General features: G+C 49.0%; 8 protein-coding genes and 2 long non-coding RNA genes across 11 annotated transcripts; 4 read left to right on the top strand and 6 right to left on the bottom strand.

Annotated features, from left to right (window-relative positions):
• Positions 1 to 4,010: 4,010 nt before the first annotated feature.
• ZFTRAF1 (zinc finger TRAF-type containing 1) lies at positions 4,011 to 13,432 on the bottom strand. Its single transcript, XM_059476696.1, has 2 exons — positions 13,073 to 13,432; positions 4,011 to 4,268 (listed from the first exon to the last, which is right to left on the bottom strand). Exons 1-2 carry the CDS (start codon positions 13,400 to 13,402, stop codon positions 4,011 to 4,013), a joined length of 588 nt encoding a protein of 195 aa, XP_059332679.1. The 5' UTR covers positions 13,403 to 13,432.
• Positions 13,433 to 20,988: 7,556 nt separating this feature from the next.
• Positions 20,989 to 26,284, bottom strand: LOC132075836 (uncharacterized). The gene is made up of 3 exons (XM_059476566.1): positions 26,252 to 26,284; positions 23,701 to 23,822; positions 20,989 to 21,828 (listed from the first exon to the last, which is right to left on the bottom strand). The coding sequence occupies exons 2-3, from the start codon at positions 23,797 to 23,799 to the stop codon at positions 20,989 to 20,991; spliced, it is 939 nt and encodes a 312-aa protein (XP_059332549.1). The 5' UTR covers positions 23,800 to 23,822; positions 26,252 to 26,284.
• A 7,327-nt stretch (positions 26,285 to 33,611) lies between these two features.
• Positions 33,612 to 52,314, top strand: FOXH1 (forkhead box H1). Its single transcript, XM_059476472.1, has 4 exons — positions 33,612 to 33,673; positions 33,744 to 33,867; positions 43,960 to 44,064; positions 51,262 to 52,314. Exons 1-4 carry the CDS (start codon positions 33,612 to 33,614, stop codon positions 52,312 to 52,314), a joined length of 1,344 nt encoding a protein of 447 aa, XP_059332455.1.
• Positions 52,315 to 60,215: 7,901 nt separating this feature from the next.
• On the top strand, positions 60,216 to 104,867 carry PPP1R16A (protein phosphatase 1 regulatory subunit 16A). The gene is made up of 11 exons (XM_059473436.1): positions 60,216 to 60,302; positions 69,894 to 70,423; positions 81,711 to 81,781; positions 85,797 to 85,942; positions 86,017 to 86,120; positions 86,199 to 86,326; positions 89,589 to 89,714; positions 89,817 to 89,892; positions 89,966 to 90,095; positions 99,180 to 99,393; positions 104,344 to 104,867. The coding sequence occupies exons 2-11, from the start codon at positions 70,153 to 70,155 to the stop codon at positions 104,716 to 104,718; spliced, it is 1,641 nt and encodes a 546-aa protein (XP_059329419.1). The 5' UTR covers positions 60,216 to 60,302; positions 69,894 to 70,152; the 3' UTR covers positions 104,719 to 104,867.
• LOC132076734 (uncharacterized) lies at positions 67,007 to 68,961 on the top strand. 2 transcript variants are annotated; one of them, XR_009418964.1, is made up of 2 exons: positions 67,007 to 68,399; positions 68,553 to 68,961. It is a non-coding gene; the product is annotated as an uncharacterized LOC132076734 (long non-coding RNA). The 2 variants fall into 2 exon arrangements; XR_009418963.1 differs by having other exon boundaries at positions 68,478 to 68,961.
• LOC132076738 (uncharacterized) lies at positions 68,614 to 68,940 on the bottom strand. The gene is made up of 2 exons (XR_009418965.1): positions 68,742 to 68,940; positions 68,614 to 68,663 (listed from the first exon to the last, which is right to left on the bottom strand). It is a non-coding gene; the product is annotated as an uncharacterized LOC132076738 (long non-coding RNA).
• A 21,161-nt stretch (positions 104,868 to 126,028) lies between the features above and the next one.
• GPT (glutamic--pyruvic transaminase) lies at positions 126,029 to 174,054 on the top strand. The gene is made up of 11 exons (XM_059478046.1): positions 126,029 to 126,184; positions 135,037 to 135,126; positions 135,665 to 135,773; positions 144,106 to 144,239; positions 149,090 to 149,333; positions 152,709 to 152,788; positions 152,880 to 153,016; positions 155,765 to 155,939; positions 161,102 to 161,257; positions 164,977 to 165,089; positions 173,761 to 174,054. Exons 1-11 carry the CDS (start codon positions 126,098 to 126,100, stop codon positions 173,849 to 173,851), a joined length of 1,416 nt encoding a protein of 471 aa, XP_059334029.1. The 5' UTR covers positions 126,029 to 126,097; the 3' UTR covers positions 173,852 to 174,054.
• A 21,406-nt stretch (positions 174,055 to 195,460) lies between these two features.
• LOC132083782 (uncharacterized) lies at positions 195,461 to 234,300 on the bottom strand. The gene is made up of 5 exons (XM_059488668.1): positions 234,059 to 234,300; positions 219,750 to 219,907; positions 209,135 to 209,249; positions 201,529 to 201,631; positions 195,461 to 195,633 (listed from the first exon to the last, which is right to left on the bottom strand). Exons 1-5 carry the CDS (start codon positions 234,265 to 234,267, stop codon positions 195,571 to 195,573), a joined length of 648 nt encoding a protein of 215 aa, XP_059344651.1. The 5' UTR covers positions 234,268 to 234,300; the 3' UTR covers positions 195,461 to 195,570.
• Positions 234,301 to 237,214: 2,914 nt separating this feature from the next.
• Positions 237,215 to 247,943, bottom strand: LOC132075676 (uncharacterized; the record flags this gene model as incomplete). Its single annotated transcript, XM_059476348.1, is given in 9 exon segments — positions 237,215 to 237,286; positions 237,288 to 237,414; positions 237,416 to 237,522; positions 237,524 to 237,928; positions 237,931 to 238,047; positions 238,050 to 238,390; positions 241,840 to 241,906; positions 243,529 to 243,666; positions 247,686 to 247,943. Coding segments are annotated over 9 exon segments (1,632 nt in total), but the record flags the coding sequence as incomplete, so codon positions are not given.
• A 381-nt stretch (positions 247,944 to 248,324) lies between these two features.
• Positions 248,325 to 264,996, bottom strand: LOC132075605 (ATP-dependent DNA helicase Q4-like). Its single transcript, XM_059476227.1, has 15 exons — positions 264,844 to 264,996; positions 263,663 to 263,753; positions 263,487 to 263,580; positions 261,390 to 261,497; positions 261,169 to 261,303; positions 260,812 to 260,904; positions 258,521 to 258,657; positions 258,357 to 258,440; positions 257,885 to 258,061; positions 257,629 to 257,808; positions 253,106 to 253,271; positions 250,650 to 250,915; positions 249,905 to 250,114; positions 249,162 to 249,449; positions 248,325 to 248,576 (listed from the first exon to the last, which is right to left on the bottom strand). Exons 2-15 carry the CDS (start codon positions 263,687 to 263,689, stop codon positions 248,325 to 248,327), a joined length of 2,217 nt encoding a protein of 738 aa, XP_059332210.1. The 5' UTR covers positions 263,690 to 263,753; positions 264,844 to 264,996.
• Between the last annotated feature and the right edge of the window lie 3,778 nt (positions 264,997 to 268,774).

Genomic DNA, 268,774 nt, shown 5'->3' with positions numbered 1-268,774 from the left:
TCCATCCATCCATCATCCATCCATCATCCATCATCCATCCATCCATCATCCATCGATCCATCCATCATCCATCCATCATCCATCATCCATCATCCATCCATCATCCATCATCCATCCATCATCCATCATCCATCATCCATCCATCCATCATCCATCCATCATCCATCATCCATCCATCATCCATCCATCATCCATCCATCATCCATCCATCATCCATCATCCATCATCCATCCATCATCCATCATCATCCATCATCCATCATCATCATCCATCCATCCATCATCCATCCATCATCCATCATCCATCCATCCATCCATCCATCACCCATCCATCATCCATCCATCCATCATCCATCCATCATCCATCCATCCATCCATCCATCATCCATCATCCATCATCCATCATCCATCATCCATCATCCATCATCCATCATCCATCCATCATCCATCCATCATCCATCCATCCATCCATCATCCATCCATCCATCATCCATCCATCATCCATCATCCATCCATCCATCATCATCCATCATCCATCCATCCATCATCCATCATCCATCATCCATCATCCATCCATCCATCCATCCATCCATCCATCATCCAACCATCATCCATCCATCCATCCATCCATCATCCCATCATCCATCCATCCATCCATCATCCATCATCCATCCATCATCCATCCATCCATCCATCATCCATCCATCCATCATCATCCATCCATCCATCCATCCATCCATCCATCCATCCATCCATCATCCATCATCCATCCATCCATCCATCCATCCATCCATCCATCCATCATCCATCATCCATCCATCCATCCATCATCCATCCATCATCCATCATCCATCCATCCATCATCCATCATCCATCCATCCATCATCCATCCATCCATCCATCCATCCATCCATCCATCCATCCATCATCCATCATCCATCCATCCATCCATCCATCCATCCATCCATCCATCATCCATCATCCATCCATCCATCCATCATCCATCCATCATCCATCATCCATCCATCCATCATCCATCATCCATCCATCATCCATGATCCATCATCCATCCATCCATCATCCATCCATCCATCCATCATCCATCCATCATCCATCATCCATCATCCATCATCCATCCATCCATCCATCATCCATCCATCATCCATCATCCATCCATCCATCCATCCATCCATCCATCCATCCATCCATCATCCATCCATCATCCATCCATCCATCCATCTTCCATCCATCATCCATCATCCATCATCCATCATCCATCCATCCATCCATCATCCATCCATCATCCATCATCCATCCATCATCCATCATCCATCCACCCATCCATCCATCATCCATCATCCATCCATCCATCATCCATCCATCCATCATCCATCCATCATCCATTCATCATCCATCCATCCATCCATCATCCATCCATCCATCCATCCATCATCCATCATCCATCCATCCATCATCCATCATCCATCATCCATCATCCATCCATCCATCCATCCATCCATCCATCATCCATCATCCATCCATCCATCCATCATCCATCCATCATCCATCCATCATCCATCCATCATCCATCCATCCATCATCCATCATCCATCCATCCATCCATCCATCATCCATCCATCCATCATCCATCATCCATCCATCCATCCATCCATCCATCCATCATCCATCCATCATCCATCATCCATCCATCCATCCATCATCCATCATCCATCCATCCATCATCCATCATCCATCATCCATCCATCCATCCATCCATCATCCATCCATCCATCCATCATCCATCCATCATCCATCCATCATCCATCCATCCATCCATCATCCATCATCCATCCATCCATCCATCCATCATCCATCCATCATCCATCCATCATCCATCATCCATCCATCCATCCATCCATCATCCATCATCCATCCATCCATCCATCCATCATCCATCCATCCATCATCCATCCATCATCCATCCATCATCCATCCATCCATCCATCATCCATCCATCATCCATCCATCCATCATCCATCCATCCATCCATCATCCATCATCCACCATCCATCCATCATCCACCATCCATCCATCCATCATCCATCATCCATCCATCCATCCATCCATCATCCATCATCCATCCATCCATCCATCCATCATCCATCCATCCATCATCCATCCATCATCCATCCATCATCCATCCATGCATCCATCATCCATCCATCATCCATCCATCATCCATCCATGATCCATCCATCATCCATCCATCCATCATCCATCCATCATCCATCCATCATCCATCATCCATCCATCCATCATCCATCATCCATCCATCCATCCATCATCCATCCATCCATCATCCATCCATCCATCCATCCATCCATCATCCATCATCCATCATCCATCATCCATCCATCCATCCATCATCCATCCATCCATCATCCATCATCCATCCATCCATCATCCATCATCCATCATCCATCATCCATCCATCCATCCATCCATCCATCATCCATCATCCATCATCCATCATCCATCCATCCATCCATCATCCATCATCCATCATCCATCATCCATCCATCCATCCATCATCCATCCATCCATCATCCATCATCCATCATCCATCCATCCATCATCCATCCATCCATCATCCATCCATCCATCATCCATCATCCATCCGTCATCCATCATCCATCCATCCATCATCCATCCATCCATCCATCCATCCATCCATCCATCCATCATCCATCCATCATCCATCCCTGCCCTGGTGGCCCTGGGGACACTCTGGTGGCCCTGAGACGCTTTGGTGGCCCTGGGACACTTTGGTGGCCCCTGAGGGGACAGGGACACCCCGGGGACACTCTGGTGCTCCCTGGGATGGTTTTGGTGGCCCTGAGGGGACTTTGGTGGTTCCTTCAAGGCCTTTGGTGGCCCCTGAGGGGACAAGGCAGGTCTGGAGGAGAGGTTTGGTGGCCCCAGAGGGACTTTGGAGGCCCTGCAATGGTTTGGTGGCCCTGAGGTGACTTTGGTGGCCACCAGGAAGGTTTGGTGGTCCAGGAGGGGACAGGGACACTTTGGGGGACTTTGGTGGCCACCAGGAGGGTTTGGTGGTCCAGGAGGGGACAGGGACACTTTGGGGGACTTTGGTGGCCCCTGAGGGGACTTTGGTGGCCCCTGAGGGCACTTTGGTGGTCCAGGAGGGGACAGGGACACTTTGGCGGACTTTGGTGGCCACCAGGAGGCTTTGGTGGCCCAGGAGGGGACAGGGACACTTTGGGGGACTTTGGTGGCCCCTGAGGGGACTTTGGTGGCCCAGGAGGGGACTTTGGTGGTCCAGGAGGGGACAGGGACACTTTGGGGGACTTTGGTGGCCCCTGAGGGCACTTTGGTGGCCCAGGAGGGGACAGGGACACTTTGGGGGACTTTGGTGGCCACCAGGAGGCTTTGGTGGTCCAGGAGGGGACAGGGACACTTTGGGGGACTTTGGTGGCCCCTGAGGGGACTTTGGTGGCCCAGGAGGGGACAGGGACACTTTGGGGACTTTGGTGGCCCCTGAGGGCACTTTGGTGGCCCTGGAGGGGACAGGGCCACCCTGGGGAGGCGTTTGGTGGCCCTGGGAAGGCTTGGGTTGCCCAGGAGGGGACAGAGAGGTCCCACAGAGGACTTTGGTGGCCCCTGGAGTAATTTGGTGGCCCATGAGGGGACAGGGACACCCTGAGGGGACTTTGGTGGCCCTGGGACACTTTGGTGGCCCTGTCAAGGATTCGGTGGCCCAGGAGGGGACAAAGTGAGGCCTTGGTGGCCCTGGGGGGGGGTTTGGTGGCCCCTGGGACACTCTGGTGGCCCTGGAGGATTCAGTGGCCCATGAAGGGTCAGGACCACCCTGAGGGGACTTTGGTGGCCCCTGAGAGGACGTTGGTGGCCCATGCGGGGACAGGGCCACTCTGGGACACTTCTGGTGGCCATGAAGGGACTTTGGTGGCCCCTGAGAAAGATTTGGTGGCCCCATCAGGGGACAGCGACACCCTGGAATGGTTTGGTGGCCCATGAGAGGACATCGGTGGCCTCTGGGGTGACTTCGGTGGCCCAGGAGGGCACAGGGACATCTTGGGTGGCTTTGGTGGCCCTGGGGAGGTTTGGTGGCCCTGAGGTGACATTGGTGGCCACCAGGTGGGTTGGTGGCCCACGAGGAGACTTTGGTGGCCCTGGAGGGGACTTTGGTGGCCCTGGGACAGTTTGGTGGCCCTGGCGAGGATTCGGTGGCCCCTGAGGGGACAAAGTGAGGCCATGGTGGCCCTGAGGGGACTTTGGTGGCCCCTGGGACACTTTGGTGGCCCAGGAGGGGACAGGGCCACTCTGGGATGGTTTTGGTGGCCCTGGGACACTTTGGTGGCCCCTGGGGAAGGTTTGGTGGCCCCTGAGGGGACAGGGACACCCTTCAAGGGGCTTTGGTGGCCCCTGGGTGGACTTTGGTGGCCCCTGGGACGCTTTGGTGGCCCTGGAGGAGATTTGGTGGCCCATGAGGGGACAGGAACACCCTGAGATGACACCGGTGGCCCCTGGGACGCTTTGGTGGCCCTGGAGGAGATTTGGTGGCCCATGAGGGGACAGGGACACCCTGAGATGACACCGGTGGCCCCTGGGACGCTTTGGTGGCCCCTGGAGGAGATTTGGTGGCCCAGGAGGGGACAGGGACACCTTGGTGGTGGTGGGGGGGGAGGGGGGGGTTGGTGGCCCATGAGGGGACTTTGGTGGCCCTGGGACAATCTGGTGGCCCTGGCAAGGATTCAGTGGCCCCTGAGGGGACAAAGTGAGGCCATGGTGGCCCTGAGGGGACTTTGGTGGCCCCTGGGACACTTTGGTGGCCCATGAGGAAGTTTGGTGGCCCTGGGACACTTTGGTGGCCCCTGGGATGGTTTTGGTGGCCCATAAAGGGACAAGGCCACCATGAGAGGACTTTGGTGGCCGTGAGGGGACAGGGACACCTTGGGGACAGGTTTGGTGGCCCCTGGGGACACTTTGGTGGCCCAAGAGGGGACAGGGACACCCTGGGGAGACTTTGGTGGCACTTGGGGGAACTTTGGAGGTCCCTTCGAGGTGTTTGGTGGCCCCTGGAGGAGATTCGGTGGCCCAGGAGGAGGCAGGGACACCTTGGGAGGGTTTGGTGGCCCTTGGGGACACTTTGGTGGCCCTGGAGGGGACAGGGACACCCTGGGGACACTTTGGTGGCCCTGGGACACTCTGGTGGCCCATGAGGGGACAGGGACACCCTGGGATGGTTTTGGTGGCCCTGGGACACTTTGGTGGCCCCTGGGGAAGGTTTGGTGGCCCCTGAGGGGACAGGGACACCCTGGGGACACTTTGGTGGCCCCTGGGGACACTTTGGTGGCCCTGGGACACTTTGGTGGCCCCTTCCAGGGTTTTGGTGGCCCAGGAGGTGCCAAAGGAGCCCTTGGTGGCCCTGGAGGAGGTTTGGTGGCCCAGGAGGGGACAGGGACACCCTGAGGTGGCATTGGTGGTCCATGAGGAGACTTTGGTGGCCCCTGGGGATGTTTGGTGGCCCCGAGGTGACATTGGTGGCCACCAGGAGGGTTTGGTGGCCCCGAGGTGACATTGGTGGCCACCAGGAGAGTTTGGTGGCCCATGAGGTGACATTGGTGGCCACCAGGAGAGTTTGGTGGTCCATGAAGAGACTTTGGTGGCCCCTGGGGGTGTTTGGTGGCCCATGAGGTGACATTGGTGGCCACCAGGAGGGTTTGGTGGCCCAGGAAGTGACAGGGACACTCTGGGACAGTATTGGTGGCCCATGAGGGGACTTTGGTGGCCCTGGGACAATCTGGTGGCCCTGGCGAGGATTCAGTGGCCCCTGAGGGGACAAAGTGAGGCCTTGGTGGCCCTGAGGGGACTTTGGTGGCCCTTGAAGGGACAGGGCCACCCTGAGGAGGTTTGGTGGCCCCTGAGGAGGTTTGGTGGCCCTGGGACACTTTGGTGGCCCCTGAGGAGGTTTGGTGGCCTCTGGGGGGACTTTGGTGGCCCCTGGGACACTTTGGTGGCCCCTTCAAGAGCTTTGGTGGCCCAGGGGGAGCCTTTGGTGGCCCCAGGCCTTGGTGGCCCCTGGGCAGCTTTGGTGGCCCCTGGGACACTTTGGTGGCCCATGAGGGGACAGGGCCACTCTGGCAGGGGTTTGGTGGCCCTGGGACACTTTGGTGGCCCCTGGGGAAGGTTTGGTGGCCCCTGAGGGGACAGGGACACCCTTCAAGGGGCTTTGGTGGCCCCTGAGGGGACTTTGGTGGCCCCAGGGACACTTTGGTGGCCCCTTCCAGCGCTGTGGTGGCCCAGGAGGTGCCAAAGGAGCCCTTGGTGGCCCAGGGGGAGCCTTTGGTGGCCCCAGGCCTTGGTGGCCCTGAGGGGACTTTGGTGGCCCCTGGAGGAGATTTGGTGGCCCAGGAGGGGACAGGGACACCCTGAGGGGACTTTGGTGGCCCCTGGGACACTTTGGTGGCCCTGGCAAGAGTTCGGTGGCCCAGGAGGGGACAAAGTGAGGCCCATGAGGTGACATTGGTGGCCACCAGGAGGGTCTGGTGGCCCATGAGGTGACATTGGTGGCCACCAGGAGGGTCTGGTGGCCCATGAGGTGACATTGGTGGCCACCAGGAGGGGACAGGGACACCCTGAGATGGTTTTGGTGGCCCCTGGGACACTTTGGTGGCCCTGGGGAGGATTCAGTGGCCCAGGAGGGGACAAAGTGAGGCCTTGGTGGCCCTGAGGGGACTTTGGTGGCCCCTGGAGGAGATTCAGTGGCCCAGGAGGGGACAGGGCCACTCTGGGATGGCTTTGGTGGCCCTGGGACACTTTGGTGGCGTTGGGGACACTTTGGTGTCCCCTGGGGGTGTTTGGTGGCCCTGGGACACTTTGGTGGCCCAGGAGGGACCAAGTGAGCCCTTGGTGGCCTCTGGGACACTTTGGTGTCCCCTGGGGGGGTTTGGTGGCCCCTGAGGGGGTTTGGTGGCCCCTGGGACACTTTGGTGGCCCTGGGGAGGATTCAGTGGCCCAGGAGGGGACAGGGCCACTCTGGGATGGCCTTGGTGGCCCTGGCAGGGCTTTGGTGGCCCAGGAAGGGACTTTGGTGGCCCCAGGACACTTTGGTGGCCCAGGAGGGACCAAGTGAGCCCTTGGTGGCCTCGGGGACACTTTGGTGGCCCCTGGGGAGGATTCAGAGGCCCAGGAGGGGACAGGGCCACTCTGGGATGGCCTTGGTGGCCCTGAGGGGACTTTGGTGGCCCCGGGACACTTTGGTGGCGTTGGGGACACTTTGGTGTCCCCTGGGGGGGTTTGGTGGCCCCTGAGGGGGTTTGGTGGCCCCTGGGACACTTTGGTGGCCCTGGGGAGGATTCAGTGGCCCAGGAGGGGACAGGGCCACTCTGGGATGGCCTTGGTGGCCCTGGCAGGGCTTTGGTGGCCCAGGAAGGGACTTTGGTGGCCCCAGGACACTTTGGTGGCCCCTGAGGGGACTTTGGTGGCTCTGGCAGGGCTTTGGTGGCCCCTGAGGGGACTTTGGTGGCCCTGGGACACTTTGGTGGCCCAGGAGGGACCAAGTGAGCCCTTGGTGGCCTCTGGGACACTTTGGTGTCCCCTGGGGGGGTTTGGTGGCCCCTGAGGGGACTTTGGTGGCCCTGGGGTGGGGTTTGGTGGCCCAGGAGGGGACAGGGCCACTCTGGGATGGCTTTGGTGGCCCTGGCAGGGCTTTGGTGACCCCTGAGGGGACTTTGGTGGCCCCGGGACACTTTGGTGGCCCTGGCCAGGACTCAGTGGCCCTGGAGGGACCAAGTGAGGCCTTGGTGGCCTCTGGGACACTTTGGTGTCCCCTGGGGGTGTTTGGTGGCCCCGGGACACTTTGGTGGCCTCTGGGACACTTTGGTGGCCCAGGAGGGACCAAGTGAGCCCTTGGTGGCCTCGGGGACACTTTGGTGTCCCCTGGGGGGGTTTGGTGGCCCCTGAGGGGGCTTTGGTGGCCCTGGGCTGGGGTTTGGTGGCCCCTGAGGGGACAGGGCCACTCTGGGATGGCCTTGGTGGCCCTGGGGTGACGTTGGTGGCCCCCAATGAGCCCTGGAGGGACAGGGGGTGACAAAACCTCCGCGGTGACACCGGCTGTCACCAAGGGGGGTGGCAGGGACACCGGGGGGGTGACAGGGACACCAGGGGGTGACAGGGACACCAGAGGGGTGACAGGGCCATGGGGGGGTGACAGGGCCATGGGGGGCTAGCAGTGCCACCAGGAGGGGGTGACAGGGACACCAGAGGGGTGACAGTGCCACAAAGGGGGTGACAGGGACACCAGGGAGGGGACAGGGCCACCAGGGAGGTGACAGTGCCACAAGGGAGGTGACAGTGCCATTGGGGGGGGTGACAGGGACACCAGGGGGGTGACAGGGCCACAGGAGGGAGGACAGGGACACCAATGGGGTGACAGGGACACAAGGGGGGTAGCAGTGCCACCAGAGGGGTGACAGGGACACCAGGGGGGGTGACAGTGCCACAAGGGAGGTGACAGTGCCACCAGGGGGGTGACAGGGCCATAAGGGGGGGGGGTGACAGAGCCACCAAGGGAGGTGACAGTGCCATTGGGGGGGTGACAGGGACACCAGGGGGTGACAGGGCCACCAAGGGAGGTGACAATGCCACAAGGGAGGTGACAGTGCCATTGGGGGGGGGTGACAGGGACACCAGGGGGTGACAGGGCCACCAAGGGGGTGACAGGGCCACCAGGGAGGTGACAGGGCCACCAAGGGGTGACAGGGACACCAAGGGGTGACAGGGACATGGTGGGGGGGTGACAGGGCCACAAGGGGGGTGACAGGGCCACAGGAGGGAGGACAGGGACACCAGGGGTGACAGGGACACTGGGGGGGTGACAGGGCCATAGGGGGGGGGGTGACAGGGCCACAAGGGAGGTGACAGAGCCACCAGAGGGGTGACAGGGCCACCAGGGGGGTGACAGTGCCACAAGGGGGGTGACAGGGACACCAAGGGGTGACAGGGACACCAAGGGGTGACAGGGCCACAAGGGGGGGTGACAGTACCATCAGGGAGGTGACAGGGACACCAATGGGGTGACAGTGACACCAGGGAGGTGACAGGGCCACCAGAGGGGGGACAGGGACACCAGGGAGGTGACAATGCCACCAAGGGAGGTGACAGTGCCATTGGGGGGGGTGACAGTGACACCAGGAGGTGACAGGGCCACAGGAGGGAGGACAGGGACACCAGGGAGGTGACAGTGCCATAGGGGGGTAGCAGTGCCACCAGGGGGGTGACAGGGCCACAAGGGGGGTGACAGTACCATCAGGGAGGTGACAGGGACACCAATGGGGTGACAGTGCCACCAATGGGGTGACAGTGCCACCAGCGAGGTGACAGGGCCACCAGAGGGAGGACAGGGACACTAATGGGGTGACAGGGCCACCAGAGAGGTGACAGGGCCACCAGAGGGGGGACAGGGACACCAGGGGGTGACAGTGCCACAAGGAGAGTGACAGGGCCACCAGGGGGGTGACAGGGCCACAGGAGGGAGGACAGGGCCATAGGGGGGTGACAGGGACACCAGAGGGGTGACAGTGCCATAGGGGGGTGACAGGGCCACAGTGGAGGTGACAATGCCACCAAGGGAGGTGACAGGGCCATTAGGGGGGTGACAGGGCCATTAGGGGGGTGACAGGGCCACAAAGGGGGGTGACAGGGACACCAGGGGGTGACAGGGCCACCAATGGGGTGACAGGGCCACCAGGGGGGTGACAGGGCCACAGGAGGGAGGACAGGGACACCAATGGGGTGACAGGGCCACCAAGGGAGGTGACAGTGCCATTAGGGGGGTGACAGGGCCACAGGAGGGACACCAAAGGGGTGACAGGGACACCAGGGAGGTGACAATGCCACCAAGGGAGGTGACAGGGCCATTAGGGGGGTGACAGTGCCACAAAGGGGGTGACAGAGCCACCAGAGGGATGACAGGGACACCAAAGGGGGGACAGGGCCACCAAGGGGGTGACAGTGCCACTGGGGAGGTGACAGGGCCACAAAGGGGGTGACAGTGCCACCAAGGGAGGTGACAGGGCCACAGTGGAGGTGACAGTGCCACCAAGGGAGGTGACAGAGCCACCAGAGGGGGCACAGGGACACCAGGGAGGTGACAGTGCCACAAGGAGAGTGACAGGGCCACAGTGGAGGTGACAGGGCCACCAAGGGAGGTGACAGGGCCACCAGAGGGGTGACAGGGCCATTAGGGGGGTGACAATGCCACCAGGGGGGTGACAATGCCACAAGGGGGGTGACAGGGCCATTAGGGGGGTGACAATGCCACCAGAGGGGTGACAGTGCCATAAGGGGGGTGACAGGGACACCAGGGGGGATGACAGTGCCACCAGGGGGGTGACAATGCCATAAGGGGGGTGACAATGCCACAAGGGGGGTGACAGGGCCATTAGGGGGGTGACAGGGACACCAGGGGGGGTGACAGTGCCACCAGGGGGGGTGACAGTGCCACCAGGGGGGTGACAATGCCATAAGGGGGGTGACAGGGACACCAGGGGGGTGACAATGCCACCAGGGGGGGTGACAGGGCCATTAGGGGGGTGACAATGCCACAACGGGAGTGATAATGCCACTAGGAGGGTGACAATGCCACAAGGGAGGTGACAGGGCCACCAGGGGGTGTCCCCATGTCCCCAATGGGTGGCTCTGTCCCCTGAGGGTGTCCCCAAGGGATGTCCCTGTCCCCTGAGGGTGTCCCTGTCCCCTGTCCCCAAGGGGTGTCCCTGTCCCCTGTCCCCAAGGGGGTGTCCCTGTCCCCTGAGGGTGTCCCCATGTCCCCAAGGGGGTGGCACTGTCCCCAATCCCCTCACGATCCGTCCTGGTGCCACCTCAGCCTTGTCCTGGTGCCACCTGGGGATGTCCCAGTGCCACCACCGCCTGTCCCCTGTCCCCAAGGGGTGTCCCTGTCCCCAAGGGGTGTCCCCTGTCCCCTGTCCCCAAGGGGTGTCCCCTGTCCCCTGAGGGTGTCCCCAAGGGGTGTCCCTGTCCCCAAGGGGTGTCCCCTGTCCCCTGAGAGTGTCCCTGTCCCCTGTCCCCTGAGGGTGTCCCCAAGGGGTGTCCCCTGTCCCCTGAGGGTGTCCCTGTCCCCTGAGGGTGTCCCTGTCCCCTGTCTCCTGAGGGTGTCCCTGTCCCCTGTCTCCTGAGGGTGTCCCCAAGGGATGTCCCCTGTCCCCAAGGGGTGTCCCCTGTCCCCCAAGGGCTGTCCCTGTCCCCTGAGGGTGTCCCTGTCCCCAAGGGATGTCCCCTGAGGGTGTCCCTGTCCCCCAAGGCTGTCCCTGTCCCCAAGGGTGTCCCCTGTCCCCAAGGGCTGTCCCTGTCCCCTGAGGGTGTCCCCTGTCCCCTGAGGGTGTCCCTGTCCCCAAGGGCTGTCCCTGTCCCCAATCCCCTCAGGACCGTCCTCACCCCCTCAGGGCCTCTCCCGGTGCCACCTCAGCCTTGTCCCAGTGCCACCACCGCTGTCCCCATGTCCCCCAAGGGGTGTCCAGGTGTCCCCAAGGGGGTGACAGGGCCACCAGGGGCTGTCCCGGTGTCCCCGAGGTGGTGGCTCTGTCCCCAATCCCCTCAGGGTCCCTCCCGGGGCCACCTCGGCCTTGTCCCGCTGTCCCCTCAACCTGTCCCCGCTGCCACCACCGCGGGCTGTCCCCATGTCCCCAAAGCCCTGTGCCCGTGTCCCCAAGGGGTGTCCTGTCCCCTGAGAGTGTCCCCAAGGGGGTGGCACTGTCCCCAAGGGGTGTCCCTGTCCCCTGAGAGTGTCCCCAAGGGGTGTCCTGTCCCCTGAGAGTGTCCCCAAGGGGTGTCCTGTCCCCTGAGAGTGTCCCCAAGGGGGTGGCACTGTCCCCAAGGGGTGTCCTGTCCCCTGAGAGTGTCCCCAAGGGGTGGCACTGTCCCCAAGGGGTGTCCCTGTCCCCTGAGAGTGTCCCCAAGGGGGTGGCACTGTCCCCAATCCCCTCAGGATCCCTCCTGGTGCCACCTCGGCCAGGCCCTGGCGCCACCTGGGGATGTCCCAGTGCCACCACCACTGTCCCCATGTCCCCAAGGGGGTGGCACTGTCCCCAAGGGGGTGGCACTGTCCCCAATCCCCTCCTGACACCCCCTCAGCCTTGTCCTGATGCCACCACCACCTGTCCCCCTGTCCCCAAGGGGGTGTCCCCCTGTCCCCAAGGGGGTGGCACTGTCCCCAATCCCCTCACAACACCCCCCCAGCCTGTCCCGGTGCCACCACCACCTGTCCCCATGTCCCCAAAGGGGGTGGCACTGTCCCCAAGGGGGTGGCACTGTCCCCAATCCCCTCCTGACACCCCCTCAGCCTGTCCCGGTGCCACCACCACCTGTCCCCATGTCCCCAAGGGAGTGTCCCCCTGTCCCCAAGGGGGTGGCACTGTCCCCAATCCCCTCCTGACACCCCCTCAGCCTGTCCCGGTGCCACCACCACCTGTCCCCATGTCCCCAAGGGGGTGTCCCCCTGTCCCCAAGGGGGTGTCCCCCTGTCCCCAAGGGGGTGGCACTGTCCCCAAGGGGGTGGCACTGTCCCCAATCCCCTCACGACACCCCCCCAGCCTGTCCCGGTGCCACCACCACCTGTCCCCATGTCCCCAAGGGGGTGGCACTGTCCCCAATCCCCTCATGACTCCCCCTCAGCCTGTCCCGGTGCCACCACCACCTGTCCCCCTGTCCCCAAGGGGGTGTCCCCCTGTCCCCAAGGGGGTGGCACTGTCCCCAATCCCCTCCTGACACCCCCTCAGCCTGTCCCGGTGCCACCACCACCTGTCCCCCTGTCCCCAAGGGAGTGTCCCCCTGTCCCCAAGGGGGTGTCCCCATGTCCCCAAGGGGGTGGCACTGTCCCCAATCCCCTCCTGACACCCCCTCAGCCTGTCCCGGTGCCACCACCACCTGTCCCCCTGTCCCCAAGGGAGTGTCCCCCTGTCCCCAAGGGGGTGGCACTGTCCCCAGCGTGTCCCCCTGTCCCCAGCGTGTCCCCGTACCTGATAGACGGAAGCCTTGGGCAGGTCGAGGCACACGGTGCAGCAGAGCACGGAGTAGAGGCGCTCCTCCAGCTTCACGCTGCCCGCCGCCCCCTCCGCGCCGCCGCCGCCGCTCCCGGCCGCCCTCAGCCGCTTCTTGGGCGGCGCGTCGGGATCGGCGCCCGCCTCCAACAGCAGCGCCGCCGCCGCCGCTTCTTCCGCGCCGCCGCTTTCGCCTCCTCCCCCCAGCGCGGCCGCGGCCGCGGGGCCCGGAGCGGCCGCGGAAGGAGCGGAGGGAGCGGCGGGGCCGCCGCCGGCATCGCGCTCCTCCGGCCCGGACATCGCCGCCATCGCCGCCGCCTCACCCCGCCGCCATCTTGGCCGCCCTCACGGCTTCCCCTCAGGGGTGGAGCCAATGGGAGGGAGGGAGAGGCGGGGCGGGAAAGGAGGGAGCCAATGGGAGGGCGAGGAGGGAGGAGCGATGGGTGAGGCGGCCAATGGGAGGGTGAGGTTTGGGGTCGGGGGCGGGGATTGCAACGGTAGGGTTGGTGGCTGCCGGTAGAGGGGCGTGGTTTGGTGACGTCACTGAGGGCGGACCAATGGGAGAGGGGAGGAGGGAGAGGGCGGGGTTTGGGGGCGGGGCTTGGGGCGGGGGGGGACGCGCTCGGGGCAACCAGTACAAACCAGTATGGATCATTATAAACCAGTATGGACCAGTATGGATCATTATAAACCAGTATGGACCAGTATGGGAACAGTATGGATCATTACAAACCAGTATAAACCAGTATGGGAACAGTATGGATCATTATAAACCAGTATAAACCAGTATGGACCAGTATGGGAACACTATGGATCATTACAAACCAGTATAAACCAGTATAAACCAGTATGGGAACAGTATGGGAACAGTATGGATCATTTTAAACCAGTATAAACCAGTATGGGAACAGTATGGATCATTATAAACCAGTATAAACCAGTATGGGAACAGTATGGGAACAGTATGGACCATTATAAACCAGTATGGACCAGTATGGACCAGTATGGGAACAGTATGGGAACAGTATGGATCATTATAAACCAGTATAAACCAGTATGGACCAGTATGGACCAGTATGGGAACAGTATGGATCATTATAAACCAGTATGGACCAGTATGGACCAGTATGGGAACAGTATGGATCATTATAAACCAGTATGGACCAGTATGGACCAGTATGGGAACAGTATGGATCATTATAAACCAGTATAAACCAGTGTGGGAACAGTATGGATCCTTACAAACCAGTATAAACCAGTATGGACCAGTATGGGAACACTATGGATCATTATAAACCAGTATAAACCAGTATAAACCAGTATGGGAACAGTATGGATCATTACAAACCAGTATAAACCAGTATGGACCAGTAAGGGAACAGTATGGATCATTATAAACCAGTATAAACCAGTGTGGACCAGTATGGGAACAGTATGGACCATTATAGACCAGTATGGACCAGTATAAACCAGTATGGACCAGTATGGGAACAGTATGGAAACAGTATGGATCATTATAAACCAGTACAAACCAGTATAGACCAGTATGGGAACAGTATGGACCATTACAAACCAGTATTGACCAGTATGGACCAGTATGGGAACAGTATGGATCATTATAAACCAGTATAAACCAGTAAGGACCAGTATAAACCAGTAAGGACCAGTATGGACTGGTAAAGACCAGTATAGACCAATATGGACCAGTATGGACTGGTGTGGACCAGTTTGAACCAGTCTGGACCAGTATCGATGAGTACAGACCAGTATAAACCAGCATAAACCAGTATAGACCACTCTAAGACAAATCCGGACCAGTATGGACCAGTATAAACCAGTATGGACTGGTATAGACCAGTAAGGACCAGTATAAGCCAGTAAGGACCAGTGTGGACCAGAATAAACCAGTATGGACCAGTATAAACCAGTATGGACCAGTAAGGACCATTATAGACTAGTATGGACCAGTTTGAACCAGTATAAACCAGCAAGAACCAGTATGGACCAGTATGGACCAGTAGTGACCAGTTTGAAGCACTATGGGACCAGTATAAACCAGGAATGACCAGTATGGACCAGTATGGACCAGTATGGACCAGTATGGACCAGTACGGGCCAGTATGGATCATTATAAACCACTACAGACCAGCTCAAACCAGTAAGGACCAGTAAGGACCAGTATGGGACCAGCATGGACCAGTAAGAAGCAGTATAAACCAGTATGGACCAGTATAAACCAGGGATGGCCAGTATGGACCAGTATAAACCAGTATAGACCAGCTTAAACCAGTAAGGACCAGTAAGGACCAGCATGGACCAGTAAGAAGCAGTATAAACCAGTATGGACCAGTTTGGACCAGTAGAGACCACTTTGAACCAGTATGGGACCAGTATGGACAAGCCTGGACCAGTATAAACCAGTATGGGTTGGTATGAACCAGTATGGACCAGTATGGCCCAGTATGGACTGGCATGGACCAGTATAAACCAGTATAAACCAGTCTGGGACCAGTCTGGACTGGTAAAGACCAGTATGGACCAGTACAGACCAGTATAAACCAGTATGGGACCAGTTTGAACCAGTATAAACCAGTATGGATCATTATAAACCAGTATGGACCAGTATGGGAACAGTATGGATCATTATAAACCAGTATAAACCAGTATGGACCAGTATGGATCATTATAAACCAGTATGGACCAGTATAAACCAGTATGGATCATTATAAACCAGTCTGGACCAGTATAGACCAGTATGGACCAGTGTGGATCATTATAAACCAGTCTGGACCAGTATGGACCAGTATGGACCTGTATGGATCATTATAAACCAGTATGGACCAGTGTGGATCATTATAAACCAGTATAGACCAGTATAGACCAGTATGGATCATTATAAACCAGTATGGACCAGTGTGGACCAGTATAGACCAGTGTGGATCATTATAAACCAGTATGGACCAGTATAAACCAGTCTGGATCATTATAAACCAGTATGGACCAGTATAGACCAGTATGGATCATTATAAACCAGTATAGACCAGTATAAACCAGTATGGATCATTATAAACCAGTATGGACCAGTATAGACCAGTATGGACCAGTATGGATCATTATAAACCAGTATGGACCAGTATGGATCATTATAAACCAGTATGGACCAGTATGGACCAGTATGGATCATTATAAACCAGTATGGACCAGTATGGACCAGTATGGATCATTATAAACCAGTATGGACCAGTATGGATCATTATAAACCAGTATAGACCAGTATAGACCAGTATGGACCTGTATACATCAGTATAGACTGGTATAGATCGGTACAGACCAGTCTGGACCAGTACAGACCAGTACGGACCAGTACGGACCAGTAAGGACCAACATAAACCAGTGTAATCCAGTACAAACCAGTGCGGGACCAGTGCAGTTCAGTAAGAACCAGTATAAACCAGTTTGGACCAGTAGGGACCAGTACGGACCAGTATGGACCAGTATAAACCAGTATGGGACCAGTCTGGGACCAGTAAGGACCAGTTTGAACCAGTATGGACCAGTACAGGCCAGTATGGACCAGTATAAACCAGTATGGGACCAGTCTGGACTGGTAAAGACCAGTATGGACCAGTGTGGATCATTATAAACCAGTCTGGGCCAGTATAAACCAGTATGGACCAGTATGGATCATTATAAACCAGTATGGACCAGTATGGACCAGTGTGGATCATTATAAACCAGTATGGACCAGTATGGATCATTATAAACCAGTATGGACCAGTATGGACCAGTGTGGATCATTATAAACCAGTATGGACCAGTATGGACCAGTATAGACCAGTATGGATCATTATAAACCAGTATGGACCAGTATGGACCAGTATAGACCAGTGTGGATCATTATAAACCAGTATGGACCAGTATGGACCAGTATAGACCAGTGTGGATCATTATAAACCAGTCTGGACCAGTATAAACCAGTATGGACCATTATAAACCAGTATAGACCAGTATAGACCAGTATGGACCAGTGTGGATCATTATAAACCAGTATGGACCAGTATAAACCAGAATTGACCAATGTGGAGCAGTGTGAGACCCCTCCAGTGCCACCTCGGTGCCACCCTGATGTCCTTCACTGGTGTCCCCACAGTGCCACCACCCCAGGGCCGCCTCAGTGCCACCATCACTGCCACCACCCCAGTGCCACCCCCAGTGTCACCCCCCAGTGCCACCACCCCAGTGCCACCATCAGTGCCACCATCCCAGTGTCACCCAGTGCCACCCAAGTGCCACCATCCCAGTGCCACCACCCCAGTGTCACCCAGTGCCACCATCACTGCCACCACCCCAGTGTCACCCAAAGCCACCCCAGTGCCACCAGCTGGGTGCTACCCTGCCTTTAATGGTGTCCCTGCAGTGCCACCACCCCAGTGTCACCCAATGTCACCCCAGTGCCACCACCCCAGTGTCAACCAGTGCCACCCCAGTGCCACCCCATTGCCACTAGTTGGGTGCCACCCTGCCTTTAATGGCGTCCCCGCAGTGCCACCACCCCAGTGCCACCCCAGTGCCACCACCCCAGTGTCACCCAAAGCCACCCCAGTGCCACCATCAGTATCACACCAGTGCCACCACAGTGCCACCACCCCAAAGCCACCCCAGTGCCACCCTGGTGTCCTTCACTGGTGTCCTCGCAGTGCCACCACCCCAGGGCCACCCAAAGCCACCTCAGTGCCACCAGTTGGGTGCCACCCTGCCTTTAATGGCGTCCCCACAGTGTCACCACCCCAGTGCCACCACCCCAGTGTCACCCAAAGCCACCTCAGTGCCACAACTCGAGTGCCACCCTGCCTTTAATGGCGTCCCCACAGTGTCACCACCCCAGTGCCACCCAAAGCCACCTCAGTGCCACCAGCTGGGTGTCACCCTGCCTTTAATGGCGTCCCCACAGTGTCACCACCATCCCAGTGTCACCACTCGTGTCATCACCCCCAGTGCCACCACTGTCACGCCAGTGCCACCCCAGTGTCACTACTCCAATGCCACCCCAGTGCCACCACCTCCAACACCATTGTGACCCCAGTGCCACCACCCCAGTGTCACCCAAAGCCGCCCCAGTGCCACCGGCTGGGTGCCACCCTGCCTTTATTGGTGTCCCCGCAGTGCCACCACCCCAGGGCCATCCAAAGCCACCCCAGTGCCATGCCAATGTCACCACCACCGGTGCCACCACCCCACTGCCACCTAAGGCCACCCCAGTGCCACCAGTTGGGTGCCACCCTGCCTTTATTGGTGTCCCCGCAGTGCCACCACCCCAGGGCCACCCCAGGGCCACCAGTGCCACCACCTCTGTGCCACCCAAAGCCACCCCAGTGTCACCAGCCTCAGTGGCACCACCTCAGTGCCACCCCAGTGTCACACCGGTGCCACCACCCCAGTGCCACCCAAAGTCACCCCAGTGCCACCAGCTGGGTGCCACCCTGCCTTTATTGGTGTCCCTGCAGTGCCACCACCCCAGTGTCACCACTGCCACCCCAGTGCCATGCCAATGTCACCACCACCGGTGCCACAACCCCAGTGCCACCCAAAGCCACCCCAGGGCCACCACCCCAGTGTCACCCTGCCTTTAATGGTGTGCCCCACAGTGCCACCACCCCAGTGCCATCCAAAGCCACCCCAGTGCCATGCCAATGTCACCACCACCGGCGCCACCACCCCAGTGCCACCTAAGGCCACCCCAGTGCCACCGCCTGGGTGCCACCCTGCCTTTTTTGGTGTCCCTGCAGTGCCACCACCCCAGTGTCACCACCCCAGTGTCACCACCCCAGTGTCACCCAAAGCCACCCCAGTGCCACCAGCTGGGTGCCACCCTGCCTTTATTGGTGTCCCCGCAGTGCCACCACCCCAGCGCCACCACCCCAGTGTCACCACCCCAGTGTCACCCAATGTCACCCCAGTGCCACCACCCCAGTGCCACCAGTTGGGTGCCACCCTGCCTTTATTGGTGTCCCCGCAGTGCCACCACCCCAGTGCCACCACCCCAGTGCCACCCAAAGCCACCCCAGTGCCACCACCCCAGTGCCACCAGTTGGGTGCCACCCTGCCTTTATTGGTGTCCTTGCAGTGTCACCACCCCAGTGCCACCAGTTGGGTGCCACCCTGCTTTTAATGGTGTCCCCGCAGTGCCACCACCCCAGTGTCACCCAAAGCCACCCGTGTGCCACCAGTTGGGTGCCACCCTGCCTTTATTGGTGTCCCCGCAGTGCCACCACCCCAGTGCCACCACCCCAGTGTCACCACCCCAGTGTCACCCAAAGCCACCCCAGTGCCACCAGCTGGGTGCCACCCTGCCTTTATTGGTGTCCCTGCAGTGCCACCACCCCAGCGCCACCACCCCAGTGTCACCCAAAGCCACCCGTGTGCCACCAGCTGGGTGCCACCCTGCCTTTAATGATGTCCCCACAGTGCCACCACGCCAGCGCCACCACCCCAGTGCCACCACCCCAGTGTCACCCAAAGCCACCCCAGTGCCACCAGCTGGGTGCCACCCTGCCTTTATTGTTGTCCCTGCAGTGCCACCACCCCAGCGCCACCACCCCAGTGTCACCACCCCAGTGTCACCCAATGTCACCCCAGTGCCACCACCCCAGTGCCACCACCCCAGTGCCACCAGTTGGGTGCCACCCTGCCTTTATTGGTGTCCCTGCAGTGCCACCACCCCAGTGCCACCACCCCAGTGTCACCCAAAGCCACCCCAGTGCCACCAGTTGGGTGCCTCCCTGCCTTTATTGTTGTCCCCGCAGTGCCACCACCCCAGCGCCACCACCCTAGTGCCACCGCCTGGGTGCCACCCTGCCTTTATTGGTGTCCTTGCAGTGCCACCACCCCAGTGCCACCAGTTGGGTGCCACCCTGCCTTTATTGGTGTCCTTGCAGTGCCACCACCCCAGTGCCACCAGTTGGGTGCCACCCTGCCTTTATTGGTGTCCCCGCAGTGCCACCACCCCAGTGCCACCACCCCAGTGTCACCACCCCAGTGTCACCCAAAGCCACCCCAGTGCCACCAGTTGGGTGCCTCCCTGCCTTTATTGGTGTCCTTGCAGTGCCACCACCCCAGCACCACCACCCCAGTGCCACCAGTTGGGTGCCACCCTGCCTTTATTGGTGTCCCCGCAGTGCCACCACCCCAGTGTCACCACCCCAGTGTCACCCAAAGCCACCCCAGTGCCACCAGCTGGGTGCCACCCTGCCTTTATTGGTGTCCCCGCAGTGCCACCACCCCAGTGCCACCACCCCAGTGCCACCGCCTGGGTGCCACCCTGCCTTTATTGGTGTCCTTGCAGTGTCACCACCCCAGTGCCACCAGTTGGGTGCCACCCTGCCTTTATTGGTGTCCTTGCAGTGCCACCACCCCAGCACCACCACCCCAGTGCCACCAGTTGGGTGCCACCCTGCCTTTAATGATGTCCCCGCAGTGCCACCACCCCAGTGCCACCACCCCAGTGTCACCCAAAGCCACCCCAGTGCCACCAGCTGGGTGCCACCCTGCCTTTATTGTTGTCCTTGCAGTGCCACCACCCCAGTGCCACCACCCCAGTGTCACCACCCCAGTGTCACCCAAAGCCACCCCAGTGCCACCAGTTGGGTGCCACCCTGCCTTTAATGATGTCCCCGCAGTGCCACCACCCCAGTGTCACCACCCCAGTGTCACCCAAAGCCACCCCAGTGCCACCAGCTGGGTGCCACCCTGCCTTTATTGGTGTCCCCGCAGTGCCACCACCCCAGCGCCACCACCCCAGTGTCACCCAAAGCCACCCCAGTGCCACCAGCTGGGTGCCACCCTGCCTTTATTGGTGTCCCCGCAGTGCCACCACGCCAGCGCCACCCCGCTGTCCTTCACCGCTGTCCCCGCTGTCCCCTGCGCTGCTCCCGCAGCGTCCCCAGCAGCGCCACGCTGGCCGCCGCCCTGACCCAGGGCACGGCGCCCGGTGCCACCGCGTCCCCGAGTGCCACCAGCGCCGCCGCCGCCGCCCCGGTGGCGCTGCCCGTGAGCGCCGCCAGCGCCAGCAGCGACGCCGCCGTCAGCGCGGTGACAAAGTGACCCGCGGGGACAAAGCGGCCCTCGGCGACGAAGCGCGGCCACGCCGCCGCCAGCGCGGCCACCGCCGTCCCCGAGGCCAGCAGGACCCCGGCGGTGGCGCCGTCGCCGCTCAGGCGGTGGCACCCGAAGGCCACCAAGGGCTGCGACAGCACCGAGCAGATCCAGGAGCCCGGCGGCACCGCGGGGACGTCGTGGGGACATTGAGGGGACGGCGGTGGTGGCATTGTGGGGACATCGTGGGGACATTGAGGGGACGGTGGCGGTGGCGCGTTGGGGACGTTATGGGGACATCGAGGGGATGGCGGCGGTGGCGCGTTGGGGACGTTATGGGGACATCGAGGGGATGGCGGCGGTGGCGCGTTGGGGACATCGTGGGGACATTGAGGGGACGGCGGTGGTGGCATTGTGGGGACATCGTGGGGACATTGAGGGGACGGCGGCGGTGGCGCGTTGGGGACGTCGTGGGGACATTGAGGGGACGGCGGCGGTGGCGCCTTGGGGACGTTATGGGGACATTGAGGGGACGGCGGTGGTGGTGGCATCGTGGGAACATGGAGGTGACACAGAGGGGACATCGCGGTGCTGGCGGCCACCAGGGCCTGCAGGAGGAAACCGGCGGCCGGGCCTGGGGTCACCTGCGGGGACATTGAGGGGACATTGTGGGGACAAGGTGGGGACACCACGGGGACACCATGGGGACACTGAGGGGGCATCAGGGGGACACCATGGGGACAAGGTGGGGATGTCATGGGGACATTGAGGGGACATTGTGGCGACAAGGTGGGGACATCAGGGGGACATGGTGGGGACAAGGTGGGGATGTCATGGGGACATTGAGGGGACATTGAGGGGACATTGAGGGGACATCAGGGGGACATCAGGGGGACAAGGTGGGGATGTCATGGGGACATTGAGGGGACATTGAGGGGACATTGAGGGGACATTGAGGGGACATCAGGGGGACATGGTGGGGATGTCATGCAGACATTGAGGGGACATTGTGGTGACAAGGTGGGGACATCAGGGGGACACCATGGGGACATTGAGGGGACATCATGGGGACACGGTGGGGATGTCATGGGGACATTGTGGGGACATTGTGGTGACAAGGTGGGGACATCAGGGGGACATGGTGGGGACAAGGTGGGGATGTCATGGGGACATTGAGGGGACATTGAGGGGACATGGTGGGGACATCAGGGGGACAGTACAGGGACATGGTGGGGGTGTCATGGGGACATTGAGGGGACATTGAGGGGACATTGTGGGGACAGTACAGGGACATGGTGGGGGTGTCATGGGGACATTGAGGGGACATTGAGGGGACATTGTGGGGACAGTACGGGGACATGGTGGGGGTGTCATGGGGACATTGAGGGGACATGGTGGGGACATTGTGGGGACAGTATGGGGACATGGTGGGGGTGTCATGGGGACATTGAGGGGACATGGTGGGGACATTGTGGGGACAGTACGGGGACATGGTGGGGATGTCATGGGGACATTGTGGGGACATCAGGGGGACATTGAGGGGACATTATGGGGACACCGTGGGGATGTCATGGGAACACCAGGGCACATCAGGGGGACATTGTGGGGACATCAGGGGGACGGGGTGGTGGCCAGACCTGTCACCCGTGGGGACATGGTGGGGATGTCATGGGGACACCAGGAGGACATTACGGTGACATGGTGGGGACATCATGGAGACGTCAAGGGGACATGGTGGGGACATGGTGGGGACATTGTGGGGATGTCATGGGGACAATGTGGGGACACTGAGGGGACATCATGGGGACATTGGGGGGACATGGTGGGGACATTGTGGGGACATCAGGGGGACAGGGGTGGCCAGGCCGGCTGTCACCTGTGGGGACATCGTGGGGACGCTGGGTGGACATTGTGGAGATGTCATGGGGACACTGTGGGGACATCACGGGGATGTCGTGGGGACATTGGGGACACCTTGGGGACATTGGGGACACCTTGGGGACACCCTGAGGACACCCTTGGGACACCTTGGGGGCATTGGGGACACCCTGAGGACACCCTGGGGACACCTTGGGGACACCCTGGGGACATTGGGGACACCAGGGACAGGGAGGATGTCCCCAATGTCCCCAGTGTGTCCTAGGATGTCCCCAGGGTGTCCTCAGGGTGTCCCCAATGTCCCCAGGGTGTCCCCAATGTCCCCAGGGTGCCCCCAGGGTGTCCCCAATGTCCCCAGTGTGTCCTAGGCTGTCCCCAGGCTGTCCCCAGTGTCCCCAAGGTGTCCCCAGGGTGTCCCAGGGTGTCCCCAATGTCCCCAGTGTGTCCTAGGATGTCCCCAGGCTGTCCCCAGTGTCCCCAAGGTGTCCCCAATGTCCCCAGTGTGTCCTAGGATGTCCCCAAGGTGTCCTCAGGGTGTCCCCAATGCCCCCAAGGTGTCCCCAGGGTGTCCTCAGGGTGTCCCCAAGGTGTCCCCAATGTCCCCAGGGTGCCCCCAGGGTGTCCCCAATGTCCCCAACCTGTCTGGCGGCGACGGCGCAGCCCAGGCTGGTGACACAGAGCACGGCGTGTGACAAGGCCACCCCGGCGTGTGACGCGGCCACCCCGGTGTCCCCCATGGCGCCAGGGACACCTCGGGGACCTGCGGGGACAACGGGGGCGCACTGAGGGCACAGGGTCCCCTCCCCCCACTGTCACCTCCCCGGGCCCCAAGGTGTCCCCAAGGTGTCCCCAAGATGTCCCCAAGGTGTCTCCAAGGTGTCTCCAGTGTACCCAAGATGTCCCCAAGGTGTCTCCAAGGTGTCCCAAGGTGTCTCCAAGGTGTCTCCAGTGTACCCAAGATGTCCCCAAGGTGTCCCCAAGGTGTCCCAAGATGTCCCCAAGGTGTCCCGAAGCTCCCCCAGTGTCCCCCTGTCCCCTCCCTTGGCCCGGTGTCCCTCAAGGTCCCCAAAGTGTCCCCAATGTGTCCCCAAGCCCCTCCCGTGTCCCCCAGGTGTCCCCGTGTCCCCTCCCCTGGCCTGATGTCCCCAAGGTGTCCCCAAGGTGTCCCCAATGTCCCCAAGCCCCCCCGATGTCCCCAAGGTGTCCCCAAATCTCTCCAGGTGTCCCCAAGGTGTCCCCAATGTCCCCAAGCCCCTCCTGGTGTCCCCAATGTCCCCAACCCTGGCCTGATGTCCCCAAGGTGTCCCCAACCCCCCCACAATGTCCCCAACCTCCCGCCCCGTCATCCCCTCCTGTCCCCCAGGTGTCCCCAAGCCCCCCCCTGTCCCCCTCAATGTCCCCCTGTCCCCCTCAATGTCCCCAAGCCCCCCCCTGTCCCCCTCAATGTCCCCCTGTCCCCCTCAATGTCCCCAAGCCCCCCCAATGTCCCCCTCAATGTCCCCCAATGTCCCCCTCAATGTCCCCCAAGCCCCCCCCGTCCCCCTCAATGTCCCCCTGTCCCCCTCAGTGTCCCCAAGCCCCCCCAATGTCCCCCTCAATGTCCCCCCGTCCCCCTCAATGTCCCCAAGCCCCCCCAATGTCCCCAAGCCCCCCCCCCGGTGTCCCCGTGTCCCTCCCTTGTCCCGCCCCTGTCCCGCTGTCCCCAAGCCCCGCCGGTGTCCCCAAACCCCCCCCCTCGGTGTCCCCAAGCCCCCCCCAGATGTCCCCAAGCCCCCCCGGTGTCCCCCTGTCCCCGTGTCCCCTCCCCTGTCCCAGTGTCCCTGGTGTCCCCAAGTCCCCCCAATGTCCCCAACGCCCCCAGGTGTCCCCGAACCCCCCCAATGTCCCCAAACCCCCCTCTGATGTCCCCAAGCCCCCCCAGGTGTCCCCAAACCCCGCCGTGTCCCCCTGTCCCCCCCCCCCCGTCCCAATGTCCTCTCCCTGTCTTGGTGTCCCCCAATGTCCCCAAGCCCCCCCGCTGTCCCCAACCCTCCCAGGTGTCCCCCTGTCCCCTCCTCTGTCCCCCTGTCCCCTCCCCTGTCCCGCTGTCCCCAAACCCCCCCAGTGTCCCCAAGCCCCCCCCAGGTGTCCCCAAGCTCCCGCTGTCCCTCTGTCCCCTCTCCTGTCACCCCTGTCCCGGTGTCCCCATGTCCCCTGCCCTGTCCCCAACCCCCCCGAGTGTCCCCAATGCCCCCCCGATGTCCCCAAGCCCCCCCAATGTCCCCAATGTCCCCCCCCCGCATGCCGGTGTCCCCTCCTGTCCCCCTGTCCCCTCCCCTGTCCCGCTGTCCCCACGTCCCTCCCCTATCCCGGTGGCTCCCGGTGTCCCCAAGCCCCCCCACTGTCCCCAAGCCCCCCTGTCCTGGTGTCCCCCCATCCCGACGTCCCCAATTCCCCCCAATGTCCCCAATGTCCCCCCATCCCGATGTCCCCAATGTCCCTCCCCTGTCCCGCTGCCCCCGAGACCCCCGAGTGTCCCCAAGCCCCCCCATTGTCCCCAAGCCCCCCCACTGTCCCCAAGCCCCCCCACTGTCCCCAATGTCCCCCCTGTCCCGCTGCCCCCGAGACCCCCGAGTGTCCCCAAGCCCCCCCATTGTCCCCAATTCCCCCCAATGTCCCCAAGCCCCCCCAATGTCCCTCCCCTGTCCCGCTGTCCCCAAGCCCTCCCATTGTCCCCAAGCCCCCCCAATGTCCCCAATGTCCCCCCTGTCCCGCTGTCCCCGAGACCCCCGAGTGTCCCCAAGCCCTCCCATTGTCCCCAAGCCCCCCCAATGTCCCCAATGTCCCCCCTGTCCCGCTGCCCCCGAGACCCCCGAGTGTCCCCAAGCCCCCCCATTGTCCCCAAGCCCCCCCATTGTCCCCAAGCCCCCCCACTGTCCCCAAGCCCCCCCATTGTCCCCAATGTCCCCCCTGTCCCGCTGTCCCCGAGACCCCTCAGTGTCCCCAAGCCCCCCCATTGTCCCCAAGCCCCCCCACTGTCCCCAAGCCCCCCCACTGTCCCCAATGTCCCCCCTGTCCCGCTGCCCCCGAGACCCCTGAGTGTCCCCAAGCCCCCCCATTGTCCCCAAGCCCCCCCATTGTCCCCAAGCCCCCCCACTGTCCCCAATGTCCCCCCTGTCCCCTGCCCCCCCCCCCGCCCCCCCCCGGTACCGCCACTTCCGGCAGCAGCCGCGAGCCCGGAGCGCGCGCAGGGCCGGGGGCGTGGCCGAGCGCGCCGATTGGCTGAGAGCTCTACAGGGCGGGCCCAGCGCGCTGATTGGCTGGGGACTCTGCTGGGCGGGGCTAACTGGCCATATATGGGCATCGCGCCGCGGTGGGCGGGGCTAAGGGCGGTGAGAGCGCCGGGGTGGGCGTGGCTTAGCGTGGGCGGGGTTAATTGGGTCAGGGAGGGCTGGGATTGGCTGGGTTATGGAGTGGGCGGAGCTAGTTAGGGTAATTAGGGCTGGGGATGGGATGCTGAGTGTAGATTGATGTGGGCGGGGCTAATTAAGGTAATTAGCGCTGGTATAATGGGTGTGGTGAGGGGGTGGGCGGGGCTAATTAGCGGTAATTAAAGCTAGGGGTGGATGCTGGGTGTGGTTACAGGGTGGGCGGGGCTAATCATGGTAATTAGGGCTGGGGATGGGATATTGGGGAGTGATTGATGTGGGCGGGGCTAATTAGGGTAATTAAGGATGGGATACTGGGTGTGGTTATGGATGGGCGGGGCTAATTAGGGTAATTAGGGCTGGGTTGTGGGCTGGGCAGGGCTAATTAGGGTAGAGAGGGATGGGGATTGGCTGGGTTATGGAGTGGGAGGAGCTAATTACGGTAATTAGGGCTGGGGATGAGATACTGAGTGTAGATTGATGTGGGCGGAGCTAATTAGGGTAATTAGAGCTGGGGGCCAATGTTGGGCGTGGTTATGGGGTGGGCGGGGCAAATTAGGGTAATTAGGGAAGTGTTATGAGGTGGGCGGGGCTAATTCGAGTAATTAAAACTGGGGTTGAATGTTGGGTGTGGTTACAGGGTGGGCGTGGCTAATTAGGGTAATTAGGCCTGGTATAACGGGTACGGTTAGGAGTGCGTGGGGTTAATTAGGCTAATTAGGGCTGGGGGTTGGATAATGGGTGTGGGAACATGTGGGTGGGGCTAATTAGGGTAATTAGGGCTGGGATGGGTACTGGGCATGGTTATGGGTGGGCGGGGCTAATTAGGGTAATTAGGGCTGGGATGGGGTACTGGGCGTGGTTATGGGTGGGCGGGGCTAATTAGGGTAATTAGGGCTGGGATGGGGTACTGGGCGTGGTTATGGGTGGGCAGGGCTAATTAGGGTAATTAGGGCTGGGATGGGGTACTGGGCGTGGTTATGGGTGGGCGGGGCTAATTAGGGTAATTAGGGCTGGGATGGGTACTGGGCGTGGTTATGGGTGGGCGGGGCTAATTAGGGTAATTAGGGCTGGGATGGGGTACTGGGCGTGGTTATGGGTGGGCGGGGCTAATTAGGGTAATTAGGGCTGGGATGGGTACTGGGCATGGTTACAAGTGGGTGGGGCTAATTAGGGTAATTAGGGCTGGGATGGGGTACTGGGCGTGGTTATGGGTGGGTGGGGCTAATTAGGGTAATTAGGGCTGGGATGGGGTACTGGGCGTGGTTATGGGTGGGCGGGGCTAATTAGGGTAATTAGGGCTGGGATGGGGTACTGGGGCGTGGTTATGGGTGGGCGGGGCTAATTAGGGTAATTAGGGCTGGATGGGGTACTGGGCGTGGTTATGGGTGGGCGGGGCTAATTAGGGTAATTAGGGCTGGGGTGGGGTACTGGGCGTGGTTATGGGTGGGCGGGGCTAATTAGGGGTAATTAGGGCTGGGATGGGTACTGGGCATGGTTACAAGTGGGTGGGGCTAATTAGGGTAATTAGGGCTGGGATGGGGTACTGGGCGTGGTTATGGGGTGGGCGGGGCTAATTAGGGTAATTAGGGCCGGGATGGGTACTGGGCATGGTTACAAGTGGGTGGGGCTAATTAGGGTAATTAGGGCTGGGATGGGTACTGGGCGTGGTTATGGGTGGGCGGGGCTAATTAGGGTAATTAGGGCTGGGGTGGGGTACTGGGCGTGGTCATGGGTGGGCGGGGTTAATTGGGGACTTCTCCAGGTGTGCCCAGGTGTGGAGCCCGAACCCCAAACCCCAAACCCCAAATCCCAAACCCTGAACCCCAATCTCCAATCTCAACCCTAAATCCAAATTCCAAACCCCAAATCCCAACCCACAAATTCCCAAATTCCCAATTCCCAATCCAAAATCCCAGAACCCAGATCCCAAATCCCCAATGCACAAATTCCCAAAATCCCCAATCAATCCCAAACCCGGAATCCCAATGCCTAATCTCAATCCTAAATCCAAATCCTTAAACCCCCAAATACCAAAATCCCAAAATCCAAATCCCAAATCCCCCAATCCCCAATCTCACTCCTAAATCCAAACCCCAAAATCCCAAATCCAAATCCCCAATCTCAATCCCAAACCCAAACCCCAAAATCCCAATCCCAAATCCCCAATCCCCAAACTCACTCCCAAATCCAAATCCCAAAATCCCCAATCCCCAATCCCCAATCTCACTCCTAAATCCAAACCCCAAAATCCCAAAATCCCAAATCCCCCAATCCCCAATCTCACTCCTAAATCCAAATCCCAAAATCCCAAAATCCCCAATCCCCAATCCCCAATCTCACTCCTAAACCCAAACCCCAAAATCCCAAATCCCAAATCCCCAATCTCACTCCTAAACCCAAATCCCAAATCCCCAATCCCCAATCCCCAATCTCACTCCTAAATCCAAATCCCAAAATCCCAAATCCTAAATCCCAAAATCCCGGACCCCAAACTCCTGCCCATTCTCTCCCCGTCCCCAGGTCCCTTCCCCTGCCCCGGGTTAATTCCCAAACCCCAAACCCCAAAATTCTCCAATCCCAAATCCCAAATCCCAATCCTAAACCCCACTTCCAATCCTAAACCCAAATACCCAAATACCCAAAACCTCCAATCCCAAATCCCTCCCCCGGGATAAATCCCAAATCTCAAAGCTCCAAATCCCAAATCCCCAAATCCCCATCCCAAATCCAAAAGCCCAAAATCCCTAAATCTGAAAATCCCCAATCCCAAACCCTAAACCCCAAATCCCCGGTCCCAAATCCCATTCCCTAACCAAAATCCCAAATCCCGAACCCCAAATCCCAATCCCAAATCCCAAAATCCCAAACCCCAAATCCCCAATCCCAAACTTCCCATCCCAAATCCCCAATCCCATGTCTCCAACCCAAACGCTAAATGCCAAATTCCCAAGCCCCAAATCCCCAATCCCAAATCCCCAAAATCCCAAAGTCCCAACCCCCAAATCTCAAAATCCCAAATCTCAATTTCCAATCCCAAACCCCCAAATCCCAAACCCAAATCTCAATCCCAAAGCCCCAAACCCCAAATCCCCAATCCCAAACCTTGAATCCCAACCCCCAATCTCAATCCTAAATCCCCAAATCCCCAAATCCCAATCCCTAAATCCCAAACTCCAAATCCAAATCCCAATCCCAAATTCCCAATCCCCATTCTCAATACTAAATCCAATTCCCGAATCCAAACCCTAAATCCCAAAATCCCAAATCCTGAGCCCAGATCCCCAATCCCAAACCCCAAAACCCCAAATCCCCAAATGCCCAAACCCCAAAACCCCAAAACCCCAAAACCCCAAATCCCCAAATCCCCAAATCCCAATTCCCCAAACCCCGGCCTCAACACTCCAATCCCAACTCTCCAATCCCAAAATCCCAATCCAAACTCTCCGATCCCAAATCCCAAAACCCCAAATCCCCAATCCCAAACCTCAAACCGGCAATCCCAGATCCCAATCAAAAAATCCCAACTCCAAACCCCAAATCCCCAGTGCCCAATTTCAATCCCAAATCCAACTCCCAAATCCCAATCCCAAAATCCCAAATCCCAAAATCCCAAATCCCAAATCCCAATCCCAGTTCCCCAATCCCCAATCTCAAACCTAAATCCAAATCCCAAACCCCAAATCCCCAATCCCAAACCGAAATCCCAATCCCAACTCTCCAGTCCCAAAATCCCAAAATCCCAAAATCCCAAATCCCCAGACCCCAAACCCCTCCCCACCCCCCACCCCCGGGCGGGTCCCGTCCCCTCCCCCGGGATAAATCCCAAACCCCAAAACCCCAAACCCCAATCTCAATCCCTAAATCCCTAAATCCCCAAATCCCCAAATCCCAAAATCCCAAACCCCAAATCCTCCATCCAAATCCCCAATCCCAATCCCAACTCTTCAATCCCAAAATCCCAAAATCCCAAATCCCCAAATCCCCAAATCCCCAAATCCCCACATCCCAACCCCCAGACCCCTCCCCATCACCTTCCCCGCCCAGGTCCTTTCCCCTCCCCCGGGATAAACCCCAAATCCCAAATCCCAAATCCCAAATCCCAAATCCCCAATTTCAATTCCCAAATCCCAAACCCCCAATCACAAACCCCAAAACCCGAACCCCAAATCCCCAATCCGAAATCCCAAAATCCCAAAATCCCAAATTCCCAAATCTCAGTCCCAAACCCCAGATTCCCAATCTCAATTCCCAACCCCAATCCCCAATCTCAATCCTAAACCCGGATCCCAAATCCCAGAACCCCAAAATCCCAAACCCCAAATTCCCAAATCCCAGAACCCCAAATTCCCAAATCCCAATCCCAAACCCCAAATTCCCAATCCCAACTCTCCAATCCCAAATCCCAATCACAAACCCCAATCCTTAACCCCCAGACCCAAATCCCAATTTCCAAATCCCAAATTCCCAAACCCCAGACCCCAGACCCAATTCCCAAATCCCAATCCCAACTCTGCCCTCCCAAACCTCAATCCCAAATCCCGAACCCCAAATCTTAATCCCATATCCCAAATACCAAACTCCAAATGCCAAATCTCAAAATCCCAATCCCCAAATCCCAAATCCCAGAACCCCAAATCCCAAAATCCCCAATCCCAGAACCCCAATCCCAAATCCCAAATCCCGAACCCCAATTTCAATTCCCAAATCCCAAACCCCCAATCACAAACCCCAAAACCCGAACCCCAAATCCCCAATCCGAAATCCCAAAATCCCAAACCCCAAATTCCCAAATCTCAGTCCCAAACCCCAAATTCCCAATCTCAATCCTAAACCCCAAATTCCCAAATCCCAGAACCCCAAAATCCCCAATCACCAATCCCAAACCCCAAATTCCCAAATCCCAAACCCCAAATTCCCAATCCCAACTCTCCAACCCCAAATCCCAATCACAAACCCCAATCCTTAACCCCCAGACCCAAATCCCAATTTCCAAATCCCAAATTCCCAAACCCCAGACCCCAGACCCAATTCCCCAAATCCCAATCCCAACTCTGCCACCCAAAACCCCAAAACCCCAAACCCCAGACCCCAGACCCAATTCTCCAAATCCCAATCCCAACTCTGCCCTCCCAAACCCCAAAATCCCAAATCCCGAACCCCAAATCTTAATCCCATATCCCAAATCCCAAACTCCAAATGCCAAATCTCAAAATCCCAATCCCCAAATCCCCAATCCCAGAACCCCAATCCCAAATCCCAGAACCCCAATCTCAAATCTCAATCCCAAACCCCAAAATCCCAAAACCCCAAAACCCCAAACCCCAAATCCATTCCACAATCCCCAATTCTGAATCCCCAATCCCAAATCCTGAAATCCCAAAATCCCCAAATCCCAGATTCCCAAAACTCAAATCCCAAACCCCAAATCCCAATCCAAACTCTCCAATCCCAATCCAAACTCTCCAATCCCAAATCCCAAACCGCAGCCCCCAGACCCCTCCCCACGCCCACCCCCAGCCAGGTCCCGTCCCCTCCCCCGGGATAAATCCCAAACTCCAATCCCAAATCCCAAATTCCAAAATCCCCTAAACCCCAACCCCCAAATTCCCAAATCCCTAATCCAGACTCTCCCAATCCCAAAATCCCAAAATCCCGAATCCCGAATCCCAATCCCCAGACCTCTCCCCACGCCCGCCCCCATTCAGGTCCCGTCCCCTCCCCCGGGATAAACCCCAAACCCCAAACCCCAAATCCCAAACCTCAATCCCAATCCTGAACCCTAAAACCCAAATTCCCAAATTCCCAAAATCCCAAGCCCCAAACCCCAAATCTTGAAATCCCAAATCTCAATTTCCAATCCCAAACCCCAAATCCCAATCCCAAACCCTGAACCCCAATCCCCATCTCAATCCTAAATGCCCAAATCCCAAAACCCCAAACCCCAAATAACAAACCCCAAAACCCAACCCCCAAATCCCCAATCCGAAAATCCCAAAATCCCAAATCTCAGTCCCAAACCCCAATCCCCAATCTCAGTCCTAAACCCAGACCCCAAATCCAAATCCTAAATCCCTGAAATCACAAAATCCCAAACCCCAAACCTCAAATCCCCAGTCCCAATAATCCCAAATCCCGAAATCCCAAATCCCAAATCCCAAAATCCCAATCCCAAATTCCCAATCCCCAATCTCAAATTCCCAATCGCCAATCTCAATCCCAAATCCCAAAATCCCAAATTCCCAACCCCCAGACCCCTCCCCACGCCCGCCCCCATTCGGGTCCCGTCCCCTCCCCCGGGATAAATCCCAAACCCCAAACCCCAAATCCATTCCACAATCCCCAATTCTAAATCCCCAACCCCCAAATCCAAAATCCCAAAACCCCCAAATCCCAAACCCCCAATCCCAAATCTTGAAATCCCCAAATCCCAAAATCCCAAAATCCCAAGCCCCCAGACCCCTCCCCACGCCCGTCCCCGTTCGGGTCCCGTCCCCTCCCCCGGGATAAATCCCAAACCCCAGAACTCCACATCCCAAAACCCCAAATCCCAAAACCTCAAATCCCAAAATCCCCAATCCCAATTTCCCAATCCGCAATCTCAATCCTAAATCCAAAATCCCAAAATCCCAATAATCCCAAAATCCCAAATTCCCAAACCGCAGCCCCCAGACCCCTCCCCACGCCCGCCCCCGTTCGGGTCCCGTCCCCTCCCCCGGGATAAACCCCAAACCCCAAACCCCAAACCCCAAATCCCAAATCCAAAATCCCAAAACCCCAAAATCCCAATAATCCCAATCCCAAAACCCCAAAACCCCAAAATCCCAATAATCCCGAATCCCGAAATCCCGAATTCCCGAAATCCCAAACCGCAGCCCCCAGACCCCTCCCCACGCCCGCCCCCGTTCGGGTCCCGTCCCCTCCCCCGGGATAAACCCCAAACCCCAAATCCAAAAACCCATAATCCCAAATCCCCAACGCCCAAAATCCCAAATCCCAAAATCCCAATAATCCCAAAATCCCAAATTCCCAAATTCCCAAAATCCCTGGTCCCAGACCCCTCCCCACGCCCGCCCCCGTTCGGGTCCCGTCCCCTCCCCCGGGACAAGTCCCGACCCTTCCCCTCCCGCGCCGCCCCCGCGATGCCGCCGCCGCCGCCGCCGCCGCCCGGAGCGCCCGAGCCGGCCCGGGACGGCTCCCGCGAGCCCTTCCGGAGCTCCGGGGGCTCCTCCCGGGGGGGACTCTCGGGCCGGCTCCCGGCGGGGCTCCCGCAGCTCCCCGGGATCCCCGCGGCGCCCCCAGCGCTACCGGCGCCACCCCAAGCCCCCGTACTCGTACCTGGCGCTCATCGCCCTCGTCATCCGCGCCGCCCCCGGCCGCCGCCTCAAGCTCGCCCAGGTACCGGACGGGAGCACCGGGAGAGCCCCCGGAGCCTCTCGGGGATCCTCATCCATCCCCGGGAGCCCCGAATTGGGATCCTCATCCATCCCCGGGAGCCCCGAATTGGGGTCCTCATCCGTCCCTGGGATCCTTTCGGGGTTCCCCATCCAGCCCCGGGAGCCCCGAATTGGGGTCCTCATCCGTCCCTGGGATCCTTTCGGGGTTCCCCATCCATCCCCGGGAGCCCCGAATTTGGATCCTCATCCCGGGGACCCTTTCGGGATTCCCTCCCGATCCAGCACCGGGAGCGCCGGGAGAGCCCCGGGAGCCTCTCGGGGACCCCAATCCAGCCCCGGGAGCCCCAAATTGGGATCCTCATCCATCCCCGGGAGCCCCGAATTGGGATCCTCATCCCGGGGACCCCCGAATTGGGATCTTCATCCAGCCCCGGGACCCTCTTGGGATTCCCGATCCAGCCCCGGGAGAGCCCCGGGACCCTTTGAGGATCCCCATCCATGCCCGGGAGCCCCAAATTGGGATCCTCATCCGTCCCTGGGATCCTTTCGGGGTTCCCCATCCATCCCCGGGAGCCCCGAATTTGGATCCTCATCCATCCTCGGGGCTTTCTCGGGGTTCCCCATCCATGCCCGGGAGCCCCGAATTGGGATCCTCTGGGATCCAGGTCAGGATTCCCTCCCGATCCAGCCCCGGGACCCTCCGGGATCCCCCAAATTCTCCCCGGGAGCCCCGAATTGGGATCCTCATCCAGCCCCGGGAGCCCCGAATTGGGATCCAGGTCAGGGTTTCCTCTCGATCCAGCCCCGGGAGCACCGGGAGAGCCCCAGGACCCTCCGGGATCCCCCAAATTTTTCCCGGGAGCCCCGAATTGGGATCCTCTGGGATCCAGTTCAGGGTTTCCTCTCGATCCTGCCCCGGGAGAGCCCCGGGACCCTCCGGGATCCCCCAAATTCCCCCCGGGAGCCCCGAATTGGGATCCTCATCCCCGGGAGCCCCGAATTGGGATCCTCGTCCCTGGGAGCCTCTCGGGATTCCCGATGCAGCCCCGGGACCCTCTCGGGGCTTCTGGTCCACACCGGGAGCACCGGGAGAGCCCGGGACCCTCCAGGATCCCCCAAATTTTCCCCGGGAGCCCCGAATTGGGATCCTCATCCCTGGGAGCCCCAAATTTGGATCCTCGTCCCTGGGAGCCTTTGGGGATCCCCGATCCATGCCCGGGAGCCCCGAATTGGGATCCTCTGGGATCCAGGTCAGGATTCCCTCCCGATCCAGCCCCGGGAGCACCGGGAGAGCCCCGGGACCCTCCGGGATCCCCCAAATTCCCCCCGGGAGCCCCGAATTGGGATCCTCTGGGATCCAGGTCAGGGTTTCCTCTCGATCCTGCCCCGGGAGAGCCCCGGGACCCCTCCGGGATCCCCCAAATTCTCCCCGGGAGCCCCGAACTGGGATCCTCGTCCCCGGGAGCCTCTCGGGATTCCCAATCCAGCCCCGGGAGCCCCGAATTGGGATCCTCGTCCTCTCCCGGGACCCTTTGGGGATCCCCGATCCATCCCCGGGACCCCCGAATTCCAGGACTTCAATTTTCATCTTAGAACTTCCAAATTCCCGAGATCCCAAAATTCCCCTCCCTCTCCCCCCCAAAAAAAAAAAAAACCCAAATTCCAAAAGCCCCAGACCCCAAATCCCTCCAAAAAAACCCCAAAATTCCCCAAAACCCCGCCAGAAAACCCCAAAAATCCCCAAAACCGCCCCAGAAAACCCCAAAAATCCCAAACTCCAAAACCTCCAGACCCAAATCCCTCCAAAAATTCCCCCCCAAAAAAACCCCAAATTCCAAAAGCCCCAGACCCCAAACCCCCCCCAGAAAACCCCAAAAATCCCCAAAACCGCCCCAGAAAACCCCAAAAATCCCAAACTCCAAAACCTCCAGACCCAAATCCCTCCAAAAATTCCCCCCCAAAAAAAACCCCAAATTCCAAAAGCCCCAGACCCCAAATCCCTCCAAAAAAACCCAAAATTCCCCAAAACCCCGCCAGAAAACCCCAAAAATCCCCAAAACCCCCCCAGAAAACCCCAAAAATCCCGAACTCCAAAACCTCCAGACCCAAATCCCTCCAAAAATTCCCCCCCAAAAAAACCCCAAATTCCAAAAGCCCCAGACCCCAAATCCCTCCAAAAAAACCCAAAATTCCCCAAAACCCCGCCAGAAAACCCCAAAAATCCCAAACTCCAAAACCTCCAGACCCAAATCCCTCCAAAAATTCCCCCCCAAAAAAACCCCCAAATTCCAAAAGCCCCAGACCCCAAATCCCTCCAAAAAACCCCAAAATTCCCCAAAACCCCGCCAGAAAACCCCAAAAATCCCCAACCCCCCCCAGAAAACCCCAAAAATCCCAAACTCCAAAACCTCCAGACCCAAATCCCTCCAAAAATTCCCCCCCCCCCCCAAAAAAAACCCAAAACCAAAACCCCAAAAAATCCCAAACCTCGACGCCCTCCTTGAGCTCAAATCCCCAAAAATCCCAGATTGGAAAAAGTTGGAAGCCAAAAGAAGCCCAAGTGACAGAAAAAAAATCTGAAAAAATTAAAAGAAACCAAATATCCTTTAAAAAATCCCCCAAAAATCTCAAAAAAAAAAAAAAAAATCACCAAAAATCCACCAAAAACCCCTGCAAAAAAAAAAAATTCCCCAAAAAATTTCCAAAAAAATCCCCCCCAAAATGCCAAAAACTGCCTCAAAAAACCTCCAAAAATCCCCCCAAAATCCCTTAGAAATCCCCCCAAAAATCCCACAAAAGTTCCCCCAAAATCCCCACAAACATCCTCCAAAAAATCCGCTAAAAATTTTTACAAAATTCCCTAAAAATTAAAAAAAAAAAAAAAAATCTTGGAAAACCCCCAAAAACCTCAAAAAATCCCCCCCCAAAAACCCGTTAGAAATTCACAAAAAAATGGGAAAAATCTCCAGTTTTTAAAAATCCCCGGCCCCCCTCAAAAAATCCCCCCCAAAAAAACCTGAAAAAATCCCAAAATTTCCCAAAAATCTCCAAAATAATCCCAAAAAATTGCCAAATGTGCCCCAACACCCCCACAAAATGCCCCAAAAATTCCCCAAAAATCCAACAAATCCCCCAAAAATGCAAAAAATCCCCCAAAAATCCACAAAACCCCTTGAAAGTCACCCCAAAATCCCCAGTAAATCCCAAATTCTCCCAAAAAATCCTCAAATAACGCCCCAGAAAAGCCCAAAAATCCCCCCCAAAATTTCCAAAAAATCCCAATAAACCCCCCAAAAATCCCTTTAAAAATCCCAAAAAATCCCTTTAAAAAGCACCCAAAAAAACCTTTAAAAATCCCCCAAAAAAACCCTTTAAAAATCCCCCAAAAATCCCAATAAACCTCCCAAAAATCCCTTTAAAAATCCCCAAAAATCCCTTTAAAAATCCCAAAAAATCCCTTTAAAAATCCCCAAAAAATCCCTTTAAAAATCCAAAAAATCCCTTTAAAAATCAAAAAAAACCCTTTAAAATCCCCAAAAAATCCCAATAAACCTCCCAAAAATCCCTTTAAAAATCACCCAAAAAATCCCAAAAAATCTCAAAAAATCCCTTTAAAAATCCCAATAAACCCCCCAAAAATTCCTTTAAAAAAAACCCCAAAAATCCTGAAAAACCCCTTAAAAATACCAATAAAGCCCCCAAAATCTCCAAAAATCCCTTTAAAAATTCCCCAAAAAAACCCTTAAAAAATCCCAACAAACCCCCCAAAAATCCCTTTAAAAATCCCCAAAAATCCCTTTAAAAATCCCAAAAAAATCCCTTTAAAAATCCCCAAAAAAAACCTTTAAAAATCCCCAAAAAATCCCAATAAACCTCCCAAAAATCCCTTTAAAAAATCCCCCCAAAATTCCCTTTAAAAATCCGAAAAAAATCCCCAAAAAATCTCAAAAAATCCCTTTAAAAATCCCAATAAACCCCCAAAAAATCCCTTTAAAAATCCCAAAAAAATCCCTTTAAAAATCCAAAAAAAAACCCTTTAAAAATCCCAATAAACCCCCCAAAAATCCCTTTAAAAAAACCCCAAAATCCCGAAAAAACCCTTAAAAATACCAATAAAGCCCCCAAAAAATCCCAAAATATCCCTTCAAAAATCCCAATAAACCCCGCCAAAATCTCCAAAAATCCCTTTAAAAATCCCCAAAAATCCCTTTAAAAATCCCAAAAAACCCTTTAAAAATCCCCAAAAATCCCTTTGAAAATCCCCAAAAAAACTCCCAAAAAGTCCCTTTAAAAATCCCAAAAAAAACCTTTAAAAATCCCCAAAAAATCCCAACAAACCCCCAAAAAATCCCTTTAAAAATCCCCAAAAAATCCCCAAAAAAATCTCAAAAAATCCCAAAATATCCCTTTAAAAAATCCCAATAAACCCCCCCAAAATCTCCAAAAATCCCTTTAAAAATTCCCCAAAAAAACCCTTAAAAAATCCCAACAAACCCCCCAAAAAATCCCTTTAAAATTCCCCTCAAAAATAAAAAAAAATCCCCCCAGAATTACAAAAAAATCCCCCCGGAAATCCCCAATCAACGCCCCAAAATCCCCAAAATCCCCAAAATCCCAAAAATCCCCAAAGGCCGAAACGGCAGCGCTGCCCCTCCCCCACCCCCGGGGCTGGCGCTGTCGCCGCTGTCGCGACAGGAGGGACACGGGAGGGACAAGGGGGGGACACAGTGGGGACACAGGAGGGACACGGGAGGGACACGGGAGGGACAAAATCGGGACAAAGTTGGGACACAGGAGGGACAAAGTCGGGACAAAGCCGGGGCACAGGAGGGACAAAGTCAGGACACAGGAGGGACACGGGAGGGACACAGGAGGGACACAGTCGGGACAAAATCGGGACACAGAGGGACACAGGAGGGACAAGGGAGGGACAAAGTCGGGACAAAGTCGGGACACAGGAGGGACACGGGAGGGACACAGGAGGGACAAGGGAGGGACACAGGGGTGACACAGGAGGGACACGGGAGGGACAAAGTCGGGACAGAGGAGGGACACAGGAGGGACAAGGGAGGGACACGGGAGGGACACAGGGGTGACACAGGGGTGACAAAGTGGGGACACAGGAGGGACACAGGAGGGACACAGGGGTGACACAGGAGGGACAAGGGAGGGACAAAGTGGGGACACAGGAGGGACACAGGAGGGACAAGGGAGTGACACAGGGGTGACAAAGTGGGGACACAGGAGGGACAAAGTTGGGACAAAGTCGGGACAAAGTTGGGACACAGGAGTGACACAGGAGGGACACAGGAGGGACAATGTCGGGACACAGGAGGGACACAGGAGGGACACAGGAGGGACAAGGGAGGGACACAGGAGGGACACAGGAGGGACAAGGGAGGGACAAGGGAGGGACACAGGAGGGACAAAGTGGGGACACAGAGGGACAAAGTCGGGACACAGGAGTGACACAGGGGTGACAAAGTGGGGACACAAGAGGGACACAGGAGTGACACAGGAGGGACAAAGTCGGGACAAAGTCGGGACACAGGAGGGACACGGGAGGGACAAGGGAGGGACACGGGAGGGACACGGGAGTGACAAGGGAGTGACACAGGGGTGACAAAGTCGGGACACAGGAGGGACACGGGAGGGACACAGGAGGGACACAGGGGTGACAAAGTGGGGACACAGGAGGGACACGGGAGGGACACGGGAGGGACACGGGAGGGACACGGGAGGGACAAAGTCGGGACAAAATCGGGACAAAGTCGGGACACAGGAGGGACAAGGGCGGGACACAGGAGGGACAAAGTCGGGACAAAGCCGGGGCACAGGAGGGACAAAGTCAGGACACAGAGGGACACAGGAGGGACACAGGGGTGACACAGGAGGGACAAAGTCGGGACAAAGTCGGGACACAGGAGGGACACAGGAGGGACACGGGAGGGACACGGGAGGGACAAGGGAGGGACACAGGAGGGACACAGGAGTGACACAGGGGTGACAAAGTGGGGACACAGGAGGGACACAGGGGTGACACAGGAGGGACACAGGAGGGACAAAGTCGGGACACAGGAGGGACACAGGAGGGACACAGGAGGGACACGGGAGGGCCAAAGTCGGGACAAAGTCGGGACACAGGAGGGACACAGGAGTGACACAGGAGGGACAAGAGTGGGACACAGGAGGGACAAAGTCAGGACAAAGTCGGGACACAGGAGGGACAAAGCCGGGGCACAGCCGGGACACAGTCGGGACACAGGGGTGACACAGGGGTGACACAGGGGTGGCACAGTCGGGACACAGCCGGGACACAGGGGTGACAGAGGGGTGACACAGGGGTGACACAGGGGTGGCACAGCCGGGACACAGGGGTGACAGAGGGGTGACACAGGGGTGACACAGGGGTGACACAGGGGTGACACAGTCGGGACACAGTCGGGACAAAGTCGGGACACAGGGGTGACGCAGCCGGGACACAGGGGTGACACAGGGGTGACACAGGAGGGACACAGCCGGGACACAGGGGTGACACAGGGGTGACACAGGAGGGACACAGGGGTGACAAAGCCGGGGCACAGCCGGGGCACAGTCGGGACACAGGGGTGACACAGGGGTGACACAGTCGAGACACAGCCGGGACACAGTCGGGACACAGGGGTGACAGAGGGGTGACACAGGGGTGACACAGGGGTGACACAGGGGTGACAAAGCCGGGGCACAGCCGGGGCACAGTCGGGACAAGGGCGGGGCAGCGGCGGCGCCGCGGGGTCTGGGGGCCTTTGGCACCTTTGGCACCTTTGGCACCTTTGGCACCTTTGGCACCTTTGGCTCCTTTGGCTCCTTTGGCACCTCCGGCCGCGCCTTTGTCGCCGCTGTCGCCGCTGTCGCCGCTGTCGCCGCTGTCGCCGCTGTCGCCGCCGCTGTCGCGTCCCCTCCCCCCGGCAGGGCCCCAGGGGGCGCGGGTGGGGGAGGGGCGGCAATGGGGGAGTTTGGGGACCTTAAAGGGAATTTTTAAGGGATTTTTGGGGAATTTTGAAGGGATTTTGCAGGGAGATTGTTTGGATTTTAAAGGGATTTTTTTGGGATTTTTTGGGATTTTGAAGGGATTTTTAAGGGATTTTTGGGGAATTTTGAAGGGATTTTGCAGGGAGATTGTTTGGATTTTAAAGGGATTTTTTTGGGATTTTTTGGGATTTTGAAGGGATTTTTAAGGGATTTTTGGGGAATTTTGAAGGGATTTTTTTTTGGATTTTTAAGGGGTTTTTAAGGGATTTTTGGGGATTTTTAAGGCATTTTACAGGGAGTTTTTGGGGATTTTTAAGGGATTTTACAGGGAGTTTTTGGGGATTTTACAGGGAGTTTTTGGGGATTTCTTCGGGATTTTAAAGGGATTTTTTCGGGATTTTTAAGGGATTTTTTGAGGACTTTTAGGGATTTTTTTAGGGATTTTTAGGGATTTTTTTAGGGATTTTTGGGCATTTTTAAGGGATTTTGTAGGGAGATTTTTTGGATTTTAAAGGGATTTTTTAGGGGTGTTTTGGGATTTTTAAGGGATTTTTAAAGGGATTTTTAAGGGGTTTTTAAGGGATTTTTGGGGAATTTTTAAGGGAGTTTTGGGGATTTTTTGGGGAATTTTAGGGAGTTTTTGGGGATTTTTTGGGGAATTTTTAGGGATTTTTTAGGGACTTTTTGAGGGATTTTTTGTGGATTTTTAAGGGATTTTTTAAGGATTTTTGGGGATTTTTAAGGGATTTTTTTTTGGATTTTTAAGGAGTATTTGGGGATTTTTAGGGATTTTTTGCGGATTTTTAAGGGATTTTGTAGGGATTTTTGGGGGATTTTTGGAGATTTTTTGGGGATTTTTTCGGGATTTTTTCGGGATTTTTAAGGGAGTGTTTGGGAATTTTTTGGGGATTTTTAAGGGATTTTAGAGGCAGTTTTGGGGATTTTTTTTTTATTTTTAAGGAATTTGTAGGAATTTTTAAGGGATTTTTAAGGGATTTTTTGGGGAGTTTTTGGGGATTTTTAAGGGATTTATTTGGGGATTTTTTTGGGATTTTTTTGTGGTTTTTAGGAATTTGGAAACCCCAAAATTCCCAGATCCCCCCAATATTTTGCTCCCCAGATCCTGCAGCGGCTGCGGGCGCTGTTCCCGTTTTTCGGGGGCGGTTACCAGGACTGGGATTTGGGAATTTTGGGGGATTTTTTTGGGATTTTCGGGGGGATTTTTTTGGGATTTTTTTAGGGAATTTTTGGGATTTTTAAGGGAGTTTTGGGGATTTTTTGGGGTTGGGATTTGGGGATTTTTTAGGGATTTTTTAGGGATTTTTGGAGATTTTTAAGGGATTTTTTGGGGATTTATAGGGATTTTTAAGGGATTTTGGGGGGATTTTTTTGGGATTTTGGGGGGATTTTTGGGGGGATTTTTTAGGGAGTTTTTGGGATTTTTAAGGGAGTTTTGGGGATTTTTTAGGGATTTTTAAGGGATTTTGTAGGGAGTTTTTGAGGGTTTTTGGGGGATTTTTAAGGGATTTTTTGGGGATTTTTTTGGGGATTTTTAAGGGATTTATTTGGGGATTTTTTTGGGATTTTTTTGTGGTTTTTAGGAATTTGGAAACCCCAAATTCCCAGGATCCCCCCAATATTTTGCTCCCCAGATCCTGCAGCGGCTGCGGGCGCTGTTCCCGTTTTTGGGGCCGGTACCAGGGCTGGGATTTGGGAATTTTGGGGGATTTTTTTGGGATTTTCAGGGGGATTTTTTTGGGGTTTTTTTAGGGAATTCTTGGGATTTTTAAGGGAGTTTTGGGGATTTTTTGGGGTTGGGATTTGGGGATTTTTTAGGGATTTTTTAGGGATTTTTGGAGATTTTTAAGGGATTTTTTGGGGATTTATAGGGATTTTTAAGGGATTTTGGGGGGATTTTTTTGGGATTTTGGGGGGATTTTTTTGGGGATTTTTTTAGGGAGTTCTTGGGATTTTTAAGGGAGTTTTGGGGATTTTTTAGGGATTTTTAAGGGATTTTGTAGGGAGTTTTTGAGGGTTTTTGGGGGATTTTTAAGGGATTTTTTGGGGATTTTTTTGGGGGATTTTTGGGAGGATTTTTTTCAGGATTTTTTTGGGATTTTTTTGTGGTTTTTAGGAATTTGGAAACCCCAAAATTCCCAGATCCCCCCAATATTTTGCTCCCCAGATCCTGCAGCGGCTGCGGGCGCTGTTCCCGTTTTTGGGGCCGGTACCAGGGCTGGGATTTGGGAATTTTGGGGGATTTTTTTGGGATTTTCGGGGGGATTTTTTTGGGGTTTTTTTAGGGAATTTTTGGGATTTTTAAGGGAGTTTTGGGGATTTTTTGGGGTTGGGATTTGGGGATTTTTTAGGGATTTTTTAGGGATTTTTGGAGATTTTTAAGGGATTTTTTGGGGATTTATAGGGAGTTTTTGGGGATTTTTTGGGGATTTTGGGGGGATATTTTTGGGATTTTGGGGGGATTTTTTTGGGGATTTTTTTAGGGAGTTCTTGGGATTTTTAAGGGAGTTTTGGGGATTTTTTAGGGATTTTTAAGGGATTTTGTAGGGAGTTTTTGAGGGTTTTTGGGGGATTTTTAAGGGATTTTTTGGGGATTTTTTGGGGGATTTTTCGGGATTTTTTTGGGATTTTTTTGGGGTTTTTAGGAATTTGGAAACCCCAAAATTCCCAGATCCCCCCAATATTTTGCTCCCCAGATCCTGCAGCGGCTGCGGGCGCTGTTCCCGTTTTTCGGGGGCGGTTACCAGGGCTGGGATTTGGGATTTTTTTGGGATTTTTTGGGGGATTTTTCAGGATTTTTTTGGGATTTTTTTGGGGTTTTTAGGAATTTGGAAACCCCAAAATTCCCAGGATCCCCCCAATTTTCCACCCCGAAGATCCTGCAGCGGCTGCTCACCCTGTGCCCGTTTTTCGCGGGCGGTACCAGGGCTGGGATTTGGGAATTTTGGGGGATTTTTTGGGATTTTGGGGGGGATTTTTTTGGGATTTTCAGGGGGATTTTTTGGGATTTTAGGAATTTGGAAACCCCAAAATTCCCAGATCCCCCCAATATTTTGCTCCCCAGATCCTGCAGCGGCTGCGGGCGCTGTTCCCGTTTTTCGGGGGCGGTTACCAGGGCTGGAAGGATTCCGTGCGCCACAACCTCTCCTCCAACCCCTGCTTCGCCAAGGTCTGCGCGTTTTTGGGGTTTTTATGGGGTTTTGGGGTTTTTAGGGGTTTTTTGGGGGGTTTTTAGGGGGTTTGGGGGTTTTTTATGGGGTTTTTTGGGGGGTTTTATGGGGTTTTATGGGGTTTTTATGGGGTTTTTTGGGGGGTTTTTATGGGGTTTGGGGGTTTTTTTGGGGGGTTTTTTGGGGGTTTTGGGGGTTTTTAGGGGTTTTTTGGGGGGTTTTTATGGGGTTTGGGGGTTTTTTTTGGGGGTTTTTATGGGGTTTTGGGGGTTTTTTATGGGGTTTTTATGGGGTTTTTGGGGTTTTCATGGGGTTTTTTGGGGTTTTTGGGGGGTTTTTAGGGGTTTTTTATGGGGTTTTTGGGGGGTTTTGGGGGTTTTGGGGGTTTTTATGATTTTTTTGGGGGGGGGTTTATGGGGTTTTGGGGGTTTATGGGGTTTTGGGGGTTTTTATGGGTTTTTTTGGGGGTTTTGGGGGGTTTTATGGGATTTTGGGGGGGTTGGAGTTTTTTGGGATTTTTATGGGGTTTTGGGGGTTTTATGGGGTTTTGGGGGTTTTTTATGGGTTTTTTTGGGGGTTTGGGGGGGTTTTATGGGGTTTTTTTGGGGTTTTGGGGGGGTTGGGGTTTTTATGGTTTTTTTTTGGGTTTTTGGGGTTTTCATGGGGTTTTTTGGGGTTTTTGGGGGGGTTGGGGTGTTTTGGGGCTTTTTGGGGTTTTTGGGGTTTTCATGGGATTTTTTGGGGGTTTTGGGGGGTTTTTAGGGGTTTTTTGGGGGGTTTTTATGGGGTTTGGGGGTTTTTTATGGGGGTTTTTGGGGGGTTTTGGGGTTTTTGGGGGTTTTTATGGGTTTTTTTGGGGGTTTTGGGGGGTTTTATGGGGTTTTGGGGGGGGTTGGGGTTTTTGGGGGTTTTTATGGGTTTTTTTGGGGGTTTTGGGGGGTTTTTATGGGGTTTTTTGGGGGCTTTTGGGGGTTTTTATGGGGTTTTTGGCGGTTTTATGGGGTTTTTATGGGGCTTTTTGGGGGTTTTTAATGGGGTTTTTTGGGGGGTTTTGGGGGGTTTTATGGGGTTTTTTTGGGGGGTTTTGGGGGTTTTTATGGGGTTTTGTGGGGTTTTTGGGGGGTTTTTATGGGGCTTTTTGGGGGTTTTTAGGGGTTTTTGGGGGTTTTTATGGGGTTTGGGGATTTTTCATGGGGTTTTTTGGGGGTTTTGGGGGTTTTATGGGGTTTTTTTTGGGGGTTTTGGGGGTTTTTATGGAGTTTTGTGGGGTTTTTGGGGTTTTTATGGGGTTTTGGGGGTTTTTAGGGGTTTTTTGGGGGGTTTTTATGGGGTTTGGGGGTTTTTTATGGGGTTTTTTGGGGGGTTTTGGGGGTTTTATGGGGTTTTTTTGGGGGGTTTTGGGGGTTTTTATGGGGTTTTTGGCGGTTTTATGGGGTTTTTATGGGGCTTTTTGGGGGTTTTTTATGGGGTTTTTTGGGGGTTTTGGGGGATTTTATGGGTTTTTTTTGGGGTTTTGGGGGGGTTGGGGTTTTTATGGTTTTTTTTGGGTTTTTGGGGTTTTCCTGGGGTTTTATGGGGTTTTTGGGGGGTTTGGGGGTTTTTGGGGTGTTTATGGGGTTTTGGGGTGTTTATGGGGTTTTTTGGGGTTTTTATGGGGTTTTTTGGGGTTTTTTTATGGGTTTTTTGGGGGTTTTGGGGGGGTTTTATGGGGTTTTTTGGGGTTTTGGGGGGGTTGGGGTTTTTATGGGTTTTTTTGGGGTTTTTGGGGTTTTCATGGGGTTTTATGGTGTTTTTGGGGGGTTTTGGGGTTTTTGGGGGTTTTTATGGGTTTTTTGGGGGTTTTGGGGGGTTTTATGGGGTTTTGGGGTTTTTATGGGGTTTTTTGGGGGTTTTGGGGGGGTTGGGGTTTTTATGGATTTTTTTGGCGTTTTGGGGTTTTCATGGGGTTTTATGGGGTTTTGGGGGGGTTTTTATGGGGTTTTGGGGTTTTTATGGGGTTTGGGGGTTTTTTATGGGGGTTTTTGGGGGGTTTTGGGGTTTTTGGGGGTTTTTATGGGTTTTTTTGGGGGTTTTGGGGGGTTTTATGGGGTTTTGGGGGGGGTTGGGGTTTTTGGGGGTTTTTATGGGTTTTTTTGGGGGTTTTGGGGGGTTTTTATGGGGTTTTTTGGGGGCTTTTGGGGGTTTTTATGGGGTTTTTGGCGGTTTTATGGGGTTTTTATGGGGCTTTTTGGGGGTTTTTAATGGGGTTTTTTGGGGGGTTTTGGGGGGTTTTATGGGGTTTTTTTGGGGGGTTTTGGGGGTTTTTATGGGGTTTTGTGGGGTTTTTGGGGGGTTTTTATGGGGCTTTTTGGGGGTTTTTAGGGGTTTTTGGGGGTTTTTATGGGGTTTGGGGATTTTTCATGGGGTTTTTTGGGGGTTTTGGGGGTTTTATGGGGTTTTTTTTGGGGGTTTTGGGGGTTTTTATGGAGTTTTGTGGGGTTTTTGGGGTTTTTATGGGGTTTTGGGGGTTTTTAGGGGTTTTTTGGGGGGTTTTTATGGGGTTTGGGGGTTTTTTATGGGGTTTTTTGGGGGGTTTTGGGGGTTTTATGGGGTTTTTTTGGGGGGTTTTGGGGGTTTTTATGGGGTTTTTGGCGGTTTTATGGGGTTTTTATGGGGCTTTTTGGGGGTTTTTTATGGGGTTTTTTGGGGGTTTTGGGGGATTTTATGGGTTTTTTTTGGGGTTTTGGGGGGGTTGGGGTTTTTATGGTTTTTTTTGGGTTTTTGGGGTTTTCCTGGGGTTTTATGGGGTTTTTGGGGGGTTTGGGGGTTTTTGGGGTGTTTATGGGGTTTTGGGGTGTTTATGGGGTTTTTTGGGGTTTTTATGGGGTTTTTTGGGGTTTTTTTATGGGTTTTTTGGGGGTTTTGGGGGGGTTTTATGGGGTTTTTTGGGGTTTTGGGGGGGTTGGGGTTTTTATGGGTTTTTTTGGGGTTTTTGGGGTTTTCATGGGGTTTTATGGTGTTTTTGGGGGGTTTTGGGGTTTTTGGGGGTTTTTATGGGTTTTTTGGGGGTTTTGGGGGGTTTTATGGGGTTTTGGGGTTTTTATGGGGTTTTTTGGGGGTTTTGGGGGGGTTGGGGTTTTTATGGATTTTTTTGGCGTTTTGGGGTTTTCATGGGGTTTTATGGGGTTTTGGGGGGGTTTTTATGGGGTTTTGGGGTTTTTATGGGGTTTTGGGGGTTTTTATGGGTTTTTTGTGGGTTTTGGGGGGTTTTATGGGGTTTTTTTGAGGTTTGGGGGGGTTGGGGTTTTTACGGTTTTTTTTGGGTTTTTGGGGTTTTCCTGGGGTTTTATGGGGTTTTATGGGGTTTTTGGGGGTTTTGGGGGGTTTTATGGGGTTTTGGGGGGGGTTGGGGTTTTTTGGGATTTTTATGGGGTTTTGGGGGTTTTTATGGGTTTTTTTGGGGGTTTTGGGGGGTTTTATGGGATTTTGGGGGGGTTGGGGTTTTTTGGGATTTTTATGGGGTTTTGGGGTTTTTTTATGGGGTTTTTTGGGGGTTTTGGGGGGGTTGGGGTTTTTATGGGTTTTTTTGGGGTTTTTGGGGTTCTCATGGGGTTTTATGGGGTTTTGGGGGGGGTTGGGGTGTTTTGGGTTTTTATGGGGTTTTGTGGGGTTTTCATGGGTTTTTTTGGGGTTTTTGGGGGTTTTTGGGGGTTTTTTGGGGGTTTTTATGGGGTTTTGGGGGTTTTTAGGGGGTTTGGGGGTTTTTTATGGGGTTTTTTGGGGGGTTTTGGGGGGTTTTATGGGGTTTTTTTGGGGGGTTTTTGGGGTTTTTATGGGGTTTTTGGCGGTTTTTTGGGGTTTTATGGGGCTTTTTGGGGATTTTTTATGGGGTTTTTTGGGGGTTTTGGGGGGTTTTTATGGGGTTTTTTTGGGGGGTTTTGGGGGTTTTTATGGGGTTTTTGGCGGTTTTATGGGGTTTTTATGGGGTTTTTTTGGGGGGTTTTGGGGGTTTTTATGGGGTTTTTGGCGGTTTTTGGGGGGTTTTTATGGGGTTTTGGGGGTTTTTAGGGGGGTTTTTATGGGGCTTTTTGGGGGTTTTTTATGGGGTTTTTGGGGGTTTTGGGGGGGTTGGGGTTTTTATGGGGTTTTTGGGGTTTTCATGGGGTTTTTTGGGGTTTTTGGGGGGTTTTTAGGGGTTTTTTGGGGGGTTTTTATGGGGTTTTGTTGGTTTTGGGGGGGTTTTATGGGGTTTTTTGGGGGTTTTGTGGGGGTTGGGGTTTTTATGTTTTTTTTTGGGTTTTTGGGGTTTTCATGGGGTTTTATGGGGTTTTGGGGGGGGGGTTGGGGTGTTTTGGGGCTTTTTGGGGTTTTTGGGGTTTTCATGGGATTTTTTGGGGTTTTTGGGGGGTTTTTAGGGGTTTTTTGGGGGGTTTTATGGGGTTTTTTGGGTTTTTATGGGGCTTTTTGGGGGTTTTTATGGGGTTTTTTGGGGGTTTTGGGGGGGTTTTATGGGGTTTTTTTGGGGTTTTGGGGGGGGTTGGGGTTTTCATGGGATTTTTTATGGGGTTTTGGGGTTTTTTTTTGTGGTTTTTATGGGGTTTTTTGGGGGGTTTTTAATGGGGTTTTTGGGGAGTTTTGTGGGGTTTTTAATGGGGTTTTTGGGTGGATTTGAGGTTTTTATGGGGTTTTGGGGTTTTTTGGGGTTTTGTGGGGTTTTGGGGGGATTTTGGGGAGTCCTTGGGGTTTTTATGGGGTTTTTGGTGATTTGGGGGTTTTTATGGGTTTTTGGGGGTTTTGGGGTTTTTATGGGGTTTTTTGGGGCTTTTGGGGATTTTGAGTTTTTAGGGGATTTTTGGGTTTTTTGGGGTTTTTAGGGGGTTTTTGGGGCATTTTGTGGGGTTTTGGGGGATTTGGGGTTTTTTGGGGTTTTTATGGGGTTTTTGGGTGTTTTATGGGGTTTTGGGAGGGGTGTTGGGGATTTTTATGGGGTTTGGGGATTTGGGGATTTTGGGGTCCCAATTTGGGGGTTTTGGGGTTTGATTCAGGGGATTTTGGCGTCCCATTTTTCTTGGGTTTGGTGTCCTGATTTGGGGATTTTGGGGTCACATTTAGGGGATTTTGGGGGTCGGGATTTGGGGGCTTTGGAGTCTTGATTTTGGGGTCAAAACTTGGAGGATTTTGGGGTCACATTTAGGGGATTTTTGGGGTTCTGATTTGGGGGTTTTGGGGTTCCTATTTGGGGATTTTGGGGCTCCAATTTGGGGGTTTTGGGTTTCCAATTTGGGGGTTTTTGGGTCCTGATTTTGTGGTTTTGGGGCCGCATTTAGGGGATTTTTGGGGATGGAATTTGGGGGTTTTGGGGTTGCAGTTTGGGGGTTTGGGGGTCACATTCAGGGGATTTCCAATTTGGGGGGTTTGGGGTCCTGATTTGGGGGTTTTAGGGTCTGAATTTGGGGGTTTGGGGTCCAAATGAGGTTTTTATGGGGTTTTTTTGGGGGTTTCTCATGGGGTTTTTTGGGGGTTTCTCCCAGGATTTTTTGGGGTTTCTCCCGGGGTTTTTTGTTTTTTAGGATTTTTGGTTTTCCCACCCTATAATTTGAATTTTGTCAGGTGCTGCAGGACCCCTCCAAGCCGCACTCCAAGGGTCCCTTTTGGGGTTTTTTATGGGATTTTTGGGTTTTTTTATGGGATTTTTGGGGTTTTTTAATGGGATTTTTTGAGGTTTTTGGGGGATTTTTTGGGGGTTTTTGGGGTTTCTCCTGGTTTTTTTTAGGATTTTCGGTTTTCCCACTGCACAATTTGAATTTCCCCCCTCCCAGGTGCTGCAGGACCCCTCAAAGCCGCACTCCAAGGGTCCCTTTTTGGGGTTTTTTATGGGATTTTTGGGGGTTCCCATGGGATTTTTTGAGGTTTTTGGGGGATTTTTTGGGGGTTTTTGTGGTTTCTCACAGGTTTTTTTTTAGGATTTTTGGTTTTCCCACCGCATAATTTGAATTTCCCCCGTGCCCAGGTGCTGCCGGACCCCTCCAAACCCCAAACCCGGGGGAGCCTCACTTGGGGTCCCTTTGTGGGGTTTTTAATGGGATTTTTTTGGGGGTTTTTGGGGTTTTTATGAAATTTTTTGGGGGTTTTTGGGGTTTCTCACAGGGTTTTTTTTAGGATTTTCGATTTTCCCACTGAACAATTTGAATTTTCCCCGTGCCCAGGTGCTGCAGGACCCCTCCAAGCCGCACTCCAAGGGTCCCTTTGTGGGGTTTTTTATGGGATTTTTGGGGGTTCCCATGGGATTTTTTGAGGTTTTTTGGGGGATTTTTTGGGGGTTTTTGTGGTTTCTCACGGGGATTTTTTTCGGATTTTTGGTTTTCCCACCCCATAATTTGAATTTCCCCCCTCCGTGCCCAGGTGCTGCAGGACCCCTCCAAGCCGCACTCCAAGGCTCCTTTTTGGGGTTTCCCATGGGATTTTTTTGGGGTTTCTCATGGGATTTTTTGGGGGTTTTTGTGGTTTCTCACAGGATTTTTTTAAGATTTTCGATTTTCCCACTGCACAATTTGAATTTTCCCCGTGCCCAGGTGCTGCAGGACCCCTCAAAGCCGCACTCCGAGGGTCCCTTTTGGGGTTTTTTATGGGATTTTTGGGGGTTTTTAATGGGATTTTTGGGGGTTTTTTATGGGATTTTTTGGGGTTTCTCATGGGATTTTTGGGGTTTTTTTGGGGGTTTTTTATGGGATTTTTTGAGGTTTTTTGGGGGATTTTTTGGGGGTTTTTGTGGTTTCTCATGGGATTTTTTTAAGATTTTCAATTTTCCCACCGCACAATTTGAATTTTCCCCCCTCCCAGGTGCTGCAGGACCCCTCCAAGCCGCACTCCAAGGCTCCTTTTTGGGGTTTCCCATGGGATTTTTTGGGGTTTCCCATGGGATTTTTTGGGGTTTTTGTGGTTTCTCCCGGGATTTTTTAAGATTTTGGTTTTTCCCGCCGCACAATTCGCGTTTCCCCCTCCCCAGGTGCTGCAGGACCCCTCCAAGCCGCACTCCAAGGCTCCCTTTGTGGGGTTTTTTATGGGATTTTTGGGGGTTTTTTATGGGATTTTTTGGGGTTTCTCATGGGATTTTTGGGGGTTTCTCATGGGATTTTTGGGGGTTTTTGTGGTTTCTCACGGGATTTTTTCGGATTTTGGTTTTTCCCGCCGCACAATTCGCGTTTCCCCCTCCCCAGGTGCTGAAGGACCCCTCCAAGCCGCACTCCAAGGGCAATTTCTGGACGGTGGACGTGTCGCGGATCCCGCCGGCGGCGCTGCGGCTGCAGAACACGGCGGTGGCGCGGGGCGCCCTGGGCACCGCGCCCGCCTTCGTGCCCGACCTGGCGCCGTTCGTGCTCTCGGGGTGCCCCTACCCCCCGAACCCATCCCCGAACCCCCCGAACCCCCCGACCTCCTCCTTCTCCATCGATTCCCTGCTCCGCGACAGCGCCCCCAAATTTTCGGCCGTTTCGCCCCGAAACTGGGGGTGCCCCCCGGCCTGGGCGCTGCTGCCCGCGTCCCACGGCGCGGGGGTGGCGCCCAACGCTGTGGCGCCCGGCGCGGCGCCACCCAACGCGATGGTGCCCAATGGGGTGGCGCCCAACGTGGGGCCACCCAACGCGGTGGTGCCCAACGGGGTGGCGCCCAATGTGGTGCCACCCAACAGCGTGGCGCCCAACGGGGTGGCGCCCAACGCGGTGCCACCCAACGCGATGGTGCCTAACGCCGTGGCGCCCAACGTGGGGCCACCCAACATGATGGTGCCCAACGGGGTGGCGCCCAATGTGGTGCCACCCAACGCGATGGTGCCCAATGGGGTGGCGCCCAACGTGGGGCCACCCAACGCGATGGTGCCTAACGCCGTGGCGCCCAACGCGGTGCCACCCAACGCGATGGTGCCCAACGGGGTGGCGCCCAACGCGGTGCCACCCAACAGCGTGGCGCCCAATGGGGTGGCGCCCAACACGGTGCCACCCAACGCGATGGTGCCCAATGGGGTGGCGCCCAACGCGGTGCCACCCAACAGCGTGGCGCCCAACGCGGTGCCACCCAACACGGTGGCGCCCAACGCGGGGACCCCGAATTCGGGGCGCCACTGGGGGGTCCCGGCCCGGAGCTTTGGGGAGAAATCCCCGAACCCCGAGCGGGATTTTGGGGGGGCGGCGCCCCCCGCCCATGCCCCACCCCCCAACAAGAGCGTCTTCGACGTTTGGCTGAGCCACCCCGGCGACATCGCCATCCGCGGCTGATGACGTCATAGGGGCGCCCCAAAATTTTGGGGGTCAGCCCCAAACCTGGGACAAAAATTTTGGGGTGTCAGGGCCCCCAAAAAATGGCGGAATTTGGGGGTGAAACGCCCCAAAATTGAGTTTAAACACCCCAAATTTCATCCAAATTCTCCCTGATTTGGAGGTGATGACGTCATAGGGGAACCCCCAAAAATTTGGTGATGTCATCCCCTCCTATGACGTCATACACCCCCAAAATTTGGGGGATTTTGATGCAATTTTGAGGTGTTTGGACTCAATTTTTTGGCGTTTCACCCCAAATTTTTGACATTCTGAGGGGGTGACACCCCAAAATTTTGGGGTGCCCCTATGACGTCATCACTCCTAAATTTGGGGGGTCTGGACGCGATTTTGGTGGTGACACCCCCAAATTTTAGGGTGTTTAGACTCAATTTTGGGGCATTTCACCCCCAAATTTTGCCCAAATCCCACCCAAAAATTTGGGGGTGCATGAGGTCATGGGGGCGATGACGTCATAGGGGCACCCCAAAATTTTTAGGGTGTCACACCCTCAAAATGTCAAAATTTGGGGGGGAAATGCCCCAAAATTGAGTCTGAACACCCCAAAATTTGGGGGTGTCACAACCAAAATCACGTCCAGACCCCCCAGATTTAGGACTGATGACGTCATAGGGGCACCCCAAAATTTTGGGGGTCACCCCCAAATCTGTGACAAAAAATTTTGGGGTGTCAGCACCTAAAAACGGCAAAATTTGGGGGTGAAACGCCCCCAAAATCGAGTCTGAACGCCCCAAAATTGCCTCAAACCACCCCCAAAAGTTGTGGTGATGACGTCACAGGGGCACCCCCAAATTTGGGGGGATCCCCGCCCAAAAAATTGAATCGAAATCCCCCAAAATTTTGGGGTCAAACCCCCCCGGAATGGCCCCAAAATGCGGGGCTGAATGGCAATGACGTCATCGGGGTTTCCACGCTCCATATATGGGCGTGGTGACGTCACCGGGGTTTCCCCTGTCCGTATATGGAGGTGGTGACGTCACCGGGGTTTCCCCGGTCCGTATATGGGCGTGGTGACGTCATCGCTGCTGTCCCGTGTTTCCCCTCCCTCTTTTCAATAAAGGATCGGCCGGATTGAACCAGTTTGAGCCAGTTTGAGCCAGTCTGCACCAGTTTGAGCCAGTTTGAGCCAGTTTGCACCAGTTTGAGCCAGTTTGAACCAGTTTGAGCCAGTTTGAGCCAGTTTGCACCAGTTTGAACCAGTTTGAGCCAGTTTGAACCAGTTTGCACCAGTCTGCACCAGTCTGCACCAGTCTGCACCAGTCCCTCCCAGTTTGCACCAGTTTGAACCAGTTTGAACCAGTTTGCACCAGTTTGCACCAGTCTGCACCAGTCTGCACCAGTCCCTCCCAGTTTGCACCAGTTTGAACCAGTTTGAGCCAGTTTGAGTCAGTCTGCACCAGTTTGAACCAGTTTGCACCAGTCTGCACCAGTTTGAGCCAGTTTGCACCAGTCTGCACCAATCTGCACCAGTCCCTCCCAGTTTGCACCAGTTTGAGCCAGTTTGAACCAGTTTGAACCAGTTTGAACCAGTTTGAACCAGTTTGAACCAGTTTGCACCAATCTGCACCAGTCCCTCCGAGTTTGCACCAGTTTGAACCAGTTTGAGCCAGTTTGAGCCAGTTTGCACCAGTTTGAACCAGTTTGCACCAGTTTGAGTCAGTTTGCACCAGTTTGCACAAGTCTGCACCAGTTTGAACCAGTTTGAGCCAGTTTGCACCAGTTTGAACCAGTTTGAACCAGTTTGAGCCAGTTTGAGCCAGTTTGAGCCAGTTTGAACCAGTTTGAACCAGTTTGAGCCAGTTTGAGCCAGTCTGCACCAGTTTGCACCAGTTTGAACCAGTTTGCACCAGTTTGCACCAGTTTGAACCAGTTTGAGCCAGTTTGAGCCAGTTTGAGCCAGTTTGAGCCAGTTTGCGCCAGTCTGCACCAGTTTGAACCAGTTTGCACCAGTTTGAGCCAGTTTGAGCCAGTTTGAGCCAGTCTGCACCAGTTTGAACCAGTTTGCACCAGTTTGAACCAGTTTGCACCAGTCTGCACCAGTCCCTCCCAGTTTGCACCAGTTTGAGCCAGTTTGAACCAGTTTGCACCAGTTTGAACCAGTTTGCACCAGTTTGCACCAGTTTGAACCAGTTTGAGCCAGTTTGCACCAGTTTGAACCAGTTTGCACCAGTTTGCGCCAGTCTGCACCAGTCCCTCCCAGTTTGCACCAGTTTGAGCCAGTTTGAGCCAGTTTGCGCCAGTTTGCACCAGTCCCTCCCAGTTTGCACCAGTTTGCACCAGTTTGAGCCAGTTTGAACCAGTCTGCACCAGTTCGTAACAGTTTGCACCAGTCTGCGCCAGTTTGCACCAGTTTGAGCCAGTTTGAGCCAGTTTGAACCAGTTTGCACCAGTTTGAACCAGTTTGAACCAGTTTGATCCCAGTCCCTCCCAGTTTAGTTCCCATGTGGCCCCAGTTTGCCCCAGTTTGCCCCAGTTTGTCCCAGTTTGGTCCCAGTTCATCCCAGTCCCTCCCAGTTGGATCCCAGTCCATCCCAGTCCATCCCAGTTCATCCCAGTTTGGTCTCTGTCCCTCCCAGTCCATCCCAGTTTAATCTCAGTTCCTCCCAGTTTAATCCCAGCACCTCCCAGTCTGTCCCAGTTTGCTCCCAGTTTGATTGCAGTCCCTCCCAGTTCATCCCAGTCTGTCCCAGTTTATCCCAGTCCCTCCCAGCTTAATCCCAGTTTATCCCAGTCCCTCCCAGTTTGGATCAGTCTGTCCCAGTTCATCCCAGTCCCTCCCAGTTTATCCCAGTCCTTCCCAGTCCCTCCCAGTTTGTTCCCAGTTTGTTCACTCCCAGTCCCTCCCAGTTTAATCCCAGTTTGGCCCCCGTCTATCCCAGTCCCTCCCAGTTTGTGTTACTTGTCCCAGTCCATCCCAGTCCCTCCCAGTTTAGTCCCAGTTTGTCGCAGTCACTCCCACTCTGTCCCAGTTTCATCCCAGTCCCTCCCAGTTTTTCCCAGTTTGTCCCAGTTTGGCCCCAGTCCCTCCCAGTTTGGCCCCAGTCCCTCCCAGTCCATCCCAGTTTGGTCCCTCCTAGTTTGTCCCAATCACTCCCAGTCTGCTCCCAGTTCGATCCCAGTTCATCCCAGTCTGCTCCCAGTTCATCCCAGTTCATCCCAGTCCCTCCCAGTCCCTCCCAGTCCCTCCCAGTTTGTCCCAATTGCTCCCAGTTCGCTCCCAGTTCTTCCCAGTCCCTCCCACTTTGGAACCAGTTTGATCCCAGTCCATCCCAGTCCCTCCCAGTTTGATCCCAGTCCCTCCCAGTCTGTCCCAGTTTCTCCCAGTTCCCTCCCAGTCACTCCCAGTTTGGCCCAGTCCCTCCCAGTTTAATCCCAGTTTAGTCCCAGTCCATCCCAGTTTGCTCCCAGTCCCTCCCAGTCCATCCCAGTTTATCCCAGTTTGTTCCCAGTCCATCCCAGTCCCTCCCAGTTTAATTCCAGTTCATCCCAGTCCCTCCCAGTTTGGAACCGGTTTGGTCCCGGCTGCTCCCAGTCCATCCCAGTCCATCCCAGTTTGTTCCAGTCCTTCCCAGTTTGATCCCATTTTGCCCCCAGTTTGGTCCCAGTCCCTCCCAGTTTGGTCCCAGGGGCTCCCAGTCTGTCCCAGTTCATCCCAGTTCATCCCAGTCCCTCCCAGTCTGTCCCAGTTGGTCCCAGTTCCCTCCCAGTCTCCTTCAGTCCCTCCCAGTCCTTCCCAGTTTAATCCCAGTTTGGCCCCAGTCACTCCCAGTTTAATCCCAGTTTGGCCCCAGTCCCTCCCAGTCACACCCAGTCCCTCCCAGTTTGCGTCAGTCTGTCCCAGTTTGATCCCAGTTTGGCCCCAGTCCCTCCCAGTTTGATCCCAGTTTGGCCCCAGTCCCTCCCAGTTTGATCCCAGTTTGGCCCCAGTTCATCCCAGTTTGATCCCAGTTTGGCCCCAGTCCCTCCCAGTTTGATCCCAGTTTGGCCCCAGTCCCTCCCAGTTTGATCCCAGTTTGCTCCCAGTTGGGTCCCAGTCACTCCCAGTCCCTCCCAGTTTGCGTCAGTCCCTCCCAGTTTGTCCCAGTCCATCCCAGTTTGTCCCAGTCCCTCCCAGTTTGCGTCAGTCTGTCCCAGTTTGTCCCAGTTTGGCCCCAGTTTGATCCCAGTCCATCCCAGTCCCTCCCTGGCCCTAACACTCTATCCCAGTTTGTTCCCAGTCTGTCCCAGTTTGGTTCCTGTTCCTCCCAGTTTGGACCAGTTTGGTCTCAGCCCCTTCCAGTTTGGTCCCAGTTTGTCCCAGTCCCTCCCAGTCACCCCCAGTTTAATCCCAGTTCATCCCAGTTTGGTCCCAGTCTGATCCCAGTCCCTCCCAGTTTGATCCCAGTTTGGCCCCAGTTCATCCCAGTTTGATCCCAGTTTGGCCCCAGTCCCTCCCAGTTTAATCCCAGTTTGGCCCCAGTCCCTCCCAGTTTAATCCCAGTTTGGCCCCAGTCCCTCCCAGTTTGATCCCAGTTTGCCCCAGTCCCTCCCAGTTTGATCCCAGTTTGGTCCCAGTCTGATCCAAATCCCTCCCAGTTTGATCCCAGTTTGGTCCCAGTCTGATCCCAGTCCCTCCCAGTCTGTCCCAGTTGGTCACAGTTTGCTCCCAGTACATCCCAATCCCTCCCAGTTTGATCCCAGTTTGGCCCCAGTCCCTCCCAGTTTGATCCCAGTTTGCCCCAGTCCCTCCCAGTTTGATCCCAGTTTGCTCCCAGTTGGGTCCCAGTCACTCCCAGTCCCTCCCAGTTTGCGTCAGTCCATCCCAGTTTGTCCCAGTCCCTCCCAGTTTGTCCCAGTCCCTCCCAGTTTGTCCCAGTCCCCCCCAGTTTGCGTCAGTCTGTCCCAGTTTGTCCCAGTTTGGCCCCAGTTTGATCCCAGTCCATCCCAGTCCCTCCCTGGCCCTAACACTCTATCCCAGTTTGTTCCCAGTCTGTCCCAGTTTGGTTCCTGTCCCTCCCAGTTTGGACCAGTTTGGTCTCAGCCCCTTCCAGTTTGGTCCCAGTTTGTCCCAGTCCCTCCCAGTCACCCCCAGTTTAATCCCAGTTCATCCCAGTTTGATCCCAGTTTGGCCCCAGTCCCTCCCAGTTTGGTCCCAGTTTGGTCCCAGTCCCTCCCAGTTTGCTCCCAGTTTGCTCCCAGTCCCTCCCAGTTTGATCCCAGTTTGGCCCCAGTTCATCCCAGTTTAATCCCAGTTTGGCCCCAGTCCCTCCCAGTTTGATCCCAGTTTGGCCCCAGTCCCTCCCAGTTTGATCCCAGTTTGGCCCCAGTTCATCCCAGTTTGATCCCAGTTTGGCCCCAGTCCCTCCCAGTTTGATCCCAGTTTGGCCCCAGTTCATCCCAGTTTGATCCCAGTTTGGCCCCAGTCCCTCCCAGTTTGATCCCAGTTTGGCCCCAGTCCCTCCCAGTTTGATCCCAGTTTGGCCCCAGTTCATCCCAGTTTGATCCCAGTTTGGCCCCAGTCCCTCCCAGTTTGATCCCAGTTTGGCCCCAGTCCCTCCCAGTCTGTCCCAGTTGCTCCCAGTTCCCTCCCAGTTTGATCCCAGTTTGGCCCCAGTCCCTCCCAGTTTGATCCCAGTTTGGCCCCAGTCCCTCCCAGTTTGATCCCAGTTTGCTCCCAGTTGGGTCCCAGTCACTCCCAGTCCCTCCCAGTTTGCGTCAGTCCCTCCCAGTTTAGTCCCAGTCCATCCCAGTTCATCCCAGTCCATCCCAGTTTGATCCCAGTTTGCTCCCAGTCACTCCCAGTTTGCTCCCAGTCCCTCCCAGTTTGATCCCAGTTGGGTCCCAGTTTAGTCCCAGTCCATCCCAGTCCATCCCAGTTTGCTCCCAGTTTGCTCCCAGTCCCTCCCAGTTTGGTCCCAGTTCATTGATTGGGATTTGGGATTTGTGGGAATTCAGGGGTTTGGGGGTTGGAATTTGGGGTTTGGGATTTTGGGGATTTGGGGTTCAGGGATTTGGGATTTTGGGGATCTGGGATTTGTGGGAATTCAGGGATTTTGGGGGATTTGGGGTTTGGGGTTTGGGATTTGGGGGAAATTCAGGGGTTTGGGATTTTGGGGGTTTGGGGATTTGGGATTTGGGGTTCAGGGATTTGTGGGAATTCAGGGGTTTGGGATTTTGGGGATTTGGGATTTGGGGGATTTGGGATTTGGGGTTTGGAGTTTGGGATTTGGGGGAATTCAGGGGTTTGGGATTTTGGGGGTTTGGGGATTTGGGATTTGGGGTTCAGGGATTTGGGATTTTGGGGATCTGGGATTTGTGGGAATTCAGGGATTTTGGGGGATTTGGGGTTTGGGGTTTGGGATTTGGGGGAAATTCAGGGGTTTGGGATTTTGGGGGTTTGGGGATTTGGGATTTGGGGTTCAGGGATTTGTGGGAATTCAGGGGTTTGGGGGGATTTGGGGTTTGGGGTTTGGGATTTGGGGGAAATTCAGGGGTTTGGGATTTTGGGATTTGGGATTTGGGGGATTTGGGATTTGGGATTTGGGATTTGGGGGATTTGGGGTTTGGAGTTTGGGATTTGGGGGAATTCAAGGGTTTGGGATTTGGGGGATTTGGGATTTCAGGTTTGGAATTTGGGGGATTCAGGGGTTGGGATTTGTGGGAATTCAGGGATTTTGGGGTTGGGATTTGGGGTTTACGGTTTGGGATTTGGGGGAACTTCAGGGGTTTGGGATTTTGGGGGTTTGGGGATTTGGGATTTGGGGTTCAGGGATTTGGGATTTTGGGGATCTGGGATTTGTGGGAATTCAGGGATTTGGGGGTTTTGGGATTTTGGGGGATTTGGGGTTTGGATTTGGGGGAATTCAGGGGTTTGGGATTTTGGGATTTGGGATTTGGGGGATTTGGGGGATTTGGGATTTGGGATTTGGGGGATTTGGGGTTTGGAGTTTGGGATTTGGGGGAATTCAAGGGTTTGGGATTTGGGGGATTTGGGATTTCAGGTTTGGAATTTGGGGGATTCAGGGGTTGGGATTTGTGGGAATTCAGGAATTTTGGGGTTGGGATTTTGGGATCTGGGATTTGGGATTTGTGGGAATTCAGGGATTTGGGATTTGGGGGTTTGGGGATTTGGGATTTGTGGGAATTCAGGGATTTGGGATTTGGGATTTTGGGGATCTGGTATTTGTGGGAATTCAGGGATTTGGGGTTTGGGATTTGGGGTTTGGAGTTTGGGATTTGGGGGAAATTCAGGGGTTTGGGATTTTGGGGATTTGGGGTTTGGCGTTTGGAGTTTGGGGTTTGGAGTTTGGGATTCGGTGTTGGGGATTCGGGGTTTGGGATTTTGGGGATTTGGGGTTTGGGGGAATTCAGGGATTTTGGGAGGTTGAGGGATTTGGAACTGGGGAGTTCAGGGATTGGGATTTTGGGGCTTCAAGGATTGGGATTTTGGGGCAATTCAAGGATTGGGATTTTGGGGTTCTCATTCCTGGGGGGCTGCAGAGATTTGGGATTGGGAATTGAGGCTGAGGCGTCTCCCACTCACACCCTGAAGGAATTTCCTCCCTATTTGAAACCTCGAAATATCTTGGGAGGAACACAAACACACCACAGTGGACACCCTAAATCCCTCTGTGGAGGAACCCAAACTTGTGGAAACCCCAAAAAATAAAAAAAAAAAAACAAACAAAACCCCCAAAATTTTGCGTTGTATTCCCCCGCCGTCCGCCAGGGGGCGCCGCTCCTTGCCCCGCCCGCCATCTTGAGTGCGGCGCGGCACTTCCGGGTTGTGCGTCACTCACTTCCGGGTTTGCAGCCACTCACTTCCGGCGTCACCGGAAGTGGCGCGGTCGCCATGGCGACGGCCCCGCCTGTGGCAGCGGCGGGCGCGGCCCGAGGGCGCGGCGGGGACAGCGAGGGGACAACGAGGGGACAGCGAGGACACAGCGCCGGTAACGGGAGCGGCGACACCGCGGGGACAGCGCGGGGGGGGGCCGGGAGTGAGGGGGAGCCGGTGGAACGGAGAGGGGAGGGGGGGGGGGGAGAGGGAAGGGGCCGGACAAAATGGTGGCGGCGTGAGGGGCGGCCGGAGCGGGGCGCGGGGACATGGCGGGAACCGGGAGGGGACCGAGGGGACCGAGGGGACTTTGAGGACATGGCGGGAACTGAGAGGGGACCGAGGGGACCGAGGGGACTTTGAGGACATGGCGGGAACCGAGAGGGGACCGTGAGGGGACTTTGGGGGCATGGAGGGGACTTTGGGGACTGTGAAGGGACTGAGGGGACCGTGAGGGGACTTTGGGGGGACTTTGGGGACACAGAGGGGACCATGAGGGGACTTTGGGGACATGGAGGGGACTTTGGGGACTGTGAAGGGACTGAGGGGACCGTGAGGGGACTTTGGGGACCGTGAGGGGACTTTGGGGGGACTTTGGGGACACAGAGGGGACCGTGAGGGGACTTTGGGGGCCGTGAGGGGACTTTGGGGACATGGCAGGAACCGTGAGGGGACTGAGGGGACACGAAGGGGACTTTGGGGACATTGAGGGGGCCGTGAGGGGATTTTGGGGGCATGGCGGGGACCGTGAGGTGACATGGAGGGGACTTTGGGGGCCGTGAGGGGACTTTGGGACGTGGAGGGGACTGAGGGGACTTTTTGGGGACCGTGAGGGGACTTTGGGGACCGTGAGGGGACTCTGGGGACATGGAGGGGGCCGTGAGGGGACTGAGGGGACACTGGGGACATGGCGGGAACCGTGAGGGGACTTTGGGAACCGGGAGGGGACTGAGGGGACACGGAGGGGACTTCGGGGATCGTGAGGGGACTTTGGGGACACGGAGGGGACCGTGAGGGGATTTTGGGGACCGTGAAGGGACTTTGGGGACATTGAGGGGACTTTGGGGCTGTGAGGGGACTTTGAGGGGACTGAGGGGACATTGGGGGGGGTTTGGGGACATTGGGGACCATGAGGGGACATTGAGGGGACATTGGGGGCTTTGGGGGCTTTGGGGATTGTGAGGGGACCTTGGGGACCCTGAGGGGACTTTGGGGACACAGAGAGGACTTTGGGGACTTTGGGGACCGTGAGGCGACTTTGAGGGGACTGAGGGGACATTGGGGGGAATTTGGGGACTTTGGGGGACCGTGAGGGGACTCTGGGGACATTGAGGGAAGTGTGAGGGGACTTTGGGGGGCTTTGAGGGGACTTTGGGGACATTGAGGGGACTTTGGGGACATTGAGGGGGCTCTGGGGACATGGCAGGGACTTTGGGGACATTGAGGGGACCGTGAGGGGATTTTTGGCACCGTGAGGAGACTTTGGGGACATTGAGGGGACTTTGGGGACATTGAGGGGACTTTGGTGACATGGAGGGGACCGTGAGGGGACTTTGGGGACACAGAGAGGACTTTGGGGACTTTGGGGACCGTGAGGTGACTTTGAGGGGACTGAGGGGACATAGGGGGGGGTTTGGGGACATTGGGGACCGTGAGGGGACATTGAGGGGACTTTGGGGACACTGAGGGGGCATGGAGGGGACCGTGAGGGGACTTTGGGACTTTGAGGGAACTTTGGGGACATGGAGGGACTTTGGGGACCGTGAGGGGACTCTGGGGACATTGAGGGACTTTGGGGACCGTGAGGGGACTTTGGGGACATGGAGGGACTTTGGGGACATTGAGGGGACTTTGGTGACCGTGCAGGGACTTTGGGGACTGTGAAGGGACTTTGGGGACATTGGGGACCGTGAGGGGACTTTGAGGGGACCGAGGGGACACGGAGGGGACTGAGGGGACATTGAAGGGACTTTGGGGACTGTGAGGGGATTTTGAGGACCGTGAGGGGATTTGGGGACATTGAGGGGACTTTGGGGACCGTGCAGGGACTTTGGGGACATTGAAGGGACTTTGGGGACTGTGAGGGGACTTTGGGGACATTGAAGGGACTTCGGGGACATTGGGGACCGTGAGGGGACTTTGGGGACCGTGAGGGGACTTTGGGGACTGTGAGGGGACCGTGAGGGGACATTGAAGGGACTTTGGGGACATTGAAGGGACTTTGGGGACTGTGAAGGGACTTTGGGGACATTGGGGACCGTGAGGGGACTGAGGGGACCGTGAGGGGACACGGAGGGGACTGAGGGGACACTGAAGGGACTTTGGGGACTGTGAGGGGATTTTGAGGACCGTGAGGGGATTTGGGGACATTGAGGGGACTTTGGTGACCGTGAAGGGACTTTGGGGACATTGAAGGGACTTTGGTGACATTGGGGACTGTGAGGGGACCGTGAGGGGACACGGAGGGGACTGAGAGGACATTGAAGGGACTTTGGTGACTGTGAGGGGATTTTGGGGACCGTGAGGAGATTTTGGGGACATTGAGGGGACTTTGGTGACCGTGCAGGGACTTTGGGGACTGTGAAGGGACTTTGGTGACATTGGGGACTGTGAGGGGACTTTGGGGACTGTGAGGGGACCGTGAGGGGACACGGAGGGGACTGAGAGGACATTGAAGGGACTTTGGGGACTGTGAGGGGACCGTGAGGGGATTTGGGGACATTGAGGGGACTTTGGAGACCGTGCAGGGACTTTGGGGACATTGGGGACCTTGAGGGGGCTTGGAGGGGACCGTGAGGGGACTGAGGGGACATTGAAGGGACTTTGGGGACCGTGAGGGGACTTTGGGGACTGTGAGGGGACTTTGGGGACATTGAAGGGACTTCGGGGACATTGGGGACCGTGAGGGGACTTTGGGGACTGTGAGGGGACCGTGAGGGGACATTGAAGGGACTTCGGGGACATTGAAGGGACTTTGGGGGGCTTTGAGGGGACTTTGGGGACATTTGGGGTGGCCTTGGGGACATTGAGGGTCCCCTCAGGGAATTTTGGGGCTCTTTTGGGGATATCTGGGGACATTTCCAGGAATTTTGGGGTCATTTTTCTGGAATATTGGGGAATTTTGGGGCTTTTTTTGGAAATTTTGGGGTTTTTTGGGGAAATTTCAGGGAATTTTGGAGCGTTTGTGGAATTTTGGGGTTTATTTTAGGATTTTTTGGGACTTTTTTTGGGAAATTTGGGGCTGTTTTGGGGAAATTTTCAGGAATTTTGGGGTTTTTTGGAGGAATTTTGGGGTTTTTCAGGGAATTTTGGGGCTTTTTTGGGGAATTTTTGTGCTTTTTAATGGAATTTTGAGGAGTTTTGGGGCTTTTTTTGTGGAATTGAGGTTTTTTCTCTGGAATTTTGGGAATTTTGGGGCTTTTTTGGGGAACTTTGGGGTTTTTCTGGGAATTTTGGGGTTTTTTTGTGGAATTTTGGGGTTTTTGGGGAAATTTCAGGGAATTTTGGAGCGTTTGTGGAATTTTGGGGTTTATTTTAAGATTTTTTGGGACTTTTTTTGGGAAATTTGGGGCTGTTTTGGGGAAATTTTCAGGAATTTTGGGGTTTTTTGGAGGAATTTTGGGGTTTTTCAGGGAATTTTGGGGCTTTTTTGAGGAATTTTGAGGTTTTTTTTCAGTGAATTTTTAGGGTGTTTGGGGAATTTTTGTGTTTTTTAATGGAATTTTGAGGAGTTTTGGGGTTTTTTTTGTGGAATTGAGTTTTTTCTGGAATTTTTGGGAACTTTGGGGCTTTTTTGGGGAATTTTGGGGTTTTTCTGGGAATTTTGGGGTTTTTTTGTGGAATTTTGGGGTTTTTGGGGGAAATTTCAGGGAATTTTGGAGCGTTTGTGGAATTTTGGGGTTTTTTTAGGATTTTTTGGGACTTTTTTTGGGAAATTTGGGGCTGTTTTGGGGAAATTTCTGGGAATTTTGGGGCTTTTTTGGGGAATTTTGGGATTTTTAGGGAATTTTGGGGCTTTTTTTGTGGAATTTTAGGATTTTTCAGGGAATTTTGGGGTGTTTGGGGAATTTTTGTGCTTTTTAATGGAATTTTGAGGAGTTTTGGGGCTTTTTTTGTGGAATTGAGGTTTTTTCTCTGGAATTTTGGGAATTTTGGGGCTTTTTGGGGAATTTTGGGGCTTTTAATGGAAATTTCTGGGAATTTTGGGATTTTTTTTTGGATTTTTGGGACTTTTTGATGGAATTTTGGGGCTTTTTTGGGGAATTTTGGGGTTTTTCTGGGAATTTTGGGATTTTTTGTGGAATTTTGGGTTTTTTGGGGAAATTTCAGGGAATTTTGGAGCGTTTGTGGAATTTTTGGGGTTTTTTTAGGATTTTTTGGGACTTTTTGGGAAATTTGGGGCTGTTTTGGGGCTATTTCAGGGAATTTTGGGGCTTTTTTGGGGAATTTTGGGGTTTTTCAGGGAATTTTGGGGCTTTTTTGGGGAATTTTGGTGCTTTTTAATGGAATTTTGAGGAGTTTTGGGGCTTTTTTTGTGGAATTGAGGTTTTTTCTCTGGAATTTTGGGGCTTTTTTGGGGAACTTTGGGGTTTTTCTGGGAATTTTGGGGTTTTTTTGTGGAATTTTGGGGTTTTTGGGGAAATTTCAGGGAATTTTGGAGCGTTTGTGGAATTTTGGGGTTTATTTTAAGATTTTTTGGGACTTTTTTTGTGAAATTTGGGGCTGTTTTGGGGCTATTTCAGGGAATTTTGGGGCTTTTTTGTGGAATTTTGGGATTTTTAGGGAATTTTGGGGCTTTTTTTGTGGAATTTTAGGATTTTTCAGGGAATTTTGGGGTGTTTGGGGAATTTTTGTGCTTTTTAATGGAATTTTGAGGAGTTTTGGGGCTTTTTTTGTGGAATTGAGGTTTTTTCTCTGGAATTTTGGGAATTTTGGGGCTTTTTGGGGAATTTTGGGGCTTTTAATGGAAATTTCTGGGAATTTTGGGATTTTTTTTTGGATTTTTGGGACTTTTTGATGGAATTTTGGGGCTTTTTTGGGGAATTTTGGGGTTTTTCTGGGAATTTTGGGGTTTTTTTGTGGAATTTTGGGGTTTTTTGGGGGAAATTTTTGGGAATTTTGGAGCGTTTGTGGAATTTTGGGGTTTTTTAGGATTTTTTGGGACTTTTTTTGGGAAATTTGGGGCTGTTTTGGGGAAATTTTCAGGAATTTTGGGGTTTTTTGGAGGAATTTTGGGATTTTTAGGGAATTTTGGGGCTTTTTTTGAGGAATTTTAGGATTTTTTAGGGAATTTTGGGCTGTTTGGGGAATTTTTGTGCTTTTTAATGGAATTTTGAGGAGTTTTGGGGCTTTTTTTGTGGAATTGAGGTTTTTTCTCTGGAATTTTGGGGAATTTTGGGGCTTTTTTGGGGAATTTTGGGGTTTTTCTGGGAATTTTGGGGTTTTTTTGTGGAATTTTGGGGTTTTTGGGGAAATTTCAGGGAATTTTGGAGCGTTTGTGGAATTTTGGGGTTTATTTTAGGATTTTTGGGACTTTTTTGTGAAATTTGGGGCTGTTTTGGGGAAATTTTCAGGAATTTTGGGGCTTTTTTGGGGAATTTTGGGATTTTTAGGGAATTTTGGGGCTTTTTTGAGGAATTTTGGGATTTTTTAGGGAATTTTGGGGTGTTTGGGGAATTTTTGTGCTTTTTAATGGAATTTTGAGGAGTTTTGGGGCTTTTTTTGTGGAATTGAGGTTTTTTCTCTGGAATTTTTGGGAATTTTGGGGCTTTTTTGGGGAATTTTGGGGTTTTTCTGGGAATTTTGGGGTTTTTTTGTGGAATTTTGGGGTTTTTGGGGAAATTTCAGGGAATTTTGGAGCGTTTGTGGAATTTTGGGGTTTTTTAGGATTTTTTGGGACTTTTTTTGGGAAATTTGGGGCTGTTTTGGGGAAATTTCTGGGAATTTTGGGGCTTTTTTGTGGAATTTTGGGGAAATTTTCAGGAATTTTGGGGCTTTTTTGAGGAATTTTGGGATTTTTCAGGGAATTTTGGGGTGTTTGGGGAATTTTTGTGCTTTTTAATGGAATTTTGGGGCATTTTGGGGCTATTTCTGGGAATTTTGGGGCTTTTTTGTGGAATTTTGGGATTTTTCAGGGAATTTTGGGCTGTTTGGGGAATTTTTTTGCTTTTTAATGGAATTTTGAGGAGTTTTGGGGCTTTTTTTGTGGAATTGAGGTTTTTTTATCTGGAATTTTGGGAATTTTGGGGCTTTTTTGGGGAATTTTGGGGCTTTTAATGGAAATTTCTGGGAATTTTGGGATTTTTTTTTGGATTTTTGGGACTTTTTGATGGAATTTTGGGGCTTTTTTGGGGAATTTTGGGATTTTTCAGAGAATTTTGGGCTGTTTGGGGAATTTTTGTGCTTTTTAATGGAATTTTGGGGCATTTTGGGGCTATTTCAGGGAATTTTGGGGCTTTTTTGTGGAATTTTGGGATTTTTTAGGGAATTTTGGTGCTTTTTTGGGGAATTTTGGGGTTTTTAAAGGAATTTTGTGGCTTTTTTGGGGAATTTTTGTGCTTTTTAATGGAATTTTGAGGAGTTTTGGTGCTTTTTTTGTGGAATTGAGGTTTTTTTATCTGGAATTTTGGGAATTTTGGGGCTTTTTTTATGGAATTTTGGGGTTTTTCAGGGAATTTTGGGGCTTTTTTGTGGAATTTTGGGGCTTTTTAATGGAATTTTGGGGCTGTTTTGGGGCTATTTCTGGGAATTTTGGGGTTTATTTTAAGATTTTTTTGGGACTTTTTTGTGAAATTTGGGGCTGTTTTGGGGATATTTCTGGGAATTTTGGCATTTTTCAGGGAATTTTGGGGCTTTTTTGGGGAATTTTTGGTTTTTTTCAGGGAATTTTGGGGTGTTTGAGGAATTTTCTGTCTATTTTAAGGAATTTTGGGGTTATTTTGGTGCTGTTTTGAGGAATTTTTTGGGAATTCTGGTGGGATTCGAGGTCAATTCTGGCTTTAAAAAATTCCAAATTTTTGGGGAATTCTGGTGGGATTTGAGGTCAATCCCAGCTTAAAAAAACCAAAAAAATTCCAAAAAATTCCAATTTTTTTCAGAATTCTGCTGGAATTTGAGGTCAATCCTGGCTTAGGAAAACCAAACCAAAAAAATTTAAAAATTCCAATTTTTTATTGGAATTTCAGTCAGATTTGAGGTCAATCCTGGCTTTAAAAAAAATCCAATTTTTTTTGGAATTCTGGTGGGATTCAAGGTCAATCCCAGCTTAGAAAACCAAAAAAATTCCAAAAAATTCCAATTTTTTTTCAGAATTCTGCTGGAATTTGAGGTCAATCTTGGCTTAGGAAAACCAAACCAAAAAAATTCAAAAATTCAGATTTTTTGGGGGAATTCTGGGGGGATTTGAGGTCAATCCCGGCTTAGGAAAAGAAAAACAAATTAAAAAAAAATCAAATTTTTCTTTAGGAATTCTGGTTGGATTCGAGGTCAATCCTGGCTTAAAAAAATTCCAATTTTTTTATTTCATTCTGATCAGATTTGGGATCAATCCCAGCTTAAAAAAACCAAAAAAATTCCAAAAAATTCCAATTTTTTTCAGAATTCTGCTGGGATTTGAGGTCAATCCTGGCTTAGGAAAACCAAACCAAAAAAATTTAAAAATTCCAATTTTTTATTGGAATTTCAGTCAGATTTGAGGTCAATTCTGGCTTAAAAAAAATTCCAATTTTTTTAGGAATTTCAGTCAGATTTGAGGTCAATCCCAGCTTAGGAAAACCAAACGAAAAAATTATTTTAAATTTTTAAAAATTCCTTTTTTTCTTTGGAAATTCTGGTGGAATTTGAGGTCAATCCTGGCTTAGGAAAACCAAACCAAAAAAATTTTAAAATTCCAATTTTTTATTGGAATTTCAGTCAGATTTGAGGTCAATCCTGGCTTTAAAAAAAATCCAATTTTTTTTGGAATTCTGGTGGGATTTGAGGTCAATCCCAGCTTAGAAAAACAAAAAAATTCCAAAAAATTCCAATTTTTTTTCAGAATTCTGCTGGAATTTGAGGTCAATCTTGGCTTAGGAAAACCAAACCAAAAAAATTCCAAAAAATTCCAATTTTTTTGAGGAAATCCGCTCCCATTCAAAGTCAGTCCCAGCTTAGAAAAACCAAAAAAAAACTCCAAAAAATTCCAATTTTTTTAGGAATTCCCATCAGGTTCCAGGTCAGTCCCAGCTTAGAAAAACCAAAAAAAACTCAAAAAAAATCCAATTTTTTTTTTGGAAATCCGCTCCCATTCCAGGTCAGTCCCAGCTTAGAAAAACCAAAAAAAATTCCAAAAAATTCCAATTTTTTTAGGAATTCCCATCAGGTTCAGGTCAGTCCCAGCTTAGAAAAACCAAAAAAAAATCTCCAAAAAATTTCAATTATTTTTAGGAAATCCACTGACATTCAAGGTCAGTCCCAGCTTAGAAAAACCAAAAAAAAACTCCAAAAAATTCCAATTTTTTTTGGGAATTCCCATCAGATTCCAGGTCAATCCTGGCTCAGCAAAACAAAAAAAAACCTCCAAAAAATTCCAATTATTTTAGGAATTCCCATCAGGTTCCAGGTCAGTCCCAGCTTAGAAAAACCAAACAAAAAATTCCAAAAAATTCCAATTATTTTTAGGAAATCCACTGACATTCAAGGTCAGTCCCAGCTTAGAAAAACCAAAAAAAATTCCAAAAAATTCCAATTTTTTTAAAATTCCCATCAGGTTCCAGGTCAATCCCGGCTCACCCAAAGCGGCCAAACCGGGCGAGCCGGCTCAGGCTGGGATTTCCCACCGTGGGCTGGGATTGATTTATTCATTTATTTATTCATTTATTTATTCATTTATTTATTCATTTATTCATTCATTTATTTATTCCTTTATTTATTCATTTATTCATTCATTTATTTATTCATTTATTTATTCATTTATTTATTCATTTATTTATTCATTTATTTATTCATTTATTTATTCATTTATTCATTCATTTATTTATTCATTTATTCATTTATTCATTTATTTATTTATTTATTCATTTATTTATTCGTTTATTTATTCATTTATGTATTCATTTATTTATTCATTTATTTATTCATTTATTCATTTATTTACTCATTTATTTATTCATTTATGTATTCATTTATTATTCATTTATTTATTAATTTATTCATTCATTTATTTATTCATTTATTTATTCATTTATTCATTCATTTATTTTTTCATTTATTTATTTATTTATTTATTTATTCATTTATTCATTCATTTATTTATTCATTTATTCATTCGTTTATTTATTCATTTATTTATTTATTTATTTATTTATTCATTTATTTATTAATTTATTTTTTAATTTATTCATTCATTTATTTATTCACTTATTTATTCATTTATTCATTCATATATTTATTTATTTATTCATTCATTTATTCATTCATTTTTTCATTCATTTATTTATTCATTCATTTATTTATTCATTCATATATTTATTCATTTATTTATTCATTTATTCATTCATTTATTTATTCATTTATTTATTCATTTATTCATTCATTTATTTATTCATTTATTCATTTATTCATTTATTTATTCATTTATTTATTCATTTATTCATTAATTAATTAATTAATTAATTAATTTATTTATTAATTTATGTATTTCTGCTTCTTTTGACTTCCCTGTGCCCAGGATTCCTCCCACGGCGCCTCCCCGACGCCTCTGCGTGCGCAGCCACCTGAAGGAGCCGCGGGAATTCGGCAGAAATTTGGGAATTTTTGTCGATTTTGGCTCCGCCTGAGAACGAACCCCGGGAGATGCTCCCCAGGCTCTGCCCCTCGCCGGCGCCGCGCCGAGGCCGCGGCGTGGAGGGATAAAGCGACGCCCCCCGGCCGGATTTCGGGGTGATGCTGCCGCTGGCCGCCCTCGCTGCCGAGCTTTGGGGGCGGCCATGGCCGAGCACCGGGAGCTGCTGGCCGAGATGCCGGCGGTGGCGCGGCTGGGCACGGCCGAGCGGCTCCGGCACGCGCGGCGGCGCCGCGCCCAGCAGCTCAAAGCGTGGGCTCAGGCCCAGAAGGAGACGCCGGGAACCCCCACAGGAGGAGGAGGAGGAGGAGGAGGAGGAGGAGGGGAGAGGAAGAGCAGGAGGAGGAGGAAGAGGGTGACGTTCCCGGCCAGCGTGCGGCTCCTGGAGGCGGCGGCGCGGCACGACGCCGAGGAAGGTGCGGGCACGTGGGGGTTCCTGGGATTTTTGAGTTTTTTGGGGGGGAGATGGAGGGGGCGGGGATGGAGGTGGGGTGGTTGTGGGGGTCTGGTGGGGGTCTGGGAAGAGTTGGTGGGGGTGGTTGTGGTGCCGTTGGGATCCTTGGAAGAGTTGATGGGATGGACACGGTTCCTTTGGGATCCATGGAATTGCCTTTGGGATCATTGGAATTGCCATTGGGATCATTGGAATTCCCATTGGGATCCATGGAATTGCCATTGGAATCATTGGAATTGCCATTGGGATACATGGAATTGCCATTGTGATCCTTGGAATTGCCTTTGGGATCCGTGGAATTGCCATTGGAATCCTTGGAAGCATCATTGGGATCCTTGGAATTACCTTTGGGATCCTTGGAATTGCCATTGGGATCATTGGAATTGCCATTGGGATACATGGAATTGCCGTTGGGATCCATGGAATTGCCTTTGGAATTCCTTGGAATTCCCATTGGGATCCTTGGAATTGCCTTTGGGATCCGTGGAATTCCCATTGGGATCCTTGGAATTCCCATTGGGATCCTTGAAAGCACCATTGGAATCCTTGGAATTGTGATGGAATCCTTGGAATTGCCATTGGGATCCATGGAATTGCCATTGGGATCATTGGAATTGCCTTTGGGATCTTTGGAGGGGTTGTTGGGATTGTCGTGATTACATTGGGATCCTTAGAATTGCCATTGGGATCCTTGGAATTCCCATTGGGATCCTTGGAGTGGTTGTTTGGATTGTTGTGATTCCATTGGGATCTTTGGAATTCCCATTGGAATCCTTGGAATTCCCATTGGGATCCTTGAAAGCACCATTGGAATCCTTGGAATTGTGATGGAATCCTAGGAATTGCCATTGGGATCCTTGGAATTCCCATTGGGATCCTTGGAAGCGCCATTGGAATCCTTGGAATTGCCATCGGGATCATTGGAATTGCCATTGGGATCCTTGGAATTCCCATTGGGATCCTTGGAGTGGTTGTTTGGATTGTTGTGATTCCATTGGGATCTTTGGAATTCCCATTGGAATCCTTGGAATTCCCATTGGAATCCTTGAAAGCACCATTGGAATCCTTGGAATTGCCATTGGGATAATTGGAATTCCCATTGGGATCCTTGGAATTCCCATTGGGATCCTTGGAGGGGTTGTTGGGATTGTTGTGATTCCATTGGGATCCTTGGAATTCCCATTGGAATCCTTGAAATTGCCATTGGGATACATGGAATTGCCGTTGGGATCCTTGGAAGCGCCATGGGGATCCTTGGAAGAGTTGATGGGATGGTCACGGTTCCTTTGGGATCCTTGGAATTCCCATTGGGATCCTTGGAAGCGCCATTGGGATCCTTGGAATTCCCATTGGGATCCTTGGAATTGCCATTGGGATCCTTGGAATTCCCATTGGGATCCTTGGAATTGCCTTTGGGATCCTTGGAATTGCCATTGGGATCCATGGAATTGCCATTGGGATCCTTGGAGGGGTTGTTGGGATTGTCGTGATTCCATTGGGATCCTTGGAATTCCCATTGGGATCCATGGAATTGCCTTTGGAATCCTTTGAGGGGTTGTTTGGATTGTCGTGATTCCATTGGGATCCTTAGAATTGCCATTGGGATCCTTGGAAGCACCATGGGGATCCTTGGAATTGCCATTGGAAGCCTTGGAATTGCCTTTGGGATCCTTGGAATTGCCATTGAGATCATTGGAGGGGTTGTTGGGATTGTTGTGATTCCATTGGGATCCTTGGAATTCCCATTGGGATCCTTGTAATTGCCATTGAGATCCTTGGAATTCCCATTGGAATCCTTGGAATTCCCATTGGAATCCTTGGAATTGCCATTGGGATCCTTGGAAGCGCCATGGGGATCCTTGGAAGAGTTGATGGGATGGTCACGGTTCCTTTGGGATCCTTGGAATTGCCTTTGGGATCCTTGGAACAGCTGTTGGGATTGTCATGGTTCCATTGGGATCCTGGGAATTGCCCTTGAAATCCTTGGAATTGTCATTGGAATCCTTGGTGGTTTCACTCAAACCCTTGGAATAGCCATTGGAATATTTGGAAGCGCCATTGGAATCCTTGGAAGGGTGGTTGGGGTGGTCGTGGTTCCTTTGGAATCCTTGGAATTGCCATTGGGATCCTTGGAATTCCCATTGGGATCATTGGAATTGCCATTGGAATCCTTGGAATTGCCATTGGGATCATTGGAATTGCCTTTGGGATCTTTGGAATTCCCATTGAGATCATTGGAGGGGTTGTTGGGATTGTCGTGATTCCATTGGGATCCTTGGAATTGCCATTGGGATCCTTGGAATTGCCATTGGGATCCTTGGAATTGCCATTGGGATCATTGGAATTCCCATTGGGATCCTTGGAATTGCCATTGGGATTCTTGGAGGGTTGTTGGGATTGTCGTGATTCCATTGGAATCCTTGGAAGACTCATTGGGATGGTCGTGGTGTCATTGAGATCCTTGGAATTGCCATTGGGATCCTTGGAATTTCCATTGGAATCCTTGGAAGAGTCATTGGGATTTCTGGAAGCACCGTTGGGATTCTCGCTGGTTCCATTGGAACCCTTGGAATTGCCATTGGGATCCTTGGAAGAATTGTTGGAATCGTTGGAAGAGTTGTTGGGATGGTCACGGTTCCTTTGGGATCCTTGGGAATGTCTTTGGGATGCTTGGAGGTTCCATTGGGATCCTTGGAATTGCGCTTGGGATCCTTGCCGCTGGAATCCTTGGAAGAGTCTTTGGATTCCTTGGAGTTGCCTTTGGGATCCTTGGAAAAGCTGTTGGGATGGTCATGGTGTTATTGGGATCCTTGGGAATGTCTTTGGGACATTTGGTTGTTCCATTGGAATCCTTGGAGTTGCCCTTGGGATCCTTGGAATTGCCACTGGGATGCTCCAAGGTTCCGCTGGAATCCTTGGTGGTTCCATCGGAATCCCTGGAAGGGTTGTTGGGATTCTTGGAAGCACCTTTGGGATTCTCGCCGGTTCCATCGGAACCCTTGGAAGAGCTTTGGGATGCTCCAAGTTTACACTGGAATCCTTGGTGGTTCCGTTGGGATCCTTGAATTGCCTTTGGAATCTTTGGAAGAGTTGTTGGAATGGCCGTGGTTCCACTGAGATCCTTGGGAATGTCTTTGGGATATTTGGTGGTTCCATCGGGATCCTTGGAACTGCCCCTGGAATCTTTGGAGCTGCGCTTGGGATTCTCGGAATTGCCACTGGGATGCTCCAAGGTTCACTGGAATCCTTGGTGGTTCCATCGGGAACCCTTGGAATTTCCATTGGGATCCTTGGAGAAGCCATTGGGATGGTCAGGGTTCCATTGGGATCCTTGGGAATGTCTTTGGAATTACCGGAAGCACCACTGGAATCCGTGGTGGTTCCATTGGATTCCTTGGAATTGCCTTGGGAATATTTGGAATTGCCATTGGGATGCTCGTGGTTCCTTTGGGATCCTTGGGAATGTCTTTGGGATATTTGGCGGCTCCGTTGGAAACCTTTAAAGAGCCGCTGGGATTCTCGGAATTGCTGCTGGGTTGCTCCAAGGTTCCGGTGGAATCCTTGGAATTGCTATTGGAATCCATGGAAGTGCCATGAGGATGGTCACGGTTCCATTGGGATCCTTGGGAATGTCTTTGGGATACTTGGTGGTTCCCTTGGGATCCTTGGTGGTTCCATCGGAATCCCTGGAAGGGTTGTTGTGATTCGTGGAAGCACCTTTGGGATTCTCGCCGGTTCCATCGGAACCCTTGGAAGAGCTTTGGGATGCTCCAAGTTTCCACTGGAATCCTTGGTGGTTCCGTTGGGATCCTTGAATTGCCTTTGGAATCTTTGGAAGAGTTGTTGGAATGGCCGTGGTTCCACTGAGATCCTTGGGAATGTCTTTGGGATATTTGGTGGTTCCATCGGGATCCTTGGAACTGCCCCTGGAATCTTTGGAGCTGCGCTTGGGATTCTCGGAATTGCCACTGGGATGCTCCAAGGTTCACTGGAATCCTTGGTGGTTCCATCGGGAACCCTTGGAATTTCCATTGGGATCCTTGGAGAAGCCATTGGGATGGTCATGGTTCCATTGGGATCCTTGGGAATGTCTTTGGAATTCCCAGAAGCACCACTGGAATCCGTTGTGGTTCCATTGGATTCCTTGGAATTGCCTTTGGAATATTTGGAATTGCCATTGGGATGCTCGTGGTTCCATTGGGATCCTTGGGAATGTCTTTGGGATATTTGGTGGCTCTGTTGGAACCCTTTAAAGAGCCGCTGGGATTCTCGGAATTGCCGCTGGGATGCTCCAAGGTTCCGGTGGAATCCTTGGAATTGCTATTGGAATCCATGGAAGTGCCATGAGGATGGTCACGGTTCCACTGGGATCCTTGGGAATGTCTTTGGGATACTTGGTGGTTCCCTTGGGATCCTTGGTGGTTCCACTGGAATCCTTGGAATTGCCCTTGGGATCCTTGGAATTGCCTTTGGAATGCTCCAAGGTTCCACTGGAATCCTTGGTGGTTCCATTGGGATCCTTGGGAATGTCTTTGGGATATTTGGTGGTGCCCTTGGGATCCTTGATGGTTCCATTGGATTCCTTGGCATTGCCATTGGGATCCTTGGAAAAGCCATTGGAGTGGTCATGGTTCCATTGGGATCCTTGCAAGAGTCATTGAGATGGTGGTGATGTCATGGTTTGGGATTCCATGGTTTATAGGATTCCATGGTTTCCAGGATTCCATGGTTCATAGGATTCCATGGTTTTAGGATTCCATGGTTTATAGGATTCCATGGTTTATAGGATTCCATGGTGCATAGGATTCCGTGGTTTCTAGGATTCCATGGTTTATAGGATTCCATGGTTTATAGGATTCCATGGTTTATAGGACTCCATGGTTTGGGATTCCATGGTTTATAGGACTCCATGGTTTGGGATTCCATGGTTTATAGGATTCCATGGCTTCTAGGATTCCATGGTTTCAGGATTCCATGATTTCAGAATTCCATGGTTTATAGGATTCCATGGTTTATAGGATTCCATGGCTTCTAGGATTCCATGGTTTCAGGATTCCATGATTTCAGGATTCCATGGTTTATAGGATTCCATGGTTTATAGGATTCCATGGTTTATAGGATTCCATGGTTTTGGGATTCCATGGTTTATAGGATTCCATGGGTTCTAGGATTCCATGGTTTCTGGATTCCATGGTTTATAGGATTCCATGGTTTCAGGATTCCATGGTTTATAGGATTCCTTGGTTTTAGGATTCCATGGTTCATGGGATTCCATGGTTCATGGGATTCCATGGTTTGGGATTCCATGGTTTGTAGGATTCCATGGTTCATGGGATTCCATGGTTTCTGGATTTCATGGTTTCAGGATTCCATGGTTTCTGGATTCCATGGTTTCTAGGATTCCATGGTTTCTAGGATTCCATGGTTTGGGGACTCCATGGTTTATAGGATTCCATGGTTTTGGGATTCCATGGTTCATAGGATTCCAGGGTTCATAGGATTCCATGGTTTGGGATTCCATGGTTTGGGGATTCCATGGTTTATAGGACTCCATGGTTTATAGCATTCCATGGTTTATAGGATTCCATGGTTCATAAGATTCCATGGTTCATAGGATTCCATGGTTTCAGAATTCCATGGTTTATAGGATTCCATGGTTTCTAGGAATCCATGGTTTATAGGATTCCATGGTTTATAGGATTCCATGGTTTGGGATTCCATGATTTTGGGATTCCATGGTTTATAGGATTCCATGGTTTATAGGACTCCATGGTTTGGGATTCCATGGTTTATAGGATTCCATGGCTTCTAGGATTCCACGGTTTCAGGATTCCATGATTTCAGGATTCCATGGTTTATAGGATTCCATGGTTTATAGGATTCCATGGTTTGGGATTCCATGGTTTAAGGATTCCATGGTTTATAGGATTCTATGGTTTATAGAATTCCATGGTTTATAGAATTCCATGGTTTATAGGATTCCATGGTTTCAGGATTCCATGGTTTATAGGATTCCTTGGTTTTAGGATTCCATGGTTCATGGGATTCCATGGTTTCTAGGATTCCATGGTTTGGGATTCCATGGTTTATAGGATTCCATGGTTTATACGATTCCATGGTTTATAGGATTCCATGGTTTGGGATTCCATGATTTGGGGATTCCATGGTTTCTAGGATTCCATGGTTTGGGATTCCATGGTTTATAGGATTCCATGGTTTATAGGATTCCATGGTTTATAGGATTCCATGGATTGGGATGCCATGATTTGGGGATTCCATGGTTTCTAGGATTCCATGGTTTGGGATTCCATGGTTTATAGGATTCCATGGTTTATAGGATTCCATGGTTTATAGGGTTCCATGGTTTGGGATTCCATGGTTTATAGAATTCCATGGTTTATAGGACTCCATGGTTTGGGATTCCATGGTTTATAGGATTCCATGGCTTCTAGGATTCCACGGTTTCAGGATTCCATGATTTCAGGATTCCATGGTTTATAGGATTCCATGATTTATAGGATTCCATGGTTTGGGATTCCTTGGTTTAAGAATTCCCTGGTTTATAGGATTCTATGGTTTATAGAATTCCATGGTTTATAGGATTCCATGGTTTCAGGATTCCATGGTTTATAGGATTCCTTGGTTTTAGGATTCCATGGTTCATGGGATTCCATGGTTTATAGAATTCCATGGTTTGGGATTCCATGGTTTGTAGGATTCCATGGTTTCAGGTTTCCATGGTTTATAGGATTCCTTGGTTTATAGGATTCCATGGTTTTAGGATTCCATGGTTTATAGGATTCCATGGTTTGGGATTCCATGGTTTTAGGATTCCATGGTTTATAGGATTCCATGGTTTATAGGATTCCATGGTTTATAGGATTCCATGGTTTATAGGGCTCCATGGTTTGGGATTCCATGGTTTATAGGATTCCATGGTTTATAGGACTCCATGGTTTGGGATTCCATGGTTTATAGGATTCCATGGCTTCTAGGATTCCACGGTTTCAGGATTCCATGATTTCAGGATTCCATGGTTTATAGGATTCCAGGGTTTATAGGATTCCATGGTTTGGGATTCCATGGTTCAAGGATTCCATGGTTTATAGGATTCCACGGTTTATAGAATTCCATGGTTTATAGGATTCCATGGTTTCAGGATTCCATGGTTTATAGGATTCCTTGGTTTTAGGATTCCATGGTTCATGGGATTCCATGGTTTATAGAATTCCATGGTTTGGGATTCCATGGTTTGTAGGATTCCATGGTTTCAGGTTTCCATGGTTTATAGGATTCCATGGTTTGTAGGATTCCATGGTTTTAGGATTCCATGGTTTATAGGATTCCATGGTTTATAGGATTCCATGGTTTTAGGATTCCATGGTTTATAGGATTCCATGGTTTGGGATTCCATGGTTTTAGGATTCCATGGTTTATAGGATTCCATGGTTTGCGATTCCATGGTTTGTAGGATTCCAGGGTTTGGGATTCCATGGTTTATAGGATTCCATGGTTTGGGATTCCATGGTTGTAGGATTCCATGGTTTAAGGATTCCATGGTTTATAGGATTCCATTGTTTGGGATTCCATGGTTTATAGGATTCCATGGTTTATAGAATTCCATGGTTTCTAGGATTGATTCGTTTTAGGATTCCATGGTTTATAGGATTCCATGGTTTATAGGATTCCATGGTTTGGGATTCCATGGTTTATAGGATTCCATGGTTTTGGGATTCCATGGTTCATAGGATTCCATGGTTCATAGGATTCCATGGTTTGGGATTACATGGTTCATAGGATTCCATGGTTTATAGGATTCCATGGTTTGGGATTCCATGGTTTCAGGATTCCATGGTTCATAGGATTCCATGGTTTGGGATTACATGGTTCATAGGATTCCATGGTTTGTAGGATTCCATGGTTTATAGGATTCCATGGTTTGGGATTCCATGGTTTAAGGATTCCATGGTTTATAGGATTCTATGGTTTATAGAATTCCATGGTTTATAGAATTCCATGGTTTCTAGGATTCCATGGTTTCAGGATTCCATGGTTTATAGGATTCCTTGGTTTTAGGATTCCATGGTTCATGGGATTCCATGGTTTCTAGGATTCCATGGTTTGGGATTCCATGGTTTATAGGATTCCATGGTTTATACGATTCCATGGTTTATAGGATTCCATGGTTTGGGATTCCATGATTTGGGGATTCCATGGTTTCTAGGATTCCATGGTTTGGGATTCCATGGTTTATAGGATTCCATGGTTTATAGGATTCCATGGATTGGGATGCCATGATTTGGGGATTGCATGGTTTCTAGGATTCCATGGTTTGCGATTCCATGGTTTATAGGATTCCATGGTTTATAGGATTCCATGGTTTATAGGGTTCCATGGTTTGGGATTCCATGGTTTATAGGATTCCATGGTTTATAGGACTCCATGGTTTGGGATTCCATGGTTTATAGGATTCCATGGCTTCTAGGATTCCACGGTTTCAGGATTCCATGATTTCAGGATTCCATGGTTTATAGGATTCCATGATTTATAGGATTCCATGGTTTGGGATTCCTTGGTTTAAGGATTCCCTGGTTTATAGGATTCTATGGTTTATAGAATTCCATGGTTTATAGGATTCCATGGTTTCAGGATTCCATGGTTTATAGGATTCCTTGGTTTTAGGATTCCATGGTTCATGGGATTCCATGGTTTATAGAATTCCATGGTTTGGGATTCCATGGTTTGTAGGATTCCATGGTTTCAGGTTTCCATGGTTTATAGGATTCCATGGTTTGTAGGATTCCATGGTTTTAGGATTCCATGGTTTATAGGATTCCATGGTTTATAGGATTCCATGGTTTTAGGATTCCATGGTTTATAGGATTCCATGGTTTTTAGGATTCCATGGTTTTAGGATTCCATGGTTTATAGGATTCCATGGTTTATAGGATTCCATGGATCGGGATGCCATGATTTGGGGATTCCATGGTTTGGGATTCCATGGTTTATAGGATTCCATGGTTTATAGGATTCCATGGTTTATAGGGCTCCATGGTTTGGGATTCCATGGTTTATAGGATTCCATGGTTTATAGGACTCCATGGTTTGGGATTCCATGGTTTATAGGATTCCATGGCTTCTAGGATTCCACGGTTTCAGGATTCCATGATTTCAGGATTCCATGGTTTATAGGATTCCAGGGTTTATAGGATTCCATGGTTTGGGATTCCATGGTTCAAGGATTCCATGGTTTATAGGATTCCACGGTTTATAGAATTCCATGGTTTATAGGATTCCATGGTTTCAGGATTCCATGGTTTATAGGATTCCTTGGTTTTAGGATTCCATGGTTCATGGGATTCCATGGTTTATAGAATTCCATGGTTTGGGATTCCATGGTTTGTAGGATTCCATGGTTTCAGGTTTCCATGGTTTATAGGGTTCCATGGTTTGGGATTCCATGGTTGTAGGATTCCATGGTTTATAGAATTCCATGGTTTCTAGGATTAATTGGTTTTAGGATTCCATGGTTTAAGGATTCCATGGTTTATAGGATTCCATTGTTTGGGATTCCATGGTTTATAGGATTCCATGGTTTATAGAATTCCATGGTTTCTAGGATTAATTGGTTTTAGGATTCCATGGTTTATAGGATTCCATGGTTTATAGGATTCCATGGTTTGGGATTCCATGGTTTATAGGATTCCATGGTTTTGGGATTCCATGGTTCATAGGATTCCATGGTTTATAGGATTCCATGGTTTGGGATTCCATGGTTTCAGGATTCCATGGTTTATAGGATTCCATGGTTTCAGGATTCCATGGTTTATAGGATTCCATGGTTTGCGATTCCATGGTTTTGAGATTCCATGGTTTATAGGATTCCATGGTTTATAGGATTCCATGGTTTGGGATTCCATGGTTTATAGGATTCCATGGTTTCAGGATTCCATGGTTTGGGATTCCATGATTTCTAGGATTCCATGGTTTCTAGGATTCCACGGTTTCAGGATTCCATGGTTTGCGATTCCATGGTTTATAGGATTCTATGGTTTATAGGATTCCATGGTTTGGGATTCCATGGTTTATAGGATTCCATGATTTGGGATTCCATGGTTTATAGGATTTCATGGTTTGGGATTCCACGGTTTTAGGATTTCATGGTTTGGGATTCCATGGTTTTAGGATTCCATGGTTTATAGGTTTCCATGGTTTTAGGATTCCATGGTTTGGGATTCCATGGTTTATAAGACTCCATGGTTAATAGGATTCCATGGTTTGGGATTCCATGTGTCATAGGATTTCATGGTTCATGGGATTCCATGCTTTCAGGATTCCATGCTTTCAGGATTCCATGGTTTCAGGTTTCCATGGTTTATAGCATTCCTTGGAATCCTTTGTGGTTCCATTGGATACCTTGGAATTGCCATTGGGATGATCACGGTTCCTTTCGGATCTGTGGGAATGTCTTTGGGATACTTGGTGGTTCCATTGGAACCCCTTGGAAGAGCCGATGGGATCCTTGGCAGAGCCCTTGGGATCCTTGGAATTGCCCTTGGAATCCTTGGAGGGATTTATTGGAATGGTCATGGTTCCTTTGGGATCCTTTGGGATATTTGGTGGCTCCACTGGAACCCTTGGAATTGCCTTTGGGATCCTTGGAAGTGCCCTCAGGATGGTCGTGGTTCCATTGGGATTGTTGGAATTTGGTGGTTCCATCAGAACCCTTGGAAAAGGCCTTGGGGTCCTTGGAATTGCCGTTGGAATTCTCGGTGGTTCCGCTGGAATTTTTGGTGGTTCCATTGGAATCCTTGGAAGAGTCCTTGGGATCCTTGGAAGAGTCGTTGGGATGGTCATGGTTCCATTTGGATCCTTGGAAATGTCTTTGGGACATTTGGTGGTGCCATCGGAACCCTTGGAATTGCCATCGGATTCATGGAATTGCCATTGGGATTCTTGGAAGCACCCTTGGGATGGTTCCTTTGGATTCCTTGGAATTGCCATTGGAATGCTTGGAATTACCTCTGGGATGCTCCAAGGTTCCGGTGGAATCCTTGGCTGTTCCACTGGAATCCTTGGAAGAGCCCTTGGGATCCTTGGAATTGTCACTGGATTCCTTGGAATTGCCCTTGGGATCCTCCATGGTTCTGTCGGCATTCCCGGTGGCGCCGTCAGCCCCCGGCGTTCCCGTTCCCATTCCCGTTCCCATTCCCGTTCCCATTCCCATTCCCGTTCCCGTTCCTCCGCAGTCCGGCAGTTCCTGGAGAGCGGGATCAGCCCCGACCTGTGCAACGAGGACGGGCTGACGGCGCTGCACCAGGTATTCCCACAATTCCCAAAATTCCCAAAATTCCCACGTCCCGGAGCTGCGGAGCCGGATCCTTCCGGCATTCCAGAGGATCCGGGTCCTGTCTGTCCCATGAGCTGACTCTGATATCCCAAATTTGGGGCTTTTCCATCCCTGCTCCATCCATTCATCCCAAATCCTGGTGATCCCAAATCCCAGTGATCCCAAATCCCCGTGATCCCAGAGATCCCAAATCCAGGCCCTTCCCATCCCAGATCCATCCACTGATCCCAGATCCCAGTGATCCCAAATCCAGGCCCTTCCCATCCCAGATCCATCCATTCATCCCAAATCCCCGTGATCCCAGTGATCCCAAATCCAGGTCATTCCCATCCCAGATCCATCCATTCATCCCAGATCCCACTGATCCCAAATCCAGGCCCTTCCCATCCCAGATCCATCCATTCATCCCAAATCCCAGTAATCCCAAATCCCAGTGATTCCCTTGCCATCCCAGATCCATCCACTGATCCCAAATCCCCGTGATCCCAGTGATCCCAAATCCAGGTCATTCCCATCCCAAATCCCAGTGATCCCAAATCCCAGTGATCCCAAATCCAGGTGTCTTCCATCCCAGCTCCATCCATTGATCCCAAATCCCGCTGATCCCAAATCCAGGTCATTCCCATCCCAAATCCCAGTGATCCCAAATCCCAGTGAGTGTCTTCCATCCCAGCTCCATCCATTGATCCCAAATCCCACTGATCCCAAATCCAGGTCATTCCCATCCCAAATCCTGGTGATCCCAAATCCCAGTGAGTGTTTTCCATCCCAGCTCCATCCATTGATCCCAAATCCCAGATCCCAGTGATCCCAAATCCAGGTCATTCCCATCCCAAATCCCGGTGATCCCAAATCCAGGTCATTCCCATCCCAAATCCCAGTGATCCCAAATCCAGGTGTCTTCCATCCCAGCTCCATCCACTGATCCCAAATCCCAGATCCCGCTGATCCCAAATCCAGGTCATTCCCATCCCAAATTCCAGTGAACCCAAATCGCAGTGATCCCAAATCCCAGTGATCCCAAATCCAGGTGTTTTCCCTCCCAGCTCCATCCACTGATCCCAAATCCCAGATCCCAGTGATCCCAAATCCTGGTCATTCCCATCCCAAATCCCAGTGATCCCAAATCCCAGTGATCCCAAATCCCGGTGTTCTCCATCCCAGCTCCATCCATTCATCCCAGATCTTGGTGATCCCAAATCCAGGCCCTTCCCATCCCAAATCCCGGTGATCCCAAATCCAGGTGTTTTCCGTCCCAAATCCCATCATTCCCAAATCCAGGCCATTCCCATCCCGTTACCTGCTGATCCCGAGCCCTGAATTCCCAAATCCAGGTGTTTTCCCATCTCAGATCCTGGTGATCCCAAATCCTTTCCTTATCCCGGTAACCCCAAACCTTTTCCGTCCCAGCTCCAGATCCTTCCCTTCCCCTCTCCACCCGCTGATCCCAAATCCCGGCATCCCGTTATCCACATCCTTCCCATCCCATTGACCTCCAACATCCCAACAGCCTGAATCCCATCCCAATCCCAGTCCCAATCCCACCATTCCCAATCCCATCATTCCCAATCCCATCATTCCCGATCCCATTAATCCCAGAGCTGCGTTGACAACTCCCTCCTGCTGGTCCGCCTGCTCCTGGACCATGAAATCCCATTATTCCCATTCCAAATCCCGTAATTTCCATTCCCAATCCCATTATTTCCACCTTTCCCAATCCAATTCCCACCATTCCCATCATTTCCATTCCCACCATTCCCAGAGCTGCATCAACAACTCCATCCCACTGGTCTGGCTGCTCCTGGACCAGGAAATGCCATTGTTTCCAATCTCATTATTCCCATTCCCAATCCCACCATTCCCAATCCCATTATTCCCATTCCCAGTCATTCCCACCAATCCCACCATTCCCACCAATCCCACCATTCCTGGAGCTGCATCGATGATTCCCTCCCCCTGGTCCGTCTCCTGCTGGACCATGAAATCCCATTGTTCCCAATCCCATTGTTCCCAATCCCATTGTTCCCAATCCCATTATTCCCAATCCCATTGTTCCCAATCCCATTATTCCCAATCCCACCATTCCCATTCCCATTCCCATCATTCCCATCATTCCCATCATTCCCATCATTCCCAATCCCATTCCCACCATTCCCAGAGCTGCATCGACGACTCCCTGCCCCTGCTCTGTCTCCTCCTGGGCCATGAAATCCCAATCTCATCATTCCCATTATTCCCACCATTCCCACTACCATTCCCAATCCCACCATTCCCAATCCCATTCCCATTCCCCCATTCCGAGAGCTGCACTGACGATTCCCTGCCCCTGGTCTGGCTGCCCCTGGACCATGAAATCCCATTGTTCCCATTCCCATTCCCACCATTCCCAGTCCCATTCCCACCATTCCCAATCCCACCATTCCCATCACTCCCACCATTCCCATTCCCATTCCCACCATTCCCAATCCCACCATTCCCATTCCCACCATTCTCAATCCCATTCCCAATCCTATTCCCATTCCCACCATTCCCAATCCCACCATTCCCAATCCTATTCCCAATCCCACCATTCCCATCATTCCCACCATTCCCATTCCCACCATTCCCACATTCCCAGAGCTGCATCGACGACTCCCTGCCCCTGGTCCATCTCCTGCTGGACCATGAAATCCCAATCCCATCATTCCCACCATTCCCAATCCCACCATTCCCAATCCCAATCCCATTCCCATTCCCACCATTCCCAATCCCACCATTCCCAATCTCATTCTTATTCCCATTCCCAATCCCATTTCCATTCCCACCATTCCCATTCCCATTCCCACCATTCCCATTCCCAATCCCATTCCCAATCCCACCATTCCCATTCCCAATCCCACCATTCCCAATCCCAATCCCACCATTCCCGCCATTCCCCCATTCCCAGAGCTGCATCGACGACTCCTTGCCCCTGGTCCGGCTGCTCCTGGACCATGAAATCCCAATCCCATTATCCCCACCATTCCCAATCCCACCATTCCCAATCTCACCACTCCCAATCCCACCATTCCCAATCCCATTCCCATTCTCATTCCCAATCCCATTCCCATTCCCACCATTACCCCGTTCCCAGAGCTGTATCGACGACTCCCTGCCCCTGGTCCGGCTGCTCCTGGACCATGTAATCCCAATCCCATTATCCCCAATCCCATTATCCCCAATCCCATTATCCCCACCATTCCCATTCCCACCATTCCCAGCATTCCCATTCCCACCATTCCCAATCCCTCCGTTCCCATTCCCAATCCCATTCCCATTCCCGCCATTCCCCCATTCCCAGAGCTGCATCGACGACTCCCTGCCCCTGGTCCGGCTGCTCCTGGACCATGAAATCCCAATCCCATTATCCCCAATCCCATTATCCCCAATCCCATTATCCCCACCATTCCCAATCCCATTCCGATTCCCATTCCCACCACTCCCAATCTCATTCCCAATCCCACCATTCCCATTCCCACCATTCCCAATCCCACCATTCCCAATCTCATTCCAAATCTCATTCCCAATCCCAATCCCAATCCCATTCCCAATCCCACCATTCCCATTCCCAATCTCATTCCCAATCTCATTCCCAATCCCAATCTCATTCCCATTCTCACCATTCCCATTCCCAATCCCCTTCCCACCATTCCCATTCCCAATCCCATTCCCATTCCCATTCCCATTCCCATTCCCATTCCCATTCCCATTCCCAATCCCACCATTCCCATTCCCAATCCCACCATTCCCATTCCCATTCCCGCCATTCCCCCGTTCCCAGAGCTGCATTGACGACTCCCTGCCCCTGGTCCGGCTGCTCCTGGACCATGAAATCCCAATCCCATTATCCCCAATCCCATTATCCCCAATCCCATTCCAATCCCCACCATTCCCATTCCCACCATTCCCAATCCCATTCCCAATCCCACCATTCCCATTCCCATTCCCGCCATTCCCCCATTCCCAGAGCTGCATCGACGACTCCCTGCCCCTGGTCCGGCTGCTCCTGGACTCGGGCGCCGACGCCAACGCTCGGGACACGGAGCTCTGGACGCCGCTCCACGCCGCCGCCACCTGCGGCCACCTGCGCCTGGTGCAGCTGCTCATCCAGCGGTACCTGGGGACACCGTTGGGGACGCCCCGGTGGCGCCGGCGACACCGCGGTGACCCCGGCGTTGTCCCCGCAGCGGCGCCGACCTGCTGGCGGTGAACTCGGACGGGAACATGCCCTACGACCTGTGCGAGGACGAGGCCACGCTGGACTGCCTGGAGAGCGCCATGGCGCGGCAGGGTCCGTCAGGGGGACGCCAGGGGCGCGGTGGCACGGCCCCGGTGGCGTCACCGGCGTCACCAATGTCGCTCCGGGCAGGCATCACGCAGGAGCGCATCGAGGAGGCGCGGGCGGCCACGGAGCGCGCCATGGTCACCGAGATCCGCGAGCTCATCCGGGACGGGAAGGAGCTGGACACGCCCAGGGGACACCACGGGGGCACCCTGGTGCGTGGGGACAGCCAGGGGACAGCAGGGGACAGCAGGGGACAGAGGGGACAGCAGGGGACAGAGGGGACGTGGGCAGGGTGATCCGGGATGGAGCTCATCCGGGACGGGAAGGAGCTGGACACGCCCAGGGGACACCACGGGGGCACCCTGGTACGTGGGGACAGCCAGGGGACAGCAGGGGACAGCCAGGGGACAGCCAGGGGACAGCACGGGACAGCCAGGGGACAGCGGGGACGTGGGCAGGGTGATCCGGGATGGAGCTCATCCGGGACGGGAAGGAGCTGGACACGCCCAGGGGACACCACGGGGGCACCCTGGTGCGTGGGGACAGCCAGGGGACAGCAGGGGACAGCCAGGGGACAGCCAGGGGACAGCACGGGACAGCCAGGGGACAGCGGGGACGTGGGCAGGGTGATCCGGGATGGAGCTCATCCGGGACGGGAAGGAGCTGGACACGCCCAGGGGACACCACGGGGGCACCCTGGTACGTGGGGACAGCCAGGGGACACCTTGGTGGGTGGGGGTGACAGGGAGGGGACAGCCAGGGGACACCTTGGTACGCGGGGGCAGCCAGGGGACAGTGGGGGCGGGTGGGCAGGGTGGCACTGGGGTCACCCCCAGGATGGAGCCGAACCGGACACGCCTCGGGGACACCACTGGGGCACCTTGGTGGGTTGGGGACAGCCAGGGGACAGCCAGGGGACACCATGGGGGCACCTTGGTGGGTTGGGGACAGCCAGGGGACACCATGGGGGCACCTTGGTGGGTTGGGGACAGCCAGGGGACAGCCAGGGGACACCATGGGGGCACCTTGGTGGGTTGGGGACAGCCAGGGGACACCATGGGGGCACTTTGGTACGTGGGGGTGACAGTGAGGGGACAGCCAGGGGACAGCGAGGGGGCACCTTGGTGGGCTGGGGACAGCCAGGGGACACCACAGGGACACCCTGGTACGTGTGGGTGACCGTGAGGGGACAGCTGGGGGACAGCCAGGGGACACCACAGGAACACCACAGGGGGCACCTTGGTGGGTTGGGGACAGCCAGGGGACACCACAGGGGCACCTTGGTACGTGAGGGTGACAGTGAGGGGACAGCCAGGGGACACCACAGGGGCACCTTGGTACGTGGGGACAGCCAGGGGACAGCAGGGGGACAGCGGGGCAGGGTGGCACTGGGGTCACTCCTGGGGACAGCACAGGGGCACCCTGGTACGTGGGGACAGTGAGGGGACACCACGGGGGCACTTGGGGGTGGCACTGGGGTCACTGGGTGGCACTGGGGTCACTGGGGAGGATCAGGGTGACACTGGGGGTCACTGGGGAGGATCAGGGTGGCACTGGGGTCACTGGGTGGCACTGGGGTAACTGGGGAGGATCAGGGTGGCACTGGGCGGGTCAGGGTGACACTGGGTGACACTGGAGGGGATGAAGGTGGCACTGGGAGGGTCAGGGTGACACTGGGGGTCACTGGGAGAGGATCAGGGTGGCACTGGGGTCACTGGGTGGCACTGGGGGTCACTGGGGGGATCAGGGTGGCACTGGGGGTCACTGGGAGAGGATCAGGGTTGCACTGGGGTCACTGGGTGGCACTGGGGGTCACTGGGGGGATCAGGGTGGCACTGGGGTCACTGGGTGACACTGGGGTCACTGGGGAGGATCAGGGTGACACTGGGGGTCACTGGGGAGGATCAGGGGTGGCACTGGGCGGGTCAGGGTGACACTGGGTGACACTGGGTGACACTGGGGTCACTGGGGAGGATCAGGGTGACACTGGGGGTCACTGGGGAGGATCAGGGTGGCACTGGGCGGGTCAGGGTGACACTGGGTGACACTGGAGGGGATGAAGGTGGCACTGGGAGGGATCAGGGAGTCACTGGGGGTCACTGGGAGAGGATCAGGGTGGCACTGGGGTCACTGGGTGACACTGGGGGGTCACTGGATGAGGACCAAGGTGACACTCGAGGTCACTGGGGGAGTATCCCCATAGCCCTGGTGACATGGGAGAGGATCAGGGTGGCACTGGGGGACACTGGGTGGCACTGGGGTCACGGGGAGAGGATTGGAGTGACACTGGGAGGGTCAGGGTGACACTGGGGGTCACTGGGAGGGTCAGGGTGACACTGGGAGGGTCAGGGTGACACTGAGGTGCCACCACCCCTGTCCCTGCCAGCTGCACGTGGCAGCCGCCCACGGGTGTCTGGAGGTGGCCAAGCTGCTGCTGGGGACACTGGGTGACACTGGGGGATCAGGGTGACACTGGGTGACACTGGGTGACACTGGGGGGATCAGGGTGGCACTGGGGTCACTGGGAGGGATCAGGGTGGCACTGGGAGGGTCAGGGTGGCACTGGGGGACACTGGTGGGGATCAGGGTGACACTGGGGGACAATGGGGGGGATCAGGGTGACACTGGGGGACATTGGGTGGCATTGGGGGTCACTGGGAGGGTCAGGGTGACACTGGGGGTCACTGGGAGGGTCAGGGTGCCACCCAGGTGCCACTGTCCCTGCCAGCTGCACGTGGCAGCCGCGCACGGGTGCCTGGAGGCGGCCGAGCTGCTGCTGGGGACACTGGGGGATCAGGGTGACACTGGGTGACACTGGGAGGGTCAGGGTGACACTGGGTGACACTGAGGGTCACTGGGAGGATCAGGGTGACACTGGGTGACACTGGGAGGGTCAGGGTGCCACCCAGGTGCCGCTGTCCCTGCCAGCTGCACGTGGTGCCTGGAGGTGGCCGAGCTGCTGCTGGGGACACTGGGGGGGGATCAGGGTGACACTGGGTGACACTGAGGGTCACTGGGAGGGTCAGGGTGACACTGGGTGACACTGGGTGGCAACGGGAGGGTCAGGGTGACACTGGGTGACACTGGGAGGGTCAGGGTGACACTGGGTCAGGATCAGGGTGGCACTGGGAGGGTCAGGGTGCCACCAGCATTGTCCCTGCCAGCTGCACGTGGCAGCCACCCACGGGTTCCTGGAGGCGGCCGAGCTGCTGCTGGGGACACTGGGGGATCAGGGTGACACTGGGTGACACTGGGTGACACTGGGAGGGTCAGGGTGCCACCCAGGTGCCACTGTCCCTGCCAGCTGCACGTGGCAGCCGCGCACGGGTGCCTGGAGGCGGCCGAGCTGCTGCTGGGGACACTGGGGGATCAGGGTGACACTGGGTGACACTGGGGGGGATCAGGGTGACAGTGGGGACACTGGGTGACACTGGGAGGGTCAGGGTGCCACCCAGGTGCCGCTGTCCCTGCCAGCTGCACGTGGCAGCCGCGCACGGGTTCCTGGAGGCGGCCGAGCTGCTGCTGGAGCACCGCGCCCGCCCCGACGCGTGCGACACCGACGGGTGGCAGCCCCTGCACGCCGCCGCCTGCTGGGGACAGGTGTGTCACCCGCACCCTCGGGGACACCCCCCCATCCCCCATCGTCCCCATTTTTTGCCGATTTTCCCCCTTTTCCCCACCCGTTTTTGTGTCCCTCCGCAGGTGCCGCTGGCGGAGCTGCTGGTGGCTCACGGCGCCGAGCTCGGCGCCAAATCGCTGCTGGATGAGACGCCCCTGGGTGCGTTTGGGGACGCTTTAGGGACGCCGCGGCGGCGCCGCGGTGGCACTCGGTGACGGGGGTGTTGTCCCAGATGTGTGTGGGGACGAGGAGGTCCGGGCCAAGCTGCTGGAGCTGAAGCACAAGCGGGCGGCCGTGCTGAAGTGCCAGGAGAGGCACAAGGGGCTGCTGCAGAGGAGGACGTCCAGCGCCGGCAGCCGCGGGTGAGCATTGTCACCTCCCCACCTTGGGGACACTGATGGGGACGCCACTGGGGTGGCACTGGGGTCACAAGTCCCTGCTGCAGAGGAGAACGTCCAGCGCCGGCAGCCGCGGGTGAGCAGGACACAGTGTCACAGGGTTGGGGACATTAATGGGGACACCACTGGGGTGGCACTGGGGTCACTGGGTGGCACTGGGGTGACACTGGGGTCACAAGTCCTTGCTCCAGAGGAGGACGTCCAGCGCCGGCAGCCGCGGGTGAGCAGGGTTGGGGACATTCATGGGGACACTGGGGGACACCACTGGGGTGGCACTGGGGTGACACTGGGTGGCACTGGGGTGGCGCTGGGGTCACAAGTCCCTGCTGCAGAGGAGGACGTCCAGCGCCGGCAGCCGCGGGTGAGCGGGGTTGGGGACATTAATGGGGACACTGGGGGACACTGGGTGCACTGGGGTGACACTGGGTGACACTGGGGTGGCACTGGGGTCATAAGTCCTTGCTCCAGAGGAGGACGTCCAGCGCCGGCAGCCGCGGGTGAGCAGGGTTGGGGACATTCATGGGGACACTGGGGGACACCACTGGGGTGGCACTGGGGTGACACTGGGTGGCACTGGGGTGACACTGGTGGTCACAAGTCCCTGCTGCAGAGGAGAACGTCCAGCGCCGGCAGCCGCGGGTGAGCGGGCTTGGGGACATTAATGGGGACACTGGGGGACACTGGGTGGCACTGGGGTGACACTGGGTGGCACTGGGGTTGCACTGGGTGACACTGGGCTGGCACTGAGGTCCCTGAGTGGCACTGGGGTGACACTGGGGGTCACAAGTCCCTGCTGCAGAGGAGGACGTCCAGCGCCGGCAGCCGCGGGTGAGCATTGTCACCTCCCCACCTTGGGGACACTGGTGGGGACACCACTGGGGTGACACTGGGGTCACTGAGTGGCACTGGGGTGACACTGGGGGTCACAAGTCCCTGCTGCAGAGGAGAACGTCCAGCGCCGGCAGCCGCGGGTGAGCGGGGTTGGGGACATTGATGGGGACATTAATGGGGACACTGGGTGGCACTGGGGTCACAAGGGCCTGCTGCAGAGGAGGACGTCCAGCGCCGGCAGCCGAAGGTGAGCAGGACATGGTGTCACCTCCCCGCCTTGGGGACATTAATGGGGACACATTGGGTGGCACTGGGGTCACAAGTCCCTGCTGCAGAGGAGGACGTCCAGCGCCGGCAGCCGAAGGTGAGCAGGCTTGGGGACATTAATGGGGACACTGGGGACACTGGGTGGCACTGGGGTCACAAGTCCCTGCTGCAGAGGAGGACGTCCAGCACTGGCAGCCGAAGGTGAGCAGGCTTGGGGACATTAATGGGGACACTGGGGACACCACTGGGGTGGCACTGGGGTCACAAGTCCCTGCTCCAGAGGAGAACGTCCAGCGCCGGCAGCTGGGGGTGAGCATTGTCACCTCCAGGGTTGGGGACACTGATCGGGACACCACTGGGGTGGCACTGGGGTCACTGGGTGGCACTGGGGTGGCACTGGGGGTCACAAGGGCCTGCTGCAGAGGAGGACGTCCAGCGCCGGCAGCCGAGGGTGAGCGGGACACAGTGTCACCTCCTCACCTTGAGGACACTGATGGGGACACATTGGGTGACACTGGGGTGACACTGGGGTCACTGGGTGACACTGGGGTGACACTGGGGGTCACAAATCCCTGCTGCAGAGGAGAATGTCCAGTGCTGGCAGCTGGGGGTGAGCATTGTCACCTCCCCGCCTTGGGAACATTAATGGGGACACATTGGGTGACACTGGGGTGACACTGAGGGTCACTGGGTGACACTGGGGTCACTGGGTGACACTGGGGTGGCACTGGGGTCACAAGTCCCTGCTCCAGAGGAGGACGTCCAGCGCCGGCAGCCGCGGGTGAGCAGGACACAGTGTCACCTCCCCACCTTGGGGACATTAATGGGGACACAATGGGTGACACTGGGGTGACACTGAGGGTCACTGGGTGACACTGGGGGTCACTGGGTGACACTGGGGTGACACTGGGGGTCACAAATCCCTGCTGCAGAGGAGAATGTCCAGTGCTGGCAGCTGGGGGTGAGCATTGTCACCTCCCCGCCTTGGGGACATTAATGGGGACACAATGGGTGACACTGGGGGTCACAAGTCCCTGCTGCAGAGGAGAACGTCCAGCACTGGCCGCCGTGGGTGAGCATTGTCACCTCCGGGGTTGGGGACATTGATGGGGACATTAATGGGGACACTGGGTGCACTGGGGTGACACTGGGTGACACTGGGGTGGCACTGGTGGTCACAAGTCCCTGCTGCAGAGGAGAACGTCCAGCGCTGGCCGCCGCGGGTGAGCAGGGTTGGGGACATTGATGGGGACACTGGGTGGCATTGGGGACACCACTGGGGTCACTGGGAGGGTCAGGGTGACACTGGGGGTCACTGGGTGAGGGTCCCCATGGCCCTGGTGACACTGGGGGGATTAGGGTGACACTGGGAGGGTCAGGGTGACACTGGGGGTCACTGGGTGGCATCGGGATGACACAAAATCCCCAGCACCCCCAAATCCCCGTCATTCCAAAACCCCAAAACCCCATAAACGCTGAACCCTCATAATCCCCAAACCCCCATAAATCCCCAAAAACCCATAAACCCCCAAAACCCCACAAACGCCACTAAAACCCCCATAATCCCTAAACCCCATAAACCCCCAAAACCCCATAAACGCCAAAACCCCACAAATGCCACTAAAACCCCCATAATCCCTAAACCTCATAAATCCCCACAACCTCATAAATCCCCAAACCCCATAAATCCCCAAAAACCCATAAACCCCAAAAACCCATAAACGCCAAATACCCCATAAATCCCCAAAAACCCATAAACACCAAAACCCCACAAACGCCACTAAAACCCCCATAATCCCTAAACCCCCCAAAAACCCATAAACCCCAAATACCCCATAAATCCCCAAAAACCCATAAACGCCAAAACCCCATAAATCCCCAAAAACCCATAAAAACCAAAAACCCACAAACCCCACTAAAACCCCCATAATATCTAAACCCCATAAACCCCCAAAACTTCATAAATCCCCAAAACCCCATAAATCCCCAAAAACCCATAAACGCCAAAACCCCATAAATCCCCAAAAACCCATAAACGCCAAAACCCCACAAATGCCACTAAAACCCCCATAATCCTTAAACCCCATAAACCCCCAAAAACCCATAAACCCCAAATACCCCATAAATCCCCAATAACCCATAAACACCAAACCCCCACAAACACGACTAAAACCCCCATAATCCCTAAACCCCATAAATCCCCCAAAACCCATAAACACCAAAACCCCACAAACGCCACTAAAACCCCCATAATCCCTAAACCCCATAAACCCCCAAAACTTCATAAATCCCCAAAACCCCATAAATCCCCAAAAACCCATAAACGCCAAACCCCCATAAATCCCCCAAAACCCATAAAAACCAAAAACCCACAAACCCCACTAAAACCTCCATAATCTCTAAACCCCGTAAACCCCCAAAACTTCATAAATCCCCAAAACCCCATAAATCCCCAAAAACCCATAAACGCCAAAACCCCATAAATCCCCAAAAACCCATAAACGCCAAAACCCCACAAATGCCACTAAAACCCCCATAATCCCTAAACCCCATAAACCCCCAAAAACCCATAAACCCCAAATACCCCATAAATCCCCAAAAACCCATAAACCCCAAATACCCCATAAATCCCCAAAAACCCATAAAAGCCAAAACCCCATAAATCCCCAAAAACCCATAAACGCCAAAACCCCATAAATCCCCAAAAACCCATAAACGCCAAAACCCCACAAATGCCACTAAAACCCCCATAATCCTTAAACCCCCCAAAACCCCATAAACCCCAAATACCCCATAAATCCCCAAAAACCCATAAACCCCAAATACCCCATAAATCCCCAAAAACCCATAAACACCAAAACCCCACAAATGCCACTAAAACCCCCATAATCCTTAAACCCCATAAACCCCCAAAAACCCATAAACCCCAAATACCCCATAAATCCCCAAAAACCCATAAACCCCAAATACCCCATAAATCCCCAAAAACCCATAAACACCAAAACCCCACAAATGCCACTAAAACCCCCATAATCCTTAAACCCCATAAACCCCCAAAAACCCATAAACCCCAAATACCCCATAAATCCCCAATAACCCATAAACACCAAACCCCCACAAACACGACTAAAACCCCCATAATCCCTAAACCCCATAAATCCCCCAAAACCCATAAACACCAAAACCCCACAAACGCCACTAAAACCCCCATAATCCCTAAACCCCCCAAAAACCCATAAACCCCAAATACCCCATAAATCCCCAAAAACCCATAAACGCCAAACCCCCATAAATCCCCAAAAACCCATAAAAACCAAAAACCCACAAACCCCACTAAAACCCCCATAATCCCTAAACCCCCCAAAACCCCATAAACCCCAAATACCCCATAAATGCCCCAAAACCCATAAACCCCAAATACCCCATAAATCCCCAAAAACCCATAAACCCCAAATACCCCATAAATCCCCAAAAACCCATAAACCCCAAATACCCCATAAATCCCCAAAAACCCATAAAAGCCAAAACCCCACAAATGCCACTAAAACCCCCATAATCCCTAAACCCCATAAACCCCCAAAACCTCCTAAATCCCCAAACCCCATAAATCCCCAAAAACCCATAAACCCCAAAACCCCACAAACGCCACTAAAACCCCCATAATCCCTAAACCCCCCAAAACCCCATAAACCCCAAATACCCCATAAATCCCCAAAACCTCCTAAATCCCCAAACCCCATAAATCCCCAAAAACCCATAAACCCCAAATACCCCATAAATCCCCAAAAACCCATAAACCCCAAATACCCCATAAATCCCCAAAAACCCATAAACGCCAAATACCCCATAAATCCCCAAAAACCCATAAACCCCAAATACCCCATAAATCCCCCAAAACCCATAAACCCCAAATACCCCATAAATCCCCAAAAACCCATAAACGCCAAATACCCCATAACCTCATAACCCCATAAACGCCAAACCCCCATAATTCCCAAACTCCTACCCCCTGTAATCGTGAATCCCCATAAACCCCAAAACCCCACAAATCTTCTCAACCCCATAAACCCCATAAAAACCCCCATAAAAACCCCAAATCTCCTAACCCCATAAATCCCCTAAATCCCCATAATCCCAAAACCCCATAATCCCCAAAACCCCATTTACCTCAAACCCTGCATAATTCCCATTGACCCCCTAAATCCCCTAAACCCCATAAATCCCAAATCCCCTAAATCCCCTAAACCCCATAAATCCCAAATCCCCTAAACCCCATAAATCCCATAAATCCCCTAAACCCCCTAAACCCCATAAATCCCATAAATCCCAAATCCCCTAAACCCCATAAATCCCATAAATCCCCTAAACCCCATAAACCCCATAAATCCCAAATCGCCTAAACCCCATAAATCCCAAATCCCCTAAACCCCCTAAACCCCATATATCCCAAATCCCCTAAACCCCATAAATCCCAAAACCCCCTAAACCCCATAAATCCCAAATCCCCTAAACCTCATAAATCCCATAAATCCCAAATCCCCTAAATCCCCTAAACCCCATAAATCCCAAATCCCCTAAACCCCATAAATCCCATAAATCCCCTAAACCCCCTAAATCCCATAAATCCCCTAAACCCCCTAAACCCCATAAATCCCATAAATCCCAAATCCCCTAAACCCCATAAATCCCAAATCCCCTAAATCCCCTAAACCCCATAAATCCCAAATCCCCTAAACCCCATAAATCCCAAATCCCCTAAACCCCATAAATCCCATAAATCCCCTAAACCCCCTAATCCCCCTAAACCCCATAAATCCCAAATCCCCTAAACCCCATAAATCCCATAAATCCCCTAAACCCCGTAAACACCATAAATCCCAAATCCCCTAAACCCCATAAATCCCATAAATCCTAAACCCCCTAAACCCCATAAATCCCAAATCCCCTAAATCCCCTAAACCCCATAAATCCCAAACCCCTAAACCCCATAAATCCCAAATCCCCTAAATCCTCTAAACCCCATAAATCCCAAATCCACTAAACCCCCTAAACCCCATAAATCCCAAATCCCCTAAACCCCATAAATCCCAAATCCCCTAAATCCTCTAAACCCCATAAATCCCAAATCCCAAAACCCCTAAACTCCATAAATCCCATAAATCCCTAAACCCCATAAATCCCAAATCCCCTAAATCCCCTAAACCCCATAAATCCCAAATCCCCATAAATCCCAAATCCCCATAAATCCCAAATCCCCTAAATCCACTAAACCCCATAAATCCCAAATCCCCTAAACCCCATAAATCCCATAAATCCCCTAAACCCCCTAAATCCCCTGAACCCCATGAATCCCAAATCCCCTAAACCCCATAAATCCCAGAAAACCTAAACCCCCTAAACCCCATAAATCCCAAATCCCCTAAACCCCCTAAACCCCATAAATCCCAAATCCCCTAAACCCCATAAATCCCAAATCCCCTAAATCCTCTAAACCCCATAAATCCCAAATCCCAAAACCCCTAAACTCCATAAATCCCATAAATCCCCTAAACCCCATAAATCCCAAATCCCCTAAACCCCCTAAATCCCATAAATCCCAAATCCCCATAAATCCCAAATCCCCATAAACCCCAAATCCCCTAAATCCCCTAAACCCCATGAATCCCAAATCCCCTAAACCCCATAAATCCCAAATCCCCATAAACCCCAAACCCCCAAAACCCCACAAATTCCCAAATCCCCCATCCCCTGTAATCCTGAATTCCCACAAACCCCATACCCCAAATCCCCACAAATCCCCTAAATCCCCCATAAACCCCTTAACCCCAAAAACCCCATAATCCCCTAAACCCCATTTACCCCAAACCCTCTGTAATTCCCATAAACCCCTAAACCCCATAAATTCTCTAAATCCTGAAATCCCCATAACCCCAAAACCCCATAATCCCCGAAACCCCATTTACCCCAAACCCTGCATAATTCCCATAAACCCCATAAATCCCAAATCCCCTAAACCCCATAAATCCCAAATCCCCTAAACCCCATAAATCCCATAAATCCCCTAAACCCCCTAAACCCCATAAATCCCATAAATCCCAAATCCCCTAAACCCCATAAACCCCATAAATCCTAAATCCCCTAAATCCCATAAATCCCAAATCCCCTAAACCCCCTAAACCCCATAAATCCCAAATCCCCCAAATCCCCTAAACCCCATAAACCCCATAAATCCCAAAACCCCCTAAACCCCATAAATCCCAAATCCCCTAAACCCCCTAAACCCCATAAATCCCAAATCCCCCAAATCCCCTAAACCCCATAAACCCCATAAATCCCAAATCCCCTAAACCCCATAAATCCCAAATCCCCTAAACCCCAAACCCAATAAATCCCAAATCCCCTAAACCCCCTAAACCCCATAAATCCCAAATCCCCTAAACCCCATAAACCCCATAAATCCCAAATCCCCTAAACCCCATAAATCCCATAAATCCCAAATCCGCTAAATCCCATAAATCCCAAATCACCTAAATCCCCTAAACCCCATAAATCCCATAAATCCCCTAAACCCCATAAATCCCAAATCCCCTAAATCCCCTAAACCCCATAAATCCCAAATCCCCATAAATCCCAAATCCCCATAAACCCCAAATCCCCTAAATCCCCTAAACCCCATGAATCCCAAATCCCCTAAACCCCATAAATCCCAAATCCCCATAAACCCCAAACCCCCAAAACCCCACAAATTCCCAAATCCCCCATCCCCTGTAATCCTGAATTCCCACAAACCCCATACCCCAAATCCCCACAAATCCCCTAAATCCCCCAAAAACCCCTTAACCCCAAAAACCCCATAATCCCCTAAACCCCATTTACCCCAAACCCTCTGTAATTCCCATAAACCCCTAAACCCCATAAATTCTCTAAATCCTGAAATCCCCATAACCCCAAAACCCCATAATCCCCGAAACCCCATTTACCCCAAACCCTGCATAATTCCCATAAACCCCATAAATCCCAAATCCCCTAAACCCCATAAATCCCAAATCCCCTAAACCCCATAAATCCCATAAATCCCCTAAACCCCATAAATCCCAAATCCCCTAAATCCCCTAAACCCCATAAATCCCAAATCCCCATAAATCCCAAATCCCCATAAACCCCAAATCCCCTAAATCCCCTAAACCCCATGAATCCCAAATCCCCTAAACCCCATAAATCCCAAATCCCCATAAACCCCAAACCCCCAAAACCCCACAAATTCCCAAATCCCCCATCCCCTGTAATCCTGAATTCCCACAAACCCCATACCCCAAATCCCCACAAATCCCCTAAATCCCCCAAAAACCCCTTAACCCCAAAAACCCCATAATCCCCTAAACCCCATTTACCCCAAACCCTCTGTAATTCCCATAAACCCCTAAACCCCATAAATTCTCTAAATCCCCAAATCCCCATAACCCCAAAACCCCATAATCCCCGAAACCCCATTTACCCCAAACCCTGCATAATTCCCATTGACCCCATAAACCCCATAAACCCCATAAATCCCAAATCCCCTAAATCCCCTAAACCCCATAAATCCCAAATCCCTAAATCCCATAAATCCCAAATTCCCTAAATCCCCGAAACCCCATAAATCCCAAATCCCCTAAACCCCCGAAACCCCATAAATCCCTAATCCCCTAAACCCCATAAATCCCAAATCCCCATAAACCCCAAACCCCCGTAAACCCCCAAAACCCCACAAATCTCCAAATCCCCCATCCCCTGTAATCCTGAATTCCCACAAACCCCATACCCCAAAACCCCACAAATCCCCCAAAAACCCCTTAACCCCATAAACCCCCTAAAACCCCCCAAAAACCCCCTAACCCCAAAAACCCCCAAAACCCCAAAACCCCCAAAATCCCATAAAAACCCCCAAAACCCCCCCAAACCCCGTTGCAGGAAGGTGGTTCGCCGCGCCAGCCTGTCGGAGCGCTCGAGCCGCTACCGCCGGGAGCTGCAGCGCGAGGCCATCGTCTGGGGACAACTCGGGGACAGCGAGGACGACGACAGGGCCACCGGCACCGCCGCCACCGGTGGCACCGCCGCCGGCGTCACCGCGGGCACCGAGACGCGGCCACCGCTGCCACCCGCCGGACACCGCGGAGGGGCCGGGGTGAGGGACGCAGGGGACAGTGGGGACATTGAGGACATTGGGGACATTGGGGACATTGGGGGATTCGGGACATTGAGGATGTTGGGGACACTGGGGATGTTGGGGATATTGGGGGATTGGGGACATTGGGGACATTGGAGACACCTCAAGGGTGAGGGACATTGAGGACATTGGGGGATTGAGGACATTGGGGACACCTTGGGGGTGAGGGACGCTGGGGACATTGGGGACATTGGGGACATGAGGGACAATGGAGACCTCAGGGACATTGGGGACATTGGGGATGTTGAGGGTGAAGGGCACTGGGGACACCTCGGGGACAGCGAGGACGAGGACAGGGCCACCACCGCTGCCACCAGTGTCACTGTCACCGCCGAGGGCACGGGCACCGAGACACGGCCACCGCTGCCACCGGCCGGACACCGCAGAGGGGCCGGGGTGAGGGACACAGGGGACAGTGGGGACATTGGGGACATCGAGGGATTCGGGACATTGAGGATGTTGGGGACACTGGGGATGTTGGGGACATTAGGGGATTGGGGACATTGGAGACACCTCAAGGGTGAGGGACATTGGGGACATCGGGGAGAATGGAGATATCGAGGACATCAGGGACATTGGGGGCATTGGGGATGTTGAGGGTGAAGGGCACTGGGGACACCTTGGGGACAGCAAGGACAGGGCCACCACTGCCACCATTGTCACTGTCACCGCCCAGGGCACGGGCACCGAGACACGGCCACCGCTGCCACCGGCCGGACACCGCAGAGGGGCCGGGGTGAGGGACAGAGGGGACAGTGGGGACAGCAGGGACATTGGGGACATTGGGGGTATTGGGGGCATTGAGGACATTGGAGACATCGGGGGATTCGGGACATTGAGGATGTTGGGGACACTGGGGATGTTGGGGACATTGGGGGATTGGGGACATTGGGGACATTGGAGACACCTCAAGGGTGAGGGACATTGGGGACATCGGGGAGAATGGAGATATCGAGGACATCAGGGACATTGGGGGCATTGGGGATGTTGAGGGTGAAGGACACTGGGGACACCTTGGGGACAGCGAGGACAGGGCCACCACCGCTGCCACCAGTGTCACTGTCACCGCCGAGGGCACGGGCACCGAGACACGGCCACCGCTGCCACCGGCCGGACACCGCAGAGGGGCCGGGGTGAGGGACAGAGGGGACAGTGGGGACAGCAGGGACATTGGGGACATCAGGGGACAGTTGAGGGACATTGGAGACATCAGGGACATCAGGGGAATTGGGGACATCAGGGATGTTGGGAGACAATGGGGACATTGGAGACAGTGGGGACATCGGGGATGTTGGGGACCGTGGGGGAGTAGGGACATTGGGGACATCTGGGACAATGGAGACATCAGGGACATTGGGGACATTGGGGATTGGGGACATCAGGGACGTTTGAGACACCTCAGGGTGAGGGACATTGAGGAGGACATCAGGGTGAGGGACATTGGGGACATCTGGGACAATGGAGACATTGGGGACATTGGGGATTGGGGACATCAGGGACGTTTGAGACACCTCAGGGTGAGGGACACTGGGGACACTGAGGACATCAGGGACACTGGGGACATTGGAGCATTGGGGACATTGGGGACATTGGGGACACTGGGGACATTGGAGGGTAGGGGACATCAGGGACATTGGGGACATTGGAGATACCTTGGGGGTGAGGGACATTTGGGGACATTGGGGACATTGAAGACAATGGAGACCTCGGGGACATTGGGGACACTGGGGATGTTGGGAGTGAAGGACGCTGGGGACACCTCAGGGACAGCGAGGACGAGGGCAGGGCCACCAGTGTCACTGTCACCGCCGAGGGCATGGGCACCGAGACGCGGCCACCGCTGCCACCGGCCGGACACCGCGGAGGGGCCGGGGTGAGGGACACAGGGGACAGTGGGGACAGCAGGGACATTGGGGACATTGGAGACTTTGGGGACAATGGTGACATTGGGGACACCTCAGGGGTGAGGGTCATGGAGCGACTGGGGACATCAAGGGACTGGGGACATCAAGGATGTCAGGGACATTGGGGACATGGGGGACATTGGGGTGAGGGACACTGGGGACATCGGGGGTGACATCGGTGTGAGGAGTAGTGGGGATATCGGAGGGGACATTGGGGTGAGGGACATTGGGGACATCGGGGGTGACATCGGTGTGAGGGACACTGGGGACATTGTGGGACCTTGGGGATATTGGGGACAATGTGGGACCCTGGGGACATTGTGGAGATGAGGGACCCTGGGGACATTGTGGGACCTTGGGGATATTGGGGACAATGTGGGACCCTGGGGACAATGTGGGACACTGGGGACCTTGGGGACAATGTGGGAGGACATTGGGGACATTGGGGACATCAGCGGTGACATTACTGTGAGGGATACTGGGGACACTGGAAGTGACATCAGTGTGAGGGACATTGAGGGTGAGGGACCTTGGTGACATCGTGGGACCTTGGGGACATCGGGGGGACCTTGGGGACAATGTGGGAGGGACACTAGGGGATTGGGGACAATGGGGACAATGTGGGGGGACATCAGGGCTGGGGGACCTTGGGGACATTGGGGACATCAGGGGCGACATCAGTGTGAGGGACCTTGGGGACATTGTGGTGGGAAGGGACCTAGGGGACAACACGAGGCCCTGGGGACCTTGGGGACATCGTGGGACCTTGGGGACATTGGGGACATCGAGGGTGACATTGGGGGTGAGGGTCCTTGGGGACATCGTGGGGCGTTGGGGACATCGGGGGATCGGGGACAATGAGGACAACGTGGGGGATGTCGGTGTGAGGGACCTTGGGGACATTTGGGGACACTGGGGACATTGGGGACGTTGAGGTCACCGTGGGACAATGTGGGGGTGAGGGACCTTGGGGACGTTGGGGGACATTGGGGACAACATGGGGTGGACATTGGGGGATTGGGGACATTGAGGGTGACACCAGTGTGAGGGACACTGGGGACATCAGAGACATTGAGAGTGAAGGACCTTGGGGACACCGGGGACATTGGGGACATTGAGGTCACCGTGGGACAATGGGGATGTTGTGGGACATTGGTGACATTGGGGACAACGTGGGAGGAGACATCAGGGTGAGTGACCTTGGGGACAACGTGGCACATGGGGGACATTGGAGGTTGGCTCTTTGAGGACACTGGGGGGACATTGGGGGGTGAGGGACCTTGGGGACAACATGGGGGGGACATTGGGGGGTGAGGGACATCAGGGACGTCGGTCATGAGGGACTTTGAGGACGTTGGGGACACTGGGGACAATGTGGGGGGACATCGGTGTGAGGGACATTGGGGACACTGGGGGACATCAAGGGTGACATCAGTGGGAGGGACATTGGGGGACATTGGGGGTGAGGGTCCTTGGGGACATCTTGGGACCTTGGGGACATTGGGGGACATTGGGGTCAATGTGGGGGGACATCAGGGGTGGGCGACACTGGGGACATCGTGGAACCTTGGGGACATTGAGGAGTTGAGGGACATTGGGGACATTGGGGGGACATTGGGGACATTGGGGTGAGGGACATTGGGAGGACATTGGGAGTGTGAGACCTTGGGGACATTGGGGGAGGGACTTTGGGGACAACGTGGGACACTGGGGGACATTGGGGGACATTGGGGGAGGGACTTTGGGGACAACGTGGGACACTGGGGGACTTTGGGGGACATTGGGGACATTGGGGGAGGGACTTTGGGGACAACGTGGGACACTGGGGGACACTGGAGGTTGGGTCCTTGGGGACATTGAGGGTGTAGAACTTTGGGGGACATCATGGGGACATTGGGGGGGGACATCATGGGGACATTGGGGGGGGGGACATCATGGGACATTGGGGACACTGGAGGTTGGGTCCTTGGGGACACTGGGGGGACATTGGGGGACACTGGGGACCTTGGGGACATTGTGGGGGTGAGGGACCTTGGGGACAACATGGGCACAGTGGGGACACTGGAGGACCTTGGGGACATTGGGGACAATGGGGGGACATTGGGGTGAGGGACATTGGGGGACCTTGGGGACATTGGGGACAATGGGGGGACATTGGGGTGAAGGACATTGGGGGACCTTGGGGACATCGGGGACAATGTGGGGGGACATCAGGGGTGTGGGACATTGGGGACATCAGGGGTGTGGGACATTGGGGACATCAGGGGACATTAAAGGTTGGGTCCTTGGGGACATTGAGGACATTGGGGGTGACATCGGTGTGAGGGACACTGGGGACATTGGGAGACATTGGCAGTGAAGGACCTTGGGGACAATGTGGGACCTTGGGGACATTGAGGGTTGAGGACCTTGGGGACAACATGGGGTGACATCAGGGGGTTGGGGACATTAGGGGGACATCAGGCTGAGGGACCTTGGGGACCTTGAGGGCTGAGGACCTTGGGGACATTGGGGGACCTTGGGGACATTGGGGGTGGGGGACCTTGGGGACAAATGGGGGACAATGGGGGACCTTGGGGACATCATGGGGACATTGAGGTGAGGGACCCTGGTGGGGACACTGAGGGGTTGAGGACCTTGGGGACCTCGGTGACACCACGGGGTGACACCAGTGGGTTGGAGACATCGTGGTGACATCAGGCTGAGGGACCTCGGTGACACCACGGGGTGCCACCAGTGGGTTGGGGACACCGTGGTGACATCAGGCTGAGGGACCTCGGTGACACCACGGGGTGCCACCAGTGGGTTGGGGACACCGTGGTGACATCAGGCTGAGGGACCTCGGTGACACCACGGGGTGCCACCAGTGCCTCGGTGACAACAGCAGGGAGCTCGCTCACGCTCAGGGTGACACCGGGAGGGGACAGCGGTGACACCGCCGGGGACAACAGCCCCGAGCGTCCCCATTGTCCCCACTGTCACCCCCCCTTTTGTGTCCCCTCAGGAGCCGCCCCCCGCCGTCCCCTCGGCGCCGTCGCCGCTGTCCCCTCACCCCAACGGCTCCGCGCTGTCCCCGGTGTCGCCAAGGTCCCCTCGGTGTCCCCCGGCGCCCTCGGGTGACAGAAGCCACCCGCACACCCTGGCCGACCTCAAGCGGCACCGGGCGGCCGCCAAAAGCCCCAAAAACGACCCCAAAAACGACCCCCAAAACCCCGAAATGCCCCTCGGGGACACCCCCGGGGACATTGGGGACACCCTTGGGGACACCCCTGGGGACATTGGGGACATCGGGGACATCGGGGAGCCGCCCCTGCTGCGGCTGACGGCGCCGCCCCCCGAGGGCCCCGCGGAGAAGCAGCGCTGCTGCCGCCTCATGTGACCCAATCAATCCGGGGCTGCTCTTTTGGGGTCACCCCAAAAATTTGGAAATTTGGGGGGGCGTCACCCCCCCCCCCCCCGGTGTCACTCGGTGTCCCCAAACGGGATTTTTTGTCCCCCCAAAAAAAAAAAAAAAAAACAACCCAAAAAGCGGACGAGGAACAAAGCGGGGCTGGCAGCATTCCGGTGTCGCGTGGATTTTGTTATTTGGGGTTTTTGGGATTTTTATTGTTTATTTTTTTTTTTTAATTTATTTTTTTAATGGGAAATGGCCCCAAAATGGTGGGGGGGGACCCCAAAATGGGGGGGAGGGGATGGGAGACCCCAAAAGTCGCATTTGGGGTGGGGGAAGGGACCCCAAAATCGGGTTTGGGGAGGGCAAGGACCCCAAAATCGGGTTTGGGGTTTTGGGAAACGCTGAATGCTCATTTGGGGTTTTGGGGACCCCCCAATCCCATAGGAAAGTTTTGGGGTCCCCGAAATCCACATTTGGGGTTTTGGGGTCCCCTAAATCCTACAGGGAAGTTTTGGGGTCCCCTAAATCCACATTTGGGGTTTTGGGAAACCCTGAATGCTCATTTGGGGTTTTGGGGACCCCTAAATCCCATAGGAAAGTTTTGGGGTCCCCTAAATGCTCATTTGGGGTTTTGGGGACCCCTAAATCCCATAGGAAAGTTTTGGGGTCCCCGAAATCCAGATTTGGGGTTTTGGGGTCCCCGAAATCCTACAGGGAAGTTTTGGGATCCCCCCAAATCCCATAGGAAAGTTTTGGGGTCCCCGAAATTCACATTTGGGGTTTTGGGGACCCCGAAATCCGCATTTGGGGTTTTGGGGTCCCCGAAATCCACATTTGGGGTTTTGGGGACCCCGAAATCTACAGGGAAGTTTTGGGATCCCCCCAAATCCCATAGGAAAGTTTTGGGGTCCCCTAAATCCACATTTGGGGTTTTGGGGTCCCCTAAATGCTCATTTGGGGTTTTGGGAACCCCGAAATCCACATTTGGGGTTTTGGGGACCCCGAAATCCTACAGGGAAGTTTTGGGGTCCCCTAAATCCACATTTGGGGTTTTGGGGACCCCCAAATCCCATAGGAAAGTTTTGGGGTCCCCTAAATCCACATTTGGGGTTTTGGGAAACCCTGAATGCTCATTTGGGGTTTTGGGGACCCCTAAATCCCATAGGAAAGTTTTGGGGTCCCCGAAATTCACATTTGGGGTTTTGGGAACCCCCAAATCCCATAGGAAAGTTTTGGGGTCCCCGAAATCCACATTTGGGGTTTTGGGGTCCCCTAAATGCTCATTTGGGGTTTTGGGAACCCCCAAATCCCATAGGAAAGTTTTGGGGTCCCCAAAATCCACGTTTGGGGTTTTGGGGACCCCTAAATCGCACAGGGAAGTTTTGGGATCCCCCAAATCCCATAGGAAAGTTTTGGGAAACCCAAATTTGTATTTGGGGTTTTGGGAACCCCCAAATCCCATAGGAAAGTTTTGGGGTCCCCTAAATCCACATTTGGGGTTTTAGGATCCCCCAAACCCCACTGAGACCCCCTTGGGGACCCCAATTCCACATTTGGGGTTTTGGGACCCCCCCCCAAATCTCACAGGAAACTTTTAGGACCCCCCAAATCCTCTGTGGGATTTTACGATCCCCCAAACCCCACAGGAAACTTTTAGGATCCCCCCACCCTAAATAAAAACCCCAAATCCCTTTTGGGAACTTTTAGGGACCCCCCAAACCCAAAATTTGGGATTTTAGGACACCCCAAATCCCACAGGAAACTTTTAGGACCCCCCAAGTTCTTTATGGGCTTTTGGGACCCCCCCAAATCCCTTTTGGGAACTTTTAGGGACCCCCCCCAAACCCAAAATTTGGGATTTTAGGACCCCCAAACCCCACTGGGAATTTTTGGGGACCCCAAATCCACATTTGGGATTTTAGGACCCCCCCCCCCCCCCAAACCCCACAGGAAACTTTTCGGATCCCCCAAAACCCCAAATAAAAACCCCAAATCCCTTTAGGAACCCCCAAATCCCCAAATAAAAACCCCAAATTCCCTTTTGGGGCCCCCCAAACCCCAAATCCCTTTTAGGACTCCCCCAAACCCCAAATTCCCTTTTAGGAACTTTTGGGACCCCCCCAAAACCCCAAATAAAAACCCCAAATCCCTTTTAGGAATTTTTCGGACCCCCCAAACCCCAAATAAAAACCCCAAATTCCCTTTTAGGACCCCCCAAATCCCTTTTGGGACCCCCCAAAACCCCAAATAAAAACCCCAAATTCCCTTTTGGGACCCCCCAAACCCCAAATCCCTTTTAGGACCCCCCAAATCCCAAATCCCTTTTAGGACCAGTCAAAACCCCAAATCCCTTTGGGGACCCCCCAAACCCCAAATCCCTTTTAGGAACTTTTGGGACCCCCCCAAAACCCCAAATAAAAACCCCAAATCCCTTTTAGGAACCCCCAAAACCCCAAATAAAAACCCCAAATTCCCTTTTAGGAATTTTTAGGACCCCCAAAACCCCAAGTAAAAATCCCAAATTCCCTTTTGGGACCCCCAAAACCCCAAATAAAAACCCCAAATCCCTTTTGGGACCCTCAAAATCCCTTTTAAGAACTTTTAGGACCCCCCAAAACCCCAAATAAAAACCCCAAATTCCCTTTTAGGACCCCCCAAATCCCTTTTAGGACCCCCCCAAAACCCCAAATAAAAACCCCAAATTCCCTTTTAGGACCCCCCAAATTCCCTTTTGGGACCCCCAAAACCCCAAATAAAAACCCCAAATCCCTTTTAGGACCCCCCAAATCCCTTTTAGGACCCCCCCAAAACCCCAAATAAAAACCCCAAATCCCTTTTGGGACCCCCCAAAATCCCTTTTAGGAACTTTTAGGACCCCCCCAAAACCCCAAATAAAAACCCCAAATTCCCTTTTAGGACCCCCCAAATCCCTTTTGGGACCCCCCCAAAACCCCAAATAAAAACCTTAAATTCCCTTTTGGAACCCCCCAAACCCCAAATAAAAACCCCAAATCCCTTTTAGGACTCCCCCAAAACCCCAAATAAAAACCCCAAATCCCTTTTGGGACCCCCAAAATCCCTTTTAGGAACTTTTAGGACCCCCCCAAACCCCAAATAAAAACCCCAAATTCCCTTTTAGGACCCCCAAAATCCCAAATAAAAATCACAAATTCCCTTTTGGGACCCCCAAAACCCCAAATAAAAACCCCAAATCCCTTTTGGGACCCCCCAAATCCCTTTTAGGAACTTTTAGGACCCCCCCAAAACCGCAAATAAAAACCCCAAATCCCTTTTAGGACCCCCCAAATCCCTTTTGGGACCCCCCCAAAACCCCAAATAAAAACCCCAAATTCCCTTTTGGGACCCCCCCAAACCCCAAATAAAAACCCCAAATTCCCTTTTAGGACCCCCAAAATCCCAAATAAAAATCACAAATTCCCTTTTGGGACCCCCAAAACCCCAAATAAAAACCCCAAATCCCTTTTGGGACCCCCCAAATCCCTTTTAGGAACTTTTAGGACCCCCCCAAAACCGCAAATAAAAACCCCAAATCCCTTTTAGGACCCCCCAAATCCCTTTTGGGACCCCCCCAAAACCCCAAATAAAAACCTTAAATTCCCTTTTTGGAACCCCCCAAACCCCAAATAAAAACCCCAAATTCCCTTTTGGGACCCCCAAAACCCCAAATAAAAACCCCAAATTCCCTTTTGGGACCTCCAAAACCCCAAATAAAAACCCCAAATTCCCTTTTAGGACCCCCCAAATTCCCTTTTAGGACCCCCCAAACCCCAAATAAAAACCCCAAATTCCCTTTTGGGACCCCCCCCAAATCCCTTTTAGGAACTTTTAGGACCCCCCCAAAACCGCAAATAAAAACCCCAAATTCCTTTTAGGACCCCCAAAACCCCAAATAAAAATCCCAAATTCCCTTTTAGGACCCCCCCAAAACCCCAAATAAAAACCCCAAATTCCCTTTTGGGACCCCCAAAACCCCAAATAAAAACCCCAAATTCCCTTTTGGGACCCCCCAAATCCCTTTTAGGAACTTTTAGGACTCCCCCAAAACCCCAAATAAAAACCCCAAATTCCCTTTTAGGACCCCCCAAATCTCTTTTGGGACCCCTCCAAAACCCCAAATAAAAACCTTAAATTCCCTTTTGGAACCCCCCAAACCCCAAATAAAAACCCCAAATTCCCTTTTGGGACCCCCAAACCCCAAATAAAAACCCCAAATCCCTTTTGGGACCCCCAAAACCCCAAATAAAAACCCCAAATCCCTTTTGGGAGCCCCCCAAAACCCCAAATAAAAACCCCAAATTCCCTTTTAGGACCCCCCAAATCCCTTTTAGGAGCCCCCCAAAACCCCAAATAAAAACCCCAAATCCCTTTTAGGACCCCCCAAATCCCTTTTGGGACCCCCCCAAAACCCCAAATAAAAACCTTAAATTCCCTTTTGGAACCCCCCAAACCCCAAATAAAAACCCCAAATTCCCTTTTGGGACCCCCCCAAATCCCTTTTAGGAACTTTTAGGACCCCCCCAAAACCCCAAATAAAAACCCCAAATCCCTTTTAGGACCCCCCAAATTCCCTTTTAGGACTCCCCCAAAACCCCAAATAAAAACCCCAAATCCCTTTTGGGACCCCCAAATTCCCTTTTAGGAACTTTTAGGACCCCCCCAAAACCGCAAATAAAAACCCCAAATTCTCTTTTAGGACCCCCAAAACCCCAAATAAAAATCCCAAATTCCCTTTTAGGACCCCCCCAAAACCCCAAATACAAACCCCAAATTCCCTTTTAGGACCCCCCAAATTCCCTTTTGGGACCCCCCAAAACCCCAAATAAAAACCCCAGATCCCTTTTGGGACCCCCCAAATCCCTTTTAGGAACTTTTAGGACCCCCCCAAAACCCCAAATAAAAACCCCAAATTCCCTTTTAGGACCCCCCAAATTCCCTTTTGGGACCCCCAAAACCCCAAATAAAAACCCCAAATCCCTTTTAGGACCCCCCAAATCCCTTTTAGGACCCCCCCAAAACCCCAAATAAAAACCCCAAATCCCTTTTGGGACCCCCCAAATCCCTTTTAGGAACTTTTAGGACTCCCCCAAAACCCCAAATAAAAACCCCAAATTCCCTTTTAGGACCCCCCAAATCCCTTTTGGGACCCCCCCAAAACCCCAAATAAAAACCTTAAATTCCCTTTTGGAACCCCCCAAACCCCAAATAAAAACCCCAAATCCCTTTTGGGACCCCCAAAATCCCTTTTAGGAACTTTTAGGACCCCCCCAAAACCCCAAATAAAAACCCCAAATTCCCTTTTAGGACCCCCCAAATTCCCTTTTGGGACCCCCAAAACCCCAAATAAAAACCCCAAATCCCTTTTAGGACCCCCCAAATCCCTTTTAGGACCCCCCCAAAACCCCAAATAAAAACCCCAAATCCCTTTTGGGACCCCCCAAATCCCTTTTAGGAACTTTTAGGACGCCCCCAAAACCGCAAATAAAAACCCCAAATTCCCTTTTAGGACCCCCCAAATCCCTTTTGGGACCCCTCCAAAACCCCAAATAAAAACCTTAAATTCCCTTTTGGAACCCCCCAAACCCCAAATAAAAACCCCAAATTCCCTTTTAGGACCCCCCAAATCCCTTTTGGGACCCCCAAACTCCCAAATAAAAACCCCAAATTCCCTTTTAGGACCCCCCAAATTCCCTTTTAGGACCCCCCAAACCCCAAATAAAAACCCCAAATCCCTTTTAGGACCCCCCAAATCCCTTTTGGGACCCCCCCAAAATCCCAAATAAAAACCCCAAATCCCTTTTAGGACCCCCCAAATCCCTTTTGGGGACCTCCCAAACCCCAAATCCCCGCCCCAAACCCTTGCCCCAAACCGTGTTTCATTTTTTGGGGTGGCCCTTTATGGGGCGGGGCCCCCCAAAATCCCAAAGCCGGCGCCAACCCCGATCCTATTTCGGGCCGCGGCAGCTGCAGGGCAAGGTCAGCGCTCGTGGGGTGACCCCAAAGGGCGCCCCCCGCCCCAAAACCGCGCCCCAAAAACCCCAAAACCCCCCGGGGGCTCTGGGGGGGCTGCGGGGCGAGGGGCGGGGCCGCTTTGGGGTTTTTGGGGTTTTTTGGGGGGGCTGGAAGGGGCTGATAAGGGGTGGGTGGGCGTTGATAAGGGGTGGGGCGGCCCTAAAAGGGCCCCGGGGAGGGAAATGGGGCCGGGCGGTTTGGGGGGCCCGAAATGGGGGAATTTGGGGGGTCCTAAATTGGGGGAATTTGGGGGGTCCTAAATTGGGGAATTTGGGGGGAAATGGGGGAATTTGGGGGGTCCTAAATTGGGAAATTTGGGGGGAAATGGGGAAATCTAGGGGTCATAAATTGGAGAATTTGGGGGGAAAGAGGGAAATTTGTGGGGTCCTAAATGGGGGAATTTGGGGGGAAATGGGGAAATTTGGGGGGTCCCAAATGGGGGAATTTGGGGGGAAATGGGGGAATTTGGGGGGTCCTAAATTGGGAAATTTGGGGGGTCCTAAATGGGGGAATTTGGGGGGGAAAATGGGGGAATTTGGGGGGAAAGGGGGAAATTTGGGGGTCCTAAATGGGGAATTTGGGGGGAAAGGGGGAATTTGGGGGGTCCTAAATTGGGAAATTTGGGGGGTCCCAAATGGGGGAATTTGGGGAGTCCTAAATTGGGGAATTTGTGGGAAATGGGGGAATTTGGGGGGTCCCAAATGGGGGAATTTGGGGGGGAATGGGGGAAATTCGGGGGGTCCTAAATGGGGGAAATTTGGGGGGTCCTAAATTGGGAAATTTGGGGGGAAATGGGGGAATTTGGGGGGTCCTAAATGGGGGAATTTGGGGAATTTGGGGGGATCCTATATGGGGAATTTTGGGGGAATGGGGAAATTTGGAGAATTTGGGGGGATCCTAAATGGGGAATTTGGGGGGAAAATGGGGGAATTTGGGGGGAAAGGGGGAAATTTGGGGGTCCTAAATGGGGAATTTGGGGGGAAAGGGGGAATTTGGGGGGTCCTAAATTGGGAAATTTGGGGGGTCCCAAATGGGGGAATTTGGGGAGTCCTAAATTGGGGAATTTGTGGGAAATGGGGGAATTTGGGGGGTCCCAAATGGGGGAATTTGGGGGGAAATGGGGAAATTCGGGGGGTCCTAAATGGGGGAAATTTGGGGGGTCCTAAATTGGGAAATTTGGGGGGAAATGGGGGAATTTGGGGGGTCCTAAATGGGGGAATTTGGGGAATTTGGGGGGATCCTATATGGGGAATTTTGGGGGGAATGGGGAAATTTGGAGAATTTGGGGGGATCCTAAATGGGGAATTTGGGGGGAAAATGGGGGAATTTGGGGGGAAAGGGGGAAATTTGGGGGTCCTAAATGGGGAATTTGGGGGGAAAGGGGGAATTTGGGGGGTCCTAAATTGGGAAATTTGGGGGGTCCCAAATGGGGGAATTTGGGGAGTCCTAAATTGGGGAATTTGTGGGAAATGGGGGAATTTGGGGGGTCCCAAATGGGGGAATTTGGGGGGAAATGGGGAAATTCGGGGGGTCCTAAATTGGGAAATTTGGGGGGTCCTAAATTGGGAAATTTGGGGGGAAATGGGGAAATTTGGGGGTCCTAAATTGGAGAATTTGGGGGGAAAGAGGGATATTTGTGGGGTCCGAAATGGGGGAATTTGGGGGGAAATGGGGAAATTTGGGGGGTCCTAAATTGGGAAATTTGGGGGGTCCTAAATGGGGGAATTTGGGGGGAAAGGGGGAATTTGGGGGGTCCTAAATTGGGAAATTTGGGGGGTCCCAAATGGGGGAATTTGGGGAGTCCTAAATTGGGGAATTTGTGGGAAATGGGGGAATTTGGGGGGTCCCAAATGGGGGAATTTGGGGGGGAAATGGGGAAATTCGGGGGGTCCTAAATTGGGAAATTTGGGGGGTCCTAAATTGGGAAATTTGGGGGGAAAAGGGGAATTTGGGGGGGTCCTAAATGGGGGAATTTGGGGAATTTGGGGGGATCCTATATGGGGAATTTTGGGGGGAATGGGGAAATTTGGAGAATTTGGGGGGATCCTAAATGGGGAATTTGGGGGGAAAATGGGGGAATTTGGGGGGAAAGAGGGATATTTGTGGGGTCCTAAATGGGGGAATTTGGGGGGAAAAGGGGATATTTGTGGGGTCCTAAATTGGGGGAATTTGGGGGGAAATTTGTGGGGTCCTAAATTGGGGAATTTGGGGGGAAATGGGGAAATTTGGGGGGTCCTAAATTGGAGAATTTGGGGGGAAAGAGGGAAATTTGTGGGGTCCTAAATGGTGGAATTTGGGGGGAAAGGGGGAAATTTGGGGGGTCCTAAATTGGGAAATTTGGGGGGAAAGAGGGAAATTTGTGGGGTCCTAAATGGTGGAATTTGGGGGGAAAGGGGGAAATTTGGGGGGTCCTAAATTGGGAAATTTGGGGGGAAATGGGGAAATTTGGGGGGTCCTAAATTGGGAAATTTGGGGGGTCCTAAATGGGGGAATTTGGGGGGGAAATGGGGGAATTTGGGGGGGTCCTAAATTGCGAAATTTGGGGGGTCCCAAATGGGGGAATTTGGGGAGTCCTAAATTGGGGAATTTGGGGGGAATGGGGGAATTTGGGGGGTCCCAAATGGGGGAATTTGGGGGGAAATGGGGAAATTCGGGGGGTCCTAAATTGGGAAATTTGGGGGGTCCTAAATTGGGAAATTTGGGGGGAAATGGGGGAATTTGGGGGGTCCTAAATGGGGGAATTTGGGGAATTTGGGGGGATCCTATATGGGGAATTTTGGGGGGAATGGGGAAATTTGGAGAATTTGGGGGGATCCTAAATGGGGAATTTGGGGGGAAAATGGGGGAATTTGGGGGGAAAGGGGGAAATTTGGGGGTCCTAAATGGGGAATTTGGGGGGAAAGGGGGAATTTGGGGGGTCCTAAATTGGGAAATTTGGGGGGTCCCAAATGGGGGAATTTGGGGAGTCCTAAATTGGGGAATTTGTGGGAAATGGGGGAATTTGGGGGGTCCCAAATGGGGGAATTTGGGGGGTCCCAAATGGGGGAATTTGGGGGGGAAATGGGGAAATTCGGGGGGTCCTAAATTGGGAAATTTGGGGGGTCCTAAATTGGGAAATTTGGGGGGAAAGGGGGAATTTGGGGGGGTCCTAAATGGGGGAATTTGGGGAATTTGGGGGGATCCTATATGGGGAATTTTGGGGGGAATGGGGAAATTTGGAGAATTTGGGGGGATCCTAAATGGGGAATTTGGGGGGAAAATGGGGGAATTTGGGGGGAAAGGGGGAAATTTGGGGGGTCCCAAATTGGGGAATTTGGGGGGAAATGGGGAAATTTGGGGGGTCCTAAATGGGGGAATTTGGGGAGTCCTAAATTGGGGAATTTGGGGGGAAATGGGGAAATTTGGGGGGAAATGGGGAAATTTAGGGGGGTCCCAAATGGGGGAATTTGGGGGGTCCTAAATTGGGAAATTTGGGGGGAAATGGGGAAATTTAGGGGTCCTAAATTGGAGAATTTGGGGGGAAAGAGGGAAATTTGTGGGGTCCTAAATGGGGGAATTTGGGGGGAAATGGGGAAATTTGGGGGGTCCTAAATTGGGAAATTTGGGGGGTCCTAAATGGGGGAATTTGGGGGGAAAGGGGGAATTTGGGGGGTCCTAAATTGGGAAATTTGGGGGGTCCCAAATGGGGGAATTTGGGGAGTCCTAAATTGGGGAATTTGTGGGAAATGGGGGAATTTGGGGGGTCCCAAATGGGGGAATTTGGGGGGAAATGGGGAAATTCGGGGGGTCCTAAATGGGGGAATTTGGGGAATTTGGGGGGATCCTATATGGGGAATTTTGGGGGGAATGGGGAAATTTGGAGAATTTGGGGGGATCCTAAATGGGGAATTTGGGGGGAAAATGGGGGAATTTGGGGGGAAAGGGGGAAATTTGGGGGTCCTAAATGGGGAATTTGGGGGGAAAGGGGGAATTTGGGGGGTCCTAAATTGGGAAATTTGGGGGGTCCCAAATGGGGGAATTTGGGGAGTCCTAAATTGGGGAATTTGTGGGAAATGGGGGAATTTGGGGGGTCCCAAATGGGGGAATTTGGGGGGAAATGGGGAAATTCGGGGGGTCCTAAATTGGGAAATTTGGGGGGTCCTAAATTGGGAAATTTGGGGGGAAATGGGGAAATTTGGGGGGTCCTAAATGGGGGAATTTGGGGAATTTGGGGGGATCCTATATGGGGAATTTTGGGGGGAATGGGGAAATTTGGGGGGAAAGGGGGAAATTTGGGGGGTCCTAAATTGGGGAATTTGGGGGGAAATGGGGAAATTTGGGGGGTCCTAAATTGGGGAATTTGGGGGGAAATGGGGAAATTTAGGGCGGTCCTAAATTGGGGAATTTGGGGAGTCCTAAATGGGGGAATTTGGGGGGAAATGGGGAAATTTGGGGGGGAAATGGGGGAATTTGGGGGGTCCTAAATTGGGAAATTTGTGGGTAAATGGGGGAATTTGGGGGGTCCTAAATTGGGAAATTTGGGGGGTCCCAAATGGGGGAATTTGGGGGGAAATGGGGAAATTTGGGGGGTCCCAAATGGGGGAATTTGGGGGGAAATGGGGAAATTTGGGGGGTCCCAAACTGGGGAATTTGGGGGGTCCCAAATGGGGGAATTTGGGGGGAAATGGGGAAATTTGGGAGGTCTCAAATGGGGGAATTTGGGGGGAAATGGGGAAATTTGGAGAATTTGGGGGGATCCTAAATGGGGAATTTGGGGGGAAAATGGGGGAATTTGGGGGGTCCTAAATGGGGAAATTTGAGGGGTCCTAAATTGGGGAATTTGGGGGGTCCCAAATGGGGGAATTTGGGGGTCCTAAATGGGGGAATTTGGGGGGAAAGGGGGAAATTTGGGGGGATCCTAAATGGGGAATTTGGGGCGTCCTAAATGGGGAAATTTGGGGGGTCCTAAATGGGGAAATTTGGGGGGGAATGGGGGAATTTGGGGGGTCCTAAATGGGGAAATTTGGGGGGGAAAGGGGGAATTTGGGGGGTCCTAAATGGGGAATTTGGGGAGATCCTAAATGGAGGAATTCGGGGTGGTTTAGGGGGATCCTAAACGGGGAATTTGGGGGTATCCCAAATAGGGGGAATTTGGGGGGAATGGGGGAATTTGGGGGGTCCTAAATGGGGGAATTTGGGGGGGAAATAAGGTAATTTGGGGGGTCCCAAATGAGGGAATTTGGGGGATCCTAAATGGGGAATTTGGGGATCCTAAATGGAGTTTGGAGGGTCCGAAATGGGGAAATTTGGGGGCGAATGGGGGGATCCTAAATGGGGGAATTTGGGGGGAAATGGGGGAATTTGGGGGATCCTAAATGGGGGAATTTGGGGTGGAAATAGGGGAATTTGGGGCATCCTAAATGGGGGAAATGGGGGGATCCTAAATGGGAATTTGGGGGATCCCAAATGGGGAATTTGGGGGATTTGTGGGATCCTAAATGGGGAATGTGGGGGATCCTAAATGGGGGAATTCGGGGGATCCTAAATGGGGGAATTTAGGAGAAATGGGATTTGGGGTTTTGTCATTTTAGGGGATCCTAAATAAGGGAATTTGGGGGGAAATGGGATTTGGGGTGGGGTTTTCCCATATTTGAGGTGGTTTAGGGGGATCCTAAATAGGGGAATTTTGGGGATCCTAAATGGGGGAATTTAGGGGAAAATGGGATTTGGGGTTTTGTCATTTTGGGGGGTCCTAAATGGGGGGATTTGGGTTGGAAATGGGATTTGGTGGGTCCTAAATGGGGGGATTTGTGGGAAATGGGGGAATTTGGGGGATCCTAAATGGGGGGATTTGAGGTGGGAATGGGATTTGGGGTTTTCCTCTTATGGGGGATCCTAAATGGGGCAATTTAGGGGGGAAATGGGGTTTGGGGGGTCCTAAATAGGAGAATTTAGGGGATCCTAAATGGGGCAATTTAGGGGGGAAATGGGGTTTGGGGGGATCCTAAATAGGAGAATTTAGGGGATCCTAAATGGGGCAATTTAGGGGGGAAATGGGGTTTGGGGGGTCCTAAATAGGAGAATTTAGGGGATCCTAAATGGGGGAATTCAGGGGGTCCTAAATGCAGAATTTGGGGTGAAAATGGGGTTTGGGGTTTTCCCGTATTTGGGGTGGTTTTGGGGGATCTTAAATGGGAGAATCTGGGGGGAAATGGGATTTAGGGGGATCTATGGGGTCCCCAATGGGGGATTTGTGGGGTCCCTAATGGGGGTTTATGGGGTCCCTAATGGGGATTTACGGGGTCCCTAATGGGGGTTTATTGGGTCTCCAATGAGGATTTATGGGGTCTCTAATGGGGGAGTTTTGGGGTCCCTAATGGGGGTTTATGGGGTTCCTAATGGGGATTAATGGGGTCACTAATGGAAGATTTGTGGGGTCTCTAATGGGGGATTAATGGGGTTCCTAATGGGGGTTTATGGGGTCTGTAATGGGAGATTTGTGGGGTCTCTAATGGGGGATTAATGGGGTCAGTAATGGGGATTTTTGGGGTCCCTAATGGGGGATTATGGGGTTCCTAATGGGGATTTATGGGGTCACTAATGGGAGATTTGTGGGGTCTCGAATGGGGGATTAATGGGGTCCCTAATGAGGGATTAATGGGGTCCCAGATGGGGGTTTATGGGGTCTGTAATGGGAGATTTGTGGAGTCTCTAATGGGGGTTTATGGGGTCCCTCATGGGGGTTTATGGGGTCCCTAATGGGGGTTTATGGGGTCTGTAATGGGAGATTTGTGGGGTCCCTAATCGGGGATTAATGGGATCCCTAATGGGGGTTTATGGGGTCACTAGTGAGGATTTATGGGGTCACTAGTGAGGATTTTTGGGGGTCCCTAATGGGGGTTTATTGGGTCTCCAATGAGGATTTGTGGGGTCAGTAATGGGGATCTATGGGGTCACTGTTGGGGGTTTATGGGGTCAGTAATGGGGATTTTTGGGGTCATTGATGGGGATTTTTGGGGTCCCTAATGGGGGTTTATGGGGTCTGCAATGGGGATTTATGGGGTCAGTAATGGGGATTTTTGGGGTTCCTAATCGGGATTTTTGGGGTCTCTGTTGGGGATTTGTGGGGTCATTGATGGGGATTTTTGGGGTCCCTAATGGGGGTTTATGGGGTCCCTAATGGGGATTTATGGGGTCACTATGGGAGATTTATGGGGTCTCTAATGGGGATTTGTGGGGTCACTAGTGAGGATTTTTAGGGGTCCCTAATGGGGATCTATGGGATCCCTAATGGGGGATTAATGGGGTTCCTAATGGGGATTTATGGGGTCCCTAATGGGAGATTTGTGGGGTCTCTAATGGGGGATTAATGGGGTCCCTAATGGGGGTTTATGGGGTCACTAGTGAGGATTTTTGGGGGTCCCTAATGGGGGTTTATTGGGTCTCCAATGAGGATTTATGGGGTCAGTAATGGGGATTTATGGGGTCACTGTTGGGGGTTTATGGGATCACTATTGGGGATTTTTGGGGTCATTGATGGGGTTTTTTGGGGTCCCTAATGAGGGTTTATGGGGTCACTATGGGAGATTCATGGGGTCTCTAATGGGGGATTAATGGGGTCCCTAATGGGGATTTTTGGGGTCCCTAATGGGGATTAATGGGGTCACTATGGGGGATTTATGGGGTCAGTAATGGGGGATTAATGGGGTCCCTGATGGGGGTTTATGGGGTCCCTGATGGGGGTTTATGGGGTCACTATGGGGGATTAATGGGGTCAGTAATGGGGATTTTTGGGGTCCCTAATGGGGGTTTATGGGGTCACTAGTGAGGATTTTTGGGGGTCCCTAATGGGGGTTTATTGGGTCTCCAATGAGGGTTTATGGGGTCACTATTGGGGGTTTATGGGGTCAGTAATGGGGATTTTTGGGGTTCCTAATGGGGGTTTATGGGGTCCCTGATGGGGGATTTGTGGGGTCTCTAATGGGGATCTATGGGGTCACTATTGGGGTTTATGGGGTCACTAATGGGGGATTAATGGGGTCCCTGATGGGGGTTTATGGGGTCACTATGGGGGATTAATGGGGTCAGTAATGGGGGATTAATGGGGTCAGTAATGGGGTTTTTGGGGTCTCTAATGGGGGATTATGGGGTCCCTGATGGAGGATTTGTGGGGTCTCTAATGGGGATTTGTGGGGTCTCTAAATGGGATCTGTGGGGTCCCTAATGGGGATTTATGGGGTCTCTAATGGGGGATTATTGGGGTCCCTAATGGGGGTTCATGGGGTCTCCAATGAGGATTTATGGTGTCCCTAATGGGGGTTTATGGGGTCTGCAATGGGGATTTATGGGGTCAGTAATGGGGATTTTTGGGGTTCCTAATCGGGATTTTTGGGGTCTCTGTTGGGGATTTGTGGGGTCATTGATGGGGATTTTTGGGGTCCCTAATGGGGGTTTATGGGGTCCCTAATGGGGATTTATGGGGTCACTATGGGAGATTTATGGGGTCTCTAATGGGGATTTGTGGGGTCACTAGTGAGGATTTTTAGGGGTCCCTAATGGGGATCTATGGGATCCCTAATGGGGGATTAATGGGGTTCCTAATGGGGATTTATGGGGTCCCTAATGGGGGATTTATGGGGGTCCTAATGGGGGATTTATGGGGGTCCTAATGGGGGTTTATGGGGTCACTAGTGAGGATTTTTGGGGGTCCCTAATGGGGGTTTATTGGGTCTCCAATGAGGATTTATGGGGTCAGTAATGGGGATTTATGGGGTCACTATTGGGGGTTTATGGGGTCACTACTGGGGATTTTTGGGGTCATTGATGGGGTTTTTTGGGGTCCCTAATGGGGGTTTATGGGGTCCCTAATGGGAGATTCATGGGGTCTCTAATGGGAGATTTATGGGGTCCCTAATGGGGATTTGTGGGGTCACTAGTGAGGATTTTTAGGGGTCCCTAATGGGGATCTATGGGATCCCTAATGGGGGATTAATGGGGTCCCTAATGGGGATTTATGGGGTTCCTAATGGGGGTTTATGGGGTCCCTAATGGGGATTTATGGGGTCACTAGTGAGGATTTTTGGGGGTCCCTAATGGGGGTTTATTGGGTCTCCAATGAGGATTTATGGGGTCTGTAATGGGGGTTTATGGGGTCACTATTGGGGGTTTATGGGGTCAGTAATGGGGATTTTTGGGGTTCCTAATGGGGGTTTATGGGGTCCCTGATGGGGGATTTGTGGGGTCTCTAATGGGGATCTATGGGGTCCCTAATGGGGGTTTATGGGGTCACTATGGGGGATTTATGGGGTCTCTAATGGGGATTTTTGGGGTCCCTAATGGGGGATTAATGGGGTCCCTAATGGGGATTTATGGGGTCACTAGTGAGGATTTATGGGGTCACTAGTGAGGATTTTTGGGGGTCCCTAATGGGGGTTTATTGGGTCTCCAATGAGGATTTATGGGGTCAGTAATGGGGGATTTGTGGGGTCCCTAATGGGAGTTTATGGGGTCCCTAATCGGGGATTTGTGGGGTCTCTAATGGGGGATTAATGGGGTCCCTAATTAGGGGGGTTCTTTAGGGACCCCCCAATTCCGGGGTCTATGGGGTCCCTAATTTTGGGGGGGTCTGTCTTGTTGCCTAATTTGGGGGGGGGGTCAATGGGGTCGCCTAATTTGGGGGGCTTTCTGGGGTCCCCTGATTTTGGGGGATCTCTTTGGGGTCTCTAATTTTGGGGGGGTCTGTGGGGTTCCAAATTTTGGGGGGGATCTGTAGGGACTCTAAATAAGGGGGGGTCTATGGGGTCCCCTAATTTAGGGGGGGTCTATGGGGGTCCCCTAATTTTGGGGGGTTCCATAGGATTCCCAATTATGGGGTCCCGAATTTTGGGTCGGGGTCTATGGGGTCCTTTAATTTTGGGGGGGTCTTATAGGATTCCTAATTTTGGGGGCTCTATGAGGTCCCTAATTTTGGGGGGGGTCTGTAGGAACTCCTAATTTTGGGGGACGTTCCATAGAGTCCCAAATTTTGGGGGGGCTCTGTGGGATCCCTCATTTTGGAGGGGCCTTTGGGGTCCCAAATTCTGGGGTCCGTGCGGTCCCCTAATTTTGGGGGGTCTTTGGGGCCCCCAATTTTTGGGGTATTCTGTGGGGTCCCTAATTTTATGGGGTCCACAAGATCCCGAATTTTGGGGCTCTTTGAGGTCCCCAATTTTTGGGGATCCCCCATTGGGCCCCTAAACGGGCGAATCCATCACAACCCCAAAAAAGGGGGGGGGGGGGGTGTGGGTTGCCCGAATCCCCCCCCCCGCCGCATTTTGATCTCTCCCGGCCACGCCCCCCCCGCGCCCTCACCCAATCAGCACCGAGTGGGCGTGACATCACCTGATTGACAGCCGGGGGGCGTGGCCGGCGCGGGCGCGGCGGTTGGAGCCGCTGGGGGGCGATGTGAGCGGGGCTTGGGGACAATCGGGGACAATCGGGGACAACCGGGGACAACCGGGGACACTGGGGCGGGGGCGGGGCTGGGGTCCCCAATTCCCGCACCCCCCTCGTGCCCCGCCACCCGCCTGTCGCTGTCCCCAACCCGGGCGGTGGCGCCGGGCCGGTGCCACCTCCCCTGCCCGGTGCCCGTTGTCACCAGTGCCACCCCCCCCGTGTCTGTTGTCCCCTGCCCGGTGCCCGTTGTCACCAGTGCCACCCCCTGTCCCGTTCCCAGTGTCCCCTTCCCGGTGCCACCTCCCCTGCCCGGTGCCCGTTGTCACCAGTGCCACCCCCCCCGTGTCTGTTGTCCCCTGCCCGGTGCCCGTTGTCCCCAGTGCCACCCCGTGCCTGTTGTCGCCTGCCCGGTGTCCCCTTCCTGGTGCCACCCCCTGTCCCGTTCCCAGTGTCCCCTTCCCGGTGCCACCCCCCTGCCCGGTGCCCGTTGTCACCAGTGCCACCCCGTGCCTGTTGTCGCCTGCCCGGTGCCCGTTGTCACCAGTGCCACCGTCCCCTGTGCCACCGGTTGTCCCACTGTTGTCACCAGTGCCACCCCTTGTCCCACTGTCCCCTTCCCGGTGCCACCCCCCTGCCCGGTGCCCGTTGTCCCCAGTGCCACCCGTGCCCGTTGTCACCAGTGCCACCCCCCGTGTCTGTTGTCCCCTGCCCGGTGTCCCCTTCCTGGTGCCACCCCCGTTCCCCGTGCCCGTTGTCCCCAGTGCCACCCGTGTCAGTTGTCCCCAGTGCCACCTCCCTGCCGGTTGTCCCCTTCCTGGTGCCACCCTCTGTCCCGTTCCCAGTGTCCCCAGTGCCACCCCCGTTCCCCGTGCCCGTTGTCCCCAGTGCCACCCCCGTGCCCGTTGTCCCCAGTGCCACCCCCGTGCCAGTTGTCCCCTCCCCGGTGCCACTCCCTGTCCCGTGCCCGTTGTCCCCCAGTGCCACCTCCCCTTCCGCATTGTCCCACTCCCCGTGCCCGTTGTCCCCTTTGCGGTGCCACTCCCTGTCCCGGTGCCACCCATTTCACTGTGCCCCTTGTCCCCTGTGCCACCCCTTCCCCGGTGTCCCAGTGCCACCTCTGTCCCCGCTGTCACCCTTGCCACGTCCCCTTTCCCGGTGCCACCCCCGTCCCCGGTGCCACCCCTGTGCCCGCTCCCGGTGTCCCTTTCCCTGTGCCCGCTGTCCCCGGTGCCACCCCTGTCCCTGTGCCCGCTGTCCCCGGTGCCACCCCTGTCCCTGTGCCAGCTGTCCCCGGTGCCCGTTGTCCCCGGTGCCACCCCTGTGCCCGCTGTCACCCCTGTCCCTGTGCCCGTTGTCCCCTGTGCCACCCCTGTCCCCTGTCCCTGCTGTGCCCGCTGTCACCCTTGCCACGTGCCCGTTCCCGGTGCCACCCCCGATCCCTGTGCCCGCTCCCGGTGTCCCTGTCCCTGTGTCCCCGGTGCCACCCCTGTCCCTGCTGTGCCCGCTGTCCCCGGTGCCGCGTGCTCGGTCCCGGTGTCCCCTTCCCGGTGCCACCCCCGTGCCAGCTGCCCCCGGTGCCGGTGCCAGTCCCGATGTCCCCTTCCCGGTGTCCCATCCCTGTTTGTCCCCTTCCCGTGCCAGCTGTCCCCGGTGCCAGTCCCGGTCCCGGTGTCCCCATCCCTGTTTGTCCCCGTGCCCGGTGTCCCATCCCCGGTGTCCCCATCCCGGTGCCACCCCCGTGCCCGGTGCCGGTGCCAGTCCCGTTCCCAATGTCCCATTCCCGGTGTCCCCATCCCGGTGCCACCCCCGTGCCAGCTGCCCCCGGCGCCGGTGCCAGTCCCGTTCCCGGTGTCCCGTTCCCGGTGTCCCATCCCTGTTTGTCCCCGTGCCCGGTGTCCCGTTCCCGGTGTCCCATCCCTGTTTGTCCCCGTTCCCGGTGCCACCCCCGTGCCAGCTGCCACCACCCGGTGCCGGTGCCGGTCCCGTTCCCAGTGTCCCATTCTCGGTGTCCCATCCCTGTCCCCGTGCCCGGTGCCACCCCAGTGCCAGCTGCCCCCGGTGCCAGTCCCATCCCTGTCTGTCCCATCCCGGTGTCCCATTCCCGGTGTCCCTTTCCCCGTGCCGCCCCCGTGCCCGGTGCCGGTGCCATCTGTCCCTGGTGCTGGTGCCGGTGCCAGTCCCGTTCCCAGTGTCCCATCCCCGCTGTCCCATCCCGGTGTCCCCTGCCCGGTGTCCTGTTCCCGGTGCCACCCCCGTTCCCCGTGCCCGGTGCCGGTGCCATTCCCGGTGTCCCCATCCCTGTTTGTTCCTGTTCCCGGTGTCCCTTCCCCATTCCAGCTGCCCCCGGTCCCGGTCCCGTTCCCGATGTCCCGTTCCCGATGTCCCCTTCCCGGTGCCACCCCGTGCCAGCTGCCCCCGGTGCCGGTGCCGGTGCCATTCCCATTCCCGGTGTCCCATCCCTGTTTGTCCCCGTGCCCCGGTGCCGGTGCCATCTGTCCCTGGTGCCGGTGCCGGTGCCAGTCCCGTTCCCGACGTCCCATTCCCGGTGTCCCCTGCCCTGTGCCACCCCTGTTCCCCGTGCCCGGTGCCAGTCCCCGTTCCCGGTGTCCCATCGCTGTTTATCCCCGTTCCCGGTGCCCCCTTCCCCGTGCCAGCTGTCCCCGGTGCCAGTGTCCCACCCCGTTCGCAATGTCCCACCCCCGGTGTCCCCATTCCCGGTGTCCCCATCCCTGTTTGTCCCCTTCCCGTGCCAGCTGCCCCCGGTGCCGGTGCCGGTGCCATTCCCAATGTCCCGTTCCCGGTGTCCCACCCCCGTGCCAGCTGTCCCCGGTGCCGGTGCCATTCCCAATGTCCCGTTCCCGGTGTCCCCTTCCCCGTCCCACCCCGTGCCAGCTGCCCCCGGTGCCAGTCCCATACCCGGTGTCCCGTTCCCGGTGTCCCCTTCCCTGTCCCACCCCGTGCCAGCTGTCCCCGGTGCCGGTGCCATTCCCAATGTCCCGTTCCCGGTGTCCCCTTCCCTGTCCCACCCCGTGCCAGCTGCCCCCGGTGCCGGTGCCAGTGCCATTCCCAATGTCCCGTTCCCAATGTCCCGTTCCCGGTGTCCCCTTCCCTGTTTGTCCCCATCCCCGGTGTCCCTTTCCCTGTGCCACCCCCGTGCCCGGTGCCGGTGCCATCTGTCCCCGGTGCCGGTGCCATTCCCAATGTCCCGTTCCCAATGTCCCGTTCCCGGTGTCCCACCCCCGTGCCACCCCGTGCCAGCTGTCCCCGGTGCCGGTGCCGTTCCCAATGTCCCGTTCCCGGTGTCCCACCCCCGTGCCAGCCCCGTTCCCGCTGCCGCATCTCCCCCGGTGTCCCTGTCCCCTCCCCGCCGTGCCCGCCGTTCCCGTGCCCGTTGCCCCGCGGTGCCCGTTGCCCCGTTGCCCCGCGCCCGTTGTCACGGTGCCCTCCCCCGTGTGCCCCGTGCCCGGTGCCCTCCCCGCGGTGCCCGTTGTTGCCCCCGTGCCCGCTGCCGTTGCCGCCGTTGCCGCCGTTGCCGCGGCCCAGGGAGGCTCCGCTCGGCCCGGGGCGCCCGGGGCAGCTTGCGGGGGTACCGGGGGCGGCCCCGGGGCAACTTTGGGGGTACCGGGGCGGCCCCGGGGGCTCCGGGGCGCTGTCCCCGTCCCTCCCCTCCCCTCTCGCGGGCGGTGTCGCGGTTGTCCCTCTGTCCCCGGTCCCCTCTCGTTGTCGCGGAGGCGGCGTCGCCGCTGTCACCGGGTCTCCCCGTCCCTCCCCGCTGCCCCGGGGGCGGTGTCGCGATTGTCCCGGGCTGTCCGGGGGCGGTATCGTGACCGTTGTCCCGGGGTCCCCCCATCCCCTCCCGTTGCCCCGGACGCGGTGTCGTGACCGCTGTCCCGGGCTGTCCCGCTCCCTGCCCGTTGCCCCGGACGCGGTATCGTGACCGTTGTCCCGGGCTGTCCCCTTTGCCCCGGGGGCGGTGTCGTGATTGTCCCGGGCTGTCCCCGGTCCCTCCCCGCTGTCCCCGTTTGTCCCGGTCCCTGCCCGTTGCCCCGGGGGCGGTATCGTGACCGTTGTCCCCGTTGCCCCGGGGGGGGTATCGCCGTTGTCCCGGGCTGTCCCGGTCCCTGCCCGTTGCCCCGGGGGGGCGGTATCGTGACCGTTGTCCCGGGCTGTCCCGGGCTGTCCCCGCTGTCCCGGGGGCGGTGTCGCGGCTGTCCCGGGCTGTCCCGGTCCCTCCCCGCTGCCCCGGGGGCGGTGTCGCGGCTGTCCCGGGCTGTCCCGGTCCCTGCCCGTTGCCCCGGGGGCGGTGTCGCGGCTGTCCCGGGCTGTCCCGGTCCCTCCCCGTTGCCCCGGGGGCGGTATCGTGACCGTTGTCCCGGGCTGTCCCGGGCTGTCCCCGCTGCCCCGGGGGCGGTGTCGCGGCTGTCCCGGGCTGTCCCGGTCCCTGCCCGTTGCCCCGGGGGCGGTGTCGCGGCTGTCCCGGGCTGTCCCGGTCCCTGCCCGTTGCCCCGGGGGCGGTGTCGCGGCTGTCCCGGGCTGTCCCGGTCCCTGCCCGTTGCCCCGGGGGCGGTGTCGCGGCTGTCCCGGGCTGTCCCGGTCCCTGCCCGTTGCCCCGGGGGCGGTGTCGCGGCTGTCCCGGGCTGTCCCGGTCCCTCCCCGCTGCCCCGGGGGCGGTGTCGCGGCTGTCCCGGGCTGTCCCGGTCCCTGCCCGTTGCCCCGGGGGCGGTGTCGCGGCTGTCCCGGGCTGTCCCGGTCCCTGCCCGTTGCCCCGGGGGCGGTGTCGCGGCTGTCCCGGGCTGTCCCGGTCCCGATGCGGGCGCTGAGGGCGCTGCGGCCCCGCAGGCTCCTGGCGATGGCGGCGGCGGCGGCGGCGGCGGGCGCGGGCTCGGCGGCGCGGCGGGGCCCGGTGCTGACGCCCGAGTCGATGAACCCCGCGATCCGCCGCGTCGAGTACGCGGTGCGCGGCCCCATCGTCATCCGCGCCATGGAGATCGAGCAGGAGCTGCGCAAGGTACAGCCCGAAAATAACCCGGGACGAACCGGGCCGGGACAGAACCCGAGCGGGACGAACCGGGCCGGGACAGAACCCGAGCGGAGCGGGACAGAACCGGGGGGAAAGCGGGGATGGAGCCGGGGAAAGGGACGGGGCGGAGCGGAGCCGGGAGAAGGGGACACCGGACCGGGAATTGCCCCCCGGAACCGGGAGAAGCCGGCCCTGAACCGGGACAGCCCGTCCTGGAACGGGAGAAGGCGATCCCGAACCGGGACCGGGACGATCCGGCCCTGAGCAGAGAAACTCAGTCCGGGACCGGGAGAACCCGGCTCTGAACCGGGACACTCAGTCCAGAACCGGGAAATGCCCCTAAGAACCGGGACAATCTGTCCCGGACCGGGAACTGCCCCTAAGAACCGGGAGAACCCGGCCCTGAACCGGGACACTCAGTCTGGAACCGGGAAATGCCCCCCAGAACCGGGACACTCAGTCCGGGCCCGGGAGAACCCAGCCCTGAACCGGGACACTCAGTCTGGAACTGGGAAATGCCCCCAAGAACCGGGACAGTCTGTCCCGGACCGGGAGAAGTTGACCCCGAACCGTGACAGCCCTTCCCAGACCGGGAGAACCCAGCCCTGAACCGGGACAGTCCGACCCTGAACCGGGACGCTCAGTCCTGGACTGGGAGAAGGCGATCCCGAACCGGGATAACCCTCCCAGAACCGGGATAACCCCCCCAGAACGGAGATAACTCCCCCAGAACCGGGATAATTCCCCCAGAACAGAGATAACCCTCCCAGAACCGGGATAAACCCCCCAGAACCGGGATATCCCAACCCCAAACGGGGATAACCCTCCCAGAACCGGGATAACCCCCCCAGAACCGGGATAACCCGACCCCAAACCGGGATAACCCCCCCAGAACCGGGATATCCCGATCCCAAACCGGGATAACCCACCCTGGACCGGGATAACCCTCCCAGAACCGGGATATCCCGACCCCAAACCGGGATAACCCCCCCTGGACCGGGACCCCCTTCCCAAACCCGGGTATTGCCCCAAAAACGGGGAGGAATCCCAAACCGGGACCCCAAAATTGGGACCCCCCGACCCAAAATCGGGACCCCAAAACTGGAACACCTCCCCCAAAACGGGGCCTCCTCAAAATCGCGACCCCCAAACCCCAAAATCGGGACCTCCAACCCCAAAATCGGGACCCCCAAAACCGGGACCCCAAACCGGGACCCCCAACCCCAAATCGGGACCCCCCAAACTCCCAAATCGAGACCCTCAAAATCGGGATCCCCAAAATCGGGACCCCGAACCCCAAAACCGGGTATTGCCCCAAAACCGGGGAGAAACCTCAAGCCGGGACCCCAAAATTGGGACCCCCGACCCAAAATCGGGACCCCGAACCCCAAAACCGGGACCCCAAAACTCGGAGACCTCCCCCCAAATCGGGACCCCCAACCAGGATCCCCAAAATCGGGACCCCCAACCCCAAAATCGGGACCCCAAAACTCGGACACCTCCCCCCAAATCGGGACCCCCAACCAGGATCCCCAAAATCGGGACCCCCAACCCCAAAATCGGGACCCCAAAACTCGGACACCTCCCCCCAAATCGGAACCCCCCAAAATGGGGACCCCAAAACTCGGACACATCCCCCAAAACCGGGACCCCAAAATGGGGACCCCCAACCCCAAAATCGGTACCCCCAACCCCAAAATCGGGACCCCCAAAACTCGGACACCTCCCCCAAAACCGGGACCCCCAAAATGGGGACCCCCGACCCCAAAATCAGGACCACGAACCCAAACCGGGACCCCCAAACCCCAAAATCGGGACCCCCAAAACTCGGACACCTCTCCCCAAATCGGGACCCCCCCCCCCAAAATCGGGACCCCCAACCCCAAATTCGGGACCCCCCAAAATCGGGACCCCCAATCCCAAACCCGGGTATTGCCCCAAAACCGGGGAGAAACCTCAAACCGGGACCCCAAAATTGGGACCCCCGACCCAAAATCGGGACCCCGAACCCCAAAACCGGGACCCCAAAACTCGGACACCTCTCCCCAAATCGGGACCCCCAAACCGGGATCCCCAAAATCGGGACCCCCCTCCAAGACCGGGACCCCCAACCCCAAAAACAGGACCCTCAAACCCCAAAATCGGGACCCCGACCCCAAAATCGGGACCCCAAAACTCGGACACCTCTCCCCAAATCGGGACCCCCCAAAATCGGGACCCCCAACCCCAAACCGGGACTTCCAACCCCAAATCGGGACCCCAAAACTCGGAGACCTCTGCCCAAAACCGGGACCCCCAAACCGGGATCCCCAAAATCGGGACCCCCGACCCAAAATCGGGATCCCCAAAATCGGGACCCTCAACCCCAAAACCAGGACCCTCAAACCGCAAATTCGGGACCCCAACCCCAAAATCGGGACCCCAAAACTCGGAGATCTCCCCCCAAAACCGGGACCCCCCAAAATCGGGACCCCCGACTCCAAAATCGGGACCCCAAAACTCGGAGATCTCCCCCCAAATCGAGACCCCCAAAATGGGGACCCCCGACCCCAAAACCGGGACCCCCAACCCCAAAATCAGGACCACGAACCCAAACCGGGACCCCCAAACCCCAAAATCGGGACCCCCAAAACTCGGACACCTCCCCCAAAACCGGGACCCCCAAAATCGGGACCCCCAACCCCAAAATCGGGACCCCAAAACTCGGACACCTCCCCCTAAAACCGGGACCCCCGACCCCAAAACCGCGACCCCCCCAAACCCGGGTTTCCCTCCCTGTGACCCCCAAACGGGGCACCCCAAAGTTGGCCCCCCCCGCCCCATAAACACCCCCAAAAATGGGATTTTTACCCCCAAAATTGGGATTTTTACCCCCAAAATTGGGATTTTATGCCCCCATAAAAGGGATTTTTTTACCCCCCAAACCAGAATTTTTTTACCCCCCAAACCAGAATTTTTTACCCCCCAAAAAAGAATTTTTTGCCCCCCCAAACCAGAATTTTTTACCCCCAAAAAAGAATTTTTTGCCCCCCAAAAAAAAGATTTTTCCGCCCCCAAAAAATGGATTTTTTTAGCCCAAAAAAAGGAATTTTTCAAAAAAAAAGAAAAAAATTTCCCCCCCAAAAAGGGGGGTTTATGCCCCTAAAAAGGGGTTTTATCCCCCTAAAATGAGATTTTTTTCCCAAAAAACGAGAAATTTTTTTCCCCTAAAAAAGGGTTTTATGCCCCCCAAAAAAAGAACATTTCCCCCAAAACAAGGAATTTTTAAGCCAAAAAAAGGAATCTTTTTCCCCTAAAAAGGATTTTTCTTCCTGCCCCAAAAAAAGAATTTTCCCCACAAAAAAGGGGTTTTTATGGCCCCCATAAAAAGATTTTTTTTTCCCCCAAAATTGGGATTTTTATCCCCCAAAAAAGAAATGTTTATGTCCCCAAAAAAGGAAAATTTCCCCCCCAAAAAAGGAATTTATGCCCCCCCAAAAAGAGAATGCTTTTCTCCCAAAAAAAGGTTTTTTTATGTCCCCAGAAAAGGAAACTTTTCCCCAAAAAAGGAATCGTTTTCCCCAAAAAAGGAATTTGTTCCTGCCCCAAAAACGATTTTTCCCACCCAAAAAAAAAAAGAGATTTTCCCGCCAAAAACCCCCGGGTTTGACACCAAAGTCCCGGGGCCCCCCTTAAAGCCGTGTGTCCCCCCCCCAATGTCCCTCAATGTCCCCCAATGTCCCCACCCCCCAATGTCCCCCAATGTCCCCTCAGTGTCTCTCAGTGTCCCCTCAGTGTCCCCCAATGTCCCCAATGTCCCCTCAGTGTCCCCCAATGTCCCCTCAGTGTCCCCTCAGTGTCCCCACAGTGTCCCCTCAGTGTCCCCTTAATGTCCCTCAATGTCCCCCCAATGTCCCCTCAGTGTCCCCACCCCCCAATGTCCCTCAATGTCCCCTCAATGTCCCCTCAATGTCCCCTCAATGTCACCACCCCCCAATGTCCCCCCAATGTCCCTCAGTGTCCCCCAATGTCCCTCAGTGTCCCTCAGTGTCCCCTCAGTGTCCCCTCAATGTCCCTCAGTGTCTCCACCCCCCCAATGTCCCCTCAGTGTCCCCTCAGTGTCCCCTCAATGTCCCCAATGTCCCCCCCAATGTCCCTCAGTGTCCCCCAATGTCCCCACCCCCCAATGTCCCCCAATGTCCCCTCAGTGTCCCCACCCCCCTCAGTGTCCCCACCCCCCAATGTCCCTCAGTGTCCCCTCAGTGTCCCCTCAGTGTCCCCTCAGTGTCCCCTCAATGTCCCCACCCCCCTCAGTGTCCCCACCCCCCAATGTCCCCCCAATGTCCCCTCAGTGTCCCCCAATGTCCCCTCAATGTCCCCACCCCCCAATGTCCCTCAGTGTCCCCTCAGTGTCCCCTCAATGTCCCCTCAATGTCCCTCAGTGTCTCCACCCCCCCAATGTCCCCTCAATGTCCCCCAATGTCCCCTCAGTGTCCCCCCAGTGTCCCCACCCCCCAATGTCCCTCAGTGTCCCCTCAATGTCCCCTCAGTGTCCCCTCAATGTCCCTCAATGTCCCCCCAATGTCCCCTCAGTGTCCCCCCAGTGTCCCCACCCCCCCAATGTCCCCTCAATGTCTCTCAGTGTCCCCTCAATGTCCCTCAATGTCCCCACCCCCCCAATGTCCCTCAGTGTCCCCTCAAAGTCCCAATGTCCCCCAATGTCCCTCAGTGTCCCCTCAGTGTCCCCTCAATGTCCCCCCAATGTCCCTCAGTGTCCCCATCCCCCCAATGTCCCCTCAGTGTCCCCCAGTGTCCCCACCCCCCCAATGTCCCCACCCCCCCAATGTCCCCACCCCCCCAATGTCCCCTCAGTGTCCCCCCAATGTCCCCTCAGTGTCCCCTCAGTGTCCTCCAATGTCCCCAATGTCCCCTCAGTGTCCCCTCAGTGTCCCCCAATGTCCCCTCAGTGTCCCCTCAGTGTCCCACGCCCGGGGGTCCCTTTGGGGGGTGGCAGAGTCAGGCGGGGACACCGCGGGTGACACGATCGGGTGACACCGTGACACCGTGACACAGGTGACACGATCGGGTGACACAGGTGACACAGGTGACACAGGCGACACGATCGGGTGACACAGGTGACACAGGTGACACAGGTGACACGGTGACACAGGTGACACGATCGGGTGACACAGGTGACACAGGTGACACAGGTGACACGGGTGACACGGGTGACACGATCGGGTGACACAGGTGACACAGGTGACACAGGTGACACGGGTGACACGATCGGGTGACACAGGTGACACAGGTGACACAGGTGACACGGGTGACACGATCGGGTGACACAGGTGACACAGGTGACACGATCAGGTGACACAGGTGACACAGGTGACATGGTGACACAGGTGACACAATCGGGTGACACAGGTGACACGGTGACACAGGTGACACGATCGGGTGACACAGGTGACACAGGTGACACAGGTGACACGGGTGACACGATCGGGTGACACAGGTGACACAGGTGACACAGGTGACACGGTGACACAGGTGACACGATCGGGTGACACAGGTGACACAGGTGACACGATCGGGTGACACAGGTGACACGGTGACACAGGTGACACGATTGGGTGACACAGGTGACACAGGTGACACGGTGACACAGGTGACACAGGTGACACGATCGGGTGACACAGGTGACACAGGTGACACGGTGACACAGGTGACACGGGTGACACGATCGGGTGACACAGGTGACACAGGTGACACAGGTGACACAATCGGGTGACACAGGTGACACGGTGACACAGGTGACACAGGTGACACAGGTGACACGATCGGGTGACACAGGTGACACAACCGGGGCGGTGCCACCCGGGGCAGAGTCCGCGGTGACCAAAGTCCGAGCGGGGGCGGGGACATCGCTGCCACCCTGCCCCGTGTCCCCAAGGTCCCCAAAGGTCCCCGAGGTCCCCGAGGTCCCCGAGGTCCCCAAAGGTCCCCAAAGGTCCCCGAGGTCCCCGAGGTCCCCAAAGGTCTCCAAAGTCCCTGAGGTCCCCAAAGGTCCCCGATGTCCCCGAGGTCCCCAATGTCCCCAAAGGTCCCCAATGTCCCCAAAGGTCCCCGAGGTCCCCGAGGTCCCCGAGGTCCCCAAAGGTCCCCAAAGGTCTCCAAGGTCCCCGAGGTCCCCAAAGGTCCCCAAAGGTCCCCGAGTCCCCAATGTCCCCAAAGGTCCCCGAGGTCCCCGATGTCCCCGAGGTCCCCAAAGGTCCCCGAGGTCCCCGATGTCCCCAATGTCCCCGGGGTTCCCGAGGTGGCGGCCACTCCCAGGACAGGGGACATCACGGGGGTGGCGCGGCCGCCCTGGTGGTGACAGTGACAGTGACAGTGACAGTGGCAGTGACAGTGACAGTGACAGTGACAGTGACAGTGACAGTGAGAGTGACAGTGACAGTGACAGTGACAGTGACAGTGGCAGTGACAGTGACAGTGGCAGTGACAGTGACAGTGACAGTGAGAGTGACAGTGACAGTGAGAGTGACAGTGACAGTGGCAGTGACAGTGACAGTGACAGTGACAGTGACAGTGAGAGTGACAGTGACAGTGACAGTGACAGTGGCAGTGACAGTGACAGTGACAGTGAGAGTGACAGTGACAGTGGCAGTGACAGTGGCAGTGACAGTGGCAGTGACAGTGACAGTGACAGTGAGAGTGACAGTGACAGTGACAGTGACAGTGGCAGTGACAGTGACAGTGGCAGTGACAGTGACAGTGACAGTGACAGTGACAGTGACAGTGAGAGTGACAGTGACAGTGACAGTGACAGTGACAGTGGCAGTGACAGTGACAGTGGCAGTGACAGTGGCAGTGACAGTGACAGTGACAGTGACAGTGGCAGTGACAGTGACAGTGGCAGTGGCAGTGACAGTGACAGTGGCAGTGACAGTGGCAGTGGCAGTGACAGTGACAGTGACAGTGAGAGTGACAGTGACAGTGAGAGTGACAGTGGCAGTGACAGTGACAGTGACAGTGACAGTGACAGTGAGAGTGACAGTGACAGTGACAGTGGCAGTGACAGTGACAGTGACAGTGGCAGTGACAGTGAGAGTGACAGTGGCAGTGACAGTGACAGTGGCAGTGACAGTGAGAGTGACAGTGACAGTGACAGTGAGAGTGACAGTGACAGTGACAGTGACAGTGACAGTGACAGTGGCAGTGACAGTGACAGTGACAGTGGCAGTGACAGTGAGAGTGACAGTGGCAGTGACAGTGACAGTGGCAGTGACAGTGACAGTGACAGTGGCAGTGACAGTGAGAGTGACAGTGACAGTGACAGTGACAGTGGCAGTGACAGTGACAGTGGCAGTGACAGTGAGAGTGAGAGTGACAGTGACAGTGACAGTGGCAGTGACAGTGACAGTGAGAGTGAGAGTGAGAGTGACAGTGACAGTGACAGTGACAGTGACAGTGGCAGTGACAGTGACAGTGACAGTGACAGTGAGAGTGAGAGTGAGAGTGACAGTGGCAGTGACAGTGGCAGTGGCAGTGACAGTGACAGTGACAGTGACAGTGACAGTGACAGTGGCAGTGACAGTGACAGTGACAGTGACAGTGAGAGTGGCAGTGACAGTGACAGTGGCAGTGACAGTGACAGTGGCAGTGACAGTGGCAGTGACAGTGGCAGTGACAGTGACAGTGACAGCGGGGGTGGCCCTGGGTGGGGACAGCCCTGGGTGGGGTCGTGAGCTGTGACCTGGTTTTGTCCCTGTCCCTGTCCCTGTCCCTGTCCCTGTCCCCATTGCTGTCCCTGTCCTTGTCCCCTCCCCTTGTCCCCATCCCTGTCCTTTGTCCTTATTCCTGTCCCTTGTCCCCATCCCTGTCCCCGTCACCTGTCCCTTGTCCCTGTCCCCACTGTCCCCCCATCCCTCTCCCCTCATCCCTGTCCCCTTGTCCCCTTCCCTGTCCCTGTCCCTGCCATCCCTGTCCCCATCCCTGTCCCCCTGTCCCTATTTCTGTCCCTGTCCCTTTGTCCCCATCCTTGTCGTTTGTCCCCGTCCTTGTCCCCACTGTCCCCATCCCCGTCCCCGTCCCTGTCCCCACTGTCCCCTAATCCCTGTCCCTTGTCCCCATCTCCTGTACCCCCATCCCTGTCCCTGTCCCTTTGTCCCCATCCCTGTCTCTTGTCCCCAGGGTGTCCCCACTGTCCCCCCATCCCTGTCCTTGTCCCTGTCCCTGTCCCCTCATCCCTGTCCCTTGTCCCTGTCCCTTGTCCCCGTCCCCGTCCCTGTCCCTTGTCCCTGTCACCTCATCCCTGTCCCCTGTCCCCGTCCCCTGTCCCTGTCCCTTTGTCCCTTGTCCCCTCCTGTGTCCCCTCATCCCTGTCCCTGCCTCTGCAATCCCTGTCCCCATCCCTGTCCCTTGTCCCTGTCCCGTCACCGCTGTCCCCTGTCCCTGTCCCTTGTCCCTGTCCCCTCATCCCTGTCCCCTGTCCCTGTGTCCCCGCTGTCCCCTCACCGCTGTCCCTTGTCCCCAGGGTGTCCCCATCGCTGTCCCCTCATCCCTGTGTCCCCATCGCTGTCCCCTCACCGCTGTCCCTGTGTCCCCAGGGTGTCCCCCTGTCCCTGTGTCCCCGCTGTCCCCTCACCGCTGTCCCTTGTCCCCAGGCTGTCCCCTCATCCCTGTCCCCTCATCGCTGTCCCCTCACCGCTGTCCCTGTGTCCCCAGGGTGTCCCCCTGTCCCCATCCCTGTCCCCTCATCCCTGTGTCCCCATCGCTGTCCCCTCACCGCTGTCCCCGTGTCCCCAGGGTGTCCCCGTGTCCCCATCGCTGTCCCCTCACCGCTGTCCCTGTGTCCCCAGGGTGTCCCCAAGCCCTTCACCGAGGTGATCAAGGCCAACATCGGTGACGCCCACGCCATGGGGCAGCAGCCAATCACCTTCCTGCGCCAGGTGCGGCCCTGGGGACGCGGGGGGGGGGACACGGGCACCGCGGTGCCACCCGCGGCGGTGTCAGGGTGGCGGTGCCACCCGCGGCGGTGTCACGGTGGCGGTGCCACCCGCGGCGGTGCCACGGTGGCGGTGCCACCCGGGGCGGTGCCACCCGCGGCGGTGTCCCCGCGGCGGTGTCACGGCGGCGGTGTCACGGTGGCGGTGCCACCCGCGGCGGTGCCACCCGGGGCGGTGTCACGGTGGCGGTGTCCCCGCGGCGGTGCCACCCGCGGCGGTGTCACAGTGGCGGTGCCACCCGCGGTGGTGTCACGGTGGCGGTGTCACGGTGGCGGTGTCACGGTGGCGGTGCCACCCGGGGCGGTGCCACGGTGGCGGTGCCACCCGCGGCGGTGTCACGGTGGCGGTGCCACCCGCGGCGGTGTCAGGGTGGCGGTGTCACGGTGGCGGTGTCCCCGCGGCGGGCGGTGTCAGGGTGGCGGTGTCAGGGTGGCGGTGTCCCCGCGGCGGGCGGTGTCAGGGTGGCGGTGTCCCCGCGCAGGTGACAGCGCTGTGCGTGTGCCCGGAGCTGATGAAGGACGAGTCGGTGCCCAGCGATGCCAAGGAGCGCGCCCGGCGCCTGCTGGAGGCCTGCGGGGGCGGCAGCGTGGGTGCGTGACGAAACATCCCAAAAAATCCCCAAAATAACCCCAAAATCCCCCAAAAAACCCCAAACCAACGAATCCCCAAAATCCCAAATCCAACAAACCCCAAAACCCCACACAAACCCCACACAAACCCCACACAAACCCCACACAAACCCCACACAAACCCCACACAAACCCCACACAAATGCAGCCCAAGGAGCGCCCGGCGCCTGCTGGAGCCTGCGGGGGCGGCAGCGTGGGTGGGTGACAAAACAGCCCAAAAATCCCCAAAATCCCCAATCCCAAATCCAAAATATCCCAAAATCCCAAATCAAACAAACCCCAAAATCCCCAAAAATCCCAAAAAAATCCCAAAATCCCAGATCAAACAAACCCCAAAATCCCCCAAATCCCCCAAAAATCCCAAAATCCCCAAATCAAACAAATCCCCAAAATCCCCAAAAAATCCCAAAATTCCAAATCAAACAAACCCCAAAATCCCAAAGTCCCACACAAACCCCACGCCAAGGAGCGCCCGGCGCCTGCTGGAGCCTGCGGGGGCGGCAGCGTGGGTCAGTGGCAGCCAAAACACCCCAAAATATTCCAAAATAACCCCAAAATAACCCCAAAATCCCCAAAAAACCCCAAAACCAACGCATCCCCAAAATCCCAAATCCAACAAACCCCAAAATCCCCAAAATCCCCCAAAAAATCCCAAAATCACAAATCAAACAAACCCCAAAATCCCCAAAATCCCCAAAAAATCCCAAAATCCCAAATCAAACAAACCCCAAAATCCCAAATCAAACAAACCCCAAAATCCCAAAGTTCCACACAAACCCCATGCCAAGGAGGCCTGCGGGGGCGGCAGCGTGGGTGGGTGACGCCTGAAATACCCCAAAATAACCCCAAAATAACTCCAAAATAACCCGAAAATCCCCAAAAAACCCCAAAACCAACGAATCCCCAAAATCCCAAATCCAACAAATCCCCAAAATCCAAAATCAAACAAATCCCAAAATCCCAAATCAAACCCCAAAATCCCCGAAATCCCCAAAAAACCCCAAAACCAACGAATCCCCAAAATCCCAAATCCAACAAACCCCAAAACCCCACACAAACCCCACACAAACCCCACACAAACCCCACACAAATCCAGCCCAAGGAGCGCCCGGCGCCTGCTGGAGCCTGCGGGGGCGGCAGCGTGGGTCAGTGGCAGCCAAAACACCCCAAAAAACCCCAAAATCCCCAAAATCCCAAATCCCAAATCCAAAACATCCCAAAATCCCAAATCAAACAAACCCCAAAATCCCCAAAAAATCCCCAAATCAAACAAACCCCAAAATCCCAAATCCAACAAATCCCCAAAATCCCAAATAAAACAAACCCCAACATCCCCAAAATCCCTAAAAAATCCCAAAATCCCAAATCCAAAACATCCCAAAATCTCAAATCAAATAAACCCCAAAATCCCAAATTCCCAAATCAAACAAACCCCAAAATCCCAAATCCCAAATCCAACAAATCCCCAAAATCCCAAATCAAACAAATCCCAAAATCCCAAATTCCCAAATCAAACAAACCCCAAAATCCCCAAAAAATCCCCAATCAAACCCCAGAATACCCAAAATCCCCCCAAAATCCCAAATTAACAAACCCCAAAATCCCAAATCCCCAAAAAATCCCAAAATCCCAAATCAAACAAATCCCCAAAATCCCAAATCAAACCCCAAAATCCCCAAAATCCCCCAAAAATCCCAAAATCCCAAATCCAACAAATCCCCAAAATCCCAAATCAAACAAACACCAAAATCCCAAATCCCCCCAAAATCCCAAAATCCCAAATCAAACAAACCCCAAAATCCCCAAAATCCCCAAAAAATCCCAAAATCCCAAATCCAAAACATCCCAAAATCCCAAATCAAACAAATCCCAAAATCCCAAATCAAACAAACCCCAAAATCCCAAATCCCAAATTCAAACAAACCCCAAAACCCCAAAATCCCAAAATCCCAAAATCCCAAAATCCCAACGCCCCAAACTAGAAAATCCCAACGCTGAACATCCCAAAATCCCAAACCCAACATCCAAACCCCCAAAATGTCACAAACCCCAAATTTCCCAAATCCAAAATCCAAAACCCCAGAATCCCAAAGTCTCAACTCCCAAAATCCAAAAAATCCCAAAATCCCACAAAATCCCCACAAAAACCCCACAAAAATCCCACCCCAAGGAGGGCCCGGTGCCTGCTGGAGGCCTGGGTGGGACACAGTGTGGGTGGGTGGCACCCAAAAAACCCCAAAATCCCAAAAAAACCCCAAATCCCAAAATCCCCAAACCCCCAGAATCCCACAGACCCTAAAATCCCAAATCCAAAAAAACCCCGAAATCCCGAAATCCCAATATCCCATAAGCCCCAAAACCCCAAAACCAGCCAACCCCAAAATTGCAAAACCCCAAATCGAACAAATCCCAAAATCACACAAGCCCCAAAATCCCACAAATCCCAAAATCACACAAGCCCCAAAATCCCAAAAAATCCCAAAATCCCACAAGCCCCAAAATCCCACAAATCCCAAAATCCCACAAGCCCCAAAATCCCAAAAATCCCAAAATCACACAAGCCCCAAAATCCCACAAACCCCAAAATCACACAAGCCCCAAAATCCCAAAAAATCCCAAAATCACACAAGCCCCAAAATCCCAAAAAATCCCAAAATCACACAAGCCCCAAAATCCCACAAATCCCAAACCAGACTCTAAAATCCCAAATCCAAAAAACCCCGAAATCCAGAAATCCCAATATCCCATAAGCCCCAAAACCCCAAAACCAGCCAGCCCCAAAATCACACAAGCCCCAAAATCCCAAAAATCCCAAAATCACACAAGCCCCAAAATCCCACAAACCCCAAAATCACACAAGCCCCAAAATCCCAAAAATCCCAAAATGACACAAGCCCCAAAATCCCAAAAAATCCCAAAATCACACAAGCCCCAAAATCCCAAAAAAACCCAAAATCACACAAGCCCCAAAACGCCAAAAATCCCAAAATCCCACAAGCCCCAAAATCCCAACAAATCCCAAAATCACACAAGCCCCAAAATCCCAAAAAAACCCAAAATCACACAAGCCCCAAAATCCCACAAATCCCAAAATCGCACAAGCCCCAAAATCCCAAAAATCCCAAAATCACACAAACCCCAAAATGCCACAAATCCCAAAATCGCACAAGCCCCAAAATCCCCAAAATCCCAAAATCACACAAGCCCCAAAATCCCACAAATCCCAAATCAAACTCTAAAATCCCAAATCCAAAAAACCCCGAAATCCAGAAATCCCAATATCCCATAAGCCCCAAAACCCCAAAACCAGCCAGCCCCAAAATTGCAAAACCCCAAATCCAACAAATCCCAAAATCACACAAGCCCCAAAATCCCACAAATCCCAAAATCACACAAGCCCCAAAATCCCAAAAAATCCCAAAATCACACAAGCCCCAAAATCCCAAAAAATCCCAAAATCACACAAGCCCCAAAAATCCCAAAAATCCCAAAATCACACAAGCCCCAAAATCCCACAAATCCCAAAATCACACAAGCCCCAAAATCCCACAAATCCCAAAATCGCACAAGCCCCAAAATCCCACAAATCCCAAATCAAACTCTAAAATCCCAAATCCAAAAAACCCCGAAATCCAGAAATCCCAATATCCCATAAGCCCCAAAACCCCAAAACCAGCCAGCCCCAAAATTGCAAAACCCCAAATCCAACAAATCCCAAAATCACACAAGCCCCAAAATCCCACAAATCCCAAAATCACACAAGCCCCAAAATCCCACAAACCCCAAAATCACACAAGCCCCAAAATCCCAAAAATCCCAAAATCACACAAGCCCCAAAATCCCACAAACCCCAAAATCACACAAGCCCCAAAATCCCACAAATCCCAAAGTCACACAAGCCCCAAAATCCCACAAATCCCAAATCAAACTCCAAAATGCCAAATCCCAAACTCCAAAATGCCAAATCCCAAACTCCAAAATGCCAAATCCCAAATCCAACAAACCCCAAAAGCCCAAATCTGACACCCCAAAATTCCAACATCCCAAATCCCAAAATCCCCAAGTCCCAAAATCCCAAACGCCAAAATCCCAAAGCCAACAAACCCCAAAACCCCAAAATCTCATAAACCTCGAAATTCCAAATCCGGCATCTGCAAACCCCGAAACCCCCGAACCCAGGAAACCCCAAAATCCCAAATTCAACACCGAAAATCCTGAAATCCCTCAATCCCAAATGCAGCAAAACCCCACAAAGCCACGAACCCCGAAATCCCAAATTCGACACTGAAAATCCTGAAATCCCTCAATCCCAAATCCGGCACCTGCAAACCCCGAAACCCCCGAACCCAGAAAACCCCAAAAGCCCAAATTCGACACCGAAAATCCTGAAATCCCTCAATCCCAAATCCGACAAAACCCCACAAAGCCACGAACCCCAAAATCCCAAATTCGACACCGAAAATCCTGAAATCCCTCAATCCCAAATCCGGCACCTGCAAACCCCAAAACCCCCGAACCCAGAAAACCCCAAAATCCCAAATTTGACACTGAAAATCCTGAAATCCCTCAATCCCAAATCCGGCAAAACCCCACAAAGCCACGAACCCCAAAACCCCAAATCCGCCGACCCCAAAACCCAAAAAATTCTGCACCCAGCAAACGCCCAAAATGGCCGGAACCCCAAAACGCCAACGCCCAACTCCAGCCGTCCCCGGTGTCCCCAATGTCCCCAATGTCCCCGCAGTGTCCCCAGTGTCCCCAGGGCCCAACGTACCCCTAACGTCCCCAATGTCCCAAATGTCCCCCAAATGTCCCCAATATCCCAAACATCCCCAATGTCCCCCAAATGTCCCAAATGTCCCCCAACGTCCCCGCAGTGTCCCCAATGTCCCCAGGGCCCAACGTACCCCTAACGTCCCCAATGTCCCCAACGTCCCCCCAATGTCCCAAATGTCCCCCAAATGTCCCCAATGTTCCAAACATCCCCAATGTCCCCCAAATGTCCCAAATGTCCCCCAACGTCCCCGCAGTGTCCCCAATGTCCCCAGTGCCCAACGTACCCCTAACGTCCCCAATGTCCCCAACGTCCCCCCAATGTCCCAAATGTCCCCCAAATGTCCCCAATGTTCCAAACATCCCCCATGTCCCCAATGTCCCCCCAATGTCCCAAATGTCCCCCAACGTCCCCCCAATGTCCCAAATGTCCCCCAAATGTCCCCAATATCCCAAACATCCCCAATGTCCCCACAGTGTCCCCAATGTCCCCCAACGTCCCCGCAGTGTCCCCAATGTCCCCAGGGCCCAACGTACCCCTAACGTCCCCAATGTCCCAAATGTCTCCCAAATGTCCCCCAAATGTCCCCAATGTCCCAAACATCCCCAATGTCCCCGATTCCCCCAATGTCCCCAATGTCTCCGCAATGCTCAATGTCCCCCCAATGTCCCCAATGTCCCCCAATGTCCCCCCAATGTCCCCGATCCCCCCAATGTCCCCAGTGTCCCAAACGTCCCAAATGTCCCCAATGTCCCCCAATGTCCCCCCAATGTCCCCGATCCCCCAATGTCCCCAATGTCCCAGACATCCCCAATGTCCCCAATTCCCCCAATGTCCCCAATGTCTCCGCAATGCTCAATGTCCCCCCAGTGTCCCCAATGTCCCCCAATGTCCCCCCAATGTCCCCGATCCCCCCAATGTCCCCAATATCCCAAACATCCCCAATGTCCCCGATGTCCCCAATGTCCCCATATCCCAAATTTCCCAATATCTCAAATGTCCCCCCAATGTCTCCCCTGTCCCCGGTGTCCCCAACATCTCCAGTGACCCCAACGTCCCCAATATCTCAATGTCCCAAAATCCCCAATGTCCCCAATGTCCCCCAACGTCCCAAATGTCCCCAGTGTCCCCAATGCCCCCAATATCCCCCAGTCCCCCAATGTCCCCAATGCCCCCCAATGTCCCCAGTGTCCCCAATGCCCCCAACGTCCCAAATGTCCCCAACGTCCCAAATGTCTCCCCAATGTCCCCAACGCCCCCATACCCCAGGTGTCACCTGTCCCCGTCCATCCCGATGTCCCCCCCACCCGATGAAGTGCCACCACCAGGGGATGGGGAGGTGACAGTGTGGCTGTCCCCAATGTCCCTCAATGTCCCAAAGTCCCCAATGTCCCCAACGTCCCCAACTGTCCTAAATGTCTCCAATGCCCTCGATGCCCCCAATGTCCCCAATTTTCCCCCAATATCCCAAATGTCCCTCAGTGTCCCCTTCAATGTCCCCTTCAATGTCCCCAATGTTCCCCCAATGCTCAATGTCCCCAATGTCCCCAGTGTCCCCAGTGTCCCCAATGTCCCCAGTGTCCCCCAACACCCCCCGTGTCCTCTGTCCCCCCCTCCACCCCGATGTCCCCCCCACCCGGTGAGGTGCCACCACCCAGGGACGGGGAGGTGACAGTGTGGCCGTCCCCAGTGTCCCCAATGCCCCCCCCCAGCGCCCAATGTCCCCACAGTGTCCCCAATACCTCCAAAGTCCCCGAAGTCCCCAATGTCCCCAATATCCCCCAATGTCCCCCACCCCCTCAATGTCCCAAAATCCCCAACGTCCCCAACGTCCCAAATGTCCCCAGTGTCTCTGATGTCCCCAAAGTCCCCAATATCCCCAAATGTCCCCAGTGTCCCCAATGCCCCAATGTCCCCTGTGTCCCCCAGTGTCCCCAACACCCCAACACCCCCCGTGTCCTCTGTCCCCCCTCCACCCCGATGTCCCCACCACCCAGTGGTGCCACCCTGGCGTGGGGAGGTGACAATGTGGCTGTCCCCAATGCCCCAAATATCCCCAATGTCCCCAATGTCCCCCAACATCCCCAATGTCCCCACAGTGTCCCCAATGTCCCCCAACATCCCCAATGTCCCCAATATCCCAAATGTCTCCCCAATGTCCCCAACATCCCCCCAGTTTCCCCACCTCCTCAATGTCCCCACTGTCCCCAATGTCCCCACTGTCCCCACTGTCCCCAATATCCCAAATGTCCCCCAATGTCCCCCAATGTCCCCAACGTCCCAAATGTCCCCAATATCCCAAATGTCTCCCCCGTGTCCCCAACATCCCCATACCCCAGGTGTCCTCTGCCCCCCTCCATCCCGATGTCCCCACTGCCCTGTGAAGTGCCACCCCCCGATGAAGTGCCACCCCCCAGGGGATGGGGAGGTGACAATGCCGCTGTCCCCAGTGCCCCACAATGTCCCCGATACCTCCAAAGTCCCCAATGTCCCCAATGTCCCCAATGTCCCCGACGTCCCCAATGTCTCCAATGTCCCCAATGCCCCCCAATGTCCCTGATGTCCCCAATGTCCCCAATGTCCCCAATGTCCCCAACACCCCCGGTGTCCTCTGTCCCCCCTCCACCCCGATGTCCCCCCCCACCCAGTGAGGTGCCACCCCGGCGTGGGGAGGTGACAATGTGGCTGTCCCCAGTGTCCCCAGCGTCCCCAATGTCCCCAATGTCCCCAATGTCCCCCCAGTGTCTCCAATGTCCCCCCAGTGTCCCCAATGCCCCCAATGTCCCCAATGCCCCCAAGGTCCCCCCACATTGTTCCCAATGTCCCCAACGTCCTCAATGTCTCCAATGCCCCCAGTGTCCCCAATGTCCCCAGTGTCCCCAATGCCCCCAGTGTCCCCAGCGTCCCCAATGTCCCCAATGTCCCCCCAGTGTCTCCAATGTCCCAAAAGTCCCAAATGCCCCCAATGTCCCCAAGGTCCCCCCACATTGTTCCCAATGTCCCCAACGTCCTCCATGTCTCCAATGCCCCCAATGTCCCCAATGCCCCCAATGCCCCCAATGTCCCCAATGTCCCCAATGTCCCCAGTGTCCCCAATGCCCCCAATGTCCCCAATGTCCCAAATGTCTCCCCAATGTCCCCAACATCCCCAACACCCCGGTGTCCTCTGTCCCCCTCCCACCCCGATGTCCCCCCCACCCGATGAAGTGCCACCACCGGGGGAAGTGCCACCACCCAGTGATGAAGTGCCACCACCCCGGCATGGGGAGGTGACAGCGTGTGTGTCCCCTGTGTCCCCAGGGGAGGTGACAGTGTGTGTGTCCCGTGTGTCCCCAGGGGAGGGGGAGGTGACAGTGTGTGTGTGTCCCCAGGGGAGGTGACAGCGTGTGTGTCCCCTGTGTCCCCAGGGCAGGTGACAGTGTGTGTGTCCCCAGGGCAAGTGACAGTGTGTGTCCCCTGTGTCGGGGACAGTGTGTGTGTCCCCAGGGGAGGTGACAGTGCTGTCCCCTGTGTCCCCAGGCTCGTACAGCGCCAGCCCCGGGGTGCAGATGGTGCGCGAGAGCGTGGCGCGCTACATCGAGCGCCGCGACGGCGGCGTCCCCGCCAAGGCCGACGACATCTTCCTGTCCACGGGCGCCAGCGACGCCATCGTGGTACGGGGACAGCGCCGCGACACGGCCACGCCCCCTGCCCCGCCCCGCCACACCCCGGGGACACCGGGGACACCAACCCTGTGACAGCGGGGACACCCCCTGTGACACCCCGGACACCCCCTGTGACACCCCGGACACCCCCTGTGACACTCCGGGGACAGCAGGGACATCCCCTGTGACACCCCGGGGACACCCCCTGTGACACTCCGGGGACAGCAGGGACATCCCCTGTGACACCCCGGGGACACCCCCTGTGACACCCCGCGGACAGCGGGGACACCAACCCTGTGACACCCCGGGGACACCCCCTGTGACATCCTGGGGACAGCGGGGACACCCCCTGTGACACCCCGGGGACACCAACCCTGTGACACCCCGGGGACACCAACCCTGTGACACTCCAGGGACACCAACCTGTGACACCGCGGGGACAGCGGGGACACCCCCTGTGACACCCCGGGGACACCACCCCTGTGACACCCCGGGGACACCCCCTGTGACACCCCGGACACCCCGTGTGACACCCCGGGGACAGCGGGGACACCACCCCTGTGACACCCTGGGGACACCGAGCACGGTGCCACCACCCCCATTCCGGGGACACCGGGCTCAGTGTCACCACCCCTGCCCAGTGACATCCCGGGGACAGCGGGGACACCATCCCTGTGACACCCCGGGGACACCGAGCGCGGTGCCACCACCCCTATGACATCCCCGGGACACCAGTGCCACCACCCCTGTGACATCCCCGGGACACCAGTGCCACCACCCCTGCCCAGTGACAGCCCGGGGACACCAATGCCACCACCCCTGTGACATCCTGGGGACACCAATGCCACCACCCCTGCCCAGTGACATCCTGGGGGACACCAATGCCACCACCCCTGTGACATCCTGGGGACACCAATGCCACCACCCCTGCCCAGTGACAGCCCGGGGACACCAATGCCACCACCCCTGTGACATCCTGGGGACACCAGTGCCACCACCCCTGCCCAGTGACATCCTGGGGGACACCAATGCCACCACCCCTGTGACATCCTGGGGGACACCAATGCCACCACCCCTATGACATCCCCGGGACACCAGTGCCACCACCCCTGCCCAGTGACATCCTGGGGGACACCAGTGCCACCACCCCTGTGACATCCTGGGGACACCAATGCCACCACCCCTGTGACATCCTGGGGACACCAGTGCCACCACCCCTGTGACATCCTGGGGGACACCAATGCCACCACCCCTGCCCAGTGACAGCCCGGGGACACCAATGCCACCACCCCTGTGACATCCTGGGGGACACCAGTGCCACCACCCCTGTGACATCCTGGGGACACCAGTGCCACCACCCCTGCCCAGTGACAGCCCGGGGACACCAGTGCCACCACCCCTGTGACATCCTGGGGGACACCAATGCCACCACCCCTGCCCAGTGACATCCTGGGGGACACCAATGCCACCACCCCTGTGACATCCTGGGGACACCAATGCCACCACCCCTGTGACATCCTGGGGGACACCAATGCCACCACCCCTGCCCAGTGACAGCCCGGGGACACCAGTGCCACCACCCCTGTGACATCCTGGGGGACACCAGTGCCACCACCCCTGTGACATCCCCGGGACACCAGTGCCACCACCCCTGCCCAGTGACATCCTGGGGGACACCAATGCCACCACCCCTGTGACATCCTGGGGACACCAATGCCACCACCCCTGCCCAGTGACATCCTGGGGGACACCAGTGCCACCACCCCTGTGACATCCTGGGGACACCAATGCCACCACCCCTGTGACATCCCCGGGACACCAGTGCCACCACCCCTGCCCAGTGACAGCCCGGGACACCAATGCCACCACCCCTGTGACATCCTGGGGACACCAATGCCACCACCCCCCCATCCCGCCACACCCCCGGGGACACCGAGCGCGGTGCCACCACCGCTGCCACATCCCGGGGACGCCGGTGCCACCAACCCCATCCCGGGGACACCGAGCGCGGTGCCACCACCCCCATAGCTTGACCTCTCGGGGACACCGGTGCCACCTCCCCCATGCCGCGACATCCCGGGGACACCGAGGGGACACCGGGCTCGGTGCCACCCCCCGGGCTCGGTGCCACCCCCGGGCCATTCCCACGGCGGGCGGTGACAAAGGGACCTTTGTGTCGCTCGAGGGGGAGGGGGGGGGTGGTGGCACTGGGGGTTGGTGGCACTTGGTGTCCCCACGCCCCCCCTGGGGACAGTGCCAGCTCCCCGCGGTGTCGCCGGGGCCGTGCGGTTGCCGTGGCGATGGTGGCGCTGTGCTGGGGACAGCAGGGCGGTGTCACCTCCCTGTCCCTCGTGTGCCGCCGTCCGGCTGTCCCCGGGATGTCCCCCCGAGTCCCTCTGTCCCCCCATTGTCCCCGCTGTCCTGTCCGTTGTCCCCGCTGTCCCCTGTGCTCACTGTGCTGTCCTGTGCCCTCACTGTCACCATGCCCACCCCGATCTGTCCCCTCACTGTCCCCCCACTGTCCCCTCATTGTCCCCACGATGTCCCCGTGATGTCTCTGTGATTCCCACCCCAACCTGTCCCCTGACTGTCCCCTCTCTGTCCCCTCAATGTCCTGATTCCCACCCCACAGTGTCCCCTCATTGTCCCCACGGTTCCCACCCCAACCTGTCCCCTTGCTGTCCCCTCAATGTCCCCACGATGTCCTGAGAGCCACCCCACAGTGTCCCCTCATTGTCCCCACGGTTCCCACCCCAACCTGTCCCCTTGCTGTCCCCTCAATGTCCCCACGATGTCCTGAGAGCCACCCCACAGTGTCCCCTCATTGTCCCCACGGTTCCCACCCCAACCTGTCCCCTTGCTGTCCCCTCAATGTCCCCACGATGTCCTGAGAGCCACCCCATGCTGTCTCCTCGCTGTCCCCTCAGTGTCCTGGTTGCCACCACAACCCATGTCTGATTGTCCCCTCATTGTCCCCTCAGTGTCCTGATCCCCACCCGAACCTGTCCCCTCATTGTCCCCGTGATGTCCCCGTGTCCATGCCCTCTATCTCCACCCCAACCATGTCCCTTCAATGTCCCCTGCAAGTCCCGATTCCCAGCCCAACCTGTCCCTTTGCTGTCCCCTCAATGTCCCCATGTCCATGTCCTCTGTCTCCACCTCAACCTTGTCCCCTCAATGTCCCCTCAATGTCCTGATCCCCAACTCAACCTGTCCCCTCACTGTCCCCTCAATGTCCCCTCAATGTCCTGATCCCCAACTCAACCTGTCCCCTCACTGTCCCTTCAATGTCCCCTTAATGTCCCCACAATCTCCCGATTCCCACCCCATGGTGTCCCCTCGTTGTCCCCTCCATGTCCGGATCGCCACCACAACCTGTCCTGCCACCGTCCCCTTTGCTGTCCCCTCATTGTCCCCTCGCTGTCCCCCATCCCACCCCGTGATTGTCCCCTGATTGTCCCCTCCATGTCTTGATTCCCACCCCACTCTGGCCCTCAATGTCCCATCTCTGTCCCCTCAATGTCCCCTCAATGTCCTGCTTCCCGCCTCAGCCCATCCCCTCGCTGTCCCCTCGCTGTCCCCTCGCTGTCCCCTCCACATCCCGATTCCCACCTCACTCTGACCCCTCAATGTCCCCTGTCCATCCCCTCGCTGTCCCCCATCCCACCCCGTGATTGTCCCCTGATTGTCCCCTCCTTGTCCCTCACCGTGTCCTGATTCCCACCCCACTCTGACCCCCAATGTCCCATCTCTGTCCCCTCAATGTCCCCTCCATGTCCCGATCCCCACCCCGTGATTGTCCCCTTGCTGTCCCCTCCATATCTTGGTTCTCACCCCTCTCTGACCCCTCGACGTCCCGATTCCCATCCCCTGATTGTCCCCTGATTGTCCCCTGATTGTCCCCTCTATGTCCCGATCCCCGCCCCTCTCTGACCCCTCAGTGTCCCCCCTCTGTCCTGTCACTGTCCCCCATCCCACTCTCTGATTGTCCCCTCTCTGTCCCTGCTCTGTCCCCCTCCATGTCCCGATTCCCGCCCCTCTGTGACCCCTCAATGTCCCCTCTCCCTCCCCTCGCTGTCCCCATCCCACGATCTCACTGTCCCCTGATTGTCCCCTCACTGTCCCCTCGCTGCCCCCTCTATGTCATGATTGCCACCCCAAGCCATCCCCTCTCTCTGCCCTCCATGTCCCGATTCCCGCTCCTCTCTGACTCCTCGCTGTCCCCTCAGTGTCCCCTCCATGTCCCGATCCCCACAGCCTGATTGTCCCCCGATTGTCCCCTCCATATCCTGATTCCCACCCCACTCTGACCCCCCAATGTCCCCTCACTGTCCCCTCAATGTCCCAGTTCCCGCCTCAACCCATCTCCTTGCTGTCCCCTCTCCGTCCCCGTCTGCCCCCTCCGTGTCCCAGTCCCCACATTGTGATTGTCCCCTCGCTGTCCCCTGATTGTCCCCCATGCCACTCACTGACTGTCTCCCATGACTGTCCCCTCACTGTCCCCTCCATGTCCCCTCTCCCACACCCTCACTGTTCCCCCGCTGTCCCCTCACTGTCCCCTCTCTGTGTCCCCCCAGAACATGCTGAAGCTGCTGGTGTGCGGCTCGGGCGCGTCGCGCACGGGGGTGCTGATCCCGATCCCGCAGTACCCGCTGTACCCGGCGGGGCTGTCCCCTCCATGCCCCTCTCCCACCCCATGACTGTCCCCTCGCTGTCCCCTCACTGTCCCCTCGCTGTCCCCTCTCCCACACCCTCACTGTCCCCTCGCTGTCCCCTCACTGTCCCCTCGCTGTCCCCTCTCCCACACCCTCACTGTCACCTCGCTGTCCCCTCACTGTCCCCTCTCTGTGTCCCCCCAGAACATGCTGAAGCTGCTGGTGTGCGGCTCGGGCGCGTCGCGCACGGGGGTGCTGATCCCGATCCCGCAGTACCCGCTGTACTCGGCGGCGCTGGCCGAGCTGGAGGCGGCGCAGGTCAATTATTACCTGGCCGAGGAGCGCTGCTGGGCGCTGGACGTGGCCGAGCTGCGCCGGGCGCTGTCCGAGGGCCGCCGGCGCTGCAACCCCCGCGCGCTCTGCGTCATCAACCCCGGCAACCCCACCGGTAACCGAGGGGGCCGCGGGGCTGGGGGCTGTGGGGTGCGATCCGCGGGGAGGGGGCTGTGGGGTGGGACACGGCTGGTGGGGGCTGTGGGGTGGGATCCGTGGGGAGGGGTCTGCGGGGTGTGATCTGTGGGGTCTGTGGGGTGGGACACGGGCGGTGGGGGCTGTGGGGTGGGATCCGTGGGGAGGGATCGGTGGGGTCTGTGGGGTGGGACACGGCTGGTGGGGGCTGTGGGGTGGGATCCGTGGGGTCTGTGGGGGGGGACACGGGCGGTGGGGGCTGTGGGGTGGGATCCGTGGGGAGGGGTCTGTGGGGTGCGATCTGTGGGGTCTGTGGCGTGGGACACGGCTGGTGGGGGCTGTGGGGTGGGATCCGTGGGGAGGGGTCTGTGGGGGCTGTGGGGTGGGATCCGAGGGGGCTGTGGGGTGGGACACGGGTGGTGGGGGCTGTGGGGTGGGATCCGTGGGGAGGGGGCTGTGGGGTGGGATCGGTGGGGTCTGTGGGGTGGGACACGGGCGGTGGGGGCTGTGGGGTGGGATCTGTGGGGTCTGTGGGGTGGGACACGGGCGGTGGGGGCTGTGGGGTGGGATCTGTGGGGTCGGGGCTGTGGGGTGGGATCCGTGGGGAGGGGTCTGTGGGGTGTGATCTGTGGGGAGGGATCTGTGGGGTGGGACACGGGCGGTGGGGGCTGTGGGGTGGGATCCGTGGGGTGTGATCTGTGGGGTCTGTGGGGTGGGACACGGCTGGTGGGGGCTGTGGGGTGGGATCTGTGGGGAGGGGTCTGTGGGGGGGGACACGGGCGGTGGGGTCTGTGGGGTGGAATCCGTGGGGAGGGGGCTGTGGGGGGGGACACGGGCGGTGGGGGCTGTGGGGTGGGATCCATGAGGTGGGATTCATGAGGTGGAATCCACGGGATGGGATCCGTGGGATGGAATCCGTGGGGTGGGATATCAGAGATGGGATCCATGGGGCGGGGTCTGTGGGGCGGGATCATCTAAGGTGGGATCCATTGCATGGGATCTGTGGGGTCTGTGGGGCGGGATATCTGAGGTGGGATCCATGGGATGGGACCCATGGGGTCTGAGGGGTTGGATATCTAAGGTGGGATCCATTGCATGGGATCTGTGGGGTCTGTGGGGCGGGATATCTGAGGTGGGATCCATGGGATGGGACCCCTGAGGGGTTGGGTATCTAAGGTGGGATCCATTGCATGGGATCTGTGGGGTCTGTGGGGCGGGATATCTGAGGTGGGATCCATGAGCTGGGCTTTGTGGGTGCTGTGGGGTGAGACGTGGGATGGGCTCTGTGGGGTGGGACCCATGGGATGGGATCTATGGAGTCTGTGGGGTGGCATGTCTGAGGTGGGATCCATGGGATGGGGATGGGACACCTGGGGTGGGACCCAGGGCGTGGTGTCTGTGGGGTCTGTGAGGTGGGATCTGTGGGTTGGCATCCATGGGATCCATGGGCTCTGTGGGGTGGGATATCTGAGGTGGGATCCATGGAGTGGGATCTGTGGGATGGGTTCCATGGGATGGGATCCATAGGGTGGGATGGGATCCATGTGGTGGGACCCATGGAGTGTCTCGGTGGGATCCATGGGATGGGATCCATGTGGTGGGACCCTTGGTGTGTCTCAGTGAGATCCGTGGGATGGGATCCATGGGATCCCTGTGGTGGGACCCGTGGTGTGTCTCAGTGGGATCCATGGGATGGGATCCATGGGATCCCTGTGGTGGGACCCGTGGTGTGTCTCAGAGGGATCCATGGGATGGGATCCATGGGATGGGATCCCTGTGGTGGGACCCGTGGTGTGTCTCAGAGGGATCCATGGGATGGGATCCATGGGATGGGATCCCTGTGGTGGGACCCATGGTGTATCTTGGGTGGGATCCATGGCATGGGATCCCTGTGGTGGGACCCGTGGAGTATCTCGGGTGGGATCCCTGTGGTGGGACCCATGGAGTATCTCGGGTGGGATCCATGGCATGGGATCCCTGTGGTGGGACTCGTGGTGTATCTCGGTGGGATGAGACCTGTGGGGTGGATCCATGGGATCCATGGTGTGGGACCCATGGTGTATCTCGGCGGGATCCATGGGATGGGATCCCTGTGGTGGGACCCATGGAGTGTCTCAGGTTGGATCCATGGGATCCCTGTGGTGGGACCCGTGGAGTATCTCAGGTGGGATTCCTGTGGTGGGACCCATGGAGTATCTCGGCTGGGATCCCTGTGGTGGGACCCATGGAGTGTCTCGGGTTGGATCCATGGGATCCCTGTGGTGGGACCCGTGGAGTATCTCGGGTGGGATTCCTGTGGTGGGACCCATGGAGTATCTCGGCTGGGATCCCTGTGGTGGGACCCATGGAGTGTCTCGGGTTGGATCCATGGGATATCCCTGTGGTGGGACCCATGGAGTATCTCGGCTGGGATCCCTGTGGTGGGACCCATGGAGTGTCTCGGGTTGGATCCATGGGATCCCTGTGGTGGGACCCATGGAGTATCTCGGCTGGGATCCCTGTGGTGGGACCCATGGAGTGTCTCGGGTTGGATCCATGGGATCCCTGTGGTGGGACCCATGGAGTATCTCGGGTGGGATTCCTGTGGTGGGACCCATGGAGTATCTCGGGTTGGATCCATGGGATCCCTGTGGTGGGACCCATGGAGTATCTCGGCTGGGATCCCTGTGGTGGGACCCATGGAGTGTCTCGGGTTGGATCCATGGGATCCCTGTGGTGGGACCCGTGGAGTATCTCGGCTGGGATCCCTGTGGTGGGACCCATGGAGTATCTCGGGTGGGATCCCTGTGGTGGGACCCATGGAGTGTCTCGGGTTGGATCCATGGGATCCCTGTGGTGGGACCCATGGAGTATCTCGGGTGGGATTCCTGTGGTGGGACCCATGGAGTGTCTCGGGTTGGATCCATGGGATCCCTGTGGTGGGACCCATGGAGTATCTCGGGTGGGATCCCTGTGGTGGGACCCATGGAGTATCTCGGCTGGGATCCCTGTGGTGGGACCCATGGAGTGTCTCGGGTGGGACCCATGGGATATCCCTGTGGTGGGACCCATGGAGTATCTCGGCTGGGATCCCTGTGGTGGGACCCATGGAGTGTCTCGGGTGGGACCCATGGGATATCCCTGTGGTGGGACCCATGGAGTATCTCGGGTGGGATCCCTGTGGTGGGACCCATGGAGTGTCTCGGGTGGGACCCATGGGATATCCCTGTGGTGGGACCCATGGAGTATCTCGGGTGGGACCCATGGGATATCCCTGTGGTGGGACCCATGGAGTGTCTCGGGTGGGACCCATGGGGTATCCCTGTGGTGGGACCCATGGCGTGTCCCGGTGGGCTGAGCCCCGCGGTTGTCGCAGGCCAGGTGCAGAGCCGCGAGTGCATGGAGCAGGTCATCAAGTTCGCCTACGAGGAGAAGCTCTTCCTGCTGGCCGATGAGGTGGGCGGGGCCGGGCTGGCCTGGGGGCGTGTCCCCCATTCCCGGGAAAAGCCGGAATTCCCGCGGTGACGTCCCGGCTGTCCCCGCCCAGGTGTACCAGGACAACATCTACGCCCAGGGCTCGGCCTTCCACTCCTTCAAGAAGGTCCTGATGGAGCTGGGGCCGCCCTACTCGGACTCGGTGGAGCTGGCCTCCTTCCACTCCACCTCCAAGGGCTTCATGGGAGAGTGAGTGTGTCACCATGGGTCCCCTGAGACGTGGGGTGGAGGGGCCACCACCACCCCATGGATCTGCTGGGGTTGGGGTCATGGATTGCCGTGGATTTGGGATGGAGGTGCCACCACCACCCCATGGATCTGCTGGGGGTGGGGTCATGGATTGCCGTGGATTTGGGATGGAGATGCCACCACCACCCCATGGATCTGCTGGGGTTGGGGTCATGGATTGGGAATGGAGAGGCCACCACCACCCCATGGGTCTGCTGGGGTTGGGGTCATGGATTGGGAATGGAGGGGCCACCACCACCCCATGGATCTGCTGGGGTTGGGGGTGGGGTCATGGATTGGGAATGGAGGTGCCACCACCACCCCATGGGTCTGCTGGGGGTGGGGTCATGGATTGCCGTGGATTTGGGATGGAGATGCCACCACCACCCCATGGATCTGCTGGGGGTGGGGTCATGGATTGGGAATGGAGAGGCCACCACCACCCCATGGGTCTGCTGGGGTTGAGGTCATGGATTGGGAATGGAGAGGCCACCACCACCCCATGGATCTGCTGGGGTTGGGATGGGGGTCATGGATTGGGAATGGAGGGGCCACCACCACCCCATGGATCTGCTGGGGGTGGGGTCATGGATTGTCATGGATGGGATCCATGGATCATGGATTTGGGATGGAGGTGCCACCACCCCATGGATGTCATGGATTGGGGATGGCGAGACCAACACCCCATGGATCTCCTGGGTTTGGGGGCATGGATTGCCATGGATGTCATGGATTGGACATGGAGATGTCACCATCACCCCATGGATCTGCTGGGGTTGGGGGCATGGATTTTCATGGCTGGGATCCATGGATCATGGATTTGGGATGGAGGTGCCATCACCACCCCATGGATCTGCTAGGGTTGGGGTCATGGATTGTCATGGATGGGATCCATGGATCATGGATTTGGGATGGAGGTGCCACCACCCCATGGATGTCATGGATTGGGGATGGAGAGACCAACACCCCATGGATCTCCTGGGGTTGGGGTCACGAATTACCATGGATGTCATGGACTGGGGATGGAGATGTCACCACCACCCCATGGGTCTGCTGGGGGTGGGACTGGGGTCATGGATTGTCATGGATGGGATCTATGGATCATAGATTGGGGATGGAGGTGCCACCACCTCATGGATCTCATGGGTCCCCATCCATGGATCCCATGGATCCACCCATGGGTCCTTCTCCATAGGTTCCTATCCATGGGTCCCATTCATGGATCCCATCCATGGGTCCCTCTCCATGGATTCCCATCCCAAACCCCCATCCATGGATCTTCATCCATGGATCCCACCCACATCTCCCATCCATGGGTCCTTCTGCATATGTTCCCATCCATGGATCCCACCCACATCTCCCATCCATGAGTCCTTCTCCATATGTTCCCATCCATGGATCCCATCCCAAACCCCATCCATGGATCCCACCCACATCTCCCATCCATGAGTCCTTCTCCAAAGGTTCTCATCCATGGATTCCCATCCCAAACCCCATCCATGGATCCCACCCACATCTCCCATCCATGGATCCCACCCACACCTCCCATCCATGAGTCCTTCTCCAAAGGTTCTCATCCATGGATTCCCATCCCAAACCCCATCCATGGATCCCACCCACATCTCCCATCCATGGATCCCACCCACATCTCTCATCCATGAGTCCTTCTCCAAAGGTTCTCATCCATGGATTCCCATCCCAAACCCCATCCATGGATCCCACCCACATCTCCCATCCATGGATCCCACCCACATCTCTCATCCATGAGTCCTTCTCCAAAGGTTCTCATCCATGGATCCCATCCCAAACCCCATCCATGGATCCCACCCACATCTCCCATCCATGGGTCCTCTCCATAGGTTCCCATCCATGGATCCCATCCATGGGTGCCTCTCCAAAGGTTCCAATCCATGGATCCCGTCCCAAACCCCATCCATGGATCTTCATCCATGGATCCCACTCACATCTCCCATCCGTAGATCCCATCCATGAATCCATCCATGGGTGCCTCTCCAAAGGCATGGATCCATCCATGGATCCCATCCATGGATCCTTCTCCATATGTTGCCATCCATGGATTCCCATTCCAAGCCTCCATCCATGGATCCCATCCACGGGTCCTTCTCCATAGGTTCCCATCCATGGATCCCATGAATGGATCCTTCACCATAGGTTCCAATCCATGCATCCATCCATGGGTCCTTCTCCATGGATTCCCATCTCAAACCCCCACCCACGGGTCCCACCCCCCATCTCCCATCCATGGGTCCTTCACCATAGGTTCCCACCCATGGATCCCATCCCAAACCCCATCCATGGATCCCACCCACATCTGCCATCCATGGGTCCTTCTGCATATGTTCCCAATCATGGATCCCACCCACATCTCCCATGCATGAGTCCTTCTCCAAAGGTTCCCATCCATGGATTCCCATTCCAAACCTCCATCCATGGATCCCATCCACGGGTCCTTCACCATAGGTTCCAATCCATGGATCCATCCATGGGTCCTTCTCCATGGATTCCCATCCCAAACCCCCACCCACGGGTCCCACCCCCCATCTCCCATCCATGGGTCCTTCACCATAGGTTCCCACCCATGGATCCCATCCCAAACCCCACCCACGGGTCCCACCCCCATCTCCCACCCGTGCCCGCCCCATTCCCGGCATTCCCGGCATTCCGGGTTGATCCGGGCGTGTCCCGCAGGTGTGGCCTGCGCGGGGGGTACATGGAGGTGGTGAACCTGCACCCCGAGGTGAAGGCCGAGCTCATCAAGCTCGTGTCCGTCCGTCTGTGCCCGCCCGTGCCCGGACAGATGATCCTGGACGCCATCGTGGACCCGCCCAAGCCCGGAGAGCCGTCCTACGAGCGCTTCCAGGCGGTACGCGGGATTGGGATCCTTGGGATCCATGGGATTGACATCCTTGGGGACGGGATCCATGGGATTGGGATCCATGGGATTGGGGTGGGATGGGATCCGTGGTCATGGACCCGCCCAAGCCCGGAGAGCCGTCCTACGAGCGCTTCCAGGCGGTACGCGGGATTGGGATCCTTGGGATTCATGGGATTTGAGATCCATGGGATTGGGATCCATGGGATTGGGATTGGGATCCATGGGATTGGGGTGGGATGGGATCCGTGGTCATGGACCCGCCCAAGCCCGGAGAGCCGTCCTATGAGCGCTTCCAGGTGGTACGTGGGATTGGGATCCTTGGGATCCATGGGATTGACATCCTTGGGGACGGGATCCATGGGATTGGGATTGGGATCCATGGGATTGGGGTGGGATGGGATCCGTGGTCATGGACCCGCCCAAGCCCGGAGAGCCGTCCTACGAGCGCTTCCAGGCAGTACGGAGACATTGGGATCCATGGGGTGGGATCCATGGGATTGGGATCTATGGGATTGGGATTGAGATCCTTGGGATTGGGATCCATGGGGTGGGATCCATGGGATTGGGATCTATGGGATTGGGGTTGGGATCCATGGGGTTGGGATCCATGGGATGGGATCCATGGTCGTGGACCTGCCCCAGCCCGGAGAGCCGTCCTACGAGCGCTTCCAGGCGATATGGGGATTGGGATCCTTGGGATTGGGATCCATGGGATTGGGATCCATGGATTCGGATTGGGGTGGGATCCATGGGATGGGATCCATGGTCGTGGAGCTGCCCCAGCCCGGAGAGCCGTCCTACGAGCGCTTCCAGGCGGTACGGGGACGTTGGGATCCTTGGGATTGGGATCCATGGGATTGGGATCTATGGGATTGGGATTGAGATCCTTGGGATTGGGATGGGATCCATGGGATTGGGATGGGATCCATGGGATTGGGATCCATGGGATTGGGATGGGATCCATGGGATTAGGATCCATGGGATTGGGATGGGATCCATGGGATTAGGATCCATGGGATTGGGATGGGATCCATGGGATTGGGATCCATGGTCATGGACCCACCCCAGCCCGGAGAGCCGTCCTACGAGCGCTTCCAGGGTGTATGGAGCAGTGAGATTGGGATTGGGATTGGGATGGGATCCTTGGGATGGGATCCATGGTCATGGACCCACTCAAACCCATCCTACGAGCGCTTCCAGACAGTATGGGGCTGCGGGATTGGGATCCATGGGATTGGGATTGGGATCCATGGGATTGGGGATTGGATTGGGGATGGGATTGGGGATTGGGATTGAGATGGGATCCATGGGATTGGGATTAGGGTGGGATAATGGGATTGGGGATTGGGATTGGGGATTGGGATTGAGATGGGATCCATGGGATTGGGATTGGAACTGGGGAAGGGATTGGGATCCATGGAATTGGGATTGGGGTGGGATCCATGGAATGGGATGGGATCCATGGTCATGGATCTGCCCAAACCCATCCTACGAGCGCTTCCAGGCAGTATGGGGCTGCAGGATTGGGATCCATGGGATTGGGATTGGGATCCATGGGATTGGGATTAGGGTGGGATCCATGGGATTGGGGATTGGGATTGGGGATTGGGATTGAGATGGGATCCATGGGATTGGGATTAGGGTGGGATCCATGGGATTGGGGATGGGATTGGGGATTGGGATTGAGATGGGATCCATGGGATTGGGATTGGGATTAGGGTGGCATCCATGGGATTGGGATTGGGGTGGGATCCATGGTCATGGATCTGCCCAAACCCATCCTACGAGCGCTTCCAGGTGGTCCGGGGTGGCGGGATGGGGTGAGATCCATGGGATTGGGATTGGGATCATTGGGATTGGGGTTGGGATTGGGATGGGATCCATGGGGTGGGATGGGATCCATGGGATGGGATTAATGGGATGAGATCCACCCAAGCCCAGAGAGCCGTCCTACCAGCGCTTCCAGGTGGTACGGAGTGGCAGGATTGGGATCCGTGGGATTGGGGTTGGGATCCTTGGGATTGGGACTGGGGGTGGGATCCATGGCCATGGACCCGTCCTATGAGCACTTCCAGGCGGTACGGAGCTGTGGGATTGGGGTGGGATCCATGGGATTGGGATCCATGGGATCCATGGGATTGGGGTTGGGATCAGTGGGGTGGGATCCATGGCCATGGACCCGTCCTACGAGCGCTTCCAGGTGGTACGGAGCTGTGGGATTGGGGTGGGATCCATGGGATTGGGATCCATGGGATCCATGGGATTGGGGTTGGGATCAGTGGGGTGGGATCCATGGCCATGGACCCGTCCTACGAGCGCTTCCAGGTGGTACGGGTCCGTGGGATTGGGATTGGAATCCATGGGATTGGGATGGGGTGGGACCCATGGGGTTGGGATGGGACCCATGGGATTGGGATGGGGTGGGACCCATGGGGTTGGGATTGGGATTGGGGTTAGGATGGGATTCATGGGATGGGACCCTTGGTAGTGGGGTCCACCCAAACCTGTCCTGTGAGCACTTCCAGGCAGTATGGAGTGGTGGGATTGGGATTGGGACTGAGATTGGGATAATGGGATAACAGTATGGGATGGGGATTGAGATGGGGATGATGGGATAATGGGAGAATAGGGTAATGGGATAATGGGAAAATGGGATAATGGGAAAATGGGATGGAAATTGAGATTGGGATAATGGGAAAATGGGATGGAATGGAATGGAATTATCTCATTGGGACGAGAAAATGGGAGAATGGGAGAACAGAATAGTGGGATAATGGGATGATGGGATGGAATGGAATGGAATTGGGATGGGATAATGGGATAATGGGATAATGGGATAATGGGATAATGGGATAATGGGATAATGGGATGGTGGGGTGAGATAGTGGGGTGGGATAATGCGATGGGATGGAATGGAATTTAATTGGGATGAGATAATGGGATAATAGGATAATGAGGTAATGTGGTAATGGGATAATGGGATGGGATTTATTTAGGATGAGATAATGGGATAATAGGATAATAGGATAATGAGGTAATAGGGTAATGGGATGGGAAAATGGAACAATGGAATGGGATAAAGGGACGGGATGGGTTGGGATGAGGTAATGGGATAATGAGGTCATGGGGTAATAGGATAATGGGACAATGGGACGGATAATGGGTGGGGACAATGGGATGGGATAATTTAACTGGGATGGGATGAGATAATGGGATAATGGGATAATGGGATGAGATAATGGGATAATGGGATAATGGGATGGGATAATGGGACGGGATGAGATAATGGGGTAATGAGATAATGTGGTAATGGAGTAATGGGGTAATGGGATAACGGGGTAATGGTGTGGGATAATGGGGTGGGGATTGACATTGGGATAATGGGAGAATGGGAGAGTGGGATAATGGCAAAATGGGATACTACAGTAATGGGATAATGGGATAATGGGATGGAATGGGGATGGAGATAGGATAATGGGATGATGACAGATGGGATAGTGGGGGAATGGAATGGAATGGAATGGAATGGAATGGAATGGAATGGAATGGAATGGAATGGAATTGGGGTGAGATAAGGGGATAACAGGGAAACAGGATAATGGGATGGGAATGGGATGGGATGGAATGGAATTGAATTGGGATAATGGGATAACAGGATAATGAGATAACAGGATGGGATGGGATGGAATTGGGATGAGATGATGGGATAATGAGATAATGGGATAATGGGTAATGTGGTAATGGGATAGTGGGATAATGACTTGGGTTAATGGGATAATGGGATGGGTTAATGAGATGGGATAATGGGATAGTGGGATAGTGGGATAATGGGATAATGGGGTGGGATGGAATTTAATTGGGATGAGATAATGGGATGATGGAATAATGGGATAAGGGAGTAATGGGATAATGGGATAAGGGGATAGGATGATGGGATGGGATGAGATAATGGGATAATGAGGTAATGGGATGGGATAATGAGACAGTGGGATAATGGGACAATGGGATAATGGGATGAGATGAAATGGGATGATGGGATGGGATGAGCTAATGGGATAATGAGGTAATGTGGTAATTGGATAATGGGATAATGGGATAATGGGATAATGGGATAATGGGATAATGGGAAGGGACAATAGGATGGGATAATGGAACTGGGATGGGATAATGGGATGAGATGGGATGGGATAATGGGACAATGGAATGGGATGGGATAATGGGACAATGGAATGGGTTGGGATGGAATGGAACAATGGGACAATGGGACGTCCTGGATGAGAATTCCGTGCATTTTCCCCAGTGCAGGAGAAGGACAATGGGACAATGGAATGGGTTGGGATGGAATGGGATAATGGGACAATGGAATGGGATGGGATGGGATGGGATAATGGGACAATGGAATGGGGTGGGATGGGACAATGGGACAATGGGACAATGGGACAATGGAATGGGTTGGGGTGGAATGGGATAATGGGCCAATCCAATGGGAAGCCCTGGATTGGAATTCCGTGCGTTTTCCCTGGCGCAGGAGAAGGAGGACAATGGGACAATGGAATGGGATGGGATGATGGGGCAATGGGAAGCCCTGGATGAGAATTCTGCGCATTTTCCCCGGTGCAGGAGAAGGAGAGCAATGGGATGGGATGGGATGATGGGACAATGGCACAATGGGACGTCCTGGCTCAGAATTCCGCGCGTTTTCCCAGGGCAGGAGAAGGAGGACAATGGAATGGGATGGAGTGGGATAATGGGATAATGGAATGTCCTGGCTCAGAATTCCGTGCGTTTTCCTGGTGCAGGAGAAGGAGGACAATGGGACAATGGAATGGGTTGGGATGGGGTAATGGGATGGGACAATGGGAAGACCTGGATCGGAATTCCGTGCGTTTTCCCAGTGCAGGAGAAGGACAATGGGACAATGGAATGGGTTGGGATGGGATGGGATGGCATAATGGGACAATGGGCCGATGGGCCAATGAAATGGGGTGGGATGGAATGGGATAATGGGCCAATGGGAAGCCCTGGATGAGAATTCCGCGTGTTTTCCCGCTGCTGGAGAAGGAGGACAATGGGATGGGATGGGATGGGATGGGACAATGGGCCAATGGGAAGCCCTGGATCGGAATTCCATGCATTTTTCCCCACTGCAGGAGAGGGAGGCGGTGCTGAGCGCGCTGGCGGAGAAGGCGCGGCTGACGGAGGAGATCTTCAACCGCACGCCCGGCATCCACTGCAACCCCGTGCAGGGCGCCATGTACTCCTTCCCCCGCATCGACCTGCCGCCCCGCGCCGTGGCCGCCGCCAAGGTACGGGAACCATGCCGGGAACCGCGCCGGGAATGTCGGGATGGGCGGGAGACGCAGCGGGAATGCGGGGATGGGCGGCATCCAAGCTGGAATGGATGGGATCCCAACTGGGAGATGTTGGGACGGATGGAATCCAAGCTGGGATGGGTGGGATCTGCACCAGGAATGTGGGGATGGGTAGGATCCCAACTGGGATGGACGGTATCCATGCTGTGCTGGATGGGATCCACACCGGGAGATGTGGGCATGGGCGGGATCCACACCGGGAGATGTGGGAATGGATGGGATCCACACCGGGAGATGTGGGAATGGGTGGGATCCACACCAGGAGATGTGGGAATGGATGGGATCCACACCGGGAGATGTGGGGATGGGCGGGATCCACACCGGGAGATGTGGGAATGGATGGGATCCACACCGGGAGATGTGGGGATGGGTGGGATCCACACCGGGAGATGTGGGAATGGATGGGATCCACACCAGGAGATGTGGGGATGGATGGGATCCACACCGGGAGATGTGGGAATGGATGGGATCCACACCAGGAGATGTGGGGATGGGCGGGATCCACACCGGGAGATGTGGGAATGGGCGGGATCCACACCTGGAGATGTGGGAATGGATGGGATCCACACCAGGAGATGTGGGGATGGGCGGGATCCACACTGGAAACGCAGGGATGGGCAGCATCCCAACCTGGAGATGTTGGGATGAGCAGGATCTGCACTGGGAATGAGGGGATAGGCAGGATCCAAACTGGGAGATGTTGGGATGGACGGGATCCACACCGGGAGATGTGGGAATGGATGGGATCCACACCGGGAGATGTGGGGATGGGCGGGATCCACACTGGGAGATGTGGGAATGGATGGGATCCACACCGGGAGATGTGGGGATGGATGGGATCGACACCAGGAGATGTGGGAATGGATGGGATCCACACCGGGAGATGTGGGGATGGGTGGGATCCACACCAGGAGATGTTGGGATAGGCAGGATCCAAATTGGGAGATGTTGGGATGGATGGGATACAAACCGGGAGATGTAGGGATGGATGGGATCCACACTGGGAGATGTGGGAATGGATGGGATCCACACCAGGAGATGTGGGGATGGGCGGGATCCACACCGGGAGATGTGGGGATGGGCGGGATCCACACCAGGAGATGTGGGAATGGATGGGATCCACACCGGGAGATGCGGGAATGGATGGGATCTACACCAGGAGATGTGGGGATGGATGGGATCCACACCGGGAGATGTGGGGATGGGCGGGATCCACACCAGGAGATGTGGGAATGGATGGGATCGACACCGGGAGATGTGGGAATGGATGGGATCCACACCGGGAGATGTGGGGATGGGCGGGATCCACACCGGGAGATGTGGGGATGGATGGGATCCACACCGGGAGATGTGGGGATGGATGGGATCCACACCAGATGTGGGAATGGGTGGGATCCAAACCGGGAGTTGTGGGGATGGGTGGGATCCACACCAGGAGATGTTGGGATGGACGGGATCCACACCGGGAGATGTGGGGATGGATGGGATGCACACCGGGAGATGTGGGGATGGGCGGGATCCACACCAGGAGATGTGGGAATGGATGGGATCGACACCAGGAGATGTGGGGATGGGCGGGATCCACACTGGAAACGCAGGGATGGGCAGCATCCCAACCTGGAGATGTGAGGATGAGCAGGATCTGCACTGGGAATGGGGGGATAGGCAGGATCCAAACTGGGAGATGTTGGGATGGATGGGATACAAACCGGGAGATGTTGGGATGGACATGATCCATCCTGTGATGGATGGGTCCAAACCAGGAGATGTGGGGATGGGCAGGATCCAAACTGGGAGGTGTTGGGATAGATGGGATCCAAACTGGGAACGTGGGGATGGATGGCGTCCCAACTGGGATTGACAGGATCCCAACTGGGAGATGTTGGGATGGATGGGATCTCAACCACCCAGGAGATGTTGGGATGAATGAGATTCATCCTGTGATGGAATCCAAACCAGGAGATGTGGGAATGGGCTTGATCCAAACTGGGAGATGTGAGGATGGACAGGTTCCCAACTGGGAGATGTGGGAATGGATGGAATCCCAACTGGGATGGATGAGATCCCAACCAGATGTTGGAATGGGTTGGATCACAAATGGGAGATGTTGGAATGGGTGGGATCCATCCCCTGATGGGGTCCAAACCAGAAGATGTGTGACTGGGCTTGATCCAACCTGGGAGATGTGGGAATGGATGGGATCCCAACTGGGATGGGATACAAACCAGGAGATGTGGAGATGGGTGGGATCCAAACCAGGAGATGTGGGGATGGGCAGGATCTGCATCGGGAATGTGAGGATGGGCAGGATCCATCCCATGATGGGATCCCAACTGGGAGATGTTGGGATGGATGGGATGCAGACTGGGATGGATGGGATCCCAGCTGGGATGCACAGGGTTCCAACTGGGAGATGTGGAGATGGGTGGGATCCAAACCAGGAGATGTGGAGATGGGCAGGATCCATCCCATGACGGGATCCCACCTGGGAGATGTTGGGATGGATGGGATGCAAACGGGGATGGATGGGATCCCAACTGGGATGGGATACAAACCGGGAGATGTGGAGATGGGTGGGATCCAAACCAGGAGATGTGGGGATGGGCAGGATCCATCCCATGATGGGATCCCAAGTGGGAGATGTTGGGATGGATGGGATGCAGACTGGGATGGATGGGATCCCAGCTGGGATGCACAGGGTTCCAACTGGGAGATGTGGAGATGGGTGGGATCCAAACCAGGAGATGTGGGGATGGGCAGGATCCATCCCATGACGGGATCCCACCTGGGAGATGTTGGGATGGATGGGATGCAGACTGGGATGGATGGGATCCCAGCTGGGATGCACAGGGTTCCAACTGGGAGATGTGGGAATGGATGGGATCCAAACTGGGATGGATGGAGTCCATCCTGCGATGGAAAGAATCCCAACTGGGAGATGTTGGGATGGACGGGATCCCAACTGGGATGGGATCCAAACCTAGAGATGTGGGGTTGGGTGGGATCTGAACCGGGAATGTGGGGATGGACGGGATCCAGACTGGCATGGACGGGATCCCAACTGGGAGATGTGGAGATGGATGGGATTGATCCTGATCCACGTGGGGCTGGGTGGGATCAATCGCAGGAGTTGTGGGACTCTTGGGGTTGGATGCTGATCCATGTGGGACTCATTGGGATCAATCCTGATCCATGGGGGACTCATTGGGATCAATCCTGATCCATGTGGGGCTCATCGGGATCAATCCTGATCCGTGTGGGACTCATTGGGATCAATCCTGATCCATGTGGGAGTTGCTGGGGATGGATCCCGATCCATGTGGGACTCATTGGGATCAATCCCGATCCGTGTGGGACTCATCGGGATCAATCCCGATCCATGTGGGACTCATTGGGATCAATCCCGATACATGTGGGACTCATCGGGATCAATCCCGATCCATGTGGGAGTTGCTGGGGATGGATCCCGATCCATGTGGGGCTCATCGGGATCAATCCTGATCCGTGTGGGACTCATTGGGATCAATCCTGATCCATGTGGGATTTCCTGGGATGGATCCCAATCCATGTGGGGTGTGTGGGACGATCCCTCTCCCCCCTGCGGGATCGGATCCCCGTTTTTCCGACCCCGGAATTGCGTCCCCGATTCCCAGGAGAAGAAGCAGAGCCCGGACATGTTCTTCTGCATGCGGCTCCTGGAGGAAACCGGCATCTGCGTCGTGCCCGGCAGCGGCTTCGGGCAGAAGGAGGGCACCTACCACTTCCGGTGGGTTCCCTGGAAATCCCATCCTAAATTCCCAAACACCTCATCCCAAATCCCAAAACCCCCAAATCACCAAATCCCCCCATCCAAAATTCCCTGTTCCTGGGAGATCCCATCCAAAATTCCCTGTTCCTGGGAGATCCCACCCCAAATTCCCTGTTCCTGGGAGATCCCACCCCAAATTCCCTGTTCTTGGGGAGATCCCACCCCTAAATCCCTGTTCCTGAGAGATCTCATCCCAAATTCCCTGTTTCTGGGAAATCCCACCCCAAATTCCCTGATCTTGGGAGATCCCACCCCAAATTCCATCATCTTGGGAGATCCCGCCCCAAATTCCCTGTTCCTAAGAGATCCCACCAAAAATTCTCCATTTCTGGGAGATGCCCCCCCAAATTCCCTGTTCTTGGGGTTCCCGCCCCAAATCCCCAAATCGCCCCACCCCAAATTCCCTGTTCCTGGGAGATCCCGTCCCAAATTTCCAAATCCCCCACCCCAAATCCCAAAATCCCCAAATCACCAAATCCCCCCATCCCAAATTCCCTGTTCCTGGGAGATCCCATCCCAAATTCCCTGTTCCTGGAATCCCCACCCCAAATTCCCTGTTCCTGGGAGATCCCACCCCAAATTCCCCATTTGTGGGAATTCCCACCCCAAAATTCCTGATCTTGGGATCCCCCACCCCAAATTCCCTGTTCCTGGGATCCCACCCCAAATTCTCTATTCCTGGGGAGATCCCACCCCAAATTCCCTGTTCCTGAGACCTCCATCCCAAATTCCCTGTGTCTGGGAAATCCCACCCCAAATTCCCTGATCTTGGGAGATCCCGCCCCAAATTCCCTGTTCCTAGGAGATCCCACCACAAATTCTCCATTTCTGGGAGATGCCCCCCCAAATTCCCTGTTCTTGGGGTTCCCATCCCAAATCCCCAAATCGCCCCATCCCAAATTCCCTGTTCCTGGGAGATCCCGTCCCAAATCCCCAAATCGCCCCATCCCAAATCCCAAAATCCCCAAATTGGCAAATCCCCCCATCCCAAATTCCCTGTTCCTAAATCCCCCATCCCAAATCCCGAAATTCTCCCACCCCAAATTCCCTGTTCTTGAGAGATTCCTACCCCAAATTCCCCATTTGTGGGAATTCCCACCCCAAATTTCCTGATCCTGGGATCCCCCACCCCAAATTCCCTGTTCCTGGGATCCCACCCCAAATTCTCTATTCCTGGGGAGATCCCACCCCAAATTCCCTGTTCCTGAGACCTCCATCCCAAATTCCCTGTGTCTGGGAGATCCCATCCCAAATTCCCTGATCTTGGGAGATCCCGCCCCAAATTCCCTGTTCCTGGGAGATCCCACCCCAAATTCCCCGTTCCTAGGAGATCCCACCAAAAATTCTCCATTTCTGGGAGATCCCCCCCCAAATTCCCTGTGCTTGGGGTTCCCGCCCCAAATCCCCAAATCGCCCCACCCCAAATTCCCTGTTCCTGGGAGATCCCGTCCCAAATTTCCAAATCCCCCACCCCAAATCCCAAAATCCCCAAATCACCAAATCCCCCCATCCCAAATTCCCTGTTCCTGGGAGATCCTGTCCCAAATTTCCAAATCCCCCATCCCAAATCCCCAAAATCCCCAAATTGGCAAATCCCCCCATCCCAAATTCCCTGTTCCTGGGAGCTCCCACCCCAAATTCCCTGTTCCTGGGTGATACCACCCCAAATTCCCTGTTCTTGAGAGATTCCTACCCCAAATTCCCCATTTGTGGGAATTCCCACCCCAAATTTCCTGATCCTGGGATCACCCATCCCAAATTTCTTGTTCTTCAGATCCCCCACCCCAAATTCCCTGTTTCTGGGAGATCCCACCCCAAATTCCCTGTTCCTGGGAGATCCCACCCCAAATTTCCTGTTCTTGGGGAGATCCCACCCCAAAATCCATGTTCCTGAGAGATCTCATCCCAAATTCCCTTTTCCTGAGAAATCCCACCCCAAATTCCCTGATCTTGGGAGATGCCGCCCCAAATTCCATCATCTTGGGATATCCCGCCCCAAATTCCCTGTTCCTAGGAGATCCCACCAAAAATTCTCCATTTCTGGGAGATGCCCCCCCAAATTCCCTGTTCTTGGGGTTCCCATCCCAAATCCCCAAATCGCCCCATCCCAAATTCCCTGTTCCTGGGAGATCCCACCCCAAATTCCCTGTTCCTGGAATCCCCACCCCAAATTCCCTGTTCTTGAGAGATTCCCACCCCAAATTCCCCATTTGTGGGAATTCCCACCCCAAAATTCCTGATCCTGGGATCACCCACCCCAAATTCCCTGTTCCTGGGATCCCACCCCAAATTCTCTATTCTTGAGGAGATCCCACCCCAAATTCCCTGTTCCTGAGACCTCCATCCCAAATTGCCTGTGTCTGGGAGATCCCATCCCAAATTCCCTGATCTTGGGAGATCCCGCCCCAAATTCCCTGTTCCTAGGAGATCCCACCACAAATTCTCCATTTCTGGGAGATGCCCCCCCAAATTCCCTGTTCTTGGGGTTCCCATCCCAAATCCCCAAATCGCCCCATCCCAAATTCCCTGTTCCTGGGAGATCCCACCCCAAATTCCCTGTTCCTGGAATCCCCACCCCAAATTGCCTGTTCCTGGGAGATCCCACCCCAAATTCCCTGTTCTTGAGAGATTCCTACCCCAAATTCCCCATTTGTGGGAATTCCCACCCCAAAATTCCTGATCTTGGGATCCCCCACCCCAAATTCCCTGTTCCTGGGATCCCACCCCAAATTCTCTATTCCTGGGGAGATCCCACCCCAAATTCCCTGTTCCTGAGACCTCCATCCCAAATTCCCTGTGTCTGGGAGATCCCATCCCAAATTCCCTGATCTTGGGAGATCCCGCCCCAAATTCCCCGTTCCTAGGAGATCCCACCACAAATTCTCCATTTCTGGGAGATGCCCCCCCAAATTCCCTGTTCTTGGGGTTCCCATCCCAAATCCCCAAATCGCCCCACCCCAAATTCCCTGTTCCTGGGAGATCCCACCCCAAATTTCCAAATCCCCCACACCAAATCCCAAAATCCCCAAATCACCAAATCCCCCCATCCAAAATTCCCTGTTCCTGGGAGATCCCATCCAAAATTCCCTGTTCCTGGAATCCCCACCCCAAATTCCCTGTTCTTGAGAGATTCCCACCCCAAATTCCCCATTTGTGGGAATTCCCACCCCAAAATTCCTGATCTTGGGATCCCCCACCCCAAATTCCCTGTTCCTGGGAGATGCCACCCCAAATTCCCTGTTCTTGGGGTTCCCATCCCAAATCCCCAAATTGCCCCATCCCAAATCCCAAAATCCCCAAATTGGCAAATCCCCCCATCCCAAATTCCCTGTTCCTAAATCCCCCATCCCAAATCCCAAAATTCTCCCACCCCAAATTCCCTGTTCTTGGGAGATCCCACCCCAGATTCCCCATTTGTGGGAATTCCCACCCCAAATTTCCTGATCCTGGGATCACCCATCCCAAATTTCTTGTTCTTCAGATCCCCCACCCCAAATTCCCTGTTCCTGGGAGATCCCACCCCAAATTTCCTGTTCTTGGGGAGATCCCAGCCCAAAATCCATGTTCCTGAGAGATCTCATCCCAAATTCCCTTTTCCTGAGAAATCCCACCCCAAATTCCCTGATCTTGGGAGATGCCGCCCCAAATTCCATCATCTTGGGATTCCCATCCCAAATCCCCAAATCCCCCCCATCCCAAATGCCCCGTTCCCAAATCCCAAAATCCCCCAAATCTCCCACCCCAAATCCCCAAATCTTCCCCCATCCCAAATGGCCAAATCCACCCCATTCCAAATCCCCAAATCCCCCCAACCCAAATCCCCTGTTCTCCCGTCCCAAATCCCCCGCCCCAAATCCCCAAATCTTCCCATCCCCAAATCCCAAAACTCCCCCATCCAAAATCCCCAAATCCCCCCCATCCCAAATCCCCCGCCCTAAATCCCCAAATTCCCAAATCCCCAAATTTTCCCTCTCCAAATCCCCCCCCCACCCCAAATTCCCTGTTCCTGGGGAGATCTCATCCCAAATTCCCTGGTCTTGGGATCCCCCATTCCAAATTCCCTGTTCTTTCGAGATCCCACCCCAAATTCCCTGGTCTTGGGGTTCCCATCCTAAATCCCCAAATCCCCCCCATCCCAAATTCCCTGTTCCCAAATCCCCCATCCCAAATTCCCTGTTCTTCCATCCCAAATTCCCTGTTCCCAAATCCCCCATCCCAAATTCCCTGTTCTTCCATCCCAAATCCTCAAATCCCCAAATCCCCCATCCCAAATCCCCAAATCCTGAAATCTCCCCATTCGAAATCCCCAAATCCCACTCCCAAATCCCCTGTTCTGCCATCCCAAATTCCCCCCATCCCAAATCCCCAAATCCCCCCACCCCAAATCCTCAAAACACCAAATCCTCAAATCTTCCTATCCCAAATCCCCAAACCCCCAAATCCTCCCACCCCAAGTCCCAAATTCCCTGTTCCCTCGTCCCCAAATCCCAAATCCTCAAATCCCCCTCCTCCAAATCCCCAGGTCCCCCCATCCCAAATCCCGCATCCCAAATTCCCTGTTCCCACACCCCGAAACCCCAAATCCACCATCCCCAAATCCCCCCAACCCCAAATCCCCAAATTCTCAAATACCCAAATCTCCCATCCCTAGTCCCCAAATCCCCCCACCCCAAATCCTCAAAATACCAAATCCTCAAATCCCCCCATCCCAAACTTCCAAATCCCCCCACCCCAAATCCCCAAATCTTCCCATCCCAAATCTCCCACCCCAAATCCCCAAATCTTCCCATCCCAAATCCCCCCACCCCAAACCCCCAAACCCCCAAATCCTCCCACCCCAAATCCCAAATTCCCTGTTCCCCCTGTCCCAAATCCCCAAATCTCCAATTCTTCAAATCCCCCACCCCAAATCCCCCAAACCCCAAATCCTCCCATCCCAAATCCCGAAATCCCCCCATCCCAAATCCCTAAATCCCAATCCCAAATCCCAAATCCCCACACCCCCCATCCCAAATGTCCCCCATCACTCCATCCCAAATCCCCAAATCTTCCCATCCCAAATCCCCCCACCCAAACCCCCAAATCCTCAAATCTGAAAACCCCAAACCCCCAAACCCCAAACCCCAAATCCCTGTTCCCCAAATCCTCAAATCCCCCTCCTCCAAATCCCCAAATCCCCCCATCCCAAATCCCTCACCCCATATCTCAAATCCCCATCCCAAACCCCCAAATCTTCCCACCCCAAATCCCCAAAATCCCCAAACCCAAAATCCTCCCATCCCAAATCCTCAAAACCCCAAATCCCAAAATCCCCCATCCCAAATCCCTAAATCCCAATCCCAAATCCCTAAATCCCAATCCCAAATCCCAAATCCCCACACCCCCCATCCCAAATGTCCCCCATCACTCCATCCCAAATCCCCTGTTCTCCCATCCCAAATCCCCTCACCCAAACCCCAAATCCTCAAATCCCAAATCCCAAACCCCAAACCCCAAACCCCAAATCCTCAAATCCCCCTCCTCCAAATCCCCAAATCCCCCCGTCCCAAATCCCTCACCTCATATCTCAAATCCCCAAATTCCCAAACCCCCAAATCCTCCCATCCCAAATCCCCAAAATCCCCAAACCCAAAAATCCTCCCACCCCAAATCCTCAAAACCCCAAATCCCGAAATCCCCCCATCCCAAATCCCTAAATCCCAATCCCAAATCCCCACATCCCCCATCCCAAATGTCCCCCATCACTCCATCCCAAATCCCCAAATCTTCCCATCCCAAATCCCCCCACCCAAACCCCAAATCCTCAAATCTGAAAACCCCAAATCCCTGTTCCCCAAATCCTCAAATCCCCCTCCTCCAAATCCCCAAATCCCCCCGTCCCAAATCCCTCACCCCATATCTCAAATCCCCCATCCAAAACCCCCAAATCTTCCCATCCCAAATCCCCAAAATCCCCAAACCCAAAAATCCTCCCACCCCAAATCCTCAAAACCCCAAATCCCAAAATCCCCCCATCCCAAATCCCTAAATCCCAATCCCAAATCCCAAATCCCCACACCCCCCATCCCAAATGTCCCCCATCACTCCATCCCAAATCCCCTGTTCTCCCATCCCAAATCCCCTGACCCAAACCCCGAATCCTCAAATCCCAAACCCCAAACCCCAAACCCCAAATCCTCAAATCCCCCTCCTCCAAATCCTCAAATCCCCCTCCTCCAAATCCCCAAATCCCCCCGTCCCAAATCCCTCACCTCATATCTCAAATCCCCAAATTCCCAAACCCCCAAATCCTCCCATCCCAAATCCCCAAAATCCCCAAACCCAAAATCCTCCCATCCCAAATCCTCAAAACCCCAAATCCCGAAATCCCCCCATCCCAAATCCCTAAATCCCAATCCCAAATCCCCACACCCCCCATCCCAAATGTCCCCCATCACTCCATCCCAAATCCCCAAATCTTCCCATCCCAAATCCCCCCACCCAAACCCCAAATCCTCAAATCTGAAAACCCCAAACCCCAAACCCCAAATCCTCAAATCCCCCTCCTCCAAATCCCCAAATCCCCCCGTCCCAAATCCCTCACCCCATATCTCAAATCCCCAAATTCCCAAACCCCCAAATCTTCCCATCCCAAATCCCCAAAATCCCCAAACCCAAAAATCCTCCCACCCCAAATCCTCAAAACCCCAAATCCCGAAATCCCCCCCATCCCAAATCCCTAAATCCCAATCCCAAATCCCAAATCCCCACACCCCCCATCCCAAATGTCCCCCATCACTCCATCCCAAATCCCCTGTTCTCCCATCCCAAATCCCCTGACCCAAACCCCGAATCCTCAAATCCCAAACCCCAAACCCCAAACCCTCAAATCCTCAAATCCCCCTCCTCCAAATCCTCAAATCCCCCTCCTCCAAATCCCCAAATCCCCCCGTCCCAAATCCCTCACCTCATATCTCAAATCCCCAAATTCCCAAACCCCCAAATCCTCCCATCCCAAATCCCCAAAATCCCCAAACCCAAAATCCTCCCATCCCAAATCCTCAAAACCCCAAATCCCGAAATCCCCCCATCCCAAATCCCTAAATCCCAATCCCAAATCCCCACACCCCCCATCCCAAATGTCCCCCATCACTCCATCCCAAATCCCCAAATCTTCCCATCCCAAATCCCCCCACCCAAACCCCAAATCCTCAAATCTGAAAACCCCAAATCCCTGTTCCCCAAATCCTCAAATCCCCCTCCTCCAAATCCCCAAATCCCCCCGTCCCAAATCCCTCACCCCATATCTCAAATCCCCCATCCAAAACCCCCAAATCTTCCCATCCCAAATCCCCAAAATCCCCAAACCCAAAAATCCTCCCACCCCAAATCCTCAAAACCCCAAATCCCAAAATCCCCCCATCCCAAATCCCCAAATCCCCCCATCCCAAATCCCTAAATCCCAATCCCAAATCCCAAATCCCCACATCCCCCATCCCAAATGTCCCCCATCACTCCATCCCAAATCCCCTGTTCTCCCATCCCAAATCCACTCACCCAAACCCCCAAATCCTCAAACCCCAAACCCCAAATCCCTGTTCCCCAAATCCTCAAATCCCCCTCCTCCAAATCCCCAAATCCCCCCGTCCCAAATCCCTCACCCCATATCTCAAATCCCCAAATTCCCAAACCCCCAAATCCCCCCATCCCAAATCCCCAAAATCCCAAACCCAAAAATCCTCCCATCCCAAATCCTCAAAACCCCAAATCCCGAAATCCCCCCATCCCAAATCCCTAAATCCCAATCCCAAATCCCAAATCCCCACACCCCCCATCCCAAATGTCCCCCATCACTCCATCCCAAATCCCCTGTTCTCCCATCCCAAATCCCCCCACCCAAAACCCAGATCCTCAAATCTGAAAACCCCAAACCCCAAACCCCAAATCCTCAAATCCCCCTCCTCCAAATCCCCAAATCCCCCCGTCCCAAATCCCTCACCCCATATCTCAAATCCCCATCCCAAACCCCCAAATCTTCCCGTCCCAAATCCCCAAAATCCCCAAATCCCAAAATCCCCCCTTTCCAAATCCCTAAATCCCAATCCCAAATCCCAAATCCCAAATCCCCAAATGCCCCGATCACCCCATCCCAAATCCCCGGCCTCTTATTCCGAATCCCCAAATCGCCCCATCCCAAATTCCCTGTTCCCAAATCCCCAATCCCCGACAATTCCCAAATCCCCAAATCACCAAATCCCCAAATTCACAAATCCCCAAATTCCCAAATCCCCAAATCCCCAAATTCCCAAATTCCCTATTCTTGAGGATCACCCACCCCAAATTCCCTATTCTTGGGGATCACCCACCCCAAATTCCCTGTTTTTGGGATTTCCACCCCAGATTCTCTGCTCCCCCAAATCCCCAAACCCCCCAAACCCCAAACCCCCACCCCACCCTTTCCCTTGACCACAATTTTGGGGATTCCTCTGCAAAACCGGGTGGAAAAAAAAAATTGAATTTTTTTTTTGTTTTAATATTTTTTTTTTTGCCACCCACCGAAATTTTTTGGGGTCAGAATTTTGGGATTGATTTCCCAAAAATTTTCCCAAATTTTTTTTTATTTTTTTTGTCCCCCCGTCCTCCATTCCAGGATGACCATCCTGCCGCCCACGGAGAAGCTGAAGATCCTCCTGGAGAAGCTCAGCTCCTTCTACACCAAATTCGTCCAGGAATTCTCTTAACCGGGGGGTGGCCGCGGCCCCTCTGTCACCTCCTGTCACCTCTGTCACCTCCTGTCATCTCTGCCACCTCCTGTCACCCCGTGTCACCTCTGTCACCTCGTGCCACCCCTCCCCAGGTGTCGCGGTGCCGTTTTTTGTTTGTTGGGAATTGCGGGGCAGGTCCCCACCCCTCCCGTGTCCCCAAATAAAGGACAGTGACCGGCGGTGGTGGCACCCGCGGCCTTGGAGGTTTTGGGGGATCCCGAGGGGTTTTGGGGGGTTTTGGGGGGATTTTGGGGGATTTTTGGGGGGTTTGGGGTGGGAGGATTTGTGCAGGAATTGGGGGTGGAAGTGGTGGAGGAGCAGCAGAAGGGACAGCCTGGGGATGAAGCCCAAATGCTGAAATCCCAAAGTCCCAAATCCTGAAAATCTGAAATCCCCAAATCCCCAAATTCTGAAATTCCAAAGTCCCCAAATTCCAGAGTATCCTGAAATCCCAGGGTCCTGAAATCCTGAAATCCCCAAATCCCCAAACTCCAAATCTTCAAATCGAAAAGTCCCCAAATCTCCAAATCCCAAAGTCCTCAAATCCCCAAATTCTGAAATCCCAAAGTCCCCAAATCCCAAATCTCCAAATCCCAAAGTCCCAAATCTCCAAACACCAGGATCACAAAATCCTGGCATTTCCTGAAATCTCGAAGTCCCCAAATCCCCAAATTCTGAAATCCCAAATCCCCAAATCTCTAAATCCCTGAATCTTGAAATCTCCAAAATCTGAAATCCCAAAGTCCTGAAATCCCAAATCCCCAAATCTTCATATCCCCAAATTCTGAAATCCCTAAGTCCCAAAACTCCCAAATTCTGAAATCCCAAATCTCCAAATCCCAAAGTCCCAAATCCCTTAATCCAGAACTCCCCAAATTCTGAAGTCCCCAAGTCCCGAAATCTCCAAATTCTGAAATCCCAAATCCCCAAATCTCTAAATCCCTAAATCCTGAAATCCCCAAAATCTGAAAACCCAAAATCTCAAAATCCCAAATCTCCAAATCCCTAAATCCTGAAATCCCCAAATTCTGATATCCCCAAGTCCCAAAATTTCCAAATTCTGAAATCCCAAATCTCCAAATCCCAAAAACTCAAATCCCAAAGTCCCAAATCTCCAAACCCCAGGATCACAAAATCCCAGCATTTCCTGAAATCTCAAAATCCCCAAATCTCCAAATCTTCAAATCCCAAAGTCCTCAAATCCCCAAATTCTGAAATTCCAAATCCCCAAATCTCTAAATCCCTGAATCTTGAAATCTCCAAAATCTGAAATCCCAAAGTCCTGAAATCCCAAATCCCCAAATCTTCATATCCCCAAATTCTGAAATCCCTAAGTCCCAAAACTCCCAAATTCTGAAATCCCAAATCTCCAAATCTCCAAATCCCCAAAGTCCCAAATCCCTTAATCCAGAACTCCCCAAATTCTGAAGTCCCCAAGTCCCGAAATCTCCAAATTCTGAAATCCCAAATCCCCAAATCTCTAAATCCCTAAATCCTGAAATCCCCAAAATCTGAAAACCCGAAATCTCAAAATCCCAAATCTCCAAATCCCTAAATCCTGAAATCCCCAAATTCTGATATCCCCAAGTCCCAAAATTTCCAAATTCTGAAATCCCAAATCTCCAAATCCCAAAAACTCAAATCCCAAAGTCCCAAATCTCCAAACCCCAGGATCACAAAATCCCAGCATTTCCTGAAATCTCAAAATCCCCAAATCTCCAAATCTTCAAATCCCAAAGTCCTCAAATCCCCAAATTCTGAAATCCCAAATCCCCAAATCCTAAAATCCCAAAGTCCCAAATCTCCAAATTCTGAAATCCCAAATCCCCAAATTCTGAAATCCCAGTCCCAAATCTCAGCATCCCAAAATTCCAGAGTATTCTGAAATCCCAGTGTCCTGAAAGCCCCAAATTCCCAAATCTTCAAATCCCAAAGTCCCCAAATCCCCAAATTCTGAAATCCCAAGTCCCCAAATCTCTAAATCCCTAAATCTTGAAATACCCAAAATCTCAAAATCCCAAATCCCCAAATCCCTAAATCCTGAAATCCCCAAAATCTGAAATCCCAAAATCTCAAATTCCCAAATCTCCAAATCCCAAATTCTGAAATCCCCAAGTCCCCAAACTCCCAAATTCTGAAATCCCTAAATCATGAAATCCCCAATTTCTGAAATTCCCAAGTCCCAAAATCTCAAAATTCTGAAACCCCAAATCTCCAAATCCCAAATCCCCAAATCCCGTTGTATCCTGAAATCTCAAAGTCCCCAAATCCCCAGATCTCCAAATCTCAGTCCCCAAATCTCTGAATCCCAAAGTCCCAAAATCCCCAAATTCTGAAACCCCAAATCCCAGCATCCCAGAATCCCAGTATGTCCTGAAATGTCAAAGTCCCTGAATCCCCAAATCTCCAAATCCCCAAATCGCAAAGTTCTGAAATCCCCAAATCAAGTCCCGGAATCCCCTAATTCCAAATCTCGAAATCCCCAAATTCTGAAATCCCAACCCCCAAAGTCCCCAAATCCCCAAATCCCATAATCCCAAAGTCCACAAATCCCCAAATCCCCAAACCCTGAAGTTCTGAAATCCCCAAATCGCAAAATCCCAGCGTGTCCTGAAATCCCACCATCCTAAAATCTCCAAATCTGAAAGCCCCGAAATCTCCAAATTCTGAAATCCCAAATGCCCAAATCCTAAAGTCCCCAAAATCCCAACATTCCCAAATCCCAACATCATCACACGACTCCAACGCCTCCAAATCCCAACACCCAGCATCCCAAAATCCCAACACGCAACTGCCCCAAATCCCAAAATCCCGAAATCCCAACACCCCAAAAATCCCAACGTTCAACATCCCAAATTCCGACATCCAAAATCCCAAATTCCCAAAATTCCAGCATCCCAACATTCAACATCCCAAAATCCGAGAATTCCAACACCCCAAATCCCAAGATACAACAACCCCAAATCCCAAAATCTTAATATTCAACACCCCAAAATCCCAACACCCAAAACCCAACATCCCGAAATCCCAATTTCCCAAATTCCCAAATTCCCAACATCCCGAAATCCCAATTTCCCAAAATCCCAAATTCCCAACTCCCTGAAATCCCCAGATCCTAAAATCCCAAACTTCCAGCACTCCACACCCCAAATCCCAACATCCAACACCCCAAAATCCCAAGATCCCAAAATCCAACACCCCAAAATCCCGACACTCCAGTGCCCAACATCCCAACATCCCGAAATCCCAAAATCCCAAACCCGAACATCCCAAAATCCCAATGCCCGGCATCCCAAAACCCCGACACACAACAGCCCCAAATCCCAAAATCCCCAAATCCAACACCCCAAAATCCCCAAATCCAACACCCCAAAATCACAAAATTCAACATCTCAGAATCCCAGGATCCCGAAATCCCAAAATCCCAAAACACAACACCCCAAAATCCCAATGCCCAGCATCCCAAAATCCCGACACACAACAGCCCCAAATCCCAAAATCCCAAAATTCAACATCCCAACATCCCAAAATCCAACACCCCCAAATCCCAAAATCCAACATCCCAAAATCCCAAGATTTCAGAATCCCAAAATCCAACCCCTCCAACATCCTGACACTCCAATGCCCAACATCCTGAAATCCCAAAATCCCAAATCCCAACACCACAAAATCCCAAAATCTCAAAATCCCAACATACAACACCACAAAATCCCAAAATTTTAATATCCAAAATCTCCCAATCCCCAAACCCCAAATTCTCAAAACCCCAAAATCCCAAAACCCCAAATCCCAAAATCCCAACATTACCAAAGCCCAATGTCCAACATGCCAACACCAGCACACAACCCCAAAATCCCCAAATCCCACATCCAACACCACAAAATCCCCAAATCCAACACCACAAAATCCCCAAATCCAACACCCCAAAATCCCAAGATCCCAAAATCCCAAAATCCAACATCCCAAAATCCCAACGCCCAGCACCCCAAAATTCCAACATCTGAAATCCCAAAATCCCCAAGTCCTGAAATCCCAACATTCAACATCCCCAAATCCCAACATCCTGAAATCCCAAAATCTCAACATCCCAAGATCCCAACGCCCCAAAATCCCAACATTCAACATCCCAAAATCCCAAATCCCAACTCACCCAAAAATCCCAAAATCCCAAAATCTCAACATCCCGAAATTCCAACACGCCAAAATCCCAAAATCCAAACACCCCGAAATCCCAACATTCAACATCTCAAAATCCCAATATCCCAAAATCCCAAAATCCCACATCCAACACCACAAAATCCCCAAATCCAACACCCCAAAATCCCAAGATCCCAAAATCCCAAAATCCAACATCCCAAAATCCCAACGCCCAGCGCCCCAAAATTCCAACATCTGAAATCCCGAAATCCCCAAGTCCTGAAATCCCAACATTCAACATCCCCAAAATCCCAACATCCTGAAATCCCAAAATCTCAACATCCCAAAATCCCAACGCCCCAAAATCCCAACATTCAACATCCCAAAATCCCAAATCCCAACTCCCCCAAAAATCCAAAAATCCCAAAATCCCGAAATTCCAACATCCCAAAATCCCAAAATCCAAACACCCCGAAATCCCAACATTCAACATCTCAAAATCCCAATATCCCAAGATCCCAAAATCCCACATCCAACACCCCAAAATCCCCAAATCCAACACCCCAAAATCCCCAAATCCAACACCCGAAAATCCCAAAATCCCAACGCCCCAAAACCCCAACATTCAACATCCCAAAATCCCAAATCCCAACTCCCCCAAAAATCCCAAAATCTCAAAATCCCGAAATTCCAACTCGCCAAAATCCCAAAATCAAAACACCCCGAAATCCCAACATTCAACATCTCAAAATCCCAATATCCCAACATCCCAAAATCCCACATCCAACACCCCAAAATCCCCACATCCAACACCCCAAAATCCCCAAATCCAACACCCCAAAATCCCAAGATCCCAAAATCCCAAAATCCAACATCCCAAATTCCCAACGCCCAGCACCCCAAAATTCCAACATCTGAAATCCCGAAATCCCGAAATCCCCAAGTCCTGAAATCCCAACATTCAACATCCCCAAAATCCCAACATCCTGAAATCCCCAAATCTCAACATCCCAAAATCCCAACGCCCCAAAATCCCAACATTCAACATCCCAAAATCCCAAATCCCAACTCCCCCAAAAATCCAAAAATCCCAAAATCCCGAAATTCCAACATCCCAAAATCCCAAAATCCAAACACCCCGAAATCCCAACATTCAACATCTCAAAATCCCAATATCCCAAGATCCCAAAATCCCACATCCAACACCCCAAAATCCCCAAATCCAACACCCCAAAATCCCCAAATCCAACACCCGAAAATCCCAAAATCCCAACGCCCCAAAACCCCAACATTCAACATCCCAAAATCCCAAATCCCAACTCCCCCAAAAATCCCAAAATCTCAAAATCCCGAAATTCCAACTCGCCAAAATCCCAAAATCAAAACACCCCGAAATCCCAACATTCAACATCTCAAAATCCCAATATCCCAACATCCCAAAATCCCACATCCAACACCCCAAAATCCCCACATCCAACACCCCAAAATCCCCAAATCCAACACCCCAAAATCCCAAGATCCCAAAATCCCAAAATCCAACATCCCAAATTCCCAACGCCCAGCACCCCAAAATTCCAACATCTGAAATCCCGAAATCCCGAAATCCCCAAGTCCTGAAATCCCAACATTCAACATCCCCAAAATCCCAACATCCTGAAATCCCCAAATCTCAACATCCCAAAATCCCAACGCCCCAAAATCCCAACATTCAACATCCCAAAATCCCAAATCCCAACTCCCCCCAAAATCCCAAAATCTCAACATCCCGAAATTCCAACACGCCAAAATCCCAAAATCCCAACACCCCGAAATCCCAACATTCAACATCTCAAAATCCCAAATCCCAACTCCCCCCAAAATCCCAAAATCCCAAAATCTCAACATCCCGAAATTCCAACACGCCAAAATCCCAAAATCCCAACGCCCCAAAATCCCAACATTCAACATCCCAAAATCCCAAATCCCAACTCCCCCAAAAATCCCCAAATCTCAAAATCGCGAAATTCCAGCACCCCAAAATTCCAAAATCCCAACACCCCGAAATCCTAAAATCACAAAATCCCAACTCCAAAATCTCAAAACCCCAAAACCCCGAAATCCCAGCACCCAAAATCCCCAAATCCTAAAAATCCCCAAATCCCAACACCCAACCCCACCCTCAGCCCCCACCCCCAATGTCCCCAAGATGTCCCCAAGATGTCCCCAAGGTCCCCTCAATGTCCCCAATATCCCCAATGTCCCCAGTGTTCCCTCCATGTCCCCTCAATGTCCCCAAGGTGTCCCCATGTCCCCCCAATGTCCCCCCAATGTCCCCTCAATGTCCCCAAGGTGTCCCCATGTCCCTGGTGTTACTCCCATGTCCCCCAATGTCCCCAATGTCCCCAAGGTGTCCCCTCAATGTCCCCAAGGTGTCTCCAATGTCCCCAGTGTTACTCCCATGTCCCCCAATGTCCCCCAATGTCCCCAATGTTCCCTCAATGTCCCCCCAATGTCCCCAAATGTCCTCAAGGTGTCCCCATGTCCCCAGTGTTACTCCCATGTCCCCCGGTGTCCCCTCAGTGTCCCCAATGTCCCCATTTCCCAAATGTCCCCTCAATGTCCCCTCAATGTCCCCAACATCCCCAGTGTCCCCAATGTCCCCTCAATGTCCCCAAGGTGTCCTCAATGTCCCTCCATTGTCCCCAATGTCCCTCCATGTCCCCCCAATGTCCCCAACATCACCAGTGTCCCCAATGTCCCCCAATGTCTCCCAATGCCCCCTCAATGTCCCCAAAATGTCACCAATGTCCCCCCAATGTCCCCAATGTCCCCAAGGTGTCCCCATGTCCCCAGTGTTACTCCCATGTCCCCAATGTCCCCCAGTGTCCCCCCAATGTCCCCAGTGTCCCCAATATCCCCATGTCCCCCCAATGTCCCCAAGATGTCCCCAATGTCCCTCCATGTCCCCCCAATGTCCCTCAATGTGGCCCCAATGTCCCCAACATCCCCAGTGTCCCCAATGTCCCCAAGGTGTCCCCATGTCCCCAGTGTTACTCCCATGTCCCCAATGTCCCCCAGTGTCCCCTCAATGTCCCCAGTGTCCCCAATATCCCCATGTCCCCCCAATGTCCCCAAGATGTCCCCAGTGTTACTCCCATGTCTCCATTGTCCCCAATGTCCCCCCAATGTCCCCAACATCCCCAGTGTCCCCCCAATGTCCCCCCAGTGTCCCCAATATCCCCAACGTCCCCAGCGCCCCCAACGTCTTCTCAGTGTTCTCAATGTCCCCCCAGTGTCCCCCAATGTCCCCAAGATGTCCCCACGCTCACAGAGTGTCCCCAATGTCCCTCCTGTGTCTCCCAACACCCCCAATGTCCCCAGGGTGTCCCCACGTCCCCAGTGTCACCCTGACGTCCCCAACGTCCCTCAATGTCCCCCCGCCAGTGTCCCCAATGTCCTCAGGGTGTCCCATGTCCTCCAGGTGTCCCCAATGTCCCCTCAGTGTCCCCTCAGTGTCCCCATGTCCCCAGTGTGTCCCTTGTCCCCACAATGACCCCACTGTCCCCAAGGTCCACCAGTGTCCCCTTGATGTCCCCTTGATGTCCCCAACGATCCCCTGATGTCCCCCCAACATCCCAAATGTCCCCGCCAGTGTCCCCAGGATGTCCCCATGTCCCCACAGTGTCCCCTGTCCCCAGGGTGTCCCCTCACCCCCACAGTGTCCCCTGTCCTGGGGTGGCTCCTGTCCCCAGGCTGTCCCCAGGCTGTCCCCAATGTCTCCAGGGTGTCCCCAGGCTGTCCCCAGGCTGTCCCCAGGCTGTCCCCAGGGTGTCCCCAGGGTGTCCTCAATGTCCCCAGGGTGTCTCCAGGGTGTCCCCAGGCTGTCCCCAGGCTGTCCCCAGGGTGTCCCCAGGGTGTCCCCAGGGTGTCCTCAATGTCCCCAGGGTGTCCCCAGGCTGTCCCCAATGTCCCCAGGGTGTCCCCAAGGTGTCCCCAGGCTGTCCCCAATGTCCCCAGGGTGTCCCCAGACTGTCCTCAATGTCCCCAGGCTGTCCCCAAAGTGTCCTCAGGCTGTCCTCAATGTCCCCAGGGTGTCCCCAGGCTTTCCCCAGGGTGTCCCAAGGTGTCCCCAGGCTGTCCCCTGTCTGTCCCCCCCCAGGGATCCCCACACCCCCAGTGTCCCCTCCCCCTGGCTGTCACCAGAGTGTCCCCCATCCCACAGTGTCCCCTGTCCAGGGGTGGCTCCTGTCCCCAGAGTGTCCAATGTCCCCAAGATGTCTCTGATCCTCAAGAGGTCCCCAGGGTGTCCCCGGTGTCCCCAGGGTGTCCCAGGCTGTCCCTGTCCCTGTCCCATCCCTGTCCCATCCCTGTCCCTGTCCCATCCCTGTCCCTGTCCCATCCCTGTCCCCATCCCTGTCCCTGTCCCCATCCCTGTCCTTGTCCCATCCCTGTCCCCATCCCTGTCCTTGTCCCCATCTCTGTCCCTGTCCCCATCCCTGTCCCTGTCCCTGTCCTGGTCCCATCCCCGTCCCTGTCCCATCCCTGTCCCCATCCCTGTCCTTGTCCCATCCCTGTCCCCATCCCTGTCCTTGTCCCCATCTCTGTCCCTGTCCCCATCCCTGTCCCTGTCCCTGTCCTGGTCCCATCCCCGTCCCTGTCCCCATCCCTGTCCCTGTCCCTGTCCCCATCCCTGTCCCCATCCCTGTCCCCATCCCTGTCCCTGTCCCCGTCCCTGTCCCCATCCCTGTCCCTGTCCCTGTCCCCATCCCTGTCCCCATCCCTGTCCCCATCCCTGTCCCTGTCCCCATCCCTGTCCCCATCCCTGTCCCATCCCTGTCCCTGTCCCTGTCCCTGTCCCTGTCCCCATCCCTGTCCCTGTCCCCATCCCTGTGTCATCCCTGTCCCCATCCCTGTCCCCATCCCTGTCCCCATCCCCGTCCCTGTCCCCATCCCTGTGTCATCCCTGTCCCCATCCCTGTCCCTGTCCCTGTCCCTGTCCCTGTCCCTGTCCCTGTGCCATCCCTGTCCCCATCCCTGTCCCCATCCCTGTCCCCATCCCTGTCCCTGTCCCTGTCCCCATCCCTGTCCCCATCCCTGTCCCCATCCCTGTCCCATCCCTGTCCCCATCCCTGTCCCCATCCCTGTCCCTGTCCCCATCCCTGTCCCTGTCCCCATCCCTGTCCCTGTCCCTGTCCCCATCCCTGTCCCCATCCCTGTCCCCATCCCTGTCCCTGTCCCTGTCCCCATCCCTGTCCCTGTCCCATCCCTGTCCCCATCCCTGTCCCTGTCCCTGTCCCATCCCTGTCCCCATCCCTGTCCCTGTCCCTGTCCCTGTCCCTGTCCCTGTCCCCATCCCTGTCCCTGTCCCTGTCCCTGTCCCTGTCCCTGTCCCCATCCCTGTCCCCATCCCTGTCCCCATCCCTGTCCCTGTCCCCGTCCCTGTCCCCATCCCTGTCCCCATCCCTGTCCCCATCCCTGTCCCCATCCCTGTCCTTGTCCCCATCCCTGTCCCATCCCTGTCCCCATCTCTGTCCCCATCCCTGTCCCCATCCCTGTCCCTGTCCCTGTCCCTGTCCCATCCCTGTCCCCATCCCTGTCCCTGTCCCATCCCCGTCCCTGTCCCCATCCCTGTCCCCATCCCTGTCCCCATCCCCGTCCCATCCCTGTCCCCATCCCTGTCCCCATCCCTGTCCCCATCCCTGTCCCCATCCCCGTCCCATCCCTGTCCCCATCCCTGTCCCTGTCCCCATCCCTGTCCCTGTCCCCATCCCTGTGTCATCCCTGTCCCCATCCCTGTCCCCATCCCTGTCCCCATCCCTGTCCCTGTCCCATCCCTGTCCCCATCCCTGTCCCCATCCCTGTCCCCATCCCTGTCCTGTCCCCATCCCTGTGCCATCCCTGTCCCCATCCCTGTCCCCATCCCTGTCCCTGTCCCATCCCCGTCCCCGTCCCTGTCCCTGTCCCCATCCCTGTCCCTGTCCCCATCCCTGTCCCCATCCCTGTCCCTGTCCCTGTCCCCATCCCTGTCCCTGTCCCATCCCTGTCCCATCCCTGTCCCCATCCCTGTCCCTGTCCCCGTCCCTGTCCCCATCCCTGTCCCTGTCCCCATCCCTGTCCCTGTCCCTGTCCCTGTCCCCAGGATTTTGGGATTTTGGGGTCTTGGAATTTTGGGGTTTTGGGATTTGGGGGTTTTGGGTTTTCAGATTTTGGGTTTTGGGATTTTGGGGTTTTGGGGTTTGGGGTTTTGGGGATTTGGGGATTTGGGTTTTGGGTTTAGGATTTGGGGTTTTGGGATTTTGGGTTTTGGGGGTTTGGGTTTTGGGTTTAAGATTTGGGGTTTGGGATTTTGGGTTTTGGGATTTTGGGTTTTGGGATTTTGGGGTTTGGGATTTTGGGGTTTGGATTTTGGGTTTAGGATTTGGGGCTTGGGATTTTGGGATTTTGGTTTTTGGGATTTTGGGTTTAGGTTTTGGGGTTTTGGGGTACGCCTGGGGAAAATGGACTCAGGGAACATCAGCGGGAGTTCTGATCCTAAAAGGATTTGGGGTTTTGGGATTTGGGATCTTGGAATTTTGAGGTTTTGGGGTTTGGGGATTTGGGGTTTAGGGATTTTGGTGTGTTGGGATTTGGGATTTTGGGGTTTGGAGTTTGGGAATCTGTGATTTGGGGGCTTTGGGATTTGGGGTTTTGGGTTTTGGGATTTTGGGGTTTTGGGATTTGGGATTTTGGGGTCACCCAGAGGGAAATGGACTCAGGAAACATCAGTGGGAGTTCTGATCCTAAAAGGATTTCGGGTTTTGGGCATTTGGGATTTTAGGATGTTGAGATTTGGGGTTTGGGATTTTGGGGCCAGTCCTGCAGGAAATGGATTCAGGGAACTTAGGTGTGACCCTAAAAGGATTTGGGGTTTTGGGATTTGGGGATTTTGGGGATTTTGGGATTTGGAGTTTGGGAGTTTGGGATTTGGGGATTTGGGGATTTTGGAGTTTGGGAATCTGTGATTTGGAGATTTTGGGGTTTTCTATTTGGGGTTTTGGGATTTTGGGCATTTGGGATTTTGGGGTTTTGGGATTTTAGGATTTCAGGATTTGGGGTCCTGGGATTTGGAATTTTGGGTTTGGGGTCATGCAGGGAGGGAAACGGACCCAGGGAACATTGATGGGAATCCCCAATCCTAAAAGGATTTGGGGTTTGGGCATTTGGGGATTTGGGGATTTTGGGATTTGGAATTTTGAGATTTGGGGATTTTGGGTTTTGGGATTGGGATTTGGGGTTTTGGGATTTGGGGATTTTGAGTTTGGGATGGAAATGGACTCGGAGAACAGTGGTGCGAACCACGACCCTAAAAGGATTTGGGGTTTGGGATTTTGGGATTCTGGGTTTTGGGATTTCAGGGTGACCCAGGAGGGAAACGGACTCGGGGAGCACTGGTGGGAATTCCCATCCTAAAAGGATTTGGGGTTTTGGAATTTTGAGATTTTGGGATTTGGGGATTTGGAACTTTGGGATTTGGGGATTTTGGGTTTAGGATTTGGGTTTTGGGGACTTTGGGATTTGGAGTTTGGGATTTGGGGTTTGAGATTTTGGGGTTTGGGAATCTGTGATTTGGAGATTTTGGGGTTTTCTATTTGGGGTTTTGGGATTTTCTATTTGGGATTTTGAGGTTTTAGGATTTTAGGATTTCAGGATTTGGGGTCCTGGGATTTGGAATTTTGGGTTTGGGGTCATGCAGGGAGGGAAACGGACCCAGGGAACATTGATGGGAATCCCCAATCCTAAAAGGATTTGGGGTTTGGGCATTTGGGGATTTGGGGATTTGGAATTTTGAGATTTGGGGATTTTGGGTTTTGGGATTGGGATTTTGGGGTTCTGGGATTTGGGGATTTTGAGTTTGGGATGGAAATGGACTCGGAGAACAGTGGTGCGAACCACGACCCTAAAAGGATTTGGGGTTTGGGATTTTGGGGTTTGGGATTTTGGGATTTCAGGGTGACCCAGGAGGGAAACGGACTCGGGGAGCACTGGTGGGAATTCCCATCCTAAAAGGATTTGGGGTTTTGGGATTTGGGGCTTTGGAATTTTGAGATTTTGGGATTTGGGGATTTGGAACTTTGGGATTTGGGGATTTTGGGTTTAGGATTTGGGTTTTGGGGACTTTGGGATTTAGAATTTGGGATTTGGGGTTTGAGATTTTGGGGTTTGGGAATCTGTGATTTGGAGATTTTGGGGTTTTCTATTTGGGGTTTTGGGATTTTCTATTTGGGATTTTGGGGTTTTGGGATTTTAGGATTTCAGGATTTGGGGTCCTGGGATTTGGAATTTTGGGTTTGGGGTCATGCAGGGAGGGAAACGGACCCAGGGAACATTGATGGGAATCCCCAATCCTAAAAGGATTTGGGGTTTGGGCATTTGGGGATTTTGGGATTTGGAATTTTGAGATTTGGGGATTTTGGGTTTTGGGATTGGGATTTGGGGTTCTGCGATTTGGGGATTTTGAGTTTGGGATGGAAATGGACTCGGAGAACAGTGGTGCAAACCACGACCCTAAAAGGATTTGGGGTTTGGGATTTTGGGATTCTGGGTTTTGGGATTTCAGGGTGACCCAGGAGGGAAACGGACTCGGGGAGCACTGGTGGGAATTCCCATCCTAAAAGGATTTGGGGTTTTGGGATTTGGGGTTTTGGGATTTTGAGGTTTTGGGATTTGGGGATTTGGAACTTTGGGATTTGGGGATTTTGGGTTTAGGATTTGGGTTTTGGGGACTTTGGGATTTAGAATTTGGGATTTGGGGTTTGAGATTTTGGGGTTTGGGAATCTGTGATTTGGAGATTTTGGGGTTTTCTATTTGGGGTTTTGGGATTTTCTATTTGGGATTTTGGGGTTTTAGGATTTTAGGATTTCAGGATTTGGGGTCCTGGGATTTGGAATTTTGGGTTTGGGGTCATGCAGGGAGGGAAACGGACCCAGGGAACATTGATGGGAATCCCCAATCCTAAAAGGATTTGGGGTTTGGGCATTTGGGGATTTTGGGATTTGGAATTTTGAGATTTGGGGATTTTGGGTTTTGGGATTGGGATTTGGGGTTCTGCGATTTGGGGATTTTGAGTTTGGGATGGAAATGGACTCGGAGAACAGTGGTGCAAACCACGACCCTAAAAGGATTTGGGGTTTGGGATTTTGGGGTTTGGGATTTTGGGATTTCAGGGTGACCCAGGAGGGAAACGGACTCGGGGAGCACTGGTGGGAATTCCCACCCTAAAAGGATTTGGGGTTTTGGGATTTTGAGGTTTTGGGATTTGGGGATTTGGAACTTTGGGATTTGGGGATTTTGGGTTTAGGATTTGGGTTTTGGGGACTTTGGGATTTAGAATTTGGGATTTGGGGTTTGAGATTTTGGGGTTTGGGAATCTGTGATTTGGAGATTTTGGGGTTTTCTATTTGGGGTTTTGGGATTTTGGGCATTTGGGATTTTGGGGGTTTGGGGTTCTGGGGTTTGGGAATCTGTGATTTGGAGATTTTGGGGTTTTCTATTTGGGGTTTTGGGATTTTGGGATTTGGGATTTTGGGGGTTTGAGGTTTTAGGATTTCAGGATTTGGGGTCCTGGGATTTGGAATTTTGGGTTTGGGGTCATGCAGGGAGGGAAACGGACCCAGGGAACATTGATGGGAATCCCCAATCCTAAAAGGATTTGGGGTTTGGGCATTTGGGGTTTTGGGGATTTGGGGATTTTGGGGAGTTTGGGATTTGGAGTTTGGGGGTTTGGGATTTGAGATTTTGGGGTTTTGGGGATTTTGGGGTTTCCGATTTGGGGAGTTTGGGATTTGCAATTTGGGCTTTTGGGACTTGGGGATTTGGGGATTTTGGGGGTTTGAGATTTCGGGGTTTGGGAATCTGTGATTGGGGGATTTTGGGGTTTTCTATTTGGGGTTTTGGGATTTTGGGCATTTGGGATTTTGGGGTTTTGGGATTTTAGGATTTCAGGATTTGGGGTCCTGGGATTTGGAATTTTGGGTTTGGGGTCATGCAGGGAGGGAAACGGACCCAGGGAACATTGATGGGAATCCCCAATCCTAAAAGGATTTGGGGTTTTGGGGATTTGGGGTTTTGGGGATTTTGAGGTTTACAATTTGGGGAGTTTGGGATTTGGAGTTTTGGGGATTTGGAACTTTGGGATTTGGGGATTTTGGGTTTAGGATTTGGGTTTTGGGGACTTTGAGATTTGGAGTTTGGGATTTGGGGTTTGAGATTTTGGAGTTTGGGAATCTGTGATTTGGAGATTTTGGGGTTTTCTATTTGGGGTTTTGGGGGTTTTGGGATTTTAGGATTTCAGGATTTGGGGTCCTGGGATTTGGAATTTTGGGTTTGGGGTCATCCAGGGAGGGAAACGGACCCAGGGAACATTGATGGGAATCCCCAATCCTAAAAGGATTTGGGGTTTGGGCATTTGGGGTTTTGGGGATTTTGGGGAGTTTGGGATTTGGAGTTTGGGGTTTTGGGATTTGAGATTTTGGGGTTTGGGGTTTTGGGATTTTTGGGGATTTGGGGATTTTGGGGATTTGGAGTTTGGGGTTTTGGGGATTTTGGGGATTACGATTTGGGGAGTTTGGGATTTGGAGTTTGGGGTTTTGGGATTTGAGATTTTGGGGTTTGGGGTTTTGGGATTTTTGGGGATTTGGGGATTTTGGGGATTTGGAGTTTGGGGTTTTGGGGATTTTGGGGATTACGATTTGGGGAGTTTGGGATTTGGAGTTTGGGGTTTTGGGGTTTGAGATTTCGGGGTTTGGGAATCCGTTGATTCGGGGATTTGGGGCTTTGGGCTTTGTGATTGGGATTTTGGGGTTTTGGGATTTGCAGTTTGGGGTTTTGACACTCGGGGATTTGGGGATTTGGGGATTTGGGGATTTGGGGATTTGGGGTTGCAATTTTGGCACTCTGGGTTTGGGATTTGGGGGGATTTGGGATTGGGGTTTTGGGAATTTGGGATTGGGGTTATAGAAATTTGGGATTGGGGTTTTGAGAATTTGGGATTGGGGTTATGGAAGTTTGGGATTGGGATTTTGGGAGGATCTGGGATTGGGGTTTTGGGAATTTGGGATTGGGGATTTGGGAATTTGGGATTGGGATTTTGGAATTTGGGATTGGGATTTTGGGGGAATTTGGGATTGGGGTTTTGGGAATTTGGGATTTGGGGTTTTGGGAATTTGGGGATTTTGGGATGGGGGATTTGGGAATTTGGGATTGGGATTTGGGAATTTGGGAATTTAGGGTTGGGAATTTGGGAATTTGGGATTGGGATTTTGGGAATTTAGGGTTGGGAATTTGGGATTGGGATTTTGGAATTTGGGATTGGGATTTTGGGATTTTGGGAATTTGGGATTGGTGTTTTGGGAATTTGGGATTGGGGTTTTGGCGGGATCTGCGATTGGGATTTTGGGAATTTGGGATTGGGATTTGGGAATTTGGGATTGGGATTTGGGGGGATCTGGGATTGGGATTGGGTTATTTGGGATTGGGATTTTGGGAATTTGGGATTTGGGGAATTTGGGATTTTGGGGGAATTTAGGATTTGGGGTTTTGGGAATTTGGGTTTGGGATTTTGGGAATTTGGGATTTGGGGTTTTGGGAATTTGGGTTTGGGATTTTGGGAATTTGGGATTGGGGTTTTGGGAATTTGGGATTTGGGTTTTTGGGAATTTGGGATTGGGATTTGGGGGAATTTGGGATTGGGGATTTGGGAATTTGGGATTGGGGTTTGGGAATTTGGGATTGGGGTTATGGGAATTTGGGATTGAGGATTTGGGAATTTGGGTTTGGGATTTTGGGAATTTGGGATTCGAGTTGGGAATGGGGGATTGGGGATTTTGGGATGCCAAGAAAAATCCCAATAAGATAAAATAAAATAAAATAAAATAAAATAAAATAAAATAAAATAAAATAAAATAAAATAAAATAAAATAAAATAAAATAAAATAAAATAAAATAAAATAAAATCCCCAATACAATCTCCACCAAAAATCTCAATAAAATCCTAAATAAAACCCAATGAAATCTTGATAAAATCCCAATAAAATCCCAATAAAACAGTCCACCAATTCTTCCAATTTTTTATTGGATAAAACCTGTTTGAAATCCCAATTAAATCTTGATAAAATCCAGAAAAAATCCCAATAAACTCCAGACAAAAACCCCAATAAACTAAAAAAAAATTGCAATAAAATCCAGGAAAAATCCCAATAGAATCCAGAAAAAAAAAAATCCCAATAGAATCCAAGAAAAATTACCAATGAAATCCACAAAAAAATCCCAATAAAATCCAGGAAAAAAAATCCCCCCAAAATTAAAAATAATTACAATAAACTCCAGAAAAAATTCCCAATAAAATCCAGAAAAAGACCAAATTAAAAAGGAAAAAAAAAACAAAACAAAACAAAAAAAACCCAGAAAAAATCCCAATACAATCCAAGAAAAATTACCAGTAAAATCCACAAAAAATCCCAATAAAATCCAGGAAAAATCCCGATAAAATCCCAAAAAATTGCTATCAACTCCAGAAAAAAATCCCAATAAAAGCCAAGGGAAAAACCCCCAAAAATCCAGAAAAATTACCAATATAAATCCAGAAAAAATCCCAATAAAATCCAGAAAAATTACAAAAAAATACAGACAAAACCCCAATAAAATCCCAAGAAATTGCAATAAACTCTAGGAAAAAAATCCCAATAAACTCCAGGAAAAACCCCCAATAAAATCCAGAAAAAATCCCAATAAAATCCAAGAAAATTCCCAATAAATCCAGGAAAAAAATCCTGATAAAATCCAGAAAAAATCCCCAAAAAATCTCAAAAAATTGCAATGAACTGCAGAAAAAAACCATAAAATGCAGGGAAAAATCCCAATCAAATCCCCAAAAATTGCAATAAACTGAAGAAGAAACCTCACGAAAACCCAGGAAAAACCCCAATAAATCCAGAAAAAATCCCAATAAAATCCAAGAGAAATTACCAAGAAAATCCAGAAAAAATCCCAATAAAATCCCAAAAAATTGCAATAAACTCTAGGAAAAAAATCCCAATAAACTGCAGGAAAAAACCCCAATAAAATACAAGAAAAATTACAAAAAAAATCCAGAAAAAATCCCAATAAAATCCAGAAAAAAACCCCAATAAAATCCCAAGAAATTGCAATAAACTCTAGGAAAAAAATCCCAATAAACTCCAGGAAAAACCCCCAATAAAATCCAGAAAAAATCCCAATAAAATCCAAGAAAATTCCCAATAAATCCAGGAAAAAAATCCTGATAAAATCCAGAAAAAATCCCCAAAAAATCTCAAAAAATTGCAATAAACTGCAGAAAAAAACCATAAAATGCAGGGAAAAATCCCAATAAAATCCCCAAAAATTGCAATAAACTGAAGAAGAAACCTCACGAAAACCCAGGAAAAACCCCAATAAATCCAGAAAAAATCCCAATAAAATCCAAGAGAAATTACCAATAAATCCAGAAAAAATCCCAATAAAATCCAAGAGAAATTACCGAGAAAATCCAGAAAAAATCCCAATAAAATCCAAGAGAAATTACCAAGAAAATCCAGAAAAAATCCCAATAAAATCCCAAAAAATTGCAATAAACTCTAGGAAAAAAATCCCAATAAACTGCAGGAAAAAACCCCAATAAAATACAAGAAAAATTACAAAAAAAATCCAGAAAAAATCCCAATAAAATACAAGAAAAATTTAAAAAAAAAAAAAAAATCCAGAAAAAATCCCAATAAAATCCAGAAAAAAACCCCAATAAAATCCCAAGAAATTGCAATAAACTCTAGGAAAAAAATCCCAATAAACTCCAGGAAAAACCCCCAATAAAATCCAGAAAAAATCCCAATAAAATCCAAGAAAATTCCCAATAAATCCAGGAAAAAAATCCTGATAAAATCCAGAAAAAAATCCCCAAAAAATCTCAAAAAATTGCAATGAACTGCAGAAAAAAACCCATAAAATGCAGGGAAAAATCCCAATAAAATCCCCCAAAATTGCAATAAACTGAAGAAAAAACCTCACGAAAACCCAGGAAAAACCCCAATAAATCCAGAAAAAATCCCAATAAAATCCAAGAGAAATTACCAAGAAAATCCAGAAAAATCCCAATAAAATCCAAGAGAAATTACCAAGAAAATCCAGAAAAAATCCCAATAAAATCCCAAAAAATTGCAATAAACTCTAGGAAAAAAATCCCAATAAACTGCAGGAAAAAACCCCAATAAAATACAAGAAAAATTAAAAAAAAAATCCAGAAAAAATCCCAATAAGATCCAGAAAAAAATCCCCAATAAAGTACAGGAAAAAAACTCCAATAAAATAAAATAAAATAAAATAAAATTCAAAAACCAATAAAATCCAGAAAAAAAAAAATCCTAATAAAATCCCGAAAAAAATCCCAATAAAATCCAGATTAAAATCCCAATAAAATCCAGTTTTTTTGGGATTTTTTCCTGCAGTTTTTGGATGTTTTTTCCTGAATTTTTGGGGTTTTTCCCCACAGTTTTTTGGGTTTTTTCACGCAGTTTTTTGGGATTTTTTTTCTACTTTTTTGTGGTTTTTTCCCCTGAATTTTTGGAGTTTTTTGGGATTTTTTCTGCTATTTTTGGGTTTTTTTTTCCCTGAATTTTTGGAGTTTTTTGGGATTTTTTCTGCTTTTTTTTGGGTTTTTTCCCTGAATTTTTGGAGTTTTTTGGGATTTTTTCTGCTTTTTTTGGGGGTTTTTCCCCTGAATTTTTGGATTTTTTGGGATTTTTTCCTGCAGTTTTTGGATGTTTTTTCCTGAATTTTTGGGGTTTTTCCCCACAATTTTTTGGATTTTTTCACGCAGTTTTTTGGGATTTTTTCTGCTTTTTTTAGTTTTTTTTCCCCTGAATTTTTGGAGTTTTTTGGGATTTTTTTTTTGTCCTTTTTTTGGATTTTTTTCCCCTGAATTTTTGGAGTTTTTTGGGATTTTTTTGTCCTTTTTTTGTCTTTTTTTTTTTCCCTGAATTTTTGGAGTTTTTGGGATTTTTTCCTGCAGTTTTTGGATGTTTTTTCCTGAATTTTTAGGATTTTTCCCCACAGTTTTTGGGTTTTTTCCCGCAGTTTTTTGGGATTTTTTCTGCTTTTTTTGGTTTTTTTTTTTTTTTTCCCTGAATTTTTGGAGTTTTTTGGGGTTTTTTTCTGCTTTTTTTGGGTTTTTTCCCTGAATTTTTGGAATTTTTGGGATTTTTTTTGTCCTTTTTTTGTCTTTTTTTTTTCCTTGAATTTTTGGAGTTTTTTGGGATTTTTTCCTGCAGTTTTTGGATGTTTTTTCCTGAATTTTTGGAGTTTTTTGGGATTTTTTTTGTCCTTTTTTTGGGTTTTTTTTTCCCTGAATTTTTGGAGTTTTTTGGGATTTTTTCCTGCAGTTTTTGGATGTTTTTTCCTGAATTTTTGGGGTTTTTCCCCACAGTTTTTTGAGTTTTTTCACGCAGTTTTTTGGGATTTTTTTGTCCTTTTTTTAGTTTTTTTTCCCCTGAATTTTTGGAATTTTTTGGGATTTTTTTGTCCTTTTTTTGGATTTTTTTTCCCCTGAATTTTTGGAGTTTTTTGGGATTTTTTTCTGTTTTTTTTGGGTTTCTTTTCCCTGAATTTTTGGAGCTTTTTGGGATTTTTTCCTGCAGTTTTTGGATGTTTTTTCCTGAATTTTTGGGGTTTTTCCCCACAGTTTTTTGGATTTTTTCACGCAGTTTTTTGGGATTTTTTCTGCTTTTTTTGGGGTTTTTTTCCCTGAATTTTTGGAGCTTTTAGGGATTTTTTCCTGCAGTTTTTGGATGTTTTTTCCTGAATTTTTAGGATTTTTCCGCACAGTTTTTTGAGTTTTTTCACGCAGTTTTTTGGGATTTTTTCTGCTTTTTTTTGTTTTTTTTTTTTTTTTCCCGAATTTTTTTAGGATTTTCCCCCAGTTTTCCCCACAGTTTTTTGAGTTTTTTCACGCAGTTTTTGGGGTTTTTTTTCTGCTTTTTTTGGATTTTTTTTTTCCCTGAATTTTTGGAGTTTTTTGGGATTTTTTCCTGCTTTTTTTGGGTTTTTTTCTGGATTTTTTTAGCGTTATCCCACATTTTTGGGGATTTTTTTCTGTAGTTCTTTGGGTATTTTCCCCTGAATTTTGGGGCTTTTTCCTGTTCATTTTGAGTTTGTTTCAGGAATTTTTCTGTTTTTTTCCATGATTTTCTCTGCTTTTTCACGCAGGTTTTTGGGATTCTTTCCTGCAGTTTTTGGGTGTTTTTTCCTGAATTTTTTGGGATTTTTTTTCTATTATTTTATTATTTTTCTCCCTGGATTTTGGAGGATTTTTCCTCACAGTTTTTTTGGGATTTTTTCTGCTTTTTTTGGGCTTTTTTTCCCGGATTTTTTTAGGATTTTCCCCCCGTTTTTCCCCACAGTTTTTGGGTTTTTTCACGCAGCTTTTTGGGATTTTTTTCTTTATTTTTTATAATTTTTTCCCTGGATTTTTGAGGATTTTCCCCAGAGTTTTTTGGGGTTTTTCCCCAGAGTTTTTAGGTTTTTTCACGCAGTTTTTTGGGATTTTTTTTCTGCTTTTTTTGGGTTTTTTTCTGGATTATTTTAGTGTTTTCCCACATTTTTGGGGATTTTTTTCTGTAGTTCTTTGGGTATTTTCCCCTGAATTTTGGGGCTTTTTCCTGTTCATTTTGTTTCAGGAATTTTTCTGTTTTTTTCCATGATTTTCTCTGCTTTTTCTCGCAGGTTTTTGCGATTTTTTCCTGCAGTTTTTGGGTGTTTTTTCCTGAATTTTTTGGGATTTTTTTTCTATTATTTTATTATTTTTCTCCCTGGATTTTGGAGGATTTTTCCTCGCAGTTTTTTTGGGATTTTTTCTGCTTTTTTTGGGCTTTTTTTCCCGGATTTTTTTAGGATTTTCCCCCCGTTTTTCCCCACAGTTTTTGGGTTTTTTCACGCAGTTTTTTGGGATTTTTTTCTGCTTTTTTTGGGTTTTTTTTCCCAGATTTTTTAAGGATTTTCGCTCAGTTTTCCCCACAGTTTTTGGGTTTTTTCACGCAGCTTTTTGAGATTTTTTCCTTTATTTTTTATTATTTTTTCCCTGGATTTTTGAGGATTTTGCCCCCATTTTTTGGGGTTTTTCCCCCCATTTTTGGGGTTTTTTCCCTCATTTCCAGGCTCTGATCTCGCTGGTTGCAGCCGTGCCAGGCTCTGAACTCCACGCTCAGGAGGCGCCCCCAGAACTGAAATTTTGGGGTTTTTTAAACTGAAATTTTCTCTTTTTCCTGCAGTTTTTTGACGTTTCCTCCTGAAGTTTTTTGGGTTTTTCCCCACAGTTTTATTGGGATTTTTTGGTGTTTTTTCCCAGATTTTTTTAGGACTTTTCCCACAGTTTTTAGGTTTTTTCACACACTTTTTTGGGATTTTTTTCTTTATTTTTTATTATTTTTTCCCTAGATTTTTGAGGATTTTGCCCCCATTTTTTGGGTTTTTTTCCCTCATTTCCAGGCTCTGATCTCGCTGGTTGCCAGCCGTGCCAGGCTCCGGAACTCCACGCTCAGGAGGCGCCTCCAGAACCTTCGGTCGCGGCCGAAAACCTGAGCGGGGAAACGGGGAGAGCCTGGGGAGGGAAAACCAGAAAAATCCCAAATTTACAGAAATCCTAAAATCAGAAAAATCCCAAATTCCCAATTCCCAAAAGTCTAAAATCCCAAATTCCCCAAATCCTAAAAATCCCAAATCTGAACATTCCAAAAATCCCAAATTGCCCCCAAAAATACTAAATCCCCAATTCCCAAAAAAATCCCAATTTCCAAAAAGCAAAATCCTAAAAATGCGAGTCCCAAAATCCCAAATTCCCAAAAAAAATCCCAATTTCCAAAAAGCAAAATCCTAAAAATGCGAGTCCCAAAATCCCAAATTCCCCCAAAAAATCCCAATTTCCAAAAAAACAAAATCCAAAAATCCCGGTCCCCAAATCCCCAATTCCCAACAAAATCCCAATTTCCAAAAAATCCCAATTCCTACAAATCCCAGTCCCAAAATCCCCAATTCCCAAAAAATCCCAATTTCCAAAAACCAAAATCCTAAAAATCCCAGTGGGAAAATCCCCAATTCCCAAAAATTCCCAATTTCCAAAAAGCAAAATCTAAAAATTCCAGTCCCAAAATCCAAAAATTCCCCAAAAATTCCCAATTTCTAAAAAACCAAAATCCAAAAATCCCAGTCCCCAAATCCCTAATTTCCAAAAAATCCCAATTTCCCAAAAAACCAAAATCCTAAAAATCCCAGTCCCAAAATCCTAAATTCCCAAATTCCCAAAAGTCATAAAAATCCCAAGTCCCCCAAAATCCCAACCCCAATTTCCTAAAAATTCCATTCCTAAAACCCCAATTTTGCACGTCTGAAACTCCCCAAAATCCCAAATTCCCAAAAATTCCCAATTTCCAAAAAAACCAAAATCCAAAAATCCTGGTCCCAAAAATTTCCAATTTCCAAAAACCAAAATCCAAAAATCCCAGTCCCAAAATGCCCAATTCCCCCAAAATCCCCATTTCCAAAAAACCAAAATCCAAAAAATCCCAGTCCCAAAATCCCCAATTCCCAAAAAAATCCCAATTTCCAAAAAATCCCAACTCCTAAAAATCCTGATCCCAAAATCCCCAATTCCCAAAAAATCCCAATTTCCCAAAAAACCAAAATCCAAAAATTCCAGTCCCAAAATCCCAATTTCCAAAAAATCCCAATTCCTAAAAATCCTGATCCCAAAATCCCCAATTCCCAAAAAATCCCAATTTCCAAAAAACCAAAATCCTAAAAATCCCAGTCCCAAAATCCACAATTTCAAAAAAAATCCAAATTTCCAAAAAAACCAAAATCCCAAAATCCCAGTCCCAAAATCCACAATTCTCAAAAATTCCCAATTTCCAAAAAAACAAATTCCAAAAATTTCAGTCCCAAAACCCCCAATTCCCAAAAAAATCCCAATTCCCCAAAAATCCCAATTCCTAAAAATCCCAGTCCCAAAATCACCAATTCCCAAAAATCCAAAATCCAAAAGTTCCAGTCCCAAAATCCACAATTTCCAAAAAACCCAAAATCCTAAAAATTCCAGTTCTCAGATCCCCAATTCCCAAAAAAATCCCGATTTACAAAAAACTGAAATTGAAAAATTCCAGTCCCAAAATTCCAATTTCCCAAAAAGCCAAAATCCAAAAATTCCAGTCCCAAAATCCCAATTTCCAAAAAACCAAAATCCAAAAAATCCCAGTCCCAAAATCCCCAATTCCCAAAAAAATCCCAATTTCCAAAAACCCAAAATCCAAAAATTCCACTCCCAAAATCCCCAATTCCCAAAAAAATCCCAATTTCCAAAAAACCAAAATCCAAAAAATTCCAGTCCCCAAATCCCCAATTCCCAAAGAATCCCAATTTCCAAAAAACCCAAATCCCAAAATCCCGGTCTCAAAATCCCAATTTCCCAAAAAGCCAAAATTCTAAAAATCCCAAATTCCCAAAATCCCCAATTCCCAAAAAAATCCCAATTTCCAAAAAAATCCAAATTTCCAAAAAATCCCAATTCCTAAAAATCCCGGTCCCAAAATCCCCAATTCCCCAAAAATTCCCAATTTCCAAAATCCAAAAATCCCAGTCCCCAAATCCCCAATTCCCAAAAAATCCCTATTTTCAAAAAACCAAAATCCCAAAAATGCCAGTTCCCAGATCCCCAATTCCCAAAAAATCCCAATTCCCAAAAATCCCAATTCCTAAAAATTCCAGTCCCAAAATCCCCAATTAGCAAAAAATCCCAATTTCAAAAAAACTGAAATTGAAAAATTCCAGTCCCAAAATTCCAATTTCCCAAAAAGCCAAAATCCAAAAAATGCCAGTCCCAAAATCCCCAATTCCCAAAATAATCCCAATTTTCTAAAACACCAAAGTCCTAAAATTCCCATCCCAAAATCCCCAATTCCCAAAAAATCCCAATTTCCAAAAACCCAAAATCTAAAAATCCCGGTCCCCAAATCCCCAATTCCCAAAAAAATCCCAATTTCCAAAAAATCCCAATTCCTAAAAATCCCGGTCCCAAAATCCACAATTCCCAAAAAATCCCAAATTCCCGAATCCAAAAATTCCCCCCCAAAATTCCAAATCCTCAAAATCCCAAATTCCCAAAAAATTCCAAATTCCCAATTCTGGAAATTCCAAAATCCCAAAAATTCCAAATTCCCAAAAATCACAAATCCCCCAAAAATCCCAAATTCCCAAATCTGGAAATTTGACCCTAAAATTCCAAATTCCCCAAAACCCCAAATTCCCCAAAACCCCAAATTGAAAATATTCAATTCCACAAAAACCCCAAACCCCCAAATTTCTAAAAGTCACAAATCAGAAATTCCCAAGGGTCCAAAAATCCCCAACTCCAAAATTCCAGAAATGATTCCCAAAAATCCCAAATCCCTCAAAATTCCAATCCTAAAAACCCGAATTTCCCAAAACCTGAAATGGCCAAAAAATCCCAAATCCAAAAGATGAAATTCCCCGAAAACCCCAAATTCCACAAACCCGTCCAAAATTCAATCCCACAATCCCAAATTCTCAAAAAAAATCAAAATCTCCCCAAAATCCCAAATTCCCAAATCTGGAAATTCCCCCCAAAAAATCCCAAATTCCCAAAAAATCCCAAATTCCCAGATCTGGAAATTCCAAATCCTCAAAATCCCAAATTCCCCAAAAACCCCAAATTCCCAAATCTGGAAATTCCCCCCAAAATCCCCAATTCCCAAAATCCCAAATTCCCAGATCTGGAAATTCCAAAATCCCAAAAATTCCAAATCCTCAAAATCCCAAATTCCCAAAAAATCCCAAATTCCCAAATCTGGAAATTCCCCCCCCCCAAAAATCCCAATTCCCAAATTCCAAAAAAAAAATCCCAAATTCTCAAATCTGGAAATTCCCCCCAAAATTCCAAATCCTCAAAATCCCAAATTCCCAAAAAATCCCAAATTCCCAAAAAATCCCAAATTCCCAAATCTGGAAATTTGACCCCAAAATTCCAAATCCTCAAAATCCCAAATTCCAAAAAAATCCCAAATTCCCAAATCTGGAAATTCCCCCCCCCTAAATTCCAAATTCCCAAAAAATCCCAAATTCCCAAAAAATCCCAAATTCCCCAAAAGTCCCAAATTCCAAAATCTGGAAATTTGGCCCCCAAAAAATCCCAAGTTCCCAGAATCCCAAATTCCCCAAAAATCCCAAATTCTCAAATCTGGAAATTCCAAAATCCCAACAATTCCAAATTCTCCAAATCCCAAATTCCCAAAAAATCCCAAATTCCCAAAAAATCCAAAATTCTCAAATCTGGAAATTCCCCCCACAAAATTCCAAATTCCAAAAAAAATCCCAAATTCCCAAAATCCCAAATTCCCAAAATTCCCAAATGTGGAAATTCTCCGCCAAAATTCCAAATCCTCAAAATCCCAAATTCCCAAAAAATCCCAAATCCCCCAAAAATCCAAAATTCCCAAATCGGAAATTTGACCCCAAAATTTCCAAATTCCCAAAAATCCCAAATTCCCAAAAAATCCCAAATTCCCAAATCTGGAAATTTGCCCCAAAAAAATCCCAATTCCCAAAATCCCAAATTCCCCAAAAATCCAAAATTCCCAAAAAATCCCAAATTCCTCCCCCAAAATTCCAAATTCTCAAAATTCCAAATTCCAAAAAAAATCCCAAATTCCCAAATCTGGAAATTTCCCCCCAAAATCCCAAATTCTCAAAATCCCAAATTCTCAAATGTGGAAATTTCCCCCCAAAAATTCCAAATCCTCAAAATCCCAAATTCCCAAAAAATCCCAAATTCCCACATCTGGAAATTTGCCCAAAAAAATCCCAAATTCCCAAAAATCCCAAATCTAAAAAATTCAATTCCCCAAAAACCCCAAATTCCCCAAATTCTTCCAAAATTCAATCCCACAATCCCAAATCCTCAAAATTCCAAATTCCCCAAAAATCCCAAATTCCCAAATCTGGAAATTCCAAAATCCCCAAAAATTCCAAATCCTCCAAATCCCAAATGCCCAAATCTGCAAATTCCAAAATTGCAAAAATTCCAAATCCTCAAAATTTGAAATTCAAAAAAAAAATTCCAAATGCCCCAAAAACCTAAAATTTCCAAATCTGGAAATTCCGCCCCAAAAAGTCCAAATCCTCAAAATCCCAAATTCCAAAAAAATTCCCAAATTCTCAAATCTGGAAATTTACCCCAAAAAATTCCAAATTCCCAAAAATTCCAAATTCCCAAAAAATCCCAAATTCCAAAAAAATTCCCAAATTCCCAAAAAATCCCAAATTCCCAAATCTGGAAATTTGCCCCCAAAATTCCAAATCCTCAAAACCCCAAATTCCAAAAAAATTCCCAAATTCTCAAATATGGAAATTTACCCCAAAAAATTCCAAATTCCCAAAAATCCCAAATTCCCAAAAAATCCCAAATTCCTCCCCAAAAATTCCAAATTCTCAAAATTCCAAATTCCAAAAAAAATCCCAAATTCCCAAATCTGGAAATTTGCCCCCCAAAAATCCAAATTGCCAGAAATCCAAAATTCCAAAAAAATTCCAAATTCCCAAATCTGGAAATTCCCCCCAAAATCCCAAATTCCCAAAAAATCCCAAATTCCCAAATCTGGAAATTCCAAAATCCCAAAAATTCCAAATCCTCAAAATCCCAAATTCCCAAAAAACCCCAAATTCCCAAATCTGGAAATTCCCCCCCAAAAATCCCAATTCCCAAATTCCCAAAAAATCCCAAATTCTCAAATCTGGAAATTCCCCCCCCAAATTCCAAATCCTCAAAATCCCAAATTCCCAAGAAATCCCAAATTCCCAAATCTGGAAATTTGCCCCAAAAATTCCAAATTCCCCAAAAATCCCAAATTCCCAAAAAATCCCAAATTCCTCCCCCAAAATTCCAAATTCTCAAAATTCCAAATTCCCCAAAAATCCCAAATTCCCAAATCTGGAAATTCCCCCCCAAAATTCCAAATCCTCAAAATCCCAAATTCCAAAAAATCCCAAATTCCCAAATCTGGAAATTCCCCCCCCAAAATCCCCAATTCCCAAAATCCCAAATTCCCAAATCTGGAAATTCCAAAATCCCAAAAACTCCAAATCCTCAAAATCTCAAATTCCCAAAAAATCCCAAATTCTCAAATCTGGAAATTCCCCCCCAAAATTCCAAATCCTCAAAATCCCAAATTCCCAAAAAATTTTGAACAGGAAATTTTGAAATTTGAAAATTTCCGATTGCAATTTTGAGAAATTCCAATGGGGAATTTTGTCAATTTGAGATTCCTGGGCTTGAAAATTTGAATTTTTGGCGATTTTTGCCCGGGAATTTGCCATTTTTGGGGTCAGAATCTCGGAATTTTTCGGAATTTCCGCTCAGGGATTTTGATAATTTGGAATTTTCAGGGTTGGGAATTTTTAAATTTCGGGATTTTTGTGTTTTTCTCACCGATGCCGTGGAAGATGCGGGCGACGGCTCTGCCCGAGAATTCCTGCTCGGGAAACGCCGCCAGGAGCGCCCGAACCTCGGCCCGGAGCTGCTGCTCCTCATCCTGCACAAAAACACCCAAAATTCACCAAAATCAACAAAATCCCACAAAATTCCAAATTCTCCCCCAAAATTCCCCTTTTTTCCCCAATATTTGCCCCCAAATCCCCAATTTTTAGGCCAATTTTGCCCCAAATTTCCCCATTTTCCTCCCAATTCTCCACCAAATTTCTCCCCAAATTCCACCAATTTTTTCCCCAATTTTGCCCCCAAATTTCCAATTTTTGAAGGAAATTTTCTCCCCAAAATTCTCAATTTTTCCCCCAAATTTACCAAATGCTTTCCCCAAAATTCCCAAAATCCCACAAAATTCCCCAAATCCCAGAGCTGCTGCTCCTCATCCTGCACAAAAACACCCAAAATTCACCAAAAATCAACAAAATCCCACAAAATTCCAAATTCTCCCCCAAAATTCCCCTTTTTTCCCCAATATTTGCCCCCAAATCCCCAATTTTTAGGCCAATTTTGCCCCAAAATTCTCAATTTTTCCCCCAAAAATTCCCAGGTTTTTCCCAATTCTCCACCAAATTTCTCCCCAAATTTCACCAATTTTTTTCCCAATTTTGCCCCAAAATTTCCAATTTTTGAAGCAAATTTTCTCCCCAAATTGTCCATTTTCCCCAACTTTCCCCATTTCCCACAAAACTTCCAAATGGTTTCCCCTAAATTCCAAATTTTCTATAAAAATTCCCAATTTTCCCCCAAAATTCCCCTTTTTTCCCCAATATCTGCCCCCAAATCCCCAATTTTTAGGCCAATTTTGCCCCAAAATTCTCAATTTTTCCTCCAAAATTTTCAATTTTTCTGCCCAGATTTTCCCAGGTTTTTTCCCAATTCTCCACCAAATTTCTCCCCAAATTCCACCAATTTTTTCCCCCAATTTTGCCCCCAAATTTCCAATTTTTGAAGGAAATTTTCTCCCCAAAATTCTCAATTTTTCCCCCAAATTTACCAAATGCTTTCCCCAAAATTCCCAAAATCCCACAAAATTCCCCAAATCCCAGAGCTGCTGCTCCTCATCCTGCACAAAAACACCCAAAATTCACCAAAAATCAACAAAATCCCACAAAATTCCAAATTCTCCCCCAAAATTCCCCTTTTTTCCCCAATATCTGCCCCCAAATCCCCGATTTTTAGGCCAATTTTGCCCCAAAATTCTCAATTTTTCCCCCCAAAATTCTCAATTTTTCTCCCCAGAATTTCCCAGGTTTTTTCCCCAATTCTCCACCAAATTCCTCCCCAAATTTCACCAATTTTTTCCCCAATTTTGCCCCAAAATTCTCAATTTTTCCCCCCAAATTTCCCATTTTTTTCCCTAATTCTCCACCAAATTTCTCCCCAAATTCCACCAATTTTTTTCCCCAATTTTGCCCCCAAATTTCCAATTTTTGAAGCAAATTTTCTCCCAAAATTGTCCATTTTCCCCAAGTTTCCCCATTTCCCACAAAACTTCCAAATGGTTTCCCCAAAATTCCAAATTTTCTATAAAAATTCCAAATTTTCCCCCAAAATTCCCCTTTTTTCCCCAATATCTGCCCCCAAATCCCCAATTTTTAGGCCAATTTTGCCCCAAAATTCTCAATTTTTCCCCCCAAAATTCTCAATTTTTCTCCCCAGAATTTCCCAGGTTTTTTCCCAATTCTCCACCAAATTTCTCCCCAAATTTCACCAATTTTTTTCCCCAATTTTGCCCCAAAATTCTCAATTTTTCTCCCCAGAATTTCCCAGGGTTTTTTCCAATTCTCCACCAAATTTCTCCCCAAATTCCACCAATTTTTTCCCCAATTTTGCCCCCAAATTTCCAATTTTTGAAGCAAATTTTCTCCCCAAATTGTCCATTTTCCCCAAATTTCCCACGAAATTTCCAAATGCTTTCCCCAAAATTCCCCAAATCCCACAAAATTCCCAAAATCCCAGAGCTGCTGCTCCTCATCCTGCCCAAAAACACCCAAAATTCACCAAAATCAACAAAATCCCACAAAATTCCAAATTCTCCCTCCAAATTCCCCTTTTTTCCCCAATATTTGCCCCCAAATCCCCATTTTTAAGGCAAATTTTGCCCCAAAATTCTCAATTTTTCCCCCAAAATTTCCCATTTTTTTCCCTAATTCTGCACCAAATTTCTCCCCAAATTCCACCAATTTTTTCCCCAATTTTGCCCCAAAATTTCCAATTTTTGAAGCAAATTTTCTCCCCAAATTGTCCATTTTCCCCAAGTTTCCCCATCTCCCACAAAATTTCCAAATGGTTTCCCCAAAATTCCAAATTTTCTATAAAAATTCCCAATTTTCCCCCAAAATTCCCCTTTTTTCCCCAATATCTGCCCCCAAATCCCCAATTTTTAGGCCAATTTTGCCCAAAAATTCTCAATTTTTCCCTGAATTTCCTCATTTTTCTCCCCAGAATTCCCAGGTTTTTTCCCAATTCTCCACCAAACTTCTCCCCAAATTTCACCAATTTTTTCTCCAATTTTGCCCCCAAATTTCTCAATTTCTCTCAATTTCCCCCCCATTTTTCCCATCAAAATTCCTCAAATTTTTCCCTCCTTTTCCCCATTTTTTCCCCAAATTTCTCAATTTTTCCCTTTTTTTCCCCCACAATTCCCCAATTTTTCCAGTTTTTTCCTCCTTTTCCCCCAAATTTCTCAATTTTCCCAATTTTCCCCCCATTTCTTCCCATTTTTTCCTCCTTTGCCCCCATTTCTTCCCCAAATTTCTCAATTTTTTCCCATTTTTCCCCCAAAATTCCCCGAATTTTTTCCATTTTTTTCTTCTTTTCCCCCATTTTCCCCCCAATTTTCCCCCCATTTTTCCCTGAAAATTCCTCAATTTTTCCCAGTTTTTCCCTCCTTTCCCCCATTTTTTTTCCCAAATTTCTCAATTTTTCCCTCAAAATTCTCCATTTTTTTTCCAATTTTTCCCTCCTTTCCCCCATTTCTTCCCCAAATTTCTCAATTTTTTCCCAATTTTCCCCCCATTTTCCCCCAAAATTCCCCAATTTTTTCCTTTTTTTTCCCCCATTTTTCCCCAATTTTCCCTATTTTTTCCCCCATTTTTTCCCCAAAAATTCCCCAATTTTTTCCTTTTTTTTCCCCCATTTTTCCCCCAATTTTCCCTACTTTTTCCCCCATTTTTTCCCCAAAAATTCCCCAATTTTTTTTCCAGTTTTTTTCCTCCTTTTCCCCCAAATTTCTCAATTTTTCCCAATTTTCCCCCATTTTTCCAGTTTTTTTTCTCTTTTCCCCCATTTTTTCCCCAAATTTCTCAATTTTTCCCAATTTCCCCCCATTTTTCCCATCGAAATTTCTCAAATTTTTCCCTCCTTTCCCCCAATTTTTTCCCCAAATTTCTCAATTTTCCCCATTTTTCCCCCAAAATTCCCCAATTTTTTTCCATTTTTTTCTCCTTTCCCCCCATTTTTCCCCCCAAAATTCCCCATTTTTTTTCCAGTTTTTTCCTCCTTTTCCCCCAAATTTCTCAAATTTTCCCAATCTATTCCTCCTTTCTCCCATTTTTTCCCAAATTTCTCAATTTTTCCCAATTTCCCCCCAAAATTCCCCAATTTTTCCCAGTTTTTCCTCCTTTCCCCCCATTTTTCCCCAAATTTCTTAATTTTTCCCAATTTCCCCCCATTTTTCCCATCAAAATTCCTCAAATTTTTCCCTTCTTTCCCCCATTTTTCCCCAAATTTCTCAATTTTTCCCAATTTCCCCCCATTTCCCCCCAAAATTCTCCAAATTTTTCCCAGGTTTTTCCTCCTTTCCCCCATTTTTCCCCCAAATTTCTCAATTTTTCCCATTTTCCCCCCAAAATTCCCCACATTTTTTCCTTTTTTTTCTCCTTTTCCCCCATTTTTTCCCCAAAATTCTCAATTTTTCCCCCCAAAATTCCCCAAATTTTTTCCTTTTTTTTCCTCCTTTTCCCCCAAACTTGACCCAAATTTCTCAATTTTTTCCAATTTCCCCCCATTTTTCCCATGGAAATTTCTCAAATTTTTCCCTCCTTTCCCCCATTTTTTCCCCAAATTTCTCAATTTTTCCCAATTTTCCCCCATTTTTCCAGTTTTTTTCCTCTTTTCCCCCATTTTTCCCCAAATTTCTCAAATTTTCCCAATTTTTCCCCATTTTTCCCATCAAAATTCCTCAAATTTTTCCCTCCTTTCCCCCATTTTTTTCCCCAAATTTCTCAATTTTTCCCATTTTCCCCCAAAATTCCCCAATTTTTTCCATTTTTCCCTCCTTTCCCCCATTTTTCCCCAAATTTCTCAATTTTTTCCCATTTTCCCCCCCAAAATTCCCCCAAAATTTTTCCATTTTTTTCCTCCTTTTCCCCCATTTTTTCCCCAATTTTCCCCCCATTTTTCCCCAGATTTCTGAATTTTCCCCATTTTTTCCTCCCTTCCCCCCATTTTCCCCCAAATTTCTCAATTTTTCCCAATTTTCCCCCACTTTTCCCCAAAATTCCCCAAATTTTTCCTCCTTTTCCCCCATTTTTTCCCCAACTTTCTCAATTTTTCCCAATTTTTCCCCATTTTTCCCATCAAAATTCCTCAAATTTTTCCCTCCTTTCCCCCATTTTTCCCCCAAATTTCTCAATTTTTCCCACAAAATTCCCCAAATTTTTTCTGGTTTTTTCTCCTTTTCCCCCCTTTTTTCCCCCAATTTCTCAATTTTTTCCCATTTTCCCCCCAAAATTCCCCAAATTTTTTCCATTTTTTTCTTCTTTTCCCCCATTTTCCCCCCAATTTTCCCCCCATTTTTCCCTGAAAATTCCTCAATTTTTCCCAATTTTTCCCTCCTTTCCCCAATTTTTTTCCCCAAATTTCTCAATTTTTCCCTCAAAATTCTCCATTTTTTTTCCAATTTTTCCCTCCTTTCCCCCATTTCTTCCCCAAATTTCTCAATTTTTTCCCAATTTTCCCCCCATTTTCCCCCAAAATTCCCCAATTTTTTCCTTTTTTTTTCCTCCTTTTCCCCGATTTTTTCCCCAATTTTCCCTATTTTTTCCCCCATTTTTTCCCCAAAAATTCCCCAAATTTTTTCCAGTTTTTTCCTCCTTTCCCCCCATTTTTCCCCAAATTTCTCAATTTTTCCCAATTTCCCCCCATTTTTCCCATCAAAATTTCTCAAATTTTTCCCTCTTTTTCCCCATTTTTCCCCCAAATTTCTCAATTTTTCCCCCAAAATTCCCCAAATTTTTTTCCAGATTTTTCCTCCTTTTCCCCCCTTTTTTCCCCAAATTTCTCAATTTTTCCCAATTTTTCCCCATTTTTCCCATCAAAATTCCTCAAATTTTTTCCTCCTTTCCCCCCATTTCTTCCCTACATTTCTCAATTTTTCCCATTTTCCCCCAAAATTCCCCAAATTTTTTCCAGTTTTTTCTCCTTTTCCCCCATTTTTTCCCCAAATTTCTCAATTTTTCCCAATTTCTCCCCATTTTTCCCATCAAAATTCCTCAAATTTTTCCCTCCTTTCCCCCATTTTTTTCTCCAAATTTCTCAATTTTTCCCATTTTCCCCCAAAATTCCCCAATTTTTTCCATTTTTCCCTCCTTTCCCCCATTTTTCCCCAAATTTCTCAATTTTTTCCCATTTTCCCCCCCAAAATTCCCCCAAAATTTTTCCATTTTTTCCTCCTTTTCCCCCCATTTTTTCCCCAATTTTCCCCCCATTTTTCCCCAGATTTCTGAATTTTCCCCATTTTTTCCTCCCTTCCCCCCATTTTTCCCCAAATTTCTCAATTTTTCCCAATTTTCCCCCACTTTTCCCCAAAATTCTCAATTTTTTCCCCCCAAAATTCCCCAAATTTTTTCTGTTTTTTTCTCCTTTTTCCCCATTTTTCCCCAAATTTCTCAATTTTTCCCAATTTCCCCCCATTTTTCCCATCAAAATTCCTCAATTTTTTCCCTCCTTTTCCCCCTTTTTTCCCCAAATTTCTCAATTTTTCCCAATTTTCCCATTTTTTCCAATCAAAATTTCTCAAATTTTTTCCTCCTTTCCCCCCATTTCTTCCTTACATTTCTCAATTTTTCCCATTTTCCCCCCAAAATTCCCAAATTTTTTCTGTTTTTTTCTCCTTTTCCCCCAATTTTTTCCCCAAATTTCTCAATTTTTCCCCATTTTTCCCATCAAAATTCCTCAAATTTTTCCCTCCTTTTTCCCCATTTTTCCCCCAAATTTCTCAATTTTTCCCCTAAATTCCCCAAATTTTTTCCAGATTTTTCCTCCCTTTCCCCCCCTTTTTTCCCCAAATTTCTCAATTTTTCCCAATTTTCCCATTTTTTCCAATCAAAATTTCTCAAATTTTTTCCTCCTTTCCCCCCATTTCTTCCCTAAATTTCTCAATTTTTCCCATTTTCCCCCCAAAATTCCCCAAATTTTTTCTGTTTTTTTCTCCTTTTCCCCCATTTTTTCCCCAAATTTCTCAATTTTTGCCAATTTTTCCCCATTTTTCCCATCGAAATTTCTCAAATTTTTTCCTCCTTTCCCCCATTTTTCCCCCCAAATTTCTCAATTTTTCCCATTTTCCCCCCAAAATTCCCCAAATTTTTTCTGGTTTTTTCTCCTTTTCCCCCATTTTTTCCCCAAATTTCTCAATTTTTCCCAATTTCCCCCCATTTTTCCCATCAAAATTCCTCAATTTTTTCCCTCCTTTCCCCCATTTTTCCCCCAAATTTCTCAATTTTTCCCCCAAAATTCCCCAAATTTTTTTCCAGATTTTTCCTCCTTTTCCCCCCTTTTTTCCCCAAATTTCTCAATTTTTCCCAATTTTTCCCCATTTTTCCCATCGAAATTTCTCAGATTTTTTCCTCCTTTCCCCCATTTTTCCCCCCAAATTTCTCAATTTTTCCCATTTTCCCCCCAAAATTCCCCAAATTTTTTCTGGTTTTTTCTCCTTTTCCCCCCTTTTTTCCCCAAAATTCTCAAATTTTCCCAATTTTTCCCCATTTTTCCCATCAAAATTCCTCAAATTTTTCCCTCCTTTCCCCCATTTTTTCCCCAAATTTCTCAATTTTTCCCCCAAAATTCCCCAAATTTTTTCCATTTTTTCCCCCAATTTTCCCCCCATTTTTCCCCAATTTTTTCCAATTTTTTCCCCCTTTTCTTTCCCCCCAAATTTCTCAATTCCCCCCATTTTCCCATCTTTTCCTCCTTTCCCCATTTTTCCCCCCAAATTTCTCAATTTTTCCCAATTTTCCCCCACTTTCCCCTCAAAATTCCCAAATTTTTTCCCATTTCTTTTCCCCCATTTTTCCCCAAAAATTCCCCAATTTTTTTCCAGTTTCTTTCCTCCTTTTCCCCCATTTTTTCCCAATTTTCCCCCTTTTTTGCCCCCAAAATTCCCCAAATTTTTTCCTTTTTTCTTTCTCTTTTCCCCCCATTTTTGCCCCAAGTTTCTGAATTTTTTCCCAATTTTTCCCCCATTTTTCCCCTAAAATTCCCCAATTTTTTCCCATTTTTTTCCTCAATTCCCCCGATCGATTTTTTCCCATTTTTCCCCAATTTTCACCTCTGGAATTTGGGGATTTTCTTCCTCCTCCTCCTCATCCTCGTCCCTGAGGAAAAGCTCCCGGAGCCGCTCCCGCAGCCGCCGCTCCTGCAAATCCCGCGGGGCCGACGCGACGCTGAAATCCAGAAAAAATCCCGAATTTTCCCTTAAAAAAACGGGAATTTTGGAGGGAAAAAATCGGGAATTTTTGGGAAAAAAATTGGGACTTTGGGAGAGAAAAAATTTGGGAATTTTGGGAGAAAAAAAGGGACTTTTTGGTTAATAAAATGGGAATTTTAAGGAAAAAATTCGGGAATTTTGGGGAAAAAAATTGTGAATTTTCGGGGAAAAATTTGGGTGTTTTGGGGGAAAAAAAGGGAATTTTGGGGGGAAAGATTTGGGAATTATAAGGGGAAATGAGGGAATTTTGGGGAAAAAATCGGGAATTTTGGGGTAAAAAACATGGGAATTTTGGGGAGAAAGTTTAGGAGTTTTGGGGAAAAAAAGGGAATTGTAGCGAAAAATTTGGGGAATTTTGGGGGAAAAATTTTGGGAATTCTGGGTGAAAAATTTGGGAGTTTTGGGGAAAAAAATGGAAATTTTGGGAAAAAATTAGGGACTTTTGGGGAAAAATTTTGGGGAAAAATTTTGGGAATTTTGGGGAAAAATTGGGAATCTTTGGGGAAGAATTTTTGGAATTTTAAGGGGAAAAAAGGGAACTTCGGGGAAAAAAGGCAATTTTGGAAAAAAAAAAGGGAATTTTTTGGTTAACAAAATGGGAATTTTGGGGAAAAGATTTGGGAGTTTTTGGGTTTAAAAAATGGGAATTTTGGGGGGATTTTTTTGGGTTTTTTAGAGCAATTTTGGGATTGGTTTTGGAGGAATTTTGGGATTTTTTGTGGCATTTTTTGGGATTTTGTTGGAGAAGCTTTGGGAGATTTTTGGGATTTTTGGGAATTTTGGCAGGAAAAGCTCCCGGAGCCGCTCCCGCAGCCGCCGCTCCTGCAAATCCCGCGGGGCCGACGCGACGCTGAAATCCAGAAAAAATCCCGAATTTTCCCTTAAAAAAACGGGAATTTTGGAGGGAAAAAATTGGGAATTTTTGGGAAAAAAATTGGGACTTTGGGGGGAAAAAATTCGGGAATTTTGGGAGAAAAAAAGGGATTTTTTGGTTAATAAAATGGGAATTTTGGGGAAAAAATTTGGGAGTTTTTGGGTTTAAAAAATGGGGATTTTGGGGGGATTTTTTTGGGTTTTTTAGAGCAATTTTGGGATTGGTTTTGGAGGAATTTTGGGATTTTTTTTGTGGCGTTTTTTGGGATTTTGTTGGAGAAGCTTTGGGAGATTTTTGGGATTTTTGGGAATTTTTTCAGGAAAAGCTCCCGGAGCCGCTCCCGCAGCCGCCGCTCCTGCAAATCGCGCGGGGCCGACGCGACGCTGAAATCCAGAAAAAATCCCGAATTTTCCCTTAAAAAAACGGGAATTTTGGAGGGAAAAAATCGGGAATTTTTGGGAAAAAATTTGGGACTTTTGGGGGGAAAAAATTTGGGAATTTTGGGAGAAAAAAAGGGATTTTTTTGGTTAATAAAATGGGAATTTTAAGGAAAAAATTCGGGAATTTTGGGGAAAAAAATTGTGAATTTTCGGGAAAAATTTGGGTGTTTTGGGGGAAAAAAAGGGAATTTGGAGGGAAAGATTTGGGAATTATAAGGGGAAATGAGGGAATTTTGGGGAAAAAATCGGGAATTTTGGGGTAAAAAACATGGGAGTTTTGGGGAGAAAGTTTAGGAGTTTTGGGGGAAAAAAGGGAATTGTAGGGAAAAATTTGGGGAATTTTGGGGGAAAAATTTTGGGAATTTTGGGTGAAAAATTTGGGAGTTTTGGGGAAAAAAATGGAAATTTTGGGAAAAAATTAGGGACTTTTGGGGAAAAATTTTGGGGAAAAATTTTGGGAATTTTGGGGAAAAATTGGGAATCTTTGGGGAAGAATTTTTGGAATTTTAAGGGGAAAAAAGGGAACTTCGGGGAAAAAAGGCAATTTTGGAAAAAAAAAAGGGAATTTTTTGGTTAACAAAATGGGAATTTTGGGGAAAAGATTTGGGAGTTTTTGGGTTTAAAAAATGGGAATTTTGGGGGGATTTTTTTGGGTTTTTTAGAGCAATTTTGGGATTGGTTTTGGAGGAATTTTGGGATTTTTTGTGGCGTTTTTTGGGATTTTGTTGGAGAAGCTTTGGGAGATTTTTGGGATTTTTGGGAATTTTTTCAGGAAAAGCTCCCGGAGCCGCTCCCGCAGCCGCCGCTCCTGCAAATCCCGCGGGGCCGACGCGACGCTGAAATCCAGAAAAAATCCCGAATTTTCCCTTAAAAAAACGGGAATTTTGGAGGGAAAAAATCGGGAATTTTTGGGAAAAAATTTGGGACTTTGGGGGGAAAAAATTTGGGAATTTTGGGAGAAAAAAAGGGATTTTTTTGGTTAATAAAATGGGAATTTTAAGGAAAAAATTCGGGAATTTTGGGGAAAAAAATTGTGAATTTTCGGGAAAAATTTGGGTGTTTTGGGGGAAAAAAAGGGAATTTGGAGGGAAAGATTTGGGAATTATAAGGGGAAATGAGGGAATTTTGGGGAAAAAATTGGGAATTTTGGGGTAAAAACCATGGGAATTTTGGGGAGAATGTTTAGGAGTTTTGGGGAAAAAAAGGGAATTTTAGCAAAAAATTTGGGGAATTTTGGGTGAAAAATTTTGGGAATTTTGGGTGAAAAATTTGGGAGTTTTGGGGAAAAAATTTGGGAATTTTTGGGGAAAAGTTTGGGAAATTTGGGAAAACAACATGGGGAATTTTTGGGTAAAATAATAAAAATTTTGGGGAAAAACTTTGGGAATTTGGGGAAAAAATTTTGGAATTTTGGGGACAAAATTCAGGAATTTTGGGGAAAAAATTTGGGAATTTCGGGGAAAAAAATGGAAATTTTTGGAATTTTAAGGGGAAAAACTGGGAACTTTTTGGGAAAAAATTTGGGAATTTTGGGGGAAATATTTTGGGAATTTTGGGGGAAAAAAGGAAATTTTGGGGGAAAATTTGGGAATTTTTTGAGAAAAAAAGAGAATTTTTGGGGAAAAAACTTGGGAGTTTTGGGGGGAAATAACTTGGGAATTTGAGGGGAAAAACTTGGGAATTTTGGGGGAAAAGGAAAGGGGATGTTTGGAGCAAAATTTGGGTATTTTGCGGGAAAAAAGGGAAGTTTTGGGGAAAAATTTTGGAATTTTGGGGGAAAAAGAGGGAATGTTTGGGGAATAAAAGGGAAATTTTTTGGGGCAAAATTTTGGAAATTTTGGGAAAAAAAAATTGGGAATTTTTGGGGAAAAAATTTGGGCTTTTTGGGGAACAGACGGAAAATTTCTGGAATTTTTTCTTGAGTTTTTTGAAGAAATATCATCCAGTTGCCGGATGAACGCAATAAAATTTGCGGAGACTTTTTTGGAAAAGCAGCGTTGATTTTTGAGATGAATTTTAAGATTTTTCCCAGAATTTTAAAAATTTTGGATGGAATTTTTTTGAGGATTGTTGCGAATTTGGGAACTCTCACCTGTGGAAGATTTTCTTTGGAATTTTCAGGATTTTGGTCTGAAATTTTTGGGATTTTTCCACGGATTTTTTTGTGATTTTTCTTTAAGAATATTTCTATTTTTCCATAGAATTATTTTCATTTTCCCATGGAATTTTTGCCATTTTTTAAAGGAATTCCAAAATTTCTCCATTGAATTTCTTTTTTTCAAGGATTTTTTTTGGATTCTCTACAGAATTTGGAAACTTTTTTTCAGGATTTTATTTTTGGATTTTTCTATCGAATTTTCGATGGAATTTTTGAGAATTTTTAAAATTTTTAAATTGAAAAAATTGAAAAATTTTTAAAAATTTATGATTGAATTTTTGGGTGAAATTTTCAGGATTTTTGGGATTTTTCCACGGATTTTTTTGTGATTTTCCTTTAGGAATATTTCTATTTCTCCACGGAATTATTTTCATTTTCCCACAGAATTTTTGCCATTTTTTAAAGGAATTCCAGAATTTTCCCATTGAATTTCTTTTTTTCAAGGATTTTTTTTGGATTCTCCACAGAATTTGGATTTTTTTTTTCAGGATTTTATTTTCGGATTTTTCGATGGAATTTTCGATGGAATTTTTGGGAATTTTAAAAATTTTTAAATTCATGGAATTTTTAGGAATATTGAAAATTTTTAAATTTAAAAAATTTAGAAATTTTTAAAATATTTTCCAATGAACTTTTGGGTGAAATTTTCAGGATTTTTGGGATTTTTCCATGGATTTTTATGAGATTTTCCTTTAGGAATATTTCTATTTTTCCATAGAATTATTTTCATTTTCCCACAGAATTTTTGCCATTTTTTAAAGGAATTCTAAAATTTCTCCATTGAATTTCATTTTTTCAAGGATTTTTTATGGATTCTCTACAGAATTTGGAAACTTTTTTTCAGGATTTTATTTTTGGGTTTTTCTATCGAATTTTCTATGGAATTTCTGGGAATTTTTAAAATTTTTAAATTGAAAAAATTGAAAAATTTTTAAAAATTTTTGAATGAATTTTTGGGTGAAATTTTCAGGATTTTTGGGATTTTTCCACGGATTTTTTTGTGATTTTCCTTTAGGAATATTTCTATTTTTCCATAGAATTATTTTCATTTTCCCACAGAATTTTTGCCATTTTTTAAAGGAATTCCAGAATTTTCCCATTGAATTTCTTTTTTTCAAAGATTATTTTGGATTCTCCACAGAATTTGGATTTTTTTTTTTCAGGATTTTATTTTCGGATTTTTCGATGGAATTTTCGATGGAATTTTTGGGAATTTTAAACATTTTTAAATTCATGGAATTTTTAGGAATATTGAAAATTTTTAAATTTAAAAAATTTAGAAATTTTTGAAATATTTTCCAATGAACTTTTGGGTGAAATTTTCAGGATTTTTGGGATTTTTCCACGGATTTTTTTGTGATTTTCCTTTAGGAATATTTCTATTTTTCCACAGAATTATTTTCATTTTCCCACGGAATTTTTGCCATTTTTTAAAGGAATTCCAAAATTTCTCCATTGAATTTCTTTTTTTCAAGGATTTTTTTTAGTTTCTACAGAATTTGGGCTGTTTGTCTGTCGGGATTTCATTTTTGGATTTTCCGATGGAATTTTCGATGGAATTTTTAGGAATTTTTAGAATTTTAAAATTCAAAACATTGGAAAATTTTTAAAAATTTTTGAATGAATTTTTGGGTGAAATTTTTCGGTATTTTTGGGATTTTTCCATGGATTTTTATGAGATTTTCCTTCAGGAATATTTCTATTTTTCCATAGAATTATTTTCATTTTCCCACAGAATTTTTGCCATTTTTTAAAGGAATTCCAAAATTTCTCCATTGAATTTCATTTTTTCAAGGATTTTTTATGGATTCTCTACAGAATTTGGAAATTTTTTTTCAGGATTTTATTTTTGGATTTTTCTATCGAATTTTCTATGGAATTTTTGGGAATTTTTAAAATTTTTAAATTGAAAAAATTGAAAAATTTTTAAAAATTTATGAATGAATTTTTGGGTGAAATTTTTCGGTATTTTTGGGATTTTTCCACGGATTTTTTTGTGATTTTCCTTTAGGAATATTTCTATTTTTCCATAGAATTATTTTCATTTTCCCACAGAATTTTTGCCATTTTTTAAAGGAATTCCAGAATTTTCCCATTGAATTTCTTTTTTTCAAAGATTTTTTTTGGATTCTCTACAGAATTTGGAAACTTTTTTTCAGGATTTTATTTTTGGGTTTTTCTATGGAATTTTCTATGGAATTTTTGGGAATTTTTTAAACTTATAAATTCAAAATACTTAAAATTTTTTTAAATTCTTGGAATGAATTTTTCAATGAATTTTTCGGTATTTTTGGGTTCTTTAGGAACTCTCACCTGTGCAAGATGTGAAATATTTTTTACAAAATTTTTAAAATTTTTAAAGAATTTAAAAATTTTTTCAAATTTTTCCAATGAATTTCTGGGTGGAATTTTTCGGTATTTTTGGGTTTTTTAGGAACTCTCACCTGTGGAAAATCTGGAAATTTTTCTTCGGAATATTCAGGATTTTGGCTGAAATTTTTGGGATTTTTCCACGAAATTTTTTTGGATTTTAATTGAGAAATATTTCAACTTTTCCATAGAATTATTCTCATTTTCCCACAGAATTTTTGCCATTTTTTAAAGGAATTCCAGAATTTCTCCATTGAATTTTTTTTTTTCAAGGATTTTTTTTGGATTCTCTACAGAATTTGGGGATGTTTATTTTTCAGGATTTTATTTTTGAGCTTTTCTATGGAATTTTCTGGAATTTCTTAGATTTTTAAATTTAAAAAATTTAAAACATTTTTTAAAACTTTTCCAATGAATTTTTGGGTGAAATTTTTCGGTATTTTTGGGTTTTTTAGGAACTCTCACCTGTGGAAGATGTGGATGATTTTCTTTGGAATTTTCAGGATTTTGGCTGAAATTTTTTAGGCTTTTTTTCCATGAAACTTCCAGGGCTTCTTTTGAAGTTTCCAAGGAATTATTTTTCATTTTTTCTCGGATTTTTTGAAGTTATTTCAGATTTTCTTTTTTTTTTTTTTTTTTTCTGGGATTTTTCCGAGTTATTTCAGGGTTTTTTTTTACTTTTTCAAGGATTTTTTAGGGATTTTTTTCAGGAATTTTTTTTTTTTTTTTTTAATTTTTTCAAGGATTTTTTAGGGATTTTTTTCAGGATTTTTTGGTTTTTTTTTTTTTATTTTTTCAAGGATTTCTAAGGGATTTTTTTTCAGGAATTTTGGGGGTTTTTTTTATTTTTTCAAGGATGTTTTAGGGATTTTTTTTCAGGAAGTTTTGTGGGTTTTTTTTATTTTTTTCAAGGATTTTTTAGGGATTTTTTTCAAGAATTTTTGGGTTTTTTTTTTTTTGTTTTGTTTTTTTTTCAAGGATTTTTAGGGATTTTTTTCAGGAATTTTTGTTTTTTTTTTTTTTTATTTTTTCAAGAATTTTTTAGGGATTTTTTCAGGAATTTTTAGGGGTTTTTTTTATTTTTTTCAAGGATTTTTTAGGAATTTTTTTCAGGAATTTTTGGTTTTTTTTTTTTTTTAATTTTTCAAGGATTTTTTAGAGATTTTTTTCAGGAATTTTTGGGGTTTTTTTTTTATTTTTTTCAACGATCTTTTAGGGATTTTTTCCAGGAATTTTTGGTTTGTTTTTTTATTTTTTCAAGGATTTTTTAGGGATTTTTTTCAGGAATTTTTGGTCCGTTTGTTTTTGGTTTTTTTTTTTTTTTCAAGGATTTTTAGGGATTTTTTTCAGGAATTTTTGGAGCTTTTTTTATTTTTTGTAGAATTTTTTAGGGATCATTTTCAGGAGTTTTTAGGGGGTTTTTTATATTTTTTTCAAGGATTTTTTAGGGATTTTTTTCAGGAATTTTTAGGGTTTTTTTTTAATTTTTCAAGGATTTTTTAGGGATTTTTTTCAGGAATTTTTAGGGTTTTTTTTTAATTTTTCAAGGATTTTTTAGAGATTTTTTTCAGGAATTTTTGGGGGTTTTTTTTTTATTTTTTCAAGGATTTTTTAGGGATTTTTTTCAGGAATTTTTGGAGTTTTTTTTTATTTTTTGTAGAATTTTTTAGGGATCATTTTCAGGAATTTTTAGGGGGTTTTTTATATTTTTTTCAATGAGCTTTTAGGGATTTTTTTCAGGAATTTTTGTTTTTTTTTTTTTAATTTTTCAAGGATTTTTTAGAGATTTTTTTCAGGAATTTTTGGGTTTTTTTTTTTTAATTTTTTCAAGGATTTTTTAAGGATTTTTTTCGGGAATTTTTTGGTTTTTTTTTTATTTTTTTCAAGGACTTTTTAGGGATTTTTTTCAGGAATTTTTTTTTTTTTTTTTTTTTTTTTTTTTTTTTCCCAAGGATTTTTTAGAAATTTTTTTCAGGAATTTTTGGGGGTTTTTTATATTTTTTTCAACGATCTTTTAGGGATTTTTTTCAGGAATTTTTGGGGTTTTTTTTTATTTTTTCAAGGATTTTTTAGGGATTTTTTTCAGGAATTTTTGGTTTTGTTTTTTTTTTTTCCCAAGGATTTTTTAGAGATTTTTTTCAGGAATTTTTTGGGGTTTTTTTTTTATTTTTTTTCAACGATCTTTTAGGGATTTTTTTCCAGGAATTTTTGGTTTGTTTTTTTATTTTTTTCAAGGATTTTTTAGGGATTTTTTTCAGGAATTTTTGGGGTTTTTTTTGTTTTTTTTTTTTTTGTTTTTTTTTTTTTCAAGGATTTTTAGGGATTTTTTTTCAGGAATTTTTTGAGTTTTTTTTTATTTTTTGTAGAATTTTTTAGGGATCATTTTCAGGAATTTTTGGGGGGTTTTTTATATTTTTTTCAAGGATTTTTTAGGAATTTTTTCCAGGAATTTTTGGGGTTTTTTTTTTTATTTTTTTTCAACGATCTTTTAGGGATTTTTTTTCCAGGAATTTTTGGTTTGTTTTTTTATTTTTTTCAAGGATTTTTTAGGGATTTTTTTCAGGAATTTTTGGGGTTTTTTTTTATTTTTTTTTCAACGATCTTTTAGGGATTTTTTCCAGGAATTTTTGGTTTTTTTTTTTTTATTTTTTCAAGGATTTTTTAGGGATTTTTTTCAGGAATTTTTGGTTTTTTGTTTTTTTTTTTTTCCCAAGGATTTTTTAGGGATTTTTTCAGGAATTTTTGGGGGTTTTTTTGTATTTTTTCAAGGATTTTTTAGGGATTTTTTTCAGGAATTTTTTTTTTTTTTTTTTTTTTTTTATTTGTGTTTTTTTTTTTTTCCCAAGAATATTTTAGGGCTCTTTTTCAGGAATTTTTGGGGGTTTTTTTTAGAGATTTTTTTCAGGAATTTTTGGGGGGTTCTTTTTCATTTTTTTCAACGATCTTTTAGGGATTTTTCCCAGATATTTTTGGTTTGTTTTTTTATTTTTTTCAAGGATTTTTTAGGGATTTTTTTCAGGAATTTTTAGGGGTTTTTTTTAATTTTTCAAGGATTTTTTAGGGATTTTTTTCAGGAATTTTTGTTTCTTTTTTTTTTTTTACTTTTTCAAGGATTTTTTAGAGATTTTTTCAGGAATTTTTGTGGGTTTTTTTTATTTTTTCAAGGATGTTTTAGGGATTTTTTCAGGAATTTTTGGGGTTTTTTTTTATTTTTTCAAGGATTTTTTAGGGATTTTTTTCAGGAATTTTTGGGGTTTTTTTTATTTTTTTTATTTTTTTCAAGGATTTTTTAGGGATTGTTTTCAGGAATTTTTGGAATTTTTTTTATTTTTTGTGGAATTTTTTAGGGATCATTTTCAGGAATTTTTTTTTTTTTTTTTTTTTTTTTTTTTTTCAAGGATTTTTTAGGGATTTTTTTCAGGAATTTTTGGGGGTTTTTTTTTATTTTTTTCAAGGATTTTTTAGGGATTTTTTTCAGGAATTTTTGGAGTTTTTTTTGTTTTTTTTTTTTTTGTTTTTTTTTTTTTTTCAAGGATTTTTAGGGATTTTTTTCAGGAATTTTTGGGTTTTTTTTTATTTTTTTCAAGGACTTTATAGGGATTTTTTTCAGGAATTTTTGGTTTTTTTTTTTTATTTTTTCAAGGATTTTTTAGGGATTTTTCAGGAATTTTTGTGGGTTTTTTTTTATTTTTTCAAGGATTTTTTAGGGATTTTTTTCAGGAATTTTTGTTTTTTTTTTTTTTTTTAATTTTTCAAGGATTTTTTAGAGATTTTTTTCAGGAATTTTTGGGGGTTTTTTTTTATTTTTTTCAACGATCTTTTAGGGATTTTTTTCCAGGAATTTTTGGTTTGTTTTTTTTTTTTTTTTTTCCAAGGATTTTTAGGGATTTTTTTCAGGAATTTTTGGAGTTTTTTTTATTTTTTGTAGAATTTTTTAGGGATCATTTTCAGGAATTTTTAGGGGGTTTTTTATATTTTTTTCAAGGATTTTTTAGGGATTTTTTTCAGGAATTTTGGGGGTTTTTTTTTATTTTTTCAAGGATTTTTTAGGGATTTTTTTCAGGAATTTTTGTTTTTTTTTTTTTTTTAATTTTTCAAGGATTTTTTTAGAGATTTTTTTCAGGAATTTTTGGGTTTTTTTTTTATTTTTTCCAACGATCTTTTAGGGATTTTTTTCAGGAATTTTTGGAGTTTTTTTTATTTTTTGTAGAATTTTTTAGGGATCATTTTCAGGAATTTTTGGGGGGTTTTTTATATTTTTTCAAGGATTTTTTAGGGATTTTTTTCAGGAATTTTTTTTTTTTTTTTTTTTTTTTTCAAGGATTTTTTAAGGATTTTTTTCAGGAATTTTTGGGTTTTTTTAGGGATTCTCACCTGTGGAAGATGTGAATTGTTCCAATTTATTTCAGAAATTTTTTATTTTATTTCTTCAAGGATTTTTTCGGGATTTTTTCAGGAACTTTTGGGTTTTTTTATTTTTTTCAAGGATTTTTAGGGATTTTTTCCAGGAATTTTGGGGGTTTTTCAGAGTTCTTTCAGGGTGTTTTTTTTTAATTTTTTCAAGGATTTTTTAGAGATTTTTCCAGGAATTTTTGGTTTTTTAGGGCTCCTCACCTGTGGAAGATGCGAAAGCTCGTCCCTCTCCCTCCTCCTGCCCCAGGAGTTGAGAAATTCGCAGACAAAATCCAAATCCCGCGGCCTCAGATCCCCCCGGGCGCGGAAACGCAACGAGAGCTCCCCGAATTGCAGCTGGATCCCCGAGCTCCTGCAGGCTGCAACCCCAAAACATCAAATCCACAAATATCCCGGAAAATTCCGGCAGAATTCACACAAAATTCCCGCAAAATTGTCCCAGAATGGGCCCAGAGTTCGCCCAAAAATCTCCTGGAATTCTCATGGAAATTTCGCTCAAAATTCCACTGAAAATTCTCCCAAAGTTCCCAAAAATCCCCCCAAAACTCTCCTGAATTTCCCACGAAATTCCCGAAAAATTCTCCTAAAATTCCCGCACAATTTTCCCAAAATTCCCCTCCAGAATTCCCTCCCAAATTTCCATGGAAATCGCTCCAAATTGACCCAAATTTTCCTGTACAATTTCACCAAAATTCTCCTGAAAATCCCCCAAGTTGTCCCAAAAATCTCCCAGAATTCCCCCAAAATTCCCAAGGAATTCCCTCCAAAATTCCCATGGAAATCCCTCAAAATTCCCCTGAAAATTCTCCCAAAATTCCCTCAAAATCCCCCCAAAATTCTCCCAAATTTCCCACAAAATTGCCCCAAAATTCTCATAAAATTCCCACACAATTTTCCCAAAATTCCCCTCCAGAATTCCCTCCCAAATGTCCCAAAATTTCTCCTAAAATTCCACCAAAATTCTCCTGAAAATCCCCCCAAATTCTCCCAAAAATCTCCAAGAATTCCCCCAAATTCTCATGAAATTCCCTCTAAATTTCCCCCAAAATCCCCAAGGAATTCTCTCCAAAATTCGCATGAAAATCCCTCAAAATTCCACCAGAAATTCCCCCAAAATTCTCTAAAAATCCCCCCAAAATTCTCCCAAATTTCCCACAAAATTCCCTCCAAAATTCCCATGGAAATCCCTCAAAATTCCCCTGAAAATTCTCCCAAAATTCCCTCAAAATCCCCCCAAAATTCTCCCAAATTTCCCACAAAATTCCCTCAAATTCTCATAAAATTCCCACACGATTTCCCCAAAATTCCCCTCCAGAATTCCCTCCCAAATGTCCCAAAATTTCTCCTAAAATTCCATCAAAATTCTCCTAAAATTCCCCCAAATTCTCCCAAAAATCTCCAAGAATTCCCCCAAATTCTCATGAAATTCCCTCAAAATTGTCCCAAAAATCTCCCACAATTTCTCCAAATTCTCCCAAGGAATTCCCTCAAAATTTCCCCCAAAATTCCCTCAAAATCCCCCCAAAACTCTCATAAAATTCCCACACAATTTTCCCAAAATTCCCCTCCAGAATTCCATCCCAATCATCCTAAAATTTCTCCTAAAATTCCATCAAAATTCTCCTGAAAATCCCCCCAAATTCTCCCAAAAATCTCCCAGAATTCCCCCAAATTCTCATGGAATTCTCCCAAAATTCCCAAAGAATTCCCTCCAAAGTTCCCCTGAATTCCCTCAAAACTCCTCTGGAAATTCTCCCAAAATTCCCTCAAAATCCCCCCAAAATTCCCCCAAATTTCCCACAAAATTGCCCCAAAATTCTCCTAAAATTCCCACACAATTTCCCCAAAATTCCCCTCCAGAATTCCCTCCCAATTATCCCAAAATTTCTCCTAAAATTCCACCAATGTTCTCCTGAAAATCCCCCCAAATTCTCCCAAAAATCTCTCAAAATTCCTCCAAATTCTCCCAAGGAATTCCCTCAAAATTCTCATAAAATTCCCCCCAAAATTCTCCCAAAATTCTCATAAAATTCCCCCCAAAATTCTCATAAGATTCCCACACAATTTTCCCAAAATTTCCCTCCGGAATTCCATCCCAATCATCCTAAAATTCCTCCTAAAATTCCATCAAAATTCTCCTGAAAATCCCCCCAAATTCTCCCAAAAATCTCCCAGAATTCCCCCAAATTCTCATGGAATTCTCCCAAAATTCCCAAAGAATTCCCTCCAAAATTCCCCTGAATTCCCTCAAAACTCCTCTGGAAATTCTCCCAAAGTTCCCTCAAAATCCCCCCAAAATTTTCTCCCAAATTTCCCACAAAATTGCCCCAAAATTCTCCTAAAATTCCCACACAATTTTCCCAAAATTCTCCTCCAGAATTCCCTCCCAAATTTCCATGGAAATCGCTCCAAATTGACCCAAAATTTCCCTACAATTTCACCAAAATTGTCCCTAAATTTCTCCTAAAATTCACCCAAATTCTCCAAAGGAATTTCTTCAAATTCTCCCAAAAATCTCCCAGAATTCCCCCAAATTTCCATGGAATTCTCTCAAAATTTACCCTAAAATTCCCTCAAAATTCCCTCCAAAATTCCCATGGAAATCCCTCAAAATTCCACCAAAAATTCTCCAAAATTCCCTCAAAATCCCCCCAAAATTCTCCCAAATTTCCCACAAAATTGCCCCAAAATTCTCATAAAATTCCCACACAATTTTCCCAAAATTCCCCTCCAGAATTCCCTCCCAAATGTCCCAAAATTTCTCCTAAAATTCCACCAAAATTCTCCTGAAAATCCCCCCAAATTCTCCCAAAAATCTCCAAGAATTCCCCCAAATTCTCATGAAATTCCCTCTAAATTTCCCCCAAAATCCCCAAGGAATTCTCTCCAAAATTCGCATGAAAATCCCTCAAAATTCCACCAGAAATTCCCCCAAAATTCTCTAAAAATCCCCCCAAAATTCTCCCAAATTTCCCACAAAATTCCCTCCAAAATCCCCATGGAAATCCCTCAAAATTCCCCTGAAAATCCTCCAAAAATTCCCTCAAAATCCCCCCAAAATTCTCCCAAATTTCCCACAAAATTGCCCCAAAATTCTTCTAAAATTCCCACACAATTTTCCCAAAATTCTCCTCCAGAATTCCCTCCCAAATTTCCATGGAAATCGCTCCAAATTGACCCAAAATTTCCCTACAATTTCACCAAAATTGTCCCTAAATTTCTCCTAAAATTCACCCAAATTCTCCAAAGGAATTTCTTCAAAATTCTCCCAAAAATCTCCCAGAATTCCCCCAAATTTCCATGGAATTCTCTCAAAATTTACCCTAAAATTCCCTCAAAATTCCCTCCAAAATTCCCATGGAAATCCCTCAAAATTCCACCAAAAATTCTCCAAAATTCCCTCAAAATCCCCCCAAAATTCTCCCAAATTTCCCACAAAATTGCCCCAAAATTCTCATAAAATTCCCACACAATTTTCCCAAAATTCCCCTCCAGAATTCCCTCCCAAATGTCCCAAAATTTCTCCTAAAATTCCACCAAAATTCTCCTGAAAATCCCCCCAAATTCTCCCAAAAATCTCCAAGAATTCCCCCAAATTCTCATGAAATTCCCTCTAAATTTCCCCCAAAATCCCCAAGGAATTCTCTCCAAAATTCTCATGAAAATCCCTCAAAATTCCACCAGAAATTCCCTCAAAATTCTCTAAAAATCCCCCCAAAATTCTCCCAAATTTCCCACAAAATTCCCTCCAAAATCCCCATGGAAATCCCTCAAAATTCCCCTGAAAATTCTCCCAAAATTCCCTCAAAATCCCCCCAAAAGTCTCCTGAATTTCCCACGAAATTCCTGAAAAATTCTCCTAAAATTCCCACACAATTTTCCCAAAATTCCCCTCCAGAATTCCCTCCCAAATTTCCATGGAAATCACTCCAAATTGTCCCAAAATTCCTCCTAAAATTCCACCAAAATTCTCCTGAAAATCCCCCCAAATTCTCCCAAAAATCTCCCAGAATTCCCCCAAATTCTCATGGAATTCTCCCAAAATTCCCAAAGAATTCCCTCCAAAATTCCCCTGAATTCCCTCAAAACTCCTCTGGAAATTCTCCCAAAGTTCCCTCAAAATCCCCCCAAAATTTCTCCCAAATTTCCCACAAAATTGCCCCAAAATTCTCCTAAAATTCCCACACAATTTTCCCAAAATTCTCCTCCAGAATTCCCTCCCAAATTTCCATGGAAATCGCTCCAAATTGACCCAAAATTTCCCTACAATTTCACCAAAATTGTCCCTAAATTTCTCCTAAAATTCACCCAAATTCTCCAAAGGAATTTCTTCAAAATTCTCCCAAAAATCTCCCAGAATTCCCCCAAATTCTCATGGAATTCTCTCAAAATTGACCCAAAAATTCCCAAAGAATTCCCTCCAAAATTCCCATGGAAATCCCTCAAAATTCCCCTGAAAATCCTCCAAAAATTCCCTCAAAATCCCCCCAAAATTCTCCCAAATTTACCACAAAATTCCCCCAAAATTCTCATAAAATTCCCACACAATTTTCCCAAAATTCTCCTCCAGAATTCCCTCCCAAATTTCCATGGAAATCGCTCCAAATTGACCCAAATTTTCCCTACAATTTCACCAAAATTGTCCCTAAATTTCTCCTAAAATTCACCCAAATTCTTCAAAGGAATTTCTTCAAATTCTCCCAAAAATCTCCCAGAATTCCTCCAAATTTCCATGAAATTCTCTCAAAATTTACCCTAAAATTCCCTCAAAATTCCCTCCAAAATTCCCATGGAAATCCCTCAAAATTCCACCAGAAATTCTCCCAAAATTTTCTCAAAATCCCCCCAAAATTCCCCCAAATTTCCCACAAAATTGCCCCAAAATTCTCCTAAAATTCCCACACAATTTTCCCAAAATTCTCCTCCAGAATTCCCTCCCAAATTTCCATGGAAATCGCTCCAATTTGGCCCAAAATTTCTCCTAAAATTCACCCAAATTCTCCTGAAAATTCCTCAAATTGTCCCAAAAATCTCCCACAATTCCCCAAAATTCTCATGGAATTCTCTCAAAATTGTCCCAAAAATCTCCCACAATTTCTCCAAATTTTCCCAAGGAATTCCCTCAAAATTTCCCTAAAAATTCCCTCAAAATCCCCCCAAAATTCTCATAAAATTCCCACACAATTTTCCCAAAATTCCCCTCCGGGAATTCCATCCCAATTATCCCAAAATTTCCCCTAAAATTCCACCAAAATTCTCCTGAAAATCCCCCCAAATTCTCCCAAAAATCTCCCAGAATTCCCTCCAAATTCTCCCAAGGAATTCCCTCAAAATTTCCTCAAAATCCCCCCAAAATTCTCCCAAAATTCTCATAAAATTCCCCCAAAATTCTCATAAGATTCCCACACAATTTTCCCAAAATTTCCCTCCAGAATTCCATCCCAATCGTCCTAAAATTCCTCCTAAAATTCCATCAAAATTCTCCTGAAAATCCCCCCAAATTCTCCCAAAAATCTCCCAGAATTCCCCCAAATTCTCATGGAATTCTCCCAAAATTCCCAAAGAATTCCCTCCAAAATTCCCCTGAATTCCCTCAAAACTCCTCTGGAAATTCTCCCAAAGTTCCCTCAAAATCCCCCCAAAATTCTCCCAAATTTCCCACAAAATTGCCCCAAAATTCTCCTAAAATTCCCACACAATTTTCCCAAAATTCCCCTCCAGAATTCCCTCCCAAATGTCCCAAAATTTCTCCTAAAATTCCACCAAAATTCTCCTGAAAATCCCCCCAAATTCTCCCAAAAATCTCCAAGAATTCCCCCAAATTCTCATGAAATTCCCTCTAAATTTCCCCCAAAATCCCCAAGGAATTCTCTCCAAAATTCGCATGAAAATCCCTCAAAATTCCACCAGAAATTCCCCCAAAATTCTCTAAAAATCCCCCCAAAATTCTCCCAAATTTCCCACAAAATTCCCTCCAAAATTCCCATGGAAATCCCTCAAAATTCCCCTGAAAATTCTCCCAAAATTCCCTCAATATCCCCCCAAAAGTCTCCCAAATTTCCCACAAAATCCCCCCAAAATTCTCATAGAATTCCCACACAATTTTCCCAAAATTCCCCTCCAGAATTCCCTCCCAAATGTCCCAAAATTTCTCCTAAAATTCCACCAAAATTCTCCTGAAAATCCCCCCAAATTCTCCCAAAAATCTCCCACAATTCCCCCAAATTCTCCCAAGGAATTTCTTCAAAATTCTCCCAAAAATCTCCCACAATTCCCCCCAAATTCTCCCAAGGAATTCCCTCAAAATTCCCCCAAAATTCCCCCCAAAATTCTCTTAAAATTCTTTTGAATTCTTCCAAACTTCCCAAATCCCCTCAAAGTTTCCCTGAAATTTCCCCAAAATAATCCCAAAGTTTGCCCAAAATTCTCCAAAACTCCCCATGGAATTCCCAAAATTCCACCAAAATTCCCACAGAATATCCAAAATATTCCCAAATTCTCTCCAAATTCACCCAAATTCCCACGAAAATCCCTCCAAACTCCCCCAGAATTTGACCCAAATTCTAAAAATCCTCCAAAAATTCCTTGAAAATCCCCCAAAACAATTCCCCAAATCCTCCCCAAATTCCTGTGCAATTCCCTCAAAGTTCTCCTGAAATTCTCCCAAAATTCCAAGGAACTCCCTCCAAAATTCACAAAATTTCCCCAAAACTTCAACAGATTTCCCAAGAATTCCCTCAAAATTCCCACAAAATTTTCTCAGAATTGTCCCAAAATTCTTATATAAAATTCCCATGGAATTCCCAAAATTTCCCCAAAATTCTCCTCAGCAATCTCCTGAGATTCCCTCAGAATTTCCCCAAAATTCCCATGAAAAATCTCCAAAATTCCCTCAGTGTCCCCCCAAAAATTCTCAGATAATTCCCTCAATGTCCCCCCAAAATTCTCCCAAAATTCTCCCAAAATTTCCCCAAAATTCCCTGAAAAAATCCCCCAAATTCTCCCAAAATTCCCCCAGAATTTCCCCGAATTTCCCTCCCAAATTCCCATGGAAATCCCTCCAAACTCCCCAAAAATTCTCCCAAAATTCTCCCAAATCTCTCTCAGAATCCCCCTCAAATTCCCAACATTTCTCCCCAAATTCCCACAAAATTCTCCCCAAATGCTCTCAAAATTCCCAGGGAAATCCCGGAAAATTCCCACAAAATTCTCCAAAAATTCCCCCAAAATTCTCCCGATTTCTCACAGAATTCCCCTCAAAATTCTCTCTGAAATTCCCCCAATTTCCCCAAAAACTCCCAAAAATTCACACAAAATTCACGCAAAATTCTCCCAATACTCCCTTGAAATTCCACAAAAATTTTTCAAGATTGTGCCAAAATTCTGATATAAAATTCCCTTGGAATTCCCAAAATTCCCCCCCAAATTCTCCCACAAAATTCTCTCAAAATTTCCCCAAAATTCCCCTGAAAAATCTCCAAAATTCCCTCAATGTCCCCCCAAAATTCTCAGAAAATTCCCTCAATGTCCCCCCAAAATTCTCCCAAAATTCCCCCAGAATTTCCACAAAATTCCCACAAAATTTTCTCAGAATTGCCCCAAAATTCTGATATAAAATTCCCATAGAATTCCCAAAATTCCCAAAAAATTCTCCTAAAAATCCCCTGAGATTCCCTCAGAATTTCCCCAAAATTTATTTAAAATTCTCCCAATTTTCTTCAAAATTTTTCCAGAATTTCCCAAAATTTCTCCAAAATTTCTTCAAAATTTCTCCAAAACTTATTTCAAATTCTCCCAATTTTCTTTAAAATTTCTCCAAAGTTTTGCAAAAAGTCTCCAAATTTTCTTTAAAAGTTCCCCAAAATTTATTTAAAATTCTCCCAATTTTCTTCAAAATTTTTCCAAAATTTCCCAAAATTTCTCCAAATTTTCTTCAAAATTTCTCCAAAACTTATTTCAAATTCTCCCAATTTTCTTCAAAATTTTTCCAAAGTTTTGCAAAAAGTCTCCAAATTTTCTTTGAAATTTCCCCAAAATTTATTTAAAATTCTTCCAATTTCCTTCAAAATTTTTCCAAAATTTTCCAAAAATTCTCCCCATTTTCTTCAAAATTTCCCCAAAATTTATTTCAAATTCTCCCAATTTTCTTCAAATTTTTCCAAAATTTCCAAAAAAATCTCCCAATTTTCTTCAAAGTTTCCACAAAATTCCTTTAAAAATTCTCCAATTTTCTTCACAATTTCCCCAAAAGCTCCTTGAAATCTCCAAATTTTCTTCAAATTTTTCCCAAAATTTCCCCAATTTTTTCAAAGTTTCCCTAAAATTTCTTCGAAATTCTCCCAATTTTCTTCAAAATTTCCCCCAAATTCTCCCAGAATTCCCAAAAAGTCCCAAATTTCCCCAAAATTCCCAATTTTTACCATTTTTGATGGAGTTTGTGACCCTGCAGAACTCCCAGCCCACGGAGTCGCTCAGGGCCTCCAAAATTTCTTCCAAATTTTTCCAAAATTTCCCAAAAATTCTCAAATTTTCTTCAAATCTTCCCCAAAATTTATTTTAAAATCCTCCAAATTTTCTTCAAAATTTCCCCAAAATTTAAATTCTACAAATTTTCTTCAAATTTTCCCAAATTTTCCCAAAAAACCCTCCAAATTCTCTTCAAAAATTTTCCCAAAATTTATTTAAAATTCTCCCAATTTTCTTCAAAATTTTTCCAAAATTTCCCAAAAATTCTCCCAATTTTCTTCAAATTTTGGCAAAATTTCATAAAATATCTCCAAATTTTCTTCAAAATTTCCCCAAAATTTATTTTAAAATCATCCAAATTTTCTTCCAAATTTTTCCAAAATTTCCGAAAAATTCTCAAATTTTCTTCAAAATTTCCCCAAAATTTATTTTAAAATCATCCAAATTTTCTTCCCAATTTTTCCAAAATTTCCCAAAAATTCTCAAATTTCTTCAAACTTTCCCCAAAATTTATTTTAAAATCCTCCAAATTTTCTTCAAAATTTTTCCAAAATTTCCCAAAAATTCTCCCAATTTTCTTCAAAATTTCCCCAAAATTTATTTTTAAATCCTCAAAATTTTCTTCAAAATTTTTCCAAAATTTCCCAAAAATTCTCAAATTTTCTTCAAAATTTCCCCAAAATTTATTTTAAAATCCTCCAAATTTTCTTCAAACTTTTTCCAAAATTTCCCCAAAATTCTCCAAATTTTCTTCAACATTTCCCAAAAATTTATTTAAAATTCTCCCAATTTTCTTCAAAATTTCCCAAAAATTCTCCAAATTTTTTTCAAAATTTCCCCAAAATTTATTTAAAATTCTCCCAATTTTCTTCAAAATTTTTCCAAAATCTTCCCATTTTCTTCAAAATTTTCCCAAAATTTTTCAAAAATTCTCCCAATTTTCTTCACAATTTCTTTAAAATCCTCCCAATTTTCTTCAAAATTTCCCAAACATTTCTTTGAAATTCTTGCAATTTTTTTCAAAATGTTTTGAAAATCTCTTTGAAATCTCCAATTTCTTTTTAACTTTTTCCAAAATTTCCCAAGAATTCTCCCAAATTTTTTCAAAATTTCCCCAAAATTCTTCCAATTTTCTTCAAAATTTCCCCAAAAGCTTTTGGAAATCTCCAAGTTTTCTTGAAATTTTTCCCAAAATTTCCCAAAAATTCTCCCAATTTTTTTCAAAATTCCCCAAAACTTTTTTGAAATTCTCCCAATTTCCTACAAATTTCCCCAAAATTTCCCAAAAATTCTCCCAATTTTCTTCAAAGTTTCCCAAAAATTTCTTTGAAATTCTCCCAATTTTCTTCAAAATTTCCCTCAAATTCTCCCAGAATTCCCAAAAATTCCCAAATTTCCCCAAAATTCCCAATTTTTACCATTTTTGATGGAGTTTGTGACCCTGGAGAACTCCCAGCCCACGGAGTCCCTCAGGGCCTCCAAATTTTCTTCCAAATTTTTCCAAAATTTCCCAAAAAATCTCCAAATTCTCTTCAAAAGTTTTCCCAATTTTAAAATTCTCCCAGTTTTCTTTAAAAGTTCCCCAAAATTTATTTAAAATTCTCCCAATTTTCTTCAAAATTTTTCCAGAATTTCCCAAATTTCTCCAAAATTTCTTCAAAATTTCTCCAAAACTTATTTCAAATTCTCCCAATTTTCTTTAAAATTTCTCCAAAGTTTTGCAAAAAGTCTCCAAATTTTCTTTAAAAGTTCCCCAAAATTTATTTAAAATTCTCCCAATTTTCTTCAAAATTTTTCCAAAATTTCCCAAAATTTCTCCAAATTTTCTTCAAAATTTCTCCAAAACTTATTTCAAATTCTCCCAATTTTCTTCAAAATTTTTCCAAAGTTTTGCAAAAAGTCTCCAAATTTTCTTTGAAATTTCCCCAAAATTTATTTAAAATTCTTCCAATTTCCTTCAAAATTTTTCCAAAATTTTCCAAAAATTCTCCCCATTTTCTTCAAAATTTCCCCAAAATTTATTTCAAATTCTCCCAATTTTCTTCAAATTTTTCCAAAATTTCCAAAAAAATCTCCCAATTTTCTTCAAAGTTTCCACAAAATTCCTTTAAAAATTCTCCCAATTTTCTTCACAATTTCCCCAAAAGCTCCTTGAAATCTCCAAATTTTCTTCAAATTTTTCCCAAAATTTCCCCAATTTTTTCAAAGTTTCCCTAAAATTTCTTCGAAATTCTCCCAATTTTCTTCAAAATTTCCCCCAAATTCTCCCAGAATTCCCAAAAATTCCCAAATTTTCCCCAAAATTCCCAATTTTTACCATTTTTGATGGAGTTTGTGACCCTGGAGAACTCCCAGCCCACGGAGTCCCTCAGGGCCTCCAAATTTTCTTCCAAATTTTTCCAAAATTTCCCAAAAAATCTCCAAATTCTCTTCAAAAGTTTTCCCAATTTTAAAATTCTCCCAGTTTTTCTTTAAAAGTTCCCCAAAATTTATTTAAAATTCTCCCAATTTTCTTCAAAATTTTTCCAAAATTTCCCAAAATTTCTCCAAATTTTCTTCAAAATTTCTCCAAAACTTATTTAAAATTCTCCCAATTTTCTTCAAAATTTTTCCAAAGTTTTGCAAAAAGTCTCCAAATTTTCTTCGAAATTTCCCCAAAATTTATTTAAAATTCTTCCAATTTTCTTCAAAATTCAAAATTTTTCCAAAATTTCCAAAAATTCTCCCAATTTTCTTCAAAATTTCCCCAAAATTTATTTTTAAATCCTCCAAATTTTCTTCAAAATTTTTCCAAAATTTCCCAAAAATTCTCAAATTTTCTTCAAACTTTCCCCAAAATTTATTTTAAAACCATCCAAATTTTCTTCCAAATTTTTCCAAAATTCCCAAAAATTCTCAAATTTTCTTCAAAATTTCCCCAAAATTTATTTTAAAATCCTCCAAATTTTCTTCAAACTTTTTCCAAAATTTCCCCAAAATTCTCCAAATTTTCTTCAACATTTCCCAAAAATTTATTTAAAATTCTCCCCAATTTTCTTCAAAATTTCCCAAAAATTCTCCAAATTTTCTTCAAAATTTCCCCAAAATTTATTTAAAATTCTCCCAATTTTCTTCAAAATTTTTCCAAAAATCTCCCCCATTTTCTTCAAAATTTTCCCCAAATTTTTCAAAAATTCTCCCAATTTTCTTCACAATTTCTTTAAAATCCTCCCAATTTTCTTCAAAATTTCCCAAACATTTCTTTGAAATTCTTGCAATTTTTTTCAAAATGTTTTGAAAATCTCTTTGAAATCTCCAATTTCTTTTTAAATTTCTCCAAAATTTCCAAGAATTCTCCCAAATTTTTTCAAAATTTCCCCAAAATTCTTCCAATTTTCTTCAAAATTTCCCCCAAAAGCTTTTGGAAATCTCCAAGTTTTCTTGAAATTTTCCCAAAATTTCCCAAAAATTCTCCCAATTTTTTTCAAAATTCCCCAAAACTTTTTTGAAATTCTCCCCAATTTCCTACAAATTTCCCCAAAATTTCCCAAAAATTCTCCCAATTTTCTTCAAAGTTCCCCAAAAATTCTTTGAAATTCTCCCAATTTTCTTCAAAATTTCCCCCCAAATTCTCCCAGAATTCCCAAAAATTCCCAAATTTCCCCAAAATTCCCAATTTTTACCATTTTTGATGGAGTTTGTGACCCTGCAGAACTCCCAGCCCACGGAGTCGCTCAGGGCCTCCAAAATTTCTTCCAAATTTTTCCAAAATTTCCCAAAAATTCTCAAATTTTCTTCAAAATTTCCCCAAAATTTATTTTAAAATCCTCCAAATTTTCTTCAAAATTTTTACAAAATTTCCCAAAAATTCTCCAAATTTTCTTCAACATTTCCCAAAAATTTATTTAAAATTCTCCCAATTTTCTTCAAAATTTCCCAAAAATTCTCCAAATTTTCTTCAAAATTTCCCCAAAATTTATTTAAAATTCTCCCAATTTTCTTCAAAATTTTTCCAAAAATCTTCCCATTTTCTTCAAAATTTTCCAAAATTTTTCAAAAATTCTCCCAATTTTCTTCACAATTTCTTTAAAATCCTCCCAATTTTCTTCAAAATTTCCCAAACATTTCTTTGAAATTCTTGCAATTTTTTTCAAAATGTTTTGAAAATCTCTTTGAAATCTCCAATTTCTTTTTAAATTTCTCCAAAATTTCCCAAGAATTCTCCCAAATTTTTTCAAAATTTCCCCAAAATTCTTCCAATTTTCTTCAAAATTTCCCCAAAAGCTTTTGGAAATCTCCAAGTTTTCTTGAAATTTTTCCCAAAATTTCCCAAAAATTCTCCCAATTTTTTTCAAAATTCCCCAAAACTTTTTTTGAAATTCTCCCAATTTCCTACAAATTTCCCCAAAATTTCCCAAAAATTCTCCCAATTTTCTTCAAAGTTTCCCAAAAATTTCTTTGAAATTCTCCCAATTTTCTTCAAAATTTCCCTCAAATTCTCCCAGAATTCCCAAAAATTCCCAAATTTCCCCAAAATTCCCAATTTTTACCATTTTTGATGGAGTTTGTGACCCTGGAGAACTCCCAGCCCACGGAGTCCCTCAGGGCCTCCAAATTTTCTTCCAAATTTTTCCAAAATTTCCCAAAAAATCTCCAAATTCTCTTCAAAAGTTTTCCCAATTTTAAAATTCTCCCAGTTTTCTTTAAAAGTTCCCCAAAATTTATTTAAAATTCTCCCAATTTTCTTCAAAATTTTTCCAAAATTTCCCAAAATTTCTCCAAATTTTCTTCAAAATTTCTCCAAAACTTATTTAAAATTCTCCCAATTTTCTTCAAAATTTTTCCAAAGTTTTGCAAAAAGTCTCCAAATTTTCTTCGAAATTTCCCCAAAATTTATTTAAAATTCTTCCAATTTTCTTCAAAATTTTTCCAAAATTTCCCAAAAATTCTCCCAATTTTCTTCAAAATTTCCCCAAAATTTATTTTTAAATCCTCCAAATTTTCTTCAAAATTTTTCCAAAATTTCCCAAAAATTCTCAAATTTTCTTCAAACTTTCCCCAAAATTTATTTTAAAACCATCCAAATTTTCTTCCAAATTTTTCCAAAATTTCCCAAAAATTCTCAAATTTTCTTCAAAATTTCCCCAAAATTTATTTTAAAATCCTCCAAATTTTCTTCAAAATTTTTCCAAAATTTCCCCAAAAATCTCCAAATTTTCTTCAACATTTCCCAAAATTTATTTAAAATTCTCCCAATTTTCTTCAAAATTTCCCAAAAACTCTCCAAATTTTCTTCAAAATTTCCCCAAAATTTATTTTAAAATCCTCCAAATTTTCTTCAAACTTTTTCCAAAATTTCCCCAAAATTCTCCAAATTTTCTTCAACATTTCCCAAAAATTTATTTAAAATTCTCCCAATTTTCTTCAAAATTTCCCAAAAATTCTCCAAATTTTCTTCAAAATTTCCCCAAAATTTATTTAAAATTCTCCCAATTTTCTTCAAAATTTTTCCAAAAATCTCCCCATTTTCTTCAAAATTTTCCCCAAAATTTTTCAAAAATTCTCCCAATTTTCTTCACAATTTCTTTAAAATCCTCCCAATTTTCTTCAAAATTTCCCAAACATTCTTGAATTCTTGCAATTTTTTTCAAAATGTTTTGCAAAATCTCTTTGAAAATCTCCATTTAAATTTCAATTTCTTTAAATTTTCCAAAATTTCCCAAGAAATTCTCCCAAAATTCTTCAAATTTCTCCAAAATTCTTCAATTTTCTTCAAAATTTCCCCAAAAGCTTTTGGAAATCTCCAAGTTTTCTTGAAATTTTTCCCAAAATTTCCCAAAAATTCTCCCAATTTTTTTCAAAATTCCCCAAAACTTTTTTGAAATTCTCCCAATTTCCTTCAAATTTCCCCAAAATTTCCCAAAAATTCTCCCAATTTTCTTCAAAGTTTCCCAAAAATTTCTTTGAAATTCTCCCAATTTTCTTCAAAATTTCCCCATCAAATCTCCCAGAATTCCCAGAAATTCCCAAAATTCCAAATTTCCCCAAAATTCCCAATTTTTTACCATTTTTGATGGAGTTTGTGACCCTGGAGAACTCCCAGCCCATGGAGTCGCTCAGGGCGACGGCGTCGAACTCCAGGGACCCCCGAAATTCCCAAATTCTCTGAAATTCCCAAATTTTCTGAAATTCCCGAAATTCCTGAGGGGCCCCGGACAGCAGGACGCCAGGGGAGGGCACTGAGGCCCTGAAAAAAGAAATAAAAATTTTCCATTTTTTACCAAATTTTTTTCCTATAATTTCTCCATTTTCGTCCCAATTTTCCACCAAATTTTCTTACAAACTTCCCAACTTTTACCCCCAAATTCCCCCATTTTTTCTTGGTTTTTTCCTAAAATTTCTCCCCATTTTTGTTGTATCTTCACCCAGAACTTTCCCCAAATTCCCAAATTCTTGCCCAAAATTTTGGGAGAATTCCCCAATTTCAACCCCAAATTTCCCACCAAATTTTTTTCAATTTCCTCAAATTTTCCCCAAAAATTCCCCAATTTTTTCCCCCAAACATTCCAAAATTTCTCCAGAAATTTCTGGATTTTTCCCACAAATCCCCTCAATTTTCCCCTGATTTTCCCATCAATTCCCCATTTTTCCACAAATTTCTGCCAAATTTTCCAACTTTTTCTAAAATTCCCCAATTTTTTCCCATTTCATCCCAAGAATTTCCCATTTTTCCCAATTTTCCAACTTTTCTCCTAAATTCCCCATTTTTCCCATTTCATCCCCAACAATTTCCACATTTTCTCCCCCAATTTTTTCCCCCAAATTTCCCACCAAATTTCCTTAAAATTTCCCAACTTTTACCCCAAAATTCCCCCATTTTCTCTTTATTTTTTCCCCAAATTTCCCCCCATTTTTGTTACATCTTCACCCAGAACTTTCCCCAAATTCCCAAATTCTTGCCCAAAAGTTTGGGAGAATTCCCCAATTTCAACCCAAAATTTCCCCACCAAATTTTCTTTAATTTTCCCAAATTTCCCCCAAAATTCCCCAATTTTTTACCTCAAACATTCCAAACTTTTCCAAAATCTCTGAATTTTTCCACAAATTCCCTCAATTTCCATCAATTCCCCATTGTTTTCCATAAATTTCTGCCAAATTTCCAATTTTCACTTCTAAAATTCCCCAATTTTTTTCCCCATTTCATCCCCATCCCCAAGAATTTCCACATTTTCTCCCCAATTTTTTCCCAAAATTTCCCAATTTTTACCCCATTTCCACCAAATTTTCTTAAAAATTTCCCAACTTTTACCCCAAAATTCCCCCATTTTTTCTTAATTTTTTCCTCAATTTTCCCCCCATTTTTCTTCCATCTTCACCCAGAACTTTCCCCAAATTCTTACTCCAAATTTTGTGACAATTCCCCAATTTCAACCCAAAATTTCCCCACCAAATTTTCTTTGATTTCCCCAAATTTTTTCCCAAATATTCCCCAATTTTTTACCTCAAACATTCCCAAAATTTCTCCAAAAATTTCTGAATTTTTCCCACAAATTCTCTCAATTTTTTCATAAATTTCCCCCAAATTTCCCAACTTTTCCCTAAAATTCCCCAATTTTTTCCCCATTTCATCCCCAAGAATTTCACCATTTTCTGCCCCATTTTTCCCAAAATTCCCCAATTTTTCCCCCTATTTCCTCCCAATTTCCCGAAGTTTTTCCAATTTCTCCCAAATTTTCCCCAAAATTTCCTGGATTTTTACCCCAAATTTCCTCCCTAAAAATCTCCCAATTTTTACCCGAATTTCCCCAAAATTTTCCCCCAAATTTCCTCCATTTTCTTCCTGAAATTCCCCCAAATTTCCTCATTCCCTCCAATATTTCCCAATTTTTACAATTTTTTCCTAATTTTTCAATTTCCTCCTAAATTTTCCCAAAATTCTCCACTTTTTCACCCTAATTTCTTCTCTGATTTCCCCAAATTTTCTACAATTTCCCCCTAAAAATTCCCAATTTTTAATCCTAAATTTCCAATTTCCTGGTTTTTTTCCTAAGACTTCTCCAAAATCAAAAATTTCTCCAATTTTTACTCCAAACTTCTGCCAAAATTTTCCAAAAATTCCCAAATTTCTACCCCATTTTCCCCTCATTTCCCAAATTCTTGCCCCAAACTGTCCCAGACTTTCCCAGTTTTTCGCCCAAATTTTCCCAAAAATTTCCCAATTTTACCCCAAATTTTTCTCCAAAATTTCCTCATGATCCCCAAAATTTTTTCCCTGAACTTTCCCAAAAATTTTGCCCAAAAATCTCCCCAATTTTTCCCCCAGAAAATTCAATCTTTTTCCCCAAATTCCCCCAAAAATTTCAAATTTTCTCCTCAAATTTTCCCCCAAAATCCCCCAATTTTTACCCCAAATTCCCCCAATTTCCCCCCAAAATTCCCATTTTTTCATCAAAATTCCCTCAAATTTCCCCCAAAATTTCCCCCAGAAAATTCAAATTTTTCCCCCAAGTTCCCCATAAGATTCCAAATTTTCTCCTCAAATTCCCCCCCAAAAATTCCCATTTTTAATCAAAATTCCCTCAAATTTCCCCCCAAAAATTCAAATTTTCCCCCAAATTCCCCATAGAATTCCAAATTATCTACTCAAATTTTCCCCCAAAATCCCCCAATTTCTCCATAAAATTCCAATTTTTCCATCAAAATTCCCTCAAATTTTCCCTAAAATTCTAAAGTTCCCCCAGAAAATTCAATTTTTTTCCCCAAATTCCCCATAACATTTCAAATTTTCCCCTGAAATTCCTCCCAAAAATTCCAATTTTTTTCATCAAAATTCCCTTAAATTTCCCCCAGAAAATTCAAATTTTCCTCTCAAATTTCCCCCCAAAATCCCCCAGTTTTTCCCCCAAATACCCCAAAAATTCAAAATTTTTGCCAAATTTTCCCCTTTTTTTTCCCCAAAATTTCCCCTGACCCCCCCACGACCGTTGGGAATTTTGGGAATTTGGGGAAATTTGGGGAATTGGGGGAATTGGGAAATTTTGGGGAATTTTGGGAATTTGGGGGATTTCTTGGAATTTTGAGGAATTTTGTGAATTTAGAGAATTTCATTAGTTCTGGGAATTTGGGGAATTTTGGGAATTCTGGGAATTTCAGGAATTTTGGGAATTCCAAGAGTTTTGGGAAATTTTGGGGAATTTTTGGAATTTTAGGAATTTTGGGAATTTGGGAATTTTGGGAATTTCAGGAATTTTAGGAAGTTGGGGAATTTCAGGAATTCCAGGAGTTTTGGGAAATTTTAGGAATTTGAGGAATTTTTGGAATTTCAGGAATTTTGGGGAATTATGGGAATTTTAAGAATTTAGGAATTTTGGGAATTTCAGGAATTTGGGGAATTCCAGGAGTTTTGGGAAATTTTGGGGATTTTGGGAATTTAGGGAATTGTGGGAAGTTGGGGAATTTTTGGAATTTTGGGAATTTGGAGAATTTTGGTAATTTGAGGAATTTTCAGAATTTGGAAAATTTCCAGAATTTTGGGGAATTTTTGGAATTCCAGGAATTTCAGGAATTTGGGGAATTTTGGGGATTTGAGGACTTTTGAGAATTTTGGGAATTTTGGGAATTTTAGGAATTTGGGGAATTTCAGAAATCTTCAGAATTCGGGAAATTTGGGGAATTATGGGAATTTCCGGAATTTTGGGAATCTTTAGAATTTCTGGAATTTTGGGAATTTGGGAAATTTGGGGAATTCCAGGAGTTTTGGGAAATTTTGGGGATTTGGGAAATTTTGGGGATCTTGGGAATTTCAGGAATTTTGGGAATTGGGGAATTCTGGGAATCGTGGGAATTTTGGGAATTTGGGGGATTTTGGGGACTTTTGAGAATTTTGGGAATTTGGGGAATTTGGGGGATTTTGGGAATTCGGGGGATTTTGGGGACTTTTAAGAATTTTCTGAATTCGGGGAATTTGCGGAATTATGGGAATTTCAGGAATTTTGGGAAATTGGGAAATTTTGGGGAATTCCGGGAATTTGGGAAATCCCAGGAGTTTTGGGAAACTTTGGGAATTTGGGGAATTTGGGGGATTTCAGGAATTTTGGGGATTTTAGGAATTTGGGGGATTTGGGGAATTTTGGGGACTTTTGAGAATTTTGGGAATTTGGGGAATTTGAGGAATTTTGTAGAATTTTGTGGAATTTTGGGAATTGGAGAATTTTGGGAATTTGTGAAATTTGTGGAATTTTGTGAATTTTGGTGAACTTTGTGAATTTCCCACGTGTGGGCGGCGTCCCGGAGCGCTTTGGGGCGTCCCCGCAGGCGGCAGCGCGACAGCGCCGGGGGCAGCAGCTGCACCAAACCCCCCGGGAGCTGCTCCACAAGCGTCAGAAGCGTCTCAATCCCTGGAAAAACAGAAAAAATTCAACAATTTGGGGGAAAAATTTAGAAAATTTGGGGTATAAAGAGAAAAAAGGCCAAAAAAAGTGAAAAAAAAGGCAAAAAAATTCGATTTTTTGGGGGAAAAATCAGGGGAAAAATGGAGGAAATAAAGGGAAAAAATTGGAATTTTTGGGGTTAAAATTGAAGGGAAAAATGGGGAAAAAATGGGAAAAAATGGAATTTTTTTGGGTAAAAATTAAAGGGAAAAATGGGGAAAAAATAGAAAAAATTGGAATTTTTGGGGTCAAAATTGAAGGGAAAAATTGGAATTTTTTGGGGTAAAAATTGAAGGGAAAAATGGGGAAATTAAAAGGGAAAAAAATGGAATTTTTGGGGTCAAAATTAAAGGGAAAAATGGGGAAAAAATGGGAAAAAATTGGAATTTTTGGGGTCAAAATTGAAGGGAAAAATGGGGAAAAAATAGGAAAAAATTGGAATTTTTTTGGGGTAAAAATTGAAGGGAAAATGGGGAAATTAAAAGGGAAAAATTTGGAAGGAATTTTTGGGGTTAAAATTGAAGGGAAAAATGGGGAAAAAATGGGAAAAATTGGAATTTTTTTGTGGTAAAAATTGAAGGGAAAAATGGGGAAAAAATGGGAAAAAATGGAATTTTTGGGGTCAAAATTGAAGGGAAAAATTGGAATTTTTTGGGGTAAAAATTGAAGGGAAAAATGGGGAAATTAAAAGGGAAAAAAAATGGAATTTTTGGGGTCAAAATTAAAGGGAAAAATGGGGAAAAAATGGGAAAAAAATTGGAATTTTTGGGGTCAAAATTGAAGGGAAAATGGGGAAATTAAAAGGGAAAAATTTGGAATTTTTGGGGTTAAAATTGAAGGGAAAAATGGGGAAAAAAATGGGAAAAAAATTGGAATTTTTTGGGGTAAAAAATTGAAGGGAAAAATGGGGAAAAAATAGGAAAAAATTGGAATTTTTGGGGTTAAAATTGAAGAGAAAAATGGGGAAAAAAATGGGAAAAAAAATGGAATTTTTTTGGGGTAAAAAATTGAAGGGAAAAATGGGGAAAAAATAGGAAAAAAATTGGAATTTTTGGGGTCAAAAATTGAAGGGAAAAATGGGGAAAAAATGGGGAATTTTTTGGAGGAAAGCACCAGCAGCGTCTCAATCCCTGGAAAATCAGAAAAAATTTAAAAATTTGGGGGAAAATTTGGAAGTTTGGGGAATAAAGAGGAAAACAGGCAAAAAAAAAGTGAAAAAAATGCAAAAAAAAATTCGATTTTTTTGGGAAAAAATGGAGGAAATAAAGGGGAAAAAATTGGAATTTTTGGGAATAAAATTGAAAGGAAAAATGGGGAAATTAAAAGGGAAAAATTGGAATTTTTGGGGTCAAAATTAAAGGGAAAAATGGGAAAAAAAATGGAATTTTTGGGGTCAAAATTGAAGCGAAAAATAGGGAAAAAATGCAAAAAAAAAGGAATTTTTGGGAGGAAATTTAAGGGGAAAAAAAGGCAAAAAAAAAAAAAAGGAATTTTTGGGAGGAAATTTAGGGAAAAAAGGCAAAAAAAAAATGGAATTTTTGGGAGGAAATTTAGGGAAAAAAGGCAAAAAAAAAAAAGAATTTTTGGGAGGGAATTTAAGGAAAAAAGGCAAAAAAAAAGGAATTTTTGGGGAAAAATTAAGGAAAAAATGGCAAAAAAATGGAATTTTTGGGAGGAAATTTACGGGAAAAAAAGCAAAAATATTTGGAATTTTTGGGAGGAAATTTAAGGGGAAAAAGGCAAAAAAATGGAATTTTTGGGAGGAAATTTAGGGAAAAAAGGCAAAAAAAAAGGAATTTTTGGGGAAAAATTTAAGGAAAAAAAGCCAAAAAAAAGGAATTTTTGGGGAAAATTTAAGGGAAAAAAGGCAAAAAAAAAAGGAATTTTTGGGAGGAAATTTAAGGGGAAAAAGGCAAAAAAAAGGAATTTTTGGGGAAAAAATTAAGGAAAAATGGCAAAAAAATTTGGATTTTTTGGGAGGAAATTTCAGGGAAAGAAGGCAAAAAATTTGGAATTTTTGGGAGGAAATTTAAGGGAAAAAAGGCAAAAAAAATGGAATTTTTGGGAGGGAATTTAAGGAAAAAAGGCAAAAAAAAATGGAATTTTTGGGAGGAAATTTTGGGATAAAAAGGCAAAAAAATGGGAATTTTTGGGAGGAAATTAAAGGGAAAAAAGGCAAAAAAAAAAGGAATTTTTGGGAGGAAATTTAAGGGAAAAAAGGCAAAAAAATGGAATTTTTGGGAGGAAATTTTGGGATAAAAAGGCAAAAAAATGGAATTTTTGGGAGGGAATGTAAGGAAAAAAGGCAAAAAAAGAGGAATTTTTGGGAGGAAATTTAAGGGGAAAAAGGCAAAAAAATGGAATTTTTGGGAGGAAATTTAGGGCAAAAAGGCAAAAAAAAAAAAGGAATTTTTGGGGAAAATTTAAGGGAAAAAAGGCAAAAAAAAAAGGAATTTTTGGGGAAAAATTAAGGAAAAATGGCAAAAAAATTGGAATTTTTGGGAGAAAATTAAAGGGAAAAAAGGCAAAAAAATTTGGAATTTTTGGGAGGAAATTTAAGGGGAAAAAGGCAAAACAAATGGAATTTTTGGGAAGAAATTTAAGGGGAAAAAAGGCAAAAAAAAAAAGGAATTTTTGGGAGGAAATTAAAGGGAAAAAAGGCAAAAAAAAAGGAATTTTGGGGAAAAAATTTAGGGAAAAAAAGGCAAAAAATGGAATTTTTGGGAAGAAATTAAAGGGAAAAAAGGCCAAAAAAAAGGAAATTTTGGGAGGAAATTTAAGGAAAAAAGGCAAAAAAAAATGGAATTTTTGGGAGGAAATTTAAGGGGAAAAAGGCAAAAAAAAGGAATTTTTGGGAGGAAATTTAAGGGAAAAAGGCAAAAAAAAAGGAATTTTTGGGAGGAAATTTAAGGAAAAAAAGGCAAAAAAAATGGAATTTTTGGGAGGAAATTTAAGGGAAAAAAGGCAAAAAAAAAAAGGAATTTTTGGGAGGAAATTTAAGGGAAAAAGGCAAAAAAAAAGGAATTTTTGGGGAAAAAATTAAGGAAAAATGGCAAAAAAATTGGAATTTTTGGGAGGAAATTTGGAGGAAAAATTGGATTATTTGGGGAAATAAATGGGGAATTTTGAGGGAATTTTTTGGGGAATTTGGAGGGAAAATTGGATTATTTGGGGGAAATTTTGGGGGAATAATTGGGAAATTTAAAGGGAAATTCTGGAAAAAAATTGAGGGAAAAACCTGGGAAATTCAGGCAAAAATTGGGGAATTTTGGGGAAATTTTGGGGGAAAAATTGGGAAATTTTAAGGGAAAGTTGGAAAAAAAATTGGGAAAAAATGGAGGAAATTCAAGGGGAAATTGGGGAAATTTGGGAAATTTGGATTTGGGGATTTGGGGATAAAAAATTGAATTTTTCACCCTCCTGCCTCAGGTCCAGGCTCTGCTCCAGCTCCTGCACCGGGAGGCTCCGCTCGTGGCCGCGGCACTGCGGAAAATTAATCCAAATTAACCAAAATTAATCAATATTAATCCAAATTAATGAATTTTAATATTAAAAATTCCAATTATTTTCGTTTTGAATGGGATTTCAGGCTCCGCTCGTGGCCACGGCACTGGGGGGGGAATGGGAGTGCCTGGAAAAATCAATCAAAATTAATCCAAATTAATCCAAATTAATCAATATTAATCCAAATTAATGAATTTTAATATTAAAAATTCCAATTATTTCAATTTTGAATGGGATTTCAGGCTCCGCTCGTGGCCACAGCACTGGGGGGGAAATGGGAGTTCCTGGGAAAATCAATCAAAATAAATAAAAATAAATCCAAATTAATCCAAATTAATCCAAAATAATCCAAATTAATCCAAATTAATGAATTTTAATATTAAAAATTCCAATTATTTCAGTTTGGAATGGGATTTCAGGCTCCGCTCGTGGCCATGGCACCGGGGGGGATTTGAGATTTCCTGGAAAAATAAATAAAAATAAATCCAAATTAATCCAAATTAATCAAAATTAACCCAAATTAATCAAAATTAATGAATTTTAATATTAAAAATTCAAATTATTTTCGTTTTTAATGGGATTTCAGGCTCCGCTCGTGGCCACGGCACCGGGGGGGATTGAGGAGTTCCTGGGAAAATCAATCAAATTAATCCAAATTAATGCAAATTAATCCAAATTAATCCAAATTAATGAATTTTAATATTAAAAATTCAAATTATTTCAATTTTGAATGGGATTTCAGGCTCCGCTCGTGGCCACGGCACTGGGGGGGATTTGGGATTTCCTGGAAAAATCAACCAAATTAATCAAAATTAATCCAAATTAATCCAAATTAATCCAAATTAATCCAAATTAATGAATTTTAATATTAAAAATTCAAATTATTTCAATTTTGAATGGGATTTCAGGCTCCGCTCGTGGCCATGGAACCAGGGGCAAATGGGAGTTCCTGGGGAAAAATAAATAAAAATAAATAAAAAATAAATCCAAGTAAATCAAAGTAAATTAAAATAAATCCTAATAAATTGAAATAAATTAAAATAAAATATTTTTATTTCTAAAAATTGAAATTATTTTCGTTTTTCCTGGGATTTACGGCTCCGCTCGTGGCCACGGCACCAGGGGGAATTTGAGATTTCCTGGAAAAATCAGTCAAATTAAATCCAAATTAATCCAAATTAATCCAAATTAATCCAAATAAATCATTTTTTAATGCCAGAAAATTAATTTTTGGTGGTGTTTAATGGGATTTAAGGCTGGGGAATTTTTTTGGATTTTTTGAGAATTTTCTGTGGGGGAAAAAATGAAAAATTCAGATTTTTTCTCATTAAAAATCCCCAATATTTTGGGATTTTTTTCAGAAAAAAATCCTCCAAAAATTCCGATTTTTTCTCATTAAAAATTCCAATTTTTTGGGTTTTAATTGGAATTTTCCATAAGAAAAAACCCAACCATTGCAAATTTTTCCTCATTAAAAATCCCAATTTTTGCTGAATTTTTTGCGATTTTTTTTGGATTTTTTTTTTTGGAATTTCCTATACCAAAAACTCAAATTTTTCCTGAATAATTTCCCTTTTTTCCCCATTTTTTGGGCTCCAAACCTGGGAATTTTCCTGATTTTCCTCCGGAATTTCTGGGCATTTACAAGGCACAAAAACTCTCTGCACCAACGCCTTGACAGCCCAATAATCCACGGAATTTTCATGGATGTGGCGCCGCATTTCCAGAAAATCCTCGCCCTGGGGGGAGAAAAATTCAAAATTCATTCAAAATTTACAATTTTGGGAATTTTACCCAAAAAAATCCCAAAAATTTGGTGCAAATCCCTCAAAATTCCACCAAAATTTCACTTTTTTACCCCCCAAAATTCAAAATTTATCCTGAAAATTCAAATTTTTTCCCTTAAATTCTCCAATTTTTTTCCCCTGATTTTTGCCCATTTTTTCCAGATTTTCACTCAAATTTTCCCTCATTTTTTTTCAAAATTTCCCCCAATTTTTCCTGATTTTTCCCCCAATTTTTTCCAAAATTTCCCACATTTCCAGAAAATCCTCGCCCTGGGGGGAGAAAAATTCAAAATTAATTTAAAATTTACAATTTTGGGAATTTTTCCCCAAAAAAAATCCCAAAAATTTGGTGCAAATCCCTCAAAATTCCACCAAAATTTCACTTTTTTACCCCCAAAAATTCGAATTTTTTATCCTGAAAATTCAAATTTTTTCCCTTAAATTCTCCAATTTTTTCCCTGATTTTTGTCCATTTTTTCCAGATTTTCACTCAAATTTTCCCTCTTTTTTTTTTTCAAAATTTCCCCCAATTTTTCCTGATTTTTCCCCCAATTTTTTCCAAAATTTCCCGCATTTCCAGAAAATCCTCGCCCTGGGGGGAGAAAAATTCAAAATTAATTTAAAATTTACAATTTTGGGAATTTTTCCCCAAAAAAAATCCCAAAAATTTGGTGCAAATCCCTCAAAATTCCACCAAAATTTCACTTTTTTACCCCCAAAAATTCAAATTTTTTATCCCGAAAATTCAAATTTTTTCCCTTAAATTCTCCAATTTTTTCCCCTGATTTTTGCCTATTTTTTCCAGATTTTCACTCAAATTTTCCCTCATTTTTTTTCAAAATTTCCCCCAATTTTTCCTGATTTTTCCCCCAATTTTTCCTGATTTTTCCCCCAATTTTTTCCAAAATTTCCCGCATTTCCAGAAAATCCTCGCCCTGGGGGGAGAAAGATTCAAAATTCATTTAAAATTTACAATTTTTGGAATTTTTCAAAAAAAAAAAAAATGTGGTGCAAATCCCTCAAAATTCCACCAAAATTTCACTTTTTTACCCCCCAAAAATTCAAATTTTTTATCCCGAAAATTCAAATTTTTTCCCTTAAATTCTCCAATTTTTTCCCTGATTTTTGTCCATTTTTTCCAGATTTTCACTCAAATTTTCCCTCATTTTTTTTCAAAATTTCCCCCAATTTTTCCTGATTTTTCCCCCAATTTTTTCCAAAATTTCCCGCATTTCCAGAAAATCCTCGCCCTGGGGGGAGAAAAATTCAAAATTAATTCAAAATTTACAATTTTGGGAATTTTACCCAAAAAAATCCCAAAAATTTGGCGCAAATCCCTCAAAATTCCACCAAAATTTCACTTTTTTACCCCCAAAAATTCAAATTTTTTATCCCGAAAATTCAAATTTTTTCCCTTAAATTCTCCAATTTTTTCCCTGATTTTTGTCCATTTTTTCCAGATTTTCACTCAAATTTTCCCTCATTTTTTTTCAAAATTTCCCCCAATATTTCCTGATTTTTCCCCCAATTTTTCCTGATTTTTCCCCCAATTTTTCCTGATTTTTCCCCCAATTTTTTCCAAAATTTCCCGCATTTCCAGAAAATCCTCGCCCTGGGGGGAGAAAAATTCAAAATTCATTTAAAATTTACAATTTTTGGAATTTTTCAAAAAAAAAAAAAAAATGTGGTGCAAATCCCTCAAAATTCCACCAAAATTTCACTTTTTTACCCCCAAAAATTCAAATTTTTTATCCCGAAAATTCAAATTTTTTCCCTTAAATTCTCCAATTTTTTCCCTGATTTTTGCCCATTTTTTCCAGATTTTCACTCAAATTTTCCCTCATTTTTTTTCAAAATTTCCCCCAATTTTTCCTGATTTTTCCCCCAATTTTTTCCAAAATTTCCCGCATTTCCAGAAAATCCTCGCCCTGGGAGGAGAAAAATTCAAAATTCATTTAAAATTTACAATTTTGGGAATTTTTCCCAAAAAAAAAAAAAAAAGTGGTGCAAATCCCTCAAAATTCCACCAAAATTTCACTTTTTTACCCCCAAAAATTCCAATTTTTTATCCCGAAAATTCAAATTTTTTTCCCTGATTTTTGCCCATTTTTTCCAGACTTTCACTCAAATTTTCCCTCATTTTTTTCCAAAATTTCCCCCGATTTGTTCCAAATTTTTCCCTAAACTTTGTCCAATTTTTCCTGATTTTTCCCCCAATTTTTTCCAAAATTTCCCCCAGATTTTTGCCTGATTTTCTTTAATTTTTCCCCCTTTTTTTTCCAATTTCTTTCCCCAATTCCTTTTAAAATTTCCCCCATTTTCCTTGATTTTTCCCTGTTTTTTCCCTTCTTTTCTTCAAAATTTCCCCCAAATTTTTCAGGTTTTTAAAATCATTTTTTCCCCCCATTTCTTCCTGATTTGCCCCAAATTTCCCCAATTTCTCCCAAATTTTCCCCCATTTTTTCTGATGTCTTCCCAAATTTTCCTGAATTTTTCCCTAGATTTCCCTTATTCCTTATTTTTCTATTTTTTCAAAAATTTCCCCCATTTTTGCCGGAATTTTCTGCAAATTTTCCCGATTTTTCCCCCAAATTTCTCATTAATTTTTCCCAAAATTTTCCCTCGATTTTACCCCATCTTCTCCCAATTCTTCCAAAATTTTCCCCAATTTTTTTCCTGATTTTCCCCCATTTTTTCCTTTTTTTTTTCCAAAAACGTTCCCCAAATTTAAATTTTCTCAATTTTCACCAAATTTTCACAATTTTTTCCCAATTTTCTCCAAATTTGCCACCAATTTTCCCAATTTTTTGCCAATTCCTCTCAATTTTTTTCCAAAATTCCTCCAAATTTTCCTCCCAATTTTTCCCAAATTTTCTCAGATTTCCTTCCAATTTCTTCACCATTTTCCTGTTTTTCGCCCAACTGCCGACAAATTTTTTTCCTCAAAACCCTCAGGGGGCTGTGCCCGTGCCCAGGCGGTGCCAACAGTGCCCACACCCTGCCCGCCATGATTGCCCTCAGGGGGGCACCCACACCCTGCCTGCCATGAACGCCCTCAGGGGGCTGTGCCCGTGCCCAGGCGGTGCCAACAGCGCCCACACCATGCCCGCCATCAGGGACCCCCTCAGGGGGCTGTGCCCGTGCCCAGGCGGTGCCAACAGTGCCCACACCCTGCCCGCCATGAGGGACCCGCTCACATCCCGGCAGCCATGAACGCCCTCAGAGCAGCACCCACACCCTGCCCACCATGAATGAACTCAGGGGGGCTCTGGTGCCACACAGTGCCCACACCCTGCCCACCATGAATGAACTCAGGGGGGCTCTGGTGCCACACAGTGCCCACACCCTGCCCGCCATGAATGAACTCAGGGGGGCTCTGGTGCCACACAGTGCCCACACCCTGCCCGCCATGAACGCCCTCAGGGGGACACTCACACCCTGCCCGCCATGAACTCCCTCAGAGGGGCTCTGATGCTGCAAAGCACCCACACCCTGCCCGCCATGAACGCCCTCAGGGGGGCTCTGTCCATGCCCAGGCCGATGCAGGCAGTGCCCAACAGCGCCCACACCCTGCCAACCATGAGGGACCCCCTTAGAGGGGCTCTGGTGCCGCACAGCGCCCACACCCTGCCCGCCATGAACTGCCTCAGGGAGGCTCTGGTGTCGCAAAGTGCCCACACCCCGGCAGCCATGAGGGACCCACCCCCTCAGAGGGGCTCTGGTGCCACACAGCGCCCACACCCTGCCAGCCATGAGGGACCCACCCCCTCAGAGGGGCTCTGGTGCCACACAGCGCCCACACCCCGGCAGCCATGAGGGACCCCCTCAGATCCCGGCAGCCATGAACCCCCTCAGGATCCTGTGCCGCTCCTGCTTGCTCAGCGCCACCGCCCACATGCTCGGCCCCAAATTTCCCCAACTTTTCCCCTCATTTTCCCCAATTTTCTCCCCAACACGTCCCCTCTGCTCACCCCTTTGTGCAGACACAGGTGTCCCCAGGCCGCTTTGCCGTCCCTGCCGGCCCTGCCCACGTGCTGCAGGAAGGCCTCGGCGCAGCCGGGCCCGCCGTGCTGCAGGACCCCCCTCAGGGGGGCCGCGTCCATGCCCAGGCCGATGCAGGCGGTGCCGCACAGCGCCCACACTGTGCCCGCCGTGAACGCTCTCAGGGGGGCGCCCACACCCTGCCCGCCATGAACGCCCTCGGGGGGCACCCACACCCTGCCCGCCATGAACGCCCTCAGGGGGACGCCCACTCCCGGCCCGCCATGAACGCCCTCAGGGGGGCACCCACACCCTGCCCGCCATGAACGCCCTCAGGGGGGGGCTCTGTCCATGCCCAGGCCGATGCAAGCAGTGCCCAACAGCGCCCACACCCTGCCAACCATGAGGGACCCCCTTAGAGGGGCTCTGGTGCCGCACAGTGCCCACACCCTGCCCGCCATGAACTGCCTCAGGGAGGCTCTGGTGCTGCACAGCGCCCACACCCTGCCCGCCATGAGGGACCCCCTCAGATCCCGGCAGCCATGAACCCCCTCAGGATCCTGTGCCGCTCCTGCTTGCTCAGCGCCACCGCCCACATGCTCGGCCCCAAATTTCCCCACCTTTTCCCCTCATTTTCCCCAATTTTCTCCCCACACGTCCCCTCTGCTCACCCCTTTGTGCAGGCACAGGTGTCCCCAGGCCGCTTTGCCGTCCCTGCCGGCCCTGCCCACGTGCTGCAGGAAGGCCTCGGCGCAGCCGGGCCCGCCGTGCTGCAGGACCCCCCTCAGGGGGGCCGCGTCCATGCCCAGGCCGATGCAGGCGGTGCCGCACAGCGCCCACACCGTGCCCGCCGTGAACGCCCTCAGGGGGGCGCCCACACCCTGCCCGCCATGAACGCCCTCAGGGGGGCGCCCACACCCTGCCCGCCATGAACGCCCTCAGGGGGGCTCTGTCCATGCCCAGACTGATGCAGGCAGTGCCAAACAGAGCCCACACCCTGCCAACCATGAGGGACCCCCTTAGAGGGGCTCTGGTGCCACAAAGCACCCACACCCTGCCTGCCATGAACTGCCTCAGGGAGGCTCTGGTGCTGCACAGCGCCCACACCCTGCCCGCCATGAACTGCCTCAGGGAGGCTCTGGTGCTGCACAGCACCCACACCCCGGCAGCCATGAGGGACCCACCCCCTCAGAGGGGCTCTGGTGCCACACAGCGCCCACACCCTGCCAGCCATGAGGGACCCACCCCCTCAGAGGGGCTCTGGTGCCACACAGCGCCCACACCCCAGCAGCCATGAGGGACCCCCTCAGATCCCGGCAGCCATGAACCCCCTCAGGATCCTGTGCCGCTCCTGCTTGCTCAGCCCCACCTGCACAGCACCACCGCCCACATGCTCGGCCCCAAATTTCCCCAACTTTTCCCCTCATTTTCCCCAATTTTCTCCCCAACACGTCCCCTCTGCTCACCCCTCTGTGCAGACACAGGTGTCCCCAGGCCGCTTTGCCGTCCCTGCCGGCCCTGCCCACGTGCTGCAGGAAGGCCTCGGCGCAGCCGGGCCCGCCGTGCTGCAGGACCCCCCTCAGGGGGGCCGTGTCCATGCCCAGGCCGATGCAGGCGGTGCCGCACAGCGCCCACACCGTGCCCGCCGTGAACGCCCTCAGGGGGGCACCCACTCCCGGCCCGCCATGAACGCCCTCAGGGGGGCTCTGTCCATGCCCAGACTGATGCAGGCAGTGCCACACAGCACCCACACCCTGCCAACCATGAGGGACCCCCTTAGAGGGGCTCTGGTGCCGCAAAGCACCCACACCCTGCCTGCCATGAACTGCCTCAGGGAGGCTCTGGTGCTGCACAGCGCCCACACCCTGCCCGCCATGAACTGCCTCAGGGAGGCTCTGGTGTCGCAAAGTGCCCACACCCCGGCAGCCATGAGGGACCCACCCCCTCAGAGGGGCTCTGGTGCCACACAGTGCCCACACCCTGCCAGCCATGAGGGACCCACCCCCTCAGAGGGGCTCTGGTGCCACACAGCGCCCACACCCCGGCAGCCATGAGGGACCCCCTCAGATCCCGGCAGCCATGAACCCCCTCAGGATCCTGTGCCGCTCCTGCTTGCTCAGCGCCACCGCCCACATGCTCGGCCCCAAATTTCCCCAACTTTTCCCCTCATTTTCCCCAATTTTCTCCCCAACACGTCCCCTCTGCTCACCCCTCTGTGCAGACACAGGTGTCCCCAGGCCGCTTTGCCGTCCCTGCCGGCCCTGCCCACGTGCTGCAGGAAGGCCTCGGCGCAGCCGGGCCCGCCGTGCTGCAGGACCCCCCTCAGGGGGGCCGCGTCCATGCCCAGGCCGATGCAGGCGGTGCCGCACAGCGCCCACACCGTGCCCGCCGTGAACGCCCTCAGGGGGGCGCCCACACCCTGCCCGCCATGAACGCCCTCAGGGGGGCACCCACACCCTGCCCGCCATGAACGCCCTCAGGGGGGCTCTGTCCATGCCCAGGCCGATGCAGGCAGTGCCACACAGCGCCCACACCCTGCCAACCATGAGGGACCCCCTTAGAGGGGCTCTGGTGCCGCAAAGCACCCACACCCTGCCCACCATGAACTGCCTCAGGGAGGGTCTGGTGCTGCACAGCGCCCACACCCTGCCCGCCATGAACTGCCTCAGGGAGGCTCTGGTGTCGCAAAGTGCCCACACCCCGGCAGCCATGAGGGACCCACCCCCTCAGAGGGGCTCTGGTGCCACACAGCGCCCACACCCCGGCAGCCATGAGGGACCCCCTCAGATCCCGGCAGCCATGAACCCCCTCAGGATCCTGTGCCGCTCCTGCTTGCTCAGCCCCACCTGCACAGCGCCACCGCCCACATGCTCGGCCCCAAATTTCCCCAACTTTTTCCTGACTTTTCCCCGCATTTTCCCCAATTTTCTCCCCAACACGTCCCCTCTGCTCACCCCTTTGTGCAGACACAGGTGTCCCCAGGCCGCTTTGCCGTCCCTGCCGGCCCTGCCCACGTGCTGCAGGAAGGCCTCGGCGCAGCCGGGCCCGCCGTGCTGCAGGACCCCCCTCAGGGGGGCCGCGTCCATGCCCAGGCCGATGCAGGCGGTGCCGCACAGCGCCCACACCGTGCCCGCCGTGAACGCCCCGAGGACGCGGCGCCGCTCCCGCGCGCTCAGCCCCGCGTGGTACGCCGCGCACACCTGCGCCGCTTCCCTTTTCCCTGCAAAACCAACAATTCCGCGGCTTTCCGTCAGTTTGGAATTCCAACGTTTTTCCCTCACGTTCTGTGAAACTCCAAAAAAAAAAAATTCCATGATTTTCCCCCAAAATTCACTGATTTTTCTCAAATTTTTGCGCAAAATTTTTTCAGATTTCTCTATGTTCTTGTAATTCTCCAAATTGTTCCAAATTCCTGGTTTTCCCAACTTTTTTCTACAAATACTTTCAGAATTCTCCTTTTTTCTCCAATCCCCTCATTATTTCTGAAAAACACCACCAATTTCTCCACAAATTTCCCAAATTCTCTCCCAAATTCCCCCAAATTCTCCCCCACTTCCGCCCACTTTTCCCCTGATTTTCCTCCAATTTTTCCCCCACATTTCCCCAATTTCTTCCATTTTCCCCAAAATTTCCCATTTTTTCCCGAATTTTCCCCCATTTTACCCAAATTTTCCTCCAATTTTTCCCCAAATTTTTCTCAAAATTCCCAATTTTTCTGCAAATTTCCTTAATTTTTCCCCAAATCATTTCCGTTTTCCCCCAAAATTGCCCAAATTTTTCCCCAATTTTTTCCCTTTTCCCCCCAAAATTCCCCAAATTTTTCCTTTTCCCTAAATTTTTCCCATTTTTTCCCCAAATTTTTCCCCAAATTTTTCCCGTTTTCCCCCAAAATTCCCCAAATTTTTCCCATTTTCCCCCCAAAATTCCCCAAATTTTTCCCATTTTTCCCTAATTTTTCCCATTTTTTCCCCAAATTTTTCCCGTTTTCCCCCAAAATTCCCACATTTTTCCCCAAATTTTCCCTTTTTCCCACCAAAATTCCACAAATTTTTCCCATTTTTCCCCCAATTTTTCCCTTTTTTCCCCCAAAATTCCCCAAATTTTTCCCCAAATTTTCCCGTTTTCCTCCCAAAATTCCCCAAATTTTTCCCATTTTTCCCCAAATTTTTCCCTTCTTTTCCCCAAAATTCCCCAAATTTTTCCCATGTTTTCCCCAAACTTTTCCCATTTTTTCCCAATTTTTTCCCGTTTTCCCCCCAAAATACCCCAAATTTTTCCCATTTTTTCCCCAAATTTTTCCAATTTTTTCCCTAATTTTTCCCATTTTTCCCCCAAATTCCCCAAATTTTTCCCATATTTTCCCCAAATTTTTCCCGTTTTCCCCCCAAAATACCCCAAATTTTTCCCATTTTTCCCCCAATTTTTCCCTTTTTCCCCCCAAAATTCCCCAAATTTTTCCCATTTTTTCCCCAAATTTTTCCCGTTTCCCCCCAAAAATTCCCCAAATTTTTCCCATGTTTTCCCCAAACTTTTCCCATTTTTCCCCCAATTTTTCCGTTTTCCCCCAAAAATTCCCCAATTTTTTCCCAAATTTTTCCCAATTTTTTCCCGTTTTCCCCCAAAATACCCCAAATTTTTCCCATTTTTTCCCCAAAATTCCCCAAACTTTTCCCATTTTTTCCCCAAATTTTTCCCGTTTTCCCCCCAAAATTCCCCAAATTTTTCCCCAAATTTTTCCCCAAATTTTTCCCATTTTCCCCCCAAAATTCCCCAAAATTTTCCCCAAATTTTTCCCCAAATTTTTCCCATTTTCCCCCCCAAATTCCCCAAACTTTTCCCATTTTTTCCCCAAATTTTTCCCCAAAATTCCCCAAATTTTTTCCCATTTTTTCCCCAAATTTTTCCCCAAATTTTCCCGTTTCCCCCCAAAATTTCCCAAATTTTTCCCATTTTTCCCATGTTTTCCCCAATTTTTTCCCGTTTTTTCCCCCAAAATTCCCCAAATTTTTCCCATGTTTTACCCAAATTTTCCCCCCAAAATTCCCCAAAATTTTCCCATTTTTTCCCCAAATTTTTCCCCAAATTTTCCCATTTTCTCCCCAAAATTCCCCAAATTTTTCCCATTTTTTCCCCAAATTTTTCCCGTTTTCCCCCCAAAATTCTAAAAAATTTTCCCAAAATTTTCCCCGTATTCCCCCCAAAATTCCCCAAATTTTTCCCATTTTTTCCCCAAAATTTTCCCGTTTTCCCCACAAAATTCCCTAATTTTTTCCATTTTTTCCCCGAATTTTCCCCCAAATTTTTCCCATTTTTTCCCCAATTTTTTCCCCAAAATTCCCCAATTTTTTCCCATGTTTTCCCCAATTTTTCCCATATTTTCCCCAGTTTTTTCCCCAGTAATTTCTCTCACCTTTGTGCGTTTTCCTGCCCGGCACCTCGGGGAACTCGCTGCGGATGAGCCGCGCCAGGCGCTCGCTGTCCTCCCTGCGCGCGCACAGAACCAGCACCGAATTCCCAAAATTCCCGCAATTCCCAAAATTCCCCGAACTCCGCTCGCGCAGCACCCGCAGCACGGCCTGCGGGGGAAAATTGGGAAATTTCCAGAAAAAAATTGGGGGTTTAGAACATAAAAATGGCCAAAAAAAGAGGGATTTGTCCCAAAAATTTGAGATTTTTTCCCCCGACAATGGAATTTTTACCAAGAAATAAATTGGGATTTTTTCCCATAAAAATGGTGAATTTGTCGCCAAAAATTGAGGTTTTTCCCATAATAATGGGAAAAAAAGAGGGATTTGTCCCAAAAATTTGAGATTTTTTATCCCGGAAAAATTCAGATTTTTTTCCCCGACAATGGAATTTTTCCCAAGAAATAAATTGGGATTTTTTCCCATAAAAATGGTGAATTTGTCGCCAAAAATTGAGGTTTTTCCCATAATAATGGGAAAAAAAGAGGGATTTGTCCCAAAAATTTGAGATTTTTTATCCCGGAAAAATTCAGATTTTTTTCCCCGACAATGGAATTTTTCCCAAGAAATAAATTGGGATTTTTTCCCATAAAAATGGTGAATTTGTCGCCAAAAATTGAGGTTTTTCCCATAATAATGGGAAAAAAAGAGGAATGTGTCCCAAAAATTTGAGATTTTTTATCCCGGAAAAATTCAGATTTTTTTCCCCGACAATGGAATTTTTACCAAGAAATAAATTGGGATTTTTCCCCATAAAAATGGTGAATTTGTCGCCAAAAATTGAGGTTTTTCCCATAATAATGGGAAAAAAAGAGGAATGTGTCCCAAAATTTTGAGATTTTTTATCATAAAATAAGGAATTTTTTTTCCCCATAAAAAAGGGGATTTGTCCCAAAAAATTGAGATTTTTTTTACCATAAAATGCTAAAAAAGAAGTATTTCTCCCAAAAATGTGGATTTTTTTCACAGAAAAATTAAGAATTTTTTTTCTAATAAAAATGCAGAATTTGTGCCAAGAAAATGAGACTTTTTTCAAAGAAAAAATGGAAATTTGTCCCTAAAAACCCTGATTTTTTTCCCACAAAACTGGGAGTTTTGGAGAAAATATGAGAAGAATTTCTCCAAAAATCTGGATTTAAAAAAAAAAAAAAAATTTACCATAAAAGAGGAAAAAGGGGAAAATTTGGGAATTTTCCCCCCAAAAATTTAGAGGTTTTTCCCCTCAAAAATTGAATTTTAGGTCATAAAAATGGGGATTTTCCCTCAGAAAATGTGGGATTTTCCCCAGAAAAAGAAATTTTAAGTCCTAAAAATGGAAATTTTCCCTCCCAAAATGTGGGATTAATCCCAAAAAGTGAAATCCTAAGTCCTAAAAATGGGGATTTTCCCTCAGAAAATGTGGAATTAATCCTAAAAATTGCAATATGAGGCCCTAAATTATGGACTTTTCCCTCAGAAAATGTAGGATTTCTCCCAAAAAAAGCAATTTGAGGCCCTAAAAATAGGAATTTTCCCTCAGGAAAAGTGGAATTTATCCCAAAAAATGCAATTTGAGGCCCTAAAAATGGGGATTTCCCCTCAGAAAATGTGGAATTTTTCCCAGAAAAAGAAATCTTAAGTCCTAAAAATGGGGATTTTCCCTCAGAAAATGTGGAATTAATAACAAAAAGTGAAATCTTAAGTCCTAAAAATGGGGATTTTCCCTCAGAAAATGTGGAATTAATCCCAAAAGTTGCGATATGTGGTCCTAAATTATGGACTTTTCCCTCAGAAAATGTAGGATTTCTCCCAAAAAAAGCAATTTGAGGCCCTAAAAATAGGAATTTTCCCTCAGAAAAAGTGGAATTTATCCCAAAAAATGCAATTAGAGGCCCTAAAAATGATAATTTTTCCCTAAAACAATGTGGGATTGATACAAAAAAAATGCAATTTAAGGCCTGAAAATGGGGATTTCCCCTCAGAAAATACAGGATTGATAAAGAAAAAGCAATTCTAGGTCTTAAAAATGGAGATTTTCCCTCAGAAAATGTGGAATTTATCCCAAGAAATGCAATTTGAGGCCCTAAAAATGAACTTTTTCCCTCAGAAAATGTGGGAATGATACCAAAATATGCCATTTTAGGCCCTAAAAATGGGGATTTTCCCTCAGAAAATGTGGGATTAATCCCAAAATAAGAAGTTTGAAGACCTAAAAATGGAGAATTTCCCACAGAAAATGCAATTTTATGCCCTAATAGTAGAATTTTTCCCTCAGAAAATGTGGGATTGATCCCAAACAAATTTTTTTCCCTGAAAATGAGGTATTTCCCGCAGAAAATGTGGCTTTCATTCCAAAAAATGAAACTTCAGTCTCTAAAAATGGGAATTTTTCCCTCAGAGAATGTGGGATTAATCCCTAAAAATGCAATTTGAGTCCCTAAAAATTGTGATTTTCCCTTAGAAAATATGAGATTAATTCTAAAAAAATCACATTTTAAGCCCTAAAAATGGGGATTTTCCCTCAGGAGATGTGAGATTAATCCCAAAAAAATGAAATTTTAAGCTCTAAAAATGAGGATTTTTCCCTGAAAACTGGGGCTGGGTCCTATAACCAAGGAATTTGGCCATGATAAATGTGGACTTTTCCCTCAGAAAATATGCAATTGATCCCAAAAAAATCATTTTTTCCCCCTGAAAATGGGGATTTTTCCTCAGAAAATATGGGCTTAATCCCAAAAAATGGGAATTATCCCTCAGGAAATGTGGGATTAATCCTGAAAAATACAATTTCAGGCCCTAAAAATGAGGATTTTTCCCTAAAACAATGTGGGATTGATACAAAAAAAAAATGCAATTGTAAGCCCTAAAAATGGGGTTTTCCCTCAGAAAATGTAGGTTTTCTCCCAAAAAGTAGAATTTTTCACTCAGAAAATGTGGAATTTATCCCAAAAAATACAATTTTAAGCCTTAAAAATGGGGACTTTCCCTCAGGAAATGTGGGATTTGATTGCAAAAAAGGAAATTTTTTCCCTCAGAAAATGTGGGATTAATCCCAAAAATGGAATTTTATACCCTAAAAAATGGAGATTTTCTTTCTCAGAAAATATGGGATTGATCCTAGAAATGGGGTTCTTCCCTCAGGAAAGGTGAGAATAATCACAAAACTCCCTCCTTTTAAGCCCTAAAAATGTGGATTTTTCCCAAAAATTTGGGGCTGGATCCTAAAAATTGGGATTTTTCCCTGAGAAAATGTGGAATTGATCCCAAAAAATAAAATTTTTCGTCAGAAAATCTGAGGGAAAAATCATTGCAAAAAATGCAATTTTAGGCCCTAAAAATGCAGACTTTTCCCTCAGAAAACGTGGAATGTGTCCCAAAAAAAGAAAGTTTAAGACCTAAAAATGGGGAATTTCCCTCAGAAAATGCAATTTTATGCCCTCAAAGTAGATTTTTTTCTGTCAGAAAATGTGGGATTTCTCCCCAAAACTGAAATTTTAGGCCCTAAAAATGCACTTTTCCCTCAGAGAATGTGGGATTAATCCCTAAAAATGCAATTTGAGTCCCTAAAAATGGGGATTTTCCCTCAGAAAACATGGAATTCATGCCCCAAACATACAATTTGAGGCCCTAAAAATGTGCATGTTCCCTCAAAAAATATAGAATTTCTCCCAAAAAATACAATTTTAGGTCCAAACTAGCATTTTCCCTCAGAAAATGTGGGGTTAAACCTGGAAAATACAATTTTAGGTCCTATAAATGGGGATTTTCCCTCAGAAAATGTGGGATTAATCCCAAAAAAAGAAATTTTAGGACCTAAAAATGGGGATTTTTCCCTAAAATTTGGGGCTGGATCCTAAAAACCAGGATTTTTCCCTCAGAAAATGTGGAATTGGTTTGAAAAAAAGAAATTTTTTCCCTGAAAATCTGGACTTTTCCCTCAGAAAATGAGGGGATTAATCCCAAAAAATGCAATTTTAAGTGCTAAAAATGGGGATTTTCCCTCAGAAAATCTGTAATTTGTTAAAAAAAAAGAAATTTTAAGCCCTAAAAATGAACTATTTCCCTCAGAAAATGTGCGATTAATCCCAAAAAAAGAAATTTTAGGACCTAAAAATGGGGATTTTTCCCTAAAATTTGGGGCTGGATCCTAAAAACCAGGATTTTTCCCTCAGAAAATGTGGAATTGGTTTGAAAAAAAGAAATTTTTTCCCTGAAAATCTGGACTTTTCCCTCAGAAAATGAGGGGATTAATCCCAAAAAATGCAATTTTAAGTGCTAAAAATGGGGATTTTCCCTCAGAAAATCTGTAATTTGTTAAAAAAAAAGAAATTTTAAGCCCTAAAAATGAACTTTTTCCCTCAGAAAATGTGGGATTAATCCCAAAAAAAGAAATTTTAGGACCTAAAAATGGGGATTTTCTTCCAAAAAAAGAAATTTTATGACCTAAAAATGGGGATTTTTCCCGGAAACTCCCCAAATCCGCACCCACCTGGTCGGGGTCGTCCTCCAGGGACACCGAGAGCCGCAGATTTTCGGGGATCCCGAAGGCGCCGATGGTCGGATTTCCCTCAGCGATCCCCAAATGTTTGGCCACGTCCCGAGCCGTGGCCACCGTGGCCGTGGCCGTGAGGCCCAAGAAGCACCGAACGCCCAAACGCTCCCGCAGAACCTGGAATTTTGGGAATAAACTCCAGATTTGTGGGGATTTTTTGGGATTTTTTGAGGGTTTTTGGGGTTTTTCTCACCTTGCAGACCCTGAGGTAAGCGGGTCGGAAGTTGTGGGACCAGTGGGAGATGCAATGAGCTTCGTCCAGGCAGGCGAAAGCCACGGGAGGGAAATGGCGGAAAAGGCGGGAAAAAAATCCTGAGCCTGTCACAGATTCTGGGGAAAGCAGCAGGATTTGGGCTTGGCCGCTCCTGACCTGGTGGGAAATTGGGATTGTTCGGGATTTTTTTTAAGGAAAAAGTGGAAGGAAGGGCCGGGAAACTGAGGGGAAAAGGAGGGAAAAACTGAGGGGGAAAGTGGGGGAAAAAAGGCAGGAAAAACTGAGGGGAAAAGTGGGAAAATGGACAAGGAAAAGCCGAGGGGAAAAGGGTGGAAAAAAGGGCAGGACAAACTGAGGGGAAAAGTGGAAAATGGGCAGGAAAAAGTGAAGGGAAATGTGGGGAAAACGGTGGGGAAAACAGGAAAATTGTGGGGAAAAGGATTTTACTCACTTTTTCAATGGCTGCCTCACGCTGGGATGGGGTGAGGTTGGAGTGGATGCAGACGGCTGTGAGGGCTGAGGGGAGGCCGGAAACCTGGGAGTGGGAATATTCTGGGTTTTTTGGGGATTTTGTGAGGGGAAAAATCCCTAAAAAAGCAGGAATTGGGGGAATACCTGGTCGTCCATGAGGGAGATGAGGGGGGAGATGACGATGGAGATGCAGCGGGAGCGGCGGTGGTAGAGGAAGGCGGGGAGTTGGTAACAGAGGGATTTGCCCGAGCCCGTGGGCAGTAGCAGCAGCGTGGAGATTCCTGGGGAAAAATGGGAATTTTGGGGTGTTGGGAGAGGGGAAAAGAGGGAAAAACTGAGGGGAAAACGGTGGAGAAGGGCAGGAAAAACTGAGGGGGAAAGTGGGGAAAAGGGCATGGAAAACTGAGGAAAAATGAGGGAAAAGGGGCAGGAAAACCTAAGGGGAAATGTGGGAAAAACTGAGGGGAAATGTGGGGAAAAGAGTGGGAAAAACTGAGGGGAAATGTGGGGAAAAGAGTGGGAAAAACTAAGGGGAAAAGGGCGGGAGAAAGGGAGGGAAAAACTGAGGGGAAAAGTGGAAAAAGGGTCAGAAAAAACTGAGGGGAAATGAGGGGAAAAGGGTGGGGGAAACTGAGGTGAAAAGGGGGAAAAGGGTGGGGGAAACAGGGAAAACTGAGGGGGAAAGGGCAGGAAAGACTGAGGGGGAAAGGAGGGAAAAGAAGCAGGAAAACCAGATGGAAAAATGGCAGGGGAAATAAAGCAGAGAAAAAGAGGGGAGGAAAAAGAGTGGGAAAAATGGCAGGGAGTTGGTAACAGAGGGATTCGCCCGAGCCTGTGGGCAGCGTGAGCAGCGTGGAGATTCCCGGGGAAAAATGGGAATTTTGGGGTGTTGGGAGAGGGGAAAAGGGGGAAAAACTGAGGGGAAAAGGGTTGGAAAAGCAGGGAAAATGTAGGGAAAAGCAGGGAAAAACTGAGGGGAAAAGGGCAGGAGAAAGAGGGAAAATGTGGGGGAAAAGGGTGGGGAAAATGGTGGAAAAACTGAGAGGAAAAGTGGGGGAAAGGGGTGGGAAAAACTGAAGGGAAAATGTAGTAAAAAATGTGGGAAAAGGAGCAGGAAAAACTGAGGGGAAAAGGGCAGGACAAACAGGGAAAATGTGGGAAAAGGAGCAGGAAAAACTGAGGGGAAATGTGGGGGAAAAGGGGTGGGAAACTGACAGAAAATGTGGGGGAAAAGGGTGGGGAAAAGGGCAGGAAAAACTGAGGGGAAAAGTGGGAAAAAGAGTGGGGAAAACTGAGGGGGAAAGTGGAAAAAAGGGCAGTAAAAACTGAGGGAAAATGTAGTAAAAAGGGTGGGAAAAATGGTGGAAAAAACTGAGGGGAAAAGTGGGAGAAGGGCAGGAAAACCTGAGGGGAAATGTGGGGAAAAGGGTGGGAAAAACTGAAGGGAAAAGTGTGGGAAAAACTGAGGGGAAATGTGGGGGGAAAGGGCAGGAGAAACAGGGAAAATGTGCGGGAAAAGGGTCAGGAAAAGCTGAGGAAGAAAGCGGAAAAAAGGGCGGGAATAACTGTGGGAAAATGTAGTAAAAAGGGTGGGAAAATGGTGGAAAAAATTAAGGGGAAAAGTGGAAAAGGGGTGGGAAACATGAGGAGAAATGTGGGGAAAAGGGCGGGAAAAACTGAGGGGAAAAGAGTGGGAAGAACTGAGGGGAAAAGGAGCAGGAAAAACTGAGGGGAAATGTGGGGAAAAAAGGGAAGGAGAAATAGGGGATATGTGGGGGGAAAGGGCAGGAAGAACTGAGGGAAAATGTGGGAAAAAGAGTGGGGAAAACTGAGGGGAAAAGTGGAAAAAAGGGCAGGAAAAACTGAAGGGAAATGTGGGAAAAACTGAGAGGAAAAGAGTGGGAAAAGGGTGGGAAAAACTGAGGGGAAATATAGGGAAAAAGGACAGGAAAAAGAGCAGGAAAAAAGAAAGGGGAAAAAGGATGGGAAAAAAACAGTGGGAAAAATGGAGAGGAAAGGGTGGCAAAATATAGGGAAAAAGGGTAGGGAAAAAGGAAGGGAAAAAAAGAGAGGGAAAATGGAGGGGAAAAGTGAAGGAAAAAAGGGTGGGGAAGTGGAGGGGAAAAAGGTGGAAAAACAGCAGGGAAAAAAAGATGGGAAAAAAAACTAGGAAAAGGGGCAGAGAAAAAGGACGTGAAAAATAGAGGGGAGAAGTTGGGGGAAAAAGGTCAGGAAAAATAGTGGCAAAATGGAAAGAAAAAAGGTCAGGAGAAATGGAAAGAAAAATGTCGGAAAAAGAATGGGAATAATGGAGGGAAAAAGAATGGGAAAAATTGAGGGAAAAGGGTAAGAAAAGAGTGGGGAAAAGGGCAGAAAAATGGCAGAAAAAATTGAGGGAAAAAGGGCAGGAAGGGAAAACAAAAAGCAAATCTCACCACAAAGGACCCTCATGATGGCCTCAGCCTGGCCAGGCCTGAAGGAATCAAACCCCAAAGTCCTCAGAGCCTCCAGCACCTCCTCAGGGGGATCTGGGGGGGTCACCACCAAAAATGGGAAAATTTAAATTTTTAAAAAATTTTTTAAGGTTTTTTTTCATGGATTTGCTCTGGGATTTAGCTGGGATGGTCCCAGCAGAAATGGGAAATTTTAAATTTTTTAAAATTTTTTTTAAGGTGTTTTTTCGTGGATTTGCTCTGGGATTTACCTGGGATGGTCTCAGCAGAAATGGGAAATTTTAAATTTTTTAAAATTTTTTTTAAGGTTTTTTTTCATGGATTTGCTCTGGGATTTACCTGGGATGGTCCCATCGGGGTTTGGGGGGTAAAGGGGATCCAGGGGTGGTGGGGGAGGGGATGGGGGGGAGAATTCTGGCTTAGGGAAATCCAGGGAATCCAAAGGGAGCTGGGAATTCTCTGTGCTGGATCCATCTGGAGAAAAAAAAAGGAAAAAAATCAGGATTTTACCCGAAAAATTCCCTGGGAAAAGGCAGAAATGCCAAAATTCAATTTCTCACCAGGAATTTCTGGGGTAAAATCTCCATTGGTTCTTTGGGCCGCTTCATCCAGAGTGAGGAGCGGCTTCTCCTGGGGGATTTCTTCTGGGAATGATCCCAAATCCTTCCCTGGGGGCAGAATTCCCAAAAAAATCCATGGAAAAGAATCCCCCTAACCATTTTCATCTGTTTTATCCCAAAAATCTCCTCAGAAATCCCAATAACTCCCAAAATTTGCTCAGGAATTTCTACGAGAACGATCCCAAATTCAATCCCAAATCCTTCCCTGTGAGCAGAATTCCCTCAAAAATCCATGGAAAAAGCCTCCCTCACCCTTTTCCCACCAGTTTATCCCAAAAATCTCCTCAGAAATCCCAAAATTCCCTCAAAAATCCCCAAAACATCTCCTCAGAAATCCCAAAAACTCCCAAAATTTCCTCAGGAATTTCTACGAGAACGATCCCAAATTCAATCCCAAATCCTTCCCTGTGTGCAGAATTCCCATAAAAATCCATGGAAAAAGCCTCCCTCACCCTTTTCTCACCATTTTATCCCAAAAATCTCCTCAGAAATCCCAAAATTCCCTCAAAAATCCCCAAAACATCTCCTCAGAAATCCCAAAAACTCCCAAAATTTCCTCAGGAATTTCTACGAGAACGATCCCAAATTCAATCCCAAATCCTTCCCTGTGTGCAGAATTCCCATAAAAATCCATGGAAAAAACCTCCCTCACCCTTTTCCCACCATTTTATCCCAAAAATCTCCTCAGAAATCCCAAAATTCCCTCAAAAATCCCCAAAAAATCCCCTCAGAAATCCCAAAAATGCCCAGGATTTCCTCCAGAATTTCTCCATTTATGATCCCAAATCTGATCCTAATCCTTCTCTGTGAGCAGAATTCCCTCAAAATTCCATGGAAAAGAACCCTCCTCACCCACTTTCCTGCTGTTTTATCCCAAAAACCCCCTCAGAAATCCCAAAATTCCCTCAAAAATTCCCAAAAATAAAAAAAACTCCCCTCAGAAATCCTAAAAAAATCTGACCTGACCTTGCAATTTCCTCAGGAATTTCTCTGAGAATGATCCCAAATCCTTCCCTGGGAGCAGAATTCCGAAAAAAATCCATGGAAAAAAACCTCCCTCACCCTTTTCCTGGCGTTTTATCCCAAAAATCTCCTCAGAAATAGCAAAATTCCCTCAAAAATTGAAAAAATCCCCTCAGAAATCTCAAAAACTCCCAAAATTTCCTCAGGAATTTCTCCAAGAATGATCCCAAATCCGATCCCAAATCCTTTCCAGTAAGCAGAATTCCCTCAAAAATCCATGGAAAAGAACCTCCCTTGGCCTTTTCCTGCTGTTTTATCCCAAAAATCCCCTCAGAAATCCCAAAACATTCCCTCAAAAATCCCAAAAATAAAAAAAAATCCCCTCAGAAATCCCAAAAAATTCTGGCCTGACATCGCAATTTCCTCAGGAATTTCTCTGAGAATGATCCCAAATCCTTCCCAGGGAGCAGAATTCCCAAAAAAATCCATGGAAAAGAACTTCCCTCACCCTTTTCCTGCCATTTTATCCCAAAATTCCCTTCAGAAATCCCAAAAAAATCCCCTCAGAAATCCCAAAATTTCCCAGCCTGACCTCGCAATTTCCTCCAGAATTTTTCTGGCAATGATTCCAAATCCCCTCAGAAATCCTAAATATTCTCAATCTGAAATCAGAATTTTCTCAGAGAATGATCCCAAAAAATTCCCAGCCTGAAATCGCAATTTCCTCAGGGAACGATCCCAAATCCTTCCCTGTGCACAAAATTCCTTCAAAAATCCATGGAAAAGAACCTCCGTCACCCTTTTCCTGACATTTTATCCCAAAAATCCCTTGAGAAATCCCAATATCCCCTCAGAAACCGAAAAAATTCCCCTCAGAAATCCCAAAATTTCCCAGCCCGATCTCGCAATTTTCCCCTTGAAGAAACCCAAATCCTTCCCTGTGCACACAAATCCATGCATAAAAACCTCCCTCACCCTTTTCCCGCTATTTTATCCCCAAAATCCCCTCAGAAATCCCAAAATCCCCTCAAAAATCCCAAAAATCCCCTCATAAACCCCAAACCCCGGGCTCACCTCGGCACTCCGAAGCCCAGTGCCCCTTCCCGCCACACCGGAAGCAAACATCGGCTCCGCCCCCGAACTTTTTTCTCCATTTTTGCTTCCAAACCTGCAAAAAAAATCCCGAATCTCAAAATTTCATCACGGGAGAGGTCGGAAATTCCCAAAATAAAAAATTTGGGATCTTTTACCTGTTTGCGGAGGAATTTTCCCCTCATGGATGCGCGGGAATACGACTTTCTCTTCAGGTTCAGGCGGACGAAATTGCCCCGGGGCGGGGCTCTGAGGGGAAAAAGGGATTAAAAACCAGGGAAAATCGGAAAAATGGGAAAAAAGGGAATTTCAAGATGAGGATTTTTGGGATTTTTTTTTAATTTTTCGGATTTTGGGGTCTTTAATTTTGAGGGTTTTGAGTGCTCCGATTTTCTCTTCAGGTTGAGGAGGACGAAATTGCCGCGGTCCCGGGCCGGGGCTCTGAGGGGAAAAAGGGATTAAAAACCAGGCAAAATCGGGGAAAATGGGAAACAGGGGAATTTTGGGATGATTTTTTGGGGGGATTTTTGTTTTTTTTTTTTAATTTTTCGGATTTTGGGGTCTTTAATTTTGCGGGTTTTGAGTTCTCAGATTTTCCTTTCAGGTTAAGGCGGATGAAATTGCCCCGGGGCGGGGCTCTGAGGGGGAAAAGGGATTAAAAACGGCGGAAAATGGGAAAAATGGGGAAAAAGGGAATTTCAGGATGAGGATTTGGGGGATTTGGGGGATTTTTTTAATTTTTGGATTTTGGGGTCTTTAATTTTGAGGGGTTTGAGAGCTCCGATTTTCTCTTCAGGTTAAGGCGGATGAAATTGCCCCGGGCCGGGGCTCTGAGGGGGAAAAGGGATTAAAAACAGCAGGAAAACGGGAAAAAAATGGAATTTTGGGATTAGGATTTTTCAGATTTTGAGGTTTTTAGTTTTGGGGTTTTTGAGTTCTCCGATTTTCTCTTCAGGTTAAGGCAGATGAAATTGCCCTGGGCCGGGGCTCTGAGGGAAAAAGGGATTAAAAACGGTGGAAAATGGGAAAAAATTGAAAATAAAAAGGGATTTTTGGGATAAGGATTTTTTAAATTTTTCGGATTTTGGGGTCTTTATTTTTGGGATTTTTTGGTTCTCATATTTTTGGGATGTTTCAGATTTTGGGGGTCTTTAATTTTGGGATTTTCCAATCTTGGAAAGGCAGAATAAAGGCAGGGACAAGTTGGAAAAAAGGCAGAGAAAATCTGGGGAAAAGCTGGAAAAAAGTGGGAAAAGCGGGAAAAGGTGGAAAAATCTAGAAAAAAAAGTAGAAAATGTTTAAAAAAAGATGGGAAAAAGGCAGAAAAATGCAGAATTACCGAGTTCTGCACGTGGCTTTGGGTTTCTCTTCCTCCTCCTCTTCCTCCTCCAGGAATCCTCCAGATCCATTTTGGGATTTTTCCTTTTCCTGATTTTCCCGATTTTCCCAATTTTCCTGCTTTTCCCTCGCCCCAAAAATTCTGGATTTGGGTTCTTTGATCTTGGCTGGAACCTCCCCATCCCCACCCCCATCCCGGGGCCTTTTCCCCCCGAAATTCCCACAAAATTCCGCCCCAAAATTCCCCAAAAATTCCTCATTTTTTTGGGATTCCCAAATTTTCTGGGATTCCTCCACCCTCTGGATCCAGGCAGGGTCCAGAGACCCCAAAGTTTTGGCCACGCTCCGCTGGAGCCGCTGGAATTTTCCAGAAATGGGGAAAAATTGGGGAGTTTGGGCCAAAAATTCGGGGGAATTTGGGGAAATTTTGGGATTTTTTTCCAACGAGGTCGGAGGGAAAAGTTTGGGGGAATTTTTGGGATTTCCTGATGGAATTTTGAGTCCAAGTTCTGGGAATTCTTGGGAATTTTGGGGATTTTCTGATGGAATTTCAGGTGCCAGCTCTGGAAAATTTTGGGAATTTTGGGGATTTTTTTCTAATGAGGAGGGAAAGAAAAATTCTGGGAAATTTTGGGAATTTTTGGGATTTGCTGATGGAATTTCAGCTCCCAACTCTGGGAATTTTTGGGAATTTTTCGGATTATTTTCTATTGAGGTTGGAAGGGAAAATTCTGGAAATTCTTGGGAATTTTCTGATGGAATTTTGGGTCCCAATTCTGGGAATTCTTGGGAAATTTTGGGATTTTTTCCCATTGATTGAGGAAGGAAAAATTTTTGGGAATTTTTGGGATTTCCTGATGGAATTTCAGCTCCCAGCTCTGAAAATTTTTGGGAATTTTTGGGATTTTCTGATGAAATTTCAGCTCCCAGCTCTGAAAATTTTGGGGAATTTTTGGGATTTCCCGATGGAATTTCAGCCCCCAGCTCTGGGAATTTTGGGGAATTTTTGGGATTTTCAGCTCCCAGCTCTGGGTTTTTTTGGGATTTGGGAATTTTGGGTTTTTTTCGGAGGTTTGGGGTCAGAGGAGGCTCCTGGAGAAAAAAGAGAGAAAAAAAAATCCCCAATTTTTTATCCACTCTGGAATTTCAACTCCTGAATTTAACAGGGATTTGGAGAAAATCCAAAATTTGGATTTTTCCATATTTGGGTCCCAAATTTTGGGATTTTTCCATATTTGGGTCCCAAATTTTGGGATTTTTCAATTTTTTTGAGTCCATTTTTGGGATTTTTCAATTTTTGGGTCCCAAATTTTGGGATTTTTCCATTTTTGGGGTCCCAAATTTTTTGATTTTTTCATTTTAGTGTCCCAAATTTTGGGATTTTTCAATTTTTTACAGTCCCAAATTTTGGGATTTTTCCATTTTTAGGGTCCAAAATTTTGGGATTTTTCAATTTTTCAGAGTCCCAAATTTTGGTATTTTCCAATTTTTCAATTTTTCAGAGTCCCAAATTTTGGGATTTTTCAAATTTTGGAGTCCCAAATTTTGGGGTTTTTTCCGTTTTTAGGGTCCCAAATTTTGGGATTTTTCAATTTTTGGAGTCCCAAATTTTGGGAGTTTTCATTTTTTTAGGGTCCCAAATTTTAGGATTTTTCCATTTTAAGAGTCCCAAATTTTGGGATTTTTAAGTTTTAGGGTCCCAAATTTTGGGATTCTTCAATTTTTGGGTCCCAAATTTGGGGATTTTTCCATTTTTTGGAGTCCATTTTTGGGATTTCTCAATTTTTAGAGTCCCAAATTTTGGGATTTTTCCATTTTTAGGGTCCAAAATTTGGGGATTTTTCCATTTCTGGGTCCCAAATTTTGGGATTTTTCCATTTTTAGAGTCCCAAATTTTGTGATTTTTTCATTTTAGGGTCCAAAATTTGGGGATTTTTCAATTTTTCAGAGTCCCAAATTTTGGGATTTTTCAATTTTTAGAGTCCCAAATTTGGGGATTTTTCCATTTCTGGGTCCCAAATTTTGGGACTTTTGATTTATTTAGGGTCCCAATTTTTGGGATTTTTTAATTTTTTAGAGTCCCAAATTTTATGATGTTTTCATTTTAGGGTCCCAAATTTGGGGATTTTTCCATTTTTGGAGTCCCAAATTTTGGGCTTTTTCCATTTTTAACGTTCCAAATTTTGGAATTTTTGGAGTCCCAAATTCTGGGATATTTCAAATTTTAGAGTCCAAATTTTGTGATTTTTTCATTTTAGGGTCCCAAATTTTGGGATTTTTCAATTTTTTAGAGTCCCAAATTTTGGGATTTTTCCATTTTTAGGGTCCAAAATTTCGGGATTTTTCCATTTTTCAGAGTCCCAAATTTTGGGATTTTTTCATTTTAGGGTCCCAAATTTTGGGATTTTTCCATTTTTAGGGTCCCAAATTTTGGGATTTTTCCATTTTTGGGTCGCAAATTTTGGGATTTTTCCATTTTTAGTGTCCCAAATTTGGGGATTTTTCCATTTTTGGAGTCCGTAATTTTGGGATATTTCAATTTTTAGGGTCCCATGTTTTGGGATTTTCCCATATTTGGTTCTCAAATTTTGGGATTTTTCCATTTTTGGGTCGCAAATTTTGGGATTTTTCCATTTTTAAGGTCCCAAATTTTGGGATTTTTCCATTTTTATGGTCCCAAATTTTGGGACTTTTGATTTATTTAGGGTCCCAATTTTTGGGATTTTTTAATTTTTTAGAGTCCCAAATTTTATGATGTTTTCATTTTAGGGTCCCAAATTTGGGGATTTTTCCATTTTTAACGTCCCAAATTTTGGGATTTTTCCATTTTTGGAGTCCCAAATTTTGGAATTTTTCCATTTTTAACGTTCCAAATTTTGGAATTTTTGGAGTCCCAAATTCTGGGATATGTCAAATTTTAGAGTCCAAATTTTGTGATTTTTTCATTCTAGGGTCCCAAATTTTGGGATTTTTCCATTTTTGGGTCGCAAATTTTGGGATTTTTTCATTTTAGGGTCCAAAATTTGGGGATTTTTCAATTTTTCAGAGTCCCAAATTTTGGGATTTTTCAATTTTTAGAGTCCCAAATTTGGGGATTTTTCCATTTCTGGGTCCCAAATTTTGGGATTTTTCCATTTTTAGGGTCCAAAATTTTGGGATTTTTCAATTTTTCAGAGTCCCAAATTTTGGGATTTTTCCATTTTTAGAGTCCCAAATTTGGGGATTTTTTCATTTTAGGGTCCCAAATTTGGGGATTTTTCAATTTTTTGGAGTCCATTTTTGGGATTTTTCAATTTTTAGAGTCTTAAATTTTGGGATTTTTCCATTTTTAGGTCGCAAATTTTGGGATTTTTCCATTTTTAGGGTCCAAAATTTTGGGATATTTCAATTTTTCAGAGTCCCAAATTTTGGGATTTTTCCATTTTTAGAGTCCCAAATTTTGGGATTTTTCAATTTTTAGGGTCCAAAATTTCGGGATTTTTCAATTTTTCAGAGTCCCAAATTTTGGGATTTTTCCATTTTTAGAGTCCCAAATTTGGGGATTTTTCCATTTCTGGGTCCCAAATTTTGGGATTTTTCCATTTTTAGGGTCCAAAATTTTGGGATATTTCAATTTTTCAGAGTCCCAAATTTTGGGATTTTTCCATTTTTAGAGTCCCAAATTTTGGGATTTTTTCATTTTAGGGTCCCAAATTTTGGGATTTTTCCATTTTTAGGGTCCCAAATTTTGGGATTTTTCCATTTTTAGAGTCCCAAATTTGGGGATTTTTCCATTTTTGGGTCGCAAATTTTGGGATTTTTTCATTTTAGGGTCCAAAATTTCGGGATTTTTCAATTTTTCAGAGTCCCAAATTTTGGGATTTTTTCATTTTAGGGTCTCAAATTTTGGGATTTTTCCATTTTTAGAGTCCCAAATTTGGGGATTTTTCCAT

Source organism: Ammospiza nelsoni, chromosome 1 (genome assembly GCF_027579445.1).
Source record: "Ammospiza nelsoni isolate bAmmNel1 chromosome 1, bAmmNel1.pri, whole genome shotgun sequence".
Lineage (NCBI taxonomy): Eukaryota > Metazoa > Chordata > Aves > Passeriformes > Passerellidae > Ammospiza > Ammospiza nelsoni.
Note: the sequence above shows the minus strand (reverse complement) of the source record. Positions and strands in the feature narration are given on the sequence as shown.

Coding starts and splice junctions, on each gene's coding strand:
- ZFTRAF1 (XM_059476696.1), bottom strand. CDS start 13,402: ATGGCGGCGATGTCCGGGCCGGAGGAGCGCGATGCCGGCGGCGGCCCC. Junction 4,269..13,072: donor CCAAGGCTTCCGTCTATCAG/GTACGGGGACAC, acceptor TTGTCCCCTCAG/GGGCCACCGAATCCTCGCCA.
- GPT (XM_059478046.1), top strand. CDS start 126,098: ATGAACCCCGCGATCCGCCGCGTCGAGTACGCGGTGCGCGGCCCCATC. Junction 126,185..135,036: donor TCGAGCAGGAGCTGCGCAAG/GTACAGCCCGAA, acceptor CTGTGTCCCCAG/GGTGTCCCCAAGCCCTTCAC. Junction 152,789..152,879: donor TCTTCCTGCTGGCCGATGAG/GTGGGCGGGGCC, acceptor GTCCCCGCCCAG/GTGTACCAGGACAACATCTA.
- LOC132075605 (XM_059476227.1), bottom strand. CDS start 263,689: ATGAGGGGAAAATTCCTCCGCAAACAG. Junction 258,441..258,520: donor TCTCCCTCATGGACGACCAG/GTATTCCCCCAA, acceptor TCCCACTCCCAG/GTTTCCGGCCTCCCCTCAGC. Junction 248,577..249,161: donor ACCTGTGTCTGCACAGAGGG/GTGAGCAGAGGG, acceptor CATGGCGGGCAG/GGTGTGGGCGCCCCCCTGAG.
- PPP1R16A (XM_059473436.1), top strand. CDS start 70,153: ATGGCCGAGCACCGGGAGCTGCTGGCCGAGATGCCGGCGGTGGCGCGG. Junction 85,943..86,016: donor GTGCAGCTGCTCATCCAGCG/GTACCTGGGGAC, acceptor TTGTCCCCGCAG/CGGCGCCGACCTGCTGGCGG. Junction 89,715..89,816: donor CCGCCGCCTGCTGGGGACAG/GTGTGTCACCCG, acceptor GTCCCTCCGCAG/GTGCCGCTGGCGGAGCTGCT.
- FOXH1 (XM_059476472.1), top strand. CDS start 33,612: ATGCCGCCGCCGCCGCCGCCGCCGCCCGGAGCGCCCGAGCCGGCCCGG. Junction 33,674..33,743: donor GCCCGGGACGGCTCCCGCGA/GCCCTTCCGGAG, acceptor GGGCTCCCGCAG/CTCCCCGGGATCCCCGCGGC. Junction 44,065..51,261: donor CCAACCCCTGCTTCGCCAAG/GTCTGCGCGTTT, acceptor CCCCCTCCCCAG/GTGCTGAAGGACCCCTCCAA.
- LOC132083782 (XM_059488668.1), bottom strand. CDS start 234,267: ATGGAAAATTTTTATTTCTTTTTTCAGGGCCTCAGTGCCCTCCCCTGG. Junction 209,250..219,749: donor AGCTTTCGCATCTTCCACAG/GTGAGGAGCCCT, acceptor TCTGGATTTCAG/CGTCGCGTCGGCCCCGCGGG. Junction 195,634..201,528: donor CCGCATCTTCCACGGCATCG/GTGAGAAAAACA, acceptor TTCCCTCCCCAG/GCTCTCCCCGTTTCCCCGCT.
- LOC132075836 (XM_059476566.1), bottom strand. CDS start 23,799: ATGGGGGACACCGGGGTGGCCGCGTCACACGCCGGGGTGGCCTTGTCA. Junction 21,829..23,700: donor GCGCCGTCGCCGCCAGACAG/GTTGGGGACATT, acceptor ATGTCCCCGCAG/GTGACCCCAGGCCCGGCCGC.